This window comes from Hemiscyllium ocellatum, chromosome 2, assembly GCF_020745735.1.
Source record: "Hemiscyllium ocellatum isolate sHemOce1 chromosome 2, sHemOce1.pat.X.cur, whole genome shotgun sequence".
Taxonomy (NCBI): Eukaryota; Metazoa; Chordata; class Chondrichthyes; order Orectolobiformes; family Hemiscylliidae; genus Hemiscyllium; species Hemiscyllium ocellatum.
In genome coordinates, this window is record NC_083402.1 from 81,132,874 (window position 1) to 81,421,231 (window position 288,358).

The 288,358-nt window shown below is 39.4% G+C and overlaps 1 protein-coding gene across 2 annotated transcripts; it reads left to right on the forward strand.

Annotated features, from left to right (window-relative positions):
* Nucleotides 1–3,499: 3,499 nt before the first annotated feature.
* On the forward strand, nt 3,500–231,312 carry pcsk5b (proprotein convertase subtilisin/kexin type 5b). 2 transcript variants are annotated; one of them, XM_060837841.1, is made up of 21 exons: nt 3,500–4,124; nt 15,884–15,988; nt 69,993–70,106; nt 71,961–72,104; nt 79,316–79,392; nt 108,987–109,075; nt 128,245–128,417; nt 147,816–148,028; nt 154,734–154,834; nt 168,317–168,420; nt 173,645–173,762; nt 185,505–185,693; nt 200,729–200,865; nt 207,075–207,215; nt 211,203–211,302; nt 213,874–214,067; nt 216,564–216,648; nt 218,085–218,188; nt 226,887–227,016; nt 229,191–229,306; nt 230,821–231,312. In XM_060837841.1, the coding sequence occupies exons 1-21, from the start codon at nt 3,945–3,947 to the stop codon at nt 230,934–230,936; spliced, it is 2,730 nt and encodes a 909-aa protein (XP_060693824.1). In that variant the 5' UTR covers nt 3,500–3,944; the 3' UTR covers nt 230,937–231,312. The 2 variants fall into 2 exon arrangements, with proteins under 2 accessions (XP_060693824.1, XP_060693834.1); XM_060837851.1 differs by having other exon boundaries at nt 230,830–231,312.
* Nucleotides 231,313–288,358: the final 57,046 nt, after the last annotated feature.

The window sequence follows — 288,358 nt, forward strand, 5'->3', positions numbered from 1 at the left end:
ATGTCCTGTCTCCACAGTGTAGAGAAGACAACATTAGTTGCGACCGACACAGTGGATGATGTGTTTGGATGTGCAGGCAAATCTCTGCTGGATGTGGAATGATACTTTAGGGCCTTGGATGGAGGTGAGGGGAGAGGTGTGGGTGTAGGTTTTATACTTCTTGTGGCAGCAAAGGAAGATGCCGTGAATGGAAAGTGGGTTAGTGGGGGGCATGGACGTAACAAGGGAGTCACAGAGTGAATGGTCTTTGTGGACCATAGATAGGGGTGGGGAGAGAAATATATATCTGGTGGTAGGGTCTGTTTGTGGGTGGCAGAAATGGCGGAGGATGATGTGTTGTATCTGGAGATTGGTGGGGTGGAAGGTGAAGACCGGAAGATTCTGTCCTTGTTGCGATTGGAGGGGTGGGGTACAAGAGTGGAGGTGAGGGAAGTGGAAGACAGGGTCCTCCTGGGAGTAGATGCAGCGAAGGCAGAAGGGTTGGGAGCAAGAGATAACATTTTTACAGGTGGTAGGCTGGGAGGAGATGTAAAAAATGAGGTCTGCAGATGCTGGAGATCACAGCTGAAAATGTGTTGCTGGTCAAAGCACAGCAGGCCAGGCAGCATCTCAGGAATAGGGAATTCGACGTTTCGAGCATAAGCCCTTCATCAGGAAAGGAGGAGATGTAGTCCAGGTAACTGTGGGAGTCGGTTGGTTTGAAGTAGATGTCCATGTTGGGTTGACCGCCGGAAATGGAGATGGAAAGGTCCAGGAAGGGGACCTCTTGAACTGTCCTACAATCCATCTTCTTCCCCACTTATCCGCTCCACCCTCCACTCCGACCTATCACCATCATCTCCCCAACTTCATCTACCCATTGCAATCCCAGCTACCTTTACCCCCAGCCAAACCCCCCTCCCCTTTATCTCTCAGGCCCCTTGGGCCAACCCCACATTCCTAATGAAGAGCTTATGTTTGTAACATCAACTCTCCTGCTCCTCGGATGCTGTCTGACTGGCTGTGCTTTTCCAGCACCACACTTTTTGAATCTGTGCATAACTTGATGTCTGTCTCCCTTGAAGTTCTTACTTATTCATAAATAAAAATTAAATAATAAAATACATTCTGATTCCTCTTGCACTACTTTTGAGGGTTGATAGGAAAAGTTTCCAAACTGACAGCTCTGCATATCAAAATGATGGGACAGGGTGAGTTTCAACTCCTTGAAAATATTACTTGTGTAAACATATGCCAGACAGATGTTGATCTGGGACAGAGTATTAATTACTGCCTAGATTAAAAAAAAAGTTTGACCTAATTATTTAACCACTTGCCTCTGTGCGAAAACTAAACTGACCACCATAGACATACGTGATTTGTTGTATGTGGATACATACTGCAGCAGAATGGCAAGCCACTCTCAATTTCTTCAATTCTGCATACAAGAGATTTGGCATGCAAATCCTTGATTGTTACCAAAACAAAATTCATATATTAACTAAGCCTTATTTAATCAAATATTCCATCTCCATTGTATGTTGAAGGTCAAACCCTGGAAAATGCTGAGCATTTCCCTGTTTTGAAGACTATCTCTTTCAAAAGGCTACCATTGAACCAAGAAATCTAACACTGAATCAGCTGAACAAGCTTTATCTTCTACAACATGTTTGACAACAATGACTTCTGAAAGTCAACAAAGTGTATAAAATAGTTGTTGTCACTACACTCCTATTCAACAATGACACCTTGACCATACATCAGCAATACACAAGAGCACTGGAGAAAACCCAGCTGTGATGCTTCTGCTACATTCTCTAGATTAAATGGCAGGATCATTTGCTAGTATCCTTCATGAAGTGAACTCTACAAGAAAACTCCTGCAAAACCAACTCCAATGGATTGGCTGGCTAAACATGCCACTATTGGCTAGTCCTGTTTCTCAACTTTCAAATAGCGAATGTTCTGGGAGAGGGAAAAGGAACTACTACAAAGACACTCTTAAGCTTGACAATAATAAATGGGAGGAGCTTGCTACTAATTGTTTAAAATGAAAACAAGTTGTCCATAAGGCTGCATTACACTTTGAGTCTAAATACCAGTAATTAGCCAAAATGATGCGAGAGAAGGAGAAAAAGAAAGCAAATCCTGCAGACTAGATCACATCACCTCATGGACTGTCCTGCTAATTCACATGAAGTCCCACAGAAGAAACCTGCAAATCCGAATAGACTTCAGCCTTGAATCAATATGGTACTTAACTCTCATGAATCAATCAATCTTTTAAGGAAGAGTAGATTCACTTTCCAATTTGATCGAGAAGGCAAAGTACTACAAAGAAGGGCAATGAGTGGCAGATGTGGATATTGGGGTGAGGAGGTTGAAGACAGGTTCAGATGATGACACCTTGAGGAACATGTTCAATCAGTAAGTTGGCCACCTTAAATTGGGCACAAGATCCCAGGATAAGAATGAACAATAGTCAATGAGAATTTTACTGAGGTGTGAAACCTGCTTATATTGTCACAAGATAGAAAAGACCTGAAGTACAACTCCTGACAGTTCAATAATGGTCAATGCTATTGGCTCTGAATCTCTTGGGGCTGTCCTCATCATCTGATCATCTAACTTAGGTTGGGTGGGAGGGGGAATAGCTGGAGAAAGGGCAAAAAAATTTTGGATGTCAGCAACTCATCTTAATTTTCGTTGTTTCGAATTTAAGATCCGACAAATAATTAAATCTTGCCTCCCTTTGTGATGTGACATTTTAGTTATTGGTTGCAACAATGGCATTTTAAAACGGGTTGGAAGGTCAGTGGAGACCACCAATTTTCAGAGGTCAGAATTCTGTGATTTTCTTCAGCCTTGGTTTGCACACTTTGACGTTGGTCTGCAACGTTGCAAAGCAATTATCCTCTGGAAACTGGGATCCTACCAATAGGGAAACCCACTTCAGCCGCCCGCCCCTCAATTGCAACATTTCGATATAATTTTGCTGACATCTGTTTTCCTGAAGTCAAAGAATTGTAACGCGAATGACTAATGCAACACATCTCATATTACATTATTACATTTTTTGGCTCATGGTTTCACTTAACCTACCATTTCTTGAGAGATCACAAATTGCTTTTTTTGACATTTTAAGTACAACCGGTGAGAGTATTGCTTCTCCCCATCTGTACACATAAAATTAAATTGTATTAAAATGTATAATATGAATCTATTATGGTTGTGTGTAGATAGGTCAGTATGACAGACCGTGTCTCACCCCCCTAAGTAAGAAAGTGTGCAGTTCTTTTAGAGGAACATGTCTCTCAAAATAAGGAACGAGAAATTTCAATGTGCTTGGTTCGGTCGAATTGAATATGTGTAAAACAAAATCCATTGAAAAGCTGTGTGCACTAGGACCGGGGGAAGTTCTTTTTGGTGGAAGAGGAGGGGGCTGTTAATTGAGTTACCGGTGGAGTTGGAGGAGGCGCTGTGGCCATCTTAAGGCAGAGCTTATCTGAGTGAGGAACAGAAGAGCCAGCGAGTTGCGAGCAGTACGTTTACACACACACACACACACACATAGACACGCAGCTCTATGTGTTTAACACAGGCGCGCACAGAGGTAGAGCTACACAGACACAATAGCTGCAGCAGCGGGAAGCACAGCAGCTCATAAATCTGCTCAGGTCTGCGGAGTACATCCAAATCTCAGGCGCTCACTGACTGACTGGTGCTCCAGCCTCGCTGTCTTTCTTTCCACCTGGTTTATCATCAAAAGCCCGACGAAACGTGAAAAAAAGATTCATGAAGAGCGGACGATCGTGCTTTTGGTGGAGTGGGCGAGTTTGTTTAAACAGGATAGACTTGAGAAGACACACGCTTTATCTGCCCGGCTTTGCAATTTAGTACGGAAATTGAGTACAAGGGTCTGAATTTAAGGTGTTTTGTAAAAACAAAAAAAAATCCCCCAAAAGATGGGTCGAGCGCCGAAGTGGTGCAGGGATCTTGTCTTTTCGCTGGTGTTATTTTTAGGGGTTTTACTGCCCTTTTCAAGAACTCTGATGTACACCAACCACTGGGCTGTGAGAATAACCGGAGGCAATGAAGAGGCCAATGCAATAGCAAGCAAATACGGATACAGAAACTTGGGACAGGTAAGGTGCTTTTTGCGGCATATGTATTTTCAACGGACCTTCCGAATTCTTGTACCTCCCATGTGGCTAATCATAGGTTGAAGTTTGGATGTCCTCAACAGCACTGACATAGCAGACACTTTAACTTGTGACTCTCTGGGCGGAATCAATTGGATTCTAATTCAGGACAAACGATTAACTTAGTTGCAATGGTTTGGTTTTGTGGGCGACATGATTTTAATTGAGCTACATTTCACATACACCCTCTTAAAACTCCCCTTTATTTTTTAAAAAGTGAAACTTTTCACTGAAGAATGTGAGATTGGGACTTTCCTCCTTTTTAAATGTATTCTATTGCATTTGGAAGAAACTAAGATTTCCAGATGATTTGCCCCTCCCCAAGGGAAGAGATTTGAACTACCACCGCTCAGGTGGACGAGTACAGGTGTGGGATCCGGACAGGGAGAGCCGGCCTGGGCCTGGACTGGTCTGAGCGAACACACAGAACCCCCATTCCCCCCTCCCCACTTTCTGAAATGATGTGTTGGAGTCGCTGGCGGTGTCTGTGTCTAATGTTTACTTGAAAGGAGGCTGTGAGGAGAAGTGTAGCTCTGGAAGGCTGGGGCGGGATAAAGCAGACACAAACAGCCAGCCGGATGAGGAACTGGAGGTCTAACTGACCAGGTAGGAGTGTGCGAGGGGCCGGGGCAGCTCCCCGTTGTTTCGCAACCAACGAGCGGACTTTGAGATGGTCTCGGTCCGGGCCTGGAGGCAGACAGCACTCCATCAGCGTCCCGCTCCAGCGGGGCTCACTTTTTTTCCCCCTCACCTTCCTTTTTTGCATTTAAAAAGGACAACCCGTCGGATTTTCCACAAACGCTCAAAGTTTAAACATTCCAAAACCCTCACTGGCTACTTTCACGAAAGTACAATCTGCATATCAACTGGTTAACCTTGTACCATCGAGCGTCTCGTTGGACTGTTTCCCTTTTTATCTGGCAACACTTTGCCCTTTCATACCTGCCTTGTGGAAAAACTGCAATATTTCCACCGTCACCTTGTTTCTAAAAAAAACGTGCCCTGCACACAGGTGCCGTTTTAATATCGGAGCAGGATGCATTTCGTTTGCTTAATTAATGTAGAAAATTTTAACACGGCGTGAAGTTCTCAAAATGGTTGAGGTTAAAACAGCTGTCACGTTAGAGTTGCATGATAACTCCATGCATGCCTCGAGTTAAGTTTTGACTCGCGCTCCCGCACACTCTTTTTCACTCTCTCCTTCCACCTTCAAAAATTATGTAGGTGAAGTACTTAGATTCGTAAGCCATCCACAATATCATTGGATATCAGCTGGCGGGCGTGGAGCCTAATTCAGGAGTGCGGAGGGGCTGTACTCGAGAGATTTGAGACTAAGCAGGCCAGAGGTCACGAATGGTTTTATGGATAATTGTTTTGTATTTGAACGAGTATAGGGATCCAGTGCTGGTTGGTCAAGACCTGCTTGGGTAACTATGTAACAAGTGTGAATTTCTGAGAGATGAAATTACTGAATGACTGTTTCATTAGAATCATTTTTAAATAGGTGCTGCAGTCACATAGTAGAACTACCTTCTATATTTCATTTAAAGTCTCTCCGCAGCAGAATTGAAGAATTCATCGATACCCTCAAAATTAGCATCACCACACCAATTCCTAGGACACTTCAGTACAGCACTCAAAATATATGTGCAGTGGGCAAATCCGTCCATGAAAACATTGCCTAAGTTTGCTTCAAGGGTGACCAAATTGGCAAGATGTTGCCCCTGTTGATAGGATAGAAAGAAATGGTGAGGAGTTACTTCCCCAAACATAGATTGCTTCTCCCTGCCTTTGGTTGCTTGATAGGCTCATAGTAAAGCAAGTGGTTGGGGATATGGGAGAGCAGGAGTGGGATGGGTGAGAGGGGATGGGACGGGGTGGGGGGGGGTTGTGCTGTGGGGTTGGAGGATAGGGGTGAAGGGTCGACAGTAAGGGAGGGAGACCAGCATTTTGGGCACTTAATTATTGAAGGTATTGATTTGAATTCTTCCAATTCTGCTACTGTAAGTGCAAATCGGTCAAATCAAATCTAGAAAGTAGTGTTACTATGTGACTGCAGCATTTTTTTTAAAGAAATGAATGAAAATGATAAGTCATTCTTAAGAAATTACTATTTGAAAGGAGCTCTTGAGGGCATGTGTTGGTATGTTAGGAGGGGTTTGAGAACAGTGAGGAATTTTTAAGCCTTACATTGGTGGGATGTCGACTGTTCTTGTCCATTTTCCAAATGATGGGAGAAGATACTGGTAGCTCAGCTCTTGCTTTTCAACATAACTAATATTAATGCTGCAGCTTTTAAAATATTAAAATGTCTCAAGATGTTTCACAGCAGCATAAAACAAAGTGAAATAAAACATTAGGTGCTATTGGGTCAAATATTCAAAAGCTTGGTCAAAATAGTGGTAGGTTTTAAGGAGACAAATGACCCCAATGGAGGATATTCCAGATTTTATGGCCTAATCGATTTGAGGCCAATGATAGTGATTTAAAATTGGAAATGCCAAGGAGGCCAGAATTAGAAGCGCACAGCTCAGGTTTGTGAAATCTTGCATATATAGCACCTTTCACAACCAAAAACAGTTTTTACAGCCTTTCAGTGTATTTGAAGTATAATCACTGTTGTAACATAGAAAACACAGAAGAAAAGTCGCATGCAACAAATTCCCTCAAAGAGCAACAAAAGCAGAAATGGCTAAAAACGTTCAACCGGTCTGATGGCACCTGTGGAGAGAAATCAGAATTAACACTTTGGGTCCTGTGACCCTTCCTCAAACAGCAATGTGGTAAAGACCAAGTAACATTTATGTTGATTAAGGGATGCATTTTGGCGAGATCATTGGGTTGACCTCCCTACTCTTAATAGTGTCATTATACCTGCCAAATTGAACTAACAGTGCCTCTGTTTAAAGTTTCACCTGAAAGATAACTTTTCTTACAATCTGGCACTGTTTTAATGCTGTATTAGAATGTCTGCCTAGCTAGATTGTTGCACTCAAATCTTTGGAGCAGGACTTGAACACTCAACCTTTTGATATGGAGAGTGCTGACGTCTTTTAAGATTTCTTTCCCCTTTCATGTTTCTCTTTTATGAAGAAAGCAGTGTTTCAAAGAGTCATTTGATAGATAATGGCAAATACTTGGGTATTGGCCAAGAAACCAATGAATATTAGTTAGCTGTTCAAATTTGGTGTCTTCAGATGCCTCTTTGATTATTTACATATCATACCTAGATCAGAGACACCCATAGCCTATTAAAAGATAACTTCTGTCAATTCTGTTTGAAACTCACTAAATTAGTTTAAACAGTAATTTGAAGTGAGGAACTTACCTTCTCTGAATTAACTGGGAAATTCACTACGTAGTTGGACACTGAGCCAAATGAATCAGAAATGTTGAGATTTTTTTGTTGAATTGAGTACCTAAACTGCAGTTTTATGAGCATTGCAATTGTCTTTAATGACCCTGACCTTGTTGGTGTGGCAAAGTAATATTCAATTGTGGGATCTATGGCCATCCACTAAATAAAGAAAAGTGGGCATCTGGTGGGGGATAGGATCTGTTTTGCAAAAATTTTATGCTAACACTTACTGTCTTGGCTCATGTGACTGTGAGAGGCACTCAAGGGTTGTTGTCAACTGTTGTACTGTGCACAGGATGAGTCATCCATATAATTTCCTTAGACAAGGAGATGAGATGGCATGAAATAAAGCCTAAACATCTGTGATAGTCAAACACAATGCTATACCGTAAGATGTGCATATTTGTTGATGGATACTCTGGATTATTTTTATCAACAAAATATACCACAAGAACATGTCTTGAGTCATCTCTAGCAGTCCAGTAAAAGCTTTTCTTAAAAGTCTTGTTTGCCTTTCTTTGGAAACTGGAAGTTCTATGAAATGCAATCTTGCTATTTTTTTTAAATCTTATCATCTAAGCTCTCAATGAACTATAGTTCCACAGGTAGCAATCATTCAGTTCCTCAATGGAGTATTCATTTTTTCATGTGAGTTTGAGGGTATCCAAGCTGAGTCTGATTCTGCTCATATTCTATTTCCACAAGTGCATTTGCAGCAGGGGAGTAATGCAACAGTTAGTGTTTTTTTTAAACCTGTAAATATTACTTAGTTATAAATGAAGTAAACCAGCATGAGTGGATCATAGTTGTATTCATTCATATCATTTTGCAGAAATGTTTTGGTTACAGTGTAGTTGTAAACTGGATGTGATACAAGAATATCCAAAATATTTGCATAATACCATCATCTCTTCTGACTGAAGAGATTTACCATTAAATCTGCTGTTTCAGATTCTGGTTCTATAGAACCAATTTAGGTGAAATGTCTGCAGTTTCTTTAGTGAAAGACAAAAATAAACTAATCTCTTGATGGCTGTATTTTATAATCCTACCTTTTATGATTACTGTACACAAGAATTTTAATACACTTCCTGCAGAGTATTTGATATTTTCTGAGATGTCCTTTTTCTTATATTATAAAGCTTATTCATCTTCTGTGATACCGATTTTATTAAAGTTTTGTATTAGACAGTTGAAATAATGGAGTGAGTTATCTTAATCTTTGGTAGCATTATTTTTAATTAGCTGCAAACTTTGTCCAATGACAGACATTCATAAAGTTATACCTTTATCTGGCGTTTTGATTTAACCCTTTTTTTTAAAATTGTGATTGTTCAATAGGCCCAGTCATGTTGGAGAAACTCTTGATTATCCTCATTCTTTTAATGATGGACTTCCCGCCATGCTCTGATCCCAAGGCTACTGCATTAATGAAATCTATATTTTAATCATAAACTGTAAGCTGCTGTTACTTTTATCCAGCCCTGCCAGGAGATCTATGATATGTCACACTTCCCTAATTTACACCATTCTTGCACATTCACGGCACCTTATCTGTAGCTAGTTAGTGACATCTGTCATCTCACTACACCCAGGATAACTCATCTTGTTGCAATCCTGCACTTTGCTTTCTGGAAGAGCTTTTTGTGGTTTTTCAGCTTTGATCAAATGGCTGAAACACTGAGATTTTTCTGAATGTCAATTTGTAGATTCTTTTTCTCTTGCTATTTCAATTATCTTTTCGTTGGTTTGTCTTATGGAATTTAGCCTGGGTCTTTGTAGTCTCATTTCAAAGGTGTCAATTTTCTTCTACAAATCTTTAGGATAAGTCCCACCCTGATTATGCTCTCTTCCACCCTTTTCTGTCAGGCAGAAGATAGAAAAGTTTGAATATATTGTGAATAGATTCAAGAACAGCTTCATCTTCTTCCTCTCTGTTATAATACTTGTAAACAGATCTCTCAAATGTTAATTCTGATTGCTCTCTCACTCTTCTCTCCCCACCCACCCACAGTTCTGCTACCCTGATACACTTTGTTTGGTTCAGTCGGCCTGTATAGCAACAAAAGAACACTTTTTTTTACTCTGTCCTGGTACATGTGACAACAATGAATTCATCTGCTTTGATGCTTCCAGGAAAGTGGATAGAATGGAACATCTTGGTGTTTTATTTCCCTTCTTTTACAAGCTTGTTTTTTTTTTCCTTGTTAACACCTTCATCTTCTTGTTCTTCTCCTCAATTATTTCTTCAATATGGCTATCTTTTTAACTTTCTTGGAATCCCTAAAGTGTGGAAACTGGCCATTAGGCCCAACAAGTCCACACTGACCCTCCAAAGAGTAACACACCCAGACCTGTTCCTCTACTCTACATACACCTAACCTACACATCCCTGAAAGACTATTGACTATTTACCATGGTCAGTTCACCTAACCTGCATATCTTTGGATTATGCAAGTAAACCAGAACATCCAGAGGAAACCCATGCAGGCACAGGGAGAACATGCAAACTCCACATAGTCATCAGAGGCTGGAATTAAACCCAGATCCCTGGTGCTGTGATGCAGTAGTGCTAACTAATGAACAACCGTGCCACCATAGCAACTTCTACTTCACATTTTGTGTTCCAGTATAACACCATCCTCTTCAGTTTTTACTCTTTATTTTAATATATTCCCGCTAACTGTCAGTGCTTTTGTCATCTTGCAGTTCATACACTGTCCATATTCTAAATTTTTAAATTTTACTTGAGCTGCAGCATCTTGTAGGGCCACCTCTGATTCTGCAAGTTATGCTGTGTCGTCTGTTTACTGCACGCTTCTGTTCTTGCCTCCGATTATCATCCCTAAGAGTACATCAAATTCTCTGAAGATTGATTGATTAATTTTAGAGGCAGTACAAAACCTTGTCATGCTAGTGTCTTCACTTGAACCATACTTGATTGTTCCTGATACATACTGTTTGGACCCAGTATATGGTCTCCCGTTTCACTGTAAATTTCAAATTTCAGCAACATACCTGTTAATGTTTAGTGAAAAACCTGATTGAATTTTTTTGTATAATTTACGAAACACAACTTTTCTAGTGTTTTTTAAAAAAATTGTGAAATTGTTCTTGGGTGAAATATTCCTACTCTTGATCTTACTCTAGATCTCAATTCAGATTTTCATCAGTTTTTGCTTCAAGTATGGTACTTATTTCTGTAATTTAGGCACAATTCAAACATCACAGAAGTAGGCCATGTTTTTGTTGAAGTGTGATTGTGGTGACAATCAGTACATTATTACAACAAAAGCTATTTTAGCACTGCAGTTTCTTCTGATTTTTGTTTGCGTCATGTGTCATTCTTAGGTTTGTTATCTTCTTAGCTGGAGACGTTGGGCTTAATTGTAGTGTCACTGCTGTTTTCTGGCCTCTCTGCTGCATCTTTAATGTGAACTGTTGAATTGAATTTATTGTCATGTGTACCGATGCACAGTGAAAAGCTTTGACTTGTGACCAATACAGGCAGATCACATAGTTAACTAGCATAGATAAGTAAATAATAGTTTAAACAGTGGCAAAAACCAAAACATAAATGCTAAGAGTTTGAACCCATTCAGTATTCTAACAACAGTAGTGGTGGGGTGGGGGGGGGAGGAGGCGTGATGTGAGTAACATCCTCCTGAAAGTCAATAATGAGTTCCTTGGTTTTGCCAGCATTGAGAGCTAGGTTGTTCTCAGTGCATTTTCTTTCCAGGTCTTCCACCTCCTGTGGGTACTTTTGTCGCCATCTGAGATTCAACCAACTATAGTGGTGTCATCAGCTTATAAATGGCACTTAGTCTGGTACTTGGTGATGCAGTCATGGGTATACAGTGAGTACAGTAGGGTGCTGAGTACACACCCCTAGGGGGCTCCAGTGCTGAGTGTTAGTGAAGATGAAATATTGTTCCCACTCTTCATTGATTGTGGCCTGTGGGTCAGGAAACTGAGGATCTAATTTCAGAGAGTGGGGCTTAGCCAGAGATCACTAAGTTTTAGTAATCAGTCTCAAAAACATAATAGTGTTGACACTTCAGTCTTCAATGAGTAGGACTCTTACATAGCTGTGTCAAGATGTTCGAGGGAGAAGTGAAGGGCAAGTGATACAGCATCTGACGTGGATCTGTTGGTCTATAGACAAATTGGAATGGTCAAGAGTAATGGGGAGGCTGGAGTTGATTAATGCCATGACCAACCTTGTATACACAAGCCAGCTTTGCATCAAACCTGGTAATCACTTAAATTCACCATATGTTGTAATATTTCAACTAATGCAAAAGATGGTTGGGAGAGAGGAGAAGTTAAGGCTTGACTAGTTGGTACCTAGATAATATCTAAATATTTTAGAGCAAGGTACAGAATATGTGCTTTCACCTGTTACACTAGTAACCTGGCATCAGATTCTACCCCACAGTAAATTTACTGGGTGGAATGCAATAAGTGTGTACTGTATACTGATCACTGCATGTTAAAGTAGGGACAGACATTTCAGGTATCAAATGTCACCCTTTATTGGCAGAAAATACATTATATTTGGCGAAAGCATATCAAAAGATATTAACAGTTGTGAAGGAAAAAAACTCAAATTGGATAATTTTAGTTTCATCTATTAGATGTTCATCCAAAATGTAGAAATTCTTTACGCTTGCCTGTTAAATACTGTCAAACTCAAAATGTGACTTGACTTACCTACATCATGGGACTGAACGTTAAATGTAATTCATGATGGATATGAAACCTACTAGCCTGCTCCCTTTTTTTTTTGTTTCACTTTTGTATATGTTCTCTTTTAGACTATTAAGCTTTTATTTTAAAAAAGGCTTTTGACAAGATAGTGAAGGTGCTTTAAGAAACCGTGCAGACTGTAGGCCACAATTTCATTGCAATCTGTGGAGGTGAATGAAGATATTTTAATGTCATACTTTTGCACAAACGTCCAACTGCCATTTATTTCACCAATATGATGTTGATCAATGGATTCCTAGAGAGAAAAACTATTACAAAAAGAAAGTAATACTCTGGTAAACATGTTGAGAAAAGATGTTCTCAATGCCCAGAATCCAGGGATCACAAGTTAAGGATATGGGTTAGACTATTTAGAATTGTGTTGAGGAAAGATTTGAGATTGTGGGTTGAATATATTAATTGTGATGGACCTTCATTTTGTTGAATTTTACAAGATATGTCATTTACCTGTTCTGCTGTTTTTCTTTCCTCCTTAATCTAGAATTGTAGTTTAACCTGTAATCAAGACAGGTCAGATAACATTGTGATTTGCTGCATAAAAGTACTTTGATCTTAATTAATATGGAACACACTTTACCATTGGATTATTCCTTTCAGTATTACAATATTAAAAGCAAGTCCAAAAGTATTATCTTGTCATTATCAAAACAACCTACATTATGAGTGTGAAACTTGTTCAAATTTGCAGTTGAGGTTCTGTTTACACAAGTCTGTTCACGTAAGTTGACTTTGTTTTGCTGTTGGTTGCTAATGTACTTGAAAATAATTTCTTAATAAAGAAACTCAAGGATAAAAGGCATAATGTACTCTGGTTCCATATCGACACCTTCAATAAGTGATTGGATTCAGGAAGCTGAGTGGATTCTTTTTTTTAATATGGAATACTCGTGACTCAGTAAACAGCAGAGTCACTTCTTTTAAAACCACAAATACTTAGCTTTGTATGACAAGCTTATTGATATTTTGACTTTGAGTCATAGAGATATACAGCACGGAAACAGACCTTTTGGTACAACCTGTCCATGCCTGCCAGATCTCCTAATCTAATCAAGTCCCATTTGCAAGCACTTGGCCCATGTCCCTCTGAACCCTTCCTATATTTGTTGCATCATCTTCACCATAATTTATTTGGAAGAAGAATGAGGAAGTTTAAACTTTTTTTTTGTGGCTACTGGGACCAATCAACAAGCAGATTAACTGATGATGAGAGGTTTGATTCTTTCCTTATTTGACCCTCATTTGTTTGACGATGCTTGTGATGGAGGTGATGCCAACAAGCTTGTTTTTATTGCTCATCTCTAGTGGCCCTGAAGCACCGGAAGTAAGACCTATATCTGGAGAAGTAAATCCCTCAATGACTGAGGTGATAATAAATTTTAATAAATTGACTGTTCTTTTATTTTCTATGATTCACCTAAATCTCAATAAAATTGCGATAAACATTGTTTGTCTATTTTCTTTAGTTAAGAAATTGGATTTGATCATCATCATCCTTTTGTGAATAGTTTCTCTCTATTTGTGCTCTAGTAATCCTTTTGTTATGGACCAGACCAAACTCCCTCCAAATATGTTAGGAAGTAGCCTAGACCCTCTCTTTTTTTGATTTTAAAGGCAAATGTTTGGCATTGTTTTCCAGATGCAATTCGTTTGGTCAAATACTGGGTTTAATCAAAATTCAATTTATTCATACACTTAAATTTAAGAGGAGAATTGGCTTAACTGTAACTATTGCAATGCTTAACAAAATAATTAACAATCACTAACTGTTCCAGTATAGTAACACCCTATAAACACCCTTGGCAAAGGCAATTTCAGTAATATAGATTGACCCCACCTATTTGGGTTGCTTCTATTGTTCCAACTCCTCACAGGCTGTTTGCTTTATAGGCTTTGAACAGACTGCTCATCGTCTCATCTCAACCTTTCTTTTAAACAACAGATTCTGGACAAAATGCACCTCTTAAAGCCAAAGTGTCGCCACGCCTTTGTGAAATGGACTATGTTTCAGCAGTAAATATATAATCAACAGGAGTTTTTGTTTGTCCTTCCCAGAAGTCAAATGTTTTTGTAATAGTTAAACTACAGGCTCTGTTTATTCTTGTTGTTATCTTTATTATGAGGCCTCTATGTAAACTAGACCTTGTGACGTAACGGGACCCGCAGTACTTGCTGTTTTTGTTCAATAGTTCAATCTCTGAAATAATTTTGAAGCAGTTCTCTTCAAATATGAAGAGAAATCATAGTCCAGACCAGGACCCTAAAATTATATGTTCGGATGACTAGCTGTGTTGTGATCGAGAACCCAAATTGTTGATTCTTTTCTAGACAGGGAAATGTTGGCTGAGGTTGCTGGTGGCACCCAGCAACTCCAGGTTGTGTGAACATTGAGAACTGATTACACCCAACTATCAATGTGTTGGAATCATTGATGAGAGTTCACATCTAGGAATTTGGCAGTGTTTCAATTGGTAATTTGACTTGGATAATATCAAGGTATGCAGATTCGGAGCATTTGGCCTCCTGCTTAACATGCTTACATTAAGAAAATGCTTACAGCAATTCAGAATAGAAGTAAAATACATTTGAAATGGAGCTCCTTATGTTGGTTTGATGAAACTCATTTCAGGCAGTTGATTCAGAAAAGTGTATTTAACAGATTATGTAGCCTGCTTTATTTTTTACATTACAAGACACATTGCAAAATAGATTCAGATTCACTGTCAATACTGATCTGCTATCATGTATCAAATACATTACATCAGTCTCACTTAGTGAGACATCAGTGCACTTTCTGGAATGGAGAAGTACTGTTTGAGAATGCTGTATTGCATTTGAGTCATGTTATTACTCTTTTATGACTAGTTATTGATCTGTAAGAGTGACCTTTGATCATGGGACTTAGGCCCAGCACCATAGAGATCAGTCATTCCAAAGAATATGTAGTGCAGAACTGAAATTTGTACATACTTTGTGCATCATCTATAAGATTAAAATCCCTAAAGGTGACCAGTCTACGAGCTGAAGCATGTACGTGTTTGTAGCTGAGTAATTTGCTGTCTATAAAAGGCTTTTAAAGCATAAAATGACCTCCAGACCTTATGGCCTGTGGAATATGTCAGCATGAACAAATAGTTCTTGTTGAACAACCTGACATGAGATCTTCTCACCAGTTATTAGTTTGACTCATAGTAATTGTAAGTCACTTTATAAAATGAATATGGTGCACTATTTTTGTTCTTCTCTTGTAATTATTTTAAATTTACCTTGTATGGAGACAGCAAGGAGTTCCTGTTGCAAAGATTTCTTGTCAATGGTGCTGTAATGTGTGCAAATAACTTCAGTCTACAGCCGGGCTTGAAAATTGCCTAGTCTCCAGAATGAAATGAGTCTATGAAAAAATAATGGCATGTTTTGTATCATGTAGCATTTATCTGTGAAAGATGATCTTGAGGGTCAGAGTAACACTTGAGATCATCCAGATTAAATTAAACTGAATAATTTATTGAAGGTAGGCAAAAGATAGAAGGTTGAAAATTTCAATGAAAACAATAGCTTTTCTTTCTTTCCTTTCTAGATTGGGTCCTTGAAAGACTACTACCACTTTTACCACAGTAGGACAATGAAACGATCAACAATTTCTATTCGAGGAACTCATAGCTTCATCTCAATGGAACCAAAGGTGTGTAAATTCTGGTAAATTTTTTCACTTCTAACAGAGTAGCAGAGATGGGTTGTTTTATTATTAATTAGTAATGTCACATGAGGAAATGTTCTGTGATTAAGTGCTGAATTAGGAAGAATTGACGCATGCTACACAGTAACCATGAAAAGAACAATAGAGATGAGTGAGTTAGACTTGGAGCACATACAGTAGATAATATGGAATAGTGAGATCACTGAAGGGGGTGACACATTTCTTGGCTATTATTAAACAATGTGACATTTGAATGTTGCAATAATGACTCTTAGACCTGTTAAGGATTTTATTGTTGTAATATTTATAAGCAGTGTGTTTGGGGGGGCAGAATTTAAGAGCAGATGGTATTCTATCTAATTAAACTTAAAATACATACACTGCTAATCTTGAAGTGAACATTGGAAAATTTACCTAAAACAGTGATGTTTATTGTAGTAGTTATACAACATCACAGTGGAATTTACAATCGGTGAACTACTATATGGAAGGCATCTTTCATATTGATGCTGATCTGATTTCTATCATGTACAATCATAGAAATTTGTATCTACAGACACAAGGAAATTTGGTTTCAGTGAAAAACAACATGGCATTGAAGAAATTTAATAGGGAGACTGATTCTTGAAATCTGGGCCAATTATAAGGATTTGCATGTTTGTGTGACTTTCTCTCATAAATTAGTGCTGCATTGGGCAGTGAAATTAGCATTTAATGTCACAAAGTAACTACAATATAGTTGATGGTTTGGATGTTTAAATAAGACTTCAAATTAGAATTAATGTCTTTCAATAGGTCGAGAACCAGTTGAAATAAAATTGAAATATCAAATTAATTTCCACTGTAATTTAACTGAGCTACAAAAGTTGAATTTGAGCCACATGTTTGTGTTGTTGCTGTAGGATCTCACTGTGTTTCAGTTCTCTGGAACCATAATAGGACCTTGACTTTTGCTAATCAGTAAACTATTTGTACAGTTCATAAGGTTGAGGTGTACGACATTTCATATTCACTATAGATAAGAGAGTTTAGCTAAAATTGATGTTGAAAATAACTTAAGGTATATTTTAAGTTGTAATTCTGCAAAATTGTTGCCATTTTATAGCATGTAAAAATGATTTGATTTGAATGAAGATACAGAATAACCTAAAATAAAGGTGACCTTGGCCAATTTTCTGCACATACAATCAAAAGACTGTAATGCTGTGGTGCTCGTTAACTTCCTCCAGTTTTCCTTCCACTTGCCAAGTTTGGGTGTCTCAAACCAAGATTTGGTATTACTAATTGTTTTGCCACTTTAAAAATTATTTTTAACTTTGCCCTCCCATTATGCATTTGTCACCTAGCTTCTTTTAATATTAAATGTATACTTCCCATATGTGACCTTAGTCCATTTTGCAATCTGGTTCCAGTTGGAATTTTGTAACTTTTCACTTTCTGCATTTGAGTGGACTTCAGCTAAGGCACTTTGGGAATTCTGATAGTTACAACTAAAGTATAATTTAAAAATTAATTTAAATACAAGCTGATTTCATAAAGATCATTTGAGTTGCACAGAAGTGGACAGTGACCACCATCATCGTCTGTTTTCCTTTTTTTTGTTAATCCTTTCTCTGGAAGGTTCCAGTTCATTAACTTTTTTATGTATCCATATGCTAAGCAGTACTGTCATCTGAAATGTTCTTTTATTCTGCATTGAGAAAAGGCCATTTCAGAATTTTCTTCTTGGTCTGAGTTGCATGTCAGACCTCGCTTAAAAAGGAGAAAGTGAGGACTGCAGATGCTGGCGATCAGGTGAAAACGTGTTGCTGGAAAAGCGCAGCAGGTCAGGCAGCATCCAAGGAGCAGGAGAATCAACGTTTCGGGCATGAGCCCTTCTTCACTTTACAAAGCACAAACTCATGAGCAAAACCAGCAACATTTCTTATCAGTAGAGGTGTCATCTCAAATTACTACTTTTGGCTCATGACGTCTCAATTACATTGTCACATTTGTATATTGTTTCTAATTCCCTCTTGGAGGCTCCTCAGTCCTTGCATGTTTATTTTCTCTCAGCATTAAATGTCCTTGCCTGAGGTGTGACAAATATTACCTGTTACTAAATTTCCCCCTCAATCTTACTGTAATGTTTGATTAAAACTAACTACACCGTGCTCTTTTAATATCTCAATAAAATCACATTTCTATGACATGCCTTGCACTATTCTGTTTGCATCCACTTGTTATCTTTTATTCACACTGTTCACTCAACATCATCTTCAGCTGTTTTGCCTATAGAAGCAGAACCCAGACTGCTTTTCCTACATGAGATATTAAATGGGTCTGGACTTCCTCCCGATCAACAGTGAGAAGACAAAATCATTGTGTTCACCACCTAATTTTAGCTACTTTAATTTCATCTTTCCTTCCTGACTGTTTTGTTGGCTTCACTGAATTCTGTTTGTACCTAAGCTCAGTTTCTGATTTAATTTCTTTTGTGCTATAAAGATGACACCTTTCCCCACTTTTGGTATTGTCTTTCACTTCCCATATCCATCCATTGCTAAAACATTAGTGTGTTCCTGTTTGTTGCTCCAGAACTGATTTGCTGCAATACTTGCCTTTCTTAATCATCTATTAAAGTAAAAAATTTCAGCAGGTTGCTTTCCACACATGGCAAGTGAAAATTTTGTTACTCCAATGACCATCTTAATATCCAAATCCGATCTTTAAATCCCTCTACACCCTAATCCTACCCTACCTCTGCAACCTAGTTCCATTTTGAATTCTTGCTCTCTAATGAATAATGTTTTCTTGTTTCTTAATTTTGTTCTCTATTTCCTTCCCCTTCACTGCATCATTGGTGGTGGTTCCTTTAGAAGTGTGAAGTTTTCAATCACTTTCTCTGTATCCCTTCTTAAAAAAAACAGCTAAAAATAATCTCTTACGGTTTACTTCCTAATCTCCCCTTTCCAGGCCTCTACTAATGAGTTCAAATCACAATGTTGATAACTTTATTTCAAATTCTGCAGCTAATTAGAACTAAAAATCTAGTATCTGTAATGGTGATCATTAAACAACTGGATTATCCTAAAATGACAGTTGATTCACCAATGTGCTTTAGGGAAGGATATCTGTCAGTATTCAATCCGGCTAATTAGCCAATCTGATTCAGACACTGAGCAAAGTGGGTCATTCTTAACTGTCCTCCTGAAACGGGTACTAAGTTACTTTTTTTTAACAAATTATTATTATTATGGCAAAATGATAAAACCATTCAAATTAAAGATTGTGTCAAATAAAGTTCACCTGTTCAGTGAACTGCAAATTTCTTCCAAACATCTGGAGACTTGAGAAATTTGGAACAACTAAGTCTATAGATTAATTGTTCAATGTCATATAGTCATTCTCATAGAACCATACATTACAATTAATGTTTTTGACTTCTCCATCACCATCCCTGGGTATGTCATGTCCCACTGACATGATAGGGCCACTAAAGATGGCCATATGTGGTATAGAGTCAGCAGTGAGAGATGCAGCTGCAAATGTGTTGCTGGTCAAAGCACAGCAGGCCAGGCAGCATCTCAGGAATAGAGAATTTGACGTTTCGAGCATAAGCCCTTGCTCGAAACGTCGAACTCTCTATTCCTGAGATGCTGCCTGGCCGGCTGTGCTTTGACCAGCAACACATTTGCAACTGTGATCTCCAGCATCTGCAGACCTCATTTTTTACTCAGCAGTGAGAGAGCCTGGTATTTGAAATTTCACGGCACCTATCAGTCATGGGCAAAAAAAAAACCCTCTGCAGATAACCATCTAACAGTTTCTTTCAACTAACAAATTTGGTATTCCTCCATGTTGAACACCACTTGGAAGAAGAGTGGAGGTTAGTGACAGTACAGAGTGTATTCCGGCTGCAGGGTTTCAATAGCTATTGCTACAAGTGGTTCCGTAATGCTGGGTGAGCCCTGATGGGTAAAGCTGCTGGACTGTATGTAGGTGATGAGAACATCAACCAGAAGGAAGAACCTATGACCTCATTCTTGCCAATCCATTTGTCCCAGATACATATGTCCACGCAGTAATGGTTAAAATCCATGTGGAGATGACGATCCTTTCTTTTGTACTAAATTGTACTATGTTGTACATGATTTTGAAAGACTAGTAGATTCAGTGGCCAAAACTAGGCATCCCAAGAGGCACTGTGGACAGTTAGCAGCGGAATTGTATTCTAGCACAGACTGTAACCTCATTCCAGACTAGCCCTCACCCTCTTATTATCAGCAAAAGAATAAATTAATCCTAGTTCAATAGAATTGGAACAGAACACTATGGGATCTGTAGTAGGCCTACCTAAATGTGGTGAAATTGCAATTCAAGAATGAATATGGAAGATAGAACAATATAGCACAGAGCAGCCTATTGGCCTACCATGTTTGCAACTAACGTGATGCTATTCCAAACTAACCCCAATTCCCACCACATGGTTTGTATCCTTCTACTCCCTGCCTGTTCATGTGTCCATCTAAATATCTGTTAAACATTGTTATTGTATCCGTGTGTGCATTCCAAGTACCCACGACCCTCTGTGGTTGCCTTTCCACTTCAACACTTTTTTTGGGGGATAAAAAAACCAAGTTTGTCTAACCTCTCCTTGTAGCTAATAAAGTCCAATCCAGGCAAAATCCTGGCTAAGCATTTTTGCTCCTACTCTAAAGCTTCCATATCCTTCCCATTGTGTAGGGATGTGAACTGCACACAACATTCCAAATGTGGCCTAACTAACGTTTTACACAGCTGCAGCATGACTTGCCAACTTAGTGCTGCAAATGATGAAGGCAATTATGCGTATACCTCCTTTACCACTTTAATCCCTTTAAGTTGCCACTTTCATGGAGCTATGGACTTACACCCCAAAATCCCTCTATATATCAATGCTTTTACATCCTATCATTTATTACATGCCTTCTTCTTGCATTTGACTTCCTAAAATATTTCACTTTACACTTGGCTGGATTAAACTCCATCTACCATTTCTCTGGCCAACTTTCCAACTGATCTATATCCTGCTGTATCCTTTGACTGCCTTGCACACGGTTAGCACTGCTGCCTCGCAGCACCTGAGACCCGGGTTCAATTCCCGACTCAGGCGACTGACTGTGTGGAGTTTGCACGTTCACCCCGTGTCTGCGTGGGTTTCCTCCGGGTGCTCCGGTTTCCTCCCACAGTCCAAAGATGTGCGGGTCAGGTGAATTGGCCATGCTAAGTTGCCCGTAGTGTTAGGTAATGTGTAAATGTAGGGGTATGGGTGGGTTGCGCTTCGGCAGGTCGTTGTGGACTTGTTGGGCTGAAGGGCCTGTTTCCACACTGTAAGTAATCTAATCTTACTCCACCGATTTTCATAATTTGTAAATAGACCATATACATACATGATTTGAATGAAAACATATATCACAAACAACAGAAGTCCTAGCATTGATCCTTGTAGAGCACCACTGGTCACAGACCTACAGTCAGAAAAACACCCCTGCATAACTACCTTTTATCTTCTGTGGCTAACAGTTTTGTATCCAAGTTAACAACTCCCCAACGATTCAATGTAAATTTTAATCTTCTGACCCACCCATGTCACATGCTTTAGTAAATTTCATGTAGACCTTATCCACTACCCTGTCCTCCTCAATTATCTTCATCTCTTCCTCAAAAAGCTGAATCAGATTTGAGAAGTGATCTCCTCCAAACAAAGCCATGCTGCCTCTCCTGAATAAGTCCATTCCTTTTTAAATGTGAGTAAATCCTGTACCTAAGAATCTTCTCCAATAATTTCCCACCACTGACCTAAGGCTCTCTGGCCTATATTTTCCTGGATTATCCCTGTTGCCCTCCTTTTTTATTAAGAAACAAGATTGGCTATTCTTTAGTCTTCTAGGACCTCGCCTTTGGTAAAGAGGATACAAGATCTTGCCAAGGTCTCAGCAATCTCCTGTCTTGCCTCCCTCCATATCCTGTGATAGATCCCATCAGGCCATGGGGACTTGTCTACCTTAATCTTTTTGAAGACACCAACACCGCATCCTTCTAAATATTGTGATGCTCTCGAATATCAACATTCCCCTCCCTAATCTTACCATTATCCATTCTTTTCCTTGGTCAATACCAGTGTAAAGTACTTAAGGGTCCCCCCTTTGTCCTTGAGTAGACCTACCCTTTCTGTAGATACCCCCTTGCTCTTAACATTTGTATGAAATGTCTTTGGATTCTTTTTAACCCAAACTGCCAAGGTCATTTCAGCCTCCTCAGTGAAGCTCCGTGCTCCCTTCCAAGGTCTGCTGTTTGACCTCAGCAGCATTTTGACCTCACACCATCCTCTACCATGGTGGCTCCCAAAATGGCCAATAACTCCCAGAATACTCCTCAGCACTACTGTCTAGATGGTCTTCCTCCTATTGAGCACTGGGTCCTTTGTGTTCCTCTTCTCGATTTTTGGTGATTGAACTGACTGCTCCCAGATCCTCCTTAGTCACTTCTCACTACTGCCCTCTGTCAAATGCTTGCATCCCAACCATGGAGAAGCTTAAATAATAAGGAATAATTACTCCACAAATAAATAAATTTCAATAAATACCACATTAAAATATTATTGAGAAGAAAAGCAGTATAAAGTGAGTGTACCAAGAGTGTGATTAGTGACTGTTACATTTATTTTGTTTTTCCTTTTGTCCATTCCTGGTGGCATTGAGCGGTTTTTTACACACCAGAACTCTGGGGCATTTCTTTTTGTTTCTTCTGAAAAATTGATGTCACTCTGGAGCTCTGTTTTCACACAAATCACTTTCAAGTCTACTCTTGTTTGTGCAAGCGGTGATTATAAAGAAGAAAACACACTTTGAGCATTGCCGGACGGTGCGGAGAATATCTAGGCGTGGATTCTTTTCTTCACAAATATTTTTCCTTGGCTTTACCAAGAAGTTTCATGAACCCTTTTTTTTACTGGTCTCCATAATGCTTCATCTCCCTGGAGGATATAGTTCTTTTAACAGTGTCAAATGCCTCATGCAGCATATCTGTGCAAATCTCTTTAAGATCTTGTTAGGGCAATCTCAACATTCTTCAAAGGAAGCACAATTTGGAGAGTTGTTTTGGACATTGATTTGTCTGAAAGATTTCACAACACAAACAAGTTGCTCAAGTACTACTTGACTTTTTTTTCTTTCTTTTCAAAATTAAAAGTCCTTCCTATTTTGCTTCAGTTTCCTATTCACTATAAATTCAAATATCTCATCCCAAATCCCACTTTCCTTTTCCTACTCATCAGCTCATACACCAAAAAGACAATGAACATTGCTTTAAAACATCAATACAATCTGTGAATAGTTTGAGTATTGCTGATAAAGAAATAAACTTCAGACACTTTGGTGACCTTGTCCCCAAAGCAGTTTTGTGGCTTTTTGAATCACTGTTCCTCACCGAAACTCTTTAAAAATTGCCGGCTCCAGGTTTCCAGCATTTCAGTAATCTGCCACTTGTGGAGAAAGCATAGAATTCCTTCAATTGCTGTGTTCTGCTCACTTATGCAAATATGAGTCCCTACCTTGAATTATGGGTCCAACATCAAAATAATTGTTTCTGACAATATACATCATTGCATTTCGGGGGAAAAATGAACCCAAGGGTTAGTTGCTTTGAGAATGCCCCTTTTGAGCAAGTTTCAGTTTTTGGTAAACGCTGTTGTGCTTTCTGTAATTAACATCTGTTCTCAGCTGAAAAATTGGGAAGTCCAGGCTGATACTGAAGGCCCTGAATTTGGAAAATATTTTCATTTGTAATTGTCCACGGTTTTTTAGCTATCACTTTTGAATTCCTACAAAAAAAACCCCTTCTGAAATTGAAATATATCTTTTGAAAATATTTCTTTCCAATCCTGTTTGAAGCAACAGTTGTCAAAGGAGAATCACTGGCTTTAATCAAATCCACGTGTTTCTATACAGAATGCAGTGCTGAAATATTCTCTGTCCACGTTTCTGTTCAAGAGTTCCAACATTGGATCTCTCTCCTAGGCATAGTTATTGCAAGTTTCTTTATCTATATTTATGCTACAGTCGATATGCCTGTGAGATGCATGTGCCTAGCACTTTTTTTTAAAACAAAATAACTCAGTGATACATGTGAATGAATGTTGTGCTTTTCATACAAATGTGCTGATTTCCATTTTTCTGCTGTCGGGGGCTGACATTGTGCCAATATGTTGTTGAAGTATTTGTTCCCTTTTTGAAATGTTGGATGGTCATGTGGGTGTGGTGATGAGGATAATACTAGATTTTCTTTTTTGGATTTGTTGACTAGAAATTAATCTAAAATGTCTTGTACTGTTAGTCACCAATTAAGTTGGTAGGGCAAGTCATGTGTTGAATGGTTTCAGAAAAGATACAAGGTAGATCTAACATGACCTCTTGTCATTAGTACTCTTCGACCTTCAAATCCCATGATTTGACATTTAACCAATGAGGCTTGTAGAGTGATCACTGGAAAATACACATTGCTCCAACAATCTGCAATCATTGGTTGACTTAATCAAACATTTTGAATCCTTTTCACATTAGTGATTGAATATACCTAAGTGAGCAGACCTTCCCCTTGGATTGAGCCACAAGGTTCCAAACGGTACAGACTTCAAAATGCTGGAACGGATCAGAGGGGTTTCAATTCTTTGAAATCTGACTGTCTGATCCAATACTGAATGAACAGCTTTCTGGCTTGCAATATTCTCTCCAAATTGTAGATCTTCCTGACTTGGAAATATCTCATTGCCAGCAATGTGGAACTCTACTTAACAAGTTAATCAGATGTCCTGGTGTTTCCAGAATAAGCCTAGTTTTCACTAAGTGTGCAGGTGGCCTGACAGTTTCTAAATATAGTTCAAATGTCCCGCTTTCAACTTTTTGCTTTTGTGGATCTGAGTCTGGGGGAAGAAATCTGTGAAGAAATTGCATCTTCCTACTTGTAAACTCCCATCACATTGCACGCAGTAGACCGGAATTTCTTGCTCCTCCTCCAATATTTTGGTATTGCTGATGACACCCTATTTTAAGCTATCTCTGGAGTAGGGTTGCCTCATATCATGAAAGACATCAAGTGATCTCTGCAATCAACTCCCCTCAAGACTCTCCCAACATCTTAGACCATAAGATGAAGGAGCAGAAATTAAGTCATTCAGCCCATTGAGTCTCCTCCACCATTCAATCATGGCTGATAAGTTTCTCAAGTCCAAACTCTGGCTTTCTCCCTGTAACCCTTGATCCCTTTGACAATCAAGAACCTATCTATCACCGTCTTTATATATAATCATATTAATTCTCACCTTTCCGTGGCTTTTCAGTTTGTCCTGGTTTTGATTTGAAAACATGATTCCCCTACAGTACCATCAGAAATACCTTCACCATACAGACTGTGGAGATTTAAGAAGATGGTTCATCAACATCTTCTCAAAGGTGATTAGGGATGGGCGGTTCATGCTGGTAATGCTGATGATGACTGCATCTAATTGAAAACAACTTTCACAAAAATTTGCAGATTTTTGATGTGCTTTAACTTTTTTTTAAGTACAGTTAGTATGTAAATGTGAACTGCTTTTAGAGCAAACACAATATCAGGCAAGTAGTTGGATGAGGTGATTTAAGAGAGTGAATATGTGAACATGTCTAAAAGACTAGATGGTAATAATCTGGGCCAAAACAATTGGAATAAATCTTATGGTAAACTGCTCTGCGAAGTACTCAGGTGATTAAAACTAGGTCATGATATCACAAGGACCACTGTTGCCTATAAATGTAATTAGTTTCTACGCTCATTTAATCAGGATTTGAGAGCAATTAATGTATAGGTGGAAGTTGGTTTCTTGGCTTTACATAATGTTACCGAAAGGCAGTATTTAAATGAATGTTGGAAAGGAGCAGTGATAGACCTTCAGATGTTGGAGGAAGAGATATTACTAGAAATGTTGTTACTGTGGTTTTGGAAAAGCATGAATGAAAGCCAGCAATGGCTGTACCAAACACTGTGCAACAGAAGGGGAGCATTATGAATGATGATGCACAGAGACCAACACAGGAGCTAGAGTTTAAACCAATTGGTGATTTTGATCCTTTTCTGCTATTGGAGATGTGCTTACATTTTAATTTTCGAGGAGAAAGTGAGGTCTGCAGATGCTGGAGATCAGAGCTGAAAATGTGTTGCTGGAAAAGCGCAGCAGGTCAGGCAGTATCTAAGGAACAGGAAATTCGATGTTTCGGGCATAAGCCCTTCATCAGGAATGAGGAAAGTGTGTCCAGCAGGCTAAGATAAAAGGTAGGGAGGAGGGACTTGGGGGAGGGGCGATGGAGATGTGATAGGTGGAAGGAGGTCAAGGTGAGGGTGATAGGCCGGAGTGGGGTGGGAGCGGAGAGGTCAGGAAGAAGATTATAGGTTAGGAAGGCAGTGCTGAGTTTGAGGGATTCGACTGAGACAAGGTGGGGGGAGGGGAAATGAGGAAACTGGAGAAATCGGAGTTGATCCCTTGTGGTTGGAGGGTTCCCAGGCGGAAGATGAGGCGCTCTTCCTCCAACCGTCGTGTTGTTATGGTCTGGTGATGGAGGAGTCCAAGGACCTGCATGTCCTTGGTGGAGTGGGAGGGGGAGTCTTCTTCCTGACCTCTCTGCCCCCACCCCACTCCGGCCTATCACCCTCACCTTGACCTCCTTCCACCTATCACATCTCCATCGCCCCTCCCCCCTACCTTTTATCTTAGCCTGCTAGACACACTTTCCTCATTCCTGATGAAGGGCTTATGCCCGAAATGTCGAATTTCCTGTTCCTTGGATGCTGCCTGACCTGCTGCGCTTCTCCAGCAACACATTTATCAGCTTACATTTTAATTTGTCCAGCACATACAGGCTTCTGGAGATTAAAATTTTATAATACAGTTTTACCTTGGGTAAAAAAATCTTTGCTAATAATTTTAAGATTCTGTCCTTTTGTTCTGGCTGCATTTCCCACCAGAGGAAACGATTCCTCCCTAGTTGTCTGATCTTCCTCTTTTTTTCAGTTCAAGGTCACCACACCTGGGTATTTTAGTGCATGAGTTGCAGAAGGTTAGTTTGCAGATACAGCTAATAATCAGGAAATCTAATAAAATGTTATGGTTTGTTGTGAAGAGATTTAAAGGCAAGAATAAGGTCATTATGCTTCAGTTATATGGAGCTTTGATGGGACTGCATCCAGAGGTCTCTGTATTGTACTGGTCACTACTTATGGAAAGGTATTAAGGCATTGAGAGCGGTTCAGAGTAGGTTTACCAGACCAATATCTGGAATGAACGTATTGCCTTATGTGAAAAAGCTGGACAGGACTGTATACTATGGAGTTTAGAAAAATCAGAGGAGAGCTGAAAATGTGTTGCTGGAAAAACGCAGCAGGTCAGGCAGCATCCAAGGAGCAGGAGAATTGACGTTTCGGGCATGAGGCCTTCTTCAGGAAGAGCTCATGCCCGAAACACCGATTCTCCTTTTTGGATGCTGCCTGACCTGCTGCGCTTTTCCAGCAACACACTTTCAGCTCTGATCTCCAGCATCTGCAGTCCTCACTTTCTCTTAAAAAATCAGAGGAGACTCAATTGAAATATGAAATCCTGAGGGTTCTTGACTGGGTAAATGTTGAAAGGATGTTTTCTGTTGTGGGAGAAAATCGAATGAAGGATGATAGTTTAAAAATAAGGGAGCACCTATTTAAAACCGATGGAGAAACGTTTTTTATGTGAGGGTTGAGAATCTTTGAAATGCCCTTTTACAAAAAGGCAGTGTTTGCAGAATATTTAAAAGTTTTAAAAGCATGTAGTTAGATATTGCTCACCAAGGGCATAAAAGATTATCAAGGATCTGCAGGAATGTAGAGTTAAGGTTAGAATCAGCCATGTTCTCATTGAATGGCAGTGTAGGCTCGAAGGTTGGAATGGCCTATTGTTCCTTATTTGTATAGTCATACATTCGTACATGGATGGTTTTTTTTCTCTCAAGTTGTTTCCCACAGTATGCAGAGATAGCAATTACTGCTATTGGTCAGGAGTGAGATTTGACTGGAGATGAGCCATTCTCCATTGACTAGTAACTACGATGCTCTGGGGTCTTGGGTTCATAGCATCCCAGAGCACTGGGCAAATTTAAATTTGGTTATTAAATCTGGAATATAAAACTAATCTCAGAAATGGGGACTGTGAATCTGCTGCTGACTGATTGGTCAACCAGATGGGTTTTTTTCAACAATATCATTTCAAGATATGTTAGCCTTACTTGGTCTGGTCTCGAGTAACAGCAATATGTTTGTCACTTTACTGTCCCCTGACATGACCTAGCAACCCACACCATTAGAGGGCGATTAGATTAGATTACTTACAGTGTGGAAACAGGCCCTTCGGCCCAACAAGTCCACACTGACCTGCCTAAGCGCAACCCACCCATGGGGATGGGTATCAAATTGCTGATATTGCCATCAAAGCCCACATCCTATTGGGGAAAAAAAAAGAAAAATACATTATTGAAAAAACAGAAGCCTTGTCTGATTTTGTGGTTTTAGGGATCTGGCTTCTGCCTAGTGTTAATACCAGGAAACTAAGAGCAGATTATTGCCATCCCTTAATGAATATGTATTCAGCTCAAAGGAATGTACTTCTCCCTCCAGTCTGTAGAAACTGTTTCAGAGATTGTAGAAGTTAGGATGTAGTGACCACTGCAGTGAATATTTCCAAGGCCAACTCTCTCTTCGTACTCTGGGATGCAAGTTATCAGGTTCTGTGAATTTGTCAGCTTTTAGTAGGTTTTTGAGCTAATGGGGTTATCTACAATACCTTCCTTTCTTCAAACACTGAGAATCTGTTGATCAATTCTCTTGATTTGTTTTGAATCTGTTGATTAAAGATTATAAAGGGCCCTTTTGCACTTCTGGGTGTATGTTGTTCTTATCTCTTGAATAATCACTTATTGTTTGTTCATAAGTGCTCAAACAAACCAGCAACTGAATTACTTATTAAGACCAAAAGATAAATAACAAAATAGGAATGTTTGACCCAATGGATATGTACTGACATTCAATCATGGCTGATGTATTTCTCAACCCACCTTTTTTTTTCTCTCTCCCTCTTTCTCTCTCTCTCTCCCTCTTTCTCTCTCTCTCTCCCTCTTTCTCTCTCTCTCTCCCTCTTTCTCTCTCTCTCTCTCCCTCTTTTTCTCTCTCTCTCTCCCTCTTTTTCTCTCTCTCTCCCTCTTTCTCTCTCTCTCCCTCTTTCCTTCCTTCCTTCCTTCCCTCCCTCCCTCCCTCCCTCCCTCAACTTCTCATCGCTGTTATCAAGAACCTATCTACCCCTGTCTTAAATACAGTCAATGACTCGACCTCCATAGCCTTCTGCCGTACTCTGAGGCTGTTTCCTGGGGTCCTAGACACTCCTGTTAGTGGAAGCATCTTCTCCATGTTCCATCTATCCACACCTCTCCATATTCTTCTGAAAGTTTCAATTAGACCCTCCCTGCCCCTCCTCAATTTTTCTAAACTCCAGTGAGTACTGATAAGTCTTCAACCACTCATGTGACCAGCCCTTCATTCCTGTGATAATTCTTGTGAACCTCTTCTGGACTCCCTCCAGAGCTTCATTACCTGGAGCAAACATTTCTTCATCAATTTTGTTTTTATAAAATAATGTGTGTTTTATGACCACAGATTCCTCAAAGCACTTCACAATTAAGGAAGGACTTCTTCGGTGTAGTCACTTATGACTTAGGAAACATGAAACCAATTTATATAGAACACATCTCAAAGGTGGTAATGTAATTAATATAATTTTGGGCATGAATCTTGCTCAGGATACTGGGGACATTTCTCCTTTGTTTCCTTAGAACAGTGCCATGAGATCTTTTCTTATCCACCTGAGCAGGCAGTGTGAACCTCCTGTACAAATCTCATGTGAAAGAATACCCTTTTGACAGTGTTAGCATCTCCTCAGTACCGTACAGAATTGTCATTTAAATGATAATTCAGCATTGGTTGACTTGTTTTAAATTAAATTATGTGGGTGCTGAAATCCAGCTGAACGTAGTCAAAAAATATAGTTGAAGAGGAGTTTGGATGTGGTAATTAAATAAAATCATGGGGTGTGAAATGTTTACTGCTAGAACTGGGCTGTTGGCTCTTGTTATAGTATAACATGTATATTAACTGCAAAATATCTGGCTGCAGATCTACTGACTGTCTTTAAAACAGCTCAAGCCAGAAAATTCATTAATCAGTACTTTCTGCTGCTTTTATGTGGTTGAGGATATAGTGGTTGCTGTGGACGTCGTTTCTCTGGAATTGAACACATTTTCTTCAGTTAGTGAATTGAACCTGGGCAAATATTTGAAAGGCTTTCAGTATTCTAAGGAGTACTTGTTTAGATATACTGGCTACTTTGTTCATGAAAAAAAAGCTGTTTTGTAACAGAAGCTTATTGCCTCTGTAAGAAGTGGATTTTCTCTCTTTGCACATGTTCTCTTGTTTGCTTACTCTTCTTCCCACCTCCCACCCTGAACGTTTTAAGATTGAGGTTTTGCTGTTTTATAAAATAATGTTTCTATTGTTTTGAAATATTTCAGGCTTCATTCTTAATGCAGACATACTTCCATACAACCATCGTTTTTTAAAAAAAAAACTTCAGTCATTAAACACATGATCAATGTTTCTGGTTGAACTTTGGAAGAAGTAGTGGTGTGATGGTATAGTCACTTGACTACGGACACCGAATTCCTAGCTGATGTGTTTTTTTTTTAACTGATGGCTGTGCCAGCATTTATTGTTTGTCCCTAGTTGCCCTTGAGTCGGTTACGGTGAGCTGGAGTTAGTGCTACAGGTTAAGCAGTGCCAGAAGTGCAGGAGAGTTGACATTTTGGGCAGGGCTCTTCATATGGTGAGCTGCCTTCTTGAAGTATGGCAGTCCATTTGTGTAGGTAGACCCAGGATGCCATTAGGATGGCACAGGGGTTTGAATTTCACAGCTGGTGAAATTTAAATGCAACTAATATATCTGGAGTAAAACATCGTCTAATGGTGACCAGGAAATCATTCTGTTGTCATTACAAAAAAACCACCTAATACGCTACTCCATGCAGGAAAGGAAATCTGCCATTCGTACTCAACCTAACGTAGGTGTGACAACAATGTGGTTGACACTTAACTGTTTTTGACAATGCCAAGAAAGGTGCTCCATTCACAGGTAATGTGATGGGCAATAATTGCTGGCATCATTATCATCATCATTATGATCATAATCAGAAAAGATTTTTAAAATATCAGTTTTCCAAGTTGTCTGATCACAATGCCGACTCAGGCGACTGACTGTGTGGAGTTTGCACATTCTCCCCGTGTCTGCGTGGGTTTCCTCCAGGTGCTCCGGTTTCCTCCCACAGTCACAAAGATGTGCAGGTTAGGTGAATTGGCCATGCTAAATTGCCCGTAGTGTTAGGTAAAGGGGTTAATGTAGGGGAATGGGTGGGTTGCGCTTCGGCGGGTCGGTGTGGACTTGTTGGGCCGAAGGGCCTGTTTCCACACTGTAAGTAATCTAATGGAAGATAAATTGTACCACAGCTAGCTAAATTGGCATCTTATTGGATAAGGGACAGAATGACTAAAAGTACAGAGAGCAAATTGGAATTTTGGACTGCTATAGGGATATCTGTCTATGTTCTGTCATTCATTTGGTTGACTGATGTCGACTCCAACCCTTACAAAATATTTCTGGATGTTGAACAAAAGTGAAAATATTCATTGATCTGTCATCCACAATTGTTTCTGAGAAGGCTCCAGGTTTCTGCTCCCCTGTGTGAGGTGAGGAGCAGGGAGGCTGTTCCTCTGTTTATCCCTCTGTCTCACCTGTATTGGGCTGTAGTTTACAATTTCATGCTGGGAGGTTTGATGCCAAGTGGTAATGTAAAATTCAGTGGGAAGCTTCTAAAATGCAACCTTTTGAATATCATTATCATTTTAAGCAACTTGGATTATTTACCTTTCATGGCTGAAAACAGCTACGTCTATTCAACCAGTTCTCACACTACAAACATTTTTGAGTTCCGGTTTCATTCTAGCGAATGTATTTCTGAGCACCATATTCTAGATGGAACTGACTAAAACTCTCCATGCGATTTGAAGCTTAACATCCCTATTTGTGTATTTAGGACTCCTGAATGTAAAACTGATATTTTATTTACCATCTTGATTAGTTTTGCAGTAGCTTTCAATTATCCGCTGAGATATTCTAGGCTCATTTTGCCTTCAAATTTTCTGGTCTTTCGCTGTTGAGGAAAATGTTCTGACTTGTTTACCTCAAATCTGGAAGTGGATGGTAATCACACTTGCCAACATTGAATGCTACTTGCTGAATTTGTCTGCTTTGCACACCTTTAGATTTCTGCTTCTGTCTGCTAGCGTACAGCTTTGAAGCGCCTTTTGCCACATTCTGTCAATTAAAGCATGTTTGCTTCATCCTAGCCACCAATTTGTATCAATTTTTCCTCTAATTCAACTGTATCCATTTCAGAATCTCAAATTCTGAATCTAGAAAGTCTGTGTCACGGAAAATTATAACTTCTTGTAATTTCCTTAGTACTTCTAATTCTCTGGGTTGGAAACAATTCAGTTCTGAAGCCACATCTGTCAAGTCCTGTTAGTTTCTTAATGACCACTTCACTCCAGTAAATGACATGAAATTCACTTGAGTTTTTCCATTTGACTTATTTTTGGGTTCCCCATACTACTGGTCCTCTCCCTCTACTGTGAAAATGGGTGCATTTTATCTGTTTAACAAGTCTGCCTATTCTGAACAACTTTTCAGCACTGCTCCCATCCAAGCTGAATGTCCTATAGATGCTCATTGTTTAAATTCACATAATTTGAATGACATTTCAGGGAGCTGTAGGAGAATGTGCGATGATGAGGACAATTGAGGCATTTCTTGTCTAAGCAAGGAAAATTTAAATGTTTTATGGACTTGCACTAAATTCCAAATTGTGTAATAGTCTTATTGAAAGATGAATAAAAATGCTTTATTTATAAACTGAACAAGTGTTGAATTAGGCAGCTAAAATAAAGTGCGATCTATTTGCTGACACCATATATTTATATAGCATCTATCATGTTGAGTAATCATCCCAAGTGGTTTCTTCAAAGTGTGACGAGCCTGCTGAAGATTTAATAATTGCAAAATAAAATTTTAAATTATGCATAAACTTGAAGCAAAGAGCTGATTAAATATATCAGATTCTCCAGATTATAGCCTTGATCTAAATCCTTAGTGATTGTGTTCTTAGTTTTAACATTTGAAGAATGATATACCTGCGTGCTGTTGTATATCTAAGGGAAATCTTTTGGAATTGAATACATACAATTATTGATTATAATAAATTCTCTGTTTGCATATTGCACATGTCTATAGCCATGAATGCTTAGTATTGCCAAAACATTTGGAGTCAAATTCAGGCTATCAGCTATTTAGTTCTGCTATTTTAATAGAAATTCAAATCTTATGACCAGTTCTTTTTTTAAAAAAAAATGTTTTTGTCCTGTAGGAATGACACATTAGTGTAAACTTCCTTTTAATGTGCTTTGTTAAATTAATTTTACACATGTATTTGGATAATGAATACCATATAGCGCTATTGACACTGGAACAGAACGCTACCTGATCCTAGTTCTGTTCTCCTGACACCAGCACAAAGTGTTAAAGTTTAAGAACCATTCCTGGATTTTTTTTTCTCCTTCTCCAGGTGGGACCTATTGAGTCCAACTCTTACAACCTCTCCTCATCCCTCTGCTCAACACCACCCAATTAATAATTGGTTAGTTTATGCCATAGAGCCATATAGCCCAGAGACAGACCATTCAGTCCTACTCATCCATGCTGACCAAGTTTACCAAACTAAACCAGTCCCATTTGTCTGCGTTTGGCCCATATCCCTATCGAGTGTCTTTTTTTAAATGATGTAACTTTACCTGCATCTACCACTTCTGGCAGTTCATTCCACATACAAATCTCCCTTTGTGTGAAAATGTTGCCCATCAGATTTCTTCTAAATCTTTCTCCTCTCACCTTAAAGATATGTTCCCTAGTTTTGAACTCCCCTACCCTAGAAAGAAGACCTTTAACTGTGCCTCTCTGATTTTTTTATAAACCTCTTTGAGATCATCCCATGTCCTCCTAAGCTCCAGTGGAAAAAAAAACGTGCCTGCCTAAACAGCCTCTCCTTATAACTCAAACCCTCAGTCCTAGTAACATCCTGGTAAATCATATCTGAACATTTTAATAATAATGTTCCTATAGCAGGGTAACCAAAACTGTACACTGTGCTCTGCTCAAAAAGTGATCTTGCCAATGTCCTGTACAACCTCAACATGACACCCCACCTCCTATATTCAGTGGTCTGAGCAATGAAGACAAGTGTGCTAAATGCCTTTTAACCACCTTGCCTACCTGTGGTATAATTTTCAAGGAACTATTAACCTGAGCCCCTAGGTCTCTCTGTTCAACAATACTCTCCAGGGCCCTACTATTAACATTGTGTAAGTCCTGCTTGGTTTGTCTTGCCAAATTGATCCAAATTAAACTCCATCTGCCAGTCTTCACCCCATTTGGCTCAATTGATCAAGACCTCTTTTTGTAATCTTAGATGTCATGAGTCTTTCTAGCACAAGTCATGATTCCTCTGACTCTTGAATGCTGGAGAAGCTCAGCAGGTCTGGCAGCATCTGTGCAGAGAGGAAATAGAGTTAACGTTTTGAGTCCTTTATGACTCTTGTTCAGAACTGAGAACATGTCTCCATTTAGGATGCCAGAACTGCTGAGTTTCTCCAGCATTGTTTGTTTCAGGTGTCCAGTATCTGCAGTATTTTGTCTTAATTCTACAATTTACTATCATTCTTAACAGAATGTGCCACCTGGCTGACTAAATAGAACTCAATGAGCCATTGGCTTAAAGTGTGTACACAATTTGTAATAAACTAAAATTTTGATTATACGTATTTACTCCTTTATTATTTAAAATTATTGTGAAAGAAATAAGTCAAAAGCTCCTGTTCACCAATTTAGTTCATATGGTGCAATTCCTTGACTTCCATCCAACATTTGGATCTTGCTGTTTGTGAAGTGTCTGGAGGTATTTGATATTTCTGTGACCCTAGCTTGTGCCACTTGGTCCCTGTCTCCTCTGTCCATGTAGGTAATTTGGCAGCCAAAGTGCCAGGGATTTCCTTAGTGTTTCTTTTCTCCAGAGCAGACTACCAGCCAATGAATAAACAAATGCCTGGCAAGTAGCATGCCCATTTTGCTGTTGAGAATTTATGTATGTAGTTTTTTTTCACCAGTTGTATGTCTGTCTTCAAAATGTTCAAACCACAGTAAACCCTTATATACATGAACAGTGGACAAGGTTAATCACTGTTAGTGAATATGTAACTCAAATTGAAAAATACTGCAGTTGCATGAGAGTTAAGTTTTTTTTACTATGGAAAATTTAGGACACAGGATTACATTCTACGATTTGCTCTCAACATGCAAATTTTACCTCTCCGGCACCACCCTCGGTCCCTCACTGCTCTGTGTTGCTAGACAGATTTTCAGACATCCAGGCTGAATTAACTAAAGTTCTTTAAGCATTGAGAATCTAAATACGTTTTCATTGGCCACTGCAAATTCTGTTCTATTGGCATTGGTTCCATTCTCCTTCTCATTTGCTCACAGCTTGATTTGAACCAAGTTATTTACAACTTGAGTTCTAATGGGCAGCATGGTGGGCTCAGTGATTAGTACTGTTGCCTCTCAGTGCCAGGAACCCAAGCAACTGTCTGTGTAGAGTTTGCACATTCTCCTGTGTCTGCATGGGTTTCCTCTCAGTTCAAAGATATGCAGATTAGGTGAATTGGCCATGCTGTAATTGTCCATGGAGTCCAAGGATATGTAGGTTAGGTGGATTAGCTGTAGGAAATACAGGGTTACAGGGGAAGGGTGAGGAGGGTGCTCTTTGGAGGGATGATGTGGACTTGATGGGCTGAATGGCCAGCTTCAACACTAGGGATTCTATGATTTGATCTCTGGTCGGAATTCCTCAGTTTTTCTGAGGCTGTGATTTTAATGAAAACTTGCGTTTTCCTGACAATTTTTTTTTAATCCCATGAAGGTCCATACATGAGAATTAATTTGTGCCATATGACTTCCCAATCAATGCAGCAGTTTCTTTTGTGTACGTATGTCTTACTCACACCTCTTCTCATACAAGTTGGTCACAAAATGCTTTCTGTTAGTGCTCCTCTAAGGTCATTCTTCATAGATCCATCCATTTGGGATCTGTACAGTGAAGGAAATAAAAATTTAGGGTGAAAACTAGAGGCAGATGAGAACGGGAAGGGTAATAAAACAAAAATCGTTGATCCCATTGAGTCAAAAATAAGATTCAATCTGCTCTAGATGCTTTTGTGTAAAAGAAGCAGTTGGATCCTGTTTGTAATGAATCTGACATCATTTGTTTTATAAAAATAAAAAACTTTTTTAGCATTAAATGTTCAAGTCTTTTAAAGGGTCATTATAAAGAAAACTGTCACTCTGCAAAGTTTAAATGCAAATGACGAAGCAATTTAGCAAAGAAGCTTTAGAAACCACTTTAGTGAGGGAAAACTTAAGAAGGAAATAACATTGTGAGGGGGATCAACATCTAAAGGTATAGCCATCAATGATAGAGCAATTAATATTGGGCATGCTCAAGAGGCCAGACTGGAGTGTAGATTGTGTGGCTGGAAGAGTGAGGCAACAAGGTTGAAAATCTTAAAATCGAGGCCTTGCTTGACTGAGAGTTGTTTATAGACCAGCTAACATGAGGGTGAAAGTCAGAATAGGCTTGGTTTGAGTAAGGACTCTGGCAATAGAGATTTAGATGACTTGAAACTTACAGACATTGGGATTGCATTTGAATGATAAAATACAAAAGTGGGTACTGCAGATGCTGGAGATTAGAGTAGTGCTGGAAAAGCACAGCAGGCCAGGCAGCATCTGAGGAGCAGGAGAATCGAAGTTTCAGGCATAAGCCCTTTTTCAGGAATCATTCTGACTGACCTGCTGTGCTTTTCCAGCACTACTGTAATCTTGACTTTGAATGATAAAGCCACAGTTGAGAGTTTCAACAGCAGATGAGTTGAGTTGATTCAGAGTCAAAGTTGGATAATTTTGTGGATGTTAAAATGGTCTTGTTTAGATATGAGACCTGATGCTCATCTTGTAGTCAAAATATGACACCATGATTACAGTCTGTTTCAGCCCTGAGACAGTTGAGAGGGACAAAGTTGATGGCTAATGAATGGAATTTGTAGAAGGTACTTGAAAGAATGTATTCTGTCTTCACGTACTTGGAGTCAATTTATGTTCATTCAGTGACAGCAGACAAAAGCATGACAGGCAGTTTTTACAACATTTGAGATTGAGAGGGGCTGGTTAGGAAGAGCTGGAGGTCATCAGCACGAGTGAAAATTGCTGGGCTTCTGGATCGTGTTGCCAAGGGGTAGTACACAGATGAGAATCGGGGGTGGGGGGTGTGCACAGGAGGACTAGGTTGGATCCGGAGGTGGAAACCTGAGGTAATAGAGCAGGAGGATGAGAATAGAATGAGGCAAGACCAGTCCTAGCCAACAGTAGAGAGCATGGGAGATTATTTTAAGTGCTGAAAATGGGATGAACGGGGTTGGCTTACCTTTGTTGCAGTCACATAAGATGTCATTAGACTTTGATAAGAGCCACTTGGTACTGTGGCAGTATGGAAACCTGATCAAACACATTCAAACATGGAGATCCAAGAAAGATGGATATAAATTTGAGGCAAGAACTTTGTTCAGGCAAGCTGGGAGGTGTGGGTGTTTGGTGAAAGAGTAATAGTGGGAAAGATAATTGCAGCATTGAAGGTACAAGGTAGGAGAGAGAGGGGGAACTAGCTGAGGTGACTGGGAATGGAGAGAGGTAGACAGCAATTGAGTGGGAATAAGATTCATTGAGCAGTGGACAAGATGAGATTAGAGAGCAAGTAAAGAATGAGAAGTGGGAACTTTAGCTTAACAGGCTCAGTGGAGGGCAAGAAGTGGCATAACAAGTTGTTTGGATAATCTCCCTTCTGATAATAAGAAATTCCAGGAGTTTCATGTGCTTATTTTTGAAGTATGTGTGGAGGAAAGGGGGAGAATGGTTTGGGAAGACCATTTATTTCCACATAGTAGAAGCTGGAGGTTATGTTTGCTTTCTAGGGTAATTCTGAAAAAGTGAGCAGTGTTAGAGATTGGACTCTGTATTCACTGGTAGTAATCTACCAAGAATCCTTGGGTGTGGAATAAGTCCCAGAAAATTGGAAAACTGCCAGTGTAACACCTTTATTTAGAAAGTGGAGATTTAAAACCAGGTAACAACAGGCCAGTTAGCTTAAAATCTGTTATTGGGAAAATGTTAAGAGTATATAATAACATGGTCGAGCAATTACATTTTTTATGTGTTTCTGATTGCTCTGCTGAGTCAGCATAGCTTCATGAAGGTTAAATCATGCCTAACAAATTTACTAAAATTCTCAGAAGGTAACCATTGGCTAGATAATGGGGAAGCAATGGATGTAATATAGTTGGATTTTCAAACCTTTCATAAGGAAACTTAATAGAGAGTTAGCATGAAGGGGACATTTTCAGGATGGCAGCCATTAACTGGTGGAATGCGACAGGAATCGGTGCTTAGATGAGGAAAGTGCCAAGTTTGCGGATGAGACAAAAGATAGGTGGGAAAGCAAGTGGTGAGGATGATGCTCTGTAGAGGGAAAGTAAGTGGGTAAAAACAAATGGGATTTAATGTAGGAAAATTAGGTTCTGCACTTTGTCAGGAAGAAAAAAGGAGCTGAACATGATTTAAAAATAGGGCGGCACAGTGGCTCAGTGGTTAGCACTGTAGCCTCCCAGCACTAGGGTCCCAGGTTCGATTCCAGCCTCGGGTGACTATCTGTGTAGAGTTTGCACATTTTCCCCATGTCTGTGTGGGTTTCCTCCCACAGTCCAAAGATGTGCAGGTCAGGTGAGTTGGTTATGCTAAATTGCCCATTGTGTTAGTTGCATTATTCAGAATTAAATGGGTCTGGATGGGTTACTCGGAGGATCGGTGTGGACTGGTTGGGCCAAAGGGCCTGTTTCCACACTAGGGAATCTAATCTAATCTAATCTAAAAATGAAAACTGCAGACTGTTATAGAGCAGTGGAATTTGGAAGTCCTTCTGCATAAATCACAAGCGAGCAAAACCTCTGGGTAATAAGGAAGGCAAATAGGATATTGGCTTTTATTTCGAAGGGAATGGATTATAAAAGTAGTGAACTTTTGCAAAAACTGTACATGACACTAGTCTAACCATAATCTGGAATACTGTGAATAGTTTTAGGCCACTACTTTAGGAATAAAATACTGTCATTGGAGGCAGTTCAGAGAAGATTCATGAAACTGATACCAGGACGGCAGGGACAGTCTTATGGAGATATGTCATTTGGGTCTCTGGTAATTCATCCCTACAGGTTATGGTAAAGATCCATTGGCGCTAATATATAATATTGAACAGGAGGAGTTGAAATTTTGAAAGTGTCTGAATATGGAATAATTTTCCAATTTCACATACCCAACAGGGAGACTTGGCCTTTCAGAATGTTCATTGAAAATTTGGGCATGAGTTGTCTGAGAGGTTCAAGCCATTAATTTTATAGGTCACAAAATGATGTTTGAGGTATGCCTGAGGTATGGATTCATGTTATTAAGGCTTAATTTCAGCAGTGTCAGTAAGTTGTGACACTATTTTATGATTAGAAGTAGAACAGTTGACCCCTTAAGTCTGTGCTGGCTCTTTCAAAGAGCAATCCAGTTAGTCCCAATCCATGCTTTTTTCCCATACCCTACATTTTATTTTTCTTCAGGTTAGTTTTTCAAATCCTTTTGAAGTCTACTATTGAATTTGTATTTACTAGCATTAAACATATCAAGCAACACAACGTATATCCAAACCCCTTGTTACTTTGATTTTTATGAAAACAATTTTCCTCATGTAATTTCTGCATCTTTGATTATCTTTTTTTTGCCTCATTTTGATCCATTACTCATTGGAAATACTCTTGCTTTATTTATTCCAATTAATTTGTTGAGGATGTTAAATATTTCCATTAGGTCTCCTCCTCTAATCTTCTCTGCTGTAAAGAGAGCAGTTTGTTCAGTTGATTCACGTACCTGTAATTTCTCATCCCCTATTTCAGTAAATGTCACTTGTACCTTTTCCAGATTCTTTATGGCTTTAATGAAGTCAAGTGCTCAGAACTGAACGTAATACTCCGGGGGATCAAACTAATGATTGTATAGATTTAGCAAACATCCTGACATTTATACTGTCTCCATTTATAACATTTAGGATACTAGCTGTTTTATCCACCTGTCCTGCTGCCTCGAAAGGTTTGTGCTGAAAATCCTCAGATCATTGTTTATATACTCTCTCTCAAATTATTATTCAGCATAAACTGTACCAACCCTCCTCTTCCCTTTTCAGCACTAAATTTAATTTGCCATGTTTCACCAGCTGGTCCATGTCCTCTTGAAGTCTATTATGGATCTTCAGGATCCAAGTTTCATGTAATACTGTACTGTGTCCCCACTTAAATGTAAATCAAGATCAGAAATGGTCCTCTTACTGAATTTTGGATTGCAAATGTGCACTACTTGGTTTGAAACAGCTGTTGAGCATAATTCTAATACAATTCTGGGCGTTAAAATTTTAATTTTGAGGAATGCCATGCACAGTATTCACTGTGAAGGTATCATATGGACTGAACAAAAGCACTTTAGCGTCTTGAAGAAGTGAGACCCAACATATGGTCCTCCTTGAAGTTTCTTTAACAATGCCTGTCATATCAATATAACTTGTAACTAGTTACTGGCATGCATTAAACAGTTAATTAATTGCAAGAGACTCTCCAAGTTAGACTAGGAAGTGGTTTTCCTCTGAAACTAAATGAAGCAGACTCTGTAATTTCCTGCATGTGAGGAGGATGGTGGCAGCAACAGCTCATCTATCTACAAATTAACAATTCGATGCAACTTTCTCTGTTTCTATCCATGGGCATTTTTTTAAAAAAATGTGGAATGTGGGCATTGTTGGACAGGTCAGCATTTATTACCTTCTCTAATTACTCTTGAACGTGGCAGTGAAGTGGCTACTTGAACTGTGCAGATGGAAAAGACTTTGTCTATTTATCCTATCCATGCCCCTCATAATTTTGTAAACCTCTATAAGGTCACCCCTCAGCTTCTGACGCTCCAGGGAAGACAGCCCCAGCCTGTTCAGCCTCTCCCTGTAGCTCAGATCCTCCAACCCTGACAACATCCTTGTAAATCTTTTCTGAACCCTTTCAAGTTTCACAACATCTTTCCAATAGGAAGGAGACCAGAATTGCACGCAATATTCCAACAGTGGCCTAACCAATGTCCTGTACAGCTGCAACATGACCTCCCAACTCCTACACTCAATACTCTGACCAATAAAGGAAAGCATACCAAACGCCGCCTTCGCTATCCTATCTACCTGAGATTCTACTTTCAAGGAGCTGTGAACCTGCACTCTGAGGACTCTTTTGTTCAAGAGCAATCCTTAGAACCTTACCATTAAATGTATAAGTCCTGCTAAGATTTGCTTTCCTAAAATGCAGCACCTCGCATTTATCTGAATTAAACTCCATCTGCCACTTCTCAGCCCATTGGCCCATCTGGTCCAGATCCTGTTTAATCTGAGGTAACCCTCTTCGCTGTCCACTACACCTCCAATTTTGGTGTCATCTGCAAACTTACTGTACCTCTTATGCTCACATCCAAATCATTTATGTAAATGACAAAAGGTAGCGGGCCCAGCACCGATCCTCATGGCACTCCACTGGTCACAGGCCTCCATTCTGAAAAACAACCCTCCTCCACCACCCTCTGTCTTCAACCTTTGAGCCAGTTCTATATCCAAATGGCTAGTTCTCCCTGTATTCCGTGAGATCTAACCTTGCTAATCGGCCTCCCATGGGGAGCCTTGTCGAAGGCCTTACTGAAGTCCATATATATCACACCTACCACTCTGCCCTCATCAATCTTCTTTGTTGCTTCTTCAAAAACTCAATCAAGTTTGTGAGACATGATTTCCCACGCACAAAGCCATGTTGACTCTCCATAATCAATCCTTGCCTTTCCAAATACATGTACATCCTGTCCCTCAGGATTCCCTCCAACAACTTGCCCGCCACCGAGGTCAGGCTCACCGGTCTATAGTTCCCTGGCTTGTCTTTACCGCCCTTCTTAAACAGTGGCACCACGTTTGCCAACCTCCAGTCTTCCGGTACCTCATCTGTGACTATTGATGATACAAATATCTCAGCAAGAGGCTCAGCAATCACTTCTCTAGCTTCCCACAGAGTTCTCGGGTACACCTGATCAGGTCCTAGGGATTTATCCACCTTCATGCATTTCAAGACATCCAGCACTTCCTCCTCTGTAATATGGACATTTTGCAAGATGTCACCATCTATTTCCCTACAGTCTGTATCTTCCATCTCCTTTTCCATAGTAAATACTGCTGCAAAATATTCATTTAGTATCTCCCCCATTTTCTGTGGCTCCACACAAAGGCTGCCTTGCTGATCTTTGAGGGGCCCTATTCTCTCCCTAGTTACCGTTTTGTCCTTAATATATTTGTAAAAACCCTTTGAATTCTCCTGAATTCTATTTGCCAAAGCTATCTCATGTCCCCTTTTTGCCCTCCTGATTTCCCTCTTAAGTATACTCCTACTTTCTTTATACTCTTCTAAGGATTCACTCGATCTATCCTGTCTATACCTGACATATGCTTCCTTCTTTTTCTCAACCAAACCCTCAATTTCTTTAGTCACCCAGCATTCCTTATACCTACCAGCCTTCCCTTTCACCCTAACAGGAATATACTTTCTCTGGATTCTTGTTATCTCATTTCTGAAGGCTTCCCATTTTCCAGCTGTCCCTTTACCTGAGAACATCTGCCTCCAATCAGCTTTTGAAAGTTCTTGCCTAATACCGTCAACATTAGCCTTTCTTTTAGATCTGGTCTATCCTTTTCCATCACTATTTTAAAACTAATAGAATTATGGTCTCTGGCCCCAAAGTGCTCCCCCACTGACAGCTCAGTCACCTGCCCTGCCTTATTTCCCAAGAGTAGGTCAAGTTTTGCACCTTCTCTAGTAGGTACATCCACATACTGAATCAGAAAATTGTCTTGTACACACTAATGAAATTCCTCTCCATCTAAACCTTTAACACAATGGCAGTCCCAGTCTATGTTTGGAAAGTTGAAATCCCCGACCATAACTACCCCATTATTCTTACAGATAGCTGAGATCACCTTACAAGTTTGTTTCTCAATTTCCCTCTGACTATTGGGGGTCTATAATACAATACCAATAAGGTGATCATCCCTTTCTTATTTCTCAATTCCACCCAAATAACTTCTCTGAATGCACTTCTGGGAATATCCTCCCTCAGTACAGCTGTAATACTATCCCTTATCAAAAATGCCACTTCCCCCTCCTCTCTTGCCTCCCTTTCTATCCTTCCTGTAGCATTTGTATCCTGGAACAATAAGTTGCCAGTCCTGCCCATCCCTGAGCCATGTTTCTGTAATTGCTATGATATCCCAGTCCCATGTTCCTAACCATGCCCTGAGTTCACCTCCCTTCCCTGTTAGGGCCCTTGCATTGAAATAAATGCAGTTTTAATTTATTAGTCCTGCCTTCCCTGACAGTTTGACTCACTTCTCTTCTCAATTGTACCCGTCTCAGATCGATCTCTTTCCTCACTATCTCACTGGATCCCACCCCCCCCTCACCTTACTAGTTTAAATCCTCCCAAGCAGTTGTAGAAAATTTCCCTGCCAGTATATTAGTCCCCTTCCAGTAGAGATTCCAATGATCCAAAAATGTGAACCCTTCTCCCATACACCAGCTCCTCAGGCATGCATTCATCTGCTCTATCCTCCTATTCCTGTCCTCACTAGCTCGTAGCACTGGGAGTAATCCAGATATTACCCTTGAGGACCTCCTTTTTAAATTTCTGCCTAACTCTCTGTAATCTCCCTTCAGAATCTCAACTTTTTCCCTTCCAATGTCATTGGTTCCAATGTGGACAATGACCTCCTGCTGGCCCCTCTCCCCCGTGAGAACATTCTGCACCCTCTCTGAGACATCCTTGATCCTGGCGAAACAACACCCCCCCCCCCCCACCCCCCCCCCCCATTCTGCTTTTTCTCTGCTTGGCACAGAAACGTCTGTCTGTACCTCTGACTACAGAATCCCCTAACACAATTGATCTCTTGGGAGCAGAGATATCCCTCGTTGCTTTAGAGCCAGTCTCAATACCAAAAACTTGGTTGTTTGTGTTATGTTCCCCTGAGAATCCATCACCCCCTACATCTTCCAAAACAGCATACCTGTTTGAAATGGGCATATCCATAAAACACTCCTGCTCTAGCTGCCTACTTCTTTTACCTTTCCTGGCGTTAACCCATCTGTTTGACTATATCTGAGACCCCCCTTCCCCGCCAATGCTCAACGAACATCCCTACTTCTGACTTTTGGAAAGGCTGTTCGTGAAGCAGCTGAAGATATTTGAGTCTCAAACACCTGCAGAGATAGTTCTGGGGTCGGGGAGTCCAGAACTAGAGAGCGTAGGTTTAGGGTGAGAAGGGAAAGATATAAAAGAGACCGAAGGGGCAACGTTTTCACGCAGAGGGTAGTACATGTATGGAATGAGCTGCCAGAGGATGTGGTGGAGGCTGGTACAATTCCAACATTTAAGAGGCATTTGGATAGGTATGTGAATAGGAAGGGTTTGAGGGATGTGGGCCGAGTGCTGGCAGTTGTGATTAGTTTGGGTTGGGATAGCTGGTCGGCATGGACGGGTTGGACCGAAGGGTCTGTTTCCATGCTGTACATCTCTATGACTCTATGTTTGGATACAGGTAATTGTGCAGTGCTCTTAGGCAGGGAGTGGGATTTTGATCCAGCAATCATTCCAGGATAGGATGGTGTATAGCTTGAAGGCAAACTTGCAGGGGTTAGGGCTCCTATGCATTTTCTGTCCTTGTCCTTCAAGATGGAAGTGATGGAGGTTTGGCAGGTTCTTTTTAAGACACTTTGTATTTCTGCAATGCAGTTTTTAGATGGAACAGACTGCTGCCACTGAGTATCAATGACAGAGAAAATGGATGTTTGTAAAGTGGTGCCAATCAAGTGGGCTGCTTTGCCCTGTGGTGTCCTACTACTTCAGTGTGGTTGGAGCTGTACTCATCCAGGAAGGTAGGGAGCATTCCATACACTCCTGACACGGGCCTTATAGATTGGTGAATGGACATTGGGGAGACTGGAGGTGAGTTATTGCTGAAAGATTCCCTGGCCTCTGATCAGCTCATAATTGCTGTATTTTGACACCGAGTCCAATTCAGTTCCGAGTCAGTTGTAACTTCCAGAATATTGATGATGGGAAATTCAGTATTAAATATCAAGGAGTGGTGGTTTAATGGTCATTATTTGGCATTTTTATGGACATGGACTACTCCAGTATCTGAGGAATCTTCAATAGTGCTGGATATTGTACAATGCTCAATTAACATCTCTACTTCTGACTTTTGGAAAGGCTGTTTGTGAAGCAGCTGAAGATGTTTGAGTCTCAAATATCTGCAGAGATGTCCTGGAACAGAGATGACTGACCTTCAAAAATCACCATCCTTTTTTGTGCCAGGTATGATTCCAACCAGCAGAGAAATTTCCCCTGGATCCCATTGACTCTGGTTTTTCTTGGGCTCCTTGATGCCACACTTGGTCAAATGTGGCCTTGATGTCAAGAGCAGCCACTCTCTCATCTCACCCCTGGAATTTAACTTTTCTGTCCACGTTTGAACCAAGATTGTAATGAGGTCAGAGGTTGTGTCGTCCTGGCAGATCCAAACTGGGTATCAGTGATGAGCAGGTTATTGCTGAGGAAGTGCTGTTTGATGGCATTATGGATGACCCTTTCCATCACTTACCACTTATTGACCTCTGACTGGATGGTGTCACAGTTGTTACGTTGGTTAAGTTGAGCACCAAGTTCTGAGGAAATCCTTGTGATGTGCTGAGACTGCATATTCTTGCTGCTTCTTCCCGTTTTATCCAATGGATTTAACTTTGTTTGCTAATGTAATACATACCATTTTATTAAACACCGTTTAAACTCCACATGCAAAATGTTAACTGTATTGCACTCTTTGTAGCTTTCTACCTTTTTAAATATCTCGCTAAATATTTATGCTGTTTCTTTATAGAAGGGCTTATGCCCGAAACGTCGAATCTCCTGTTCCTTGGATGCTGCCTGACCTGCTGCACTTTTCCAGCAACACGTTTTCAGCTCTGATCTCCAGCATCTGCAGACCTCACTTTCTCCTCTTTATTAATGGTGCAAACATGACTAAACAAATATAAATTTTCACATGGATTATTGCTTTCCAAGCTACCCATCAGCTGGCTTCTTATTTATCTACCTTCCCTTTTTTGAACAAGGGTGTAACATTTGCAATCCAGCAGACCTTTTGGAACCACTGTGCATTCAATTCATATAAGATTGTGATTAACATTAGCAGTCTTGACCTTTTGTTTTCTCTTAGCAATTTCAGATATGTTCCATCCAGATCTTGTGATTTATTAACTTCAAAATATTGCCAACTTTTGTCTGTCTTCCTGTTGTGAATATTTGATTTCATAATCCATATGGATTACCCAAATAATCTTTTAGTTTGGAAATTTAATTTTAAATATAGATAAATGGAAAGATTTGGTTGAGAAACTAGTAAACAGACCTGAAGTCAATATAGTTCAGAGTGGATATTTTTAATCAACTGTTATAACGCTCCACTGCATTTGAACACAGGCCTCTTTGAACATTAGGATCTCTACAATGTGGAAACAGGCCCTTCAGCCCAACAACTTCACACCAACCCTCTAAAGAGCAACCCACCCATTCCTGTACATTTACCCCTGACTAATGTACCTAAATTACACATCACTGAACACTATGGGCAATTTAGCATGGCCAATTCCCTGGTCTACATATCTTTGGATTGTGGGAGGAAACCGGAGCACCCAGAGGAAACCCACACAGACACAGGGAGAATGTTTGAGGGGTATAAGCGTTACCACAATCATGGCCACACAACCCTCCGTTTAAAGGGTAATATGAGTTTGATTAACAAGGGGAAGAGTTGAATGGCTGATATCTTGATTAGGTAAGGGGCAAGCTGGTTACAATAATTTTAGGAGTAACTTATTCATACAGTTTACAAGTCCAAAAAAGTTGAATGCCTATTTGTTAACAAAGGGGTTTAATTAGGAGAACTAGCAACTCTGGAAATAGAGCCATTAATACCATTGGAAATATACTTTATTCACTTAAGTTCCAAAGTCCCAGCATTTCTTTTTATAGTGCAAGATATTTAGGTTAAATTTTTGTTTGGTAATGTGACATTACCAAAAAGTTAAGTTATAGCGTATTGACCATTTTTTGCTTTTTTTGGGGGGGGGGTGTAATTTTTGTGTTTTTGTTGAAGTAAACACCTAGTTAGCTTTCAAAAGCATCAAGAGCTGGGGAGAAAGGGGAATGTTAGCCAGGCCTGCATCTTAAGAGTAACTTAACCTTTACTGCTCTGCAAGCAAAATGAAGGTGAGTGATTGTGTTCAATTTGCAGACCTTTTTCATAAGGAAGAAAGAAGGAGAAAGGCTTGCCTGGTTTGAAACTAAAGAAATAAACCCCTAGTAAACCAATGTGAACAGCAAGGCAAAAGTGAAGACTGCAGATGCTGGAAATCAGAGTGGTGCTGGAAAAGCACAGCAGGTCAGGCAGCATCCAAGGAGCATTCCTGCTCCTTGGATGGTGCCTGACCTGCTGTGCTTTTCCAGCACCACTCTGATCTAAACCCTTACAGTGAACAGTAGGCAACAGTGGCAAACTGGAAGAAAGCAGATGATGTCAATCCAAACTGGCATGAGCTATGTGCAGGCTTTTAGGAACTAAGGGTTTTCCTAACTTGTTAATCATTGCATGAATGCAACGAGACCCAAGCTTCAGCTGAGAAGTTATCAAACTTTTGACGGAAATTTGCAGCAGCACTTAGACAAAAGCTAGTGGAAGGATTTCCATAAATTTTGATCCTGAAAAATAGCAGGAACATTGAGGAATAATTGATGTGAATTCTGGAGAGCTCTGCCGTACTTTGATTCCAAATGGCAATTACAATACCTAACAGTTTAAGATGCAGAAGTACAAAGAGCAATTGATTGTAAAAATGCTTAACTGGAGAAAGTCTAATTTCAGTAAATTGGAAAAGGAGTTGGACATGGGTAAATTGGAACTAAAGATTGGCATGCAGCAATATGCAGAACAATGATATGGAGCCTTTTAAAGAAGACAGCGCTTCTGAGTGCAGCCTGGGTATGTGTTGCTAAGAGGCTACTGGGTTGGAAGTAGGACCATGAATCATGTTTGCTTAATTATGGATCATTGAGAGGCCAATCTGTGCTCTATTTTTATCTAGCTAATATCTTTTTGGTCAGTGGTTCACCTAGTCTTTTAAGACTAAGCTAATTAATTGAAAGTTGGTAAAGGAAATAAAAGTGACATATATTGATCCCAAGCAATGGTCACTTGTGGTTGGGCAGGAGTGCTGTCACCAGTCTTCCATTGCATGCTGAGTTGAAGGACCTATCTAATCAGCAGTTGTAGAAGTCAGGCCATTATTAAATCTCCAATGAGAAGAGATCCATTCCCCCTCATTTTTCCTGTCCCTGCAAGGTTAGTGTACAGCAGCAGTGTCTGGAAATGGGAGTCAACTAGGCCAAACACCGATTCTGTCGCAGCCAAGCAGCTTAGAGGGAACATTGGAGAAAAGGCTCTTTGTCTTGCACAAGGTTTGGCTTGTCATAATAACAATAGATAAAAGTTACATTGTCCAGTGTAATTACAAAAACTATTAAATCACAGCCAGATGTGACACACCTGACCCCATTTGGATGATGTGCTAGATTACTAGTTCTCCACCCAAAGACTGTGGCATCATCCGATTGGATGGAGCTTACTGTAGCTTTAACATTTTACTCTTTCAAAGCCATTACCTTGAACAACAAATGTTTATTGACAAAATGTGATTAAGTAAATTCAGAGGAGGCTTGAGTGAAGCCAACACACAGCTGTTGAATCACATGATTTCCAGTGAGTCATTGTGAAGCCCTTCACTGTGAACTCTGATCTTGCATTACCTATTGCAATGATCAATTTTTAAAGTTTCAAAGTGCAAACATAATTGCTTCTGTAGTGTGAAATCGTTGTTGCTGTTAAGACAAGTGAGATAACCAGAGGTAAAAGTCCAAAAGAGCATGCGTGATCTTGGACAGTTGGAGGTAAATCTACATCAAAACTAACTTGCATTGAAATCTGGTTCAATCACATGGCTTACACAAATTTTCTGCCAAACTAAATGTAGCTTATTTTCTGTTTTGTATTTTTCTTCTAATAAGTAACACTTTATTACTATTACCAGACTTTGCAATCTGATTTGTTTTGATTCATTCTATCTTCTCAATCACCAATTAATCCAAACATGTGGATAACTGAATACTAAGCTAAGTCATTATGGTTAATTGACTTTTTAATAATTGGTGGTAGGAAAAACTTATATATTTGCGAATGTTTGGGTCCTATTCACTTGTACTTATCTGCTTTTAAGGCCTTTGGGCACATGATGTTCCTGGAAACTCTTTGTACAGGTGGTCACTGATTTTTAATGTCTGACTTATGAATGCTGATACTTATAAATGAGATCCCAGACAGGAGATCCATCATGCAAATGTTTGCCCATTCTTGCGAACAGCTATTTTATATTGGACTGCATTTTGCTTCAACTTGTGTACAAATCAACTTCCAAATCTGCTCAAATGGAACTTATTTCTAACTTGGGGACTGCCTGTCTTAACACTTAGTTGCAAAAATGTTAACTGAGTAGTGGCATAATATATTATCCTACACTTTGACCCCCATCTTCTACACCCCTCCACAGATGCTCTATACTTTGTCATGCAAGACTTCTGCAAATGTGCTACACTGGACACTACTAACAATATTTAGTGTTGAAATTGTTCTTTTGTTGTGTTTCTTGTGTAGTTGTTATTAGCTGAGATGACGTACTACAGGATTACAGTACACTATATTACAGCTGACATTGGTGCTTGGCGTTTGCTCTATTCCTGAGAACTTTCTATGGCAGTAAAAAGTGAGGTCTGCAGATGCTGGAGATCAGAGCTGAAAATGTGTTGCTGGTTAAAGCACAGCAGGTTAGGCAGCATCCAAGGAACAGGAAACTCGACGTTTCGGGCCAGAGCCCTTCATCAGGAGGGCTCTGATGAAGGGCTGTGGCCCGAAACGTCGAATTTCCTGTTTCTTGGATGCTGCCTAACCTGTGCTTTAACCAGCAACATATTTTCAACTTTCTATGGCAGTGAAGTAATTTGTTTTGAGGGGGATGGGCATTAATTATGTCAAATAAATTTTATAGTAGTAGAAGTGTTAGGTCATTGGTTAACATTGGTTAGGCCACTGTTGGAATATTGCGTGCAGTTCTGGTCTCCTTCCTATTGGAAAGATGTTGTGAAACTTGAAAGCATTCAGAAAAAATTTCCAAGGATGTTGCCAGTGCTGGAGGATCTGAGCTACATGGAGAGGCTGGAGCTGTTTTCCCTGGAGCGTCAGAGGCTGAGGGGTAACCTTATAGAGGTTTACAAAATTGGGGGGCATGGATAGGATAAATAGGCAAAGTCTTTTCCCTGGGGTCAGGGAGTCCAGAACTAGAGGGCGTAGGTTTAGGGTGAGAGGGGAAAGATATAAAAGAGACCTAAGGGGCAACGTTTTCACGCAGAGGGTGGTACGAGTATGGAATGAGCTGCCAGAGGAAGTGGTGGAGGCTGGTACAATTGCAACATTTAAAAGGCATTTGGATGGGTATATGAATAGGAAGGGTTTGGAGGGATATGGGCTGGGTGCTGGCAGGTTGGGATTAGATTGGGTTGGGATATCTGGCCAGTATGGATGGGTTGGACCGAAGGGTCTGTTTCCACGCTGTACATCTCTATGACTCTAAGTGTCCGCAGGTGGGGATGTGTATCTAGTTGACATCACCCACAGATTATACGTTTAAATGACTGTGATCCTTACTTCTGGTACCAATCTCACTCTACCAATTCTAAAGCTTTTCTGTCAATCAGAATGACCATAAATAGGACTTGGATGGGGAAGCAGCTCTCATTGTTTCAGAAATCATTTCAGTCAATGGAATACTTCTCCAGTGCAAACTCTGTTGTGATATAATATGGTCAATATATTGTAGTGAGTAGGAAGGTGTAAGTTTGGTCTGCAATTCTCCGTAATCATTTCCTGATCAGAAGGTGCTGTACACTTCGAATCTGGAGAGAGGGAAATGAATTAAGAAGCTTAGACTGATGTCGTATTCGTGAGGACTAGGCAAAGGAGTAGACAACGTTTTTTTAAAAAAGCTAAACTCAAAATTTCCAGGCAAGTGCAAAACAGAAATAGGCATACATTGAATGTTGATTAACTAAAATGTGAAACTGGGCTCTATGGACAGCTGAAGGAAATGGAAACTTTAAAATCCTCAAAAAAAAAATCAGTTTCTGTAGACAGAAATGCATGTTTACTTGATAAACTGGTTCTTGTCAAGTACACTTGCATGGTCCAAAATGAAAGTCCAACATAAACTAAAGAGCTCCTGCTCCAGATCCAGCATGTGGTAAGCAGTCGCTTTTTAAATATAATCAAATTAATACATGATGTCTTCACCTCAAAGTCAAAATTTAGAACACAAAAAAAAACAGTTTCATGAAAGAAAAAATTAAGTATATTAAAGCAGCATTTCTTTTTAGAAATATTGACAGTTTAGACAGGACATGCCTATTGAACAGTATGAGAAGGAAGTTCCAAGTATATTGTGCTTGTTTACATGTGTAATTTTAGTCATAGCTCCATCTAATTCCAAGAGCTGAGCTCAGGTTTCAGTCTCTGGTTGGGGAAATGAGAGTTGAGCCCATCTCTGAAATAAGATGTTGTCGACACATCCCATATTTTGGGGCAATGTTTTATGACCCTTCCCCCTTTGATTAGAGAGTGAGATTCAGTGCCCCATTACCAGTCTCCTGGTTGAGACTCTGGCCTCATCCTGCCAAAGTCTGGTGCTATTTCTGCATGTCAGCCCCCTGCCTAGCTTGCCATCATTACTCCCATCAACCATTGAAACATGAATGTCTATCCTCTGTCCTGACATGGGATCTCTCTGCACTTTGAGTCCCAGAGCCAGGAATGGAAATGTGCAGAAGTGCTTGTAGCTCCAGCAGTGCCTACCTCTCCCAGTGACCCCTGCAGTGCAGGTATTCTGGCCATTAGGATTGGTTGGCAAGTAGGAGTTACTCCTGCAAGATATGGATCATAATCATTCCTCCAGCTAATTAATGCTCCATGGAGCAGCCGGTATTCTACCCATATTTTGGATGGTAAAGTGGGAAAATCATTGTAAAGAATGTTATCTTTTTTGTCTCTGAGAGATGTGGGTGGACTTGTGTCAATTTTTGTGAGCCATGATTTAATTTGATTTGATTGTCACATGTACTGAGATAGTGAAAAGTATTGTTTTGCATGCTATCCAGACAAATTATACCTTGCATTAGTACAGAATGCAGAATATCAATAGACAATAGGTGCAGGAATTGGTCATTCTGCCCTTCGAGCCAGCACCACCATTCATTATGATCATGGCTGATCATCCTCAATCAGTATCCTGTTCCTGCCTTATCCCCATAACCCTTGATTCCACTATCCTTCAGAGCTCTATCCAACTCTTTCTTGAAAGTACCCAGAGACTTGGCCTCCACAGCCTTCTGGGGCAGTGTGTTCCATACACCCACCACTCTCTGGGTGAAGAAGTTTCTCCTCAACTCTGTTCTAAGTGGCCTACCCCTTATTTTTAAACTGTCCTCTGGTTCGGGATTCACCCATCAGGAAACATGCTTCCTGCCTCCAGAGTGTCCAATTCTTTAATAATCTTATACGTCTCGATCAGATCCCCTCTCAGCCTTCTATATCATTAATGTACATTGTATAAAGCTGCGGTCCCAGCACCGATCCCTGTGGCACACCACTGGTCACCACCTGCCATTCCGAAAGGGAGCCGTTTATCACTACTCTTTGGCTGACAGGAAACAATTTTCAATCCATATCAGTATTTTGCCCCTAATAAACCCTATCCAATTGAATGCCTCTGTCTCTCCAACCAATCCAATGAGGAATCTACAAGAGCAAGGTGATATGATGGATGGCAGTTATAAGAAGGGAGTAAAGTTGCAGATACAGTCACATAGATGAGCTAACTCGAGAAAAGGTAAAAGAGGTAGTCAGGTGAGGCAGGAGCCTTCTGTAGCTATCCCTATTTCAAGCAAATATGCTGTTTTGGAAAATGTAGGGGGTGATGGATTCTCGGGGGAATGTAGCATGAGCAGCCAAGTTTCTGGTATCAAGACTGGCTCTAATGCAATAAGGGGCACGTCAAGTTTGAAGAGATTAATTGTCTCTTCTGCACTACAGGGAACTCTCTGTAGCCTGAGGCACAAACAGACATTTCTGTATCCAGCAGGGACAAGCAGGAGGTCATTGTACACCAATGATGTAGGAAGGGAAAAGGTTGAGCTTCTGAAGAGAGAATATAAAGAGTTAGACAGGAATTTTAAAAGGCAATCCTTGAGAGTAGTAATATCTGGATTACTCATGGTGCTGCAAACTAGTAAGGGTAGGAATAGGCAAATAGGGCAGATGAATGTGTGGCTGAGGAGCTGGTGTATGGGAGAAAGATTCACATTTTTAGATCGTTGGAATCTCTTCTGGGCTAGAAGTGACCTGTACAAGGACAGATTGAATTGGAAGGGGACTAATATACTGGGAGGGAGATTTGCTCGAGCTGCTCAGAAAGATTTAAACTTGTAAGGTGGGGGAGGGGATGGCACCCAAAGAGATAGTGAGAAAAGAGATCAATCTGAGTCTGATACAGTTGAGCAAAGAAGCGAGTCAAACAGTCAGGGCAGGCAGGGACACAGCAGAGAACAAGGTAGGACTGATAAATTTACCTGCATTTATTTCAATGCAAGAGGCCTAACAGGGAAGGCAAATGAACTCAGGGCATGCTTGGGAAAATGAGACTGGGATATCATAGCAATTTACAGAAACGTGGCTCAGGGATGGATAGGAGAAGGTGCAAAGCTTGATCTACTCTTTGGAAATAAGGCAGGGCAGGTGACTGAGGTGTCAGTGGGGCCATCAACCAATATTATATTGGATTTAAAATAGTGATGGAAAAGTACGGACCAGATCTAAAAGTTGATGCTCTAAATTGGAGGAAGACTAATTTTGACGGTGTTAGGCAAAAATTTTCAAAAGCTGATTGGGTGTTGATGTTCCCATGTAAAGGCACGGCTGGAAAATGGGAAGCCTTCAGAAATGAGATAACGAGAGTCCAGAGACAGTATATTGCTGGTAGGTGTAGAGAATGCTGGATGACTAAAGAGGATGATGCGTGTATGGAATGAACTGGTGGAGGAAGTTACGGAGGCTAGTAAGATTGCCATATTTAAAAGGCATTTGGGTGGGTATATGAATAGGAAGGGTTTGGAGGGATATGGGCCGGGTGGGACTAGATTGGATGGAATATCTGGTCAGCATGGATGAGTTGGACCGAAGGGTCTGTTTCTGTGCTATACATCTCTATGACTCTAAGTTGGCTTCTGGGGATAGCAGCCCGCCTCCCAACATGGTTCTTCTGTCCATGAACTTCAGCCTTGTGCTCTGTGCCCCCTGGAGCCCTTGTATTACTGTTTATCTCCCCGTATACCCCATGTACTGTCCGTTGCCACTTGCCCAGTATCGACTATGGCATATCTTGAAAAATCTAATATTTCATTCAAGCATGTGGTTATTCAAAAAATGATTTCTCCTCATGATCAAGTTAGTGTTTTTTTTTCCAAACTTATTCACTACTTACATTAAAAACAGAATCTTTTGTTAAAATTTCTTAAAACTATCAAACAAAATAGCCCCTACTGCTAAATGCTTCATAAGCCTTTGAATCTCAGCCCAGCATTTGTGGTATCCACAGTTGTCAAAACTAATTGCAAGCCCCAGGCAATGACGCTAAATGCAATGTTTCACTTGCATTTCAGAGCAGAATGCCTATTGATCAAGTGCACTAAGTGATCAGACTTTTTAAACATTTCCAACAGTAGGTCATTTTTCTTCAAAATTTTAAATCTTCTGGCGTTAAACTAAATTATGCACAAAACATGTAAGGCATTTTACAAACAGGTTTTGTTTCATAGCTCTGAATGCATAAAGCACTTCTTCCAATGTGAAAAGTACTCCAATTTATCATACTTTTTAAAAAAAAAAATCCATGTGAATGTAACAGGAAACTCATTTTCTGGATGGAGCCCCATCCTGTGATGAATTGCTGCAGTTAAATTACATCTTATCATCCCCCGTCCATTAGTGACATTTAGTTGTCAAAACATTTTTGTAACCTGTCAGCATGTTCCTGACCTAAGGAAAAGTATTGAAAGCTTGTCAAAAGACAGAGATAATTATGAGAGATTTTAATCTATATATTGACTCGAAACTTTAGTTGGACAAAAATTGCCAAGATGAGCCTATAGAAAGAATGTTTTTAGGATAGTTTTAGTCTAGTACATACTGGAGCTGACCAGAGAGCAAGCCACACCAAACCAGGTATTGGGCAATGAGATGGTATTAGTTAAGGATCCCAAGGTAGCAATGATCATAATATGATTGAATTTTAGATTCTATTGGAGTGACAGAGGAGTGGATCTGAGATCATATTTTTATGATTTTAATAAGGGTAATTCTGTGGGCATTGAACGCAGAGTTGGCTCATGTGAATTAGTAAACTGAGCTAAAGAATGGATCACTAGTGATTCAGCAGCAGACATCTAAAAGGGATCTTTCAGAATATACATTGTAGATCCCAACAAATCAAACATTCCAAGGGACATCACCACCATGTGTGGTTTACTAGAAATATTACCATAGTATCAAACATAAAGACAAAGTATATAGTCAAATGGCAGGTCAGAAGATTGGATAGCATATAAAAACAACAGAGTGATCAAAAAATTAAGAGGGAAAAACTTTAGAGTAGAAGAAAAAAACTAGCCAGAAATATTAAGCAGAACAGTAAGAGCTTCTGTTTAAATATTTACAGAAGAGTAAAGAAAGTGAGCATTAGTTCTACAGAGTCAGATTGGAGAATTGATGAGGAAATGGCAGATGAACTCAACAGGTATTTTGCAACAAATTCACTATAGAGGATGCAAGAAAAATGCCTGAAGTAGTGAGAAATCAGGAAATGGAAAGGAAGGAGGAACTTGGGGCAAACCACAGAGTCCAGAGACGTGACGCTGAGGAAATTGTGCCAAGTGCTTGGGTCTTGATGGACTTCATCCTAGGATCTTTTAAAAAAAAAAGTGACTATTGAGAGGTCATTCGTTTCTATTTTCTGAAACTCCCTTGATTTGTAAATGGATCTGTTAGACTGGAAAATCGCAAATTTAGTGCCATTATTTTCAGAGTGACAAAGCAGTAAAGTTCTGATCAATTAGGTTATCCCTGTTATTGGGAAAATGTTAGAAGCTGTTATTAAAAATGTTATAACAGGGCACTTCGATACATTTAAGGTATTCATGCAGAGCCAGCATGATTTTGTTTTTGGTCAAATAGGGTCCCCCTATTTAATCATTTGGAGTTCTTTGAGGAGGTAATTGGAGAGACAGAAGCGATGAGGAAATTGCAATAGCAACAGTATGTGATGGATGGCAGTTATAGGAAGGGGGAAATGTCTCAGATACAGTCACAACAATGGGTTAAGTCCAGGAAGGGTAAGAGAGGTAGGCAGCTAGAGCAGGAGTCTTTTGTGGATATACCCATTTCAAACAGGTATACTGTTTTGGAAAATGTAGGAGGTGATGGATTCTCAGGGGAACATAACACGGACAGCCAAGTTTCTGGTGTTGAGACTGGCTCTAATGCAACGAGGGGTATGTCAGCTTCCAAGAGATCAATTGTGTTAAGGAATTCTGTAGTCAGAGGTACAGACAGATGTTTCTGTGGCCAGCAGAGAAAAAGCAGAATGGTGTGTTGTTTCCCTGATGCCAGGAACAAGGATGTCTCGGAAGGTGCAGAATGTTCTGACGGGGGAGAGGGGCCAGATGGAACAAACGACATTGGAAGGGAAAAGGTTGAGACTCTGAAGGGAGATTAGAGGGTTAGGTAGAAATTTAAAAAGGAGGTCCTTAAGGGTAATAATATCCGGATTACTCTCAGTACTACAAGCTAGTGAGGGCATGAATAGGACGATAGAGCAGATGAATGCATGGTTGAGGAGCTAGTGTATGGGAGAAGGATTCACATTTTTGGATCATTGGAATCTCTACTGGGGTAGAAGTGACCTGTACAAGAAGGACGGATTGCATCTAAATTGGAAGGGGACTAATATACTAGTAGGGAAATTTGCTAGAACTGCTTGGGAGGATTTAAATTAGTAAGGGGGGGGGGGGGGGGGGGGGGAGAGACCGAGGGAGATAGTGAGGAAAGAGATTGATGTGGGATGGGTACAGTTGAGAAGAGAAGTGAGTCAAACAGTCAGGGCAGGCAGGGACAAGGTAGGACTAATAAATTAAACTGCATTTATTTCAATGCAAGGGGCCTAACAGGGAAGACAGATGAACTCAGGACATGGTTAGGAACATGGGACTGGGATATCCTAGCAATTATGGAAACATGGCTCAGGGATGGGCAGGACTGACAGCTTAATGTTCCAGGATACAAATGCTACAGGAAGGATAGAAAGGGAGGCAAGAGAGGAGGGAGAGTGACATTTTTGATAAGGGATAGCATTACAGCTGTGCTGAGGGAGGATAAACATCCAGGGAAGTTGTTTGGGTGGAACTGAGAAATAAGAAAGGGGTGATCACCTTTTTGGGATTGTATTATAGAGGGAAATAGTCAGAGGGAAATTGAGAAACAAACTTGTAAGGAGATCTCCGCTATCTGTAAGACTAATAGGGTAGTTATGGTAGGGGATTTTAACTTTCCAAACATCGACTGGGATTGCCATAGTGTTAAAGGTTTAGATGGAGAGGAAATGTGTACAAGACAATTTTCTGATTCAGTATATGGATGTACCTACTAGAGAAGGTGCAAAACTTGACCTACTCTTGGGAAATAAGGCAGGGCAGGTGACTGAGCTGTCAGTGGGGGAGCACTTTGGGGCCAGTGACCATAATTCTATTCATTTTAAAATAGTGATGGAAAAGGATAGACCAGATCTAAAAGTTGAAGTTTTAAATTGGAGAAAGGCCAATTTTGATGGTATTAGGCAAGAATCTGCGAAGGCAGATGTTCTCGGGTAAAGAGACAGTTGGAAAATGGGAAGCCTTCAGAAACGAGAGAACTAGAATCCAGAGAAAGTATATTCTTGTTAGGGTGAAAGGGGAGGCTGGTAAGTGTAGGGAATGCTGGATGACTAAAGAAATTGAGGGTTTGGTTAAGAAAAAGGAAGCATGTCAGGTACAGACAGGATAGATTGAATGAATCCTTAGGGTATAAAGAAAGTAGGAGTATACTTAAGAGGGAAACCGGGGGCAAAAAGGGGACATGAGATAGCTTTGGCAAATAGAATTAAGGAGAATCCAAAGGGTTTTTACAGATATATTAAAGACAAAAGGGTAACTAGGGAGAGAATAGGGCCCCTCAAAGATCAGCAAGGCAGCCTTTGTGTGGAGCCACAGAAAATGGGGGAGATACTAAATGAATATTTTGCATCAGTATTTACTGTGGAAAAGGATATGGAAGATATAGACTGTAGGGAAATAGATGGTGACATCTTGCAAAATGTCCAGATTACAGAGGAGGAAGTGCTGGATGTCTTGAAATGGTTAAAGGTAGATAAATCCCCAGGACCTGATCAGGTGTACCCGAGAACTCTGTGGGAAGTTAGAGAAGTGATTGCTGGGCCTCTTGCTGAGATTTGTATCATCGATAGTCACAGGTGAGGAGCCGGAAGACTGGAGGTTGGCAAATGTGGTGCTACTGTTTAAGAAGGATGGTAAAGACAAGTCAGGGAACTATCGACCAGTGAGCCTGATGTCGGTGGTGGGCAAGTTGTTGGAGGGAATCCTGAGGGACAGGATGTATGTGTATTTGGAAAGGCAAGGACTGATTCGGGAGAAGTCAACATGGCTTTGTGCATGGGAAATAATGTCTCACAAACTTGATTGAGTTTTTTGAAGAAGTAACAAAGAAGATTGAGGGCAGAGTGGTAGATGTGATCTATATGGACTTCAGTAAGGCATTCTAGAAGGATCCCCCATGCGAGACTGATTAGCAAGGTTAGATCTCCTGGAATAAAGGGAGAACTAGCCATTTGGATACAGTACTGGCTCAAAGGTAAAAGACAGAGGGTGGTGGTGGAAGGTTGTTTTTCAGAATGGAGGCCTGTGACCAGTGGAGTGCCACAAGAATTGGTGCTGGGCCCTCTACCTTTTGTCGTTTACATAAATGATTTAGATGCGAGCGCAAGAGGTCCGGTTAGCAAGTTTGCAGATGACACCAAAATTGAAGGTGTAGTGGACAGCGAAGAGGGTTACTTCAGATTACAACAGGATCTGGACCAGATGGGCCAATGGGGCTGAGAAGTGGCAGATGGAGTTTAATTCAGATAAATGTGAGGTGCTGCATTTTGGGAAAGCAAATCTTAGCAGGATGTCTACACTTAATGGTAAGGTCCTACGGAGTGATGCTGAACAAAGAGACCTTGGAGTGCAGGTTCATAGCTCCTTGAAATTAGAGTCGCAGGTAGATAGGATAGTGAAGAAGGCGTTTGGTATGCTTTCCTTTATTGGTCAGAGTATTGAGTACAAGGGTTGGGAGGTCATGTTGTGGCTGTACAGGACATCGATTAGACCACTGTTGGAATATTGCATGCAATTCTGGTCTCCTTCCTATTGGAAAGATATTGTGAAACTTGAAATGGTTCAGTAAAGATTTACAAGGATGTTGCCAGGGTTGGAGGATTTGAGTTGTAGGGAGAGGCTGAACAGGCTGGAGTTGATTTCCCTGGAGCTTCAGAGTCTGAGGGGTGATCTTCTAGAGGTTTACAAAATTGAGGGACATGGATAGGATAAATAGACAGGGTCTTTTCCCTGGGGGTGGGGGAGTCCAGAACTAGAGGGCATAGGTTTAGGGTAAGAGGGGAAAGATATAAAAGAGACCTAAGGGGCAAACTTTTCACACAGACAGTAGTACGTGTATGGAATGAGCTGCCAGAGGAAGTGGTGGAGGTTGGTACAATTGCAACATTAAAGAGTCATTTGGATGAGTATATGAATAGGAAGGGTTTGGAGGGATATGAGCCGGGCGCTTGCAAGTGGGACTAGATTGGGTTGGGATATCTGGTCGACATGGACGGGTTGGACCGAAGGGTCTGTTTCCATGCTGTACATCTCTATGACTCTATGGTGGATATACTGCATTTTGCTTTCCAGAGAACATTCTGTAAGGTGCTGTATGAAGGTTATGCAGAAAATAAAAGCTTATAGTGTAGGAGATAGCATATTGGCATTGGATTGAAGGGTGCAAAGAGTAGTTATGAATGGGTCTTTGGTGAACCTGAAAAAATGTACTGAGTGGTGTGCCATAGGCATTAATGCTGGGACCTCCACTGTTGACACCTTATATAAATGACTTGGATGAAGGAATGAAAGGTAGGGTTGCCAAATTTGCTGACTATGAAAGGATAGGTAGCAAAGTAATTTATGCAGTGGATGCAAGGAGGGTACCAAAATATATTAATAGGTTACGCAACTGGGTAAAAATTTGTATAGTTGAGTATTTCCGAGGAAAATATGAAGTTTTAAAATTCTTAACAAAATAGACCTACAGCTCTGCAATCTTTCATTTAGACTGTAAGATGCAGAAGGACCTGGATATCCTTGTCCTTGTCCATGAATCACAAGAGGTCAGTGTGCAGATGCAGCAAGTACAACTTTCCTTTATTGGTCAGAGTATTGAGTACATGGGTTGGGAGGTCATGTTGCAGCTGGACAGGATATTGGTTTGGCCACTTTTGGAATATTGCGTGCAATTCTGGTCTCCTTCCTTTTGGAAGAATGTTGTGAAACTTGAAGGGGTTCAGAAAAGATTTACAAGGATGTTGCCAGGATTGGAGGATTTGAGCTATAGGGAGAGGCTGAATAGGCTGGGGCAGTTTTACCTCAGAGGGGTGACTGCAGAAGGTTTATATCATCATGAGGGGCATGGATAAGATAAATAGATAAAGTCTTTTCCCTGGGGTGGGGGAGTCCAGAACTAAGGGGCATAAGTTTAGGGTGAGATGGGAAAGATTTAAAAGGGACCTAAGGAGCAACTTCTTCATATCGAGGGTGGTGCATGTATGGATTGAGCTGCCAGAGGAAATGGTTGAGGCCAGTACAATGCCAGTATTTAAAAGGTATCTGGATGGGTATATGAATAGGAAGGGTTTCAAGGGATATAGGACTAGATTAGGTTAAGTTGTCTAGTTGGCATGGACAAGTTGAACCGAAGGGTGTGTTTCCGTGCTGTGCATCTTTTTAACTCTAATTAGGAAAGCTAATTGAATGTTCTGACTTTATAGTGAGGAGAATTGAATACAAAAATAGGGATGTAATGCTTCAGTTACATATGAGACCATATCTGGAGCACAGTATCTGTCACCTTATTTATGGAAAGATCTGAATATGTTGGAGGTAGTTCAGAGAAAGGTGTCTGGACCAAAACGTGAAATGGGTAGTTTGTCCTGTGAGGAAAAATTGATGAGCTAGGCTTGTATCTGCTGGAGTTTCAAAATGAAATGGGCAACTTGATTTAAACATAAAATCCTCAGGAGCCTTATTAGGGTAAATGGGGAGATAAATTTTTCCTGTTATGTGAGAATCTAAAATAAGGGGGAGATCACTACTTAAAAATCAGAAGTCCTCAGTTTAAAAGAGAAATTGTTGCTTTTTGTGTCAAGTCTTTGGAATGTTCCTCTAGTAAAGGTGGTGCAAGTAGAATTGTTTGAATGTTTGTTTTTAAAGCAGAGGTAGATATAGACTCTTGTGAAGCAAGGAGTTGAAAGATTTTTAAATTGGACTGTGTATTTGAGCTACAGTCTGATGAGCTCTGATCTCATTGGATGGCGGAACAGTCTCCGGGGCCTGAATGGCTTATTCCTGCCCCTGTTTAAAGTATTCATTTTTTCACTTCCATCATCAGATGACCCAGTTCTTGGTCTATAGTGCATTTATCATTTTTGTTGGTAAACTACATTCAGCTACGTTGACTTTCAGATGATTGCTTAGGAATGCCCGTCATGATCTCCCATTGCAGGTAAGCTAGTAATCTGGAATAATAGCCCACAAGATGGAGTGGTTTGATGTGGCCCATCCTGTTATTTTCCCCTTTTCAACCTAAGCTGCCCGTTCCCTGTGACCTCTGCTTATTTGTGGTAAACAACTGACTAGAAACCAAGCATCAGCCATAAGGTGAAATTGCCAAGAGTTCTCTCTGGTCCCTAGCATGCACTCATTGACAGTGCTGCTCCAAAATGAACCAAAGATGTTGGGCATAGATTTGTTTGAGAGAGAAAAAGGTGATCTCTGCCTGAAATACACGTTATCTTTGCAGGGAAAGGGGTTGGGAAAATGTCCGTGGACACTGTTCTTTGGCTATGATCCTCTGTCCTTTCTCAATGATTGGCACTCAGCGTTGCCAGATTATTCAATGTTCATGTGTGAATAATAGCCACTTGGGTGAAGTGCTGAAAGGCACAGAACTTGAATTCTCATTTTGGATTAATTCCATTTAAGAGCAGATTTTTTTATGATCGTTGATTTTGGAAAATCCCACCTGCTTAAAAGAGGAAATGTTCAGATTAGGTTTGCTGCCAAAGTCTCAAACAGTTGCACACTGGTCTGTTTTGTAACTTGAAACGATAGCAAATATTTAGAGTGGATGTTGCAGCAGTTCTATTTGCTTGATTCCACAGTAACATGTCTGTACACAAACAAAAGCAGCAGTGTCCAGCCTCACTACTATCCTGTTTTTAGTTGGTATCTATAGCTAATCTTGTTCCATTTTCTTCCAAAGTGAGCTTAGAGGTGCCCTGCTGATACAGTTCTCAACTGGTTCTAACAAGAACAGCTTACATTTATATAGTGCCTTGTACTATTGGAAAATGCCCAAGATGCTCCAAAAGTATAACGGGTAAAAATGGATTACAAACCAGGGATGAGATCGTGGGCTTATCTTGCATTTATTATTGATGTGCAAATTGAACAGCAATATTCAGCACCCAATTAAACACACTTCCAGCAGCTGCTATCTGGGTTTCCCTGCCTTTTCCAAATGCTTCCTAAAAATTGCATCTTGTTATCTGTCTCTCAATTCAAATACATTGAAAGTTTGATATACCTCAAAGGCGAGACCTAAACTTGCTGAAAAAATTCAGCTTGTCCATTCCAGTGTGGGAATACTAAACAAGTATTCTGACACTACAATTTAACTTTAACTGGAGCAGTTAGGGATTTTTAAAATAAGTGTTTCTTTTTTTTTCCTCAATCTCATCTTCAGTATTTTCATTTTGTGTCTGTTTGATATCAAATTCAAAATTGCAGCTTACACTTCCAGGCTGAAACACAGCTGTTCAGCCATTTAATTAATTGAAGAGATACTATGCTTGCCTGTTCATATATGCCTCTGATGTTTTGTAAAAACTGTTTCAAAGGTTAACTGAAAGGAAATCGCTGTGGAGTTCCCATGGCCAATTGGATATTTATTTCATATTTGGAGCATTTGGCCCATTAGCAACATAGAATAAAGACAGGGGAATTTAGCGGTGAGCTCTCAACATTGTGCCACACAACCAAAGACATTTGTCAGCGTTGAAGAAACCATCTGCAATTGACTGGTGTAGATAGAGCGATGATGGAGGCTGTGCTGGATAGCATTAGAATGGTCAATAGGAAACGCTAAAAATGTTCATGTCAAGCCTTAAGTAAATACTGAGGTACAGATGAAAGGGAATGGTAATAAGACAAGTGAAGAAACGATGGATAGCTACAAAATCTTATACGCAAACAGCAGAAACCTGTCAAGTGCCTGATTGGATGATGAGGTTCTGTTCTTTTAAGGCTGTGTTAAGCTTTGAGAACAGAGGAGAAAGCCAATATCAGTGGAAGTGGGGCAGAGAACCAAAATAATAGGCAACCAGAAGATTGAGGTGAAACAACCATCCAATTTGCTTTCCCATCCCCAATATAGAGACAGTTGCGAGTAATAAACAATTGAATGCTAAATCGAAGCGGGTACAGGTAAAATAAGTTCAGATTAATCTCCTTTTTTATTATTTGTTCATGATGTTTGTGTTGTTGGCAACATTTATTTCCCATCTCTAATTGCTGTTATGAAGGTCATGGTGAACCTCTAGTCATGTGGTGAAGATTACTTCCACAGTACTGGTGGTAGGAAGTTCCAGAATTTTGACCCATTAATGAAGGAACAGTGGTATGTTTCCTAATGGTGATGGTCTCTGGCATGGAGGTGAACCTGCTTTTCCTAGTTTGCATTTGCTGATTTCCTGTCATTCTAGGTAATAGAGATTACAAAAGCATCTTCAAGATCTGAAAATACCTTGGCCAATTGCTTCTGTTCACCTTTCAGATGGGCATAACTGCTGTAGTGCACCAGTAGTGGAGAGAATGAATTTTGAAGGCGATAGATAATGTAGATGGGAATGAATAATGGTGAGGGTGCCAAATATTTTAAGAGCTATCTTTAGATAAGTGAATTAGAGAGACAGAGCTTAACCCGAGGCAATTGAAGGCGTTGCTACAAATGATAGAGCAATGAAAATCAAGTTTGTTAAAATGCATCTCTGGGGTTTTTGGGGGACAAGGGCAAGCAAGGTCACGAAGGAATTGGAAAATGAAAATGAGCATTTTAAAATTAAAAGCGTATGCTAACTGGAAGCCAGCTAGGGTATTATTTGAAGAAAAATAAACTTTTAGTAATCGTAGTACCAACAGCATTTTTAGAGCAATAACATTTAGCAAAATGCATTCAGATTTACAAATTTTGTAATTTTTTTCCCCCCCTTTCACTTCTTGACCCATAGCTGTTGCAGTAAGTGGCATTCATGCTTCCCAGTCAAAAAATCATGGACACAAATATTGGTGCACTACTGGAGAAGTACAGTGTTACCAGAGATGAAAACTTGATGATCATGACCAAATCATAAAGCTAAACCAGTTGCCTTCATCATCTTAATATGTTTGATTTCAGGCTTCTAATCCACCTGCTTGCTTGATTTCCTGCAAGATCAAAAATCAGTCCATCTTGGCCTTAAATGGATTCAACAATGGTACATGCACAGCCCTCTGGGAAGGACTATTCCAAAGATACACAGCCCCCATTTAAGTGAAAAAGCTTTGTTGTCATCTCAGTACTGAATGGTTGACCCCTTGTCCTGAGACTCTGCCTGTGTTCCAGGTTCCCTAACAGGTGGAGCTAACATTATCAAGCTGTTTCATAATCTTGTGCATATCAATATGATCACTGCATTCATCTGAATTTCTGAAAATATTGGTCTAATTTACCCTTGCCTCATTATAGGACACTTGCATCTCCAGGAACCAATGTAGTGAAACATTACTTGACTGCCTGTAGTGCAAGTATATTATGCTAAAGATATGAAAATCTAAATTGGCCAATGAGTGGTCTCACTAGAGCTCTGTACTATCAATTATTCTTGCACTCCAGTCCCCTTGCAATAACTTGCAATGTGCTTCCTAAATGCTTGACATGCCTGAATGCTAATGTCCCGTTCCTTGTAAGAGTGTACTCCAGTCTTGCTAAACATCACCATTTAAGAGTTTTACATTTTTAAAAAAATCACTCTGCTTTCATCCTAAGAACAGAAAACCAAAGCAATACCCCACACTTCCCTATGTTATACTCTATCTGCCACCTCAGTACACACCCATTTAACCTGCCTATATCTATTTGCAGGTTCTTTATACCCTTCATATGAATTATCTTCCAACTTGATTTTGAATTGTAAAAAAAACATAGATGTTAGTCTTGGGTGTCTTTGCCTACATTATTAATGCAGATTGTAAATAGATGATACTATATCACCAATCATTGTGGCAGGTCACTAATTACAGCTCGCCAATTTAAAAGAAATACCCTAATCATTCCTACTTTTTGCTGCTTGTCCATTGGCCAGTCTAAATGCTTTGTGGAAATGTATGATTTTTGAAAATCTGTTGCTTCCCCATTATCTGGCCTGCTAGCTAATTCCTCCTCAATCTCTTAATAATTTGTCTCTCACTATTTCCCTTTCATAAAATGATGTTGGCACCTTCTGCTCATACCATGATTTTGTTAATGCCAACATTTTGCTGGCAACTGATGTCACATTAACTAATCTTCATATCCTCATTTTTCTTCCTCCCTCCTTTCTTTTAATAATGTTCTTTGGAATGAGATGGTAAATTAGGGCCCTGTCTGTCCTCTTGAGTTGACGTAAAAGATTCCGTGGCTTTTTTTTCCCCCAAAGAGTAGGGAAGTTCTCCCTGGTTTCCTGATCAGTGTTAATCTCTCAAACCGGTAACACTAGAACTGATAGTTCCCATTGCTGTTGGTAGCATCTCATTGCATGCTGTTGAACGAAGAAGATTAAGGAGTGATTGAATGGAAATGCTTAAGTTGATTAACAAAACAATAAGTCAAACAGTTTGTCCATTTCTCCTGATGTGGAATTCCAGGGGAACCAGATAACCCATCAAATTTGGTTCTAGGATGCTCTTGAGTAATGCCAGTGTCAGTTCTTCATACAGAACAGGATAATGAAACTTGTAATACTCTTCCTGTCTTCCCCCATATTTGCACCTACCCCTCCAAGGTGCAGGGGTAGGTATCTTTTGTAATTGAGATTTATAGAATTTCCTAAGGCAAAGATATTAATAATTGAATAATGATCTAATTGAATTGTGGAACAGGCTTAAAGGGTTGAATGGCCTATTCCTGTTACAATAGCAACTACGATTCTCGAAGTTATTGACTGTGAAGTGCTTCAGGATGCACTCACCTTTGAGTAACTGAATATCCGGTTGCTAAATTCCCTTATCCCCAGCTATTCCCAAACCAAGGTAGGTAATCTATTGTAAGTGAACATTGCTATGCTACTAATAATTTTTGAATTAAAATTCTTTTCACCCGAAGGACAGAAAAATAATGAATTCATTACACTCTCTTGGTTAGCATCCTGGCTGTTTCAATTCAGTTCTAAAGTTTGTTTGACTGCATCAGAATCGGAGGAGTGTGAAAAGCAGGAATTGTTGTTAGAGCTGTACAGGGTATGGGTGAGGTTTTTTTTGTATTTAAGGAATGGTATGATTGCATTGGTGGCAGAACAACAAATGTTCACTACATTGGTTTCTGAGATGGCAGATGTCCCATGAGGCTAAGAAAATTAAACTTTGGAGTCTAAATGAAGATGATGATCTTACTGAAGATGCTGTATAAGGAACATGGAAAGGTTGTTTCTTCTGATTGGAATGTGAATCTGGAATGGATGGACTCGATCTTTATTTTCAAATATGTTTTTTTGGGGATCTTCTGACAGGAGACCAAGTGGTGGTAAATTGTTAAGTTCATACTGTGGTCCATTGGCTTACTGTTGGCGAGACTGAGGTTAAAACTTGTTATTGAGTTGAGGTTAACATCTACCTAAGAAAAATATTTTAACAAGTTTGTAAAGAGCCTTGTTTAATGAAGTTGCCTTCTTTTAAAGAAAATGCAATTTTAACTTGAAAATAGTGCACATTTGAGAATATGGTTATCTGTTTACAAAATCTATTCCATAGTAACTTACTTATATCAATAATTTCTCCTCAATTCACCTCTTATCCCAAAAAAGATGGACCTTGTTGTTTGTTTGCCTCTTTATTTTGAGGTAAAGTAGAAAATTGGGATTGAATTTTCTTGATGCTTCAGTTTATTTATCAAACAAAGTGCTTTTATTTTATTAATGTGGAAACTGGATGTTATCCCATTATTACACACGCATCATGAAACTGCGGTTTGTGGCTTCCCTAGTATAAACTAGAATTGAGCTTCCACAATTATAGCTTATTAAAGATAAGCTTTCTCTTACTAAAAGATGTAAGTATCTAGATGTTAATAGATTTAAATTGCAAGTTACCAAGCAAATCCGGTGTAAACATTGAATTGGTATAAATGTAATGAGGTGAAATGGGTTTCATTTAAAGCCTAGAAGGAATGTAATGGACCAAGTTGTTGCAGATTTTAAAAACTACAGATGTAGCAAATTGATAGATTTCCTCGACTTGGACCATAAGATAAAGGAGCAGGAGTCATCCCTTCAGTTCAACGCATCTGCATACCATTCGTTGAGATTACTGTTGATCTGAACCTCAACTCCACTTTCCTATATTTTCCCCAAAACCCTTGGTTACTTTGCTAATTTAAAAATTGCCTTATCTTAACCTTGAATATATGTAATTATCTGGCCTTAATAGCACTCGAAGGTAGCAATTTCCATACATTCACATCCTCAGAGAAGGAATTCCTCCTCATGTCTGTTGCAAATGGGAAACCCACAACTCAGATTATTCCTTCTGGCCCTATATTCTCCCACAAGGGGAAGCAACTTTTCCACAACTATCCTGTCAAGTTCTCTATTTTTTTAATATTTCAATAACATTGGAATTTAGAAGAATAAGAAGCAATGAGTACCAGCTTAACCTCTCCTTTATAAAGCATTCCTTCCATACCTGGTACCAGCTGAGTGATCTTTCTCTGGACTACCTCCAATGCCAGTTTCTTTCCTTTAGATAAGGAACCCACTGTTTACAATATTCCAGCTATTGTTTGACTGGTGCCTTGTTACGCACCTTGCCCTTTGAAATAAAGCCCAACATTCCATTTGCCTTCCTTTATTATACACTAAACTTGCATGTAAGCATTTTGCAATTCATGCACAAGGGTTCCCAAATCTGTCTGTCCTATAGATTCCTGCCCTCTTTCACCATTTAAATCCTGTTCAGCAGCTCTTTCTGCCAAAATGCATGTCCTCACATTTTCTCTCATCATATTCCATTTGTCAAGTTTATTCCCAGTTAGTAAACCGGTCAGTATCCCTCTGCAGCATCAATGCCATCCTCACCGCTTGGTTTCTCATGTATATTTTTATCTGCAAACTTGCCTTTGGTACATTCATTTTTTTTTCTTTATCCAAGTCCTCAATGTACAGTATAAGGACAGTGATTGTAGTGCAGGATGATTCCTGTGACAGGTTGCCATCCTAGAACAGTACTACCACCCAACTATCTCTTCTATCAGTTAGGCAATCTTCTGTTCGTGCTAATATACAACTTCCAACACCATAGGTACTTATCTAATTAAGTAATATAATATATAGTATCTTATGAAACACCTTCTGAAAATCCAAATCTATTACATTGAAAACACAATCTTGAAACAATGAACTTCTGATATAAAGCAAAACTACTTGCATTCACTGAAACTGATAGACCTTGTACTTTGTACAAATTAATGTACATTTTGGCCTCGACAGTTGTTTATTTCTGGTTTGTCTTAACTTGTTTTCACGGCAGGTGGAATGGATACAGCAGCAGGTGGTAAAACGACGGATAAAGAGAGATTTTAAAGCTGGAGCTCCTCAGTATCCTTACTTCAATGATCCTAAATGGTCAAGCATGTGGTACATAGTAAGTGGTATTTGATTTTTGTGTAATTCTCCACACCCATTTCCTTCCTCCACAATACTTTTCTCTTTACGTCAACTTTGCATACGGAAATGTTTGCAGTTTTTGTTTTGGAGCTCAAATTGTATACCATACTCCAATTTTGGTCAATATTGCATCTCAATTTGTTTGTTCTAATGCGTCATCATAAAAAAAATCATTATTCCATTAGTTTGTTTCTCACCTGTATCCTAAGATATTGTTTTTAATCCTTTGTGAATTTTAATCACCTGTCTTCCTAAATTATCCAAGTGTACTTATTCTGTTTCTATCAGAATGTATTGTCTCAAATTACAGACACATTTCCATCTCATATATTCATTTATTTGTGGGATGTGGGCACCACTGACTGAGCTGGTATTTATTGCCATTGCTGTTGCTGCTTGAACTGAAGGCAGTTAAGAGTTAACTACATTGTTATGGGTTAGGAATCACGTGGGCCAGACCAGGTCAGGATAGCAGATTTGCTTCCTTAAATGTCAATTATGCAATGGTTATATTGTTTCCATTCAACCAGCCTTTTTTAATTTTAAATTCCAGGGTTTTTTATTGAAATCAAAGAACACCACTTGTAATAATAGGATTCTAACTCATGTTGCCAGAACATTGACCTAGCACTTTGGATTACGAGTCTATTCATATTAGCACTATCCTGCTATCTCCTCAGCTTTTGTCTTTTAGATTATTTTAATATTCTTCCAATTGGGGATTTTGATTAATCCAGTTAATGGGCAAAACTTTGGCAGAGGGTTTAATTGTAAGCAAACATTTTAGACCGTACTGTTTTGAAAGGTGATAACCAAAATAGTAGGGGTTCCAAAGCACTAAGTGCACCCAAGCGCATGCATTAAAATGTTGTGAACAGATACAGGAAAAAAAATCAAAAAGACCAGTGGGATGTTGGCTTTTATGGAGAGGGAACTTGATTACAAAATGGTAAAAGCTATACAAAGTTCAAACCACACCTAGAGTACTGAAGTTCTGAACACCACATTATACAAAGGATATATTAGCTTAGGTGTGTACATTTAACTAGAATGGTACGTGAACTTCAATGGTTAAATTACAGGGAAAGATTAAACAAAGTATGGATATATTTTGTTAAACTTAGAAGCCTGATGTAATTTATTTGAAGTTCACAAGATATTAAGAGAAACAGATAAAGATAAACTTTTTCCACTCAAAGTGGAATCTAGGAATAACATCTGTCGTTTTAAATATTAGAGATAAGCCTTTTAGAAATTAGAAACTAATTTTTCAAATAAACAATGGTGATGTTTGGAACTCTATTCTGCAAATTGCAGTTAATTGGATATTAAATCTATCAATCTTTTCAAAAATTGCAGATATTGAAATAGAAGGCATATTATGGGTGCATAAAATTAGATCATTGATGTCCCATGACTCCCATTGAATGGCAGAACAGGGTCATAAGTCCACATGGCCTACTTCTTTTCTTGTTCTTATTTTGGGATTGACTTTGTTCTGGCATCAACATGTGACTTCTTATAATGTAAAAAGACTGCAGAATAAAACAATGTCCTTGTTGAAGGGAAAAGGGCAAGTTGGCATATAAAAAGGACAGTTGTACATAGGCAGGGAGGCTTCAGTTAAATTCAAGGCTGAACTGACTTAATGGAATAAATATCAAACAAAAGTGATATCTTTATTTCCTATTTTTTGCAAACAGTTTTTGTCACTATCTTGTTGAGAATATTTCATTCTTCTCAATGAAAATGTTACTTTCTTGAATGCAAAAGTTTGTTATTGTATTTGATAGTAATGTTTAAACCTTTTTTGTTTCTGTCCACCCATTAGCACTGCAACGATGACACTCATCACTGCCAATCAGATATGAACATTGTGGGTGCTTGGCGGAGAGGCTATACAGGTCGAAATGTAGTGGTAACAATTCTGGATGATGGCATTGAGAGGAACCACCCTGACTTGCAGCAGAATTATGTATGTTTTGTTTTCAATTTTCTTTCAAGCAAATGCCTTTCAAAAATTTGCAAAGACTTATTTGGGTCCTGCTGTAAGTGAGTTATAACACGAAGGGAAACTAATAACTCAAATTGAGTGTTTTAGAAATTGTCACTGCTTCCTTTTGGCGTTTACACCCATAACCATTTGTATAAGTGGAATTTGGGCACTCCCCCATTATATTTGATTGCAAACTTCTGTTTGTGAAACCAGATTCTACTGTAGTTGGGCAATAAGGGATAATTATGGTGACTGATTATTGCTTCTCCTTATCCCAAGAATCCATTTGCAAGTTAGAACAGTTAATTTCATTAGATTTGTAACGTTTTTTGGTGTCTTAGAATATATTTACTGATTGATCTAGAATTAGTACAATACAAATGCTACTGGTGTAATATGACAAGTACAAATTATGAGTTGGATGCACTATATTTACTTTCCAGTCTCTCATTTTTTTGTCAGCAAGAATGTTTTGAGCCTCAAATGTAGAATCTCTCCCTAAAATTGGAACAGGTTTGCTCATTATATTCTCTGTTAGGAAAATGCATTTATTATTTCAAGCCCCCATGTATATCCAGTAATGACAGTATTAACTACAAATTAAAATGGGAAGTTATAAGTTTTTAAAATTTATATAGGTGACCCTATTGGATTTATGTCATCACCCTAAGTACTATACTTAACAGATTGATTTTGAAATATAGTGAATGTGGTTTAAGTAAACCTTGAAGCCAGATTGCACACAGCAATGCTCCACAAAGAGCAAATGAGACAAATAATCAGACAATCTGTTTTTAGTTAGGATGTAGGGAACACTCCGCAGAGAGTGTGGGATTTTTCACATCTGCCTGAACAAGTAGGGATGTGTTCTTGGTTTAATGTCTCGTCAGACAATGCCGTTCTCCTTTGATATTTAACTAAAATGTGAATTTAACTAGAACCAATTAAGAAAAGCAGCTGAAATTTCTCTTTGAATTAGATATCCAGTCTTACTAGTAGAACTACGAAATTGTACAGATGGGAATGGAGTTTGTCATCTTTATGGCAGAACCTGGACAATTTGGAGCGAGGGGAGCTTTGCAATTTTTTTTAACCATATTCTGTGGTTTCCCATTCAATCTTGTTCCCCCTTTGTCTTTGTGCCAGTTTCCAAGGCAACATTAAATGGAATTCAAACATGGTTAATTAAAGAATTGTATCTCTCTTGGATCAAGTTTGAGATTCCTTCAAATTGCTTGAACATTTGGTTTCTTCAGAAGCAAGTTGTTTAAGATTCCAAAATGCACTTTTTAAACAAAACATTTCCAAAAACTCATGGCACTTGTTCCAATTATTGTTTGTATTTTAGAAATACATAAACATTAATAAGCATATAAAGACATTTAAATCTAATCACTTCAAGTCAACACATACCATCCACCTAGACTAATAATTCAATTACATTATCACCCTTTATCCATATCACTTCCTTCATTACCTCTTCCTCAACTGCTAACTCAATGTTAACTCAAATTCCTCAACACACTGCATGTCGTTTCTACCATCACTTAGACATTTAAGTTAGCTGTGATTCATTCTTGAACCTTTTATATTTGTTTTTATGTACATTCCATTCTTTATTATGCTTCTATTTTGTTGTTGAATTATCATTTCTATACTATTATTATTATTATTATTATTATTTTTTTCTATGGGGTGGCATCAGTGGTTAGCATGGATGCCTCTCAGTGCCAGGGACTCAGGTTTGATTGCATCCTTGGGTGGCTGTGCAAACTCCACATAGACATTCGCTCTGTGTATTTGCTTGGCTTTCTGCCAGGTGCTCCATCTTCCTCCTGCAGTCAAAAGGTATGCAGATTAGCCATGCTAAATTCTGTAGTGTCCAGTGAAGAATGGGCTAGGTGGATTAGCGATGGGGTAAGGGCCTGGGTCTGGGTGGAATGCTCTTTGGAGAGTCAATGCAGACTAGATGGGCCGAATAACCTCTTTCTGCATTGTATAAAACCTCTACATAGCCCCACAATCTGCACTGTTATTGTTGGGGGAGAAAGGTAGGTTATTTTTTGAAAGACTGACTTGATTCCGATTACTGTCTCTTACCAGGTGGCATTTTAGTGAAACAATGTTGTATTCCCTTAAAAACCTCAACATGCTGCCAATATTGCAGATATGGACATAGTGGTTTAACTTCAATTTAATGTTTTACATAGACTAATTGTTATACATTGGTTATTTAGACTGTTTATTTAAAATAACATCTAAAATTCATTAGTCAACGAGCAAGGAAACATCCCTTTGGTCCAACTCATCCACACCAACTGGAAATCCCAATCTGACCTAGTACCATTTGCCAGCCTTTGGCCCATATCCCTGTAAACCTTCGTATTCATATACCCATTTTCATACCTTTTGAATTGTTAAAATTGTACCAGCCTCCTCCACTTCCTCTGGCAGTTCATTCCGTACATGCACTGCCTTCTACGTGAAAAAGTTATCCCACAGGTCCTTTTTAAAATCTTTCCCCTCCCCTTTAAACCTGTGCTATCTAGTTTTGGACTCCCTAGAAGAACGATTTTGACTACTCACCCAGTACAAGTTGAGGTTAGGGAAAGGTGTGTGAATACTCTCGAGCAGGTCAACATAATGAAGAAGGAAGTGTTGGGTGTCTTGAAATACATTAAAGTAGATATGTCCCCAGGGCCAGGACACTGTGGGAGGGAATAGAGGAAATACAGAAGAACCCAGATTATCTGAATGAGATGGGCAGGCACTGTTTTGTTTGGATAATTGATTATTCAGTTAATTGATTTCCTCTGGGGCTCGAAGTTGTTTTGTTTTTAAGTCTGCTCCCCGTTCAGGAGACTAGGCAGCAACACACGTTGCGCGAGCCCCACCTGACCCCAACCCCATCTGCCCCACACCCACTCCGTCCAACCCCACCCTGCCCCCTTCTGCTCCTACTCCACCCCCCAAATCCTGTTCAACCCCCCTTCCCCCAATCCTGAACCCATCCAACCCTGTCTGCGCCCCCGCCCCAGAGCTGACCCGCCCCGTGACTGGGGTGTTCTGCAGGGATCTGGAACCTTTTGTAATATATGTATATAAATGATCTGGAGAAAATTGTCCCCTTTGGATAATTGATATTCAGATAATTTGAGATTCCTCTGTAGTTGGACCCTGAACAAATATCTTTGCAACCTTTTTGGCCTCTGGAGAATGGTAAATTTTTCTAAATTTTGTTTGAGAAAGGAAACCGAGATCATCCAGGTAATTACAGGCCGGTGAGCCTGACGTTAATGGTGGGAAGCTTTTGGAGAAGATACTAAGAGACAGGATTTATTCACATTTGGAAGTGAATGGACTTGTTAGTGATGGGGGACAGCATGGATTTGTGCAGGGCAGATCGTGTCTCATCAACTTGATAGTTTTTTTTTAGGAGGTTACAAGAATGATTGAGAGAAGGGCACTAGATGTTGTCTATATGGACTTTAGTAAGACATTCGGTAAGGTACTTCGTGACAGGCTGGTCCAGGATTAGCTGTTTAGATGGATACAATGCTGGCGTGGTCATAGAAAACACACAGTAGTAGTGGAAGGGTGCTTTTCTGAATAGAGATCAGTAACTGGTGGTGGTCTGCAGGGATCAGTACTGGACCTTCATAATATATGTATATAAATGATCTGGAGAAAAGTTATTGGTGGTCTGATTTAGTAAGTTGGTGGAGTTGCAGATAGTGAGAAAAATTGTCCAAGGATACAGAGAAATATAGATTGCAGAATTGGCAGAGAAATAGCAGATGGAGTTTAATCTGGACTAATGGCAGATGGTCATTTTGGAAGCTGAAACTCAGATATGAATTATACTGTAAATGGCTGAACCCTTAGGATCATTGATATACAGGGAGATCTGGGCCTATAGATCCACAGATCGCTATAAGTGGTAACAGAGGTGGACAAGATGGTCAAAGAAGGCTTACAGCACGCTTGACTTCATTGGTCAGGACAATGAATATAAAAGTTGACAAACTGTGCAAAGCTTTAGTTAGACCACCTTAGGAATATTCCATTTCTGGGCACCATAATACAGAAAGACATGGATACTTTGGAAAGGGTGCAGAGAAGATTTACCAGGATGTTACCTGGTCTGGAGGTTTTAGTTATGAGGAGAGGTTAGATAAACTCGGATTATTTTCACTGAGGGGTGACCCGACACAGGTTTACGAAATTGAGAAGCATAGATAGGGTGGATGGTCAGAAGCTTTTTCCCAGGGTAAGAAGGTCAATTACAAGAGAGCACTCATTCAAGGTGAGGGGGTTGAAATTTAGGAGAGATGTGTGTGAAAGATTTTCCCCACAAGGGTGCCTGGAATGCACTTCGAGTGGAGATGGTGGAAGCAGGAACATTAGCAAATAGAAGACATATCTCGATAGACACACAATCATGTGCTGAACAGAGAGATAGAAAATGCAATAGTGTAATAAGTAAATAGGAATTAGGAAGCAGTGCAGACTTGCTGTATTATTGTGTTGAATTAATCACCGTCGTGATTTTATACACCTCTATAAAATAACTCCATCTGCAATGCTCAGAGGAAAAATAAAGCCCCAGAGTATTCAACCTCTCCCTTTTAACTCCAATCCTCCAGTTCTGGCAACATCCTTATAAATATTTTCTGTGCCCTCTCCAGTTTAACAACATCCTCCTTATAGACGGGCGATGAGAATTGTTAGCAGTATTCTAAACGTGGCCTCACCAATGTTCTATTCAGCCGAAACATGACATCCCAATTCCTATACTCCGTGTTCTGACCAATGAAGACAAGCGCATAAACACCACCTTCACCGCCCTGACCACCTGCAATTCCATTTTCGAGGAGCTATGCACCTGTACCCCTTGGTCACTTTGTTTGGCAACACTCTCCGTAGACCTACCATTAACTGTCTCAGTCCTGACTGGTTTGCCTCACCAAGATACAGCACCTCACATATATCTCAATTAAACTGTATCTGCCACAACTTGACCCATTGTCCAATTTGATCAAAGTCCCATTATATTTATGGGCAGCACAGTGGTTAGCACTGCTGCCTCATAGCGCCAGAGACCCGGGTTCAATTCCTGCCTCAGGCGACTCTGTGTGGAGTTTGCACATTCTCCCCGTGTCTGTGTGGGTTTCCTCCGGGTGCTCTGGTTTCCTCCCACAATACAAAAATGTGCAGGTTAGGTGAATTGGCCATGCTAAATTGCCCGTTGTGTTAGGTGAAGGGATAAATGTAGGAGTATGGGTCTGGGTGGTATACGCTTCGGCGGGTCGGTGTGGACTTGTTGGGCCGAAGGGCCTGTCTCCACACTGTAAATAATCTACTCTGAGGTAATCTTGTTCACTGTTCACTACACCATCTCTTCTGGTGTCATCTGCAAAGTTACTAACCATGCTACCTGTATACACATTTTAAATTTATATAAATGATTTGGAAAGCAGTGGACCCAGCGCTGGTCCTCATGGTGCATTGCTGGTTACAGGCCACCAGTCCGACTCTCTACCACCACCCTCTGTCTCCTACCTTAAAGCCAATTTTGTACCAAATTGACTAGCACCTCCTGGATCTCATGTAGTCTAATCTTACTAACGAGTCTACAGAAACTTATCAAACACTTTGCTGAAGTACATATCGATAATGTCTACCACTCTTCCTTCATCAATCTTCTTTGTCACCTCTTAAAAAAATCTCAAACTCAAACCCAATTTCCCATGCACAAAGCTCTTTGACTATCCCAAGTCAGCCATTTTTTTTCCAAATGAATGTAAATCCTGTCCCTTAGAATTCCCTGCGACGACCTACTGACCACTAAAGTAAGGCTTTTGCTCACATGTTGGCTAACCTCCAGACATCTGGCACCTCACCTAAGGATGTCAATGAAACAAGCATCATCGCAAGGGGCCTAGCAAACACTTCTCTAGCTTCTCAAAGTTCTTCATTTAATGTTCTGTGAAACTGTTTTCCAAAATTCACCCCCTCTTCTGCAACACCAAGCTTACTTTCATTGAGTATAATTATAGCTATTATTTCTTTTACCAAAATTCATCGTCTTTCTTACTGACACTAAATTGATGTGTCACTTTTTAGCCCAAACCCCATTTAATCAATATCCTTTTGTAGTCTCCTTCTTTCTATGACAGAACTGCATCTCCTATTTTCTCACTTGAGCCAGCATGCTGTCATATCCCTAATTTCATGCACCTTTTATCCTTCTCTTGTGATCTCACATTATTACTCTTTTGTATACTCCACATAATGTACACAAACTACATTTTCTCTCATCTACTGTATCTGCTCCCTTTTTCAAAACATTTCCTAAGCTTTGTTGAAATTGATTATATTGGTTGTAAATTTGCAGCCTATAACTAAAGTTGTTCATCTTGATGCATGTTAGTTTTATTCTTAATTAATGACTTCTGCTCTTCTCCTATACCAGATTGAACTAGCTGGCTCACAATTAAACTCATTTAGCTTTGTTTCCTTTTTAAAAACTTGATACTGTATTGGCCAACTCTAATGGTCTGCAACCATACTTGGAGTCCTGAAATATTTCCAAGGCCTCTTGGGTTTGATCTCAATAACTTAAAGATCCTACTGTGTATCCCACCACAGTCATTGTAGCAGATGCAAGTTTCCAATGAATTAAACAGGAGAATGCTGGAAATAAGCAGCAGATCAGTCAGTAGCTATAATAGAAGACCAGTTTAATAGGTTTTGGGAATAAAACCTTAATCAAGACTGCCCTGTCCTTCCCCCCCCCCCCTCCCCTTTCTGTATACCTGGTGATTAATAAACAACAGAAAATGTTGGCAATATTTCCAAACTTGCTAGTTTTCGTTCTTCTCCTCCATCCATACAATGGTTCTGATTGCCAAGAAATGTTGGCTGAAACTATTGGAACGACTTTAACAACATTTTCAATAATCTTGGAATAATTCTGTCTGAGGAATGATGTACGTCATCCAAAACCTAGTTTGTTTGTTATTCTCATGAGGCCAGGGGATGATATTAACACACATTTCCCAACAACTCTTGTGTAGCTAAGTTGAATCATTTATGCATGGAAAACCTTTTAAGAATGCATGAATTTTACAGTGACTTTATTTATTAATGTAGTTGTGTGATTTTCTTTTCTTCCCTTCTTGCTGTAGGATCAAATGGCTAGCTTTGATGTCAATGGAAATGACTGGGATCCCATGCCTCGTTATGATGCCAGCAATGAGAACAAGTAAGGGAAATATCTATTTCTGTTTCAGCACCTGTCTTCCATACACGGTTTCAGTTGAACTTGGCTTATGAACTTTCTCAATTTAATTTTGCTTTCCTTTCTTAATGTTGGAAGAAAATTACGCATTTGAAGCTCGAATTTTTAATGTCCCATAAGCTACATGAGTTGCATTTTCAATAAGAGTCTCTCAATAACTACATTTATAAAATATTCCAAAGTGCTCATTGGGTTACACAAATAAATATAGATAAATATAATATTCCACTTTCATATCCCATGTTAATTTTTTATATGTTAGAGACTCTGAACTAATTTATTTAGATGGAAAAGTTTATGAAGTATATGCCTAAATTTTCAACTTTCAGTTTTGGCCACTAAGGCTTCCTACTGTGACAACCTCTACACTTAACTGGTCCTGGATTCTGGAATCAGAAATGGGAGACTGTTCATCTCCCAGAAGATGTTTATTGCAGTTAAATTACTCAACACGAAGTTACAACAGAGTAGCAAGTTCTGATTCAAGTGATCCCAGAGTAAATCTTTTAAAGGTGTGTAGATATAGTGATCTTGAGACATTCTTGGCCATTGCTGGTGCTGGCACTAGTGGGACTAAAGAGCTGGTGATTTGCTGTCGGCTGCTTTAGTTGGTACGTATGCCTTCTCTGTTGACTGAGAAATTCTGTCATGTGAATAATCCTGTTTGTGGACGACGACTTTACACTCGCCATGTTTCACTTTTTGAGGGATTGCACTTGACATTTGTTTCACTTTAACAGATTAAACTTTTCAAAACGTTTCAAATGTTTTAATAAAAAAAAATTTAACTTTTTAAAATTGTGGAAAGATGTCAGTGATTTTCCATTCATATTACAATGTCATTGTTATCCAAGTAAATTTGCACACAATTACTTCACTGAGCAGGTAAAAGTGGCATATCACAGTAATTACTTTATTTCGTACTGCTTGTTCATTAAACATTTTTTTTAAAGAACTCCACTGCTAAAAATTAGATTTCTTTAAATGGTTCATTGCAAAACAATTCCACATCCTCAACAGCTTCACTTAAGAGACTTTTGTTTTACTGTTTGGAATTCGGAGAAGGCAACATTTAGAAAAATAGCTTCTGGCATTTATGCAGCTAAATCTTGACTTGCAGCAGTTGTATATCCAGGTAAAATGGGGCTTAGAGATCCATTACCAGCCTGCAGAAACTAGATCAAACAACAAACGTCAGAAGCCAACAAACTAATTCAGAGCTCCTGAAATCTGACTTCATGGAAGGTAGATGAGAAAAGAAGTTTGGGTACCCAGAGTGCTAGTCATCTTTTAAGACATTTAAGACATCTCCAGAAGAATGAGTGTAGCATTTGATAGTTGGAGGTATGGAAAATGATTTTCATATCTTTATGTGGTAGCTATTGGAAAGTTGAATCTTTTGCATTTTGAAACACATGGCAACCTGGAATACTTCAAAAGCCTAACGTAGCCAATGTAAGAATTCTTGAGCAGGATTATTTGGGTTGAGTCAGTGATGCATGCATCCATGCAATCGCAACAACTCCTCAGCTATTGGCCAGGATTTCTGTAATGCCAGCAGTAGTGGTGGCTGGGACTAAAAGTAGTTCTCAGATTCTTAAATCCAGGAGTACAGAGGCAGCTAAGTAGGGGTTTCCTGTTTGTGTATTCCCTATGGTTAGTGGAAGAGGTAGTGTTGGTGATGATGATGGACCCAGGTGTCTTTGTGGAGAGACCAGAGAATGAGGCAGCATTTGCAGGGGAGCAGGCCTTGGGTAGCAGGGGCGAGTGTCTGATGTGGAAAGGGAGCCCTTGAGATGGTGAACCTCCCCTCCTAACCCTCCGCTTGCCAACCTGCTGATAGGAAAACATAACATCCTGTACCATTTTATGTTATGTGAATGAATGCAGAGGAATCTGCAATTTGATAATTTGTTTTGTTTTTATGTCCTTGTTATTTTGTTTGCATTTATTTATTTTGGACAAGGGCCAGTAATTGGATAGTGTACTGTTACAAACTACTACATACATTTGTGGAAAAAGGAAAAATTACTGGTGGTGACCTCAGTGCTGATGTGAAAAGTTCCTGCTTTCATCTTGCACAAAGCTCAGTGTGTACTACAGGATCAGAGTTATTGGGTATTTTAGCAACTGTATAGCTATTGAGGCTGGTAAATTTTGTATTGGATCTTCTGTAAATCCTCCATTGGTGGTCTGGTTCTTCACTTAAGGATATTTCAATTTAAAGCTATTTACAGAATTGTACTCAATTGGACAGTGTGTTATAGCCAGGAAATGAGAAGCCAGCACAATTTACTTGAATTGAACTCTAGAAATCTCGTTAAGAAGTATTTAACGTAAAAAGGTTTTGGTGTTTTGACCACCCAAGATAGTTAACATCCGTGTCCCCGTAAATCTTCCTCTGTAAGGGGAGGATGCATTAGAGTTTAATAGTACAGTACTTTATTGTAAATTGAGTATTTAACCACTATCAACAGATCAGTACAAATCTGGAATTTTGTCATATACTGTTATAGTTTTAGATGCAGAAAGTCCTCTCCCAATTAGATTCTATCTTTATAGACCATCCAATTCTTCTGTCTTCCCATTGCAACATTATTGAAAATGTTTAAGCTCTAATATTGAGCACATTGTTTACTGTGCTCACCAAGCCATTTTCTCCTTACACCCGCTCAGTTTTGGGAGGTGCAAATTGTGGAGGAAGAAAAAACAACTGCATGAAATGGAAAATCCTAATGTGTAAAAATACAGTCTGATTTAAACAGATGAAAAAAATTCCAGAAAGATACTCATCACAGATCCGTGTTTTGGAAAGGTAAAAGACTAAAACCACCAGTTAAACTCTCCAATTGGATTCTGTTTAGAATAACATCCAGATGAGATTGCTGCAACTGAAGTCTTAAAATTTGTAGCAGAATGTTGTTTGTTTAGTCATACTAAACTCCACTCCGACCAGTGGAGCTTGTAACAAGAATGTGCATGACCTCCACAGGTAATGACTTTTAAAGTCATGAAATGTTAGTCTATCATCTTGGTGTAATCTGTTATTGGTTGTTATGATAAGGAGTGGCTTTGTGACACTGTCAAAAATGATCATATTTGCTACATCCTTGTCTCATGTCCAGACTAGTATGAAAGTCCAAATATCAGCTTGACTTGAGGCTTTAATAAGTCATAGGAAAATAAACGTGCAAGTGTGAATGTGACGGGCTTTGTGAAAGGAAACCTGTTGCATTTGAACACACTGCCATATAGTCAGTGCTGACCAAGTTGGCTAAGCTGTTAATGGCCTTATGGTGACTGCACAATGGCTTCTTTCGTCACCATACTAATTCTGTGATTAGTAAATTATTGGGCTTTTAAGCAGAGCTAGATTGGATTTTGTTCGCTTTGCTTTTAAAAAGGTTTGGAGCTCATTTTGAACTAAAGGCTGATTAGATTAGATTCCCTACAATGTGGAAACAGGCCCTTCAGCCCAATAAGTCCACACCGAACCTCCAAAGTGTATCCCACCCAGACCCATTTGCCTCCGACTAATGCACCTAACACTATCGGCAATTTAGCATGGCCAATTCACTTGACTTGCACATCTTTGGACTGTGGGAGGAAAGCGGAGCACCTGGAGGGAACCCACGCAGACACGAGGAGAATGTGCAAACTCCACACAGATAGTTACCCGAGGCTGGAATCGAACCTGGGACCCTGGTGCTGTGAGGCAGCAGTGCTAACCACTGAGCCACTGTGCCACCCTTGAGCCACTCTGCTACCCTTCAAAAAAGCTAACTCCAACATTGTCCCAAACTACACGTCCTTCAATACAAAACAGTAGGCTCAAATTAATTATATATTTCGTGTTGGTATTGGCTTACAAATTACATGGGAAGTAAAGGCAGCTTTCATGGGTGTTTTGGAGGTGGATAGTGTTCTATTATTCTTTTTCTGGGTTTTCTTCTCTTCACTCTGTATCAATGACTTGCATGTTGCTGGCACTTTCAGATATTGGGAAGTGTAGTAAATAATTCTAATTAATAAGATGGTAGAATTAGTAAACAATTAACAGATGGATTTTTCATGTCAATTAATATAAAGAAATTTAAAATGCTTTGTTAGGTTGGATGATCCTGTGAAGCAGAGAGTATTAGGATAGAGTTTTACAAGAAGTTGCTGTTAATGTCTTCAGAGAACTAATTTTTAATGGAATTTGTTTTCCTTATATAAGGTTGAATGTAAAGTCAATGAAATGGTAAATCTGTCTAAAATCTTACACCATTTTAGTATGGTGTGCTGTTGTCTAAGTCAGTCAATATCTGAAAGGGTCACCTGACATCAGGATAAGCTTTGCCCATTAATATATAAAGTACTTTTTCAGGAAGGAGCTGTGTGTTTGTTTTAACCAGTTCTGGTGCTTTGTTACGAAAACTGAGAATATTTTAGTAACTGCAATGTGAATTAACTTTAAAAGTTAAGCCTGATATCTCTCAAGAGACAATCATGTATCATTTGTATTTTAACTAGCAACTAATTGATATGTAATAAATTTACTTTTTAATCAAAAGTGAATCTGTCCTCTGCTGAAGGAGAGGTCCCTGCTTTATCAATGTCCAACTTGCAAATGCTCATGCTTACAAAGGTGATCCCATACGTGGTTCTAATTTTAAAGATCTGACGTGAACATTTCTTTTACTTACGAACATTTGCTTTCCAGTATCCTGCATTATATTCTGACTTGCAAACGGATTCCAAAACCCAGCCCATTTGCAAGCTGGGGGCTACCTGTATGTCACGTGGGTATCCTTCCCCACATTGCAAGAGGAGCATTACCAATATCGATCGGAAGGGTTGATGGCAGTGAACATATCAAAGATCATATCTGACTTTGAGATGGTGATATCAGTGAGCACTTTGATAATCATAAAATGTACAGTTGGCCTTGTACTATAGGAAGGAACTTGTGAGAACAGAGGATGTGTAGCCCATCTTGGGCAGAACATTGCCTTGTTTAAGGAAATAAAATAGAGTCTTTAAAAATTGGGGATGTAAAACTCTTGTCCAGGAGTTTTGGGACAATTTTGGTGGAGGTGTTTAAAATTGCAGCAGTGCAACTGAAACCTATTTTCTAGTGAACAAGGTGTCGTAACTGCAAATTACATCAGAAATTCAGAATGGAGAGCAGGAGAGGCGTGAATTAAATCGGGCCATCTTAAATTTTAAGAATAGGTTAGACTGCTAGCAACAGTTATTGAGTGATGTGATCAGAAGAGCAGAAAAATATTGGGCTTTCACTATTCAGTGAAATATTTGATTGATTGGGCTGGGTAGTTATTATCCATGGTGTAATTTTATGGAATTCAGTGGCATACAGACGAAGAGCACCCTATGTCTTATTGCTTACATGGTAATGGAAGACTGCTGGACTCATTAACCATTGTCTTGCACTATAGATCGGAGGTTAAGTTTGCTTGGTTCTATGGAACCTAGCAATGTGCTCATGTTAGATGCCAACATGACTTGGTGTTGCAATTGGGACTTGTAATATACTCCTCAAAATCAGCCTCAACCTGCATTATAATGTCAGTTTATTTTGATCGAACTATACAGTTTGGTTTGGCATTAATTGTTGATGCTCTTTAGGAAATTTCATAGTGGTGCAAATCTCTCTCTTTGCTGCTGCCAATAACCTCAGTCACACGTGAAAACCTGTTCAGACTAACAAACACATTCTCAAGTGTAATTTTTTTTCTGTTTTTGTTTTTTAATGGTTATCAGTCACAAGATAATCCAAATCCTCCTCCTTCAACTAAATCAATTTTATTAATAGCAACAACTTGGGTTATTTGTTCTTACTATATGAATGTTGTTTGCAAGACAGACATGTATTTCCCATCTCTAAATAGCCTTGAAATAAGAAGCTTGTTAGGTTTTATTTTAATCCCCAGTAGCAGCAGCAGTCGAAGGAGGGACAGCTGCCAGGAAGTCTCTATAGGAATTTAGGACAGTGGAGATGGCAGTTAGGGCAGTTCAATGTTCCTCCTGCAGAATTTGGGAGGTAAGGGTCACCACTAATGTCCCTGCTGACCTCGTCTGCAGGAAGTGCACCCAACTGCAGCCCCTCAAACCAAGTTAGGGACCTGGAGCTGGATGAACTTCAGATCATTTGGGAAGCAGAGAGGTTTATTGAGAGGAATGGAAAGAGAACCAGCAGTCAGTGTAGTGATCCCCTGTGGCTGTTCCCCTCAATAACAACAAGTATACCATTTTGGATACTATTGGGTGAGACAACTTAGCAGGGGTAAGCCCTGGGGTCCAGGTCTCTGGCACAGAATCTGTCCCTGTTGCTCAGAAGGGAAGGGAAGAGAAACAGAGCATTAGTCATTGGGGACTCCATAGTTAGGGGGACAGATAGGTTCTGTAGGAATGAGAGAGATTCATAGTTGGTGTTGCCTCCCTGGTGCCAGGGTTCATGATGTCTCTGATAGTGTTTTTCGGGATCTTTGGTGGGGAGGGGGAGCAGCCCCAAGACATGGTCCACATTGGTACTAACGACATAGGTAGGAAAAGTGATTGGGATTTAAAGCAGAAATTCAGAGATCTAGGGTGGAAGCTTAGTGCTAGAGGAAAGAGTTCTTTTCTCTGGTTTGTTGCCCAGGTCATGTGCTAGTGAGGTGAGGAATAGGGAGAGAGAGAGGAGTTGAACACTTGGCTACAAGGTTGGTGCAGGAAGGAGGGTTTCGGAAACCTGGATAATTGGGACTCATTCTGGGGTAGGTGGGATCTCTACAAACCGGATGGGCTACACCTGAACCAGAGGGGTACCGATATGCTGGGTGGGGGATGTTTCCTAGTGCTATTTGAGAGGGTTTAAAGTAATTCAGCAGCAAGATGGGAACCAAAATTGTAGTTCCAGGGTCGAGGAGGTTGAAAGTAGTGAGGTCAGAAATGAAGTTTCAAGGTTGCAAGTGTACCAGCAAGCAGGAAGGTGATTTGAAGCCTGTCTAATTCAACATCAGGAGCATACAGAATAAGGTGGGTGAACTTATAGCGTGGGTTGGTACCTGACTTTGCTGTTGTGACCATTTCAGAGACATGGATAGAGCAGAGACAGGAATGGTTGTTGCAGGTTCTGAGATTTAGATGTTTTGGGAAGAACAGAGAAGATGGTAAAAGAGGGGGAGGAGTGGCATTGTTAGTCAAGGACAGCATTTCGATGGCAGAAAGGATGTTTGAGGACTCGTCTACTGAGGTAGTATGGGTTGAGGTCACCCTTTTAGGAGTTTTCTGTAGATCTCTGAATTGTTCCAGAGATATGGAAGATAGGATAGCAAAGATAAATCTGGATAAGAGCAAGTGTAACAGGATAGTTGTTATGGGGGCCTTTTAACTTTCCAAATATTGACTGGCAATACTATAGTTTGAGTACTTTAGATGAGACAGTTTTTGTCCAAAGTGTACAGGATGGTTTCCTGACATGGTATGTAGACAAGCCAACAAGGGTCGAGGCCACATTGGATTTGGTACTGGGTAATGAACCTGGCCTGGTGTTAGATTTGGAGGTAGGTAAGTACTTTGGTGACAGTGGACATAATTCGGTTATGTTTATTTTAGCAGTGGAAAGGGATAGGTATGGAATTCAGGGCAAGAGTTATTGCTGGGGGAAAGGTAATTATGATGTGATTAGGCAAGATTTAGGATGCATAGAATGGGGAAGGCAACTGCAGGGGATGGGCACGATTTGAAATGTGGAGCTTGAAGGAACAGCTATTGTGTGTCCTTGATAAGTATGTGTCTGTCAGGCAGGGAGGAAGTGGACGAGCGAAGGAGCTTTGGTTTACTAAAGAAGCTGACACTCTTGTCAAGATGAAGATCGCGACTTATATTAGAATGATTTGGAGATGCTGGTGTTGGACTGGGGTGTACAAAGTTTAAAAATCACACAACACCAGGTTATAGTCCAACAGTTTTAATTGGAAGCACATTAGCTTTCGGAGCAACGCTCCTTCATCAGGTGGTACCACCTTATGAAGGAGCATCGCTCCGAAAGCTAGTGTGCTTCCAATTAAACCTGTTGGACTATAACCTGGCGTTGTGATTTTTAACTATATTAGGATGGGATGTGAAGGCTCAGTTATGGCGCTTAAGAGTTACAAGTTAGTCAGGAAAGACCTAAAGAGAGATCTAAGAAGAGCCAGGAGGGGGCATGAGAAGTCATTGGCTGGTTGGATTGAGGAAAACCCTAAAGCTTTCTCCATCCATTCATAAAGATGTGAAATTTGAAAGGGTTCAGAAAAGATTTAAAAGGATGTGTCAGGATTGAAGGATTTGAGCTATAGGGAGAGGTTGAATAGGCTGAGGCTGTTTTCCCTGGAGCGTCGGAGGCTGAGGGATGACCTTAGAGGTTTATAAAATAATGAGGAGCATGGATAGGATAAATAGACAAGGTCTTTTCCCTAGAGTGGAGGAGTCCAGAACTAGATGGCGTAGGTTAGCGGATGATGGTTAGCACGAGGGACATAGCTTTAAATTGACGGGTGATAGATATAGGACAGATGTCCGAGGTAGTTTCTTTACTCAGGGTAGTAGGGTTGTGGAATGCACTGCCTGCAACAATAGTAGACTCACTAACTTTAAAGGCATTTAAATGGTCATTGAATAAACACATGGATGAAAATGGAATATTGCAGGATAGATGGGCTTCAGATTAGTTCCACAGGTCACTGCAACATCAGGGGCTGAAAGTTTGTACTGCGCTGTTATGTTCTATGTTATCACTAGGGCACTCAAATCAGTGATTTTGCTGTTGTAATCGCAGGTCATATTACTGCCAGTAAAAATGGAAATTATCTTTCCCTGTTGGTCATGTGTATCACATGGTTACATTGTCAATCAATAATTTCATGATTATGAATAAGACTTGTATTTTAATTATAAATTAATTAATAGGTTTAATTTAATGTAGTTTTTGTGCTCACTTGTGGGATGTGAGTGGCACTTATTGGCCATTTATACTTGACCTTGAGAAAATGATTGAGGAGAAAGTGAGGTCTGCAGATGCTGGAGTATCAGAGCTGAAAATGTGTTGCTGGAAAAGCGCAGCAGGTCAGGCAGCATCCAAGGAACAGGAAATTCGACGTTTTGGGCATAAGCCCTTCATCAGGAAATGAGAAAATGATGGTGAGCTGCCTTTATGAATTGCTGCAGTCCGTTTGCTTTTGCTAGACCCACAATCCTATCATGGAGAGAATTCTAGAATTTTGCAGAAATGGTAATACATTTCCAAGTCGAGTAGCTTGGAAGAGAACTTGTGGGTGACAGTGTATACATGTATCTGCTGCCCCTTCCTTCTGGTTGGTAGTGGTCATGGGTTCAGAAGGTGTTGTCTAAGGACCTTTTAGTGAATTTTTGCAGTGCATCTTTTTTTCTTCATTTGTGGGAAATGGATGTCGCTGGTTGACCAGGCAACCCTAGTTGCCTTGAGAAAATGAGTTGCCGCCTTGCAGTAAATAGATTGGTAGTGGGTTGAATGGATGCTTGTGAATGTGATGCCAGTCAAATGGGCTGTTTTGTCCTGGTTGATATTGATATTGATGTCAAATTTCCTGAGTGTACTCATCCAGGCAAGTGGGAAGTACTTCCTCACACTCCTGATTTGTTTCTTGTAAATGATGGTGGAAAAGATTTGGGCTGTGGTTAAATTGTCTCCTATTAGAGATGGTCATTGCATGGCATCTGTCTGGCCTAAATGTTGTTTGCCACTTGTCAGCTCAAGCCTGGATATTGTGCAGATCTTGTTGCATTTGAACATCATTTGGGTTCAGTATCTAAAGAATTGCAAATGGTACTGAACATTATACAGTCATACATGATCATCCCTATTTTTGACTTTCTAATGGAGGGAAGGTTATTGATGAAACAGGTGAAGATGATTGGGCCTAAGACACTATCCTGAAGAGGTCTTGCAGAGATGTCCTGAAGCTGATATGATTGACGTCCAATAACCACAACCATCTTCCTATGTGCCAGGTATGACTCTTAACCAGTGGAGCGCTTGCCTCCTGATTCCCATTGATTCTAGTCTTTTTGGGGTCTCCTTGATGCCACACTTGGTTGATTTGCGGCCTTGATGTCGGGGCTGTTACTCTTACCTTACCTGTAGTATCCAGCCCTTCTCTCCGTGCTTGAACCAAGACTATAAGAAAGTCAGGAGTGAAGTGATCTTGGAGGAACTCAAACTAGATGTCATTGAGCATGTTATTGCTGAGCACCTGCTGTTCGACACTCCTGTTGATGACACCTTCCATCACTTTATTGATTGTGAATAGACCGATGGGGCGATATTTAGCAGGGATACAATATGATTTCAATCAATGTCTCTCAGTTACTTTTCTGGCAAAGTGACTACAGTTATTGCCCTTATAAATAAAGTATCTCTAGCATAAAGCACCCCAAGAAGGTTTGCAGCTTTGGAAAAACATTACTACTGAGTCAAAAAGGGTACGATGAGGATGGAATTGAAAGTTTGATTGTCAGAGTCTTCTGTGCATGGTTTTCTTTTCCTCATTTTAATTGCATGTCATAGTTACCTTGCAGTCAGACACGTCTGGTATTCTGTCCTGGGCTGAACCACCATTACCTCAACTAAGAAAATCATAACTATCATCTTTTGGCTCCCACAACAAATTTTATACTTTGCCATGTAGTTACTTCTCCTCTGCAGTCACTATGATTCAATGACTCAAACAGACTATTTGTAACCTTAATTCCATTTAGCACTGTGCAGAACTGTCAGTCACAAAGTTTGCCTCATTACATCTACAGCTGTCTCCATTTTTGCTTTAACTCATCTGCAGTCAAATCTCTTTATGGTTTTATTTTTCCAGCTTCTTCTGTTCAATATCCCTCTGCATCCACCATAAAATGAAATTCATCCAAAACTCTCCCAATGTCCAACCGTGCTCTCATGCCAGTGCTTGTTAAGTCCTTGTCCAGTGTCACAAATGAAAAATTTTCACCATATTGCCATCCTTCATGATCTTGTCATCCCCTGCCCCACCTCCACCCATCCAATTTACCCCACCATTGCTGGATATGATTGTAACCATCCAGGTATTGAACCTCATTCTGCCATGTTCTGTCATTCTGCTTTTTCTTTAAGATCGTCTGTAAAGCCTACTAGTTGTTCACTTTTATCCAGTCCTCCTGGCATTTACTACATTGACGCAATGTTGAATTTGTGGCGTATTTTTATAAAGTCATTCAGCACAGAGGCTTGCCTATGCCTGATGGCTACCTCAAAATTCAATCAGATTTGTTGTGCGTGATCTCAGTCAAAACAGTGTTGACTACCCATGGGCAAAGTTTGCCTTTCGAAGGGGAGATTAATTCTCCCCAGTAGTTTCATCTCGTTGATGTGAGAATCAATGATCTCCAATTCCCTGGTTTATTCATACCCCTCCTTGTAAAGTGGAACCATACTAGCTGTCCTGCTGTCCTCCAGTCCTCTGGCACCTCCCCTATGGCCAGAGGACACTTTAGAAATTGAGTTGGAGCCCCTGTAATTTCTTGACTCATTTCCCAGACCAAACCTGGATACAATTCATCTGGACCAAGGGGTTTGTCCACTTTTAAGCTTGCCTGAACCTCTAACACCACCTCACTCTGAGATTGTATGACATATTCTATCCTTGATTCTGCTACTCTTTTAGTCAGCAAAATTGTTTTGAAATTAATATTAAATCAGAATATCAAATATCCTTTATTCAATTTACAGCAAAGTGATGATTTGTAAAAATTTCGATTGCTGCTTTTCATACTGTTGATGGTTGGCCCTACTCATTAAATAACACACAGCTTACAGGAAAAATGGCTTTTGAAGGAATGTGTGGTGCGTTTTAAATGCTAAAAAGCAGTTTAACATTGTTGGTATATTTATATGTATGTAACTTGAGCATAGCCTGCTTGTTGCTGTAGCGATACTTCAAATTTTGGTGGCACTTGCTTGATCATAAATGATAAAATCCTAAACACAAGCAAAAAGGAAAGGTATGGTAAAATATTCTGCAGTGGTTTCAAAGCAATTATAGCTCGGAGCTGAAGATATTCTCACATCCGTGCCACACACCATCAAATAGTTGAGGAGGCTGACAACGTCACATTTTACTTGGAGTTCTTTTGTATATTAAGATCACAGAGTAGCCATGAATCTACAGGAATGAAAACTTGCTCTGGTAATGAGAGAGGCCCAAGAATTCTTGTCAGACCCATTGCAGTGTGGTATTCGCATAATTGTTCGTGGAACTGTAAACATTAATTATCTAAGATTATAGTGTTTAAATTTAGTTTTTGTATTCAATTTAATCAACTATAAAACATTGCAGTGTATACTTTTTTTGGCAGTGTGTGGGTACAGAATACATTTTCAGGATTAACAGGGATAATATAGAAAAAGGAAAACGCTTTATTTTGAAAGCAACCTGAATTCATTGGTGCTGGGTACTGTGACCAGAATTTCCTACATCCATTTGATGAAATCACTGCTTATAACCCCATGAGAGCCTTGTGCACAGGAAGGAAAATGAGGCCTCTGCCCATCAACTTATTTCAAGTATCATAAATTTCCATGGAACATTTTAAAAACATTTTTTTGAGACCAGTCCAATGCAAATGATTTAAAGGGCACAAGTAACTCAAGAAGCTAGCATGACTATGATTGTATTAATCTGCAGCTGCAAATTCTCCTGTTAAGACATCCACTTGCATGAGTATTTACAAATGCTTCATATTGCAAGTCAGCATGCTGGTGGTGACGCTGTCACGGAATCATTGCAAGTAACCCGTAGGAGTTATGACAAATGTAACATCTAAAACACTACAGCACTCATGTATGCAGTCGATTATGGAAAAGATGAAGAAATTTTGTTTCCAAAGGCTTCTGATATTTGGGTAATAGATGGGGTGAGCCAGCAAGTGATGCTTTTCTGCCTTTTTGAGCCATTCTCTGCCTAGGACTTTTCTCGCAAAAGGAAATTCTACTGATGGAATTTCTTCTTGGGTTGCTGCTAGCATCACATTTTAAAACTTGCTTTTTTTTTTCAGATCAGATTGCTGGCAGGGTGGATCTGTTTCAGGCCAAGACATGATTGTGAGTTTAATAATCCACCATTAGAGAATTTTCAAAATGCTAGCTGGCCACATCTGGTGAGGCGTGAAGGTTGGCTCACTTGGCACAGTACGCTATGTACTTATAATTATTCTCCAAGAAAGTGTATTCAAACTTGATTAATTATATGGGCACATGGGTTTTGTGTAGCAGTGAAATGAATCTGCCCCTTGTGAGCTCTACAGTCTACCCCTCTCATGGCAGTGTCTTATTTCATTGCCTCCATCACCCTCCCAAACAAACTAGAGAAAAGAGGATTTCCTTGAGAAAATACTCACAGTTCTACATTTTGGGCTAAATTTAAAAGCTGTTCTGTGTTCCTCGTACAAACTGCTGAAACCTCTTAAAGTGAATGTAGAATCTTTAGTGATTTGAATCACTAACCCTTCTCTCATCTCCGAGAACTTGAAGAGCAAAGTTATTCCAGAGGCAGAATTGCATTCAACAAGTGAATGGTTTTTGTTCTATTCAACTCTTTTATTTTTGTTTGGTAGTGGATGGGGAAGATGAAGTTTTGATTTTGTGCACTACACACTATGTACACTTGTTGATTGTAGGTTTTTGCAACTAGGTCAGAAGTAAATGAACAACTTTTACATATGCATGTTTTTTGTTTAGTGCTGTTCATTCTATCTTTCTGAAGTCCAGAGTGGAGATATTTGGTCTGATAGTGGCTTCTGAACTGTTTTCTTTTCAGTATAATTTCCCCTGCCATTAGCATAATTGATGGAAAAAAATCACATGCTTAGTGCAATTTAAATTTTAAAACCTCCTTATTGTATTGGTTCACTGTGGGTTTTGCATCTAGTGATAAGCAATTGAGTTTAGAGAGGAAAATGAAACATTTTGTAAAACAGATGCAATTTGTGCTGGAATGACCGATTATAACCACAGTGAAGAGTACCCAGTGGAGTGTCAGTCAGATCCCAATGTACAGTTGTTTGATGTGTTAACTGAACATCAAACCAGAGCAAGTTGTGTCATTGAAATTGTGGCAGCATCAAATCGCCACATTGTAACTAATGAACACAAATTTTCAGAATCTGAAAGTGGAGACCCTTAGTCTGGTAACTAGTTGTTGGATCCAGAGAAATCATGAATGAAAGCAAAATACTGTGGATGCTGAAAATAAGTTTGGAGTCCAGTATCATTCTCTTCATAAACCTTGGGTTGGTGACCTCATTTGAAACAACAAAGGCCATGTTACTTAAATTGAGTGAGAACAGTGCCAAGGATGCTCCACTAATTAGTGGTGTTCGAGGAGATTGTGGTATTTAAATTAGTAGTACTTCTAATCAACAACAGAGATTGCCTATAATTCCGGTACCATCGTTTTCTTCCCTTGACTAGTATTCAAGGTGGCTACTAAAAAAATAAAACTGAACAATTCCTGGATGAAGCAACCTAATGACTTCAAAATAATTTATGGTTTGGATGGCCATGGTGCAATATCATGATTGGTACAGTATTCAGAACCAGAGGTCTGGACTAATGATTGAGCAATGTGTGCCCAAATCTTCAATTGTTGAGGAATTTATATGCAATTAATTACATATTTCTGAAATGAAAAGTGAATACCTGATAACTCCAGAACTATTGGATTGCTACAGGTGCAGCTCTTTAGAAGGATGCCATTAACATTGTCCACTACACAATTCTTGTAGAGATAGTGTCTCCATTTCACCCTGAGGAGACTCTGCATTGGATTCTATGGCACTGTTACTGTGCTAAATGAAGCGAAATCTGAACAAATCTAATATCTTAGCATATTATCCATAAAATCATTAGCTTCAGCAATATCATGTTCTCTCAAAGCCTATAACTTTTTGTTGTTATGTGCCCTTGCTCTATGATTGACATCAAACTGTCATATAAAAAGGACTAAGTGCACTTATAAATGAATTGCCAATCTGGTGAAGTTAGAACACCAGAGCCACATGCATAACAAATAAGGGAATCAGCATGCTATAGGCAAAGTGTGAACATGAGAATTAGGAGCAGAAGTGGGCAATTCAGCCTTTTGAATCTGCTGTGCCTTTAATAAAATCGTAGCTGATCTGATTGTGGCTTCAACTTCAAATAATCTTTGCCTTGTTAGTAAAGTATCTTTCTACTCCTATATTTTAAAAATATTTGAATAGCTCAGTGTTCAGTGCTTTTCAGGGCAGAGAACCGAAGGACTGTCAAACCTCTAAGACAGCAAATAACAATGAGCAACCCCTTATTTTTTTCATTATTCATTCTTGGAATGTGGAGTTCTCTGGCTGGGCAGTAGTTATTGACCATCTTTAATTGATGATGAGAAGGTGGCAATGAACCACTGTGGTCCATGTGCTGTAAATACACTCTCAATGTTTTTCAGGAGGGATATTGGAATTTTGATCCAATAACCATGAAGAAATAGCAATATATTTTCCAAGTCTCACTTATATAAATAATTTGGATGTGAGCATAATAGTTAGTAAGTTTGCAAATGACACCAAAACTGGAGGTGTAGTGGACAGCAAAGAAGGTTACCTCAGATTACAACAGGATCTTGACCAGATGGGCCAATGGGCTGAGGAGTGGCAGATGGAGTTTAATACAGATAAATGTGTGGTGCTGCATTTTGGGAAAGCAAATCTTAGCAGGACGGAAACACTTAATGGTAAGGTCCTAGGGACTGTTGCTGAGCAAAGAGACCTTGGAGTGCAGGTTCATAGCTCCTTGAAAGTAGAGTCGCAGGTAGATAGGATAGTGAAGAAGGCGTTTGGTATGCTTTCCTTTATTGGTCAGAATATTGAGTACAGGAGTTGGGAGGTCATGTTGTGGCTGAATAGGACATTGGTTAGGCCATTGTTGGAATATTCTGGATCAGTGTTGCTGGATGAGCACAGCAGTTCAGGCAGCATCCAACGAGCAGCGAAATTGACGTTTCAGGCAAAAGCCCTTCAAGGGCTTTTGCCTGAAATGTCGATTTCGCTGCTCGTTGGATGCTGCCTGAACTGCTGTGCTCATCCAGCACCACTGATCCAGAATCTGGTTTCCAGCATCTGCAGTCATTGTTTTTACCATTGTTGGAATATTGCTTGCAATTCTGGTCTCCTTCCTTTCGGAAAGATGTTGTGAAACTTGAAAAGGTTCAGAAAAGATTTCTAAGGATGTGAGCTATAGGGAGAGGTTGAATAGGCTAGGGCTGTTTTCCCTGGAGCATCGGAAGCTGAGGGGTGACCTTATAGAGGTTTATAAAATCATGAGGGGCATGGATAGGGTAAATAGACAAGCGCTTTTCCCTTGGGTGGGGGAGGGCATAAGTTTAGGGTGAGAGGGGAAAGATATAAAAGAGACCTAAGGGGCAACATTTTCACAGAGGTTGGTGTGTGTATGAAATGGGCCTGTAGTAGTGCGGGCTGGTACAATTGCAACATTTAAAAAGCTGCTTGATGGGTATGTGAATACAAAGGATTTGGAGGGATATGGGCTGGGTGCTGGCAGTTGGGACTAGATTGGGTTGGGATATCTGGTCGGCATGAACGAGTTGGACCGAAGGGTCTGTTTCCATGCTGTACATCTCTAAGATTCTAAGTCAGATGGTGTGTGTGGCTTGGAGAGAAACTTGCAGGTGGTAGTGTTCCCATATATCTGTTGTCCTTGTTCTTCTAGACTGTAATGCTGTGGGTTTGGATGGTGCTGTATGAGGAGTCTTGATGAATCTCTGTAAGGTGCCTTGTAGATGGTGTATTGTCCCGCCACTGTGTGTCAGTGATGAAGTGAATGAATGTTTATGGATTTGATACCAGTCAAGGAGCTTGGATGGTGTCAAGCTGCTTCAGTGTTGTTGGAGCTGCATGCATCCTGTCAAGCCCATATTCCTGGCTTGACTTGTTGTGTATAGAGTTGAGATACCTGCTGCAGGATTCCAAATCTCTGATAAACATAGTATTTATATGGCTAGTCCATTTAAGTTTCTGCTCATTGGTAATGCCCAGGAACATTTGCCTTGTTGGATAAGTTTAACTCCAGAAACATTGAAGAAACAGCCTACATGATTGGCACTTCACTCATTACCTGCAATCCTTTTGTCTGTTGCACACAGTGGTAACAGTGAAGATGCATTGTAGCAACTCAACTTGACTTTTTCAACATTGTCTTCTAAACTGTAGCTAGCAGCATTGAGTGTTACATGTGTATTGGAACAGTATTACCTACAAGTTCCCTTCAAATCATATCGGTCCAACTTAGACAATATATTTCCATCTCTTAATTGTCACTGGTCCAAAAACCTTCACCCTTTTTAATAACATTATGGATAGGCAATTGTCACAGATGGCTAACTGGCACTTTCTTGAGAGCATTTTGGGATAGGCAATGAGCACATTTAATAAACAAATATTACCTCAAATAGGAGTCTTCAGTCCTTTTCTTTGGTCTCCTGGTATGGGTATGGGATGACTTTTCACCCAGTTTCTCTTTTTATTAGGAGTTGGAAATGACCACTCTTATTGTGAAGTAGGAGATTTCTTGAAAAACAATGGAAAAGCTGGCGTTTGAGCCATTCCATATTATGTTAGCAGAGATGGTAAAATCTGAAAGATATGGTATTTTTGCTAAAAAGTGAAAGCACTTTTACTTTGCTGTGATATTAATATAATTTATATTTATCAAGCACATTTTATCATGATAAAACATCCCAAGGCACTTTATAGTATTATATAATGAAATTTGATAGTTACTCATGTAAAGATATACAAGGAAAAATTGGGCTTCTGAGGAGTGTCTTATCTCATGGGCTACCTAAAGGGTAATTCAAGTCTGGGATGCTTAGGAGGGGAAAACTGGATGAGAGCATAAAACCTGGAGGATTATGGGGATGGAAAAGTTGTAGAGATTAAAAAATGGGCCAGACCACACACAACTAAAAGTAAGAATGGCAGCATGGTGGCTCAGTAGTTAGCACTGCTGCCTCACGGGGATCTGGGTTTGATTCCAGCCTCTGTCAACTGTCTGTGTGCAGTTTGCACATTCTCCGTGTCTGTGTTGATTTTCTCCAATTTCCTCCCACAATCCAAAAATGTACAGGTTAGTTGAATTGGCCATGCTAAATTGCCCATAGTGTTCAGGGATGTATAGATTAGATGCATTAGTCAGGGGTAGGGGGATGGGTGTGGTTGGGTTACTTTTCAGAGGGTCGATGTGGACTTATTGAGCTGAAGGGCCTGTTTCCACACCACAGGGATTCTATGAATGAAGACTTTAAGGTAAAGATGTTACTTAATCAGGGTCATTGTAGCTTAATGAGTACAAGGGCAAGTGGCCCTTGATGCAACTTCCAGCATAAGCTGCAAAGCTTCAAGTTTAAGGAGGGTAGAATTTGAAAGGCTTTGGCGGGTTTGGATTAGGATTAGTCAAGTCGAGAGGAAATAAAAGCATGGGTATGATTTCTGAAGCTCTGAAATGTTTTAGCATTCTGAAGAAGAGTCATAACGGACTCTCAACATTAACACTGCTGCTTGATGTGCTTAGTTTCTCCAGTGTTCTCTGTTTGTTATGGGTGGGGTTTCATTAACAGACGAGCTGATGTAGGGTGGAGTCAGATGGTTGGAATTGACACCAAAGTTAGGTGAGAGTGATGTAGTTTAGCTTCTCCTTGTCAACGGGGGGGGGGGGGGGGGGGGGGGGGAAATGATGGTTAATACAGTTGATGGCTTGGGATCAGCACTTGTGGCATAGACCAAATATGGTGATTGTGGCTTGCTGCTGCTTATAGCTTACCCTGTCCATCGATCTGTTGTGTGGTACTCCCCACTCTATCACGCCTCATCCTTACACATCCACTCTGGATTGTCTGGTATCCACCATCCCACTATAACTAGGTCAACCCCTCACTCTACAACACTCCACTTTGCCTTCTTGCAGAAATCTCTGTAGCTTTTCAGTGACCAAAATACTGACGTTGCCTTTTTGGATGTCACTTCTTTAGCAAGTTGAAGTACCACTCGTTTGTTTTACTGTCAGTGTATGGAATTTCTAGCATACAACGTAGCCTCCACATTTATTTCCATAAATCTTTCCTTATTTTCCTACCAGTATTTAATTTCTGTTTATTGTTTCCTGCATGTCAAGCTGATAATGGAAAAACAATGGAGGAATTGTTTAAAGGTGGTGGAGAGGGAGCGAAGGTCTCATCGACTTAAATGAGAATATGACACTCATTCTGAATGATGATCCAATGAGCATCATATGGCTAAGTAGCTGGAGAAAACCAACAATAAATCCAAGTTTTTAAAAAAATCTTAAGGAATTGGTATTGTAAATATTATAAAATGAAGGAAAAGTGCACACTTATAATCTAAACCCTTTGTTCCCATGAATATCATGCATTAGCTAAATTATTTATTGAATTAGTTGATTTGGTAATAACTTGGATATAGGCAACATTAAGTTATTTACCTGAACAGAGGAAAGATTCAGACCTTTGGTATAAATTTGTCAACCTCATCTGCCATTTTAATGGAATTACTTAATTTAAGTTGCTAGGTACATTTTGGTATTGAGGTATTTACGATAATTTAGAGGTAAATTTTCTTTCTTCACACTTGGGCATTTTCTCCTGGGACTAATAATGACTTTATTCCACTTTGGTTAAGTGTGTCCTGAGATGATAACATAATCCAATAGTGGGTTCTCAAACCGTGCCAAAGGTGGGGCACATGGTGTTTGCTGAAGTAGGATGCACACTCTTCCACCGTTTTGTGCTGGACTTTAGTCTGGGCCTGAGAGAGATGTTCAGATTGTTTGTCACTTTCATGATGATGCATTTCCAGTTTGGATGGTCTTAGTCTTTGATTCCCATGAGTTACTGTGGTATTGCTTTTTTTTTTCAGCACGGGCTTGAGGATATTCTTGAAGTGTTTTCTGTTCTCCTGCTAGCCAGGAGAAGAGTTGTGCAGTGGATACAATCTGGAAGATCTTTGTCTCCCACATGCTTAGGCTAAAGCCCAGTCTCACTCATGCCTCTGTAGCTACAGTTTGGAGCTCCTCTTTAAGTATGTGCTTGTTGATGGAGGTTCGGTGGTCATAGTTCTGGACTGAGGGCGACACGGGTTGAATGGTTTCTCACTCATCCTGAGGATAACACCATATTAATAGGACTTTTCATGGATATTGAATTGTGTTGTGGCAAGAAATATGGAGAAGAGTAGTGGTTCACTGACACTGACACTGCATTATGTGACCCCAGTTTGCAGATGTGTGGGTCCATCTTGGACACATTGGTAAGCGTTATGGCTTGTATAGCATCACTCCATGTGAAGGATGGTGATGAGTTGTTACTAGCAACCAATTTGTGGAAGGTATTCCATAGTTCTTCCCAATGGAGGACTATGTTCATGCTATAAAGTTGTTGAATTCTATGTTGAGTCTGAAAGCTGTAAATAGCCTGAACTAAAATTGAGGTATTGAGCACAAGTACTGATTTTGCATTTCTGTTACCGCCCCACCACCTCATGTCTTGCTTTGTTGCCTTTATTCTCAGCAGAGCTGGCCTGTTTTCTCTTACTCAAACCTATCGTTAACACTTACTTTACATCTCAATTGTGTAACCACCATTAGCACTCCTTTTTGTATTTTACTCTGGGCATCTATTCCACTTGGTTTTCCCCCACCCCCATCAAACCCCACTAACAGCATAAAAAATATTATCTTCCAGGTCCCTACAGAAGAGTTATTGGAATTAAAACGCTAACTGTGTTTCTTTCTCCACAGATGCTGCCAGACCAGCATTTTCTGTTTTTAATACCAGAGTTACCTCTGATACTGCCATCTAGTGTTAACATATTATGCAGAATTTGCAACACAGAACTGAGCCCTACAGTCAACTGGTTTATGCTGGTGTGTATATATATATATATATATATATATATACACCATATCAGCCTTCTCTTGCTTTAATTATCTCTTATCACCACCTAATTTCTATGCTTCTCTAATCCTAATTTCTATATTTCTCTAATCCTTTATTGTATGGTTTAAGCCTTTCTTGATTGCAGACTAAAGAACAGTTATGTTAGCTAGCTCTGTTTCAAACTGTTTTTTGATATTTGGCAATGACATGAGTTTAAAATATGTTTTCAATCATGATTGGATATGTAATGTTCAGAAAGTGAACACATTTGTTTTTAAACAGGCAAATAAATAAAGACATCTTGGTTTTGTCAGCGATCGGTTGGACCTATACATATTGGAGTTTAAAAGAACTAGAGACAACCATATGAATCTTGGGGAGCTTAACAAGGTAGATGTGGAGAGGTTTTTTCCCTTGTTGGGGAGTCTCGGACCAGAGGACTATAATCTTATTAAGGGGTTGCCCCTTTGTGACGAAGATAAGGAGGAATTTCTTCCGGGAGTGCTGAAACTGTTGAGTTCTTCACCATACTGAGCAGTAAATGCTGGGTCATTTAAGTACATTCGAGGCTGAGAGTGACATTTTTAGTCAGTGAAGAAAATGGCTAGTAGGCATAGCCTTGAAAACTTACAGCCAGACCTTTTTTTCAGGGACTGACATTATAAAGTGATTCTAAACAACAATGTGGAGAAGTTTGGAACTTAGTTTTGTAAAGGAAATTAATGCAAGATCAATTTTAAAGTTTATCCTTGATCTGTATACTTCTATTGCTCCCCAAAGGCATACAGAAGAGCAGCGCATTGGAGTTAACGTGGATAATCTTGAACAAGCAAACTTAAAGGAATAAGTAGCCTGAACTTATTCCTATGTGTGTCTGAGAATTTTAAACAATGTAAAAAGTTTTCCTGAATGAATAGAATTGGCAGAAACTGATCTCTCTGACCTGAAGGCATGGGTTACTTATGTGGGTGGAGGACAAATTTGGGTGAGCTTTTTGTTGGATAAGCCTTAAAGGTTACAAATACTTGGGTTGAATATAGTTATGGCACACCTTGGATGTGAATTTCTTTTTAATTCTACTCAGATTAAGGGGTTGTCTGTCAATTTTGGGGATACGCTCAGACATTGTTTCACGGACTGTCCTGGGCACATCTGGTAATGCCAAAACAATGGTTAAAAAGTTCTTAGAATGATAGCATTCAGTTGTATTTACATTTTAGCAATGACACTCTGAAGTGGTTTGTTTTAGTTGCAACAGGGCCTTAAGCAGTTTCCAGGAATTGTATTTTGTTCTGATTATTACTTTATTAAATAAAACTTTCATCAATCCTTTGAGTAAAGATTAGAAAGGTGTGCAGAACAATTTTAGTTTCTGACATTGCTCAATGAAGATTCCAGACATCTCAGTTGGCAAAGCTAAGAATTTATTTTGTGTTTTGTGTGCACTAAATTAACGTAACACATCCCAAGTGATATTACTCATTGGATGTTGGATGCTGTGCTGTGTTTTCTCTTTAAAAAGAGAAACATTACACCACACAGGGTAACATCTATTCAACTGCGAAGATGCAGCTGTTTCTAATCCGATCACTCTCTTGACGTCATGAAGTCTAATTGCTGTCAATCGGTACAAACAGATTTTCTTTAAAATTTTGCAACTGCTTTTTCTTTAAGTTTCCTATCTGTTCGGGTGCAATGTGGTGTTGCATGAATATGGAAGTAAATCTGTCCGATTCAAGTGCAATGTGCACAACAAATGTAATTGAGTTGAGAAACTGAAAGCATGTCAAAGGCCTCAGATGTTTTATAAGGTATTTTGTGCTGCTGCGGTTTTAAATTGTACCTGGTAAATGGAGAAAACATCAATGTTTTTGCATCACACTTGAGAAAGTTTGACACGCTATAAATATGTGGAAAGAGAATTATATTAACATGTATGATTAGAGTGAAAAAAATCATTTTGAGATGAGCATTCATACAGTGGATACAGTATGCTAAATATTTATATGGCCAAATACCAGTAATATATAACAAAATTTGAAATTGGGAACAAGGTATAGATTCATGCCAGTTATTCCTTTATAATCTGCAATAAGACCAGATGGTAGTTTTAAATGATCGTATGCAGATTTTGTTCTTCAAAGCCTACAATTACTGATGCACCATACCAAACCATCACTGTGTCCAAATCATCTATACCAGCAGTGCCTAATGTCCTAAGCATTACATTTTTGATGATTGGAGTTAAAATTATGCTTGACAGAAAGCAGGAATAAAAGTTGGCATGTCCCCCTTGGATTTGGCATGCATATTTTTATTGGTTCTAATGTAAATTTCAACTGAAACGAATCATGAACCTTTCAGGGTGGGAGGGTCAATGGTGGGGTGTCATGGCAGTAGAGGGAATCGAACAAAAGCTGGGGAAATTGCAAACTAGACAACTGCAAAAACCTCAACATTACTAATACCAACTAGGCTGTAAATACAGCCTACATCCTTAAAGGAATTTTTTAACAAAAGACTCTTCTATCAGGCTATGTGTGGTTGAATGACCTTCATACATGAACAATAAAGTGCCGAAGTGTCTAATTTCTTAAGTTACTGGTTCAGAACCGAAATGCTTTGACGATAAGGAATGACTGTTAATTTACTTAATATGCGAGTGTGCTCCAGTGCCACACTAATGATTTTATTTAAAATATTACAGATGACAACATTCCTTTTATAGCCGAGGTAATTGCATTTAACTACAATGGTTGTCCACTGGAGTATATTTCCAGAAGTATACTTTTAAATGACAGTATTTTTCTCCCAAAAAAATACAGCTTGCCAGGCTGAACTCTTAATCCTGGGATTAGTAGTAGACTGACATTCTGCAAGGATATGGTCTGATCCTTGTTTGTTCTGATTTACTTGTTTATGTATTTGTGCTTATAATTTTATTCCAGAACATCACCAACTTAAACTCGTATAGTATCCTTTAAAACAAAAGAATGTCTTGAGGCTCTTCACAGGAGCATTAGCAACAACATTTGCCATGTGTCACACAAGGAGCTATTAAGGCAGATGACCAATTTTTTTTTAAGAGGGAGTTTTAAGGAACATACTGAAGGTTGAATGAGAGGCATAAATGTTCAGTAGAGAATTCCTGTGCTCAGGACTTTGGTGGCCATATCATTAGTTACCAATGATGAAATGGGTAAAATTGACTATGCTTAAAAGTGTAGAATTGGAGGGGAGCAACATCTTGGAGGGTTAAAAGGCTGCAGTATATTAAAGTGATAGCATGAGCAAAGCAATGGACAGATTTGATATTCGAATTAAATTTGAAAAAATTGAGGCATTGCAATGTAGGCCAGTAGGTGTAAGGAATGGGATTTTATGCAAAAGTTGGAGGCAATATTTTGGATGATCTTGGTACAATGTGAGTGTTAAAGTAGGATGCATTAGTGTTGTTGACTCCAAAGGTAACAAGTGCAACAAATGAAACAAATCAGTAAATGAACTGCGTCGTGTGTTGATTTGCACAATGTTAGAGGTGGAAATAGGCATTTGTAACAATTGTCTGATACATGCTCCGAAACTAACTTCCCAGTTTAAATATGTTAACAACGAAGTTGCTTAGTTTAACCTCAGTTGCCAGGAAGGGAGATCCGGTTGATGGAAAGGAACTAAATTTTAGTCATGGGGAGGAAGACTGTGGATTTGGTCATCTGAAAACTTTGTTAGGAGAAATTACTATTTTGCTTATCCAACATTCAGTTTTAGAAATCTGGCAGTTTGGAAGTAGTGGATGGATTGAGAGAAAACAACTGTTTTAAGATGTTTCTAGAAACTTTTTTTCTTTCTCTGCATTCTTCAAATGAGGAGCTTCTGAAAAATGTTTGAATCTACATTTTTAAACCGAAGCTATCAAAATATGGGATGTAGAATAACAACATGATATTCTACTCGAGTTTACCAGGATAAGCAATGTCAGCATTAATGCAGATCAGATGCTTTAGATTCACGAATCCACACTGCTGATGTCTTTCACTTATTTTTCGCAAACACTGATGCTAATTCCAAATATAGTTTGGTGAAGTTCTTTTTTTATTTAAGAGTTCACATAATTGAAAGATTTCAGGAAACTTTTTTTTTCATTAGAATCATTTGAATCTCTAAAGCATAGAAGCAGGCCATTTGGCCCATTGAGTGCATACTGACCCTCTGAAGAACATTCCCCCACCCTATCCCTGTAACCCTGCATTTTCCCAAGGCTAATCCACCTAGCCTGCTGGTCTTTGGACTGTAGGGGGAAAACCGAAACACCTGGAAGAAACCCACGCAGACATGGGGAGAATATGCAGACTCCCCACAAACAGTGGCCTGAGGGTGGAATCAAATGAGGACCATGGTGTTGTGAGGCAGCGGTGATGACCACTGAACCACCATGCTGCCCCTTGACTCTTGATGGTTTGTGGTTGTTGTAAGTTTCTGGTGGTTGAGTTTTTTTTTAAAACCTTTTCTGGAGTATACTTTAAGAAGACAATTTAAAAAAAAACTCCACATGTGTGTCAGGTTGGAAATCTATGGAATGTATTAAGTATCTGAGGTTCACAAGCTTATTTTCATTATCGTTAGTGTTAAAGAAAAATGAGTATCAATGGAATATCAATGAGTAAGGACTATTTTCATTGTGAAAAGTTAAAAATCTCACACCACCAGCTTATTGTCCAATAGGTTTATTTGGAAACATAGCTTTCGGAGTGCTGCTCCTTCATCAGTTGGCTGTTTAGTATAAGCTTGTAAGACGCAGAATTTATAGCAAAAGTTTACAGTGTGATGTAACTGAAATTATATATTTAAAAAGACCTAGATTATTTGTTAAGTCTCTCTCATCTTTTAGAATGACCATGCTGGTTTCAGTTCTTGCATATGTAAATCACAGATCATTTACAAGTTACATTCTCAAGTGAACTTTAACGATTGGTGCCATGTCAGCCCAGATAATGTATCGAAGGTGTGAGCTGCCCTGTGTGCGACTGTCTGTACCACGATGGTCAGACTGATTCTAATTGGAAAAAAAACAGATTGCAGAATCTTACATGGATTAATGCAGTTTCTGAGCAAAATAAAATGTAATTCTGCAAGTACAATTTCACCCCACATGTATATGTGGGTGGTGCGGGGGAGGGGTCTGAGTGTCTATGAGACTGTTTGTATGTATGTGAGAGTGTAAAGGGGTCGAAGTCTGAGAGGGTGCATACATAAGTGTGGGAGTGTATGAGACAGGGTCTGAGAGTGTATGCGTCTGTAAGAGTGCGCGTGCACCTGCTTGTGTATATTGTGCAATGGCGCACCTGTAGCGTGACTAGAGCCCAAGGTCCTGGTTGAGGCCATCCCCAAACCTGGCTATCAGCTTCTGCTCGGCCATTTTCATTGTTCCTGTCCTGAAGTCTGCCTGGGAGGACAAGTCACCCAAAAGTCCAAGGTCGAATGTCCTGGACCACTGAAGTGTTCTCTGACTGGGAGGGAACACTCCTGTCTGTTGATTTTGCAGCGTCCATTCATCCGTTTCCGTAGCCTCTCCTTGGTCTTGCTAATGTATCATGCCTTGGGCCATCCTTGCCTGCAGTGTATGAGATAGACAATGTTGTCTGAGTCGCATGAATAACTACTACGTACAGGGTGGAAGGAACCCATGGGGATGGTCTCAACCAGGACTTGGGTTCATGTCACACTGCAGGTGACCCCATTGTACTATACGTCGTGCACCAGATGCAGACACACACGTGCTCTCCTACATATACATGCATTCAGACCCTCTCTCACATGCTCACATATACACTCCCACATGCACCCTCTCACAGGCGTATATACCCCTTTACACTCTCACATACATACAAACACACTCTTTCACAGACACTCCTAACCACTGCCACCTCTGCACGCACACAAATGCCTTTCCCCTCCCCCAACACGCGCACGTGCGCACACCTATGCATGCATACACTTACCAGTTCGTGGGGTGAATTTGTACTTGCAGCATTACATTTTACTTCATTGTAAAAGATGAGAGACTTTACAAACAATCCAGGTCTTTTTAAATTTAATGTATTTTTTTTTTAGATTAGATTCCCTACAGTGTGGAAACAGGCCCTTCAGCCCAACCAGTCCACACTGACCCTCCGAAGAGTAACCCACCCAGACACATTTCCCTCTGAATGATGCAGCTAACACTATGGCAATTTAGCTTGGGCAATTCGCCTAATGAAATAATGTAAACCTTTGCTCTAAATTCTGTGTCTTGCAATCTTATTTTGCACAACTACCTGATGAAGAAGCAGCGTTCCGAAAGCGACTGTTTCCAAATAAACCTGTTGGACTATAACCTGGTGCTGTGTGATTTTTAACTTTGTACATGCCAGTCCAACACCAGCATCTCCAATTCATTGTGAAACATTGTATGAGCATTTACTTTTGACAAATCCATGTTTTGAAAATTCTCTCGACAATTATGGCTATTTTATCATGTTCCGTTGCTGCAAATTGCTTTGTCTTATGTATAGAATTTTGTAGTTTTCAAGTCATATCTTCAGAAGGAGCTTTATAGTTGGAAATGAATTCTAAAGGTTTTCATGAAACAAAACAATTAAGATTAGGGTGCTAATTAAATGCCAGTTAATTTTTATTAGTTTTGTTTGTTGGGCTGTATAGAAAATATCCATGCTATTAATAATTTAGTCAAAAATTGTGAGGTTACTACTTCAATTTTCAGCTTGCTTCAGTTAGATTAATCCTATATTTTTATTTCAAAAGCCATGACATGATTCACCTGGTCAGACCAGTAGAATCGTAACCGAATAAATTGTGGGCTAAGTTTACTTAATGAATGCAGGTAATATTTGGCCATTGTATGTGTAATATGACTAACATATCACCTCTCCATATCGTGCTGAAACAGGAAATACTTGACAGATAAACCAATAAATGGCACATCTAGTATCATTCTACTTTTCAGACAATTTCAGGGAATTGCACCAAATTTATTTCTGCTGAAATATTTACTGCAATTTGCTAACCCTTTGAGTGAGGTCAGAATTGTGGGTTTATTGAAAGAGCACATACGAAAATAATGTTCTTTTATTATGTAGAAAGGAGAATGAGAAGATTTGTTGTTTTTGTCAGCATTATATAGACCGTATATATGGACCTTTATCAAATACTGTAAATAAGTTTGCCAAGTTTCAAAACATGTCCCATGCTAAAGTATCTTATTTCATTTCTGTTAAGAAATGTCAATATTATCGATTTAGTGTCATCAGAATGTTACGTAAAGAATGCATTCAAGATACTGAAAATGTAGCTGAAAAAGTGGCTACTTGTTGAAAGTTGAGTTTGTGTTTGATCCTACTGCACCCATTTGTTAATGCTCTGTAAAAGCAGCAATTCTACCATCCAGAAGTAAGGAATATAACTTAAGACAACACCCCTTCCAAGAGATTTTAGGTTCTGGAGTCAAATATTCTTCCTCCTCCACACAGTTTTTGCCTAAATATCTTTTTTCTGATTAGATCCTGTTTCACCAGATTTTCAACTCCAGCCCTCCAAACAGGATAAGTTGTAGTGACTCATCTCTCAAGTTGAAATATTCCAATTTATTTATTTTGGCTTTTGGCGTTTAGCACTATTGTGATGTTTAGTTTGGAACTTGGAATTGAAATATCCTTGAACCTTGCTGTAAAAACAATAGTTTACACAGTTATGTCAATTTTACCTTAACTGAGTTAATAATGTTGAAATTCTCACTACTAAAATTGCAGTTGGAGTAGTTCTTTCATTTGTATTCATCCATAAGCAACTGAATTGTAGTCACCTTGGATTTAAGCTTTTTTTTGAGAATTGGTGAGTGAACAGCCACACTAAACTGAAATGACCTTCCATGATAAACTTTAAATTGTAGAAATTGTGAAACTCCAATGAAATTATCATATCAAAAATTATCATACCAAAACCAGTCATTTGTAAAGGTTCATCATATACATGTCTTAGATCCTGTAACAATTTTAGAACTGTACTGTTTGTAATTTATATTGATTTTGGAGAGAAGAATGAAGCAAGACATTCTACTGCACTTCTGAATTCAGGCATATCTGCCATAAGACCAGAAGATGCAGGAGCATAATTAGGTTATTAAACCCATCTGGTCTGCTCCACCATTCTCCACTCCATTCCCTCGCCTTTTCATGTCACCCTTAAATCTCTTGTATCTGTTCATTACACTAGTGTGTTTATGTTTTGAAGTATAATACTGTCCTCCTCCCAATTCATAATACACTGATTTTTTTTTGTCATTTGCAGTTTTTAAAATTGTGATTGTATACCCAAGTCAAAGTCGCTAACGTACATCAACAATAGCGGCAGTTCTAGCATCAACTCCTGGGGAACCCCATTACTTATCTTCCAGAATGGTCTGTACATTTGAAATTTCACTGTTTGGTGCCAGTGTCTAATGCATTTTTTTTCCATGTTCTACTGCAGGCATGGGACTCGATGTGCAGGAGAAGTAGCTGCTGTTGCAAACAATTCACATTGCACAATAGGAGTTGCTTACAATGCCAAGATTGGAGGTTTGTGAAATCTTTCCATTCTAAAATGAAAGCAATGATGTGCAAAGGCCTGCACTGTGTGGCTACCTTTTTCTAACTTCACTTTTTTAGTACATTGTTTACTTTAATGGAGTTTTCTGGGCATTATGGAATGCAAATATTTGATGGACACAAGGGAAAGAAAGAAAGTGATATTTGGTCTGGAACACATATATTCACCTTAGTCCAGGATCAAATGTTCATACTGGTGGAATGAATGTCATTTTTCCCTGCAAGTGATCAGGGTATAGTGTTCAAATGGATTTGAAAATCTCCAATTTCTGTCAGTGGATTTGAATTCACAGTTATTTCCTTGAATGTGCCTGGATAGATTTCTGCAGCAAGTTCTATTAGATCAAGTAATAAATGAAGTTTAGTTAGCCTAATAATGCATGAACATTTATTTAATATTAATCGTGATACAGTAAAGTACCTGTCATGCAAACACCCTTGCTGAAACTGTAGACTTTAGCAAAGTTGCCATCAATGGGATTAAATAATCTGTCAACAATAAACTGGTCAAATCTGTGAATGGAGAAAATGCAAAGGAAATTGTTCAATAAAGAATTCAATGTAAAAGAAGAACCAGTTGGAACTCATAAAGGGCAAGGATTCTACTTGCTGAAGTGGCAACTATGGCCAACTGAAGGAGAAAGAGAGCACAAGGAAAAAACATACGAGATTTTTAAAGAGAAAACTCTTGTAAGTGGGAGAGATACAATGAGTAACAAATGGTTAGAAAGCAGACAAGAATGGAATATGGAAAGAAACATATGAGACCTCCAATAATCACAACCTTTTATAAATATATTAAGATAAAGAAGATAAGTAGAATCACTGTGGCCACTTGAACACCAATTGTCATGAGATTATCAATGAAAATCAGAAAATGGCAGATGAAGTAAATTAATTAGTGCATTGTTTTAGTAGGGAAGAGATTACAACACCAGATATCACTCAAATTATTATTGAATTGGAAAATTATGAGCATTGATATTTAAGAATACAATGACTGAACACTTGTTAAAAATGTCCAGCTGATCTGAGTGGTGGCATGGATTTGTAAAGGATAGCTCATGCCCAACAAATCTGAATTTTTAAAAGAAATGACGCAAGTAGTGACTATGAAGAAGGCATTTGTGAAAAGTTTCACCTCCAATTGACTCTATGCAACTAAATTCAAATTATTAATACAGCCAGAAAATTGATTGAGATATAGGTGATAGATCCTAATTTCAATTCCTGGGTCAGGAAAAGAGTTTGGAAAAATTCCTGGCTTTGCGAACCCAGGTATTAAAAATAGCTGTCCACAGTTCACATGATTGGTCTAGGTGTGGTTGGACTGGAAGGTTAATTGGGCTAGGTGACCCAGGAAGAATCTTTGAAAATTCCTCAGGACCTGTGCTGGTTGGAAAGCCTCCTTAGGGACCCTGGCTCTGTAAACAAACTTTAAAAATAAAGATTAACAGAGAAAACATCCCTCCAGCTCTCACCTCCCTATCTCCTCTGCCAGACTATAACCCTACAGTTACCCCAATGGTCCTTAATGACCTGTGTCACTCTTTACCCATATACTCATCCGACCTGGCCCCTCCTATATTAAAGCTTCCTATTTTCTGCTTGATTCTTAATAGCCCCTACACTAACTCAATGCCAACTCAGCCCTAATCACATCTTTGACTTTGCTTCTTGCCAATTCATCTGTTATGTGGCATATAAATGATTAGATTAGATTCCCTACAGTGTGGAAACAGGTTCTTCGGTCCAACCAGTCCACACCGACCCTCTGAAGAGTAAACCATGCAGACCCATTTCACTCTGACTAATGCACTGATCATTACGGGCAATTAAGCATGGCCAATTCACCTGACCTGCCCATCTTTGGACTGTGGGAGGAAACCGGAGTACCCGGAGGAAACCCATGCAGACACAGGGAGAATGTGCAAACTCCACATATATGGTCCCACCTGAATCTGGGACCCTGGTGCACTGAGCCACCATGCCACCATCACATGAAACAGCTACTAGTCTATTGGTTTTGTGACTACTAAAGGAGGGTGGGGGGGGGGGGGGGGGGGGGGGGGAGGGTTGGTGGTGGAGAGGATTTAAAAAAAACTTTCATTGATTTTAAAAAAATCAGCATTCAATACAATGAAATGGCAAAAATTCCTCAATCAAATTTGTGTTCAGTTACTTATATAAACAAATATTTCATTTATTGTTAATATTTCAGTCAAACATTTCCCTCTAGTAATTAAAAATCTTGTGAATAAACACTTACATTCAATAAGCAAATGGAATTATTGATCAGTGGCATCCTGTTGTGAAAATGGTAGTTTGAATGATCGGTCATGTAGCACAAAACTTAGATTGGTTCAGTGTAGGCAACCACCGGCAAATACCTGAGCAATGCTTTAAACATTTTTTTTTGGCAACTTTGCAAATCCCAATGAATTTATGCAAGTAGAGGCGCAATCAAACCTTTTCACAATGAAGAAAGGTACCTTGCCTATCTCACACGGTCCCTCACCTCCATGAAAAGTCTTCCGGGAAGAGATCAAGGGGGCTACCTTATCAACGCGAAAAGTGAGAAGGTTGCACTGTGCCCATCCTACAAGCCTCCTGTGCCAACTTAATATCTGCTTCCAGGCATCATCATTTTCCTGATAACTGATCATGCTAATACATTGAGTACCCTGGAAAGTAGAGTTTCAATAATATTCTGAGCTGAAAATGTGTTGCTGGAAAAGCGCAGCAGGTCCGGCAAGGAACAGGAGATTCAATGTTTCGGGCATAAGCCCTTCTTCAGGAATTCTCCTTTCAATAATATTCACCAAGTTCAACACTATCCTGGATAATACAGCCTGCTTGATTGTTATCCCATTTAGTGCCTTCAACATTTACTGCTTCTGTCACCAACACATAGCAGTATGTAAGATGTCCAAAGAAAGAATTTAAATAAAAGCCCATAAGTACGCATGTATACCGAAGAAATGATATAGGTTTGTTGTTTAAATTTCAATATTTTAGATTTCACGGTTTTGAGAAAAATGTTGTTGTCCTTAATCATTTCTTCAAGGGATGTGCGTGTTGCTGCCAAGACTAACATTTATTGCCCATCCCTACTTGATCCTTGAGAATATGGTGGTTATGAGTTGCATTTTGAATGGTAATATATTCCCAAGTTGAGATGTGTTGTGGCTTGGAAGAGATCTTGCAGGTGGTAGTGGTGCTCTATTATATCTGCTCCTGTTGTCTTTTTTAGGTGGATGCGGTTGCAAGTTTGGAAGATGTTGTCCAAAGATTCTCAGTATTTATATGTCTGGTCAAGTTCAGTTTGTGTTCAATGATATTGGGGCCAACTGTGAGGGTGAGAAGACCATAAGAAATAGGAATATGATAGGCTGTTCTGCGCCTTGAGCATGCTCTAGCATTCAGTAGACTCATGGGTGATCTGGCACTCTTCACATTCACTCTTCCAGCAGCGTAATGGCACAGTGGTTACCACTGCTGCCTTACAGCAGCAAGGACCTGGGTTTGCTCCCAGCCTTGGGTGACTGTTTGTTTGTGTAGCATTTGCACATTCTGCTTGTGCCTACACAGGTTTCTCATGAAAAGATTTACCCCAATTGCCATGCACTCCAGCTTTGCTAGGGCTCTTGATTCCACCCTCTGTTAAATACCGCTTTAATATCAGGACTTGTTTTTTCCTCACCTGGAGTTGCGCTGCTTTTTTCCATGTTTGGACCAGGGCTATTCATATTGTCAGGAGCTGAGTGGTCCTGATAGAACCCAAACTGAGTGTCAATGGATAGGTTATGCCTTTGAAAGTGCTCTTTCCATCACTAGTGGGGGAGTCCAGAACTAGAGGGCATAGATTTAGGGTCAGAGGGGAAAGATATAAAAGAGATCTAAGGATCTGTGCATGGAATGAGCTGCCAGAGGAAATGGTGGAGGCTGGTACAATTATATTTTAAAGGCATGTGGATGAGTATATGAATAGGAAGGGTTTAGAGGAATATGGGCAAGTGCTGGCAAATAACTCTAGATTAGGTTGTGATATCTAGTCAGCATGGATCAGTTGGACCAAAGAGTTTTGAGAAGATTTATATCTCTGGTTGTGGTTCAGGTTGTAAGTTTGGTGGTAAACTGGAAAGTTTGTTTTCAGAAGTTTTGTAACATCAGTGGGCCACCAGCAAAGCACTGGTGTTATGTCCCACTTTCTGTTTGTGGCTTGGTTTCCTAAGGTGGGTGATATCAATTCCAGCTCTTTACTCCAAGGGTGTTGATGAGGTCCAAAGTGATGTGTTTATTGATGGCTATCCAGTTAGAATGCCAAGCCTCTAGGAACTCACTGTGTGTGTCTCTGTTTAGCTTGTCCTATGGTGGATGTGCTGTCCCAGTCCAAGTTGTTTCCTTCCTAGTCTGTATGTAAGGATACTAGTGATAAGTGGGTCATATCTTTTGGTGGATAGTTGGCGTTCATGTATCCTGGTGGCTAGGTTTTTGCCTGTTTGTCCGATGTACAGGTTTGTTACAGACCTTGCATGGTATTTTGTAAATAACATTTGTTTTGCTAGTTGTTTGTATAGTTATTTTAGGTTCAGTACCCGCTGTTTACCTGTTTGGTAGGTTTGGGGGTTACCATGATGCCAAGGGGTCGGAGTAGTCTGAAAGTCATTTCAGAGATGACTTTGATGTAAGGTAATGTGGCTAGAGTTTCTGGGTGTGTTGTGTCTGCTTGTTTGGGTTTGTTGTTGAGAAGTTGACAGACGGTGTTTTCTTCCTAAATATGCTGTACAGGTATTTTTCTTCAGCTGCTCGTAGTTCCCAGGTGCTGCAGTGTGTTGTGGCTTGTTGAAATAATGTCCTGATGCAGCTCTGTTTTGTGGGTGTTGGATTGATTGCTTCTGTAGTTAGGTATTTTGGGGGGGAATGTTTTTTCTGTAGACACTGGTTTGAAGTTCTCCATTAACTGTTTGTTCTACTTTGACATCTCAGAATGGGAGTTTGTTGTCATTCTTCTCTTTTGTGAATTTTATGCCAGTAAGGCTATTGTAGATGGTGTTGTAGGTTTCCTCTAATTTTGTACGGTTTGTAATCATGAAGGTGTCATCCATGTCACATACCCAAAGTTTGGGTTGGATAGTTGGAAGGGCTGTTTTTTATAGTCTCTGCATTACTGTCTCTGTAGGAACCCTGGTATTGGTGATCCCATGGGTGTTCTGTTGATTTGTTTGTAGGTCTTGTTATTGAATGTGAAATGGGTGGTGAGGCACAGGTCTACTTGCTTGAGGACGCTGTCTTTGCTGAAGAATGCTGCTGTCTAGTGTGTATCCCCTTGGTTCCTCTAGTAGTGCAGTCAGTGTTTCTTTGGCCCATTTACTGTTAATTGATGTGAACAGGGCTGTTGTGTCAAAGGAGAACATTTATTTCATCCTCCCCTATCTTGGTGTCTTTGGTGTTCAGGAATTCTTGGATGTAGTGAATGGAGTGGCATGAGTTTTCCATTTGGTATTTCCGTTTCTGGTGGAGTTCCTTGGCTAGTCTGTATGTCTGTATTCCAGGTAGAGACTAGTCTGTGTATTTTAGGTAGTTCATAGAAGCGGTGTGCGTTGGATCCATCCTGTTTCATTTTCTTGAAGTCTGTCTTCTAGTCTTGGACTCCCCTCAACCCAGGGAACTCACTCCTGGCAGAAACTGACACTTACCTACAGCTGACCCCATAACTAGAAATTCATCCATATTGAAAAGGTTTCAGAAATCGGGGCAATTAATCAAGACAGACTTCCCAAAAATGAAACTGGATGGATTCAACACACCCAGCTTCTACAAACTACCTAAAGTACACAAACCAGAGGCCTCCCTCAGACCCATAGTCTCACTACCTGGAACACCGACATACAGACTAGCCAAAGAACTCCACTGAAGTACCGAGTGGAAGACTCATGCCACTCCATTCACTCCATCCAAGAATTCTTGGATGCCATCAAAGACACCAAGATAGGCGAGGACAAAATAATGTTACAAAGGAGAACAGCCCTGTTCACATCAATTAACATTAAACTGGCCAAAGAAACACTGACTTCACCACTAGAGGAACCAAGGGGATACACAACAGACAGCACCAATGTCTTCAGCAAAGACAACGTCCTCAAGCAAGGTAGACCTGTGCCTCACCACCCATTTCACATTCAATAACAAGACCTACAAACAAATCAACAGAACACCCATGGGATCACCAATACCAGGGTTCCTAGCAGAGGCAGTAATGCAGAGACTCTTTTAAAAAAAAAAACAGCCCTTCCAACTATCCAACCCAAACTTTGGGTATACGGCATGGATGACACCTTCGTGATTACAAAACAGAACAAAATTAGAGGAAACCTACAACACCGTCTACAATAGCCTTACTGGCATAAAATTCACAAAAGAGAAGAATGACAACAGACTCCCATTCTGAGATGTCAAAGTAGAACAAACAGTTAATGGAGAACTTTCAAACCAGCATCTACAGAAAATCAACATGCACACATCAAGTACTTAACTACAGAAGCAATTAATCCAACACCCACAAAACAGAGCTGCATCAGGGCATTATTTCAACAAGCCACAACACACTGCAGCACCTGGGAACTACGAGCAGCTGAAGAAAAATACCTGTACAGCATATTTAGGAAGAAAACAGTCTGTCAATTTCTCAACAACAAACCCAAACAAGCAGACACAACACACCCAGAAACTCTAGCCACATTACCTTATATCAAAGACATCTTTGAAATGACTTTCGGACTACTCCTACCCCTTGGCATCATGGTAACCCCCAAACCTACCAAACAGGTAAACAGTGGCTACTGAACCTAAAAGAACCCTATACAAACAACCAGCAAAACAAACGTCATTTACAAAATGCCATGTAGGGTCTGTGACAAACAGGCAAAAGCCTAGCCACCAGGATACATGAATGCCAACTATCCACCAAAAGGCATGTCACGCCACCACTAGTATCCTTACGTACAGACTAGGAAGGACCTAACTTTGACTGGGACAGCATGTCCATCATAGGACACGCCGCACGCACACACACACACGCATCAATTTAGACCCCATCTGCCACCGTCTGAGAGAAAAGAACCGGGAATGATATTGCCCACCTTAAGAAACCAAGACACACAAACAAAGTGGGACATAACATCAGTGAGCCTCCAACGAAGCACTGGTGTTATCTAGTATGGTGACGAAACGTCTGAAAACAAACTTGCCAGCTCTGCGAGCAAACGTACAACCCAAAGGGTCTGTTTCTGTGCTGCACATCTCTGTGACTGGCATCTCTGATGCTGGCAACTTCAGGAGGACGCAAGGATGAATCATCCACTCACTCTTTGGCATAAGATGGAGGCTTCAGCCCTGCCTTTTGTCCTGAGGCTCCCCTGTCATTGAAGATTAGGATATCTATGGAACCATCTCCTTCTGTGAGTTGTTTTAATTGTCTACCACCATTCACGACCATGGCAAGATTGGATAACTTAGTCTAGTCTGTTGATTACTTCAACTATTTGAGAGTTTAAATGATAAGTGAAGGTTATTAAGTGTTTTAAATTTCTTGGTTTGCTTTGTGAATGTCTTTTATCGCATGACATAATGTGAAACCTACCAGAGAACAGATTATTTCAGATCTGGTAACATTGTATGAGATAGAAATGATTAATTATATCATAAGGGATCATCACGTGCCAAGTAATCATGAACATTCGAGAATTTCTCATTCCGTTACAGGTTGATAAACTTGGATGGGAAATCAGTGTCTTAACCATCAATTGAAACCATGACAAAGGGGTGAAGACAGAGTTAGCAAAAGTGAACTGGAAAAGTAAATTTAAACAAAGACATTAAATGAGCAATGGCTGACATAAGGGAATATTTCTTAACTTCCAACAAAGGTATATTAAAATTGAGGAAGTAACACTGTACAAGAAGGTTGAATGATTTATGAATAGCTGAGGAAGTTAACTGTGCCATTCAAATCAAAAGAAAAAGTGTCCAATGCTATGAAGATTAGTGGTGGGTCAAAGGATTAGAACAATATTATAAAATAACAAAAGATATTTAGAGAGAAATTAGATTTAATAAATAAGCAAGAAATAGGAAAACTGGGTGAGACCTTCAAATATATAATAAGGAAGAGAGTAGCTAAGGTGGATGTTTGTTCTGTAAAGGATTTGCCTTGGTTCCAAATCAATCTCCAAAATATCAAACAGATTTTTGGAGCCTTTCTTTGTGTTAGACATCAAAATCTCAATAATTGTATACAATTGGGGGAGAGGAAGTTGAAACAATAATTATCACTAGAGGGGAAAAAGATTCAGGCAAACTAATGGGATTGCACGTTAAATCAGACCCTAATCATAATAGCCTGCATTGTAAGGTCTTAATGGAAGTCAAAACATTCGTTGTAATCTTCCAAAATTCCCTAAATTATGGGAAGGTCCGAACAGATTGGAACACCACAAATTTAACTTTCTGCACAAAAAAGGAGGGAAATGGAAAGCAGGAAAGATTTGGCCAGTTAACCCAATATCAGTCATTGAAGAAAATGTTGCAATTTGTTGTTAAGGAAGTAGCAGCAGGACATTTAGAAGTCACTGTACAACCAAGCTTGGTTTTATGAAAGTAAAATTGAAATGAGAAAATTGGTAGAAATGTGGATGAAGGCAAGCTCAGGCATGGTGTATTTGGATTTCTAAAAGTATTCTGTAATGTGCTCTATAAATGTTTACTGCACAAGATCAGGGCCAGCATGTTTATCAAGATGGAGTTTTCCTTTCCTCCACCAGCAGTGTCAGTAGCTAATGTTATCCAAGGAGTGTTTATTATAGAGATGGGTCTCCTTAACTTGAATGAAGAGGAAGTCCCAGCCCAGTAAGCACATAGCCAATTTGAACAGCCAACAGCTGTCTGGTCCCAGTGTAGTTAAAAACTGCAGTGGACAGAACTGGGACTGCAATCCATGAAAACAGTCTCTCGAGTCTGCACCCAGGAGTCCAGGGCCAGGTACCTGTGGGAATGTGCCCACATGTACGCTTGTACAGAAATGGTGGTGAAAGGTGTGTAGGGAGCATCCATTGGAGTCGGATGGAGTGAATTTGCTTGAGGGTGCCACCAGGTCTTGCAGCTTTCAAATCATAAGTGACCTTGCTAGCCTTCCTTCCAAAGGCAGTACTACACATTTTTCTGTGCTGAATTTCAGGTGCCATTTACTTGTTATTTCACAAGTCTATTAATGAGCTTTCTAACTTGTTGCAGTCATCCCAAAATCTGGTTCAAATCTCTATACATTGGGAATTTGTTTTGACTCCAAAGTCACGTGGTGAACTACAGTGGTCCTTGTGCTGATCCTTGCAAAATATCACATCTACCTTCTGCAAATCTGAATAACTACCTCTCTGTTTTATTTGCTTTGAAGTTAATGAGCAATCTATTCTGATGCTAGTGCCTTGAGTATCAGTCTCTAATCTGATTCATTCGACCATTGTGGGGTGACTAAACAAAAGCCTTTTGAAAATTCAGAAAATTGCACATGCTGCAATAACATTTTTTTTCTCCTGGTATCTTCTCAAAAACTTCAGTACGATTGGTCAAGCAGAATGTTTTTAAAAAAATGTTTTAAAATCATTTTTTAAAAATGATTCTTCTGTGCTATTTTGTATCTTCTTGCATGTCACCTTTTATTTTAAACAAATTATTAAATATATACCTCTGCTGATTCTCTTCCCTTGAGGCATTTAAAATACGTAAATGCAGTCCAGCATATCAGCTTTTTATCCCTTTTTAAGTTTGTTTATTCAATATACCTCCTCATTTTCTGGAAACACTTATCTCCTCATTCAGTGTCATGTTGACCTGCTCTCTATCCCTGGTAAATAATCGAAGCACGGTAATAATCTAATATTTCTACTACCACCTCACTTTTGTGGTATTCCCATGATATTTTCTCTTATCTGTTGCTTAATGGTTCTATTCCCATCCCAGCCCTTCCTTCTGTTATTCGTGCATTCTTACTTCATTCTATGTTTTCTAACAAGTTAATTTCATAGATTGTCTTTGTTTCCAATTGCTTTGATCACTTTCTTAATCTGTTTTTGTCATGTGCTCTTCTGTATCCTTCTTTCTGAAACTCAATTTATTTCATTGTGTCCTTATTTGTCCATAGAATCTCAATTAGTATTTATTTCTTTCTGTTTTACAGAATATATTTTTCCTGCACTCAGTTAACGCCATATTAAATGTTTTCCATTATAGTTCCACATCATTTGTTAGTATAGTCCCAAGTTCTATTTGCACCCATTCACAAATCAGCTTTTCCTCCCATCTGTTAAAATGTTTTGACCACACTTATTCACTATTACAGTCTTAAAGGGCATCATTTTAGGCTCTCTATTGATTGCCTATATGTTCTCCAATCTTTATTTCTCTTACATGGTCTGGCTCATTTCCCATAACTGTGTCTAATAATATTGTTATCCTCTCACTTATGCTTCTAAGCATAGTTTAGCCACGAACTATGGAGTATGCCAAGGATCAGTGCTGGGGCTTCAGCTATGTACAATCCAAAGAGAAAGTACTATTGCTAAGTTTGCTGATAATGCAAAACGGAGTGGAAATACAAACTGTAAGGAGGACACAAAAGCTGCAAAGAGACACAGACAAGTTTAAGTCAGTGGGGAACAGCATAGCATTGTCAATGACACCATCACTTTGGAGAGTAGCCTAAAAAGGCAGTAACTGACTGGGTTGGGATTTGTCCTGTATTTTGTGGGCAGGACATCTGGGCAAGTTTCCACATTTGTCAGGTAGATGTCAGTGTTGTAACTGTAGTAGAAACGCTAGGCTCTTGGCGTAGTTAGAGTATAACTCTTCAGTATTGTTGTCAGACTGTCAGGGCTCATAGACTTTGCAGTATCCAATACTTGCAGCCATTTCTTCATATAATATGGGGTGAATTGAATTGGTTGAAGACTGGCATTTATAATTCTGGGGACCTCTGGTGGAGGGAGAGATTGGGCTGATCTGAGTAAAGATGGATACAAATACTTCAAATTTGACTTTTACATGTACTGGGCTCCCCTATCATTAAGTTATGGATATTGTGAAGCCGTCTTCTCCTGTTAGTTGCTTAATTGTCTACCATCATTTATACTAGGGTATGGTAGGAATGTCGAGCTTCTATCTGATCTGTATGTTGTGAGATCATTTAGCCATGACTATTGTATGCATCTGCTATTTGGCATTCTATGTTGTAGTTAAGCCAAGTTGACAGCTCACGTTTAGGTATAACCAGTAGTGTCCCTGATATGCTTTTAGTCGTCTTTGTTTGAACCAGAATTGAACTCTTGGTTTGAAAGTAATTGTAGAATGGTGATTGCACTTGGCAATGATATTACAAATTGTAGTTTAATGCAATTGTGCAGCTATGGATGGCCCATAGCATCTGTTGCTATGTTTTAAGTTGCTAGATCTGCTCATAATCTGACACATTTAGCACAGTGGGAGTGCCAACAAGATGGATGATGTGCTCAGCGTGAAGATGGGACTTCATCTCCACAGTGGCTTACTGAGCAGTGTTGACTGCCATGGACAGACATCTCTGTGACAGGTACATTGATGAAGACCAGCTCAGTAACGCTTTTTTTCTTGGTGTTTTCGCCACTTGCTAGAGGCCTGATCTAATAGCGGTGTCCTTTTTAAGGCAATCTTGATCAGTAATCGTGCACCTGACATTTGGAGTGTCCTATCCAGAGTGCACCCTGTGCTTTTGCTAACCCAATGTTGCTTCCAATTGATGCGCAACATTGAGGACTACTGACTTGTTAACTGAAGGAGGGGGGTAGATGTTAATCTTCAGGTGATTTCCTTGCCTATGAGACTTAATAGGGTATAAATTTATTATGAACTATCCCAAACTAGCTCCCTTCTGACTCTACAATTGTGTTACCACCTCTTGTGAATCTGATCAGTTGGTGAGACATGACAACCTCTGGGATATTGGTGATGTTGCCTGAAATGCATGATTCTACTTGTATGACTGTCTGTCTCAAACTGTTGTTTGCCCGTTGTATGCAAGCTCTCCCAATTCTGGCAGAAGCCCTTGGATACTAATAAGAACTGTGTGCATCGTCATTTCAGGTGCATAGCTCAGGTCAGAGTTCATTTGTTTCTTCAGCTCTTGTAGCAGTTTGATACAATGCTGCATTTGTTGCTGTGTGCCATTTTGGCTCACAAGGAAGGGTTGCATTCCTTCTCTCCCGCCCCCCCCCCCCCACCCCCACTGAACTGTGCTCCCCCACCAACTCTCTGATTCTGGTTTCAATATTATGCATATGCACATTTTACTCATGATGCAATGATGTAGTGTCTGGAACCATGCGCATACGTGTTTCCGAGTAAGATTCACACAAAGTTGCCTGAGAGTTGTGTTAGCAGATACTGTTTTCATATGGGGGGAGTCAGTTGCTAGACCATTTGTGGGTTGTTAAAAGTTGTCACATTCCTGTCAATTTGGTATCGCATTTAGGCCTGGTCAGGCAAAAAATGCCACATTTCTTTCCCTAAAGAGCATTAATAAACCAGATGGGTTTTTAGGGATTAATGCTAGATGTTACCGCGCTCAGATTGCATCATCTCCATGATATGATTCAAACCAGTGTCCCTCGAAGATTACCCAGGATGTTTCATTGTTTGCTATGCTGCTGTTTGCCTTCTCATCTACAGGAAATGAGGTTTTGCACACTAAAGTACTTTATGACCTTTATCACTTCAATTAGTTCACCAATCAACTTTCTAATTTTGATGGAGCAAAAATTTAAATGATCCAGTGGATCAGTAGCACGATGGATAACACATCTGACTACATATCAGAAGACTGTAGGTTTGAATTTCTTTTAGGTCCTCTTGTGGCACAGTGGTAGTTTCTTACCTCTGGGCTGAGGGGTCCAGGTTCAAGTCCCACCTGCTCCAGAGGTGTGTGATAACCTCTATGAACAGGTTGATTAGAAAAATAGGTATATCCTTCTTGGTAATCTCATGTCCAAACTGAACCTAAAATTTAGATTGGGTCAGTGTCACTTTGTCCCATTTACGTAAAGCTCACCGTTTCAGGGCAGCTGGTTACCTGGAATTCAACTTGCAACTCAATGTTTGTGTTCTTTCAGCCTGAGTGCTATCTGTTATGGAGAAACACTATGATGTAGGCCATCTGCCTAATTACTAGGATGTGAAAGTTGTAATAGCTCAGACTTTGCTGTCTCAGCAGCTGAATTCTATTTCAAAATTGTGGCCTGGAATTTTTTTGTTTTAAACTAAAAGGCCCCTGATACATTCTGCATCTTGCATGCCAGGTTGACAGGATTAGAAACAGTATCCACAGATGTCAAGTGTACTGCCATTGCCAATACTCTCTCTTTGTGCTTTGTTATTAAACAAATCTTCAGTGTTACTCAACTACAGGTGCATAGTCCATTCCAGCTTCGAACATGCCGTAAATACAACAAACTTGTTTTGGAAGCCTCAGGGAATTTGCTTTCTGAATTCTATGCCAGTGCACTCTTTATTTACAGCTGATTTCAAATAACTGTAGTTTATATTAGTAACCAAGTGCTATGTAGTTGTAGTTCAAGGTTAACAGCTAGGCCCATTGTTTCTCTGTTTTCTTAAAGCCAAGCTTAACAATGGAATTTGTGGAACGGCCTGAATATAAACTATCTAGTAGTATAGCTATCGTAACTGTTATGAGACCCACAAAGTGGAATCTGACATAGCTTGTAAAGTAGCTGCATTGCAGGTAGATGGAACAAATTCCAGTCTAATTTTGTATCTATTTTTAGTTTGTAATTGTTACTTTGCACTTAAGACATGGAAGTTTCAATTCAATTCAAAATTTTATTGACTTTAAATGACTTAACATCATTAACATGGAAGCAGCAGCAATTTTATCTTGGTGTAGGTTTGCTCGCTGAGCTGTAGGTTTGATATCCAGACATTTCATTACCTGGCTAGGTAACATCATCAGTGGCAACCTCCAAGTGAAGCGAAGCTGTTGTCTCCTGCTTTCTATTTATATCTTTCTCCTGGATGGGATTCCTGGGGTTTGTGGTGATGTCATTTCCTGTTTGTTTTCTGAGGGGTTGACCGTACCAATGTCCTGTACAACCACAACATGACCTCCCAACTCCTGTGTTCAATACTGTGACCAATAAAAGAAAGCATACTAAGCACCACCTTCACTATCCTATCTACCTGCGACTCCACTTTCAAGGAGCTGTGAATCTGCACTCTGAGGTCTCTTTGTTCAGCAACAGTCCCTAGGACCTTACCATTAAGTGTAGACATCCTGCTAAGATTTATTTTCCCAAAATGCAGCACCACGCATTTATCTGAATTAAACTCCATTTGCCACTTCTCGCCCCATTGGCCCATCTGGTCCAGATCCTGTTGTAATCTGAGGTAACCTCCTTTGCTGTCCACTACACCTCCAATTTTGGTGTCATCTGCAAACTTACTAACTGTACCTCTTATGTTCGCATCTAAATTATTTATGTAAATGACAAAAAGTAGAGGACCCAGCACCGATCCTTGTGGCACTGCACTGGTCACAGGCTTCCAGTCTGAAAAACAACCCTCCACAACCACCTTCCGTCTTCAACTTTTGAGCCAGTCCTGTATCCAAATGGCTAGTTCTCTCTGTATTCAGTGAGATCTAGCCTTGCTAACCAGTGTCTCATGGGGAACCTTGTTGAATGCCTTAGTGAAGTCCACATAGATCACAGCTACCACTCTGCCCTCATCAATCCTCTTTGTTACTTCTTGAAAAAACTCAATCAAGTTTGTGAGACATGATTTCCCCCACACAAAGCCATGTTGACTATCCCTAATCAGTCCTTGCCTTTCCAAATACATGTACATCCTGTCCCTCAGGATTCTCTCCAACAACTTGCCCACCACTGACATCAGACTCACTGGTCTATAGTTCCCTGGCTTGTCTTTACCGCCCTTCTTAAACAGTGGCGCCACGTTAGACAACCTCCAGTCTTCCGGCACCTCACCTGTGACTATTGATGATAAAAATATCTCAGCAAGTGCCCAGCAATCACTTCTCTAGCTTCCCACAGAGTTCTAGGGTACACCTGATCAGGTCCTGGGGGTTTATCCACCTTTATGCATTTCAAGACATCCAGCACTTCCTCTAATATGGGCATTTTGCAAGGTGTCAACCATCTATTTCCCTACAGTCTATATCTTCCATATCCTTTTGCACAGTAAATACTGATACAAAATACTCATTTAGTATCTTCCCCCATTTTCTGCGGCTCCACACAAAGGCTGCCTTGCTGATCTTTGAGGGGCCCTATTCTCTCCCTAGTTACCTTTTTGTCCTTTAATGTAGTTGTAAAAACCCTTTGGATTCTCCTTAATTCTATTTGCCAAAGCTATTTCATGTCCCCTTTTTGCCCTCCTGATTTCTCTCTCTAAGTATTCTCCTACTGTCTTTATACTCTTCTAAGGATTCACTCGATCTATCCTGTCTGTACCTCAAATATGCTTCCTTCTTTTCCTTAACCAAACCCTCAATTTCTTTAGTCATCCAGCGTTCCCTATACCTACCAGCCTTTCCTTTCACCCTGACAGGAATATACTTTCTCTGGATTCTCATTAGCTCAATTCTGAAGGCTTCTCATTTTCCAGCCATCCGTTTACCTGCGAACATCTGCCTCCAATCAGCTTTTGAAAGTTCTTTACTAATACTATCAAAATTGGCCTTTCTCCAATTTAGAACTTCAACATTTAGATCTGGTCTATTCTTTCCCATCATTATTTTAAATCTAATAGAATTATGGTCACTGGCCCCAAAGTGCTCCCCCACTGACACCTCAGTCACATGCCCTGCCTTATTTCCCAAGAGTAAGTCAAGTTTTGCACCTTCTCTAGTAGGTACATCCACATACTGAATCAGAACATTTTCTTGTACGTACGTAAATTTCTCTCCATCTAAACCCTTAACACTATGGCACTTCCAGTCTATGTTTAGAAAGTTAAAATCCCCCACCATAACCACCCTATTATTCTTGTAGATGGCTGAGATCTCCTTACAAGATTTGTTTCTCAATTTCCTTTCTGACAATTAGGGGGTCTATAATACAATCCCAGTAAGATTATCATCCCTTTCTTATTTCTCAGTTCCACCCAAATAACTTCCCTGGATGTATTTCTGGGAATATCCTCCCTTAGCACAGCTGTAATGCTATCCCTTATCAAAAATGTCTTCCCCCCCCCCCCCCCCACTCCATCTTGTAGCATTTGTATCCTGGAACGTTAAGCTGCTCATCCCTGAGCTATGTTTCTGTAATTGCTATGATATCCCAGTCCCATGTTCCTAACCATGCCCTGAATTCATCTGCAGTCCTACCTTGTCCCTGAATGTTTGACTTGCTTCTGTTCTCAACTGTACCAGTCTCAGATTGATCTTGCTTCCTCACTATCTCCCTGGGTCCCATCCCACACCTTATTCGTTTAAATCCTCCTGATCAGCACTAGCAAATCTCCCTGCCAGTATATTAGTCCTCTTCCAATTCGTCCTTCTTGTACAGGTCACTTCTATCCCAAAAGAGATTCCAATGATCCAAAAATGTGAATCCTTCTCCCATACACCAGCTCCTCAGCCATGCATTCATCTGCTCTATCCTCCAATTCCTGCCCTCACTAGCTTGTAGCACTGGGAGTAATCCAGATATTACTACCCTTAAGGACCTCCTTTTTAAATTTTTGGCTAACTCTCTGTAATCTCCTTTCAGAGTCTCAACCTTTTCCCTTTCCTCCCCTCATTGAAAATCCTTGCACCCATATTTGAATGCTATGGCCATTCGATTCAACCAAGTGATGTTTAGTTCTGAACATTGCTGCTCATATAGCTAAGATGGTAATGCATTGTTACTTCCTTCCCCAGACTGAACCTGGTGCTCATCACCAGTAACAAGTTCCCCATTCAGAAAACTAAAAATAGAGATTTTTCATTGTAAAGCTATTGTTTACACAGATGTCATATGCAAAATGCATACATCCTCAACTGCCTGTGGACAATGTGTTTTATATGGAAGAGGTACTTATTTTCTCTTAGGATACAGATCCAATTAAATAATTTGGCCACATCCTTTCATAAGGTAAAAATAAAGGTCATTTATTCTCCCTGACATGCGTAAATTAAGTGTGATATTTCACACTTGATCTCTTGCATGTTTTGACAAACAGATTATAATGTACAATCTGTAAATGCACATAAGTGAAGATAATTTTCTCAATCTGATTTATGTATGTCCCATGTGGTTGGCCTGAAGTTGTTTTGAAATAGTTTTGATGTATGAAAGTTGAAATCAGTGCCTATAAAGCAAAGGATTGTCAATAACCTGATATTTCCTGTCGTTGAATTTCTAGGAAGATGATTTTCACATGACTTTCAATTCCAGCAGTTGCTTGCTGTGGCTGCTGTTCTGAGTCAAGGTCATAGATGGCTGTGTTGGGCTGGGGTGTACAAACGTAATCTGACAATACCAGGATATAGTCCAATTGGTTTATTTGGAAGCACTAGTTTTTGGAGCTTTGCTCCTTCAGGTGGTTATGGAGTATAACATTGGCTGAACAGTTGCTTCTGCTTTGGGTGGAACTGTTGAAAAGACGGCTTCTACCTGATTATTAATGGCAGAAAACATGACTGTCTCACCAAGTGATTTTTCATATATTCAGATCCTTTCCAAATGAAGGGTGGTGTTAATGTTGATTCCTGTAGCCTGTTGAGATTTAACATCTTTGCAATTCACCCAGTTTGGTTTGGAAGTGGTGACCATAACACAGTTGAGGGTCTGTGGCATCCTGAATCAATGGGCATTGTGATTCAATCTCTCCTGTTTTGTCACGTGAAACCCAGGGACAATTGGCCTAGGGATTCCATAGCCCTTTTGTTCGTCAATCCTTTTAAAAAGGGATGTGTGAATTCCCGGCATGGTTGTATATGCCCATGTTTAATTGGATATTCACCATCTCTTACGCAAGGGACAAAGTCAGAAAGTAGTACCTTAATGGTGAACTCAAGCAGTATGGGAATAGAATCTGCACAGTTGGAATCATTCTGCATTGTAAGTCCCATTGTTAGTGCTAACCCTAACCCAAATCCATCCGGCCAAATTCCTTAATTGATCCCCATAGTAGGTCAGTGAAGTGCACTCTCTAATTTTATTCTGTTGACAAACTGACTTAACATCCTCCGTATAGCAATATTTAGTAACTCAATTGATACCCTGCCATAAAACTTTAGGCTGTGTCTTATTGAGAAGGCAAAGAAGTGCAGTGCAGAATGTTGCTTCCATTTTTGAGCATGGCTTCATTCATGTCAACATTTTAGTTTCATCTGTGATAGAATCGGTTTCACTTAATATGTTTGTACACGCCCATCCTTGAATACCTGTAGTTTCAGGACCATCATTTCTGGGTAGAGTTTAAATTCACTTTTCCAACCTGTCATGAGTGCTTTGGAAAGAGTTTTGTATTTCAGATCACTATCTTTAACTGAAGGATCATAATTTAAATTTTCCTTAATTCAGTTGAAATTCTTATTTTGTTTGCCTTTTTCCCTTATACTTTCTTTAATTCCTCAGCCAACAAAAACAAGCATTGCAAAATTCTTGGCCAGTAGTGAGTTCATTTGGGTTAAGGTCTCTTTGGATTTGCATTTGAAATATTAAATCTTCCATACCCTATATTCATCCCCAGAGGAAGTATTGAACTCCATTCATGCTTCATAGAATGGTTTGGGGTGCAGTTTTGAACTAACGGTGAGAAAATACAGAATAGTTTAAAAGAAAGCAAGAGGTAACCTTCTTTGGCAAGTATTTGAGGCAAGGAAAACAATTTTTTTCTCTATGAATAAAATTTTTTATATGGTCACAGTTTTTTGCATTATTTAAAATACAGAATAATTTGAATAGCAGTACTCCTATCAGATTTTTCTTCCTTTGAAAGCTTTTCCTTTACTTGCTATCACTTGTTGAGGTACTGCAGGTGCATATGATTATGCTAAGGCCATCTTTAATTTGTTGAAATTCCATTAGGTGTTCGCATGCTGGATGGTGATGTGACCGATATGGTGGAAGCAAAGTCTCTCAGTTTGAGCCCTCAGCACATTGACATCTATAGTGCCAGCTGGGGACCAGATGATGATGGAAAAACTGTGGATGGCCCAGCATCCCTTGCGATACGGGCCTTTGAGAATGGCATCAGACAAGTAAGGCTGCAGAACTTTTATGTGGAATTATTTGGCTGCTTTTCTGGCTTGCAACATCACTTTTTAAAAGCAAAATCTACTCTCCTTCTCCCCACTTCTTGGAGCTGTGTGGCTATGTGGTAAAGCCTGGTGTTAGGCCAGTGCTTTGGAGATTAATGATCAGATATTGTATGATTGAGCTGCTGGGATGTGCTCAGCATCATGTCCCTTATGTTTTATTACCCAGTTTCATCATTTTTGCTTTTTTAAACTGGCTTTTAAGCTAGAGGTACAGACTTGTTCTCACAGCTGGGAGACTGGACAGCTCTGGAACATTCCCTTTTTTTTTAAAATTCAGGTTTGCTTGTCTTGTCACTTTTTTTAAAACAAAACTGTGAGGTGTGTGATTGGTCCATAAAGCCTTGAAAACTGTTCAAATACAGCTGACAATTTAATCCTTTTACAAGAGCACTTCATAGTGCACTAACACAATGAACAGTGGGAGTTTTGAATGAATTGAAGCTTAGCGATGTGGGTTCACACCCAAGATTTCTCGACACAGTGAATATCCATTCTTAGCTGGATATGTGAGATTGGGGGAGTACAGTGGAGGTGGTGGTGCAAAACAAGACTTCCAGCAAACTTTCCCATGGGAATGGTGAGCCATTGTTCAATCCAAACTTGCTTTTCTAAAGCTCCTGAAGTTGAATATAGAATCAGACAGTAATTGTAAAAAATATTTTAGTGTATCATCAATTGGGCACTCTGAGTTTACTTAAATTTAATCATCGACAAATTGTTTTGTATAGTCAGGGAGAGTAGCATAGTGGTAATGTTGTCGGGCTAGTAATCCAGATACCTGAATTAATATTTCAAAAATAATGTGAGATCCACCATAGCAGCTGATGAAATGTAAATGTAACTAATGAATATAAAGCCCACTGTCAGGTTCTGGTGATCATGAGGAGAAAGTGAGGTCTGCAGATGCTGGAGATCAGAGCTGAAAATGTGTTGCTGGAAAAGCGCAGCATGTCAGGCAGCATCCAAGGAACAGGAGATTCGACGTTTCGGGCATAAGCCCTTCTTCAGGAAGGGCTCCTGAAGGAGGGCTTATGTCCGAAACGTCGAATCTCCTGTTCCTTGGATGCTGCCTGACCTGCTGCGCTTTTCCAGCAACACATTTTCAGCTCTGGTGATCATGAAACAAGATATCCCATTTACAAAGCAATGCTGACTATCAGTTCTTGCCACTCAGAATACATGTAAATCTGTCCCTTCAAGTCTCCTGTAACAACTTACCAACCACTGACACAAGGCTTTCCACTCTATAGTTCCTGGTTTTTCCTTCGAGTTGCTTTTAAATAATGCCTCCCCCGCCCAATGCCCATTATCTACGTTCCAGTCTTCCGGCACCTCGCCCAAGGCTGCCGATAACACACACACCTCAGCAAGGGGCCTAGCAATCTTTTCTCTACCTTCCCACAAAGTTCTTGGAAACATCTGATCAAATCCTGGGGATTTATCTACCTTTGTGACTTCCAGCACTTCCTGTTCTGTGATATGAACTTTTTTTATTTAAAGATATCATTTCTTTTCAACAAGTTCCCTTGCTTCCACGTTCTTCTCTACAGAAAATACTGACACAAACTGTTTGTTTTAATATTGCACCCAGTGTGTCTGAAGCTGGGGGGTGGGGGGGAGGTGACCATAGAGCTTTATAAAATCATGAGAGCCATGGTAGGGTGAATAGCCAAGGTAATTTTCCTCCGGGTGAGGCCAATCCAAACCTACAGAAGATGAGAAGGAACAGATTTCGAAAAGACCTGAGGGGCAACTTTTTCATGCAGACTGTGGTCCACGTGTGGAATGAGCTGCCAGGCAAAGTGGTGGAGGTGTATAAAATTTCAAAAGCATCTGAATGGGCATATGAAGAGGGACATGGCAAAATGCTGGCAAATCTGGTGGGTACAGACGGATTGGACCAAAGGGTCTATTTCCTTACTGTATGATTCTGACCTCAATTAGAAATCAAGGTTGCTTTAAGTTAGTTCTGAATTTTATTCAAGACATGTCAATGTGAGTGTTTAAAGATGTGTTAATGATGTGAGTCTTTGCATAAACAGAGTGTTCAAATGCTCACTCAGGTAGATGCAAATATGTAACAATATTAATTTGAAGAATAAGGGAGTTCTCCTTGTTGTACTTGCTAATATGTATCCTTTTAATGACTTGGTCATTAGTATGTGACAATTTGTATTGATCTTGTTCTTGTCACCCTGTACAGATTGCCTGTTCTTTTTTCCTGTATTACAATGATTATTACACTCTCTGAAAAAGCATTTCATCACCTGTGAAGTGCTTTGAGACATCTTGAGGTTGTGAAAAGTACTAAGTGGATGCAAGTTTTGTTAATGAAGAAATTTCAAGATTTTGTATTAAAAAAACTCTCATTCTTCCATTGTTTCTTTATATTGAGCCACCTTATTTCCTTATTTTAATTTTTAAGATATGAATTAAACATATTTTGAAATTCTCAAGAGGCAAATTAACCTGTGACTAATGACAGACTTCCAGTTGCTAATCTAATGGAGTTCCTGTACAGCTGGCTAAAAGGTCTGCTGTATTTAAAACCAAATCTCAACTTTGAAAACAAGGTAAATGGAAGCATGTGTGAGATACCTGCAGTTGTGCAGCTGTGTATGAATGTTGCCTTCTGTCAGTCCTTCATGTTATACGTAGACTTGATATGGAGTGGATCATAGTCCCAATCAAAACATGACATTTAAACTGGCTTGACTGTTCTTTTGTTGGGTGATATTTAGCAGATGCAACTATTCTGCAATGTGGATTTCTTTTGTTCTAGAAAAACCAAAAGCAAATTAATCTGCAATTGTTTGTTTATAGGCGGAGTTGAAAGTTGAAGAGAAAATTAAATTGATGATCAGGGCTTATGGAATGACATTACTTATTGGTTGCTTTTGATAAGATATTAGAAAAGAGGCCAATAGAACCTCTATTGGTGGGTGGTTTATTTGTTCTTGCAAATAGGTTTGTTAAATAAATACTAAAAGTTAATCTTCAATTAGGAAAAATGATACCTGACGTTGAAGCTAATAATACCTCAGACAGGAGCTGTCTAAACAAAATGGAAGACTCTAGAAGAAAAAAAATTTGAAGACTCTGATCCTCAGGACATGATGGTTTCCACCTCAGGATTTTATAGGAAGCAGATGAGGAAAATGCAGATATAATGGTCACAATCTCCCAAAATAGTCTTGTCAGGAATTATCTCTGTATTTAAAAATCTGCAACTATTACTTTATTCTTAAGAATGTTGGGATTGTCGATCAAAGAAATTATGGATTGCTGACCCAGCATACTTTAGGAAATTATTGAATCTATAAGCATAATGCCAGGGCATTTACAGAAGTTTCATCTGACTGGAGAGAGCCACAAGGATTTGTAAAGTGCAAGTCTTGTCAAATGAAGCTAATTGAATATATTGAGGAAGTAAGAGTGTAGTAGATTGGAATGTCTACAAGTGTAGTTTTGTTTAGATTTCCAGAAAATCATGAATCTGATTCTACATGAAACTATTAGCTAAGATGGTATTCAAGACAAAACACTGACCTCATTGGACATTAAAAGACAGAAGGAATAATGGATATATCTTGATAGGAAGTAATGAATAGTATCATTGTGGGTGGCACAGTGGTTAGCACTGCTGCCTCACAGTGCCAGAGACCCGGGTTCAATTCCCGCTCTCAGGAGACTGACTGACTGTGTGGAGTTTGCACTTTCTCCCCATGTCTGCGTGGGTTTCCTCCGGGTTCTCCGCAGTCCAAAGATGTGCAGGTCAGGTGAATTGGCCATGCTAAATTGCCCGTAGTGTTAGGTAAGTGGTAAATATAGGGGCATGGGTGGGTTGTGCTTCGGCGGGCCGGTGTTGACTTGTTTGGCCGAAGGACCTGTTTCCACACTAAGTAATCTAATCTAATCTAATCTAATCTAATCCCATCCCGTTTGGATCTCTGCTGGGGCCTCCACTAATTATTATTACTAATGTCTTGGGCAACAAAGGAGAGAATCATGCATACATGTTTACTAAAAACAAAAAAAAAGGCATTGTAAGAAGTGTAACTGCAAGCATAGAATTGCCAAGATAAATTGATACATATCAACATAAGTGGGCAATTCAGTCTGTCGAGCCTGTTCCACCATTTAATTTGGTTAATCATGACTGATCTCATTTCTGCCTCACCCCCACTTTACTGCCTGCTCTGCGTAACCCTTCAACCCATTGCTAATAAAATTGGTCTATCTGCTCTTTTAAATTTACTCAATGTCCCAGCATCCATCACACTGTGAAGTGATGACTATCACAGATTCATGACCATTTGAGGGAAGTAAATTTCTTCTCATTCTCCATTATAAATCTGCTATCCCTTATCCTAAAACTATGATCTCTCCTTCTAGGTTGCCCCGTGTGAGGAAACATCCTTTCAATGTCTACTTTGGCAGTACCCTTTTAGCATCTGTATCTTCTGTCATTCTTCCAAGTTCCAGAGAGTATGGATCTAAACTGTTTAATCTCTCTTCATAAAACAGACTCCCCTCTGGAATCAAATTAGTGAACCTCTTCTGAATTGCCTCCAATACAACCACATCCTCCCAAAAGGGGACCACAACGATACTCAGCGTTTCAGCTGCGGTCCATGTACAAAGGTCAGCACAATGTAGTGGATACAAAGTTAAGTAAAAGGCTAGAGCATTATTAACCTTTTGTAACTAGATGGCTACAATGTGAGGCAGGTGGTAGATGCTTTGCTACTGCTATACCAAGGCATAATTAGATCTCATCTGGAGAGAAGAGTGTACAGTTCTTGACAATGCACCTCAGAGAGGATATACTGGCATTTTAAGTGTAGTCAGGGTTATAAATTGTAAAGTGTGCAGCCAATTTGTGCATCGCAAGCTCCCACAAATAGTGAAGAATAACGAATGAGGCAATCTATTTTTCAGTGTTGCTTGAGGGATAAGTCTTTTCAAGACATACTTGCTGCTGAACTGGCTTCTAGCACCTTGCACCTGAATGGAATAGAAGATGATAATATGTTCATTCTTTCACTTCCAACTATCTAGCTCTCTCAAAGCACATTTTTGTCCTTTCCTCACTAGATATTGTGATCTCACTTTTTAAAAATTCATTCAGAGGGGAAAAAAATGTTTGCAATAATCAACAGCTGAAAATGTGTTGCTGGTTAAAGCACAGCAGGTCAGGCAGCATCCAAGGAACAGGAAATTCGACGTTTCGGGCCGGAGCCCTTCATCAGGAATCAACAGCCCAGTTGAATGAAATAATGCTCATACTGAGACCTCCTATTCCAACCCATTGTTTCTAAGGATGTAGTGTTAGCCGTGGCTCCCTGTTAGGGTCTCATTAGCATCAGTCAGCTGGCTGAACCCTTGAGGAATACTCAAGCAATATATTGCAGGTGCTGGAAATCTAAAATAAACACTAAAAAATGATGGAGAAACTCAACAGGTCTAGCAGCATCTGAAGATAGAGAAACTGATTGTTTTGATTCCAAAAACTTCTTTTAGAACTGGAAATTTGTTTGCTCGAGTAGTTCTGTCACCTGTAGCAAGGGAGTAGATCAGAGGGAAACCTCTGCTTGACCTCATCCTCGCCAATCTGCCTGTAACACCTGCATTTTTTTTCATGGTATTTTTAGGTGTGATCGCTGCACAGTCCTTGTGGTAACAGTCCTGTCTTCACATCAAGGATATTTTCTTTTGTGTTGGGTGGCATTCCAAAGTGCTAAACGTGATAATTTTGAACAAATGTAGCGATTCAAACCTGGGCATCCCTGAGGCAGTGTGGGCTATCAGCAGCAGAATTGTGCTCTACCTCTAACCTCTGGCTGGCATACCTTCCACACTAGCATACTTCAAACTTTGAATTAACCCTGGTGATTTTATTTATTGTCACATGTACTGAAGTTTACTTTATTTACAAGGAGTACAGGCAGATCACAGTAAGCAAGTATGTGTAGATCGAAAAGACTTATTCACAGGTATACCAGTTACATTGCACAGGGCAAGCACTACGCACGATCAGCATTATTTGAGGCTAGAGAGTCCATTCATCTGTCTGATAATGGAAGAAGCTGCTCCTGTACCTGCTGGTGCGTGCGTTTGGGCTCCTGTATCTTCTGCCTAATGAAAGAGGTTGTAGTAAATCATTACTGGGGTAGGATGGGTCTTTGATTGATGTTGGCAGCCTTTCTGTGGCACCAAGTCATGTAAATGAAGTCAGTGGATGGAAGGCTGTCTTTCATAGTCTATGCACATCACCTGTAGTTTCTTAGTCCTGTGCAAAACAGCTGCCATACCAGGCTGTTCTGAACCTGGACAGTATGCTTGCAATGTTGGGTCTGTAGAAGTCGATGAGGGTCCTTATGGACAGGCCAAATTTCCTGAGTCACCTGAGGAAGAAGAGATGTTGACATGCCGCCTTGACTGTCACACAAGGGAAATTCAAGATAAATTGTCGGTTATCTTCACTCCAAAGAATTTGATGCTGTCCACCCTCTCAACCTCTGTTCTGTTGAGGTAGATGAGGGCATGTTCTCTTTTCTTTCTGAAGCCAATGATCAGTTCTTTAGTTTTGTCAACATTAAGAAAGAGGTTGTTCTCATTGCACCATGTCACCAAGCCTTCAATCTCCCTTCTGTATTTTGACTCATTGTTAGATATTCATCCTACTACAGTGGTGTTGTCAGCGAACCTGTAGATGGAGTTCATTTGGAATTTGGCAACATTGTCATGGATGTATAGGGAATAGAGTAAGGGGCTGAGAACACATTCTTTGGAGGACTTGAGTGTTATTGTGGAGGAAGTGCAGTTACCTACCTTCACTGATTGTGGCCTGGTTGCGATTTGAAAAAAATGCAAGAGGGCATGTAGGAGCAACAGCAGACCTACTAAAACACGAGATGGTAATCTGGTGAAGCTGGAATGCCGGAATTATTTGTGTGTCGAACATGAAAAGCTGTATATGATAAATAGAGCTAAGCAATCCCACAGCAAGTCGATGAGATGAAGGTCTGCAGTTTTGCTAGGTTCAGCTAGGAATGGAGGTGGACATTTAAATCACTAACTTGGAGGAGGAGGTGGTCCTGCTAATATTGGTTATCCTCAAATGATGGGGTAGCCCTGTACTTCAGTGCAAAAGGTAAGGCAAAAGCATTTACAACAATCTTCAGCAAGAGTTACTGAATAATTGAGCCATCTTGGTCTCTTGCTTGAGGTCCACAGCATTTGACATGGATGTTTCAGTCAATTTGATTCGCTCCACATTTCATCAAGAAAATGTTCTTCATGGTAGTGACATAGGTTCAACCTCCTTCAGCTGCTTCATCAATAACCTTGCCTCCTTCATAAGGTCAGAAGTGGGGATGTTCACTAATGATTACATAGTGTTCGATATCATTCACAATGCCTCAAACACTGAAGCAGTTTGTGTTACAAAGCAGCAAGAGCTGGTTGACATCCAGATTTGAGCCAATAAGTGACTAATAATACCTGTGTCAGGCAATGACCATTTCTAATGGCAGAACATCTGGTCCTCTCTCCTTAGCTTTTAATGGCAGTACAATCGCTGAACCTCCCCACTACCAACATCCTGGTGATTACCATTGACCAGAAAAGGAATGTGACCAATTGTGTAAATATTGTGGCAGCAAGGGCACGTCAAAGGCTAGGAATTCTTCAGTGAGTAACTCACCACCTGACTCCTAAAACCCTGTCCACCATTTAAGGCATTTGTCAGGGGTCAAATAATCATTGAATCCCTACAGTGTGAAAGCAGGCCATGTGGCCCGTTGATTTCACACCGACACTCCAAAGAGCATCCCACCCAGGCCCACCCTCATACCCTATCCCTGTAAACCTCCATTTCCCATGGCTAATCCACTGAGTCTGCACATCTTTGGATTGTGGGAGGAAACTGGAGCACCCAAAGAAAATCCACACAGACACTGGGAGAACATGCAAACTCTGCACAGATAGTTGCATGGGGCTGGAATCAAACCTGGGTCTCTGGTGCTGTGAGGCAGCTGTGCGAACCACTAAGCCACCATACCCCCTGATATAATCTATGATAAAAGCAGCCTGCTTGATTGGTAGACCATCCACCATCTTAACCATCTCTATGCTACTGATACACAGTGGCAGGAGTATGTATGACTTATAGGATGCACTACAGCAATTCACCATGGCCTCTGTGATTGCACCTTCCATACTAGCAAATTCTGCTGGTCAAGAGCAGCCAATGCATGGGAGAACTTACAAATTCAACACGTACCATACTAACACGGAGATATGTTCCTTCATTTTTCACTAGTTCAAAATCTTTGAACTGCCTTCTTGACAGCAATGTGGGTGAACTGCAGCTGTCGTGAAGGTATCTCACCACCAACCTCTCAAGGGAATGAGAGATGGTTCATAAAAACTGGTCCAGCAGCAATGCCCACATTTCACGAAATAATACATTTTTTAAAATACATCTCATATTATTACTTACCAAGAGGGAAACTTTTAGTTCATGCTTTGTTGTCAGAAATAGCTCAATGACACTTAATTGGATAATCATCTTCTCCTTTCTGTTGACAACGTTTACTAAAACTGTCACTTGTGTTACCATTTATAAGATACGACGAGGAATAGCTGAGTTGTTTTCACTGTGTCCAGTTTTTAAAAAGCTGTTCCTCTTGTCTTTGCTCAGTTCTCCTGCAATAAAACTTTATTGTTGTTTCTATCAAGCTGATATGCAAAGGGAGCATCAACTGAAATAACCTATCACCATAGCAATTAATTGTCCTTTGCACCTTTGCAGAAACCATTTTCTGGTGCATGAAACTGGCAAGGTAGATCTGTCACTGGACATTGTCAGACCATAAGGGCTATGTATACTATCACGGAACAATATCTTAATGTTGACTCCTGAGATTAGGCATGTTAAATGTTCAATGTAGAGTTAACCAAAAATGTAGAAATGCTTTTAAACTATTACAACTCTTATAGTGACTCCTTCTAAAACTGCAGCTTGCTATCTGATGAATTATTGCAAATGATTTGTTGATACAGAACTACACTTAGAAAATCGTATCATTATTATTATGTCTCTTTGCCACTCCACTACTTCAGTATCCCCACTGCATCTGCAAACTAATGCTTGTTTTGTAACAGATGTTATGTTCTCCCTTGCAGAAGCTCATTGACTAGGGGCATAAAATGAAGACTTTTGGCCTTCTACCCAAATTAAATGCCTTGCAATGTTGTTGCTTTCAATTCTTTTGCATACGTAGGTGGGAAATCTTAAAAGAAGTAGTTAACAGGCATTATTTCCCAAATTTTTGAATCAATATTTTTGAAGATGTTTTGGATATGAGTGAGTGATGGCTTCTAACATGTGATGTTGCTCTCTGCTGAGAGGAATTTCATTTCCCTGACGGTTTTTAAGCTCTTGACAGAAGCTTTTAAAAGTCTTTCAGTGAAGGACTTAACATGTGCTGCAAAGAAGCTTGTGATTCTCAAAATCATCTCATCCATTTATTGGTTCTATTGTTCTTCTGGCTAACTAACATTGCCACTTGTCACAAGATTATGTGTGCAAAGAATCACAAAATGATTAGAGCATATAAGGAGATGATTCAGCCTGTTGAGTCAGTCCTAGCTCTCTGCAAGAGTAGTTCCTAGTAACTACTGCCACTCCTCCATCCTTTCCCTGTAGATATCAAGATTTCTTATGTTCATTGATAATCAATTTTACTGTTGAAAACCACCATGTTGAAAAGCCAACAGCAAAAATATGTGAGCTGGAAAATGTGCAGATATTCTTTACTCGACCTGTGACGACCCAGCCTTGGAGCAGATGGGACTTGAATCTGGGTTTTCTGACCCAGAGCTAAAGTCACTACCATTGTGTCACAAGAGCACAATGAGCTGGTGGTAGTATCCCTGCCTGGGGCTTTATTGAGTTTAGTTGGCTGTCTGCATCATTGGCAAGGACCAACAGGTGGATCAGCTAATCATCCTTCTAAAGGGAATCTTCTGTTATTTTTCTGAAACCCCAGCCTCTGTAGTCAATCCAGCATTTGGGCTAGCATGTTGGTTAATGCTAAGACCAAGACATTGATCACTGCCACCAGTTTGAAGGTCTGCTGCCATCATTCTCTTTTATTATTTATTTTTGAAAATTCAAAACTATGAATGGTTGAAGTTGAAAAAACACAATTCCTGTCACCACATGCAAATTGCTACATACAATCATGCTCTTATTGGCAAGGTTTTATTCTACCCCCTCACTCTGTCTCACCTGACATAATGCACTGCCAAATGTTTTCTCTCTGACAGTCAAACATCAGTTACACAACAAAATCATGCAATTAGATGCATAACCAATCAACAAGACATTGAGCTCGGTATTTCAAAGTGACAGGTCTCCAATTCTGTCATTTCTGATGACTTTGGATTGCTGATATCATCATGCAATATTTTATATATGTATGAAGAGTTCAGCCTCCAGATTAGAGACCATAAAATCCAGCATTGTATACTTTATTGTTATTTACTGACAGGATATGGGTATCATTGACTGGGCCAACATTTAGTACGCATTCCTAGTTGATCTTGACGATGGTGATGAGTGGCCTGCTTGAACTGCTGCAGTCCATGTGGTATGCATATACTCTCAATGCCCTAAGGGTGGTGATTTTAGGATTTTGACCCCTTGACAGTGAAGAAATGGCAATATGTTTCCAAGTCAGGATGTTGAGTAGCTTGGAAGGGAACTTGCCAATGGCAGTATTCCTGTGTATCTGCTGACCTTGTCCTTCAGGATAGTAATGGTTGTGGGTTTGGAAGGTGCTATCTATATTTTGTATACAATGAGCGTTTATCGGCACATGTCTTGATCTCCTTATGTGTGTGTTTATGGCTGTGTGGCACTTCGAGTACAAATATTTCTGTTCAAATGCTATTTTGATGACTACTGTCACCATGCATTAAAAATATTTCTCAATGTACTTAAAGGGTAACCTGGGCAGTTCTACTAATACTGCTGAACATGGGTTTAGCACTTATGCATTTTTTTTTATTGCATACCTAGTCTATAACCTAAAGCAATCTGATTTTGAATAACTGAGAAAGAACTTTTACAAATACACTGAAGCATTTGCTAATATTATTAGGGTGCTTCAGTCAGTTTCTTAGGAAGTTCAATAACTAGTGTCATTTGCATAAAAAAAACAGAATTTGAAAATCATCCTTGAAAGGAACAACTGGTAATTGTTCTCATTAATTTGATCTGGCAATGTGACCACTTTTGTGGATCAGACTGACTTTTGTAACTTTTAACTTGCATAGAAGATTGTGGAAATAATTTGTTCTGGATGTAATTTGCGCTTGTTGGTTTATTCTATGCTGGTTTGATCAATTTATGCTGGTAGCAACTCTAGTCCAGAATAGCAATAATTCACTATCTATTACATTTGCTCGTGAGCAGGACAGCTCTGTAGGCATGGTCACGAGGCAAACTCTCTTGCAGCTACAATTCAAATATTTGGAAAGATTGTGTTGCAGGTTTGATCTCAAAGCGTTTATATTAGCTTAAGGTAGGTCAAAAGAATATGTGGAAGTCCAAGGAACCACTTGCTGGCATAAAAATGAGTGCATTGGTGTTTCCACTTGTAGGTAAGATTGTGCAAGTTAGGAGAAGATTTGTAACTCGGGTTGAGGTTCTGGATGTAAGTTTGCTCACTGAACTGGAAGGTTCGTTTTCAGACTATTTGTCACCAAACTAGTAATATCATCAGTGACCCTCCAGTGAAGCACCGGTGTTATGACCCGCATTCTATTTGTGTTCAGGTTTCCTTGGGTTGGTGATGTCATTTCCTGTGGTGATGTCTTTTTCTATTCTTTTTCTCAGAGCGTGGTAAACGGGATCCAAATGGATGAATGTGTTGGAATTTCTGGTTGGAATGCCATGCTTCTAGGAATTAGATTAGATTAGATTACTTACATTGTGGAAACAGGCCCTTCGGCCCAACAAGTCCACACTGACCCGCCGAAGCGCAACCCACCCATACCCTACATTTGCCCCTTACCTATCACTACGGGCAATTTAGCATGGCCAATTCACCTGACCCGCACATCTTTGGACTGTGGGAGGAAACCGGAGCACCCGGAGGAAACCCACGCAGACACTGGGAGAACGTGCAAACTCCGGAATTGAATCCGGGTCTCAGGCGCTGAGAGACAGCAGTGCTAACCACTGTGCCACCGTGCCGCCCACGAATTCTCGTTCATGTCTGTGTTTGGCTAGTCAGAGGATGGATGTATTGTCTCGGTTGAAGTGGTATCCTTTCTCATCTGTATGTATCAACAAGCATGTCCATTTGGACCCCTGCTACCACCCTCTGAGGAGAAGAATAGGAAAAGACATCACAAAACCTTCCAGGTTAGCGAGGAAAAAGTTCAGGAATGCTAATGAGGCAAGTGCCAATCTCTGACTGCTGCTGAAGTAAGCACAAGCATGGATGTCAGTCTTCAGTGAATTCTGCATAAAATGGCTGCACACTCTTGATACAGTTAAGACTCTGCAGTAGCATGTTGTTATTGAAGCTTAAGAGTTTGAAGACTTGCAGCAGAGCCAGCTGTATGCCTAGCCAAATTGTTCCAGAGCTGGAACACTGGCAGTAGCTGCAAAGTGGAAAATTACCTCCACATATCCTGCCCACAAAAAAATGGGACAAATTTAATCTGTTTAATTAATGCTGTATTAGTCTCCTCAGTGATAAACAAAGTGATGGAAAATGTTGCTGACAGTACTGTCAAGTAGCATTTACACAGCAATAACTAGCTTACTGAAGCTCTATTTGGTTTCTGCTGGGCACTTAACTTCTGATCTCATTTAAAGCCTTGGTCAAAATGTGGACAAAACAGTTGAATACAGAGAGGAGGAGCATGTGGCTCCCAAAGTATTTGAGATAATATGGTATCAAGAAGCCCTTGTGAATTTACTATGAATCAAGGGGAAAAAATTTACACTGGCTGGAGCCATAACTTGCACAAAGGAAAATGTTGTGGATGTTCTAGACGGTTCATCTCAGTCCCTCCTTGTGGATGCAGGAGTTCATCCAGATAGTCTCCAGGCTGAAGTCATGTTGGCTTGCTTCATTGAATAGAAGGAAACCCTCCTTCTATCATTGAAGTCAGAAGCAGGATGTTTGCAATTGACTGCAATGTTCAATTTCATTTGAAATTCCCCAGATAAGATGATAATGCAGTCCATACCTGCATTCACCATATTCAGGGCAACATTCAGGTTTGAGATGATAACATTTCCACCTCAAAAGTGCAGATCAAGGACCATTTCCAACAAGAGATAAACTAATTATTACCCCATAACATTTTTATTACTGAATTCCCCAGCAATCAACATCTAGGGTGAATTAAAGAGCAGCTCATTAAGCTGAGAATTCCATGGCAAGTCATTCACCTAGTGATTCTCCAAATCCATCTTCTGTGTTTAATGCTCAAGTAAGGAATGCAAAAGAATACCCTCCACATGCCTAGATGCATGTAACTCCATCAATACTCCAGACACTTGATATCATCCAGGATAAAACAACTCACTTGATTGGATGGAAACGACCTAACTTCAACATTCACTTTCTCCCAACACTAGCATGCCATGGCTATGATGTCTACCATCATGCACTGCAGCAACTCAACAAGATTTCAATGACAGCACATTCCAAACCTGTGTCCTATACCATCTAGAAAACAAGGACAACGTGTGGAAATGCCACTGCCTACAAATCACATCACTCTGACCTGGAAATATTTTGCTGTTTCTTTACTTTTCCTAGGTCATAATCCTGAACTTCCTTGAATGTGATTGACGTGCCAACACCATATAGACTGCAGTGATTCAAGAAGATGCCACCTTCTCAAAGGCAATTAGAGATTGGCTATAAATGCTGATCTTAACAATGACATCCATGTCTTATCTCCTGAGCAAAACAATGCTAAATCTGAATTGAAATTTGACTAGATCACACATGGGCTACTGTATTCAATTCAGATCACCATATTATTAAAAATGAATATAGAGGCAGTGGAGATGACAGAAAATGATTACAAGGTTATGTCTATGAGAGAAACATGATTACTCTTGAATCTACAGAATTGTAGAATAGTTTGTAGAACACGTTGGATCTCTGTGCCAACTCTCTGCAACAGCAATTTGGCGGCTTCGTTTCCTCTTCTGTTTGCCCATTAACCTTGCACTTTTTTTCTCCTCAGGCAATGATCCAGTTCTATTTTGGAAATTAGAATTGAATTTGCACCCTTCTCACTTTGGCTAATCCTAATCACTGCCCACGTTAAATTTTTTCCTGTTGCTATTGCTTGTTTTGTTGGTCATTTTAAATTGATATCCTCTGCTTCTCGGCCCTTCAGCTAATAGAGCCAATTTCTCCTTAACGACGCTATCCAAAGCCCTCGTAATTTTAAATACTTGTGACAAATCTCATCGCAGCATTCTCCTCTTCGTGGTCAACAGCTCCAGTTTCTCCAATATATCCACATCACTTAAGTTCCTCTTTGCTGGAACAATTCTTGTGAATCTCTTGTGGAGTCTGTAATATCCACACATTGTAAAGTTTGGTGCCCAATTGGGCACAATACTCCAGGTAAGGCTGAACGAGTGTTTTATGTTTGAAATAAGTACCTCACTTTTGTATTCCATATACCTGTTTTTAAACCTCAGGATTGGGAATGCTTGATTAACCACATGAATAGAAATTCTCTTCTTTTGAAACAAAAGGTAGCCTAATAAACACCTCGAAAAAGATCGTGATCAAGTAGATACAGAGAATGTTTTCACTTGTGGTGTCGATCACAGTAGGGGCCATCAATTATAGGATAGGCACCAGGGAATCAAATGGCAAATTCAGAAACATATTCTTTACCCTGAAAATTGAGAATGGGGAGCTTGCTACAAAAGTGCATTAAAGACGTAATCGCTATTGTACATCAAACATTTGGTGTTGTGTAACAAGTGTTCTTGATCGCCAATAACTTAGAAACAAAAGGGATTATAATAACATAAATAATGAGCATCAAATATGATAATGACTGTGGCTGCAGTCAACTGTTTTAACATTTTCTGCTGCTTGTAGCAGGAGATGACCTTTGGATTTTTGTCTTTTAAATCTCTACCAAATGCTGTATGGGTTCTGAAGGATGTCTTTTATTAATCTTTAATCTCTTTTCATGTCTGAAATTTTCTATTCCATGCTATGTAAAATTGTTATATCTGACCAACATTTGATCCTTACAATCTCTTTATTTTTTACATTTCTTAATGATAACCCCAACAGGTAGTTTTACACCATAAAGCAGCATAATTTGATCAACACAGATTTACGAAGAGAGAATTCGTAGAGATCAATTATGGAAGACCATTTGTTCAGTTTGAAATTGTGGATTCAAGATAATTCTTGAATTGCATGAGAAAGGTATTTGCACCATGGCTGATCCTTGTACTGAAAAACTAAGACGTAAGGAGAAATTGGAGAAACTTAACTTGAAACATTGAAAGATTATGATCTTTCAGTGTAATCTTGTACCATGATGAAACAGTGCAGAAAACAAAACAAAATGAGTGTTGGACATGGGGACTCTTATTTAAACAAACTAAAGGTTTAGGACTGATATCAGGAAATGCTTCACACACGTCACATGAAGTGGTTTTCTACATTGGGCAGTGAAGTGAAAAACCTTGAAATTATTTTTAAAAAGTAGATGCCTGATTTTTGAGCAAGGAACTCTCTCATTACTGTAAGACTGGGTCGCGTGAGCAGCCTCCCTCCATTGTATAGTTCTATGTGAGTGGAAGGAGATTTATTTATTAAAGTGCATAAGCATCATCAATTTCAAATATATTTTTGATACATTGAATAAATAAATTTTGCATAAATAAACTGATTCTATTTTAAAGGATTATAAAGGTTTTTAAATCATTGGATTATGTATATTTGACCAATTGCCAGACCTCATTGTGTTTCTTTTGTACCGATAACCTCCAAGCCATCACAGAAGTAAAGCAAGTCTTGTTTTGATGCTGTCTGTTTCACTAAAGGATACGTGGACACAAGCTGTAGTTCAGAGAACTGTGTAATAATAAGCAACAACTTATAATTAGATTTAATCAGAGATATAAAGCACAGAAACAGACCCTTTGGTTGGCATGGACGAGTTGGACCAGATATCCTAAATAAATAGACCCATTTGCCAGCATTTTAGCCCATATTGCTCTAAACCCTTCCTATTTGTGTACGCATCCAGATGCCTTTTAAGTATAGTAGCAACCTCCACCACTTCCTCTGGCAATTCATTCCATACACTTACCACCCTCTACTGTCACCTTAAACCTATGCCCTCTAGTTTTGGACTTTCCACCCAGGGGAAAAGATCTTGTCTATTTATCCTATCCAGGCCTATCATGATTTTATAAACATCTATAAGTTCACCACTCAACCGTCAACATTCCAGGGAAAATAACCCTCATATATTCAGCTATAGCTCAAACTTTCCAATCCTGGCAATATTCTTGCAAATCGTTTTTAAACTCTTTCAAGTTTCACAACATCCTTCCGAAAGCAGGGAGACCAAAATTGCATGCAGTATTTCAATAATAGCCTAGCAGCTGTAGAGGACATTGGCAACATGACTTCTCAACTCTTATACGCAATGCACTGACCAATAATGGCAAGCGTACCAGGCGCCGCCTATTCTATCCTATTTACCTGTGACTCCACTTTCAAGGAGCTATGAACCTGTATTCTAAGATCTTTGTTCAGCAACACTCCCTAGCACTTTACCAGTAAGTGTATAAGTCCTGCCCTGATTTGCCTTTCCAAAATGCCACACCTCTCGTTTGTCAAACTTAAACTCTGCCTGTTACCCCTCGGCTCATTGGCCAATTGGGTCAAGATCCAGTTGTACTCTGAGGTAACTTTCTTTGCTGTCTCTTAATTTTAATTTGTTTATTTAATTTTAAAATTTGTTTTCAAAAATGTATTACTTCTATTCCTAGCAATGCCACAGAATAGAAATATTTCAGTGGCACTAGTTAGCCATATGAGGCAAGGTGGCTGACGTGGGAATAGGCTGGAAGCAATGTCTCTATTAACTTGGCGTGAAAGGGCCTGTCAGTGTGCCTGCTCTGCTGAAGGTATGGATTGCTATTTTGTTACAAGCTTCACTGATGTACAAAAATTGTATTTCATAGGATGACAGCTGGCAGTGCCAGGGCAAAATAAAGCATTTCAACAGTGTGACAGGCGTAAACACTCTGCTGTCAGAAATAATAACAGACATGGAAATACTTGCACTCCTCTGGCATCACCAAGTCAGTATACCTTAAATTAGAGCCAATATTTCAACCACCTACTGCACTGGGTGTCACTTCCATTATTCACAAATCATTCCAATTGATTCAGTTGCCAAAGCGAACAGTTTCAGCATCATTGGATTAGGTATATTTGACCAAAGGCCAGACCTCATTTTTGTTTGGTTTTTTTTTAATGCCTACAACCTCCAAACCTTATTTACTATAAGAGTGATGGTAGACAAAAAGACTTCTAGGAATGGGAAAATCCTGCCAAGCTCCATCTACAAAGTGTTCATTCAGAAAGCTCAGTTTTCATCTGTCTGTCTTGTGTGTATACTTGTCTTTCAATGAACTTGTGACATTGATTTTTCTTTAAAGTTCTTGTTTATAAATAATTTCACTGTTAAAATGAAAAATAATTATTGCAATTATGAATCATTTATAAATCCAAAAATCTACTTTGAACAGTGACAATTAATTTTATAAATTTGCCTTATGACTCAAAACACAGTCTGCTGCAGATGCAGTGCCAGGATGAATATGACAGTAGATGATATCAATACATTTGCCATATGGATATGAAATGTTCATATATAATACTTTGCTGGTCTTTTGCAATGATTTCTTTGTATCAGTTGGTTATGGTCTTTTATAAGCCTATCATAAAAGCTGGTATTTAATTCTCATGGGATTCATATTTCTCCTTTCCAATATGATGCACCGTCTTCTGTAAAATCAATCATTGTGGTTGTTGTTAAATTTTGGATTGTCACTGACAACGTGTTACTCCCCTGCTGCAAGATAAACCCTCTGCATAGCTCATTGTGGTATGAGACCCATCTAATACAGTTGCTGCTAAATTGTATTTCTAGTGTGGGTTTGAAGGGTTGCTTGCTCTGTGGTGTAAAGGAAAACCACTTTATGGTCGAAAGGGAAGCAGCTCTTGCCTTAAACAAGATGTAGTTTGATGTAGATGTTGGCAACTTGGTGTTGTTTATATTGGTATGTGAGACATTGTTGTTGAGACTGGAGGAGGTTTCAGTTAGGTCCTATTCCTTTTGAAATCCAAAGTTGTTGTTCTGCTGGAATCTATATTTAATGCATTCCACAGCACTAACCCTTTCAAACAATTGCATCCTTTAAGTTGATATTTTAAGTGATCTAAAATCTGAAAATCCTGCAAACCTCATTAGATCAGGCAGCATTGTCACAGTCATATTGGACTAAAACTTTAATTCTTTCTCTCAACAGATGCTGCCAGACCTGTTGAGTTTCTACAGCACTTTGTTGACTTCATGAAATAAAAATACAATTTTTTTCACAAGTCTACAGGATTGGAATATTCCTAGCACTTGGTCATATTGGCAGGGTGGGCATATGGCCTGCCGAGTGTACACCAAATCTCTAGAGAGTAATCCTATAGAGTGAATAATTTCCACTCCTATTCAAGGCTGTGGAATAATGTATTCCCTCAGTACTTAACTAGTTTTGTTCTGACATCAATCATAGTCTGTTCTTCCACTACCCTCCAAGGTAGTGACTTCCAGGTAATTATCAGGTGTGACTTTTTTTTAAAACAAGTTCTTCCATACTATCCACACTGCAATCTTTTGCCATAACCTTATCTGTGAGCTGCAGTTCTTGTATCATCAGCTAATGGAAACAGCTTTTCTATGTCTAACTGATTCAATCCTAATCCTGTACACTTCTCACCAAGGTTCTTTTATTATTGAAGTTAAAATCAAATTAATTTTACATTGATGTTTGCTCTATTATTTTAAATGAGAAACGTGAAAAACCAAGAATTTTTTGCAAAGGTAATTTTCATCTTAAACGCATGAACAGAAATGTAAGGTTGCCATAAGAAGAATGTAGTCCTCTTTGTTCCACCATTGATTTCTTGATAACTTGGTCTAAAAAAGTAATTTGTGACAATGTTCTTATCTTGACAGGGCCGTGGAGGTCTGGGCTCCATCTACGTGTGGGCATCTGGTAATGGTGGCCGTAGCCGAGATCACTGTTCCTGCGATGGTTATACCAATAGCATCTATACAATCTCTATTAGTAGTACAGCTGAGAGTGGGAAGAAGCCTTGGTACTTGGAGGAATGCTCATCAACCCTTGCTACTACTTATAGCAGTGGAGAGTCTTATGATCGAAAAATAGTAAGTTTCTTTCTCTCCAACTCTTCCCTGAGCCCATCCTATGTCCATTTTCCAAATCTGTTCATTTGAAAGTTTAGGTGTAGATTTGAAGATTGACCCACACTGTCGTAAGTAGTCTTGCGTTAGTTGTAATTTCAGCAGAATAAGATGCACCCAAGATTAGATTAGATTACTTAGTGTGGAAACAGGCCCTTCTGCCCAACAAGTCCACACCGACCTGCTGAAGCGCACCCACCCAGACCCCTGCACCTAATACCATAGGCAATTTAACAGGGCCAATTCACCTAACCTGCACATCTTTGGACTGTGGGAGGAAACCGGAGCACCCGGAGGAAACCCACGCAGACACTGGGAGAATGTGCAAACTCCACACAGTCAGTCGCTTGATGCGGGAATTGAACCCAGGTCTCTGGCGCTGAGGCAGCAGTGCTAACGACTGCCACCGTGCCACTCACATGTGGGGTATATTTTAGCTATAAAACAATTGACTAAGTATATTGGCTGGCCACCTGATATTATCAGAAGGAAGCACAATCTATTTTGAGGATTGGCCTTCATTATTAATCTGACAACAGGCAATAGGCACAAAGAATGGTGTCCCAGTGCAGTTAAGTGCATGATCCTGCGTAGCAATTGAAAGATCAGAGGTGAACTTAGCGAACAGTGCTTCTCTAATTGTGAACAAAGTTTGAAAAAACACACGACACGAGGTTACGGCCCAACAGGTTAATTTGGAAGTCCAAGCTTTTGGAGCACTGCTCCTTCGTCAGGTAACTCGGGCAGAAAGCTTGTACTTCCAATTAAACCTGTTGGACTGTAACCTGGTGTGGTGTGATTTTTAACTTTTGTCCACCCCAATCTAAGACAGACACCACCTCATCATATCTAAATGTGGCTCTTGAATATCCCTGATGTTCATCACCCTATCATTGTTCACTGTGTTTTCAGCTGCCTTCAGGCCCCAAGGTCTGGTATTTACTTCCTAATCCTCTTTTTGCTTCTTTACCATTATTTTTCCCCTTTAAGGCATTTCTTAAATCTTGCCTCTTTGAGGTTTTTGATCACCTCCCTAATTGTATGATGCAGTATCAAACCTTTGCTTTGCGTTGCCTCTGTCAAGTGCACTTGGACAGATGCCTTATCATATAAAAGGCAATATAGTTATAGAGTCATAGAATCATACAGCAAGGAAACAGGTCCTTCAGTCCAACTTATCCAATGCAGCAATGTTTCGCAAACCAAACTAGTCCCATTTGCTTCTGTTTGGCCCATATCCCTATAAACCTGTCCTATTCACGTACCTGCCCAAATGTTTTTTAAATGTGGTCGATGCAGGTTCAGTTACAATTTCCTCTGACAGTTCATTCCACATATGCACCATCTGCTGTGTGAAAAAGTTACTCTTCAGGTTCCCTTTAAATCTTTCTGTCCTCCATGTTAAAAATATACCATGTGGTTTTGAACTCTCTTATCCTAGGGAAAAGCCCTTGGCTATTCACCTTTATCTATGCCCCTCCTGGTTTTGTAAACTTCTACAAATTCGTCCCCTGAACCTCCTATGCTTCAGTGAGAGAGACTCCCAACCTATTCAGCCTCTCCTTTATAACTCAACCTCTCCAGTTTGAGCAACGTCCTGCTCAATCTTTTGTGAACCCTCTCCAATTTAATAATGTCCTTTCTGTAGCAGACTTCTTTTGAAGTCTGATGAAACTATATCATGTGAAAAGAATTATTTCAATATTTCTTTATGCCCCATCTGTGTCTCAAAAGTGTTCTGTGCAATAAATTAATTTAAAGGAGATGAATGATGTAGGTGATTGCGATGGTACTGTGAGGCCTTTCAGCCCTTTGGAATGGTGTTGGCTTTTTGCAAGGTAAACTCAACTAGTTTACTGCTCCTCTCTTTTCTTGGAGCACTGCAAATTTTACTACTTCAGGTGCTTAACCAATTCCCTTTTGAAAGCAGTAACAATTTCCTAACAATGATGCAAGAGCAAAGCATTCAGTATTGGCAGTAACAATATGGGATATGAAATCTGATATTTACCAAGGTTCAAAATCATTCCAAAATGACAGAGATTTATAGATTCCTTTGTGCAAGGATACATGAGAAGAATTCCTAATTAAGTTGAAAAAGTTGCATCTTTGTATCAGGACAAAACTACGCAGCTTAATAGTTGAGCCCAGAACCACCCCTCAAGTGTGTTTGCTAAGTTGTTTCGAATTGTTTCTGTGAAATAATTTTTCTTTTTCCTTTTAGTCAGTTATCTCAAAATGACCTTAATTTCTTACTTGTATACAGTCCTGATATCCGATATTGCCCTTCAGTATCTCATTCGACTGAGATAATGTTGATGTGTGAGGCTTGCACAGAATGTCCGGCTTCTAACCCCATACCACTATCCTGAAGTCTCCATAAATTGGAGAGTAATCTCTTAGACTTCCTCGGGATAGAAATCAGAGTATTTTTAAAAAAAAGTTATTTTTGTTTTCTTTGAACACTTGTGCTTCAATGATAATAATGATCACAATGAGGGGAAAATGGCTATTTTATGGGACAACATTCAAAATTAGCCCGGCCAACTTTCAACCCCTGACTCGAATGAAGAAGCTAACCATACGGCCTTTACCTCATACCTTGGCAGGAATAGACTAACCCAGCATGACTGGAAAATCAAAATTGTGTTCTTCGTCTCAGGGCTTGGTTATTTGATGCTTTTACTCATTGAGCTACCAGGCGGCCTTCAATGGGGACCATTTTAAAGTTGTTATAACTACTCCATGTGTTTATTTTAACCTTTCTCCAAGTGTACACAATTGTACCTATTTTGGACTCTTACTACCCTAGCAGATTACTTGGCAGGTCTGAATAGGGACTATTTTGAAGAATCCCAGACTAATGATCTTGGTCTGCATATGCTGGCTGTATCGGAACATTTCTGTTGTGGTTATTAGAGCTGATCTCAGTAGGAACAAGGCTTGGGCCTTGAGTTGATGATTCAGTAACAGCTCCTTTGGAGCAATGAAGCCCAATAGTGCACACATGCTGTGAGATTTTCCTTTAGAAATTTAGTCTGTGGAACATACGTTAAATTGTGCTTGCTCCTCTTGTCAGACAGATTTACAAACATTTGTGCAAAAAAGCAGTGACCATAATCATTTGAATAACTTCTATTCAAGTGTTTGCACTATTCAAGGCCCTTTGTGCGAGCTTTGATATGTAATTCAAACTACTTATAATTGACTGATCATGCAACTTAAATTCTTCCATAAATCTTGCGTTCTGCAAGTTCTGCCTTCATGAAAATGCTTAGCTATTATTACCCCTCTTACTTTCCTCCTCCTCCACTTTCTTGTTATCTTATCTCTTCTAAATGTATTGATACCATACTGGATATACTTCTAGTACCTCATCAGAAGGCCATTACTATTGTTTGAAATGTTTATACTATTAGGAACTAATGCTTTGACTAATGATTTTCTTACTTGATCCAGGAGTGCTGGAGTCAATTAAAGTATCAATGCTGCTGCTCCAGGTGAGGTAACTAGCTCAGCGAAGGGTTAGCGATTGAATGGGCCATCTTGTAGCACAGAGGTAGAGTCCCTATTCCTGAACCAAGAGATCCGGGTTCAAGTCCAACTACTCCAGAGGTCTAATAACATCTCTGAACAGTATGATTAGGAAAATAGGTTAGAGATTGGATGGGGAATCTTGCAATATAATGGTAGTGGCCACACCTCTGAGCCAGAAATGTTTGGGTTCAAGTCCCATCTGCTCCAGAGGTGTGTCATAACATGTCTGACAGGTTGACTTAAATGATCTAAAACTAGAAATGGGGCTAGAGTTTGAGACGGTCATTTAACTGTTTAAAAAAAATAGAGATTGGATATAGCATTTCCCGAGTGTAATTACTTTATATCTAGGACATGAGAAACAGTCAGCAACAAACGTTTGACATGGTACTACTCTGTGCAGCTAGGATTGTAATGTGAACAAGTAATACTAATACAAAAGGTTGGGTTAGGGTTGGCACTTGGAGGGAATGATGTTCTCTTTTTTTTCTCAAAAATATCGTGCTGACTTTGTCACTTGTAGAAATCAAAATTGCACCTTTTGATGACAGTTACACAGGGCAGTTAAGACCTGTAAAGAAAAAACATGCTAACTGTTCTGGTCAGGTGTACAGCAGCATCAGACACTAACAAATGTCCTATTTACCAGCAGAGTAACAAGGGGCTATGAACTTTTTATGATTCTATCTTCTGTTTTTATTTTTATCACCTTTTTAAATAACTGCTCTTCCTGAATTATTGCTTTGCGATTGATATATTAAATTCAGAGATTGAATGCTATTCACCTCATGAACTTGAACCCCTTTTTTTAAAAAAAGAGATGCAAAGTTGAGGTGCCAGTCTTCCATTGTATTAAGTTATGTTAATTCAGTAGGTTGTGTAGAACGGAAGGAAACTATTTGTTTCTCGACGTCTGTACCTGACTTTTGAAAGAGCTGTGCAATTAATTTAACACACCTTCTCTTCCCTATCGTTAAATCTGAAATCTGTTCTGTGGTTACCAAACCTGCTTACCAATGGAAATTGTCACCAACCACATCCCACACACCTTGCTCACCCCTCCCCTCAATCCCACCACTCCTCCCCCATCACCATCTATGTAATCAAGATTTTTCAATATTTTGAAATATCTCTACTAAATCTCCTCAAAACCTGGTTTGCTACAAAGAGAATAATTCATGTTTTTCCACATATCAGAAATGTGGGATTTATGTTGCCATTCCAGTTAATCTCCTGCGCACCCTTTTTTAAATGTTGAGATGCTGATTCATCCAGTTTTCTAGATTTTTTTTCAACTGAAGAGGGAATTCACCACTTGACTTCAACTTGAATAATACCTCTATCAGAAGTTTTGTTTCCTGCAGCATTCCCTGTAAAGTTAAGATTTTGTCATGTTAAAGCCTTTTTCAGTTTTGTCATACAATATCTGCCTTCCAAGCCATGTGAGGAAAAACTAAAAACAAAATTTAGCATTCCAAAACTGGCTATCTGTAAACCTATTAGCAGAACAATTAGGTGTCAACATAATCTGTAACTGCCTAATCCCACAATCATTCATTGCTAGGAAACCAATACTGATTCAATGGAGAGTATTGTCTTAAGAGGCAGTACTGCTAAGTGACACTAGTTGACGGAGCAGCTTTTGTCTTAAATACCAAATTCAGCAGGCTATAGACAGAGCTAAGCAATTTGGTTCATTAAACTCTCCTAGTGGAGTCCATATCCATCAATCCTCCTTTGTACATAGTGCATCAAAGTTTACCGTCAACAGATGGCAAATCATCAAAGCTTAATTATTAAGGACAAGTGTCGCAGAATCATAGGAAGAATATTAAACGTAATGGGGTTGCTAAGTTACACATCTTTGTAACTTGGCCATTTATTACCGTTACACACACATCCTGAATTCCTTAGCGAGCTCCAATAGAGAAGCACCATTGTCATAAGAAATCTCACTGAACAAGGAAAAGAGCCACCAATGCCACCTCAACAAATTTGCATAACTTTTTGATGCGGTTTTAATAGCGTCAAAATAAAATCTGTTATAAAAGCTGTATGATGTTTAATCAGTCTTGGTGCTTTATATTTTAATTTTCAGATTAACTATTCAATCAGTTTGTTATTGTTCATGTCAGCCTAAAATGCAGAGTCCGCAATTAATCTAGTTAGAACACAACTGTATTTGTAGAGAGGGAATTGGTTTAGCTCAGTTGACTTGATTGTCAGTTTGCAGAGCAGTGTGATACCAACAGCATGGATTCACTTCCCATCACCAGCTTGTGGTTATCATGAAGGACTCCTTCTCAGCCTCTTCCCTCGTCTGAGGTCTGGTGATCCTCAGGTTAAATCACCACCGGTTGCTTCTCATTCTAATGAGACTGCAGTCCCTAAGGTCTGGTAAAACTATGGTACCACACGTTTGCAGGGAAATATATCCTTTTAAAAACCCAGCTTGTGGAAATGAAAAAATGAAACACTGGCTCATATTTGAGAAATGTTCAATTCTTAAAATTTGTAATCCTATTTCGCAAGGATATGCCATAATTTCTATTATTTTGAACTTTTTTTTCATAGATTTATACAGAACTAGTACCTGTAGGCTTGGATCAAGCTGACCGGGCAAATCAAACCGTTAATAATGATGTTAACAATCCCCCATTAAGTTTTGTACAGTTGACATTTGTGGTTACTGTAATGTTTAAATTATATATTTGTTTTATTTCTTCATTTTGCACTCCTTTGAGCACAAGCATGTTGTTAATACTAATAGAAACTTTTTATGCTTCCATCAATTTCCCCCTTAGTGGTTTAAATAAAAATTCCATAACTATGCTTTTTTTTCCAATATTCCTTCCTGCAGGAGCCATGTTACAACCAGTGAAATTAGGAAGAGGGCAGTGTATGGAACTCCATACCCTACCTCTTTTTTGCGCTGTGTTGTTTGGTTACCTGAAATTGTGTATAGTTTTCAAATTGATAGTTTACTTTAGGCTATGTCAAAAATACCAAATTTGTTTACACCCTACTGGATGAGAATTATCATTTAACTTACTGCAGCTATAGATTTATTTGGCTTAGAAAATGTAACAGGGAATTGTTTCATTAAATTATTTTGGACAATTTTTTTTTCAGATCACAACTGACCTCAGGCAGCGATGTACAGATAGTCACACTGGAACATCTGCTTCGGCACCAATGGCTGCTGGGATTATTGCACTCGCACTGGAAGCAAAGTAAGCTCCAGTTCATTTCGAGACCACTTCTGTTAAATGGTTCCTCTGTGAATTTAATGAAAGCTGACAAGCTCAACTGAATTAACTTAATTAGATAAATTTTAAACACCTTCACCTTAATCATTTTCGCAAGAACTTTTTTGGCATGCCTAAAATATTTTCAAGCTACTATATTTATGCTGTGAGCTGTGATGAGTGGAATTGGCTGAGTACATGGATATATTTGATTTAATTGAGAGGCTACTCCACCCAAGAAAATTAGACCACTGCTGAAGATCAACGCCAAAAGAGAGACAGGGTTTCACAATTATTTTAGGTTTTGCTGTTGAAGAACGCTACAAGGAACCTGATGTATGTACTAATGATTATTTTTGCTTTTGTGCATTTACCAAGCAAGACCTGTGTAGTTATTTGTTCAACTGGGCGTCTAGCCAAACCAACAGGTAAATCGAGCCAAATTTCTCAAATAGACTCATACAGTTAGTTAATTCTCTCTTCACTAAAAGCTGCTGTATTAAAAAAGCATTGGATTTATCAAGTTTACTTCAGACTGTTTTTAAAAAAAATGTTTTAATCTTATTTAAAGTGTCTTTATGAAAGATTTTCCACATGAAGTACTGGAGTCATGGAAGAATTTGGCAGTGTGGGGCTATCTGCTGAATTGTTTAAAGCCTTTCTTTGACCTGGGTTGTCATGCACTTTGAATTGGGGAAAAAATGCTGATTTAATCACTGCTTGAACTCTAGCTGGCACATGAGAAAAGCAAATGCGTTCTGAGATGGACTATTGGCAGGTGAATTGTTTGTGCATGAATCCAGTACAGATTATGTAACGGTTGTAATAGCACTGTAATTTATGCAGGCATGCTTTTCAGAATCCAAAAGATCATAGTGGTGACATCACCTTTCCTAGCTGAAATATGATGTTAATTTTCTCTTGTGTTTCTTGGCTAGACTTTTTTTTTAAAGCTCCACTCTCTTCCCACCCTACCATTTTGTTTTAAAGTTTATTTCTGAAGTTGCTTGATGAAGGGTTTATTATCCTCTGCATGCCCAATTAACCATTGCCATGCAATCTACTTCTACTGATTTGTATTGAAAAAGTGCTTTTTCTCCTGTTTGATTTGCTCTAATAAATGCAGCAATTATCCTTCCCATTTCCAGAGGACTCTGCTATAAAGACTTTTGTTTGGAAGATCAGTTTTTCTGTTTATAATCACAGAATGATTAAAAAAAAGATGCAGCATTAAGAGGCCCCTCTATGCTGGCTGATGAATAGCCATGCAATCTAATTCTACTTACTAGCTCTGTAGCCTTGAAGGTTACAGCACATGAAGTGTATGCTCAAATATTTGTTTAAGATTTCCAATAGTCTTTCACGCAGTGAGTTCTGGTTTGCCACCGTCCTCTGGATGAAGAAATTTCTCCTCCAGTCATCTCTGAACTTAATGACTCTTCCGTTAAATCTATGCCTCATGGTGATCGATTCCCAAAGCATGGGGATTAGGGCCTTCCTTGCCATTCTGTCTAGACTGTTCATAATTTTACGCACTTTAGTTAGCTCTTCTTTTGTCCTCCTCTATTCTAATGAAGAAAACATGACCCTATAAATAATCTTTCCATGTTAACTAAAATTCTCCAGTTCAGTTAAGTTTTGTAAATTTTTTTATGCCTTCAATGTAATCGTGAATTTCCTGTTGTGCATTTACAAGAATTGAATGCAGTACTCCAGCTGTAGCCTGACCACTGTTTCATACAATTCCAAAATAACCTCCCAGCTGTCATATTCCGTGCCTCAATTAATAAAATCAAATATCCTGTGTATCTTTTTGACCACTTTACGTTCCTGTCCAGCACATTTTCAGGAATGTGTGGACATGTGCCCTGAAGTTCCTCTATATTTTTCATGATCCAACCTGCCTTGTTAACTTCCCTTCATTATGTTACCCCTCACCTTTTTTTTACATGCAATTGCAAGCACTTATTTGTAATGCCACATGTTTGTTCAGCATGATTGCTTGATAGTCATTTTTAAACATATTTTCATATAAAGAAATGATTTCAAACCAAACTTATGGACTCAACAACAGTCTAATTGTATTACTGAAGACTTTTGTGCTTGGCCCACTATTGTTTGTCATTTGAATAAACGATTTGGATAAGAATATAGGAGGCATGGTTTGTCAGTTTGTGATGCCACCAAAATTGTTGGTGTAGTGGACATTGTATGAGATCACTTTCTTCAATGAGATTTTGATAGGCTGGATCAGTGGGCCGAAGAGTGACAGGCAGTGTTTAATTTAGATAAGTGAGCGGTGTTGCATTTTGGTAAGACAAATCAGGGCAGGACTTACACAGTTAAAGATAGAGCCCTGGGAGTGTTGTCAAACAGAGACCTAGCGGTACAGGTACATAGTTTGTTGAAAGTGGCATCACGGGTGGACAAGGTGGTGAAGGAAGCATTCTGCACACTTGCCTTCATCAGTAGAACATTGAGTGTAGGAGTTGGAACATTACATTACAGCTGTACAAGACATTGGTGAGACCACACTTAGAATACAGCATACAATTCTGATTGGCTTGCTATGGGAAGAATGTTATTAAACTGGAAAGGGTACAGATGATATACAGGGATGTTACGGAGACTGGGTGGTTTGTGTTAGAGAGGCTGGGACTTTTTTCCTGAGTTGTAGGATGCTGAGTGGTTTATAAAATCAAAAGGGACATAACAAGGTGAAGAGCCAAGGTCTCTTGCCTAGTGTAGGGGAGTCCAAAACTAGAGGGCTTACATTTAAGGTGTGAGGGGAAAGATTTAAAAGGGACCTGGGGGCAACTTGTTCACACAGAAGGTGATACATATATTGTATGAACAGCCAGTAGAAGGGGTAGAGGTGGGTACAATTACAACATTTAAAAAGATATTGGACAAGTACAAGAATAAGGAATATTTAAAGAGATATAAGGCAAACACAGGCAAATAGGAATAGTTCAGTTTAGGAAACCTGGTCAATGTGGGCGAGTTGGACTGAAGGGTCTGTTTCTGTGTTGAGACAGTCTCTAAGTAGCTGCAGCACGAAACAAGATAATCCAATCCAGCTACAATGCACTCAGCAATTTTGAAAATTGCTCAGGTATATCCTGTCCACAAAAAAGGCAGAATAAATTTAACTTGACCTATTGCTTTCCCATCAGTCTGTCCTCAATCATCAAAGTGCTGGAAGGTGCTATCAACAGTGGCATCAAATGGGCCCTGCTCACCAGTAATTTGTTCATTGATGTTTAGATTGGGCTCCAGCAGGACCACTCAGTTGGACACTTCATTACAGTCTTGGTCCAAATGTGGAAGGAGGCGAAGGACGGATGCAGCAGTGGGACCAGGAGGTGCAGTGTCTGTGGCACTAAGCACTTAGTTGCGGCAGTGACATAATTACTGTGGCTACCAGGGTAGGGTCGAGGCTGGAAAGTCTTATGACAAATAACTGTAAAATTGGGAGTGTGATGGAGTACTTCATAGATATCTGGATGTGTGCAGCTCCACCAAGCCTTGAGGCTTAACGCCACCCAGGACAAAAGAAGGCACTTAATATCTTAGAAATTCACTCTTTCCACCCTGGTCCACCTGAGCGGCATTGTGTTCCAACCATAAGGTGCACTGTTGCAGCTTGTTCATGTTTATTTTTGACAAAGCTATACTTCTGAACTGAACAAGCTAATAGTTTCATCAATACGCCTTCACCTCCAATTTTCCCTATAGGTCATGGACCATCTTGACAATGGAATATAATGGTGTTTCTTCTCTGTCACTGGATCACAATCCTGGAACAGATCTCAGAACAGTGTGGGTCAATCCTACATCACCCAACCTGCAGCAATTCCAAATGATAGCTCATCAGCATCTCTCTGTGCCCCTAAGATGAATATTTAAAACCTAAATACCATTCACCTTTCAATTCTACATTATCTCCCAAATGATCAATGCTTTTTTGAAACCAAAATGAATTAGGTTGCTTTCTGCTTCCCATCTTTGTAACCTCCTCAAGCACATTCACCCTCCAAGATGTGTAATCTCCAATTGTAGCTCCTTGGACTTCCAGGTTTTTATAACTTTTCACTGGTAGCTGTGATTTCAATTACTTGCAGCGTAAACTATGGAATTCCCTTTCTAAACCTCTCCAATGTTCTACCTCTCCTCATTTGGTCTGTTTGACCAAACCTTTGATCATTTGTATAATGCATCCTTCTGTGTCTCGGTATCAAATTCTGTTTAATAATGTCTGCATAAAATGCTATGCAACAGTTTGTGCACCTAAAAATTGATGTTTGCAGCTTTGTTATTGTAGTAAAAATGTCCTTTTCATCAGTACTAAATATTTTTCCTTTCAATTATATTGCTAGAATCAAATGTGAGGCAGTGAAAAGGATTGCAAAGCATATGATTCAGATTATTTTACTTTTGTCCAGCTCAAAGTTTGCTTCTTTGTTTAATATTGATGGCTAACTATTTGTTATTGGGCATGTCTTAAATATGTTCTGTTCGTGGGAATGTAAACAATATATGTAGTCATAAATTAGATAGGCTGCAACATTTTACAATGACCTTTGACATTTCTTAGACTGAGGCAAGGGCAGAGTAAATCGAACTTTTCCTTTTGAAAATATATTCCTTGTCATCTTGCTTCAACTTTACTTTATGGTGCTTCTTAGAGGACTTCTAATCCACCATCAGCTTTTAGTCAGCAAAATACCCCTCAGACAAGAGATTTAGCCTATTTTTTCCTTAAAATCATTGGTTGTCCAGCCAAAGAAATAGATTATTTTGAGTTAACAGAATTCTATTTGGAATCTAATTAGTGAAAATAAATCTATCTTATACATACTCGTGATATATTTTTTTTTTTAAAAAATTACATTATAATGGTATTTTACTGTTTTGCTGTCTGTCTTGTGCAAGTGAAGTTGCTTGGTTCAAAGCCAATATCTCAATTTTGGCAAGAGCACCCGGTTCACCATTCAAGAAAGGAATAGAATTTGTCGGCATATGACGCATTATAGTAGCAGTATAGAAAGGAAAGATTCTTTATTGCAAACCCTGGATCTCTACAGTAATCAAAAATTTTGCAGTTTAGTAAGGTTACATTCCCCCACTCATTAAACCTTAGAATCAAATCATATAAGCTACTTTGACCTCATAAGGTTCACACCAGGGCATGTATTGACATCATACAATACATTGGCATTTATATAATATCTGCTTTTACCACCTGCCCTAGCAGCGTGTTCCAAGCACTTACCACACTCTGGTGGGAGGAGGGAACTTGCCCCTCGCATTTCTTTTTAAACTTTCCCCCATTCCTTAAATCTGTCCTGTAATACTTGCATTTCTACCATGGGAAAAATATTCTGACTATCCATGCATCAACTTCCATAATTCAGGTGAAAGCAAACCAAGTTTGTTCGATCTCTGCTCACAGCTAATACCCTCCAAATGAGGCAACATCCTGGTAAACCTTTTCTGTACCCACTCCAAAGCCTCCACATTCGTTTGGTAGTGTAGCAACCGAAACTGTACCCAATATTCCAAATATAGCCAAATTAAAGTTCTATACAGCTAAATATGACTTGACAATTTTTATGCTCTGTTCCCTGACCAATGAAGGCAAGCATGCCATAGGCGATCTAGACCACCTTACCCGCTTGGGTTGCTACTTTCAGGGAACTGTTTATCTGTACATCTAGATCTCTCTATATGTTAATGCTTCTAAGGGCTCCGCCATTTACTACATACTTCCCTCCTGCAATAGACCTTCCAAAATCCACCATCTCATGTTTTTCTGGATTAAGTTCCATCTGCCATTTCTCAAACCAATTCCCCAATCTATCTATATCCTGCTGTATCCATTGGCAATCCTCCCCTCTACCAGTAACTCCCCCAGTCTTTGTGCCAACTTACTAATCAGACCACCTCCATTCTCCTCTAAATCATTTGTATTATCTTACAGACAGCAGGGATCCTAGCATTGATCCCAGTGGAACACCACTAGTCACAAATCTTCAGTGAGCAAAACAGCCTTCCATGCTACTGTTTCCTATGACCAAACCATTTTTTTTCCATCTTACCACATCACTCTGGATGCCATATGGGACCTTCATCTTCTGTATCAGCCTGCCGTGAAGAACCTTCACAAAGATCTTGCTTAAGTTGATGTAGTGAAGATCCACCACTCTGCCCTCATCAATCATCTTTGTCATTACCTTACAAAACTCTATCAAGTTTGAGACATCATTTCCTTCTCATAAAACCAGGCTGTCTGTTGCTAATACATACATATTTTTCCAAATGTGAGTAAACCCTGTCTATAAAAATCTTCTCCAGTAATTTCCCTACCACTGATGAAAGGCTCACTGGCCTATAATTTCCAGATTATCCCTATTGCCCTTCTTGAACATTGCCTGTTCTCCACCCCTCTGGGACCTCTCCTTGACTAAAGAGGATACAAAGATTTCATAGAATGCCCAAGCATTTTTCTCTCTCGCCTTCCTCAGTATCTATGCTCTTGTCCTTCTAGACAAAAGTCATCATGGTTTTAGAGGGTGCTATCTAAGGAGCATTGAATTTTTGCAGTGTTTTTTATAAGTAATATATGTTGCTCCTACTGAACATCAATGTTGAAAGGAATGAATGTTTTTGGAAGTGGTGCCAACCAAGCCTAGATGGCCAAATGTAGAAACATGGAAAATAGGAGCAGACCATGCAAGTCAATTGCCTCTTGAGCTTGCTGTGCCATTCAATATGATAATGGCTAATCATAGTTGGAATAACATTTGTGAAGATATGAAACAAAAATTATAGTGCAAGGACTAGGGGACTTGCTTGATTTATTTTGTGTGATGCACTTGCATGTTATACAGTGTAAGATAAAGACCAGATGTCAGTGCTTTGCACTTGCAATTCATTTGTATACTTGCACTCATCTACATAGTTTTGCATTTGTACTCTCTCTAGCTCAGTTTTCAATGTGATGGGTCTTATTTGCCTTTTTAAACAGGCTCATTTTTTTTTCCCTGACATCAAAAATTTGTGTGTGAATAACAGTGTAATCTCTTGCTTCATTTTTTATATGTTAGGTTGTTGTGGACTGTCCATTATCAATTATTAGGTAGCTTTAGAATAATAATTAGATGATTAAACATGGATACTCTGCCAATTTTAAACTTGGTATTTATTCCAAGTTTAGTGCCCTCCCATGTTAATTATTGTACTTTGGGGCACAATCAAAAGGATAAGAGTATGCCTTTCCAGTTTCTTGAGCCTATTGGTGTAATCAACAGTTAGAGGTCTTACAAAAGAATTTAATGGTGTGCAATAGTGGAGGCCAGTGACGACTCCATAATTATTTTTGTATTTGGCCTTTCTAGTGTTTTGTTCTTAGGCAAATTGTTGACTTAGCTCATGTGCACATTATTTTGTGAAAATTGCTGTCCTCATCCAGATGGTAAAATTGTGAACTCATTTCAGTTATCTAAAATTTAGCTAATAGGATGAGATTAGTCATGTACAGTTTCCCTAATACATGATTCTGCTCAGAGGGCAGCATTTACAGAATCAACAGATGTATAAATGCATTGTGAGGAGCTAGTGCCTTTTTATATAAGACTCGAGCAATGACAAGATTGGTGAAGAGCTTGATGCTGTGACATTTTCACAGGATGCGCTCATGCAGAACATGGCCTTTTTTTTATTCTGACTGTGTCCTAGGAAACGGTTTTCCTCCTAGGGGCTGGATTTGACCATTCAGTGCTAACTCTTGGTGTTGTAAACTGTTTCAATGCAGCTGTTCACATCTAAATACAGCTGGAAACACAAAAGACCCCTATCTAACATGATTTTGTTTATAAAGGACTTGTTTGTTTACATGAATTCAGCATGTCCACTGGTGTTTCTTAGCAACCAGAACTGCAACTTCCTATTACAGCCACTAGGAAGAATAACAAAGATAGAGAGCAGCGAGTGAAAGTGAATTAATGATTTGAAAGATTTTAAACCAATGTGTTTCAACTAGTAGTGGTAGTATGATCCAGTTAAATGTTTAATAATTGTAATTCACTTTTTATACAGCCTGTGAAAAACTTGCATTCCAACAATTTCATTCCCACTATTGTACTTTGAAATGCATTCCTTGTGCATTTCAAATCCATTGTTTTCCCCTTTATATGTGCAGATCATCAAATAATAATAGGAAATGAGCCCCAGTCCAGTCTATTCCAGCAGTTTGCTTTACACCCACTCATTTTCTTTAAGAAAGAAAAGTATATGCATGTACATTCTTAAATGAAAAATATTGGGAGAACTTATTGATGTATGGATTTCTATTACTAGTATGAAACACTGAATCAAATCAACTTGAGACTGTGGTTGTCTGACTCACTTGATTATCCAATACTAAACATAACAAGGTTCCTTCTAGACTTACGTATTTCATTTAAAAATAAATATTTGTCCTCTTTGACTTCTACTTTATTTAAAATACATGTTATAATATGTGTTTTAGTAATCTGAATTGGAAAATAAAACATGGATTAGTTTAGATTAAATTAGATTCCCTACAGTGCGGAAACAGGCCCTTTGGCCCAACCAGTCCACAATGACCCTCCAAAGATTAATCCACCCAGACCCATTTCCCTCAGTCTAATGCACTGAGCACTATGGGCAATTTAGCATGGCCAATTCACCTAACCTGCACATCTTAGGACTGTGGGAGGAAACCGGAGCACCGGGAGGAAACCCACACAGAGAGTCGCCTGAGGCTGGAACCAAACCTGGGACCCGGCTACTGTGAGGCAGCAGTGCTAACCATTGAGCCACAATGTCGGCCCTTTTTAAGGGAATCCCTACAGTGTGGAAAGAGGCCCTTCAGCCCAACAAGACCACACTGACCCTCGGAAGAGTAACCCACCCAGACCCATTCCCCTAGATTTACCACTGACTAATGCACCTGACCTACATATTCCTGAACACTGGGCAATTTAGCATGGCCAATTCACCTAACCTGCCCATCTTTGGATTGTCAGAGGAAACCCACGCAGACACGGGAGAATGTGCAAACTCCACACGGACAGTTGCCTGAGGATGGAATCAAACCCAGGTGCCTGGCATTGAGGCAGCAGTGCTAACCACTGAGTCACTCTGCCACCCCCTTCTGCCAATTCTGAGGAGAGAATGGTATTTATTCCTAGTTTAGTGCCCTTAAGTTAATTATTGGCATTTAACTCTTATTCAGAAATAACTTGGATTATGAGTATTTCAACGATGAGTTCTGTCCGCTGAATTCAAGTTGGCTAATTCGACAAATGCTTAACTTTATAGAATTTAGACTTAAATAACGCATCCCATAGAAGTTTCCTGGAAACATTATCGTTGCAATAGAAAAACTTAAATGGGACGATTTACTAATTTTATAATTTAATCAACAAATTAATGAGCAATATGCTATATGTGGATAAATATATAGCTTAAAAGCTATCAAAAGATGTACTATCAAATCTAATAATTCATGAAAAATATCCAGGAACATCTAGGAATATCTTTAGAACAAGTAAGCATAAAATATCTAACAGCATCATAAGGATAGAAGATCCAGCAACATTTGCCCAGCCTAGTAAGCTGTTTTCTGGTGGGAGAGAATGACCTTTGAAAAGTATTTTGAGAGTTCCTAATATTTCTGAGATCTTAGTGAAAGGAGTTTTTAAAAATTATTATTTTGACTCTTGCTTTGTAAATAGGGAAGTCAACCCACCATAGAGCTTCCCCTCACTTGCATGTGATTCTGTATCATTTAACATTATTCCTTAACTTTTACTTAAAGATTCATTTGAATTTGAGCTTTCATCTAGTCCATTTGTTTATGTTTCATACTCCTTTCATTTCTCCTTTATTCTTTCAATCCTAAAGCTTTGAAGGAGTCTTTTATCAGTTAAGACGTTTCTTTTTTGTATCTCGATATTCCTTTCATCTCTCCCTTATTCTTTCATTCATAAAAGAATTATTTGCTAAAGATTTATCAGTAAAGATGTTTCACTTCTCTGTATTTAAGTGTGATCTTATCCTGATTTCTAATAGTATTCATGTGATAAGACTCTTGCCATCCTTATCCGGTATCTTTCCGACAATTAAGTAGGTGCCCACCTTCAGGCGGTTCACGAAGGGGATGCCGACAGGACTTGTTATTTTGTAAGTAAACTTAGCAAAGTTTCTAATAAGCCAAACTGTCTACCTGCCTCACTGAATTGGGTGACCCTGCTGGGCCTGGTCACATTTCACCAAAATATTCTACGTCAGAAAGCCAGCATAGTGTGCTGTTATGTAAAAATATAAGCGATAGGAGCATGAATTTGCTACAGTCTGTGTTGGGATAAATATGCACACTATGCTCATAGGAAGGCATTTCTTGCATTTTAACCCAGTGACAGTGAAAGAATATAGAAACATAGAAAATAGGAATAAGACATTGGGCCCTTTTGAGCCAGTTCTGCCAATATGATCATTGCTCATCATCCAACTCAGTACCTCACTTCTGCTTGCTCCCCATATCCTTATGAGTTATGTTTACCTCCTTTTTTAAAAACATTCATATTTTGGCTTTAACTGATTTCTGTTCTAGAGAATTTCACAGGCTCACTGGGTAAAGAAATTTATCCTCCGCTCTATCCTAAATGGCGTACCCATGTCATAGAACATTGTAGCACAGTACAGGCCCTTCTGCCCTCGATGGTTTCACAGGGTGATGCAACAATCTGAAGCCCATCTAACTTATAGTATTCCATTCTCATTCTTTTGCCTATCCAATACCGTTTAAATGCCCTTAAAGTTGGTGAGTCTCCAACTGCTGCAGGCAGTGTGTTCCATGCCCTTACTACTCCCTGACTAAAGAAACTACCTCTGACATCTGTCTTATATCTATCACCCTTCAATTTAAAGCTATGTTCCCTTATGTTAGCCATCACCATCCTCTGGAAAAAGGCTCTCAATGTCCACCTGATCTAACCCTCCGATTATCTTAAGTCTTAATTAAATCACCTGTCAACCTTATTCTCTCTAATGAAAACAGCCTCGAGTCCCTCAACCTTTCCTCATAAGACCTTCCCTCCATACCAGGCAACATCCTAGTAAATGTCCTCTGAACCCTTTCCAAAGCTTCCACATCCTTCTAATAATGTGGTGATAGAACTGCACGCAATATTCTTAAGTGCAATGAAACCAGAGGTTTGACAAGTTGCAGCATGATCTCATGTTTCCAAAACTCAATCCCTCTACTAATAAAAGCCAACACACCGTATGCCTTCTTAACAACCCTATCAACCTGGATGGCAACTTTGAGGGATTTATGTCAATGGACACACAGATCTCACTGCTCATCTATACTACCAAGAATCTTACCATTTGTCCAATACTCTGCATTCCTGTTACTCATTCTAAGGTGAATCACTTCATACCTTTCTGCATTAAACTTTATTTGCCACCTCTCCACCCGACTCTGCAGCTTATCTATGTCTCTCTGTAATCTACAACATCCTTCGGTGCTATCCACAACTGTACCGACCTTAGTGTCATCCACAAATTTACTAACCCATCCTTCTATGCCCTCATCCAGGTTGTTTATTAAATGACAAACAGCAGTGCACCCAAAGTAGATCCTTCTGGTACCCCACTAGTAACTGAACTCCAGGATCACCATTTCCTATCAACCACCCTTCTCTGACTTCTTTCAGCTAGCCAATATCTGATCCAAACTGTTAAATCACCCTCAGTCCCATGCCTCCGTATTTTGTGCAGTAGCCTATCACGGGGAACATTATCAAATGCCTTGCTGAAATCCATATACACCACATCAACCGCTTTACCCTCATCCACCTGTTTGGTCACCATCTCAGCTCAATGAGGTTTGTGAGGCACAACCTACCTTTCACGAAACCATGTTGACTGTCCCTAGTCAATGTACTCCCATTGAGATGATTTTAAATCATATTGGTTATAAGCTTCTCCAACACTTTACCCACAACTGAAGTAAGGCTGACTGGTCTATAATTACCAGGGCTGTCTCTACCCTTCATGAATAAGGGGATATCATTTGCTATCCTTCAGTCTTCTGGCACTATTCCTGTAGACAATGACAACAAAAAAGGTTAAAGTCAAAGGTTCTGCAATCTCCTCCCTAGCTTCCCAGAGAATCCTGGGATAAATCCCATCCGACCCAAGCGATTTATCTATTTTTACACTTTTAACACCACCTTGACACCTTTTAACACCAGCTAGACTAAACAGCCTCAATCCTGTTTAGTCTAGTAGCCTGTGTCTCCATATTCTCAACAACATTGTCTTTTTCCAGTGTGAATGCTGGACTCAAAACATCAACTCTGCTTTCTCTCCACATGTGCTGTTAGACCTGATGAAATTCTGCAGCAATTTTTGTTTTTGTTTTTGATTTCTTGCAGTTTTAAATCCAGTGTGCGGTGGTAAGAAGGTGGAAATATCCATCAGACTAATGATGTCATGACTCTGTGCCAAAGTCTAAATGTGCAGTTGGGTGTTAAGAATAAGGTTCCTCTACTTCCTACATTGTTGTTATTTGCTGTCCAGCTTTATTCCCCTAGTGTGGTTAATTGAGTAAAACGTCATCTGTGAACCCCTGCCCACATTGATGGAAGGTATTTGGGATCAGGAGTGATGCACTAAAAATGTATCCTGTTCAAGTCAGCAAGTGGGACAACCTAAAAATACAAATCAAGCCATGTTGGTCATCAAATGTGTTTATTATTGTACATGCAAAATTAGATGCACTGTGGAACGTATTTCAATACTGAATATGCAAAAGAAAATGCCATTCAGAAACTTTCCCTGATTAATCAGCAGCCTAGCTCTTTTTTATTCTTTTTTATAAGAATTTAATTTGGCAAAGACTAATTGCTAATGGCCAGCAATGCAACCTTTGAGACTCGTTGAGGGTTATTTCCTTCTCAATTAACCTTTAAAGCAAACAATGCAGTCGATTAGTTATAAGATTGGATCAGAGCCAGAGAGTCTAGGTTCAAGCCCAACCTGCCCTGGAGGTGTGTTAGAACATGTTTGAAAAAGTTGATTTGAATATATCTGAAATGTTTCTGGGATAACGTCCTGGGGCTCTTGTAGTTTAGTGGTAGTGTCCCTACTTCTGGATCAGAAGTTCTGGGTTCAAGTCCCACCTGCCCAGAGGTGAGTTTGAACAGGATGATTAAAATGTTGAAAAGGTTGTAATTGCAGCATTAGGAGGACATTAATTTTCCTATAACTGTTTTGTGAATGTTAACCCTATAAAGTCTGTTCATATGTGATTTGAAATTGCAGGAAATTCAAAGCTGATTTCATATTTTATTTGAAATGGGTTTGATTTTAAAAGCTGGACGAAAGGTTGAAAAGCTTATTTAAAACTTAGTTGTCTCTTTCCTTCAGCCCTTACCTGAATTGGAGGGATGTGCAGCATATTATTGTGAGAACGTCACGCTCTGGCCATTTGAATGCTCCAGACTGGAAGAGCAATGCTGCTGGATACAGAGGTAAAATCAAATTGTTAGAAAATTGCAAATTTTAGCTATTTGGAAACTAATTTTAAACTAAAATAAATTTGTGCTTTTTATGTAAATGCTGTTTCATTACCCTAGCAAATCTTTAAGGATTTTAATCTGTTAATCTTAAAACACCACCTTGGGAATCTCTGATGGCTGGTAGCTGAGCAGATTTACACTCTTGCCAAATTATGAAAATTTATAATAGTGTAACTGCTGTCGCTTAACTAAATTATAACTTTCAAACTATTTTAAAATCTACATTTATTTAGTTGCTATTTCTCAAATGATATGTCATATTACTTCAACCTACTGAATTACGTAAACCATAAGCAGAGTACTTGAGTGGCAGCCACAATGCACTCAGTCTGCCTAGATGGAACTGCACTGCACCCAAGGTAAAGGTTACTACAAGAAATAGGCACAGGAGTAGGCCTTTCAGCCCTTTGAACCTGCTCCATTATTCAGTAGGATCCTAGCTGATCTTACATTCCTCACATCCAATTTCCTGCCTTTTCCCCCATCACCCTTGATTTTCCCTACTAATCAAGAATTTATCCATCTCAACCTTAGAAACCCACAATAATGCTGCCCTTGCAGCTCCCTGTGGCAAGACGTTCCAGTAACACTCAACCCTCTGAAACAAAAAAAACCTCCTTATCTCAGTTTTAAATTGTTGGGTCTTTATTCTGAGACTCTGTCCTCTTGCCCTAGAATCTCCCATGAGCGTATTTTATGTTTACCCCATTAAGCCCCTTAATTTCAAGAAGTTAAAACGATACTGAATTCTTTATTTGAAATGCTTTTTTGTGTCATTACTTCTAATCAACAGTTATTGCATTTTATTTTACACTGGATAGTTACAATACAACTCGAACAGTTACTTATGAACCAAACATTTCATGGTCTATGTTCCTGTCAATCAGGTTTGTGTTATTTAAAGAAATGGTTTTCTGGATTTTGTATCTATTGCTGTCCAGCATTCCCAAGTGTTGTTCAAGGCACAGTACACCAATTGAGGCTGATCCCTCCTCATTTCTGACATCCTTGAGGTCTTTCGAGGATTTTCTAATCCACCTGTCCAGAATTGTTGTTATGTACCTCTGAAACAAGTAAGACTTGACCCCAGGCCTCTTGGCTCACGGGTAGGGACACTACTACTGCTGCTTTGCAAATGCACAGGTTCACTTTTGGCACCAGGATTAAATGCCATAGTTGGCTCCATACTTCTGGTTTACAAGCTATTGTCATATTGTTTTGATCTGTGAGGCAAATGGTGTTATAACTGGCCTATCCTTAAATTAGGGGAATGATGTCAGACTCAAACTATATAGTTTTACAGAATGGCCTTCATCTCCTGATAGCTTTTGAAACTTTCTAAGTAGTAATTTTCTTTTCTAAAATGAAGGGCTGTTTGAGCGTATCTCCAGCTGGAAGCCAACACTTGCATGTGGGACCTTTTGAAGTTTATTTCTTTCAGGCAGCCAAACATCAGCTGTCTGGGAAGTCTTCTCCATGGCAACCATAGCTCCTGACATGATATGTTTTGTCTCGACCGATGGTGTTCCATATGAGCAAAACACTTCAGGCGTGCCATGTATGATTTGTAATAAATGTTGCTGGCATATTACTACTCTTTACCTTTGCATTTTAATTACTAATTTGTTGAAGTTTTCAATTAACTTCGCTAAGCTTTTTAAACTGTAAACAGAATGCTTTTGTTAACTCTTTAAACACCGAACTTCCTTTTTCCTGCACCCAAATGAATGTACTCAGTGCACTGCTGAAGTAAATAGCAACAATTACATTTAAATGTATCATATTGGGAGCCCTTTGCCATCCTTAATGTACGTTAAACTCAAAGCAGTACACATGTCAATTGTATTTATTACATTTGAGCTATTGAACTTTTAGCTGCAAAGTGTTTTGTTTTTATTTACATCCCCTTGAAGGTGTTGAATGGTTTCAAAATTATTTGCAAAGCCCTCATCTTGTGTATTCTATCACCCATTAAAAAGAATACCATGCCAATTTGCTTACCGAGATATCTACATTGCTTTTGTCACAATAGTTGTTACACCTCACCCAAATGGCAATTCTTCATGCTTTTGGTGAGAATTTTCATGTTAGTTGTTTATTGAAATTGAGATGGAGAAGGAGAAAGTGAGGACTGCAGATGCCTCTTTTTTTTTCCCTCCTCCACCTCCCCACCTGAGCCTCAAACTCTGCACCGTTGTCTTGACCTGTCCAACATCTTCTCCCATCTATCTGCTCCACCCTCCCCTCTGACCTAATCACCTTCTTCCCCCTCCTTCATCTACCTATTGCACTCTGTTATCTTACCCCAAGCCCCACACCCCTCCCATTTATCTCTCAGCTCCTGGCCCACAAGCCGCCCTCTTGATGAAGGGCTTATGCACGATACGTCGATTCTTCTCCTCCTCGGTTGCTGCCTGACCTGCTGTGCTTTTCAGGCATCACACTCCCAAATTGCAATGAAGCTTATTTTATTCCATTTAAGTATTTTGTGCTGGCAGACACCTTCCACAATGAACCTAAGAAGTCATTTGTCAGTTTTGGTTCTCTTATTACAACTGTGAATATTCCTCAAACTAAACCAGACCCAGTCTCATCTTTATTCCATTAAGGTGTCTGTCTGTCATTTTTCTGCATGGATTGTTGAATATCAATTAGGTGTGGAATATTTGGATCTTGTTTTCTTAATCCAGGAGTACTAAGGATAATTGTACTGCAACTTTTAACCAAAGTGGAAATAATAAACTTTTCTCAGTCATTTTGTATTCTGTATTATGATCAGACTTTACTAACATGAAAAGTGTTAATTTTTCTAAAATTTAATTTATATTTGAAATTTGTTTCCATAATGGCACATCATTTAAAAGTATTAGTTGAAAGCCTGATTGTTTAACATCACTTCTGGAATGTTCACTTACTTTTGATAACTCTCAATAATCTTTATCAACATTCTAATGGAACATAACTCTAATTCCAATAGGAATTTTTTAAAATGTTATTTTTGGCAGGAATGGGAAGCAAGCATGGTTATAAATGAATCAAGAGAGTTAAAGAACTGAGTTTTCCAGCAGACACTGGGTTTGTATGCAGATCTAGGTCTCTGACTGAGGCTTCACACCTGCGTGTTCTTCTGGAGCCTTGTAGGTCCCCTATCCAATTGCAGATGGTGGGTGCGTTCCTGGCTCCTAAATGGTATGATTGGCGAGTGCTCTTCTCATTGGAGTTTGTAGGTGATTTTTCTTTCATGTCTTTCCAGGTGGTGGGAATGATTTGGAGTGTTGCCCCAGCACAGTGTGCCCCAACCTTGTCTCCCATATCCAGCTCACCACAGGCTTGGAAAATCTACCCCAAAGTGCTTAGAGAAGAATCAGTGAAATTACCCACAAAGTGAAACTAAGGGGAATCCGGAAATAAATATTTAAATTCAGTAGATTTTTTAAAAAAGTCCAACACCATTGGTCTTAGAATATTCCTTATTCAAAGTGCTGTCTCTTTTTTAATTGAAGGACTAATAAATCTGTTCTCCTAACCATTCCTGTATCTGAGAAGCCAAGCTCCTTTTAAGAATGAAGTGTACTAATTTTCTCCAAGAAAAATGAGGCTTTGCCTAAAAACTGTCCATCATAGTTAATGAAGTATCAATGCTGTATCAAATAATTATAACTGCAATCAATTAGAATGGAGCTGCATGGTTGTCCAGAGTGCATAATCTTTCAGTAAACTCCAGCCTAAACTTGAACACTTTTTAATGAAACCAAGTGTATGAGCCACATGGTAAGGGATGGGACTGGGTCTGATTTAGTTTGAGAAATATAGCAGTTACAATAAGAGAACCAAGACTGAGGAATAATTTCTGATATTCATTGTGGAAGGTGTAGATTTGACAGCTGGAAACAGAAACATTAACTCTACTCTAAGGTGGGAAACAGATGCTTGCTACATGCGCAGTGTGGGTAAGTCATTTGAATGTTAAGTAGTGACACTGCTGATCATGTTCAAGACTTTTAGCTGATAACGTACAATTTTGAATAGTCAAAATCAACTAGTGTCTCTAATTTTTCATGGTTTTCATTTCCATTAGTTATATTGGAACACTCTGTGCTGCTTAAATTAATGAAATCTGTTTGTTGATTGGAATGGAGGAATAAGAGAACGATCTTGTGTAACTTTTTTAGTGCATTATTGCCAGCAATTCCTCACATGCAAGGAATAGACTAAGGCAGCATCCAATTACTGTCTTTGATTTAAAAAAAAATTATTCATGGGATGCAGCTGTTAATGGCATTCCTAATCCCAGAGAAGTGAGCAGTTAAGAATCAAGTCACATTTCTGTGAGGCTGATGTCACACATTTGAGGTCACATGACCAGGTAAGGACAGCAGAGTTTTATCCCTCTAGGACATGAGTGAACCAGGTGGGGTTTTAGACAATTTACAATGATCATGTGGTCACCATGAGACGAGCATTTTTCAGGTTTATTTAATAAATTCAGAAGTCTTCTATCTGTTTTAAAGGGATGTCCCAAAAATGCTAACCAAAATATTATCCTTCTGCCATTGTCGCCACCTCCCAACAAACATGCTGATACGTGAATTCCACTTTGCCCATGGCTACAAGTTATTGATTTTGCATGTGTGCTGTTCAGAATTTACTGGGATGAGCAGATGAAGAATGTCTTTTCCTCGGACTCACTGGAATGATTGGTTTCTGATTTACATTGAGTTTATTTTAAAAAGGCAGTATAAATTAATAATGGAATTAAGAGGTATTCGAGTGATGAAACAATCTTGAAAGAGAGGTTACTCAAAAACCAAAATAACTGCAAATGCTGTAATATACGAACAAAAATAGAAATTGCAGGAATTCCTCAGAACTGAGGTTGGGTCACTCGACCCGCAGCGTTACCTCTGGATTTCTCTTCACAGATGCGGTGTATTACTACAGTTAAACAAAGTGATTTATTTGCAACTACTTAAAGGGGATAATCCTAATGATTATGCATTTTAGTCTTAAAAATACTACCAAGAAGAGGAAAATCTAGACTAAGTCATAGTTGTATGTTGTATCTGTGCTATGCAATTGATAATGATCAATGAAGAGGTAAGGAGAGCTACTTTTTTCTCTAGTTCAGAAGGGGTTTGATTTTATGTATTTATTGACTGAAATTCCATGTTAACAGTGAGCCACTTATATGGATTTGGATTAATGGATGCAGAAGCTATGGTGAAAGAAGCAGAGCGTTGGAAATCAGTCCCACCCCAACATAGCTGCGTAGAGAACCCAGACAAACAAAGCAGGTACCAAATATGTGCAAACAAAGATATGGTCATCTTGGTTGGCCAATGATTTCAGAGCTCTATTTTTCCACAATAATCTAATTTTAGTAACTTTTTATCCTTTTTGTTAACCTTCATTGAATGCTTTTAACTTGAGTTTCATTTTGTTATAAAATATTCTGTGTAATTTTAGAAGAATATTATTAACATTAAAGAGAGAAAACCATGGCTATTTAAATAAATTTATTTTGGATCTGCTGGCTTATTTTCTTTTCCTGTTCTGAGAGAATTATCTGAATTAACCAGTCACACTTTAACTCAGTTGAATGCTGGATAATATACATTCTTTTGTATTCTAGAGAAGATACAAATCAAATACAGTAGTCACCCCCTTACTATGGGAGATACATTCCCAAGACCTACAACGGAAGCCCAAAACTGCAAATACGAGTGAATCCATTAATTTAAATGGGAAATTTACCTTCCTAGCAGCGCCCTGGTCCCTGATTCCGGGAGGTTCCCTATATTATGTTCACGGGCCACGGTAAACCGCAGGTAACTGAAACCGTGGAAAATAATTCTGTGGATATGGGATTCTCCCTATAGCAGAATTGGTCAGAATATTAAAAAAGCAGGGAATTACTGACGAAAAGATGCATCAGACGGAAAATGTATTAGAGTGTAAGAGCAAGTCACCAAGGAATGTCAAAATACACAGCCCGGGTTTCTACAGGTATTTAAGAGAAAGGAATAGGTAAGATTTGATCCTCTGGAAAATGGTCTTAAAGTACTTAATTTCATCTCTAATTTCCATATTAATAAATATTTTGCTTCCCTCTTCACAATAGAGGAGAAAAATATTCCAGTCAGAGCTATAAATCCAGAAGGAAAAGAGGAAGTAAGAAAATTTCAATCAAGACGGAAATATTACGAAGCAAACAGTTGGAATGTCAGTTGGTCAGGCTCCAGATCCAAATGAACTTCACCCTCAGCTCTTAACAGAAGTTGCTAATGAGGCAGTAGATGTGCTGGTTTTAATTTTTGAAAAATCCCTAGGCTTTGGAAAGATTTCATTGGACTGGAAAACAGTTACTATAGACTATTTTTGAGAAGGTTGGGGAGGTGGAAAGGTTACATAGGCCAATTAGCTTGATGCATGTTATGGGGAAGGTGTTTGAATTGGTCATTAAGATGATTAAAGTTGTTCACTTCTTAAAATTCAAAGTGATTGAGAAGTTTGAGTTCATGGAAAAAAATAGAAGTCCTGCTGAGGAGTTGGCCGCATCCTGAATGGTTGTATAAAATGTTTTGATGTCTTTGACACAATTAGGCAATGTAATAGAGATGAGATTTTAATTTGGTGATTTATCATGGGGGTTTATTCTGCAAAGTTAAATTGACCCAACTCATAACCTGCACTCTGTAATTTTATGCCTCCATCACAGTATATTTAATGGAGAGAGTAGCATTGTGTTATACTTTTGTGCTCTGATTTAATTGGACTTGCAATTCTCAATATGTTTGTTTAAGAAAACAAACCCTGCTTCTGAAGATCCTAAAAAGGATCTTCATCTGCATTTCTCCATTAATTGACATTCTACTTTGAAATGGGAATGGATATCTGTTCTGTCAGTGGATTTGGAAGCTTTTATTATATCAAGTGTTTCATTAGCAATGCTCGGCTGAGTTCCAAAAGCTTCAGCTCAATGGGTAGTATTGATCTGAAAATCTTTGGAACTTTTACAAATGTATAAAAACAGACTGTCTGTCTGTGATGTAGCATATTGTTTCTTTACAAAGGTACTGAAAATATTATATTCATCCCAGGTTTTTTGGTCCAGCCCCAACAACAGCATGTTTGAAGTCTACTTTTGTAGATTGTTGGAGGTTTCATAGTTTTCTGATTATTTCAAAATAATTCCCTCTGGTATTACATGTGCACTGAGAATTTTGTATTGTGTGCGCTTCGGTGACTATTGGGGCAAAAACATGGCACTGGAGATGAGGTATCGCATGAGGAAATGAGTGGCTGTTGCTTTAGAACACCTTTCAATATCATTGAGCTGAGTTACTCTTTTATAACCAGTCAGCCTCCACATCCATTCTGTTCTCGCATTCCATTGCAGCTCTCAAACGGTATTGCAAATCAGAGATATGAATGAAAAGACAAGAACTCCTTAATGTTTCACATGGGTCAGGTGTGTATGACCCATGCCCATATGAAATTTTGGCTGTATGTAACTATAATTAAGTTGATACAATGAATAGAAATTGTTTACTCTTGGAACCTTTTTATGGTGTAGATAAAATTCCAGCAATGAATATATGTTCACCAACTGGATATGGGAATCAGTGTATTAATTAAATGTATTGGAATTTAGTGACATTTGCTTTTGTTGGAACTTCACAGAATCACAATTATGATGATGCAGAAGAAGGTCATTTAGCCCATTGTATCTGCACTACCTTTCACCGTTTAAATGAGTACCAATCTCCAGCCTTTTCTCTCTCTCACCCTGAATGACTATTTAAATAGAAACAATGCCCTCTTTAAATATCTCTGTTAAACCTGCCTTCTCACCACAGTTCCAGGTTGTGCATTCTAGGCAGAAGTTACTTAGTGCAAAATGTCTTTTTATCCCTTCGCTTTTTCTTCCTTTACAAAATTCCAAAAAATTGTGCCCTTTGCTTCTCAACCTTTTTATAAGAGGGTACTGTTTTTCCTATCTCCTGAATCCAGATCCCTTATGGTTTTGTTTACTTTTTATCAAATATCCTCTTAACCCAATCCTCTCCAAGGTTAATGGTCTCAATTCATAGTCATAGAGTCATGCAGCATAGAAACAGATACTTCACCCCATGTCCATGCCAACTTAAAAATATCGAATGCTATACAAATTCTATTTACCTGCAGTTTGTCCATAGACTACTGAGTCCATGCATTTTAAGTACTCATCCAGATGCTGCTTAAATGTCGCGAGAGTACCTGCCTCTGTCACTCTCTTAGGCAGCATGTTCCATATTTCAACCACCCTCTAAATAGAAAAAATGTTTCTCCTATCTCGTCTAGACCACTTGCTCATCATAAATTTATGCCCTCTAGGCTTAGATAAATCTGCTTTGGGGAAGAGATTCTCGCAATCCACTGTGTCTATGGCTCTCATAATTTTATATATCTCAGTCAGATCCCCCCCTCAGCCTTGTCTGGTCCAAGGCCTGGTCAATTTCCTCTGCATCCTCTCCAGTGCAGTTGCATCATTCTGACAGTATGGTAACCAGACTGCACAAGTACTCCATGTGTGGCTTGTCCAATGTTTTACAAAGTTGCAATAAAATTTCTTTGCTTCTACAGTCTCCACCCTGGCTAAAGAATACAAGCATCCCATCTGCTGCCTTCATCACCTTGTCTACCTGGGCTGACACTTAGAGATCTGTGGTCCTGTATACCAAAATCCCTTTGTTCCTTCCTACTCTCTCTCTTCATTATGTATATCCTTCCTTTATTGGGCCTCCCAAAATTCTTCACTTCTCATTATCAAATTCCATCTCCTATCGCTCTGCCGATTTACTAAATGATCAGTATCGTACTGTAGCCTGAGATCATTCTCTTCACTATCAATAGTAATGTTATTTTTTGTCATCTGCAAACTTACTAATTATACATGCTACATTAACATCTAAATCTTTAAAGTACATAACAAACAGTCAGGGTGCCAACACCTATCCCTAAGGTACCACTGGTCACAGGCTTCAATTACAAAAACAACCCTCTACTATTAATCTTTACCTCTTATTTGTAATCCAGTTTTGGATCTGGTTTGCGAACTTGCATTGGATCTTGTGTTTTGGACCAGCCTACTATGTGAGACTTTGTAACTGAAGTTCATTTAAATCCTGTCAACTGTACCCTCATCAGTATATTTAGTTACTTTTCAAAAATCTCAATTAAATTTGTCAGACAGCATCCCTCTTTAACAAATCCATGCTGACTATCCTTGATCAATTCCTGTCTTTCCAAGTATTGATTGATCCTGTTCCTCAGAATTTTTTTCCAGTAATTTCCCTACCACATGGTGTCAGGCTAGGGGCTCATAATTACCTGGCCCTGCTGTTCTCTTGAACAAAAGAACCTCATTAGCTATCCTCCGGTCATCCTGTCCCAGTGAAGTATTAACTGTATTTGCCAGGGCCTTAGCAATCACCTCCCTTGCATCCCATAGCAGCCTGGGATTAATTTCATCAGGTCCTGGGGATTTAGGCACAGTTATGCCCACTAAAATATCTAATATCTCCTCCCTATTAATTTTTAATGTTCTAGAGCTTCGCCACCCCAACTGAAATCCCTAGCTACAATGTCTTTTTCTGTGAATATAAAAGAGAAGTTTTAATTTTGAGACATTACCCATGGCACTACATTCAGGTTGCCCCTCTGGTCTCTAAGAGATCCCACTCTTGCCCTGGTAATCCTTTTACTCTAATATATTAATAAATAGCCTTGGGGTTTTCCTTGATCCTATCTGCCAAAGATATTTCATGGCCTAGCTTTACCCTCTGAATTTATTAAGCATTCTATTTTTGTAGCATTCCCCTGTTTTAATGTGCTGTACCTGGCGCATGCCTCTCTTTTTCTTTATCAAACTCATGATATTGATGTCCAGACTTCCCTGGACTCACTGCACTTGTTCTTCACTCTTAACGAACACAGTGGCCACTACTTTTAGAAGATTCTGAATTTCCAAATGTAGATTTACCTGCAGTTAGCTGTGCCCAGTCTGTTTGCCAGATCCTGTCTAATGACCTTGAAAAGTGTAGATATTTAGCGCAGAAATGATCTTTATTTCTTTCCCTAATGACTGAAACTTTGTTATGATGACTGTCCTCAAAATATTCACCCACTGAAACTTCAACCACTTGATCGACTTCATTCCCTAAGATTAGGTATGGCACTGCTCCATCTCTAGTTGGGATATCTACATACTTGTACAAAAAGCTCTCCTGGATGCCCTTTAAAAATTTCCACCATATCTAATCATTTCACACTAAGGCAGTTTCTCCAATCTGAACACATAAGTGTATCATCCCTGAAGCTATCTCATCCTTCCCGTAGTGTAGTGATCAGAACTGTACACAATACTCCAGCACACTCTAACCAATATAAAAGTTCTTCGTGACTCCCCTGCTGTTTGTACATATGCCCCTATTAGTGCAGTCTAAAATACTGAATGGTTTATTAACAGGTCTGTCAACCTATCCTACTCGTAATAATGTATGTACTTGTATGCTTGGTGTCTCTGCTCTCAAGCACATTTTAAAATTGCATCTTTTTAAAAAATATAATCCTTCCATGTCCTTTGTACTCAGGTGCATGAGCTTACATTTCTATACATATGATTATACATCAAGCTTGTACATTGAGTCCACGTTGATCCTCTGAAGAGCACCCCACCCAGACCTACCCTCTACCCTATAACCTCATATTTCCCCTGGCCAATCCACCTAGCCTGCTCAGTTAAGAGTGTTTAAAGGAAACTGGAGCATAGATACTGAGAGAATGTGCAAAATCCACACAGATAGTCGGCTGAGTGTGGAATTGAACCTGGGTCCCTGGCACTGAGGGAGCAGTGCTAACCGCTGAGCCACTGTGTCTTTCACTTATCTGTCTATTGCACCAACTTGTCAGTGTTCTTTTTGAAGTTCTACACAGTCGCCCTCACAGTTTAAAATTCTGCCAAGTTTTCTGTCATCCTTTAACTTTGAAATTGCCCCAGGACCACTCTGCTCCATACCAATCTTAGCGATATCCACTACAAAGTTGCTTCCAGCTTGAAAAATACCCATTAACCTTTAATCTTAGTGTCCTATCCCTCAGCCAATCTTGTATCCATGTTGATACTCTTTTTGGTTTATTCCATGACCTATACCTTTCCTCTCATCGCTGATATTTGACACAGTCTATAATATCTTTTGGAAATCCATGTACACTACCTCAACACCTTTGCTGTTATCAATCCCCTCCTTTTACTCTTTTTTTTAAAAAGTCCTCCAAGTTAGTTAGACGTGATTTTCCCTTTACATATCCATGCTGATTCTTTATCAAACAACTCAAAACTTTCCATGTGACTATCAGTTCCATCCTAAATAAATGTTTCTAAAGGTTTCCCCTCTACCAAAGTTAAAAATCACTGGTCTGTAATTGCTGAATCATCTTCATAAATCTTTATCTAAGAAAGCTGTATTGGTTGAAGTTCTCCAATTTCTGGTGCCAACCGCAAATCTAGGAGAGCTTGAAAAGTTATTACCGGTGACTGTCTGTCTAATTTTTAGTCACTACCTTTTAATATCATTTCATGCAACTCATCCAGCTCTAGTTGTTATCAACATTCCTGATGAAGGGCTTTTGCCCGAAATGTCGATTTTACTGCTCCTTGGATGCTGCCTGAACTGCTGTGTTCTTCCAGCACCACTAATTCAGAATCTGGTTTCCAGCATCTGCCGATATTGTTTTTACCTTTCAACTTGGTACTGACAATTTATCCAATACCACCACCTAGTCAAATTTAATCCCTTCTCATGGCCAGGTTAACACCTTTAGGCAGCATTTGTCTGGCAGGTTAAGATGGATGCAAAGTATTGTTTTAAGACTCAGCCTCTTGTCGTCTTATAAATATCTTTCTTAATCTCAATTGACATTATTTAATCTATTCGGAACTTTTTTTCTACTGATGTACTTGAGGTTAGTCCCAAAGTCATTTGTTAGGTGCCAATTTTTACTGATCATCCTGTGTACTGCTCATATTTAAGTTTGCTATTCAACTTGGTTTTCAATTGAATTTATTACACAGCACTTGTCATAGGCACATTGTTTCTTCTTAATGTTGATGTCTTCCATCATCCAGGGAGCTCTGAATTTGTTGCCCTGCGTTTTCCTTTTGAGGGAATACATCTTGACTGTGCCTGAATTGTCCCTAAGCCATTTGGATGAGGAGCTGTTTCTTCCACTACTTTTGGCTCCAGTCTATTTGGCCTGTCTTGTTCTTGCCAATGTAGCCTGTTGTTTGCCACAGTAACTTCCCACTGTCACATGATCTACTTGGCCCACCTAGTTTCTATTTCTTGTTGAATTGGGTACAAACCACTCTAGGAAATTCTTATAAATACAATCTAGGAATGCTTATCCCTTGCTGCCCCATATACTAATAGGTTGTTTGAGTCCTCCCTTATAACTAATACATGCAGGTAAGACCTCTGTAACTTCCTTAGCATTTAGTGATGGAGTGACTGGATGGCACTATATCCACAAACAATCAAACAAACAGGCTCCTCGGGCCTGGAATGTGTCAAGCTTCTTGAGTGGTGTTGTAGCTGCGTGTGGGGAGTATTCCATTGTACTCTTGACTTGTGATTTAAAGATGCCAGACGGGCTTGGGAAGAGTGATGATGCTGCTCCTTTAACAAGATTATTCTGTCTTTGTTTTTTTTTCTCTTGGAAGGGTCGTAAAGGCAGAGGTTCTGATGTGTCTGGAAATATCTACTTGAAAAAGCTTTTAAGTGGTTTTTAAAAACATTTGTACAATGAAAGGGGAGCGGCAAGTTCTCCCAGTTCAGGGTTTAGTTTCGTTTGGTTTTCGCAAGCTGGTTTTTTTTTTAAAGCTGCTGATCCTCTCTCCTGTAAGAACCTGTGTTTTAATTTTACCTTTTTTGCTGAGGGGGTGTTTATGGGAATGTTGCAAGTATTTGGAACAGCAGCATTAAGTTGCAAAAGAGTCGATTGGGTTTTTCAGATAGGTTAAGTTATTTTAAATTCGGTTCTCTTTGAGTCATAGAGATAAATAGCACGGAAACTGACCTTTTGGTCCAACCTGTCCATGCCGATCAGATATCCCAACTCAATCTAGTCCCACCTGCCAGCACCCGGCCATATCTCTCCAAACCTTTCCTATTCATATATACATCCAGATGCCTTTTAAATGTTGTAATTGTACCAGCCTCCACCACTTCCTCTGTCAGCTCATTTCATACAGGTACCTCCCTCTCCATGAAAACATTGCCCAGTCAGTCTCTTTTATATCTTTCCCCTCTCACCCTAAACTTATGCCCTCTAGTTCTGGTCTCCCCCATCCCAGGGAAAAGACTTGTCTATTTATCCTATCTATGCCTCTCATGATTTTGAATAAATCTAAGGTCACCCCTCAGCCTCCAACCTCCAGGGAAAACAGCTCCAGCCTATTCAGCCTCTCCCTATAGCTCAAACCCTCCAACCCTGGCAACATCCTTGAAAATCTTTTCTGAATCCTTCGAAGTTTCACAATGTTGTCCTGATTGGAAGGATACCAGAATTGCACACAATATTCCAACAGTGGCCTAAACAATATCCTGGGCAGTTACAACATGACCTCCCAATGCCTATACTTTTGTTCATGTTTCATTTAATACTCTGTAAATAAATTCTGCTTTATTTAAAACTGAGTGGTTGGGCCAGCTGCATCACTCCTGGAATATTCACTTTACACCTGCATAAAACAACAAGCAAAGTCAGGGTCTGGGCTACCTTCATGAAATATTTTGAGGGGGTCTGGCCTGGTCCATAACAGAAGTCAGATGGTGCGTTACGCATTGTAGTATTCTCGGTCTTTCACCTGCCTCTAACCACTGTAGTTATATGACTAATACAGTTCAGTTTCTATTCCATTATAAACCTCAGGTTGGTGCTAGTGAAGGAATTCAGTAATAATGCTATTGAATGTCACAGGGTGATGAATTGACTCCTCCTTGGTGGTGTGAATGTTACTTGCCACTTGTCTACCCAAGCCTGGATATTGTCGAGGTCTTGTTGCATTTGTACATGGACTGCTTCAATATGTGAGGAGTGCAACCATCAACAAACATCCCCACTTCTAACATTTATAATGGAGGGAAGATCATTATGAAGCTGCGGCAGATGGTTGGGCCAAGGGCACTACCCTGAGGATATTCTGGAGCTCAATTAGCTTACAACAACCGTGACTATGTTTTTTCTCTACCAGTTACTACTCCAATCTTTTCCCATTGATTCAGTCTCCTTGCACATTCTCCCCATGTCTGCGTGGGTTTCCTCTGGGTGCTCCGGTTTCCTTCCACAGTCAAAAGATGTGCAGGTTAGGTGAATTGGCTGTGCTAAATTGCCTGTAGTGTTAGGTGCATTAGTCAGGAGTGAATGTAGGGCAATGGGTCTGGGTAGGTTGCTCTTTGAAGGGTCAGTATGGACTTGTTGGGCCGAAGGACCTTTTCCACACTTTATGGAATCTAATCTAAATCCTTGATGCCACATTTTGTAAAATGCAGTCTCACCTCAACTCTGGAACACAGTTCTTTTGTCCTTGTTTGAGCCCAAGCCGTATTGAGGTTAGGAGCTGACTGCCCTGAAGGACTTCAAACTGGGCATCACTGAGGTGTTATTGTGACAAAGGTGCTGCTTGATAGCACTATAGATGATACCTTTCATCACTTTACTGATGATCAAGAGTAAACTGATGGGCCAGGAATTGGCCAGGTTCAATTTAACCCATTTTTGTGTAATTTTCCACATTGTCAGGTAGATGCCAGTGTCACAGCTATACTGGAATGGCTTGACTAGCGCTGCAACAAATTCTGGATTACTATTACCAGTGTGTTATCTGGGTCCATAGTCTTTGCAGAATCCACTGCCAAGATGGATCATTCACCTAGCACTTCTGTGAAGATTGTTGTCAATGTCTTTGCATTATTGATGTATTGAGCTCTCCTATTATCGATGATGGGAACATTTGTTGAGTCATTTCCAAGTTTTTAAATGTCCACCACAATTCACAACTGGTGTGCCAGGACTGCAGACCTTAGATCTGATCCGGTGGTTGTGGAAACCATTAATTCTGTCTATCATTTGCTGTTTATACCATTTGGCGCACAAGTCATCTTATTTTGTAGCTTCACCAAGTTGAAATCTTGTTTTAGGTTAGCCTGGTGCTGTTCTTGGTATGCCCTCTAGCACCCACCATTCAAATTGGGTTGATCCTTGGCTTAATCCTTCCATAATCCAAAAATGTCCAGGTCAGGTGAATTGACTAAAGTTAAATTGCCCGTAGTGTTAGGTGCATTAGTCAGAGGAAAATGGGTCTGGGTGGGTTGCTCTTCGGAGGGTCGGTGTGGACTTAATTGGGCCGAAGGGCCTGTTTCCATTCTATAAGGAATCTGTAAGGAAGTTTAGTGGCTGTTGATGGTCCACATTGCCTCATGGATTCTCAGTCGTGTGTTGTTAGATTAACTTAACAGACAACATGATATTATTCATGTGAAGGTGTGACTTTGTCTTCACAAGGACCTTACTGATATGGTCATGGACATCAGTGGCAGGCACTTTGGTAAGGATGAGGTCAAGTGGGGTTTTTCCCCTTTTTTTTAAATTGATTCCCTCACCACCTGCACAGCCAGTACTACCAGCTCTAACCTTTAGGTCTCAACTAGATGGGTCAGGTAGTGTGACTGTCAAGCTACTCTTGATAGTCATTTGAAGTTTTCTCTAAACCTTAATAATACATACTGTGCCCTTGACAACCTGTGTACTTCTTCCAAGAGCTCTTCAACATAGAGTGCTAATTCTTCTCTGAAGTGGGGGAGGAGGGTTGCGTAGTAAGCAGCAGGAGATTTCATGCCCAAAGTTGACCTAATAGTATGCAATTTCATTGCGTCTGGAGTCCATTTTGAAGACTCTTGGGGCTGACCCCTCCTGACTGTATACCACTTTGCTGCTATCTCTGTTGAATCTGCCCTGTTGTTGCGACAAAAAATACCTAATGATGATTTTGGGACATTCATTGCAAAGAATGTTTCCGTGAATAATCGGCCTAATTCAGGCTTTTGCTTGACTAGCCTGTGAGATAGCACTCCCAATTTTGGCTCTAGCCCCCTGACATTAGAGGACATTGCAGGGTCAATGGGACTGTTTATGCAGTTGGTATTTCTGGGTCCTTCATTTATGCCAGGTGCTCTATCCAGTTTCATTCCTTTCTTCCTTTCTAGTGGTTGATACGACTGAATGGTTTGTTAAGACAATTGTTTCATGGTCATCAGTAGACATTTAATTACAATTCAGATTCCACTGTTTGCCTTGGTTAAAACCCAGTCCCCAGACCATTACCTGGGTCTCTGGATTAATAGTTTAACAATAATACACAATAATCATCGCCACTACATGCCATCTCCATTGCTGTTGTCCACTGGGTGTAGGTATATCCACAATGCTGGTGGGGAGCAAGTTCGAAGATTTTGACCCTGCAACATTGACATCGCTTAAGTCAGATTCCACATTTTGTCTGAGTCTAAACCAAAAAGCTTTAGTAACATCTCTCTCTTTTTATCAATATTTTCTGGTAGTTCAATTGCTTTTAAGCACTTTGCAATTGAGTGGAATGCAAAACTATTTGGGGAAGTTGATAGAAAATCAGTAAATAGTTCTAAGTCTAAAATTTTATTGCAGAAATGTATGTGTTTATGTGATTTATTTAAAAATTGAACTGAAATCCTGTAGACATTTCCTAAAGGGAATGGCATAATTAGGATACCATGTAACAAAATGTTTCTGTGAACAGTCTTTGCAAATAACAATTGCTTTTTTTTTTGTCTTGCTACTGAGGCAGTCATGGTAGCAATAATTTGTAACTGGCCTCATCTTCAAAAGGACATTGGCCCATGATGAAACATTTAACTTATGTAGCTTACCTTGAATCACATTGACTATTTTTGTTGCAGAACTATCCGTCCTGAACATCACGTGAGAGCAGTCTACAAAGCCACTGGTTGTTTAGACAACGCAAACCACCGCGTGATTTATTTGGAACATGTTGTTGTCCGAGTCACCATTTCCCACCCTCGACGAGGTGACCTGGCAATATACTTGACCTCTCCATCTGGAACAAAGTCTCAGCTCTTGTCTAACAGGTATTTGCATTTCACTATCAGCCAGATTTAATTCCTTGATTCATTGCCATTACCATGCCCTGATTAGTGATTGCTGTGAATGAAATTATTTCATTTACTTGTTTTAAACCTTTGCAATTCTGTATTCAGACTTTTTTGATTACAATTCAGATTCCACTATTTGTTTTAGTGGGATTGAAACCCGGTCCCTAGAACATTACTTGGGTCTTTGGATCACTAGTTCAGCAATAATTTCACAAGAAATGAGGAATATTTCAGAAGAGCATAATAGTTATTGATCATTCAAAATGATTCACATTATTTTATCTCCTATGTTAGCTTGTAAGGGAGCAAATTCTGTCTCTCCAGGTAGAAAATTTCACTGTACACATCCATGGTCATGGAAGGAAGATGCAGTGCACAAGATAACATGAGAGATGAAGGATTGTGAGAAAATGAGGACTGCAGATGCTAGAGATCAGAGTCAAGAGTGTGGTGCTAGAAAAGCATAGCACGTCAGATAGCATCCAAAGAGCAGGAGAATCAGGCATCAGCCCTTCACTGCGTATTTCTGATTCCTTTGAATATGCCAGATGCTCCAACCAGTTTCATTCCTTCCTTTCTTTTTAGTGGTTGATACAACTGACTAGCTTAAGCCAATTCATCAGGACTTAGGCCTGAAATGTCAATTCTCCTGCTTCTTGGATGTTGCCTGACCTGCTGTGCTTTTCTAGCCCCACACTCTGAACAAATGAAGGATTGCGCAGGTTTGGACACAGTAGGGTGGGTGGGGCATTCTTGGTTGGTAGAGGGGGTTTACAGTTGGAGGAGATTAGAGTTGGGAACAGTGAGGCCACAGAGGTTTGAATTTTAATTAGTCATAGTGGATAATCGGGAGCTGTTGTAGGCAGCATACATCAGGATTTGAGGTGAGCTAATCTTCTGAGGATGGAAGCATGGCCAGTTGAACATTGGAAAAGCTGAGTTTGGAGGTACAGGTAATTCTGAGACCATGCACATTTCGACAGTGCAATTGAGGCATAACTTTGCTGAAGAATTAGGGAACGATATTTTGGAGAATGCGTACCTCCGTTGGCAAAAGCGTGATTCCATCGGCGATTGGTTCATGTGTTTCGTTCTACGCATGCACCAATGTCTGTGCTGAAGATTCTACACGTGCGCCAATGTCAGTTGCTGACAAAGTAGCTTTCTGTGAGAGATACTGTACAGAGAGCAGCTTTCTTACATTTTTTTAAATGTACTGACTTAAATTTACTTTTATTAATAATTACAATTTCAAGCTTCATTTAGGTTATGCTGTACTTTGTGTTAGACTTTTAGGTGATTTTTGAGCAATTGAGTGATGTTTTTGCTGGTCTGTCCCAATCCCACTTTTCCCACAGGCCCCATTATTCCTCTTAAGCAATTTTCTATTATAACATAGAGCATTACAATGCAGGAGTGGCCCCTCTTGCCCTTGATGTTGCACTAACCTGTGGAACCAATCTGAAGCCTATCTATCCTACACTATTCCATTTTCATGCATATATTTATCCAATGACCATTTAAATGCCCTTAAAATTGGTGAGTCTGCTACTATCGCAGACAGTGTGTTCCACGCCCCTACTACTCTAGGTAAAGAAACCATCTCTGCCACCTGTCCTATATCTACCACCCCTCGTGCTAGCCATCACCATCCAAGGAAAAAGGCTCTCACTGACTACCCTATTTGACCCTCTGCTTATCTTGTATGTCTCAATTAAGCCACCTCTCAACCTTCTTCTCTCAAACGAAAACAGCCTTAAGTCCCTCAGCCTTTCCTAATAAGACCTTCCCTCCATACTAGGCAACATCCTCGTAAATCTCCTCTGAACCTTTTCCAAAGCTTCTACATCCTTCCTATATTACAGTGACCAGGACTGTACACAACAATTCAAGATCAGTCGCACCAGAGTTTTGTACAGCTGCAGCATGACCTCGTGGCTCCAAAACTCAATCCCTCAACCGATTAAAAACTTCTACACCAGGTGTCGTCTTAATAACGCTATCAACCTGGGTAGCAAATTTCAGGGATCTGTGTTCATAGACACCGAGACCCCTCTGCTCGTCTACACTACCAAGAATCTTACCATTCATCCGGTATTCTGCATTCCTGTTGTTCCTTCCAAAGTGAATCACCGCACACTTTTCCACATTTAAACTCCATTTGCCACCTCTCAACCCAGCTCTGCAGCTGATCTATGTCTCTCTGTAACTTACAACATCCTTCGTTACTATCCACAATTCCACTGACCTTAGTGTCATCTGCAAATTTACTAGCCTAATGTTCTAAGCCCTCATCTAGGTCTTTATAAAAATAACAAACAGCAATGGACCCAAAACAGAACTTTGCAGTACACCACGTGTAACTGAACTCCAGGATCAACATTTCCCATCAACCATCACCCTCTGTCGTCTTACAGCTAGCCAGTTTCTGATCCAACTGCTAAATCACCCTCAATCCCATGCCTCCGTAATTTGTGCAATAGCTTACCGTGGAACACCTTATCGAAAGCTCTTACTGAAATCCATCTACACCACATCAACAGCTTTATCCTTATCCACCTGTTTGGTCATCATTTCAATGATCTCAATAAGGTCTCTGAGGCACGACCTACCTATTACATAACTGTGTTGACTATCCCTAATCAACTTCTTCCTCTCGATTATAAATCCTATCTGTTATAAACTTTTCCAACACTTTTCCCACAACCAAAGTAAGGCTGACTGGTCTATAATTTCCAGGGTTGTCTCTACTCCTTGAACAAGAGAACAATATTTACTGTCCTCCAGTCTTCTGGCACTATTCCTGGAGACAATGATGGCATAAAGATCAAAGTCAAAGTCTTTGCAATCTCCTCCCTAGCTTCCCAGAGAATCCTAGGATGTATCCCAACCAGCACAGGGACTTAGCAATTTTGGAAAGTGTGAAAATAGTTAACACTTCCTCCTTATGATACTCAATCCCAACTATTCTAATAGCCTGTAATCTTCTTGACAACATTGTCTTTTATCAGTGTGAATACTGACTATAAATATTCACTTCGCATTTCCCACAACTTCCCACTACTATCCATGATTGGTCCTAATCTTTCTCTAGACATTTTTATATTCCTGATATATTTATAGAAAGCTTTAGGGTTTTCCTTCACCCTACCTGCCAATGACTTCTCATGTCCCCTCCTGGCTCCCCTTGGCTCTCTCTTCAGGTCTTTCCTGGCTAACTTGTAACTCTCAACTTTCATGTGACTTTCACATCTTATAAGCCACCATTTTTGTCTTGACAGGAGATCCAACTTCTTTAGTAAATCACGGCTCCCGCACGAAACAACTCCCTCCCTGTCTGACAGGTACATACTTATCAAGGACACGCAGTAGCTGTTCCTTGAAAAAAACTCCACATTTCAATTGTGCCCATCCCCTGCAGTTTCCTTCCACATCCTATGCACCCTAAGTCTTGCCTAATCGCATCATCATTGCCTTTCCTCCAGCAAAAGCTCTTGCCCTGCATTATATACCTATCCCATTCCATCACTAAAGTGAAATAACTGAATTGTGGTCTCTATCACCAAAGTACTCACCTACCTCCAAATCTAACACCTGACCAGGTTCGTTACCCAGTACAAAATCCAATGTGGCCTCGCCCCCTTGTTGGATTTTCCACATATTGTATCACTAAAGAAACTCGACATGTATAAGCATCAGCTCTTATTTTGGAAGGAAAGACCAAGGTTAAGATGGTCACTTTCACACTGCCCTGAGAAACCCTGCTGCAATATCCTGGATGTTGGCTTCCATCCACAATTATCTTCCACTGCATCAGACATGACTCCAGCCAGGATAGATTTTCTTCCTGATGCATACTGACTGCAATGTTATGAAGGCCATGTTTTACCAAGTGTTGCATTGATGACAAGATCTTTGCTCCCATTCGCCTCTGGAATTAAATGTTGGATCGAGGCTGTGGAATGAGATCTAGGGCCAAGTGATTCTGCTAAAACCCAACTGAGCATCAGTGAGCTGATGATTTGAGAGTAAATGCTGTTTGCAATGGTAATTACTTTTTTTTATTCTATCTTTTTGCTGATATTTGAGATATTTTGCTGATAGCTCTCAAAGGGGTAGAAGACTTTCTGGCTGCTTAACAGCATCTCTATATCATTAAAAAAGAACAAGAGCAGTAGGCAGAGGAAAGCACCACCTTCTGCAAGTGATATACCATCCTGACGAGGAACTACATCACTGTCTTGTCATCACTGAGGAAGCCTCAGACTCCCTAACAGCACTGTGGACGTACTTACTCCACACGTTGCAGCAATTCAGCGAGACAACTGATCATTTTCTGAGATGAACAATAACAATCCTGACTTATTCACTTCACATTTAAAAACGCTGATTGGACAGTAATTGTCTGGATTGGATTCATCATGGTGTTTGTGAACAAGAATGATTGGGAAACTTTCACTTTTGAGCAGATGTTACAGCTACACTAGACTGAAACAGGTTAGTCTGAGACTAGGTTTAAAGCAAAAGTCTTTGTAATACTGACAGGATGTTGTCAGGTATAGAGCTTTGATATGTAAAGTGCTTAGCCATTGCTTGGTACAGCAAATTTTTTATCACCTGGTACCTGTGGAGCCAGGAGAGTGCTGGTTGATCAAATGCTCTGGGTAATCAACAGATTATAACCACAGTAAACCCTGACCAACCGAAGCTTCTAGACATCAACATCTCTCAAACACTCCAGGTAAAAACATCAACACACTTGCTAAATCAAAGTAAAAACACCCAGTAAGGAGTAGAAACGTAATGCAGGGGGTATACACCTCACTGCTATTCCTTATTTACAGCCTAAATATTCAGACATTGGTAGATCGTGATATTTGAGGTGTGTAATTTTTTGCCAGTTCATAGAGGTCTGGTTGATGTGCTGGTTAAAATAACGTTTGCAGTATTACGTACAGTGAGTTAAACTGGCTGGAGATGAGCTTCTGTAATCATGCAGATCTCAGGAGGCAGCCCAGATCAATCATCCATTAAGCAATATTGTCACTAGATGGTTGCAAAGGACAAGGCTGAAACATGTACACTGACATTTTGGACTCTATCAGCATTGAGAATGTTCAGAGACTCCTTTTAATTGTCTATTATCACTTATATTACAGACATCACACAAACCAGCCTTCCATTCATTGACTCCATCTACATTTCCCACAGCCTCAGGAAAGCAACTGACATAATCAAAGACATCTCCCATCCTGGTTATACTCTCTCTCTTCCTATCTCACCAGACAAAATATCAGAAGTTTGAATGTATGTATGAACGAATTCAAGAACTGCCTCTTCTCTGCTGTAATCAGACTTCGTGAATGGACCTCTTGAAAGTTAATTCTGACCCCTCTCGTTCTGCCCCTCTCCACGTTCTCTGTGGCATAAGTGTGTTCTGCACTCTGCTACCATGATGCACTTTGTATGGTACAACTTGCCTGGTTAGCACACTCAACAATATGTTTCACTCTATCTCGGTGAATGTGACAACAATAAATCAAATTCAAAATAAATGTGACAGGACTATGGTGCTCTTATCTGATCTGTTGATTCTGAAATCACTTAGGACAGTACAAGATTGACAGACTTATGTCGTAACTTCATCAGCTTGGTATCTCATTGTCAGGTGTGAATGATACTGCTTCTAGTATCTCTTCTGCACACATCAAACCATGGCTGGTCTCCAGGATAGAGAGGGGACATGCTGGGTCTTGAGATTACAGGTTGTGGATGAATGCCATTCCATTGCTAATGGCCCACAATGCCTCCTAGATAACCAGTTTTTAAGTTACTGGATCTGTTCTGCATCAGCACAATTTGGTATTGTTATAGCGCAGCTTATTTTTAAATTTCTTAAGATAATGAAGCAGTCTATGCATAATATTGCAATGTGAAGGTAGAACTTTGCATCCACAGGGTGGTCATTGTTACTAATACTGCCATTAACAAATGCAACTGTGACAGGTAGATCGGTGACAGCAATGTTAGATAGTATTCTACCTTGTATTGGTTTCTCACTACCTGCTCCTGGTGCAGTCTGGCAGCTATGTCCTACAGGACTAGGTCACTGGTGGTACTGAGCCCCTTTTGGTAAGAAACATTGAACTAATCAGTTCAGTCAATTCTGTGTCCTCTCCCTTGTCCTTGGAATGTCTTCAAAGTGGTGTTGAATGCAAAATATTTGTCAGCTGAGGGAAGACAGTTGATGATCAACAGAAGTTTCATTTACTCTTTTTGACTTGATTCCATGAGGTAGTGGGTCTGGTGCACTTAGCTCCTCCACGAAATTGGTCCCCACATTTCTGAGCAGAACAATTTTCTTTATTTTATCAGGTGGAATATCTATAACTCAAATAATGTAAATACCTGTTATTAATAGTTGACAGGACTGCAGGGAAAGTTGCATTATGACTTGCATTTACTGAGTACAGTGTGTCGCTCAGGTGACTGAAAAATTAGAGAGCAAAGTAAACAAGGCAAGTATTTGTGTGCGTGTCTGTCTCTGTCTGTCTGGAGGGTGGGGATGGGAGAAGTTGAGTTTAGAAGAATGGAGAAAAAAAAAATCATGAAGTCAGGCTCTAAAAGTATGGAATTTAAAGTTGTATCCTAGAATCTGTAGAGTGCCAGTGCAGAAAATGAGGTGATGTTCCTTGAGCTTGTGTTGTGCTTCTTTGGAACATTTGCAGCAGCCCAAGATACAAATTTTACCATGAGAGCAAGATGGCAACATGAAGATTGGGATCATTTCTATGGACAGAGCAAAATTCCTCTGCAAAGTGGTCACCCAATCTGCATTTGATCTCTCCAATGTAAAGGATACCGCATTGTGAGCAGCCAATTGTGAGTAGTCGAGATTGAAAGAAGTGCAAGTAAAATACTGCTTCACCTGGAAGGTGTCTGTCTTGGACAGTAAGGAGGAAGGAGGTGAATGGTCAAATGCTGCATCTGCTAAGATTTGCATGGGAAGTTACCATGGTTGTGAGGAATTGTCAAGAGTGATGGAGCAGTCAAACAGTGTATTGCAGTGGGAAAAGTGCCTGGGAAATGCTGATTTGTGGAGTGGAGGGGAAGATGCATTTGGAGGTGGCAGAGAATGATATTGGAATCCTGAAAATAGTGGGGTGGAAAGTGAAGGAGAACACTATATTGTTATGGAAAAGAAAGGAAGGGGTGAGGGCAAAAGTGCAGGAAATGGGTTGGACACAGCTGAGGGCCCTGTGAATCATCATAGTAGGGAATCCCTGGTAGGGGGCAAAGGTCGTTGGTGGACGAAGGAATACTGCACTGATCCAATGAGGTGCAAAGCAAGCTTAAGAGCCATCCGGCTTGCTTTGCAACCTCTACAGTTAATAATGAATTCCACAACTTCAGATCCTAGCCTTCTGATTTTCTCGTCTTTTACACATGCTCAGATGTTCAGCATCTGCAGTGCAGAGGAACCTCAATTATCTGAAGCACATGGGTGGGGAGCATTTCGTGTGGTTAATTGAATGCTGGATAACATAGTTTAGTCTGCATCGGGACCTTGCGATCTTGCCAGATAATCCAATATTTGGATAGTCGAATGCTGGATAATCGAGGCTCCTCTGTATTTGCTTTTATTCTATGGCAAAACTAGCAGTTATTAGATTTCTGAGAAGTCTGTTTCAATTTTAAACAAATCTCCATTGTCTACAGCGAACTTCCAATGACCCTTTTTTCAATAAACCACTATACATATATATATCTCCCCAAAACTTTAAATTTCATTTTCCACAATCTTTCAAAATGCAAGTCTTTGAAGCAGTCTTTGGTATAAAGCATCTTTAGAACACAGCCTCTGGATTACTAGTCATAATATCAGAAGCGCAATGGCTTTTAACCTCTTCACAAGATAACCTCTGTATTTAAAAATACAAAAGCCAGTTTAACTCCTTGGAGAATGCACATTGAGAAGAATAGCCATCATTTTTCATTGAGAGCCCACATAAGAGGTAAAATGATATGTTCCTAGCCCTGCCTTTTATCTCTCTATCATTTATTATTGCCCTGTCTTTCTATTGTCTGTATTATTTGCATGGAGGTAAAAACAATGACTGCAGATGCAGGAAACCAGATTCTGGATGCTCTACATACAAGGGATACTCCTTTCAGACCATATTTTAAGGATTGCTAGTCATTCACTGATTTGCATTTTTTTCTAGCTTTGATTATCAACTACCTCTTTGGTTTGCAAAGAGGGATCATATCATTCAAGAAATGTGATTGCAGTTCTTGCTATTTTGAGTACATAATTCACAAAATCATACCTAGCTCTTTAATTTGTAGCAGCAATCGAAATTATATAACAAAATTGAATTTCCTTCCCTATAAATGTGAGAAAACCAGTGACCAGTGGTTGAAATGGTTCCACCATCTGTGGAAGATGAAAATATAGTTTAATGAAACTTCAAGTTAGCACCAGAAATATGAGTTGCCTCTGCCATCCAATACAGAGAAAGATGACTACAATTCAACTTGGCTCTTTGCTCTGGTATTTTCCAACCACGTGTGCGTGGGTGAACAAGGGTTGGGTGTGGATCTTGAAGAATGCTTCTGGAAAGTTATACATCAATTAATAATCTATTGCTTTTGACGCACCCCAAGTCGGGCTTCACATTCTTGTGAAATAATGTACTTTTTTTTTATTCACAAGTAATAAGCACATAGAAAACTATACTTATAGTGAGCTAAACTGATCCTTTGCAGTTGAACACATATTTAGAATAGTGTTCTAAAATGTCTGAAACAGACTTGTTTGAAAGGAAAATGTTTTCATGGTAATCAGTCTCTAGGAACTGAACAGCAAGTTTTGATTAGACTGTTTAGTGTGTCTGGATTTCCTCTCAAGTTCACTTTGCCAGCTGATGAGTGGCTGGAGCTATTCCTGAGGGAAAACAGCTGCTCAATGGATAGTTTATCTAATATCTGCAGGTGCAGAACAGGCAAAGGCCCACTACTGTATTGAAACTGGCCTTGTTTAAAGTATTCCACTCCATTAACACACCATACATAGATTGCTTGCGTGTCAAGTACTAATTCACTGGGTCGGAAGCTTTTAACATGCCCGGCAAAGTTCAGTTTATTGTGCAACTGTTAGCTTGCAGTTGCACAATCTGTGTGTGTGTAATCAGTTTGACCCCTGCAAACGGCCACGTTGCTTCTGAGCTATGGTGAATTTTAAGTTTTCTTCTGAAGTGCACAAAACCTATTATGGCTGTTGAAGATGGCTGCTAGAGGGAATTGTTCCCAAATCTATCACTACTTCCCTAAGGGGAAACACCAGCTCCTGCATTTATAAAGTGCTGGTAATTTTTTAAAATTTCATATACTCAAGTTGTGCAGTATTTGCATAATGCCTAGCTGAATTTTAAAACTGCTGCAAGAAATGAAATACTTTTGTTTTATTGTCCATTTTATTTTCTACATTCCACTTATTGCCTGCTTATTTTGCCTTTCTTTCCAATTCTTCCTTTGACTTTGTTCATGTCAAGTTGCATAGTGCTTCTTGAGTCTAAAGTGCCTGCTTTTCTACATTGGCTTTCTATTTTGAAATGAAAGCAGAGGAAGCTTGATTGTCTGATTGACATGAGAGCGGGGAGTATTTTGATCGGATAATCAAATGTTCGGATAACACAGTTTAGCCAAGGATCGGGACCTTGTGATCTTATTCGGATAATCCGAATTTTGGATCATCGTTCCTCTGTATGTCAATAACTCCAAGATTTCAGTTCTTTGTTTATATGGGGACATACATGTGTTACTGGGATTTTTAGTTTGAAAGAAAGGAACCAAAATTCTGAACTTATAAAAGTGCTCATGTGGCTATCAGATTGTCTCTATAAAATCCAGTGTCTCACTCACATCTTTTAAGGAAATCCATCCGCCATCCTTACCAGAGCAGGTCTAAATGTGATTTTAGCCCTATACAAACATAGTTGATTCTAACTGCTGGTTAATTGCATCAACCACTACAGTTTATGAAGGTCCACCATCATTTCTTAAGGTTGTTTTAAAAAAAGTAATAAAATGACACTCCAAGAATGATACCGGATCTCTAGGCTCATCCTTTTCAAATGCTGAAGGATAGTCTTGTGTGTTGATTTAATAATATTACCAAATAACTAATTGTATAAATCTGATTTATTATTGGAGTCCAATGGTTAATGCAGACTACGTATAGTTTATTCAAAATGATTAAATGCTTGTGTTTATTGTTGTGCTGTTTGACACATTCTTTACAATATTCATCAACTATTTGAATATCTCTGAAATTAGCACAAATGTAGTAACATAGGAGAAGTAGGAAAGTATTAATGTTTTTCTGAATCCTGGTAGTCTAAACCTGTGTTTCTTATATCTCCAATTTGCAGCAGATAATTTTGAAATTATGCCCTTAAACTGTGCATCTAGCAATTGAAATGATTGTAATAAAACTTGCTTCTAATCTTGTACTTCTAAACAAAGTGATTTTTTAAAAATTTCTGGCTGCTTGCTTTTTAAACTGTAAAGTTAAGCAAGATATTGCAATTTTTTTAAACAGCATTATCTCTGTGTTTTGATAAACGTTTCATAAGTATAGGGGAAAACATTAAACCAGATATTTCAGTGTGCATTTATTAATCACTTTCATTAGCTATTGGGCCTGTGGTAAATTTAAACTGCTGCTTTGTGTTTTTTTGAAATTGGAATTGAATGCTTTGTTTGCTCCTGCACCATAGAGTCACCTCTATGTAAATTATTTTGCAATGTTTGTATGCTCTAGTATGTTTATTGCTGCTTGTTTTCTCTGTGGGCCTCATTATATGACAGGGTGCAATTAATAGCAACATTGAACCAACTGTACTGCATTAAAATTAAAATTTGTTTTGTTGCATGTAAATGTTATCACTAGCAGCATGAGTAAAAACCATCCTTGATGAGTTCTTATGCTTCTGTAGAAAAGCAATGCATCAACAAGTTGTAGTGCTGAAGCCTCCAAGGAGCCCTTCAATCATCATTTTAGATATATTTTAGTTTATGATTGCATCTCTGAAAGGAATGTGGAAACAATTCTAATTGATTTGTGCAATATTAAAATTTGATTTTGCTTTTAAGAAAATACACATTTCGCTAAACATATTAAGGGGCAGTTCAGTATGTTTTGAAAGATGTTTCGAGACATAGCATAAATAGTTGAAAACTGATTCTGAACTGTGTCTAGCATTATTTTTTTTAAAAGAAGGTGGCCAGACAATGATAAGTCCTACAGATCAGAGCCAATCATTAGGAATGACAGCTAGAAGACTATTTCTGGTAATGCTTAGCCTGAGAATTATCAAAGGTCAAATCTGACTTTGTTCACTTTTATTAAAGCTCCTCCATTAATCTATTGGCCATTTTTAAAACTGTGGGGTTTGCAGGCTAAGCCAACATTTATTGCCCATTTGTAACACCTTTTAGAAGTTGGTGGTGGTGAATTTCTGCAGTCTGTGTGGTGTGTGTACACCCACTGTGTTCCCTGCACTACATGTTAGGGAATGCTGTTAAGGAATAAGTTGCAAGATTTTGATCCAGTGACTGTGAAGGAATTGTGATATTATTCCAAGACAGGATGGTAAGTGCTTCGGTGGTGAGCTTGCAAGTGGTGCTATTCCCATGTGTCTCCTGGCCTTGTCCTTCTAAGTGTCTGAGGTTTTGGGTTTAGAAGGTGCTGTATCATGAGCATTTGTAAGTTGTTGCAGTACATTTTATTGTTAGTGTACAGTGCTATGCAGTATATTGTTGATGGAGGGAGTGAATGTTGAAGTAGGTGAATGGGGTACCAGTGAAGGGGATTTGCCTTGGATGGGTGGAGCTGCTTGAATGTCGTTGGAGCTGCACTAATCCAGATATGGAGAGCATATTCCATCATATGTCTGACTCGTGCCTTGCAGGTGGTGGGCAGGCTATGTGACATTGGGAGATGGTCAGTGGCAACTGTTTCCTCCTTTTCCCCCCCCCCCCCCCCCCCCCACTACCTTCCACCCACCACCACCTCCACAGGATGTTAGTAGTGGAATATTTTAGCAATGATAATTTCATGGAATGGCAAGGGGAGATGGATCAATTCTCATTGGAGATGGTCATTGTCTGTTATTTGTGTGGTGTGAATGTTACATAGTTATTAGCCCAAGCCTGAATGTTGTCCAGGTCTTGCTGCATTTGGACACAGACTGCTTCAGTATCTGAGGAATCATGATGGTGCTGAATATTGTGCAATCATTAGTAAACTTCCCCACTTCTGACTTTCTGGAGGGAAGGTGGTTGATGACAAAGGTGAAGATGGTTGAACCAGTGACATTCCTCTGAGGAACTCCTGCAGAGGTGTCTTTGGACTGAGATGATTCCATCAGTCACAACCATCTTCCTTTTGTGCTAAATGTAGTTGCAACCAGCGATCACAGAAAAATGTTCTCTTTCCATTTGGAATATATTATCTTTATGAACCTTGAAAGCTGAAGTATTCGTATAAATACAAAGTAAATCTTTTTGAATGAAATGTTTATTTTATTTTAATGTCAGATTGTTGCAAGGAAGTTTTTCCCCAACCCCAAGTCTCCTCCTATTGGTCAATCTGGTGAGGATATAATTGTTAAGAATGATGGCTGAACCCTTTGGCCTGGATCGTAGGCTTCCCCACAGATTTGACTTGAATACAAGGGGGAAGTATAATCCAACAGATGGCCTTCCACCCCAAACCCTTAAATTATTTTGCACATTTTGAGACACATGACGGAGGCATCAAGTGCCTCATAAAATCCAGCTGTTTATCTTTTCACAAGTTGCTCATCTTATCTTTAAACCTGGGAATCAGTAGGGTATTCACAGTTAGATTATATCACTGTCATACCTAAAATTGTATTTGTCAAATGTCCACCTATTCACTTTCCTGTGGGAATCACCAATCAGAAACTTTCTGATTTTCTATCTAACTGCAGCAGCGTTGGTTAACTCCTTGACATAAAAAGTATGAATTGGTGCTGTAACAGTGTGGTCTCTCTGGCTGCTGTTATACCAATCAGTGCCTTCAATCAACAAGACCATTTTGAGAGCCAGTGATGACTTTCAAATGCCATGTTTTGTTGAAGTCAAAGATTGCCTTTTCCTAACAATTTGTTTATTCGTTTGCTTTGGCTATTTCCCACTGAATTCTGTAGATGGTGATATTCCACTCCCTCTTCTCTCTTCCCCTCCCCCCCCCCCCCCCCCCCCGCCCCCAATGTACCAGCTGTTTACAGTATTTCACGATCGATGTTAGGCCCATGAATTCATGTGTAGTAATAAACCCTCATTTCAAGCTTCAAATTACTAGATAAATTTGTCTTGTGCTTTGGATAGCACTGTTGTACCATACTGCCACGTGTTTGGAATAGTGTAGCTTGGGTTGAATTATGCTCATATATCCAGGAGTCAGAATTCGCGCATACATTTTGAGAATTTGAGTCACGGCAGTTTTCCTCCTGCTAAAACAACTACTCATGTTTATAGAACATTTCTTCATGGCTTTATAATTAAAAAAAAACACCACAGACCTTCAAGGGAATATTGTTAAGCAACATTATGATCCAAGTAAAAGAATAGATCAGGTGGTCAAAAGTTTGGTCAAGGAGGTCATGTCCGCAGTGCCAGAAACCATTTGCTTTACTCATGTCAGTGTAATGGGAAGTTAGTGTTTTTTGAGTCTAAAGGAAATAAATGTTCAAGGAATGAAAAATTGGCTGGCATCTGCCCCTCACCATAACATTTCTATTTAAATGTTTTTGCTGTCAGTCACTGTGACATTTTGTCATGAAAACTGACTTTTTAAAACTGCTGTATAAATAATAACAATTCAGAAAATATTACTCATCAATTGCAGAGAAAATTAGCTGTCTCTTTCAATAGCTCATGTCCAGTAAGAAACGTTGTTGAGACTGCATTGCCCTTTCTCTATTCCAACTAATACTGTTCGATGCTGAAATGCCTCCTGTGTGCAACTAGTCCAGAAATCTAAGCACAAAAACAGAAACTGCTTGATAGGCTCGGGCATGGCAGCATCTGTGGAGAGAAATCAGAGTTAAAGTTTTGCATCAAGTGACGGTTCCTCAAAGGATCCAAAACATTAACTCTGATTTCTCTCCAAAGATGCTGTCAGACCTGATGAGCTTTTCCAGCAATTTTTTTTTGTGATTTACAGCATCTGCAGTTCTTTAAATCTTTGTTCATAAATCCAAACCAATGTAGTTGACATTATACTTTTCAGTTGCCTCCAGTGGCTTCTAGGTGGAACACCACACAGTAGTTAATTGCATGGGTGGAAAGAGAAACGGGAGACATTAATTCTAAAGTACAAAATATAGCCTGTTGGCTATTCTAGAATGCTTGAAAATTGCATCCAAGAGTATCTGCTGTCCTGAGTTATGACTCAAGCTTGGTATGACTTGAAATATACCTTATTCCCTTTCCCAGATGGTTTAGCTTTGCTGTCAGAGACTGAAATCAAATATTTATTTGTACTACAATCACATTGCTTTGTTCTGGATCTAATTTATTGAAGAACTGAGACTTTCACTGTGATCCCACTACTAAAAGCCAAACTCATAAGAAATTAGGTAGCATGCTATTTATTCACTATCCTCTTTAAACAAGTTAGCTTCCATCATAATTGAAGTATCTTCCAATATTCTATGTTACAACTTGAAATGAACAATTGTGAAATATCTGTTTTGTGTCTGCTGTAGACTTGAACTCTAGTTCTTAAATTATGAGGGGAAGTGTTTGAAGCCACTTTGCATTCTCTTCGAGCTTCTAGTACAGAAGGGAGTCATTTTTGAAAGACTTGCCAAAAGATGAGAATACTGCAGCTGTTGGCCCACATGTCTTTTTGTTGGGAAATAAGAGTACCCCTTTGTAAATTAGGTCTGATTTTCTTATCCCTGTTTCTATTCTAGGTTGTTTGATCATTCCATGGAAGGGTTTAAAAGTTGGGAATTCATGACCACACATTGCTGGGGTGAAAAGGCAGCAGGTGACTGGATCCTTGAAATTCATGACAGTCCTTCACAACTCCGCAACTTCAAAACACCAGGTACTTGCAGAAATCAATTAGAATTCAAAATTTTAAATGCTAGCATTTCTTCAGTGGAACAATACTGTTAGAATATAGATTCCTAAAATAGTTTACGGTTGAATTATATTTAACCATTTACAAATATTTTAATTAAAAATCAGATGAACAAATTCAGTTGACAAGTTTCAAAGAGCAATTGAAACATTGTTGAAACTGTAAAACATTTGTTCATGAGCAAGATTGTCAAACATCCAAAACTCATGACTGTATGGCTCTGTCCCCTAAACCTTGCCTGCAGGTAGGTTAAAACTCACGGTTTATAACAGGTTAAAATGAAATCGTAGCATTTTGCAATAAGGCCTCTGCCATTCCTCCTTCTGCATAGCTGCTATCGATGTGACATTTGTGTGTTACAACTGTGGCAAAACAAGTTTCAGCAGTAACACAGTGTGTTACAGTAGTTCTGCCATAAAGTGCTCCATTTTAGAAAGAAGGTCTGTGTGTCTGTATGCTTTTCCATTATTTAGCTTGAACATTTACAAGTGGGTGGGCGGAACAGCACACACCATAAGGGGAGGCAAACCTGATTATAATTTATTTCTGAAATGTGACACTACCATTGCTAAGAAACCGAGGGAGGTTGAAAGACTTGCTGGCAATAATACAACATGCCTAATAGCATCACTAATAATATTTTCCATTTGTCAAAGGAGTGTGTAGGGAGTTGCTCTGTCTAAGCCACAGAATGCCTGACCAGATGGTAAAGAATTGGTAGCCACAACATCCTTTGTGGCACAAAGCTTTGCCCACAATAAAAAATCTGTTAGTGCAAGTTACTCAGCAGGAGTACATGAGTCAGAGGGAATTGGGAAACAAATCAGGTCATTTTCCCTGGCGACTGGGTTCCATCCCAAATGTTTAATTAGTTCTGGTCCCACCTGTTCATGAACTGTTATTACATCGTGTTACGGTCAGGTCTAATTCTGTTCCCTCGGGCAGAGTTTCCTCGGTAATTTCTTCCAGAATGTGTTCTTAATCACTTAAGATCTGTTTATTTTCAGCCAATACATTGAGCAATAGCCTTTGATCAAATAATTTAATTTGCAAGTGGTTATGTGTTGAGCCAGGTTTTGATTTTTTTTTGCTGTATTGTATTCCAAACCATATGCTAAATGCTTTTGACTCCATGAAAGGGTATTCAGTTGGAGTTTAGAAGTGGTTGTGAAAAAATACAAGCTTTTGTTTTCCTGTAGACGCGGGGGCCAGAGTGAAATTCATGTACAAAAGGCACAGCCGTCATGTTAGCCAGTGATGGCTGTAATTAACATGATGGAAAAATTCTGTTCTTGATTTGACATTGTTAACATTTGCATTCAATTCATAAAATCTGTGGTATGGCACAGCTGCTTCATGTGGCAATTCTTTGCTGAAACAAAAATGCAAAATTGACCTTCCTGGCTGCCATTTTGAATTTCTATTGATACCTCTGCCACTGGGGGGGTGGGGGGCGAGGAATATTCCTGATCATATGGAAGAGGTTTACAATGCTCACACAAACCTGGGAATGTATTACATGTTACTCCAAGAACAAAAGCTGAATTTCTGGTAAGTGTTTGCTGGAAATCCAAGCAATTTCTCTTTCAGAAATTGGATTGCACGATTGTGGTTTGGCTGGCATCCAGCATGCGGCAAATCAACCATACAGCTCAGGGATTTGAGAGCCAAAAACCACACAAGCCTCAATACCCTATGATTGTTCTGGAAGTGCCAACTCCTGGTCCTTTCCAAAACTCTTGCAGAAAAGTCAAATGGTCTTGAACCTTAAAGGCGTGACTTGAAGACATTTGCAACATGTGATGTTGTGAGACTACTTATTTTGCTGCATGGTGTTGGAGAAAATGTCACTGGGAAGAACAATCTCTTTCAATTCACTACGATTTTTAATTTCTCTAGCAACTAATCTCTTCTCCAATCCTGAGGGGTCAAGAAGATCACCTACAGGCATTGGGAGGATTATAACACTTGTAAAATCTAGTTTTGATTTGTTCTTGGAATGTTGTGACCAAACGGTATTAAGTACCCATCCTATTTTCCTAAGGCCTTTTAAGAACTATCCATTCTGTTCTAGAGTCATGTGTAAGCCAGAGCAGGTGGGTGAAGGTGAAGTAAGATTCCTCAAAAGAAACCAGCATGCATGATGATGAACCTAATAGAATTTCTTAAAACAAAACAACATACTGGATTGCGGGAAATGACTGAATACACTGAATACAGGGGATTTAGGAAAGCCCCTGACTAAATGTGCAGAGGAGAATTCAAGAGAAGGTTATACGCGGACTTGTAAGGCTGTAACATTCTTTCACTGTTTGTACTTGATCCAGAAATTGTCAGCAGTCACGATTCAAATGGATAGGCGAGTGAAGGAAAAAAATTAAAGATGTGATTGGACTGTACGGTCTGTTTTCCCGTGCTGGATGACTCTGTTTAAGAATAGGATAGAATGTGATGAGAATAATTTGCTCTCATGGCAGGTAAATGCTGACCTAGACAGTTTGAATCAAATGGCCTGTTTCAGTGTTGTACCTTAACTGATCACTTCTCTGAAGGACACGAGTGAACTATTTGAGTAAACAATCTTTTTAAGAGGTAGATTTTCCTGCATGTTGGGGAAGTAATGAGAAGGATGTGCTGTAAAATTACTGAGGTCTCTGTCCAATCCCTAGGTGACTACCAATTGAAACATAGTTAAAACTGTAAAACATTTGTTCATGAGCAAGGTTGTCAAACATCCAAAACTCACGACTAGCCTCTATCCCCTAAGCCTTGCCTGCAATGCAGTCTGCAGGTAGGTTAAAACTCACGGTTTATAACAGGATAAAATGAAATCATAGCACTTTGCAATAATGTCTCTGCCATTCCTCCTTCTGCATAGTTGCTATCGATGTGACATTTGTGTGTGTTACAACTGTGGCAAAACAAGTTTCAGCAGTAACACAATGTGTTACAATAGTTCTACCATAAAATGCTCCATCTTAGAAAGAAGGTCTATGCGTCTGTATGTTTTTCCGTTACTTAACTTGAACATTTACAGAGTGGGTTGGAGACAGGCAAACTTGAAAGTGATCTGAATGTCATGGCCCCAGATTTTAAGCGGCTTATAACACCAATCATTGGCCAATTGGAAGCCAATTCTCATTCCCACCCTCCTTGTTCCATGGTTAATATTTTAGGACTTATAGGAAAGGTTCAGGGTTGTTGTGGAGGCTGACATGTAACCCTACCCAAACCTGAAAACTGAATGGATAGAAATTCCTCTCACTCCAGGTCCTCCCCTCCAGGGCGTTGCTATCTTATCCTCAGGCCTCCTCCACAAGGTGCTCCCTCCCCTCCTAACGTGTCTCTGCCAAGACCTCCACACCCACTGTGGCCTCATCTTTCCTCTCCACTGCGAATTTCCTGTCCATGCTTGTTTTGTCCTGAATTCAAGGACAATCTGCTGACAACTACTGTTTGCTAAACTACTGTCTATTGAAATTGTCCAAAGGATTTGTGAGGCAGGGGTCCATTCCCAGCCAATTAATGCTGCACACCTCATTAAGGAGCTGTGGAGCTGCATTGATCAGTGGAGACACATGCTCATTGACTCTTCACATAGTGGGCATGAAGAAAACTCATCCATTTGAAAATCCAACTTCACATTTTTCTGTAAATTTCATTATCACAAAGTTACCGGATCAAGGTACATACACAATGTCATTGAGAAGTGACTTCCAGGGTTTTGATGCAGTTATGCTGAAAGAACGGTGATTTATCTTGAAGTCTGGATGCTGTGCCATTGGGGGAGGGGGGGTGTATTGCAGATGCTGATGTTGCTGAATATCTGCTGTCTTTGATCTTCTAGAAGGTAGTGGTAAAGGGTTTGGAAGTCCCAAACGGGCTCTGGGTCATACACACAGTAGACCAAGTGGTTACTGTACAGTTTGTGTGTGTAGTCTGCATCACATCATATAGTTAGTGTATCTTTCTGTAAGATAAAACTATATTGAGTAATGTACTCCATCTCTTCTAGTAAACCATGATGTTTACGCATTTGAACATGAATTTCATGTTGCACAAAAGACCTCAATTGGAAAATAAGTTGTGTTTATGACTAGTAATCACAAGGAAACTGACAAGCTGCAATGTCTCTTGTTGATCTTTCATGTCTGAACAAAATGTTTCAAGTCACAGGATAATTTGACTGAATTCTTAAATTTCAGATTTGTTTTTTCATGCTCTAATTGTTTTGACACTTTTTTTTGTCATCGACTTTCTGGAGATGGAACACAAAGTTCCATTGCATAGAAATTAGAAGAATATTTATTAAGGTGATTGCATAAGATAACATCAGCTTATGTTATGATCCCTGCAGAGACCAACAAAACAATTGACCAAAAGCCCCTATGTGAAAACCAATAGATAAGTTTTCACTCCTTTAATTTTTACTCTGACAATCAAACAAAAATTTAAAATTGAATATGAATTAATAGTAAAGAATGGTCAATATAAACTCAAAATCAGAATTATCTAATTTGTCATTTAGCGTGTATTGTACAATGCAAGTTATATATGTTACCAAAATTCAGCCAAAAAAATCCTTCAAAGTTCTGAACCACCTCACACCAAATTCAAGTGATTTAGCTTCAGGGCTTTAGCCAGAAATTATTTTTGAACATCAACTTTATTTTGCCCAGTTCTTCAAGTACAGTTTTCATCAAAAGGCACACTTTTTCTTTCAAGATGTCCTCACCCGTACTCCCATATCCAGCCTACTTAGCTTTTCAGCTGTGCCCCAGCCTCCACCTTCTGACCAAAGCTGGTCACCTGAGCCTTGTTTTCAGACCAGGTTGGGGATCTGGACCCATTTTGCATCCCTTTTTTCTTTGCAAAATCCAATTTCATAATACTTTGCATTTGATGGCATAACCAGCTCATTCCTAATCAAGCAGGCTACAAATCCGAGAATACATTAGACAAAGTATAGCTACACAGTGGAGATAGTCGGTAGGCCCTCTACATGATTTAATAGAAACCACAGCAAAAGGATGATTCCTGGTGTTGTACAAAGTTAACTATCACACAAGACCAGGTTATAGTCCAACAGGTTTATTTGGAAGCATCACTAAGCAGAAATCCCATCCTGGTGTGTAAATATCTGCTTTAGGGTATCTAACTTAGCAGAATGTCACTGTTTGTAGTATGAGTTATCAGACCAACATTAAAAAAAGCACCAAATGACATCAAGTATTTTGCCAAGAATAAGACTCCAGTTAAGTTTCTAAAAACGACTGAAAGCTGGTTTGAAAAGAATTTTTTAAAAAAAAAATTAGCCTGAAGAGTTACAAGAGCATAAAAAGGGTATTTTACTTTAAGGCTGAAGTGACTAAAAGTTCTACAGTCAGTTGTTAAGCCAAAGGGGGGAGAGTTGAGGACTATGCAGCAAACTGAAGTCAGAACTAAAGGTTGAAGGAGCAAATAAATGACTGGGCAAGTTGTATGCTTCAGACGTGGAAAGTACAAAGCAACGAAGAGATTTGAAGATAATGCTGGTTTTAAATTAGTGTTGGGAGTGGGGAATTTGTGGAACTCTGGGAATGAAGTGAAAGAATAAATGAGAAAAGTGGACAGCTGCATTTGGATAAGTTGAAATTTATAGATGTTTAGAAAGATAGCAAGGGTCACATTGGAATAATTAAATCTGGAGGTAACAAAAGGATGAAACCTATTCAGCCCTGCAGTGGGAGCAGCTGACTTCGTTCAGGGATGGATGTGAGAAGTAGTCAAGTGGATTCAGTGCTGTAGAGGATATGAAGTGTGAAGCCTCACCCAGCATCAAACCAGAATTACTATTCCGACCTGTAAGTGGATGGGAAAGGGTATAGTATCAGTGGCAGGGGAGAGGAGTTCACACAATATTGAAATGACAGCTCTCAACTCTAATATTCAAGAAATGAAGTTGCAATACATCCAACATACCAAAACTTTGGTTGTTCACATTTTTTTAGATCCCTAACCTATTTCTGATAAAATTGCTACAGTCCAGCTGGAAAATGCTGGGGATTGTTTTGTTTAGATTTCAGATGTTGTTGCATATGTGACTGGTTTGATAGATGTCCGTTATCTACAGCTCTGCTAATGAGTCCATTGTACTTTTTATAGCTTGTTACAACTCTGCCCCCCTTTCTTAGGTAAACTGAAGGAGTGGTCTCTTGTACTTCATGGCACATCCATCCATCCGTACACTTCTTTATATACAAGGTTAGATCAACTAAAGGTGCGATCAAGTCCAAGGGAAGATGTCTCTGATGACTATGCAGATGAGTACACTGGTAAGTTGGAATCTTTATATGAAACAGTGATATGGCTCTGCATTAATGTACATCTGTTTTCCTTTTTCTCTTCACCTCCTTTTACAAAGGAATAAGCATGCAGCAATTTGATAGTATGATTAGATTCCCTACAGTGTGGAAACAGGTCCTTCAACCCAACAAGTCCACACCAACCCTCCGACCCACCCCCTCTGACTAATCCACCTAACACTGTGGACAATTTAGCATAGCCAATTCACCTAATCTGCACATCTTTGGAATGTGGAAGGAAACTGGAGCACCCACAGATATGGGTAAAATGTGCAAACTCCACACAGTCAGTCACCCAAGGCTTGAATTGAACCTGAGACCTTGACACTGTGAGGCAGCAGTGCTAACCACTGAGCTACCGTGCCACCCATATGCAATTGTGTTCTATCCCAATCATAACTGATTGATAGTGTGTAATGACTCCAAATCTTATAGAAATTTCAGTTTTAGAACTGGGAAATTGGTTGATCTATTACACATTATTTCATGGTCCCCTTTTGATCAGGGCACCCTTCAAACTGTCAAATTCAAATTTTATTTTAGAAGAATGTCAATGTTCCAGATTACATGTTTCTAAATGTAATAAAAAGTCAATTTCAATGAAGCAAAGGACTTTTTTTTTAATGCAAGAAACTTATAGAATTTGTAATAAAACAAAGAACTGCAGATGCTGAAGATCTGAAACCAGATCAGAAATTGCTGGCAAAGCTCTGCAGGTTTGACAGCATCTGTGGGGAGAAAACAGAGTGGATGTTTTGAGTCTGCTGACTCTTCATCAGACTCAAAATGTTGACTCTGCTTTCTCCCCACAGATGCTGGTAGACCTGTTGAGTTTTGCCAGCTTTTGCTATAGAATTTATACTTGGATTTTGCCTTTTGAACTGTGCAGTAAAATCCTTTCCAAATGACTAGGATGAAAGCAGTACACTATTGGAGGCCAGTAAATAATGATTTTGAGTTCGCTAAACTCCTTAATCCCATTATATTAGTATGTTGTGCAATGTTTTTGTTAGGTTTCACTGCACTGTTGAAGGATTATTTATATGTAGCCAGACTTTATCATTTAGAGTATAGTTATCTCTTCTCCAGTGCATGTTAAAACTGTAATTTTGTAGTCTTTGGCCATTTGATGAATCATATTTTCTCCATACTCCTTGGATATGGGTGTGGTGCGATATGTGTGTTCTCAAGAGGACTGGAAAATTGCAAATGTCAAATCCTTTTATAAGGATAAATGCAGCACTACAAACTAGTCAATTCAACCTTAATGGCAAGAGACATTTTAGAAGTGAAAATATAAGCCAAAATCAAGTCACTTGGATTAGTGTAGATTAATTAAAGAATGCCAGTGTGGAGGTCTCAAAAGGCAAATTGTCTTGAATCAACTTGTTTTCTCATGCAGTAACTGAGAGGGTTGATGTGGATATTGCAGTTGATGTGGTTCACATGGACTTTCAGAAGCATTTGACATAGGACAAATAAATGGGCTTGCAAGCAAAGGCCACAAAAGAGAATGGATTATGGCAGTATGTGTATTGTGTGATTGGAGGTAAAGGGGATTTGTTAATGGTTGTTTTAATTTTAACATGGTAGTAGGTAACATAAGGGGGTGGGGTGGGGACTAGGATCACTCTCTCATTGATATAGTAATAATTTAGACTTGGGTAAGCAGATTTCAGTTTCAGAATTTGGAGATGACACAAAACTTGGAACTATTATAAGGAACTTAGCAAAGACCTCACAAAATTTAGCATTATGAGTGCACACGTGGCAAGTTTAATTTAATGTGGTCAAGTATGACATGTTTAGTCCTCAACTAGAATGGTGTGTGCAATCCTGGGTACCATATTACTATGAATGAGAGGTTTAAAGAGGGTGTAGAAAAGATTTTGACCAAGGGATAAAAGACTTCAGTTTAGTGGGTGAATCGGAGAAACTGGAATTAATCACCTTAGGCATTTATGACAAGATTTAGTAGGTGTTCAAAGCTATAATTGGTGTAGACAGTGATGAGAAAAAAAATTGAATTGGCAGTAGGATTAAGAGCTAAAGACCATCAGATTAAAATACTGAGCAATTATGGGGAAAAATATTTTCTGTAGTGAATTTGGAATGCATTGCCCAAGAGTGTGGTAGAGACAGTTTAGATGTAGCTTTCAAGAGGGAATTGAATAACCAACTAAATGGAATAAAATTTCAGGGTAATGAGAAAAAGTTGGGGAGTGACCAGAGTTGAATAACTCTTTCTTTCATTTGGACTCAACAGATCATATATTCACTTTGTGTTCTGTAACTCTGTGGTTCTGTAATTGATTGATATTGGCAATTCTTGCTATCTGTCCAGATCTGACTTGACTTTGGAGTGTAAGGAGTTGAGACATGGCACAACTATTTAGTATCATGAATGCACTTCCCATGCTACATGGGAACATCAGGATATGTTATATCTTGGGCAGCCACATGTGCAACGATTACCAGCTGAAGAAGCTCAAGCTTCAGAGTTCCAGAAAATCCCTGGACAACATTTAAGTGGGGAAGGTAAACAGCCAGAGATGATGGTTTATCCCTGTACCAATTACACAGAAGGAGACTGAGGCTTTATTGACAGATTTTTAAGAGGTTAACAAAGAAATTGATAATGAAGATCTCAAAGATCGTAATCTCCAGATCTCCCTTAAATACAGGAGTTACATTGGCTACCCTCCAATCTTCAGGAATAGTTCCAGACTCTTTAGAATCCTGAAAAATGACAGCCAAAGTATCCACTATTTCTAGGCCCACTTTCTTTAGTACTCTGGGTTAACCGATTAACATCCTGAAGTTTTACCTGCCTTCAATTCCATCAATTTCCCTAATACCATTTCCCACAGAAGAAATAGTTGTGAAGAGGGATTACATGCTAGAAAGATTGTGAAATGGCTCCATGCTGGTTTAACTGAAGGTCAGGGAAAAGCGCACTAACTCTGAGGAGTAATATTAACTTCAAACAAGCCAGAGGGTGATACAAGAGCAAGTATGTGGGCAAATTTATGAATTACAAAAACAATAGGACACTGATAATGAAGACTTATCATTTGCAAAATGAAAAACACCGCAGACATGATCTTTGAAAAAAAGAGTGCAAAATATTTAGTGAGATCAATTTGAGAGGAAATATTAGAGTCTATCTAATGTTAAATCACCAGATGTGGATGAAGTGTATCTGTTCTAAACAAAAAAAAATGTGCAGGGGAGAAAATAGCTGACTTTTACAATTGCTTCTAATTATAGGTGTGACATAAGGTGTGATGGAACCTCTCATTTCACCACATTATATTCCACCTGCCAAACTCCCCTTTTGGTTGGCACAGACATGGCAGGTTGAATATCCCCCTTTTACCATGGGCTTCAATGATTTTATAATTCTAGGTCTTGCATATTTTACAAGAATCTGTCAAAGAAAACATCTTGATGCCATCATATGATGGGCATTTTAATGGTGACGTATCATGGTAATTAAAATCAGAAGTTGTTCAATAAACAAGGATTAAAATCCTATTTCACCAAGTAGTTCTCACCGGAGATTTCTGTTCTGTAACGATAACTTTCTTTGCTATGGATATGGCTGTCAGATGGTTACTGGATTACATTGTTTATCTAAGTTATTACTGTACGCAAAAAGTGCAGACTGTTTTAAGTGAATTTCAGTTCCTGTTTCTGTGGGTTTGTGAAGAGGGTGCAATCCCTATACACTTTATATCAAAAGGCATCGTAGAGACTTCATATAGTGAAAGAAATTTAAACTTTATTTTTATCATCAGTATTTTCCATTCTGAGTAGCAAAATTGAATTGTTCAAAACATATTTTTCAGCAATATTCATTCAGAATTTTACAGATACATTTTTCTATATAAAATGTTTCTCTTGATTTTGAAAAATGAGAAATGAATTAAATTGCATTAAAATTCTTTTGTTTAGGACCTTGTCATACTGAATGTAATAATGGTTGTGATGGACCTGGGCCCCAACAATGCATTGATTGTTTGCATTACTTCCTCAAGTTTAAAAACAATACAAGGTAGGTCAACTCAGTACAAACCAGGGAGAGAATTTTCTTATCCAAATGGAAAAGAAGTGTGGATGTATGAGAGGAAATTAATCGCTAAAAGTGTCAACTTAGGAAAATAACTTTATCCCAATATATTCTCGCTTTCACCTGGATGGTTGGAAATTGAGAAGAGAAATCTCATGCAGCTGTTTAGTAAGACATTCAATAGCGTATGGTAGCACTGGGAGTTTAGGTGTGCATGCACAATCTGACAGGAGAGGCCTTCTCCCCACCAACAGAGCTACATCTTGGTGCTTGATTGTTCAAGTTATTTGGCAGACTACTTCATTGCCAGAAATTTCAATGTGCTCAGAGAACAATCTGACAGTATCAACTAGGTAAAATGAAGGGCTTTTGCCCGAAACGTCGATTTCGCTGCTCGTTGGATGCTGCCTGAATTGCTGTGCTCTTCCAGCACCACTGATCCAGAATGACAGTATCAACTGTCTCCTTTTCCTGCAAGGTATCAAAGATGTTATGTGCTGACCAATGCCTGATGGATATGGTCAAAGATAATTTCCACTTGAAACCTTTCCCTGAAAGATGGGTGACTTGTTACAGTCTTAATTCTTTGAAGCAATGAGGCCAGATCCATCCTCCACAAAACAGAGGACAGGTAGAACCTCAGTACATAGTGACACTGAGGGCACACTCCCAAGTATGAGGCAGCCCCACACAGAGGTGGCCATGAGAATGAGGTTTGGGACAATTATCACTCCTCTAACCAGGGTTTTCCACATAGTATCCCTCAGATAAAGTAGAAGGTGACTGCTGTGACATAGGCTTGGGGAATAAGCTAGATCTGCCTGATGACCAGGGTAATCGAGAAGGAATATTGTTGCCGCACACTTGGTCTCTGTGTCCGTGTGGTGAAGCACTTCCCAGATTTTAGTGCATGCTCTGGCCCCCTCAAAACCGTAGTACCAGCATCTTCAGATAATCTGATCTGATTCTGGAGGACTTGAAGGATTGGTCAACCTCATTTTCAAAGAACACTGTCTCACTCTTGACCCTGTTTACCTTGACTCCCAAGGCCAGTTTGAACAAATCATAGATGCTCACAGGCCTGTACATTGATGGGAGTTGGACAGCAGCTCCTCCGATCCCACAGTATCCCAGGTAAGAATGAAAGGCTGAGTGAGCAGATCAACTTTTCTATTGCTATAGTTGCTGCTGTCTCAAAATCCCATTATCCGAAACCCTCCCCTTGACAGTATTGCTGCATCATCATTCCCCCTTTCCTGAATTTACAGGGAAACTCAAAAGTTTATGCTGAGGCTCAGTTAAAGAGCATCAGCAAAGCATTTAATTGTGTTCTCAACCTGCTAATGGTCTGGTTATTTTGGCAAGGAAGTGAGAAAACTGCCCTCAGTAATCAAGATGTGCTCTCAACAGTGCCCTGTATAATTGAATCATTATTTTTACAATTCCTCTCACAATAAAAGACAGCATTTCCATTAACTATCTTGATGACATTTTATACCTGCATATTGTGACTCCTGCATCAGAATACCGAGATCTCTCTGTGCCTCAGAATTCTGCAATTCTCAATGTAAATAATATTTTTTTCTGCCAAAGGAAACAACATCACTTTTTCTCACATTATACTCCATCTTCCAACTTTTGCACACTTACAACCTTTTTAAAATCTGTCTGCATCTTCCTTATGTCACCTTCACAACGTACATTCCTACTCAACCTGAAGATGACAAAGATTACCTCCCATACCTTAACTGTCATCATTTGAAGTTGTTGATGTAAATTGTAAAAAGTCATCACATTCTGCCAATCAAAGACCCATTTAAGCAGATCAGCCAGCCAATTGTCTATCTATGCTGATATATAATCCCTTACACTAAGCTTTTAGTTCCACAATAATCTTTGATTTAGCACTTTATCAAATGGCTAATGGAAGTTCAAAAAGAGAATGTCAACAGACTCCACTTTATCCACACTGCGTGTTACTCCTTCAATTTTTAAAAACTTAAATTATTTTTTAATCAATCTATTCAGAGATGTTATCGCACACCTCTGGAGCAAATGAGATTTTAATCCCAGCCTCCCAGTCTAGCATAATACCACTACCACTGTGCGACAAGTCAGCTCCCCGTTACTCCTTCAAAGTACTACAATACATTGGTTAAACATGATTGTCCTTTGCTCTTTGTAATTGAAATCTTCTCAATTACCTTGAGTTTTTCCAAGTGTGTGCAGCAATGATTTTTTTTCAATTAATTTTAACACCTTTTCCATGACAGAAATCAAGCTAACTTGCCAGTAGTTACTTGGTTTCTGCCCCCTTCTGTCTTGAATACCAAGAGTTTGTTATATTACAGTCTGTTTGAACTTCTGAATCCAGGGTCTTTGGACAACTAACACTGCTAATGAAGTAGCAAATGCATTAGTGATTGGTCTGGGATAAGTCATTTTTTTTAGGTTTGAATACTAAGTAACATTTTTAAGAAATTTGTGTGATATGCCTCTCTTGAGGAAAGGGTGAAGAATTCCAAGTCTAACATTGGTCATTTGCCATGAATGCAGAACCTGTGTTCCTGAATGCCCAAGCGGATTCTTTGGTGATGAGAAGAAACGTTGTAAAAAATGCTGGTCAGTTTGTGATGTATGTGTAGGAAGCCGGAGTGACCAATGCACATCCTGTAAAAGTGGCTACCACTTGAATGAAGAGACTAATGTCTGTATACCTAATTGCTCAGATAGTTTCTACCTCGATAAAGGTATGTTTTTTAAATATACAATTATTGCTTTAATCTAATTTGTAAGACGATTGAATGGTGATTTCTACAGATTGTTGGAATTGATCAATACCTCTACGTTGGTTCCAACTATGACTGCTTGAACAAACTGATATTGCTTCTTTTGTTGTTTCAGTGTAGAATCTCGAGTCTTGAACTGTCGATGCTGTCTCCTTTTGAGCTATTAAGTCTCATGTTGAATTGCCTAACAATACATCTACTTCTAGACTCTTCTGTGGCTTTTTGATTCTCTATCTTTTTATTGTTAATGGAAATATTTTTGGTGAGAGTTCTTCATTGGCTTCCCTGACTGCTGTTATGAATATCTGATTTCATAAGTGATACATTTTAGGAAATAGCTTTTAATTTAGAAATGTAATTTTAAATGGGAACACCTTGATTGAGAAACTGGTAAACAAAACTCGTAACTAAAATTCAAATGATTACTCTTATTAATTTTAAGGTAATTGCTTTAAAAAAAAAGCTGATCTATCTCTCAGCTCTTTTGGAGAGAGGATGTGTGTAATTAGTTCAATAAGGAATTTAAAGTATTAATATAGTAACCAGATCAAATAAGCAAATAATCAATTTGTAAACAAAGTTTCTGGGCAGAACTATTAGGTCTAGTGAGAGGGCTTGAATTTCCATTAGAAATATAAATCTTTCATGTGAGTCTCAAAATCAAATTGTTTTGAAGATGGTGCATAATTAGTTGATTTTGTGTTTGGAACATCCCTGGTAAGCTACATTGATATGGAGATAGGTTGCAGGGAACTACCATTTTGTGTGGTCTCTGTTGTATGTTTTTCCCACTGAAATAAATGGTGTGCTAACTTTGAAGATTGAGAGAAAGCTCACAGCGTTAATTTTTAAAGGCCAAGAGAATACAGTTGTGTATCCACCATCATCCAGAGCAAGGAGCATAAACACCATGAGGGATGATTGGTGTTGCTGTACTGAGGTCACTAAACAGGAATAGCAAGTCAGCCAAAGTTTGGAATAAAAAGTCCAAGTGCATGACAAATTACATTTACTAAATTTACATTGCAATATTAGAAGAGATCAGCAAAAGAATCCAAGGACTTTGGTGCCCTTGTTAAGGCACTGAAGGTTAATGTGGAGGTGCAGCAAACTGTTAGGAAGACTGATGGAATATAAGCCCGTAATTGAAGAGGATTTACGAACAGGAGAAATGAAGTCTTGCTTCACCTATATTGGAGTTTGGTTAGACCACAACTGGAATGCTGTGTGCAGTCTCCTTCTCTCCGAAAAGATATTATGGAATGCAGTGAAGGCTCACCAAGCTTGTTCAGTGGAAAGCAAGATTGCCCATTGAAGAGAGACTGACCAAATTGGGCCTGCATTCTTCAGAGTTTCAAAGAGTGAGAGGTGGTCTCATTGAAACTTACAAAACAGGGTTAATGTAGGTAAGATGTTTTCCTCGATTGGGAAGTCCAGCACCAGGGGCACAGTTTAAAAGTAAGGGGATGCCACTTAGGCTTGCAATGAGGAAACTTAGGGTTTTACCACTGAGGACTGTGGAAGCTCTGTCTTTGCGTATGTTTAAAGTCAAGATTGACTGACTGTTTACTGATAACTAGTGGTCTTACAGGGTCATGGCAATTAGAGTGGGGGCAGAAAATGGAAAAGGTGTTCCATCAATCATGTTGTATTGAATAGCAGAGTAGAGTTGACAGACTGAATGGTCTGGTCCTGTTCCTAAGGTCTGAGAAAATTAACTTTGGAAATCTAAGGAAGATACTGGGACACTAAGGAGAATTAAAGCGAATCCTTAAGGGCTCTCCCATGCACCTTGGCTGGTCACAGGAAAAAAATGAAAGAACCTTCAAGATTCTGGAAGGTATAAAAGAACTCTTGGGGACAATCAAATTTTTACTGGATAATACTCTGAACTAAAGTGCAAATAGAATTAGAAGCATTGTGGTCTTCCACCTTCCTTGTCAGTGTGTTTTCTGAGTTTCCCAAGTGTGCAGGCAGAAAGCTAATATTTGAATTAAAATGTTCCAACATGAAGGTAAAAGAAGTGATCCAAACACACAAGCCAATTCACTTTTCCTATGCTTAGAAGTGTGTTCCCACAAATCTTAGGGCTTATGCTGAAATGGTCTGGATCATTCTTGCCGTGTATCCGATAAGAAAGTAAAATCCCTTCTGTGAATTGTTAGTGCAATGAAGTTTCTGAAACACTTTGCCAACCATTGCTTCTCTATATTACAAGACAGGAAACCTATTGGTTTAGGGAAAGATATTTATTTACCTTGCAAAATTTTGCAAGAGATTTAATGTGCACGTGTGGTTAACAGTTTTCTTGGAAGACTATTCAACAAGTGGTGGTATGTTTTCAGGTGCATCAGGCAGTAAGTAGCTTTTGCACCAATGTCTTATAAATTTTTCTTCCCATTCCCCTACTGCAGATCAGCCTTCTGTCTTACCTTGTGCATTTCTGTTTCCTTCCAGGTGATAATATGTGTAAAAGATGTAGTGAGAACTGCAGGAAATGTAGTGCATTCCACCATTGTACAGATTGTAGACCAGGCTGGAGGTAAGAATATTGTTTGGCTCCTTCCTGTCACAAAAGAAAACAATAAGTTTATGTATTAAAAAAAAATTGGAGACTCCCTGTTCTTGTATAAAGTTCCAAAGTATTGTCTAGTCCTGTTTTCAGAATTTGACTGTGAAATGTAATTTTTGCTGGTATTAAGCAAATCTTTAAATTTCTAAACTTTTTTTAATATTTAATCATTTAAAATCAGATTTGTCATACTTGCCCCAAGTATAGTTTATTCAGAGGCTCAGTTGAAGTTCTAAAATTGATTCTCCAATATCCTTCTATTGATTGCTTACGTTGTCAATGGCTTACTTGGTAAATTGCAGTGTTATTTGCCCAGGATAATCTTAAGACTTTCACTAAGGTGATCTACCCTGGATGATGGTAAAGATAGTACATTTGACCTCAGCACCTTGAATAATCTGCAAGCCATCCACTTGTAACCATGTGTATAAAATATATTAGCACAGCTGTAAATAGGCCACTCTGTTTCACTTTCTTTAATTTGATTGCCTGTTCCTTACATAGTCAGATAAGTTGTTATGTTCCGAATTGAATATAGCTAAGATAGTCAAGTTGCTAACACGTCAAATTTAGCTCTTTAACGTCCAAAGACAAACATTCCACTGCATTGTTTTGGGTTAAACAATCACTTTTTAAAAAACTTCAGAAATTTACGGTACAGATACATTTAGCACATGATGTTTGTATGAATTTTTCTAATGGAAACACAACCATTAATGGCATTATCTTTCTTTCTCTCTCTCTCTCTCTCTCTCTCTCTCTCTCTCTCTCTCTCTCTCTCTCTCTCTCTCTCTCTCTCTCTCTCTCTCTCTCTCTCTCTCTCTCTCTCTCCAGAGCACTGTAATTTTCTCCACTTCAAATGTTGGCTCAGTGGTTAGCACTACCTCTTGGCAGGGCCAGGTATTCAAGTTCAATCCCAACTTAGGGGGACTGTCTGTGAAGTTTGCACATTCATCCTGCATCTCCGTGGGTTTCCTCTGAGTGCTCCAGTTTCTTCCCCCAGTTCAAAAAGTGCAAGTTAGGTGGATTAGTCATGGCAAGTGCAGGGTTACAGGGTTAGGGTTGGAGGGATGTCAGCCTGCATGGCATGCTCTTCAGAAGTCAGTGTGGACTTGATGGGCTGAATGGCCTGCTCCCACACTGTAGGGATTCTATGATTCTGAATCTCCAATTCAGTTATTGCCTATGGCACAGATCTCCATCTAATGGTTGATTCTGACTAAGATAACAACAAGTCTCTTCTTTCTCTCTTTTTTTTCCTGTTTTAACTTTATTGCTCTAGAAAGAGTTGGTGATTTCTAATAATGTCATTTAACTTTTATAGGAAATCATCTTCCAGATCTCAGATGTTATATATGTTATCAGACCATTGTTTTTCAGTGATGTATTTTTCCTTTTCCTTACAGATTGCAAGGTCAAAAGTGTGTTTTCAGTTGTGAACCTGGAACTTACTTTAATTCACTGAGCAGGGAGTGTGAAAAATGTCATTTGTCCTGTGCAACATGTGCAGGTAACTTTGCTATTTAAGCCATCTTTTTTGTTGTGAAACATAGAACATGAGAGCTGGAGCCAGTCATTTTACTGAGTCTGATCCGCCATTCAATATAAGCATGATCCCGTTAGCCCTAAAAACTACATCTAATTTGCCTTGACCACATTCAATGGTTGACCTGAACCCATTCCTACAGCAGAGCATTCCACAGACCCATATTTTTCCTGTGCTCCACTGTTCTGGACTCCTAATTATCAACGGACATGTTTCTTGCATTTACCCTGCCTAGTCCTGTTGGAAGTTTCTATGAAAGCCCTCATTCTTCTATACCCCAGTGAATATAGATCTTAGTGATCCAGTCTCTCTTCATACTTCAGTCTTACTAATCCAGGAATCAGTCTGATAAACCTTAGCTGCACTCTCTCCATAGCCAGAACATCCTTCCTCAGATACGGAGACAAAAACTGCACACACTACTCCAGGTATGGTCTCACCAAGGCACTGTATGATTGCAGCAAGACATATCTAGTCCTGTAGGAGAAAGTGAGGACTGCAAATGCTGGAGATTAGAGTCGAGTGTGTGGTGCTGGAACATGGACATGAAACAGGTGGTGAAGAAGTCAAATGGTATATTGGTCTTTATAGTGAGATTGGAGCACAGGACTAGGTATGAGTGTGGTGCTCCAAAAGCACAACAGGTCAGGAAGCATCGGAGGAGCAGGAGAGTTGACGTTTCCTGATTTTTCTTCAGAAAAAGCCCTTCCTGATGAAGGGTTATTGCCCAAAACATCGACCCCCCTGCTCCTCAGTTGCTGCCTGACCTGCTGTGATTTCGAGCACCACACTCTCATACCTAGTCCTGTGCTCCAGTCTCACCATAAAGACCAATATACCATTTGACTTCTTTGCCACCTGTTTCATGTCCATGAGATTAGCTTGTAGGGTGAACATGGCAGGCTGGAGAAAAATGTTTCTTTTGACTAACTAATTGCCAAAGACTCTCTGTCATTTTTGGGGATCTAAATTGGACCATTTACTTAGTGTAGGTATGCAAGTACGGTATTTTTCTGTCAAATGAATACATTTTAAATTTAGCAAAAAGATGTATATGTGTGATATTATATTATATTATGTTCCAAGCCTGAGATGTTTAATTTGTTACAACAGAAGGAGTTAGAAAGGGGTGGGAATGAAACAGCAAAATGGAACTATTCATGGGAGCATTTGGTCAATCTTCCCAATTTCTCTTTTAGTCATTCTACTGCAATTTAGGATGGATTCTATATATGTAAATATGTATCATTTATTTTAGAATTTGGGTTTGACTTAATGGCATGTGGGCTTTGGTCTGTATATGAAGGTTTTTAATCAACTTTGAAGCATTTCTGTAACCATGGTGACTTATTTGTTAAATGCGGATTATATTTGGACAGAATTCCAAGTGTAATTTTTTTTAAGATGTTATAGGCATCAAGGGGTATGGGGATAAGTGGAAATATGGCATTGAGATAGGAGATCAGCAATTATATTAGTGAGTGAAGCAGGTTCCAAGGGGCGAATAAGCTGCTACTCTGATTTTCTATTGTTGTAATGGGGTTTTCTTTTCTCTGGGTTTTTCTGAGTGAAGGAAGTATACAGTTGTGTGTTTGGCCTTTCGTTTAGAAGGTAAAGGATTTTTTTTTCCCTTTTGACTGGGGGAAATACCAATATCTGAGAGAAAAGCTTTTAGATTTCAGTTGTTGGTTGGTTCACAGAGCCAGGTGATTCTTTTTGTAAATGTTTTGTCCCCCTACTGGGTAACACCTTCAGTGCTGTGGAGCCTCCGGATGAAGCGCTGTTGTTGTGATTTGACCAGAATTTATACAGTTCTGTCTGTCACAGTGGGTGGTTCTATTTCTGGATTTGTACTGTAGTGGTTAGTAGATAGGGTCAATTTCAACATCTTTGTTTATGGAATCAGTAGATGAATACCAGGCCTCCAGGAATTCCTGAGCTTGTCTTTGTTTTACATGTCCCCGAATGCAGTGCCATGAGAGAAAGCTGGTCATGTCACCTTATTGCAAGCTGATGCCCATGTATTCTTGTGGTGGGTTTCCTGCCTGTTTATCCTATATAATGTTTCTCAGTTGCTGCATGGTATTTTGTATGTCACATTCATTCTGAATGTTGTGTGAATAGGATCTTTTGTCTTGGATAGTAGCTGGTGAAGTGTGGCTGTTCGTTTGCGTGCTGTCATTATTCCCAGAGTGCGTGAAGAGTCTAGTAGTCAGTTCTGAGAAGTTTCTAATATAGGGTAGGGTGGTTAGAGTTTTGGGGAGCACAGTGTCTGTTGTTTGTGTGCTAGGCATCAGTGGATGAAGCTGTTAGGGTACCTGTTAGTGGAAGGACTTTGTATAAATGTTCTTTTTTGCAGAGCTCTGGGGTGTTGGAGTTTGTTATAGCTCATTTAAACAGAGTCTTGACATACCTCTGCTTATGGACTTTGGGATGGTTACTGTTATAATTAAGAATCTGGTCTGTATGTGTAGCCTTTTGTGCAGACTCTGATAAGGAATTCACCGTTGTTTCTTCATTGGGTTTCAAGAATGGGAGTTAGTTGTCTTTCTCATGTTCTCTGGTGAACTTGATCCTGGAGAATATGCTATTAATAAGGTGGTGTGTGCTTGCTAGCCAAGACAAACTCAGGAATTCCTAGAAACCTGGTATTCATCCACTGGTGCCATAAACAAACATGCTGAAATAGACCCCATTTGCCCACTACAGTACAAAGCCAGAAATAGAACCACCCACCATGACTGACAGAACTGTATAAACTCTGGGCAGATCAAAGCAACAACGCTTCATCTGGAGGCTCCACAGCACTGAAGATATCACCGAAGAATGGGATGAAACATTTGCAAAACAAAACAACCAGCTCGGCGAACTGACCAACAACCCATCACACAGATTTTCACAAAACTTTTTTAGGATTCAATTTGGCAGTTTTGCAGAAGACGTGGCTGAAGCTGGATGTGTAAAACTGTTGCTCCTGATGAGAGGATATGGTCTTGAATTGTGAAGAAATATGTTGCCTCAGTTTAAGCCATTTAAGTTTGAATTTTCCAGACCAGAGTGTTTGGTTATGACCCTGAAGGCATTATTTGAAGCTAAGAAAGTTTAAACTCCCGTAGTATGACGGCACCAGAAAGAGGCCACCTGATTCTTAAGAAGTTAAGGTAAATTAAGGCTGTTAGAGGTGAAAGAAAAGGGAATTCTCTTTGGTGTCAGTACTAGAAAGGAATGCTTATGGAATTAAAGGCATGTATTTTACCAGGTAATCCTAAATCTTTGAAATTGTTTTTGGGTAAATAATTTACTTCACTCTGTTCTTTCTTAATTTGCAAGGTTTGTGAAGGTTTGTAGCTCAGGTTGAGGTTTAGGGTGTCGGTTTGCTCGCTGAACTGTAGGTTTGATATCCAGACGTTTCATTACCTGGCTAGGTAACATCATCAGTGGTGGCATCCAAGTAAAGTGAAGCTGTTGTCTCCTGCTTTCTATTTATACCTTTCTGCTGGATGGGGTTCATGGGGTTTGTGGTAATGTTGTTTCCTGTTCGTTTTCTGAGGGATTGATAGATGGCATCTAGATCTGTGTGTTTGTTTATGGCGTAGTGGTTAGAGTGCCAGGCCTCTAGGAATTCTCTGGCATGTCTTTGCTTAGCCTGTCCCAGGATAGATTTGTTGTCCCTGTAGAAATGGTGGTTTGTTTTCATCCATGTGTAGGGCTACGAGGGAGAGAGGGTCGTGTCTTTTTGTGGCTAGCTTAATTTCTTTTGCATAATGAATTTCTGATTTGGTACTGAAATTGACCCTTCAGCATTGCATGTTTGCTTCAGTGAAAGACCACCTCATTAAAACAAAAGAACAATACAACACAGGAACAGGCCCTTCAGCCTTCCAAGCCCTGTACCACAACATTTTGCCCTTCTCTACTAAAACTGTCTTCACTTACAGGATCCATATCCTTCTATTCTCTTCTCATTTACGTATTTGTCCAGGTGCATCTCGAATGCTGCTATTGTGTCTGCTTCGACCACCATCTCTGCAACACGTTACAGGCACTCACCACCCTTTGTGTGAAAAACCTGCCTTTCATATTTCCTTTAAACTCCACTCCCCCACCTCTCTCTCTTTTTGAACCTGTGTTCCCTAGTAAGCAATTCCCTCCACCCTGGGAGAAAGACTCATATATTTTCCACTCTATCCTTGCCATTCACAATCTTTTTTAACTTTTATCAGCTTGCCCCTCATTCAACCTCCTGCATTCCAGTGAAAACAAATCCAGGTGTATTCAAATTTTCTTCATAACTAAAATCCCCCCCCCAATACCAGACGACAACATCCAGGTAAACATTTTCTGTACCCTCTCCAAAGCGCCACATCTTTTTGGCAATGTAGTGACCAGAACTGTGTGCAATACCGTGGCCTCACTAAAGTTCCATAAAACTGCAGCATATCTTTTCTATCCTTATACTTAATTCCCCTACCAATGAAGACAAGCATTCTATAGGTCATTTTTACTACCTTACCTACTTGTGCTGCTGCCTTGAGTGATCTATGGACCTGCACACCCACATCCCTCTATAGATCAATACTGCTAACGGTTTTGCCATTCACTATATAATTTTTCACCTGTACTTGACCTTCCAAATTACATCACATCACATTTGTCAGCATTAAAATCCATCTGCTGTCTTTTTTTTGCCTATGCCTCCAACTGATCTATATCCTGCTGTATCCTCTGATAATCCTCCTCACTATCCATAGCTCCACCAATCTTTGTATCATTCACAAACTTACTAAGTAGAACAACTATGTTTTCTTCCAAATCATTTATGTGGATCATGAATTTGGGAGGTCCCAGCACTGATCCCTGTGGAATATCACCAGTCATCGCCCTCCATTCCGAAAAGCATTCTTCCAACCCTACTCTCTGTCTCCTATGACTAAGCCAGTTCTATATCCATGTTGCCTGCTCATCCTTGATACCATGTGACTTCACCTTTTGTACCAGTCCGTCACGAGGAACCTTGTCCAAGGCTTTACTGAAGTTCTTATAGACAACAACTGCTTTTCCCTCCATCATCATCATCACCACCTCAGAAAACTCGATCAAGTTAGTGGGGCACAAACTCCCCCCTTATAAAACCATGCTGTCTATCTTTAATGAGTCCATTTGCTTAGAAATCCGTATAGGTCTTGTCCCTGAGAATCTTTTCTGATAATTTCCCTATCGCTGACGTGATACTCACAGGTTTGTAATTCCCAGGATTATCCCTGCTAACCTCCTTCTTAAACAGTGGGACAGCATTGACTATTCTTCAGTCCTCTGGGACCTCACCTGTGGCCAGAGAGGAGACACAGATGTCTCAGTGCTCCAGCAATTTGTTCTCTAGCATCCCTCAATATTCTGGGATAGATCCCATCAGGACCCTGGACGAATCTGCCTTAATGCTTTTTAAAACGCACAACACCTTACTTTTTAGTAGTGAATTGGCTTAGAAACTCAACATTTCCTTCCCTGAGATCATCCTCCATCAGTTTCTTCTCTTTGGCGCTTAATATTCTTTTCTACTTTTCTTTTATACTTCAAAGGCTTCGGCAGTTCCCATCCTCCGAGATGTTATGTATGCTTCCTTTTTCTTTCTGATCAAGGTTGTAACATCTCCACTCATCCAATGTTCATGAAACTTGTCATACATATCCTTCATTCTCACAGGAACGTGCCACTCCTGAACTCATCATATGCTGTTTGAAATATTCCCACATGTTCAATATAGATTTACCCTCAAACAGCTGTCTGCAATCAAAATTCTCCAGTTCCTGCCAAATATCGTTGTAGCTCACCTTCCCCCAATTTAAGACCTTCACCCAGGGACTGCTGTTATCCCTGTCCATGAGTATCTTTAAACTCGTGGTATTATGGTCACTACTCCTGAAATGCTCCCCCACAAAAATTTTCACTCATCTAGTAGGGCTCATTTCCCAAAACTAGATCCAGTGTAACCCCTTTCCTGGTTAGATTGTTTTCCTATTGTGTCTAGAATTCCTCCCAAATGGTCCTTACAAATTCTGCCCCATCCAAGCCCCTAGCATGTTCTGAATCCCAGTCAAAAGAGGGGAAGTTAAAATCACTTATCACAAAAGCCCTGCTGTTTTTGCATCTTTCCAAAATCTGTGTATCTATTCTCTCCTCTATCTCCTGGCTGTTGGGAGGTCTGTAGTATACCCCCAGCATTATAATTTCATCTTTCCTACTTCTGAGTTCTACCCATATTATCTCGCTGTACGTGTCCTCTGTCCTCCCTCAATACAGTTTGGATATTCCTTTTACCGGTAGTGCAACTTCCCCAACCCCTTTTGCCTCCCTTTTTATCACACCTGAAACACCTAAAACCTGGAACATTCAGCTGCCAGTCCTATCCCTCTTCCATCCATCGCAATGTCATACTTCCAAGTACTAACCAAAGCTCTAAGTTCATCTACTTTGCCTATTATACCTCTTGCATTGAAACACATGCATTTCAAACCACCTCCCCTGCTGTCTTCAGCAGTGTTTCCCTGCCTGTTCTCGTTCTTCTTGCCTTGGTTTCCAACTCTCCCTCAATTTCTGCATCTACCGTCCTTCTTGGTTCCCATCCCCCTGCCACACTAATTTAAACTCTCCCCAACCACTCTATCAAGTATCCCCCACCAAGGACATCAGTCGTGGTCCTGTCCAAATGTATCTAGTCCAGTTTGTATAGATCCCACGTCCCCCAGAACTGATCCCAATGTCGCACAAATCTGAAACCCTCCCCCCACTGCACCATATTTTCAGCCATATATTCATCATGTAAATCCTGCTGTTTCTACTCTGACTAGCTCGTGGCACTGATAGTAATCCTAAGATAACCTTTTTGAGGTTCTACATTTCAATTTTCTTCCAAGATCTTTATATCCTGCTTTTAGGAATTACTCTTTTTTTTAAACATGTACTACAACCACTGGCTGTTCACCCTCCCCCCTCCAGAATATCCTGCAGCTACTCCAAGACATCTAGGATCCTACCACCAGGGAGGAAACACACCATTCTGCACTCTTGTTTACGGCCACAGAAACATCCAGCTATTCCCCGTGCGATTTAATCCCCTATAACCAGAGCATTTCTATGCCTTCTCTCTCCTTCCCTCTGCAGGAGAGCTAACCATGTGCCATGAATTTCACTGGAGTATTGGAGGCTGAGGGGTGACCTTTTAGAAGTTTATGAAATCTTGAGCGGCTTGGATAGGGTGAATATCCAAGGATTTTTCCCTTGTGTAGGAGGGTCCAAAACTAGAGGGCATAGGTTTAAGGTGAGACAGGCAAGATTTGAAAGGTACTTGAGAGGGGGCAACTTTTTCAGTCTAAGGGTGGTGCGTGTATGGGATGAACTGCCAGAGGAAATGGTGGAGGCTGGTATAATTACAACATTTAAAAGGCATCTGGATGGGCATATGAACAGGAAGGGTTTAGAGGGATATGAGCCAAATGCTGGCAAATTTAGGATATCTGGTCAGCATGGACGAGTTGAACCGTAGAGTCTGTTTCCATGCTGTACATTTCTATGACTCTGAATACTTTATTAAAGTTGAGTTATTTCAGATATTATCTTTGCCTCAGCATTGATTCCTGTGTGACATGTGGATGAATCCCAGGTTCCAAATAAATGTGCTTTGTTCAATCTTTTCTGTTCAGTTACACCAGACTGCAGTGTGAAGATAACTACAGCATTTCATGAATGCAATATCAGAATAGATGTTAGTAAACCTGATAAAGTGAATAAATAAATTTCCAAAACATTTTAAACTTGGACCCTATTTTCATTTCTCTTCAAAGAACCTGTGCTAAATTCACATTAGTGAACTGTGGTTAGAGCGCTGAGCAAAACGGTTTCCTGTTTGCAGGAGAAACCCTTGTTCCTCTCGTGGTGATGGCTATTGTCTGTTTTCTTAAAATACTTTTTCTTCTCCCTTTGCTTGCTATAGTGCTGAAGTATTTGTTCCATATTGACCATTTAGAAATGTTCCTTTTCCTCTGAACTACATCTTTGTAAAGTAAATACTTTTATCACACTTTGAAATGCACAAATTTGAAAATCCCCTGACTGGGATTGTGGAGTGAAAATTGTTTGAAAATTAGCATGTAACATTTAATATGTGCTCATTTTGTGGAAAATGTCCGATAAACAATCCATCAAATGTGCAGATATAAATAGACAAAGGTGGACTGAAATTGCAGTCAAATCCTCATCTACCAAATCTGATTAAATAGTATGTCCAAAATTGACAAAGCACCATTATATTTCAAACCTTGATTCAAATCTCTGAACAAGAGGATTAGACATATGTTTTCTGTTTTCAAGTTGTCACTAAGCGAATGTCTTTTTTAGTAAAGATAGGATTACTCAATTTGAGTCTGAGGGTCTACTTCCCAAACCATTTTCTACAGTGATACCATTTTGAGGCTCGACGATTATGACGACTCTTGATGAGTGGGAGGGAAGACGAAAAAGTCTTTGCTGCAAGGTGAAATTGTATGTGGGGAAGAGGGGCATGATGGTGATCAGTCTATGATGCGACCCCAGTCAGGGTCCTTTCCCCACTTTGGGAAGCCCTGATCTACTGCAAAAGTAATTGTTTTTCTTTTCTGTGTTGCAGGTCCAGGCCAAGAGTCCTGTACACAATGTGCTACAGATTACTACCTGGAGGAGTGGAGATGTGTGTTGAGTTGTAGTCTTGGCTACTATATAGATCAGGCATCTGAACGTGGTGAAAAAATATGCAGGAGGCAAGTTGTGATTTTAGAAAATGAAATTAAGAATGACAATGTATTTTGCAATTTCATTCATGTTGCCAAGCATTATTAAACCATGCCAATCTGACAATCCAAAGCTTATTCACCACCTGTCCATTGTTGAGGGGACATGTTGAATTATTACCAAAATATGTGGTGGTATTTTTCAAATTTATTTTTGATGATGGCTAATTTTTTTTTTTGTTTGCTGCACTTTTTGAAGGCCAGCATTGTTAAACCTCTGAGGATTTAGCAGTGAGCTAATTTCTCTATTTTATTCTAAAGTATACCCTTTTGCTCAAAAGCAGTAACTGGTTTTGCTGAAAAATCCAAGTTAATTGTTCCACCGTTAATATATTCCTTCTCTTTACTTAAACAATTTTCTTTAAATTTGCAATTATGTAAAACCTTTCTCCCAAAACATTTTGTCTAGAAGTATTTCTGAAATATAGGCATTGTTGCAATGCAGGGAAAACATTTAATCGAATGAAGGAAAATGTGAGGTACTTGCTGATTTTTTTTTTAAACTTTCTAGTTCTAATATGGATTTTACTGTGATCCACTTTTCTATTTTCTCATATTTAAACTATTCAAACAAAATCAGAGTTTATACAGCACAAAAGGAAACCATTCAGCCTGTTATGTCTCTGGCTGTCGACAAGAACAATTTAGGTAATGCCACTTTCCTACCTTCAACTGTAGCCCTGCAATTGTTTGGTCTCCAGGAAATATTCCAAGTCTCTTTTGGAAGCCACAATTTGAATGTGCCTCCGCCAAACTCTTGGGTGGTGCTTTGTAAATCCTAATTAGTCAGTACTTAAAAAAACACAGCTTTTTTTCCAGACATTGGTCCTTGTTCTACCAATCACCACAAAGCTTCTCAATTGCTCTATCCATAGGAATAGGTTCTTTCCATTGCACTGTCCAGACCCCTTATGATTTAGAATGTCTGTCTCACATCTCCTTTCAATTTAGCCTTCTGCAAAGAATATGGCTGCGATTTCTTTAACCTAACTATCTGTTGAACTGAAGTTCCTCATTAATGGAGCCATGTCTCTGAATCTTACCTTATCCTTTCTAATATCATACATCCTTCATAAAGTGCTTTTTCCAGAAATGAACTCAATATTCCATTTGGGACCAAACCAGCATTTTAAACAGTTTTATTATAATTTCCTTGAATGCATATTCCATGCTTGTATTTATGAAACACAGAATCAACCTGCCCTGGCACCTTCAATGATTTGTGTACACAAGTTCCTCTCGCACGCAAGTTCCCCTCTAAGCCACGCAATGTCCTGACTTGGAACTGTATTGCCGTTCCTTCACTACTGCCGGTTCAAAGGTCTGGAACTCCTTTTACTAACAGCACTGAGAACACACTCTCCAAAGGAGTCAGTTTACTGCCGCCTTCTCCAAAGATAGTCACAGATGGGCAATAAATGCTGTTCTAGCTAGCAGTGCCCCACCTTATTAATTAATTATGCATAATTAAATTTAATCTGCCACTTGTCCGACGTTCCAGCCCTGGTGGTTGGATGTCCTTTTCAAGTTTTAACCTTTATCCTTCTCATAGTTTGCAATATTAGCACATTTTGTCAGCTGCAGATTTTGGTAAACAGCCATATACTGGCAATAATTTGGAATGACCTCACCAAAGAGCTAACACAGATAATGGGCCAAGTGCCCTAATTTTTCTGTAACCATCCATCATCCCTTTTGTACAACCCAAAGTGTTAATGGAGTAAAACATAGGAAACATGAGAGGGAAATCTTTCTGTTACTCAGGAAGGGATGTACAACCCAGTTAGATATCTGATGCCACTGTTCCTTGTTCATTCAGAAAGGTCCTACAGCACCAAGAGCTGGCTCCTGTAGACTACTCAGTTAACATTATGAATGTCAGTGGGTTCAACAGATGTAATCATAACATAAACACTAGAACTGCAACCTTGTAGATTTTGGGAGCCTGTTGGTTCAGACGCTAAATACTTTGTAATCTGCCCTCCCAAAATATGATGATGCAGAAATAGGTTTTCATTTCAGATTTTGGATTAGCAATTACCTTCCATTGGAAAGTCACTTTCTATCTCCCTGTATGTATTTTGTTTGTATTTACGAAGATATTTATGGGACTTTGGAACAAAATGTATTTTTTTTTCCCCAAGGTGTGATGCAAGCTGTTTAACTTGTGCTGGCCAGGGAGAAAGAAACTGTAGTACCTGCCCAAGTGGGTATAACCTCGAGGGGGGAGTCTGTGTGGTCGGTACTGTTTGCAAAGATGGTGAGTACTGTTGTTTTTGCTTGTGGCTTAAACTCTGCTCATGAGAGGAAGAGAAAATCAGTTCATTTGGCAGCATGAATGTTATTCAGCTTCTATTTTATTTGTCAGTAAAAGTTCTACTAAGTTTTGTTTTTTTAGCTGACACTGCAAAGCATAAGGTACTGTTCAATCACCTGTCAAGAAATGGTTTTGGTATTTGAAAATGGCATGTGGTTTTGATTTGTACTACTTGACTGCAAATTACTACTCCCACTAATTTCCTTCTATCCATTAATGATGTGCTGTTTTGATACAGACTGGTAGTTGTCCAGTCACTTGCCCAAAGGCCAGTCTTTCTGCGTGTGCCCACAGAATGAGCCATAACAGAAGCCCATCCATTTTCATTCAGATTACCATGCTGATTTGTAAGGCATGCATGAAATGTCGGAGAAAAACAAATTAATGATTCAGTGAATAAGTGCTTAATTAGCAAGGCATATAGGCATAGCATACTTGAACAGGTTGATTCAAAATATGTAGGCTCAGTTCAGAGTATATTTTTTAATTAACTGATTACAGCAGAGGTGCTGATAGGTGAACTGCACTTTGCTTCAGACTCCAGGGTGCAAACATAGTTAGGGATATTGCTGTCCGATTATCCTTATTGCAGAAAGTGTGAATGTGAGGTGAGGATAGTAATTTTCAATTATTAACAGGGTGTAGTCAACTGCCAGAATCTCATGGGTTGCCTGAATATTGTGTTTTAGATGGGAATATTTGAGTTCTACTAAATGGTGAATGATTGAATGTGCATCTTCTTTCTGCATGCTTTGTATTCTGAAATGGTATTATTAAAAGACAATATTTTTGGAAAATTTTATCGTGAAAAATTACGTGCTGGAGAAGCAATCATTTCTACTGGTTTGGGAAGGTCTTGGATTTCTGTCAGTTTACAATCCAAAAACAAATCAGCAAAATAATTTCCTTGATAGAATTAAGCTGCCTGCAGGTGAAATATTCAAAGGTCTTTCAAATGAATGTCAGAATACATTTTTATGATGAATATAGAAGACATTTGCATCTCCATCAGTAGTTATTTTTTATTTTAAATGGTCACTCATGTATCACTTATAGTGTATACTATGGAGGATTTGATCTATTGCAATTGCAAACATAGATTTTGTTATTTTATGCCTTTTTTTCTAGATTCCTATTTTGCTTTCTTTAATATGATTAAACAGTTCTTTTGTCTGTGGTTTTAATTCACTTTCATGTTTTAAACAACTGTTTTCTAATGTCTTCCTGTTTGATCTTTTTTCCTCTTCAAAATGGAATAAAATCAATTCCTGTTTGAAAAAAAATGACGACTTACTTCCTGTCGGACGCAATTGCTTCTGATGAACAAAAAAAAATTGTTCTGTCAACCTCTTGACTGATTTCTTCTGCCCTGTCTGAAAATCACCTACTTCGTTCCTCTGCTTCCAACTCCCCTCCACCTTCAAACTTCTGTCTCTGTGATCCCGATCTCTGGAAAGCAACGGAAGAATCGTGGGCCGAGGGAAGTTTCTGCGTCCTCGTGAAAAAGAACAGTCTTTGCCAACGAAAAGTGCTTCAACAACTGTGTTGCAGAACATGTTCACTTAAGGGTTGAACAGATGACCACAGGGTTCCCCCTCCTTCGCTCCTGTATGCACACATGTAAATTCTTTTAATATTAAAAAAAATAGAAAGCCACCCTTTCTCCTCCTCCAAGCAGGTGGTGAACTGTGTGACAGAACTTTTATTGGTGAAGCAATTACAACAGACCTACCTTTCACTTCAGGTGTTTACTGTCTGACATCTGGAATAACTAACTTGTCAGTATTTTACTTTTATGACCAAAGTGTGTAATGCCAAACTTTCTATTTGAAAATGAGATATGATTTTCTCTCCATCTCCCACTATCAGACCACCCCACCCCCCCTGACACACACACACACACACACACACACACACACACACACACACACACACACACACACACACCCCTCCATCCCGATAGCCCCAAGTTGAGGATTTGCGTTTCGGAAAGATTTTCTTTCCTGGTTATTTTTGTATAATATTGAAAAGTTTACATGATTCCAACATTGGAAGGTTAATAAATTAATTGGTGTTTACATTTAAAAATGAATACTTGGAGAAATTCAAACCCTGACAAATACCAATATTGGGTGATTCCAGTTTAGTATGGACAGGTATGTAGGCGAGAAATTATATGCATCTTTCTAGCTGGGAAAAAGCAAACTGCTAATCTGCATGTTCATATTAAACCTCTTCTGCAATTGTAACTTACAAAGTTCAGTCTATTTAAACTTTTAATCAATATTAACTAACCACCTGAAGCTTTCAATATATTGGTCTTGGCTTGTATGATGCTGATGATCGCACTGTTGTCAGTGATGGAAAATGCTGAGATTCATATCCAAGTTCATGGTAATGATTGTTGCAGAATGTTTTCAAAAGCAGAACAGACAGCAGTTCATGAAACAACCTCCCCTTTTGCTCTGCAAATGAGTTGTTGGCACTCAATAATCATGTCATTAAAGCAAAACCTTGTAATGTCTTTCTGGCTTGCAAGTACTTACAAATTAATCTGCATTCCACTAATATTCTTTGTTCCTTTAAAGCTTGGTTTACTTCTCTCTTCTCTAAACATATTTATATGTGCTCTGCTCTGGTGTGTTCAGCATTTTAAGTACTGGAAGTTTCTACTTTTCTGGAATTTTAGATCTTAACCATTTCAATAATTTTAGGATTACTCCCATTTTTGATTACCAAAGTCAGCAGTAACATTCATGAAAGTACATGCTCAAAATGTGATTTGAGCACAGATTTGGGTGAAAAGAAATTCTGACTAGTTTTATATAAACCAAAATATGTTCAAATTGAACTGCGATAAGCTGATTCAGGTAATCTTAAGTCTAACCCTATCTTTCTGTGCAGTTAAACACCTGCACAGATTGGTATTTTACTGCCAGAAAGATTGCACATTTCAAATTCTCTATGATCTTCAGTTGTCATGCCACTCACACCTATCTAGATCTCTGGGCTTTAGACTCTGTTAACATGGTCAGTAAAGTGGACTGATGAGCATGGTGAACAGGTTGTCAGACATGTCGGCTAAGATGGAAAAAAAATTCAAGTTCTCAGGTGCATTACGCATATGGCGTGGCTCGTTAGCTTTGGGCTGAAATAAATTAAATAGCATGTTTGTGTGCATTTACAAGAAAACGTTTCACTTCAGATTTAGACTGTAGAAATAGGCCAGCTAAATTTAATGTGCAACACAGTATGTTGCACTAATGGTGCTTGGAACATATGGTGACCTGTGTAAGTGTGACTGCAGCTCATCTTCAGGGGAATTTGCTCCCTTTTTAAGGTACAGGGAAAGAAAGCCCAGTAATGAGAGCTTGGGCTTCTAAACAAATAAGATCTCATTGGCTGGTGAAGCATAAGGTTCTACCTCGCAGCGCACTCTCTTCTACCATATTCAAATTCAACTTAAATCTTTGAATGACAGCATCATAGGTGTTGGAAACTCCCATTATAGGTGGGAGTTGTTATCAGAAATTTGTGGTGAACAGGACAAACTCTAGCTAAGACAATGGAACAAATTGCCGTTTTGTATGCTGTGGGCATGGAGACCTCTTTGTTCAAGGGCAGTGAGTGCTTGCCTTTATTGATATTTGCTGTTTTTGTTGATTTTCAAATGTTTTTGAAAGGATTGGTTTATGGCAAGACTAGAAGAGGAAATTCACAATGAATTCGGAAAGCAACCCCACTTTTTTTTTCTTTTCCTTGTTCTCCCTACTGCAGCCCCCCCATAATGGTGCTGATTTTTAATTTGACTAATGATGGTGTAGTTTTCCTAATTCATTGCACTAAATGTTTTCTCATTTCTTACACTTATGTCTGCAGTGATTTTGAAATTGTGTTTGCCCTAATCCAGTTTATTATTACACACTCATCACATGTACCGTACCCAACAAAAATCTGAGCTCTCAAGATCCTTTTTTTAACCACCTTGCCACTTCCAGTGTGCGGATTGTATGATGAAACCCATTTAATTGGACCAAGGCTTTGACAGTGCATGATAGAATGCTGCTTCCCCTGATCCTTCACAACAAATCTGGAGCAAGCATATTCCCACATTGCACTGAGCTATTGGTTATCATTGTTGGATTAAAGGGACCCTCCCTTTTTGCTTATCATTCTTCGAAGTTGATATTTAATGAGAAAGAAATGGAAATTTCCTCCAATTGATCCTTTTATTATATGTGCATTAGCTCCACTATTTAAATACCGCCTTGGTCTCATGGTTTTTAATTAAATTTTAACTTGGTCTGATTTGTTTAAACTTAAGTAAAATATGTATTCACTATAATGGAAATGGATTGTAAAGATTTTGTCAAATGCTAGCAAAAACAAAACACTATTATGATAAAACAGGCTATAATCTAGTTTACATTTAGCATAGTGTCATTGAATTCAAGATCACGTTTACTGATGGTTACTGTACATGTGTAAAATGCTCAGTCATTATGTGTAAAATATTGTAGTCCTGTTGTATTGGATAATGCCAAAATCAGTAATTCCATATTTTATTTTTGCTATTAAATTAACCTTAATTTCATATTTCAGTCTTGGATAAATCTTGTTAAAAGTCTTGTTTAGGATATCACTGTGTGCAAAAGAGCTTTCTATGTTTTAAAAATATGTAGTTTGATAGTTTTAACTGTAAAATTAAAGCGGCATTAAAATCAGTTCAATAAAGTTTAAAAAGTGTTTTATATACAAATATTGTATTTGTGCTATTATTTGGTGAGGAAGCAAAATTATATGGAATCTTTATTATTAGACAGTAGACAATAATTTCCCTACATTTAAGTGGTTTCTCAGAAGCTACTGGAGAAATGTAATTCAGAAACTGACTGTGTGCACCAGTTAGGAATATCAATCAACAGATAGGAAAGCTGAGTGAACAGACAAATAAAACTGAAAGAGAAGTAAAAAATGCAGAGCGATCTCAATGGGTCTGGCATCATTGTGCAGAGAAAGCAGAGTTAATTCCTTCAGAAGGACCACCGGAGTTGGAATGTCAGTTGTGCTTTCTCTTCACACATCCTGCTAAATCTATTGAGTTCCTTCAATAATCAGTCTTGGTTTCACATTACCAACATCTGCAATTCTTTGTTCTGTTTTATGTGAATAATACTCACCAGTTTGCTATTCCAATAAATGTCCCACTATGTCTTACAGAAAGAGTCAGTGAAATCAAAATACATGGCACAACTTGATGTCTGTAACTGTGCCCTGTTATAGAACAGAAACCTCATCATCTCAAGAGCATTCATTAATTAAGCAAAAGCTGTTCATAGCCTGATATACTGCTTGCCATTAGATATAAGCTTGCATTAATGACTGTTTTCTATTTGTGCTTGAATTTTGTTTTTGAGTTTGTGTTAAAATATAAAAATTTAACACTGTTTGTGGTGGTAAGGTTTGGATAGTGCTGGCTGGAGGTAAGGTTGGAATACACGAAAGCTTGATGATCGACCATTTCCTTTCCATGGACACCAAGTCCAGTTGTGCCACTACATTGATGCCCAACAATTCAGCACAGGTACGGGGCGGCACGGTGGCACAGTGGTTAGCACTGCTGCCTCACAGCGCCAGGGACCTGGGTTCGATTCCCGCCTCAGGCGACTGACTGTGTGGAGTTTGCACGTTCTCCCCGTGTCTGCGTGGGTTTCCTCCGGGTGCTCCGGTTTCCTCCCACAGTCCAAAAGATGTGCGGGTCAGGTGAATTGGCCATGCTGGATTGCCCGTGGTGTTGGGTGGGGGGTGTATGTGGGGGTGTGGATGGGTTGCGCTTCGGCGGGTCGGTGTGGACTTGTTGGGCCGAATGGCCTGTTTCCACACTGTAAGTAATCTAATCTAAGGTGCAGTGTGGAGCTTGGGACTACTGTAACAGGACTAGGTTCCACATCTCTCAGTACAGGTTGTCAGCTCACCTAACTTAGAGTAAAAATATCATGTTGAAATTGTTAAAATTTTCAGTAACACTTCAGAACAGTTTTTTTTTAACAAACTTCAATGTGGCATTGCTGCTTCACAGCACCAGGAGCCTGGGTTCGATTCCAGCCTCTGGCAAATGTGCAAGCTCTACACAGACGCTGTCCGAGTGTGTGCATGGGTTTCCTTCGGGTACTCCGGTTTCCTCCCACAGTCCAAAGATGTGCAGGTTAGGTGAATTGGCTGTAGATTAGGTGCATTCATCTGAGGTAAATATAACGTATGGGGAATTGGTCTGGGTGGGTTACTCTTCAAGGGGGTTGGTGTGGACTTGATGAGCCAAGGGGCCTGTTTCCACACTGTATCGAATCTATTTTAAAAAAACTGAGCTGAAATAACACTGAACTAGTACAATACAGTTGACCTGTTGGAAATTTGTATCTCAAAACTTAATCAACAAATGAAACATCAGTACCTGTTCAATATCTGTGATGCACAAAATAATTTCAAAGTATTTGAAATGTTAGTGATGTGTTGAAGTCGACTTCAAAAATGCAATATGTGCAGCAGGGACTGGAGGAAGAATTTAAAGTTACTAATAGATTTCCTGTGGTGCTAGTAGCTGATTTGAATAGAATACTGTCATTATAGGACTGACCTAATATAATTTCCAACCTTGTTTTGCTATTGTGGAGTTATAATTTAAGATCACACAGTGCAATTATTAAAAAAATTTAGTAAATGAATTTACTTGTTGAGACAGTGGTGCAAGTGGTAAAATATTTGTATTCTGACCTGACATGTGAAATTTAAAACATATTATCGCCCCCTGTAAAGCTGTGTGTGTTACTTCTGCCCCAGTCCTCCTCCACCCTGCCAATCTCTTCCTGCTTTTTACCAAGAAACTGGAATCTTTCTCAGTCCAGAATCTGCTGACTCTTTCCTCACAAATGTTCTGTTAAATCCCAGGCCAGATTTATAGCGAACTAATGAACACAGTGGCTGAGGGGATGGAAGAGTAGTCTCAGTGCTGTTCAACTGTGGGTCTGATTTAAACAGACCACAACAGCCAATACCGTGGCTGTCTTGAAATCACTTTCAATTTGGATGATCAAAGAATTCAAAACAAATTTGAGTGTCAGAGGCCTAGTCTACTAGACTGCCACTTGCAGAACTGGAAATCCTCAGTGCACAAAGGAGAGAAGGGATCTCCTCTCTCTAGAGAGCGGTAGGAACAGGTCACATACGCAGACTAACCGGGCATGTGTGGAAATAGCTGACATAATCAGCAAAAGCAGTGTAGGGCACTCAGTTTGGATCCAGTGCAGAAGGATTTTCTGACCTGACCAGCTCTGACAAGTTGAGTGCAATCTCCAGTACAATGGACATGACTCTGGTTCCTGCTGTTCCTGAATGTGTACTCATGGCATTTATGAACTCCTCTGGTTCAGAACTATCTATGTGCCTACACTGGAACATACAACTTCTGGGCACAGACATCTGGAAAAGTTTCCTAATATGTTATCACTAATATTGAGGGAACTGTGAATATCACCTGAACTATAGACCATATGGAAGTCAGATAGAGTGGCTACAGTGATCACAGTTTATTGTGATCATTAAGGGGATTTGTTGCATTGTACACTGTCCAATAGCATACTGCAAAGTAATTTGTATTGGGAAGTCTGACCACTGCAGTGGCTTGTGCTCTCTGATGTTTGTTCACATGATCTGGTGCCTCTTTGATAATGAAGAAATCGATAGTGAGATCATCTCCCTCCCCATCACCAGGTCCTAACAGCAACAACAGTGCTCTGAAAAGCTATAGCTGCATGTTGCAAGCTCATTCTCTGCCAGTACAGATTCAGCCATCAGTGACCATTGTATGTAATAGTTCAGTGTGAAGGGCAAGGCTGGTAGGAATAGAGTACACTCCTTTGACATTGTGGGAAGCCAGAGAAGTGATTGCTGGGCCCCGAGCAGAAATATTCTATCCAATTCTTGTAATGAAGATACATCCTGTTGACCTTGGCATCTCCATTGGCCAGATAATTGCAGACCGTAAAATGGGTATTCAATTATAAGTAACTCCTCTCCTGTTCTCCCACAGTTTTCCTCCTTCAAGGCTGAAGCTAGAAGTATGGAGGAGTTCTTTTGGAATTAGTGCAGTTGGATTAACATTAGAGAGGATCGACACTATCCAGGATAACGCAACCCATTTGTCTGGCAATTATTCACTGCTTTCACCACTGGCACACTGTGTGCCTGTGATATATATAACCCGCAGTATGACTGTAGCATCCCACCAAAGCCTGTTCAATGCTTCTACAATCTAGGATAATAAGTACAACAAAAATGCAGCCCTTCCAAGTTCCTATCCAAATTATGCACGATCCTGACTTGGAAATATATCATTGCCTTATTGCTGCTCAAAATTCTCCAGTAACTTAACAATACTGTTGACATATCTTCATCATGTGGACTGCAGCAGTTCAAATATTTTCAACATTAAATGACAAGAAAAAGACAAACAGTAGGCACTGTTCACCTACTTGCCCAACGGTTTGTCTGTATTTTCTCACTACACGCTGTCACATTTGTCATATTCAATTTGTCCTTCGCAAGTTATTGACAACTGTCCTGAGTGAACCGAGACACATTCATAATGAATATTGTGCTGCCTAGAAGTTTATCCAATACTGACATTGAACCCACTGGTCTGCAATTGCCTGGGTATCTGTTTTACTTTTTGGAACAGACATGTTTTACTGACAGTTCTCATCCTTTGTGGTCAGGTCCTTTTATTTCCTTTCTGATTTGTGTCAATATTTTAGGATGCATGTCATTTTTAGAGTTCCAATGATTATTCAGTCCTTTAACTATTGGATTGCTCTGATGCATTCTGGTGCCCTCCTTTTCCCACTTGTGGCACATTTATGATATGATGTAATCATTTTGTATTTCCATAATTCTTTAATTCATTAGTTTGCTTTTTCACTTTGAGTTAGTCCTATCTTTCTGTAACAATATTTACCTAATATGTATATGCAAACTCCTTTATAACGTCCTTATTTATTTGCCAGTTCTTTTTTTCCATATCCTGTTGTATTTTACCAATAAGAAATTTGAGTTCATTGAAGGACAGTATGATACTGAAATTTGCATGACTTATAGCATGGTAAATTACATCAGTTGATTCACCAAAGAAAGGTCATACCATTCTGACAATGATTTTGTCATAAATAAATCTTACTACTTCCCCAGGATTATCTTGGAACTCAAGTACAACTCTCTGCTCTTACTAACTATCTCCTTCAATCACTTTTCTCCTTTGCCACTTCCTCAGGAACTGGACATATTTTGTTTTTCCTTCTGTCACTCTTCGGCTAGAAACCAAATTTTAGCCCAATTTCTTTTAGCCATTCTTTTTACTTTGGAAAATAAATTTATGATTTCAGATACAAAGCTGTAAGCTTCTAACTTGCATTTATAAACAAATCTCCAGAATATACATTATTATAGAAAGCATATTGTAAGCAGTACACAGTCTGCACAAGGACATAAATATGTCATTGAGTGGCAGATGGAGTATTATATGGGAAACTGAGGTTATCCCACTTGGCAGGAAGAGTAGAAAAACTATTATTTAAATGAAAAGAGACCATAGACTATCACTGTATAGAGCGACCTGGGTGTCCATGCACATTACAACAAAAAAGGCAGCAAGTAATTGAGAGTATATATAAAAGTAGGGAGGCCTTTCTGAATATTTTGGTCTCTTTAACAGATAAACTTGCACTGAAGTTCAAAGAAGGTTCACTAGTTGATTCCTGGAATGAAGGAGTTATCTTCAGAGAAAAGCATGAACAGGCTGAGCCTTTAACAGAAGGAATTTAGAAAGACTGAGATATGATTTTATTGAAAGATAGAATTTCCAGGGAGTTTGGCAGATCAGGTACTGAGAGGATTTCATTTTGTGGGAGAATCTAAGAAAAATGAGACAAAGATGAAGAGCTTTCCTATTTTAAAGGAGATAATTTGAACTGTCCTATTTGACAGTCTTTATCTAAAAGAGTCATTAATCTTTAGATTGCTGTACCCCATAGAGCAGTGGAAGTTGGGTAATGAATATTTTCATAGCTGGGTTAGATTTTTGATCCACAAGGATTTAAGGGTTATAGACCTGAGCTTTTCCAACAACCTCTGCTTTGTTTCTGGTTTACAGCATCTGCAGTTTTTTTCAGTTTTTATTAAGGGTTATAGAAGACGGGCAGAAACTAGACTTCAGGCCACGTTCAGATCAAGCATGATTGAATTGTGCAGGTCTGAGGGCCAAACAGCTTTCTTTTTCTTCTAATTATTTTGCTTATACAGTCTTGCTATATGTATCAAAGCTGATCTCAAGATATTCAGATGTTTCAGGTTTTACTGTTTCTAAATGGAGTTCAGGTTGCACAATTCCAATTAAGTATGTTTTTGGAAATCTGGGTTTCTGAAAGTTGAGTCATTAGTGCTTTCAGTAAATGTTTCTGTTATCACAGCTGTTTAAACAAATCCTGTCTAAATAATTGTTTTGAAATTCTAAAAATAAATCAAATAAATCAGACATTTATCTATCTTAAGTCCTGTCTCTCAGCCTATCTTTCTGAACTGAGAATTAATATCTTTAGCTGACTTTTACTTAAACAAGATAACTTTGTAAAGCTTTTTGTCTTTTGATCAGAGAAGAGAGAGAAACAAAGTAAAATAGTTATACTCCAGACACCGATTGACATTACACCTAAGAAAATATATTTCCTATTAAAAATGACAGTTATGATTGTTTCACAGTTTTAAAATTGAACAAAAGGGTTTCCAATATTCAAAATATCTGACCACTTCTCTTTGCATCTATTTCTTGGCTAAGTACACGAGAAGGTTGTACACTGAATGTTAAAAGTCTCACATGAAGTTGGTTTTTAAGATGTGTGGTCAATCAAATCAATCCAAATTGTATCTAGAACGTGAGATTACATCTTACCCCTCTCATCCAATATGAATGAATGAGTGATGTTTCAACTTGATCGTCCAAGAAATTGTGTTTACATATTGTGGGCTACATAGACAAGTAAAAGAATAAAAAATCTCTGAAGCATGGTAATGTCTGCTTTTGATCTAATTTTGTTTGTTGACATAAAAATGGACAGGATCAGCACCAGCAAAACGAATGGGAATGCCATCAAATCTTGGTCTATCAGGTACTTCAGAGGTCACGAGCTGGGCTTTCCACCAGGAATTGTGTGCCAACCTGCCTGAGGGTACAGTATCTGTGAACTGCAGCACCACTGTAGAGGCTATAGCAGCTGGCTTCATGGCAACGCAGAAGGCCAGCATTAGGCATGGATGTTACCTTTTTGTGGGGTGAGCTGGGGGAGGGACGCTCAGATATGGCAGGGGCATGCCATCAGCAACCAAACTCCCACTGCACCATCTGTGCCCACATTCACCCTCAGGTTGTCTTTTTTTGAGAGTTGCAGATTTTCATGTAATGTGTTTGTGTATTCAGTGCTTTACTTGGATAACAACCTTTTATATACCAATGGCACAATAATTGATTTCTTCAAAAGTTTTGATAAATGTGATTGCTTTTTCACTATTTTGTTCTTTGGGGTGATGATTAATCCCCAATTGCCAGTTATTTATGGGGCACAGTAGGGTTGTGGTGAATAGTATTAATTCAGAATAGGACTTAAAATTTAACAATGGCAGTTTGAGAATTTGGTTTTTTATTCAGTCATGAGGTGTGGACCTCCGGGCTGAACCAGCGTTTCTGTTCTCTACTTGCTCAGAGGATAGATAAAAGTCCACCACTGTGCTGGACATCTGTAAGCCAGACCAGGCAATTGTTACAACAACAGGTTGGAACCCCAAAATGCTAAGGGTGCTTTTAGCCTTTCATTCCAAAATCTCTTTTTTTTAAAAGAAGCCTGCTACAATTATAAAACAAAACTGCTATTTTACAAATTCTATGTTAACATATAACATCTAAAAGTGTGAAAGAAACATCAAGCAGACTGGACTGTAATCTCTTGAAACTACCAAGGTAACGAGATGAACACAACATTTATGTGAACAAAGGTATGTTTAGTAGCTTGCAGATGATAACAAAATTGGAGGTGTAGTGGACAGTGAAGAAGATTACCTTTGGGTACAATGGGATCTTGAGCAGATGGGCCAATAGGCTGAGGAGTAGCAGATAGAGTTTAATTTAGATCAATGTGAGGTGCTGTGTTTTGGAAAAGCAAATCTTAGCAGGACTTATACACTTAATGGTAAGGTCCTGTGGAGTGTAACAGAACAAAGAGACCTTAGAATGCAGGCTCATAGTTCCTTGAAAGTACAGTCGCAGGTAGATAGGATAGTGAACGTGATTTTTGGTATGCTTGCCTTTATTGTTCAGTGCATTGAGTGTAAGTGTTAGGACATCATGTTGCGGCTGTACAGAACATTGGTTAGGCCACTTTTGGAATATTGCATACAATTCTGGTCTCCTTGCTATAAAAATGATGTTGTGAAACTTGAAAGGGTTCAGAAAAGATTTCCAAGGATGTTGCCAGGGATGGAAGGTTTGAACTGTAGGGAGAGGCTGAATAGGCTGGGGCTATTTTCCTTCTAGCGTCAGAGGCTGAGGGGTGACCTTTATAGAGGTTTATAAAGTCACAAGGGGCATGGATAGGATAAATGGGTCTTTTTCCCCAGAGTAGGGGAGTCCAAAACTAGAAGGCATTGGGTGAGAACGGAAAGATATTAAAAGGGACCTAAGAGGCATTTTCATGCAGAGGATTTATGGAATGAGTTGCTAGAGGAAGTGGTGAAAGCTGATACAATTGCAGCAGTTAAAAGGCAGCTGGATGGGGAATGAATAAGAAGGGTTGAGAGGGATCTGGGCCAAATGCTAGTAAATGGGACTAGATTAATTTAGGATATCTGATTTGCATGGACGATTTGGACTAAAGGGTCTGGTCTCCATGCTGCACAGCTCTATGATTCTATGACACCAGACTCAACAGCAAGCCACCAACCATGGAGTTTGTACCAAACTGCAGGAGCATTTTGTGTTTCCCTTTGAAGAATGCACAAGGAGTTTAAAAAGTCTATTGCAACTCTACTGCAGTGTACTAATGGAATTAAATGCTCTTGTGAGCCAGCTTGGGTTTGAACATTAGCTTACTGTGAAGGTCACATTTGGATAATTATTCCCTAGTAATCCCTGTGTTCCAGGAAATAATTTTTTGCTGAGTGCAATTAAAAATGAAACAGGATGACAGCAGGACTCCCACTCAGCCGGAATACTCTGATTCAATGATGGGCGAAAAACATTAGACAACAGAATCTGAGACTAAAGTTTATGAAACTGACTGTTCATCAATGAATGTCAATGCTAATGGTAACCTCCACAGTAATGTTCAGCTATCTGGTTCCTTGCAAACCATTCTGAGGCTGCTTTTTACCTTTTCGGACTCCCCATTTATTTCTAATCTGTGTGTTTGTGTATTGTGTTACTAATTCTTCTTGTGCAGTTAATTCAAGAAAGCCTAACTTGAATTGGCCCCTTTGAAAACAGAATGGGTCTGGGAGATGAGAATCCACCAGGGAATGGATTTTTATTTAAATTAACCTTGTTTAATCAAATTGCCTCATCCAGCCAAGGAGATGGGTGAATAAGGAAGTGTTCTTTCCTCCTCACCCAAGAATTTAAGAGTTTGGGGTATTCTTTCTGGAACTGGAACTGGAACCTCACCTGGGGTCTGGTTATACATACGATTTCCTTCCCTAAAGCACATTAGTAAACTGAGTTCTAATGACAATCAACGATGGTTATGTTAGACTAGTTTTAAGTCCAGATTTTCATTGAATACAGTTTTGATTACAGTGTGGAAACAGGCCCTTCAACCCAACAAGTCCACACTGACCGACCGAAGCAAACCCACCCATACCCCTACATTTACCCCTAACCTAACACTACGGGCAATTTAGCATGGCCAATTCGCCTGACCCGCACATCTTTGGACTGTGGGAGGAAACCGGAGCACCCGGAGGAAACCCACGCAGACACAGGGAGAATGTGCAAACTCCACACAGTCAGTCGCCTGAGTCGGGAATTGAACCCAGGTCTCAGGCGCTGTGAGACAGTAGTGCTAACCACTGTGCCACCGTCACCACCTTCAAACCCATGTTCCCAGAACATTAGTCTGGGATCCTGGATTACTAATCCAGTGACATTACCATGATGGCACTGCCACCATTTCCATTTTAAAACTAAATATGGAAAGACAAGTCTCTGAAAGTGAATACCATAGAAATCCAGCTGGTTCATTAACGTCATTTGGTGAAGGAAACTGATGAGGCTCATCAGCTCAGTCTTATAATTGACTGCAGTTCCACACCAACATTTAACTGTCCTTTGAAATTGCAGAGCCGGGCATTATATTTCACCAAATTGTTTTACTTCGGGGTCCACTACCTTTGAGATGGACAATAAATGTTGGCTTTTCCATATCAAGAAAGTCCATTATAAATATCAAATGAGTCTAGAGTAGTTTCTTATTGACTTTTTAATCAAATTGCCTCCTGATCATGACTCATTATCACATTGATAAAAGGTATTGAAATGCCTTCTGAATTATAAATGTAAAATGTTAATTTGAGACATGTTAGCAGGAGAGGATTTCAATTGGTTTCCTTGATTTAAAAAAACTGACAGACTCCCAATTTCCGATTGCTTTTACAAGGGTCCCGCAGAAAGTCTATGGGTGCAGACGATAGTGTAAAATATACCAACTTGATACATCTTCTATTAGCCTTTATTATTTTTGTTTCTCTTGGAATGAATGAAGTTTGCAGAAGCTGTTTAATTGGCACCGGAGAGACTATTACAGTCATTCATTTTGCACTGCCATCTGAAATCAAATTCATCTTAAATTTGTGCACATCAGGTGAAGATAAGATTGGGATTGAGTTTGGTTGTTACTTTTCTGAACTGGTGACAACCAGCTTACTTTATGTGGAATGACAGTCCCCTGGATAAGATTTCGATGAACTTATGAAATCTTAACACTGAACAAAGCTCTCCAGGAGGTAGAACTATGAAGTCTATGTGCTTTTCATGTGACAAGCAGGATGTGCAAGTTTAAGACAATTGGAATAGTTGCATTATAAGTTTCAAAAATCTAAGTATTCAGATAACTCTGAAAATTGGCAATGAAATACATCACTCAAAATTACTATCTTGGTTGAACTTTCTTACTGCGGTCACACATTTCGAAGGGTTTGACTTATTTGTAGAGCAATGCTTGCTCGCTAAATTTTAAAATGTGGTTCTTTTGCAAGAACATGTATTGGAGCTGTGTGCTGCAAATCAAGGCTGACTTGTAGATACCTGCAGTCCATCTGATGAAAGGAACCTGTTTACACAATTTATCAGTGGAACGTTTAATTCCCAACGGTGGGCTCCATGCTAGGCAGCTGACAGCAGCAGATTATCCATAGAGAGAGTTTCTAAGGAACCATTTTTAAAGGAGGACAGGAAGTCAAAGGGATTCAGGTAAAAAAATCCAGGAGCAGAGGACCCTGGCATCTGAAAGCACAGTGGTAGTGCAGTTAAAATTGGAGATGCACAATAGACCAAAAATAGGAAAGCGAAGACTTTTAAAATTGCAGGGGTAGAGGAGATAACAGAGATAGGAAGGGGTTGGCCCACATGAGTTTTAGAAATCAGGATAAGAACATTGAGGCATTTTTTTTCCCACTCATCAAAGAGAGGGATGAAAAGTAAATGGGACTTGTTATGACACGGTAAAGGTAGTAGATATTTGAATAACTGCCAGAATACTGAGGGTAAAACCCCAGAGGCTGGTCAGGACAGCATTGGAATAGACAAGTCAACAGGTGGCAAAAGGCATGGATGAGGTTTTCAGCAGCAGATCAGGTGATGTTCCTCAGTTGGAAATGAACGATGTTAATGATGTGTGATTGGAAGATCCTTTCAGAATTAAATACAACACCATGATTTGTGAATGGTTTGGTTCAGCCTCGGGCAATTGTTGAAGAAAGGGATGAAGTTTGTGGTCATACCAAAGACAGTAGCTTCAGTTTTCTCAATGTTTAATAATTTTTGCTATTACCAGATATTGAATGAAGCCGTCTGGCAAGTTAGAATTCACCAAAAGGGTTGAAAGAGGTGGTGATGAGGTGGAATTGGATGGATATGGTATACACATAAAAACTGATTCCAGTGATGTTGTCATGGGGCAGTGTGTAAGTGACACTGAGAGGGGATAAAGCATAGATCCTTGCGCGCCACCATAGTTCATTACTCAGAGGTGAGAAGAGAAGCATTGGCAGGTCTAGCTATGATTACAATGGATTCAGATGAGTGATGCTCAGGGGTCTTGTGGAACTGTTGTAGTATCAACCTCTGGGCCAGGAGGTCTAGATACAAATCCCATCTCTTTCCAACGTGCATAATGATATCTCTGAAGAGGTTGATTTAAAAATATCTGCTGGGGAAAAACTTTGGATGAGGATGATGGAGTGGTCAACTATATCAAAGTTCACAGACAGGTCACAAAGCACATCATTCAGTTAAGAATGGATCGTTGGCATTTGCCACACTTATTCATACAGTATCAGCTAAATCTCTCTTCATACAGCAAATCTTTCAGTGCAATTATCAGTACAGGGAATCTTTGTTTCACCCTCTCTAGGTCAACCTATGATCTTCTCTAGATAAAGAGTGAAAAAATACTTTTCAGGTAATCTGATAAATGCTTGGTTTTACTTCTGGTTTTAATAGTAGTCATAGTATTTGGGCTTTGCAATCAATCAAGAATGATCCCTGTTTTGTGAAGCATATGACCAATCCTCTAGAAGAAGAAACTACTACACCAAGAACTCCTAAAGCTCATTGCACCCATTCTGTTTTCTCTCATCAAAGTAAATGAGCCTGCGTTTAAATGGGAATCACATTATCTGTGCCTTTTGGCTAAATACTTCAGTGGACAGCTATCATCATAAGACAATGCCTTATAACCTAATTTATACCTTTGCTACATATTCTATATATTTCTACCATTGTTGATAAATCAACATTAAAAAAAACACCTTAAAGCTCTTCAGTGGTTCTGCACAGCTTTGGAGATCTTGTCCTTTGTACCAATTGGTGCATTAAGATGAACAAGGACCTAGTCAAATGAACTGATCCAGTCCCAACCACAGAGTTTTGGGGAGCCCAAGCAGAGGCTCACAAATACAGAACAGAATAGAACCCGATTTAAAATGATTGGCAAAAGAACCGATGGTGACATGAGGAATTCTTTGACTATGATCTGGAATGCCTGAGAATGTGATGGAGGCTTGTGGCTTTCAAAAGGGAATCAGAAAAACACCTGAAAGAGAAATATAGCCAATCCACGATGGGGAAAAAAATCTGCACAATGAGACCAAATCAGTTCCACTTACAGACCGCTGGCACAGACACCAGGGACTGAAAGGCCTAATTCTATGATCGTCCTCAGAGAGTGAGGGAGCATGTATAGAGAAAGAAACCACATTCACATTTCAGATCAATGCCACAGTTCTGATGAAACTATTGACCAGAAACATCAATTCTCTTTTCCTTCTCTACAAATGCTGCAAAACCTGCCAAGTCATTCCATTCCCATTGCTTTCTGTTTATATTTAGGAAAGCAACTATAGATATACCAACAAGGAAACTCACTTCGTCAAATTGCATTGTAAAAGATGTTAATTGTTTTCACATATTAATTGTAAGGAGGCTGTAATATTTTCAGAACCAAGGAGGTTAGGGTCATAACAACAGGAATTTTTAAAATTATGAGGTGTTTGATGTAAGGAGAAATGTTTAACTAAGGACTCAGTTCTGAGAATTGACAAAAGAACCAAAGCAAAGATGAAGAAAATTAATTGGAGAATTACACAGAGCATTATGATAAATTGGAATGCATTGCTTTGAAAGGGCAGTTTAATAGTAACTTTGAATAAGAATTGGATAATATCAAAAGGGAAATGTTTGTAGGGCAATGGGGAATATACAGCACAGTGAGACAAGAAGACTATATCAGCAAGGCGGATGGAGTGGGCAATGATTCCACAAAGGATTAAATTGTTTACTACTTGGAGTTACTTGGAACTTGTGGAAGTTCATTCACACTATTGCAGCAGAACTATTTGAATTGCAACAAGATCAAAAAGACTGTGTCAAGCTCAGAAGCTCTGTGAGCAAGTTATACATTTTTTTAAAATTACTATCTTTACTATCTGTGAGAACCAGCCACAATTTGCAGTCCCTTACAGACCTTCAAAAGAGGCGGGCATTTCTCAGTACTATTTTTCAAACATGCTTGGCATTACTTTGAGAGAATTATCTTCAGACTAATTAGGTCCCATTTTCAGCTCCACTGGGTTATGACTTTTCACAATGATGAGGGAAGCTCTCCAGTTAGTGCTGAAGTGAGAAGCAAAAAACTCAATTTTTCCTTTTTAAAAGTCATTTTAACATTTAAGGTTTTATGACATTATACATTGCAATGACCACAGGCAAATGTCAGTATTGTTCAACCATGTTAGATCGTACTTAAATCAAGGAAAACTTTATAGGCTGATTAGGTACTAAATTGAAAAATGTTTAATTTAATTCAAAGGGCTTCTGTCAATGTGAATACATATAATTAGTCTGTGGAATGTCCAGAATGAAATAGATTAACTGAAAAAAAGCAAAATTGCAGTACAATTGGACATGCAATTCAACTTCACAGGATAGCAGGATGATCAGGACATCGATCTGTGCCTGTTTAAGGTGATAACAGCACTTCAAATTCCAAATGCATTGCAGTTTGTAATTCAAGATAATGTATGATATCTATTTTATAGATATTAATATGAAAGTAGCTATTTTAGTAAGGTGTTCACTAAAATGCATACCTTACAATATTTGGTCTTGTGTAAGTTCTATGGAATTATACATGTGCCAGATTGTTTGCTGTATCTGTAATTAGCCAATAATTAGTTTGACTCCTTTCTGTGGGTATTGACAAGGCTGTCCTAATTTTGTGACTTTCCTCAGGGTGAATAACTGAGCCTCACAGACATAGTGGTTAGCATGGCTGCCTCATGGAACCAGGTTCAATTCCAGCCTTAGACAAATGTCTGTGTAGAGTTTGTACTTTCTCCTTGTGTCTGCATGGGTTTGCTCCATGTGCTCTGTTTCCTCCCACAGTCCAAAGATGTGCAGGTTAGGTGGATTGGCCATGCTAAATTGTCTGTAATGTCCAGGCTATGGGGATTAGCCATGCCAAAAGTGGGGCTATAGGACGGAGAATTGAGTCTGGGTGGGACGCTGGTCAGAGAGTTGGTATGGACACTTTGGGCCAAATGGCCTGTATCCACACTGTAGGGATTCTATGAAAGTACAATCTCCAATAGATGCTGAATTAACTAGGGTGGCAACAAAGTGATATGAATAACTTCAGTGCCCTTGATTGGAAAGGGGACTGGTACTCCTGCTCGTTACCCAACAGTTGTAAGCCATTTCTTCGGTAATGATAAATTGGGTTCCGGTGTAATACCAGCTGTGACTGCTGATTTTCACGTCAAGGTTCTCATTTGGTACAATTAAAGTTTTCCTGAGAGTGGGCATTTCAAGACTGGGGGGGTATTTTTAAGATGAGAGGAGACAGATTTGAAAAAGAATTGAAGAGCAATTTATTCAAACAGCACGTGGATCATGTGTGGAATGAACTTCCAGAGGAAATGGTGGATGCGGGTACAGTTACGATATTTAAAAGACATTTATATATATATATACATGAACAAGAAATGTTTGGAGGGATATGGGCTAAGCACAAGCAGATGGGACTAGTTCAGTTTGGGATTATGGATGGTATGAACTGATTGGACCAAATGGTCGATTTCCATGCTTTATAACTCTATGCAATTGTACCTACCATACTGTATTCCAGACAGAAGTCCATACTTTCAAGGATGGGCAATGGTAAATACAGAGAAAAATGTAGTTGTCTGCTTATCTAAAGTTTAGTTTTAAAATTAGTTGGTGTTTTATGACTTCACAAATATAGCTATGGAGTCCAAGAGCAGGAATGTCTGTCTGCAACTATACTAGGTGCTGGTGAGACCACATTTGGAGTACTGAGGGCAGTTTTTGTCCCCTTATTTATGAAAAGATATAATTTCATTGATGGCAATACAGATAAGGTTCAGTAGGATGATCCTTGATATGGAAGGATTGTCTTATGAGCAATGGCTAAACCGGTTGGGAATCTAGTCACTAGTGTTTAGAAGAAAGAGAGAAGATCTCATTGAAATATTTAGGATTCTTAACAAGCTTGATAGGGTAAATGCTGAGAGGATGTTTCCTCTCATCGGAGAGTCTAGGGCATAGTCTCAGAATAAAGGATGCAAATTTTAGACTGGGATGAGGAGGAATTTCTTCTTCTCCTTCCAACAGAGAGCTATGGTGACAGAGTTCATGTGTATATTGAAGGCTGAGATAGATTCTTGATCAATAATGGAATCAAAGGTTTCAGGAAAAAGGGCAGGAAAGTGGACATGAGGAAATTTTTGCAGGATGGAACAGGCTTGAAAGGCCAAATGGCCTACTCCCTATTTCTTATGGTCTTTAAGATCTTAAGTATTTTTAAGATTTTCTAAAAACAGTTGGAGGCCCTAACCATTTCTTCTAAATTCTTCACAGGCTTATATTTGGTTTGTATTTTCCAAGTTACTGTGCCTTTAAGAGAACTCCACTGTATACATGACAAAGCTCCACTGAATACATGAAGCATGTTAGTAGAGACTGCTTACTTTTGATGTAAAGCAGTGGAAATGTCTACAGTACTCGGCATTCTCTGCAAAACAGTGCAGTATAACTGGCATAAGCAGTGGAGTAGATTGACTTTATTCAGCTGCTAACTGTTCCACTATAAGACCAGACTTTCCCTTCACAGTACAAATAAGTTATTTTATAACTAGTATGGCACCTAGTCTAGAATCTGACACAATGAAAGACTGATTTGAGTGATGGACCTTTTCAAACCCTGCTAGTAATTTTCAGCAACTCTAAAGCAAAATATACATGTTCTTCATCTATATTGTCTCTTTTTCAAGAGACGCCATTTGTATAGGATGTCCAGATTTAGAATGTCAGAAAACAAGGAAGGTAGAGCAAATAAAAGTAGTTAGGTGACTCCAAGCGTGTTTGATAGGTTACATATGGCCAGAATCTCAAAATATTTATGGACGCTTTTAGCCTTTGATAAAAACACATTTTGAAATTAAAGAGAACAGCTACAAAGACAAAAAAGAAACTACATGTCTAAATTCAATGGGATATGTGGGATCAATAGGATGCAACACCAAAAGATATCAAAGAAACTTCAACCAGAGTGAGAGAATAACTTGAGAGAATAAGTGGTGCCTGACTAACCAGCCCACCACCACATCCCTCACAGCAGAGAGCTATGTCTCCCTACATTTTTTGTGATTTCCTTTTCCAAGAATATAAAAAAAGGGGTTAAATGAGAGCTTCAATTTAGCGGGAGGCAATGACCTAGTGGTATTATCACTAGACTATTAATCCAGAGACCGGATAATGTGCTTAGGGGGCCTAGGTTCAAATCCTGCTCTGGTGGAATTTGCATGCAATTAAACTCTGGAATTCAGAGTCTAGTGACCATAAAATTATTGCCATTGTCAGGAAAAGGAAATCTGCTGTCCATATCTGGTCTGGCCTCCATATGACTCCAACGTGGTTGACTCCTAACTGCCATCTGCTTAATTAGGGATGGGCTTTTAATATTGGCTAAACCAGCTCACATTCCATGAATTATAAAAAAAATTATTAGGCTGCTGCGGACTTGATTGTGTTTAGTATGCAGAGGAGATCACAACTTGATAACAGCCAATGGACACCCTTACACTACAGGTAAAGAAAAATGGTAAGATTACTCAGTGCTACAAACTATTAAAAATATTGAAATAAGACAAAGGACCTTTACTTAATCTACACAACCAAGAAGCTTGAAAATTAACTGTTCAACTATCAGCACTAACCCTACCAATGCAACCCAATAACAACTGCACTGTCATCTTATTTTTTTAAAAAAAAAAACACACAACAGTAGGTTATAGTTCAACAGGTTTATTTGGAAGCATCAGCTATCAGAGCCCTGCTCCTTCGGCAGGTGATTATCCACATGATGAAGGAATGGCGCTCCGAAAGCTTGCACTTCCAAATAAATCTGTTGGACTATAACCTGGTGTTGTGTGATTTTTAACTTTGTCCACCAGTCCAACACCAGCATCTCCAGACCTTCTCTTTTGTTCATGAACAATTCAAAGATATTGTTTTTACTTTTAGCTTTTTGGTTTTATTTTCTGATTCTAATCTGTGTGTATGTGTGTTGCATTTGTAACTAATAATATCTCCCTTTTTGTTCATTCAAGAAAGCCTGGCTAAATTGGCTCCTTGTTAAAGCATGAATTAATTTAGAATGGGAGAAAGGTACATACAATAGAAGGGGGAATTCCTTTTAAATTAACCTTGCTGCAGCCAACTAAGAGGAGGAGGATTTCAGTTCATCCCTCCTCACCTGGGATCTTAACAATTTGCTGTATCTTATCTGAAACCATACCAAACTAGGGAACTGCGCCAGAGGTATTAAGAATGGGGGCAAAGACTATGACAGAAATGGAATATTGTTTGTGTCACTGGTATTGATAGTTTAACCATGGTCAATCTGCAATTGAATAAGTGCTTGACTTTTCATAAGGTAAGGAGAAGACTAATTCTGAATTCAGGCCTGAGGCAGCAATAGAGGCTTTTCTTCTGACTCTGAAATTACTTTATTGATTAAATAAATTAGTGCAATTCATGTCCCCTTTGCAAAAAGGATAAGTTGCCCTAAGCTTTCCAGACTGTAGGGTTGCTGACTCATTATTGTGAGAGAGAGAGAGATGGACGATTAGTAGTGGTTTCACCTGAGGGGAGAGGTTGAGAAGGATAGTCCTTCTGGTAACCTCAGCAGGTGCAGAAATTCAACCCATCTTGTTGGCATCATTCATCTTTGCAAACCAGCCGTTCAGCCAATTAAGCCAACAGACTCATTCCTTTCGAAACATTAGCCTTGAATTAAGTGTTTTCTCCCCCAAAAAATCTCCATTTTACGATCACTTTTAATTGTTAATGGAATCTATCTTTTGCCAATACTCATACTTATGATACATTGAGCAGATCTCTGTTGTTCAAGAAAATACTTCAGTTTTGTGAAACAAAGTGCAAATTATTCAACTGCAACATATCCTTTATCTGGTTTGGCTCAAGTCAGGCAAAATCTGGCCCTTCCTCCTGAAATATACTGTTCACATTAAGACATTTATCTCATCTACTTTGGACATAATCTGATCCTCTGGCATTAGAAAAGTGAACCAGATGTATTTAATTTTGTGCAAATTAGGTTATTTACTTTAAGGAAATGTCTACTGATTTACATACAGATGCTTATAATCACATCTGCCTGCGTTGTACTCTTTCTGACCCAGTGGAGAAAAATTATTTGCAGTGTTACAATAAGATATCAGCTGCCTCAAATGCAAATAAAGATCTGAAAAAAACCCACAAATTTCTGGAAATACAACACGGTGGCACAGTGGTTAGCACTGCTGCCTCACAGTGGCAGAGACCTGGGTTCAATTTCCATCTCAGGCGACTGTGTGGAGTTTGCACATTCTCCCCGTGTCTGTGTGGGTTTCCTCCGGGTGCTCCGGTTTCCCCTCTTAGTCCAAAGATGTGCAGGTCAGGTGAATTGGCCAAGCTAAATTGCCCACAGTGTTAGGTGAAGGGGTAAATGTAGGGGTATGGGTTGGTTGCGCTTTGGCGGGTCAGTGTGGACTTGTTGGGCTGAAGGGCCTGTTTCCATAGTGTAAGTAATTAACAGGCAGAAAACTTGATTTGCAAAAAGTAGATAGGATACACGGCCAAATGCCAGAATGTGCACTTGCTCTTTACAGATGCTTATCAATCTGCTGTAGAGTTCCTATTTTAGATTGTGACATTTTTATTGAAACATCCGCAGTTTCTATCTATATTCTGTTGCTTTTCTTTTCTGATGGATATCTTGGTTGGTCCTGTCACTTCACCAAATGCCAAACTAAGAACATCTTTTGTACAGTAAACAACATAATAGCTTTGCTCAGACTGAAATGTTAATTCTTTTCATTGATGTTGCCTGATCTGAGTATTTCCAGTATTTTCTGTTTTTGCTTCAGATTTACAGCATCTTTCCAATATTTCAAACAGTTCATAAACTCATAAAATAATACAACACAAAAAGGCCACTCAGTGTCATTCTGGCTTTCTGGAAGAACTATAAATTAGAGTTACTCACCTGCTTTTACACTTTTTCCTTCAACCCTTGTTGGGTTCCATTTTGAAAATTACCACTGAATTCCAGCTGTTTCAGGCAGTCCATTCCAGATCATGACAATTTGATGAAAATAAAGCATGTTACACATTTGTGAAAGGTGCTTGCATAATAAAGCCTCTATCTCCAATAGTTCTTTCATTCTTTGCTTGGAAGAGTTCTATTATAAAAGGTGTTTCTGAATCCTGAGGTGCCCCTTCCAGCAATGTTAGTCTGCTGATCAGTTTGTCATTCTTGTACGCTTTTCAGATTTCTAGCACATGCAACATTTCTTTATTTTTATACCTCTACAAAGGGCCTTAGTGTTTGGTACTCAGATTGACTATTGCTATAAGTTTTAAATTTTCTCCATTAAGAATGGCATTTTCTCCATTAAGATAAAAGAAAGGCATCATAGAGAAAAAAAACTGAAAACACATAAGCAGCAACTGTCTTTTGGCAATGTCAATTTAAGTTGTTGCAAATCTATGTGTAATAAAAAGATAGGAAGTTGCTGCCCTGGTACTGGGATCATGCACTTAATCTGAGGGAATACAAAGGCTGTGGAGGGCTTGTAAGGATATTTGTGTAATACTATCATTAATAAACATGATGGATATAGTTCTCCTCCTAAAAGAGGATCAATTGTCATATTCATAATCACATTGCACCTACCAGCAAATTGCACAGAGACAATCGTGTGCAGGCATCAAAGAGCAGTAAATGTTATGCTGATATACACACACACACACACACACACACACACACACCTACAATCAAACAGCACTGGAGGCTTTTTACAAAGGACTAACAATTCGGATACTCTGTTCCAAATAAGTTATTTGTGTCTTGAAATGCAAAAAATTGTCACACAAAAAAAACAGCCAGTGGTATTTCTTACCATTATCCTTTATACATCAGTTCAAGAGACTCTTTACAGCTCAATGTGTGGAGTCATTTAGAAGAAGTAAGAACCCAGAATAAAATCAAAGAATAATCATGTAAATAGATCTGGAGAATTGTTTTCCACTCCCCTTAGATGACTGGAAGTAGTCCAGGAGATAACAGAGGAGTGACTTAAATTAATTGGTTCATACCTCTTATCTGACAGAATCATTGCCCCATGGCCACAGGTCACTGTTTCCTGAAGGTGCACAGCGTATCATCCTGTGGACACAATTGCTTTTCCACATTTTCTTTCCCCAAACACTTATTGAATTCAATTTTGCAAGTTACTACTGAATTCCAGCCAGCTCAGGCAATGCATTCCAGATCATGACAATTTGATAAGACTCCTCCAAGTCCAAAATGGTCCTCTATTTCTGGTCTCTTGTGCAATAGCAATTATGATTGCTCTACTGTTGGTAACTGTCCCTTCATTCACCTGGCTCCAAGCTTCAGAAGTGCCCCTCTGCACCTCTCTGATTCTCTGCCTTATTCTCCTCCTTTGAGACACTTTCTAAACCAAAGCTCTTTGAGCAAGCTCGAGCTACGTGACCAGTGTCATATTTTGTTTTATAATGTTCTTTGTAATAATGCATTGGGATATTTCATTACATTAAAGATGTAATATAGATATAAAGTGTTGTGGAACAATTTAGCCTTCACAATTATTTAATGCTAAACTTTACTAAATTATAAAAATTATAATTGGCAAAATAGCACACATTGTTCAATTTGCAAAAGAAGTGGTAACCCCTTTTCGTGTGGTTAATTAGCTAATCATTACAGTTTCAATTATTGTTTTAATCTATAAAAGGAGAAAACATAGGAGCAGGAGTTGGCGATTCAGCCCATGAAGTATGCTCCACCATTTAATGAGATCATGGTTGATCTGATAACCCTCAACACCACTTTCCTTCCTTTTCCCAAAACTCTTAATTCCCTTGATTGAAAATTTTCTCAACCTTGAATATATTTAATGACCTTGTCTGCCCTCTGCAGTAAATGTTGCAAATTTACATAAACCCTCGGTGGGGGAAAATCCTCCTCTTCTGTTTCTTAAATGTGTGACCCTCTAGTCCTAGATTATACCACAAACGGAAAACAACCTTTCTGCAACCACCCTGTCAAGTCCTCTCAGAATCTTATGTGTTTTAATTAGGTCACCTGCTCAATCTTCTATATTCCAACAAGTAACAGGCCCAATTTACTCAACCTCAGTGGCTCAGTGGTTAGTGGAGATCTTGGTTCAATTCTACTCTCGGTGACCATCTGGAGTGTGCACGCTCTCCCCATGCCTGTGTAGGTTTACTCCAGGTGGTCTGGTTTCCTCCCACAGTCCAAAGATATGCAAATTAGGTGGATTGGCCATGGAAAATGTAGGGTTACGGGAATGGGGTGAGTCTGGGTGGGATGCTGTTCGGAGGGTCAGTGGAGACTCAATGAGCCAAATGGATTACTCCCACACTATAGCGGTTCTATGATAGTCCCTCCATACCTAGTAACAGTGGAGCAAACCTTATCTGGATTGCCTCCAATGCTATATCTTTGCCCAGATAAGGGGGCCAAAGCTATTTACAGTAGTTTAGCTATGATTTGACTAGTGATTAGTGTAGTTTTAATTTTTTAAATAAGTGCACCACATAAACATTTTCATCAGCTAAATCATGCTTGAAGTTAATCGTCTGGTTTGAGAAACAGGTTTTATTATTGTCTATTAATCCTTCTAACATAGTCATGATGATGAATTATTCTAATGTACTACTGAAAGCTTTTTCTCAATCACAAGAATCAAGAGTCAAAATAAGGTCTTAATTCTATGTGGAAAAGAATGTGTCATTATGGTTCTCCCAAAAAACGTGTAAATTGTAGGGAACAACAATCTCAGGAAATGATGTAGAAAACACCAGTCCCTGACTATGTAAGAGATCAGCAGTTCCAGTCTATATTACAGAGAACTGCAGTCACTATCTATATTATTAAACCAAAGGTATAATTGAGACTTGTATAACATCAAATTAATTTTGAAATGAAAATTAATAATTTTACTTATTCTTCATGTGTAGAGACCAGATTTTGCTTGACAAGTATACAAAATTGAAATCATGTGAAATTCAGTAGTTGCTGTGGTCATCCCTATAGTGTTGGAGACAAGTGAAAGCAAATGCATTTTATGCTGCATCTTCTAAGTCAGATTCTTACTAACTAGCTTTACTCTATTATTTGACATTTTTATCGGGATTCCCAAATGTTTCTTCCAGAATTTTTTGTTTGTTTGAACAGTTTATCAGGTAAAAGTATTTAATGACTGAGATAGGGATTAATTTTAAAAGCAGAACCACAAATCTAAATCACAAGCAAAATGGCATACAATAAATAAGGAGACAGAGGTGAAGGCATGCCTCAGGAGACTTGTGAAGAGAATTTCAATTTTTGGGTCTCTTGCAGCACCACTGAGGATAGAGGGAGTTGGATGTCAGGAAAGTTACATTCAGCTTTTTCTGTTCTTATTTTATAAAATAAATAAATGGGCATATCTAATGGTCATTATAAAGCCATGGTTGCAAAGAAACCAAGGCTCAGAACTGAATATTTCCCGTGATTTGATATTATCAAGCATAGTCAGAACAGAAAAAGTGGTGAGGCAACTGTTTACCAATAAGGAGATCAGGACAGTGCTGATAGATGATCTTAGCTCTGAAGATTAAGATGGAGAATTGGTCTGAGAGGAGATTAAAAATAGCAAACAAAAGGTCACTATTGGGAATGGGTTTCAGCACCCCCCCCCCACCCCCATAGCAATTACACTGCAGAACAGAGTACAGTATGCATGAAAAAATAATTGGAGCTTATAAGAAAGGCACTGCATTAATCATGTGCAAATTTATTCTTTCAATACTCCGCCAAATCAAGTTTGCAAATTTAACATTGGGGACAAGTTCATTGAGTTAATTTGGGCTTTATTTAAATAATGCATTGTGGACCCAACCAGGTGACAGACTATCTTGGATGTCGTAATGTGTCATGCGATAGTTTTAATTAATGATTTCGTAGTAAAGGATGTCAATGGAAGAGTGACTATAACACAATGGGCTTTCAAGTTTAGTTTGAAGGCAAGAAACCTGGGTTTGAAATTAAAGTCATAAACTGAGGAAAAGTAGCTACAAAGGTCTGAAGGCAGAGTTAACTAATGTGTTGAGAAAAATAGATTAAAAGGTAAACAATGGCAGACATCTATAGAGCTATTGTGTAATTCTCAGTAAAGATATATTTTATTAAGAAGGAAAGACTCTACAAAACATTGCCACTGACTAAGGAAGTTAAGGATGGTGGCAAATTGAAATAAAATACATACAACATTGCAAGTACCCAAGCCACTATAGGTAAGCTTAGTGTTCTGTAGGTACAGATGAGAGTCTAAGTACAACATTGCAAGTTGAACAGTTTGAAGGGTTGGATAGGTCAGAAAGTCTAATTCCTCAACAGTTGCATTTTTGTATGACACCACTGCTTGGTGAAGCAATGAGCATACATGCATGAAAACACCATGTGCAATGTACAAGAATTATTTTAAAACTTCACAAGCAAGAAGAATAAAGAAATAATTTCCCTCTTGATTGTGTGATTGGTCATTTTGCCAGTGAAGTAACCTGCAAGAATTTTCCTTAAGATTGCAAACATATTGTAACTGTATCCATGCATGTGCAGGTGGATCATAGCAGCCTTTTTTAATGTTTGCACCCTATGTCCTGCATTGGGAACATACACTATGTTCCTGAACACACTGGACTATGTCTTGCTAAATCTGTTATTCTGTAGAAAATTTAAGACATTTAATTGACAGCTTCTGAGTCAATGATGCTGATACAGACCAGGACCAACACCCATGTGACCAGTGTCACTATTCACACGAGCCAATGATTCATGAAACCAGGAACTGAGGAAATTTCTGTTCTGGACTTTGCTACCTTTGGGCACCTCCCGTCAATATTCTTATAAAAAGGAAGTACCCTGTAAAACCTCATTGAAACCTATGCTTAGAGTTCACAGCCATTTCAGAGGACAGCATCAGAGCCTGTACATCTTAAGTAGACTGCTAAGAGATAGAAAATTATTAGAATAAGTCTTAAGAATTGCTATTATTTTGGCTCCATTTGCAAGATGCTCTAAAAGGTAGAGCTCGGAGAGTAACTCGGATGGCCCAATGGAAGTGTGCCTTAGTATGGTAACACTGGAGCACAAAAATGATGCACATGGTGATATTTTGACATCAGTCAACAAACATACCCACTTATTTCAAATAATGATGCATTTAAATATTGAGTAGTTCAAAATGATATGTTAACAAACAAAGTTAATGAGTAAATGGAATATACTTATGGCTAGCTCATTGGGTCAGTATTAACCCACAATGACTGCATCCTTTCATATGAATATATTGACTGATTTCTGCAGAAAATAAAGTAATTCCATGACCATATTTTTTAATGATCAGAGATAATTTTGCCTCTGACAATTTTTACAAATAAGCTAATGAGAACCTAACAGAGTCAGAGAGGGGGGGTGGGGGGGGGGGGGGGGGGGGGGACAAGAGCAAATACAAAAAACCGAAAGGGAAATAAGAAGGTGTTACAATGCAAACTAATACAACCAGGATGAAGGATGTTAAAAAGACTAGCCTTAAGACCTTATGTCTTACCATGTAGAGCATTTGCAATAATATGGATTAATTAGTTATGTAAAAAGATATGAATATGTATGATATAGTTGGGATTATGGAGGCATTGTTGCAGGATGTTGATGGGTATTCAGTTTCAGGAAGGACTACCAAAAAAGGTAATGAGTTGGGGTTATATTACTCAATGAAGAGGAAATAAATGAAAGGACAGGGATAAATTGAAGGAAATCTGCATTAATAGGGAAATTGTGTTAGAGAAATTAATGGTATTAAAGGTCAATAAATCCCAAATGTCTGATCATCTGCATCTCACAGTGTTTAAGGAAGTGACCTTAATAATAATGGATGCATTAGTGATCATCTTTCAAGATTCTGTAGACTTTGGAACAGTTCCTACAGATTGGAGGGAAGCTAATGCAACTCCACTACTTAACAAGGAGGCAGTGAAAAGAACAAGGAATTAGAGACTGGTTAGCCTGATATTGGTAGGGGAAAATGCTAGAATTCATTATAAAAAAAGATTCAAAAGCAGAACACTCAGAAAACAGTGATATTATCTGATAGAGTCAGTGTGGATTTACAAAAGTAATACACGCTTTACAAATCTACAGGAACCTTTTGAGTGTATACTTAGCAGAATGGATACAGTGGAGCCAGATAGGTGGTTTAGTAGAACTTTAGGAAGGCTTTGATATAGGTCCCACATAAAAGATTACCATGTAAAGAGAAAGCACGTGGACTGGGGGTAGTGAACTGACATGGATAGAGAATGGCTGGCAGACAGGAAACAACGAGTAAGAATACAAAGATCTTTTCCTGACTAATGGGGTACCACAGGAATCAGTGCTGGAAGTCCAGCTATTCACAATATATGTTATTTATTTAGATTAGGAAAAGAAAACATAATGTCTCCAAGTTTGAGTAAGACATAGATCTACATGGGAGGGTGAACTCTGAGGAGGATGCAGTGATGCGTTAGTGTGATTTGGACAGATGAGTGAGTGGATAAAAGCATTACAGATAAAGTATAATGTGGATAAATGTGAAGTTATCCACTTTGGTGGCAAAAACAGGAAGGTGGATTATTAACTGAATGGTAATAGATTAGGAAAGGGAAAGTATAATGAGACTTAGGTGTCCTTGTCCACCAGTCGTAAGCATGCAGCTGCAGCAGGTGGTGAAGGCAGCAAATGGGATTTTGATCTTCATTTGAATGCAGAAGCAGAGATTTCTTGCTACAGTTATACAGGGCCTTGGTGAGACTATAACTGGAGCATTATGAGAGCTTTGGTCTCCTTATCTGAGGAAGGATGTTCTGGTTATGGAGGGAGTGCAATGAAGGTTTGCTAGATTGATTCCTGGGATGACAGGATTGATGGAGGAAGAGAGAATGGATCGGTTCGAACTACATCCACTGGAGCATATAAGAATAAGGGGTGACCCCATAGAAACCTAAGGGATTAGACCAGATAAATGGAGGAAGGATGTTCCCAATGACTGGGGAGTCCAGAAAAAGGAATCACAGTTTATAGCTATGGGATAGGCCATTTAGGACTGAGAGGAGAAGAAATTTCTTCACCCAGAGAGTCCTTGGAATTCTGTGGCACAGAAAGCAATTGAAGCCAAAACATTGAATGTTTTCAAGGTGTAGTCATAAGTAGTACGGATCAAAGGGTATGGAGATAAAGTTGAAACAGGGGAGTTGGATGACCAGCTGTGATCACATTGACTGGTAGAGCAGGCTTGAAGGGCCTACTCCTACTTCTATTTTCTATATTTCTATGTTTTTATGTTAAAATATAAGGGGATGTAGAAGATTCACAATCCTATGTTTTAGTCTTTCCTGGTACCAAGAATTTCTTTCAGTGTGAGAGGAATCAGCCAATTAACTCAGGGTCTATTGAAACCTTCAAAAGAATATTGACAGATTTGTTGCAATTTTGGCCTATTGTAGACACTTTTCAGTTCAGTGACATCAATCACTTTGTTAAGTTTCTACTCAAAGGCAACGAGGGACAATAAAGGGTAAAGGGCAATAACTGCTGTCCAGCCAGTGACATCCACACCCCACAAATGAATTTTTTAAAAAAATCTTTGATGTTTGCTCTTCCAGAAGTTGACTCAGGCTGCCTTATATCTACTAACCTGGTAGTGCAGCCTATGCTGACAGAATGTAACTTTTTTCTGGATCAGATATTTGTGCCTTTTGCAGGCATATTTTTTTCAATCTATCCCGAGACGGGAGATTAGTTTTGCCTAAAGTTTTTTATTATTGCATCGTGAGGCGTACCACACAGTAGTAGCTATGATCAGACTTATTAGTTCAATCATTAAAACTTATCTACACCTAATAATAGAAAAAAAAATGAACAAGTCATACTCTCCCATTCAGAAAGGTGGTTCACTCAGTTTAAACAGAGTAATCTCAGACCAAGTGTTAATTTCATGAAGGACTATACATTTTTAAAAGGCTTTTGCAGCGGTTTGAACAATCACTATTATTTTCAAAGTCAGAAAATCGTTTTCAATGTTCAGGCTTCTGAGATCAAATTCATCTCATCACATGGAAGCAAGATGTTAAAGAGACAAAGCACTGAATTACCAACTGTTTAGCCTGCAGAAAAACAAACAGCTTTAGCAAATTAACCAATTTCCATTTGATTTTGCAATTAAAAACCAGCATTTTTTTTTCAAAATTGGCTTGTCCTCAGATTCTTCCTGCGGAAAAACTGCCAATAGATGTTGAAATTTGAAATCAAACATAAAGGCAGTGTAGGCAGCCAAGTTGTTACCAACAAACTTCAACAAGTGGGAACCGAAATTATTATATATTGATGTGAAGTGATGCATTTTGACAGAAAGTGAGAGGTAATATCGACTTAATGGCACAGTTCTAAAGAGTTTAATGGAGCAGAGGAACTTTGATGTTTGGATGTTGACCCCATTAAAGGTAGTAAGAGGTGAGAGTATGGTTAACAAAGTATACAACACTGAGCTTCATAAGTACAGGTACCAAGTGTTCAGCACGGTGGCTCAGTGGTTAGCACTGCTACCTCACAGTATTAGGGACCCGGGTTCGATTCCAGCCTTGGGTGACTGTGCAGAGTTTGCATGTTCTCCCTGTGTTTGCGTGTGTTTCCTCCGGTTTCCTCTCACTCTCTCCAAAGATGTGCAGGTTAGGTGAATTGGCTGTGCTAAATTGCCCTTAGTGTTTAGGGATATTTAGGTTAGGTGCATTAGTCAGAGGTAAATACAAGGCAGGGAGAATGGGTCTGGGTGGGTTACTCTTCGGAGCGTCTGTGTGGACTTATCGGGCTATGGGGTCTGTTTCCACACTGAAGGGATTTTATAAAAAAACTAGGAATGTTACACTGAACTTTTATAGCATTGTGGTTAGGTCATAACTAGAATGTCGCATCCAGTTCTACTTAATACATTTTAGTGGGAATTAAGAGTCCTTGACAGGGTGTAGAGGGAATTTACCAGAAAGGTTACAGGCGTGATAAATGTATATAAGGTACATACTATCAATTTGGACTTTTTAACTAAAGGCAGATGGACTTTGGTGTCAGTTCTGCGTAACTAACAGTATTTTTTAAGAGGTCAGAAAATAATTTGATACAGTGACCTAAATTCATAGTTTCCAGGAAAGCAGTTAACAGTTAAGTGCCTAACAAGATACATTTGTGGTTATTGGGCAACTGTCTGTGTGGAGTTTGCCCATTCTTCCCATGTCTGTGTGGGTTTCCTCCATGTGCTCCAGGGAAATGTGAAGTGGTAGGAGAATGGATATGGGTGGGATACTCTTCGGAGGGTCAGTATGGACTTGCGGGGCCAAATTGCCTGTTTCCATACTGTAGGGATTCGATAATTACATCTGCAATGAATCAAATTTTCAGCTCCTGGAAGCAGTTTTTACACTAATAGATGAATTTTAATATGTAAATTTTCTGAGCTGTTGTCAGAATGAAAAGAGGTTCACGCCATTAGAATTACAAGTGGTTGAGGCTAGGAGGACCCAGAAAGATATCATAAAACCATTTCAGCAGTTAGGAGAAGGACTGGAATGAGTTAGTTCAGTTAGAAATTAGTGAGTTGAAATGGGGATGACATTTCTCTGAGACGGATTTTTTTGCCAAAGATAATGCTGGGAAACAGGTTGAAATTGCTCTTTGTTGTTTTGGTTAAGGTATTTCTAGACCTAAATAGTTATTTTTATTTAATAAACTTGTGTTGAAGAAAACTGTGACTGTCTTCAGTGATGAACCACCATGGTAAGCAACTATTAAAAGCCGACTGTATATCAAACCAGGTTTTGCTCTGGAATCTGACTTTGCCAGTCTTTTCATCAGCTGATATCATAATACAGTGATAAGGGATTTCAGCTGCCAGCATTACTTTCAGAAGTAAGGATTCTTCTTGGAACAAAGAAGATTAAGGAAATATTTGATGGAGATATACAAGTTTAGGACTGGTTTAAATAAGCTAGACAAAACAAAACAGTACTATAAGTTAATTTTACAGGGTTCTGGATGTACAGGGACTACAGGACAAATATTAAATGTTTGGGTAAAGAGATTCAGAAGTGATGCACGTGATAATGATATCAAACTTGCTGCTTAGGTGAGTGATGGAAGCTGAGGTGATCAATGATTGAAAATGATTTCAGATGTGCACAGTTTCTGTGATGCCTTACATAAAATTACCAATCTCACATAAGGACTGGTAAACTAGGAATGGAATGTCTTTATTTGAAGATTTTGAAGATGACATAATTGTTCAGCAGGTAGATCTGTTAAGAGATGTTCAGCGACTATTGTTACACCTGCACTCCCTCACACTACATGCATGCGAGATTGTGCAATGGCTGTGGGTCATATGTTCTACATCTGGATTACTTGCTCATAAGGTCTATTCCCTCCTAAAATAATATCACCACAGGAACTTCAGGAAAATAAACCTGCAGGGTTATGGTGATAAAGCAGGGAAATGGAAGTGATTGAAAACCTCTATGGGAAGCAAGAATGGACATGATGGGCTAAACAATCTCCTTCCGTGTCAAAACTACTGTATAACATGAAGGATTGAAATAAAAGCAAAATATTGCAGATACTGGAAATTGAAAGCAAACACACAGGAAATGCCAGAGAAAGCTAGCAGGTCAGGCTTCATCTATGGAGAGAGAAACAGAGTCAGTGTCTTGGATCCAGTCTGACTCTTCTTCAGAAGTGAAGACAGATTACACTTGCAAATTTAAATGCAGGAATTGGGAATTGTTGTCGAGTTGACCTGTTCCTTGAACAGCTATATCATACCAGTGACTCATTGAGTTATTCATCATTGAAACTTATTGAATGTGAAGCAGCCGTGCTTACATGACAGATAATTATGTTATAACAAAGGAGGGTTGGTTCATTCCAGTTCTCATAGACTTTTAAAAATATAATAATAAATATTAATTACTGCTAAATAAACACTTTGGCACAGAAAATGACTTTTACATCTATGTTTTTTTTTTAAGATTTCAGATATTGGAGATATTAAATTTAAAAAATTGAAATGCATGTATTTAACTTTTCATTTTGTTTCATCTCTTTATTAATTCCATCTTTCTTTTCCTCCTTTTTGTTTTCTGTACAGAACTGGATATTTAATTAAATATTCAAATTTACTAACTCAAGCATGTTCTAATTCAGGTCCTAATCTACATATCAAGAATTCATTAACCTGATGTGTTAAGGAAAGCTGCAGTTGTCCCAGTGTAGTGGACACCATATTGCTGAAATAATACATAGACAGGGTAATCACTTTGCAGAGCACCTATGTTCTGTCAGCAAGAATGACCCTGAGCTTCCGGTTGCCTCTCACTTCAACCCACCATTGGGTTCTCTGGCCAGTTTCTCTGTCTCAGGCTTGCTGCGGTGGTCTAGCAAAGCTCAGTGCATGCTAGAAGAACAGCATTTCATCTTCTGCCTGGGAACTCTGCAGCATTCCAAACTCAATACTGAGTCCAACTATTTTAGAGCTGGAGAACCCTCTCCCATGAATTTCTCCCAACCTCTACATACCAAACCTTGTCAACACATGTGCTGCTACCACAAACAATCCATTGTCAGCTTTTATTAGCAATTCATTCTTCCTGAAGGACATTTATCTATTCCTCTGTCTGTCCAACAATCAATTACTCCTTGTCCCTCCCCCACCTCCTCTTTAGCATGTACAGAGGAGCCTCAATTATCCGAAGGACACAGGCAGGGAATATTTCATTCAGTTAATCAAATGCCAGATAACATAGTTAGCCAAGCATTGGGACTTTGAAATCTTGTTCAGATAATCCAACATTAAGTTAATCGAATGCTGAACAATCGAGGTTCCCCTGTATACCAACCTTTTCCCAGCTATGGTTAATTCTGAAGAAGGGTCACTGGACCCAAAATGTTAACTCTGCTTTCTGTCTGCTGATGCTGCCAGACCTGCTGAGTTTTTCCAGCAATTTTTGTTTTTGTTTCTAATTCTCCAGCATCCTCTGTTCTTTGAGTTTTTAAAAGAATACTGAGAGGCCTGGATAGAGTGGACGCAGAGAAGATGTTTCCACTAGAAAAGACTAGGACCTGAGGGCACTGCCTCAGAGTGAAGGGAAGACCTTTTGGACCCGAGATGAAGAGAAATTTTTCAGCTAGAAGGCATGAATCCATGGAACCCCTTGCCACAGAAGGCTGTGGAGTCCATGTCATTGATTGTATTTAAGACAGATAGGTTCTTGACTAGTAAGGGTATTGTGGCTTTAGAGGCAAAGACAGGAGAATACAGTTGAGAAACGTATCAGCCATGATTGAATGACAGAGCAGACTCAATGGATTTAATGGCCTAATTCTGATCCTGCATCTTGCGCCTTATGGCCTTATGGATGCTGGAAACCTGAAATTAAAACAGAGTGCTGGAGAAACACAGCAGTTCTGTTCTGACAAAGGATTACTGGACTCAAAACCTTAACCTGTTTTCTCTCTACAAATTAGATTACTTACAGTGTGGAAACAGGCCCTTCGGCCCAACAAGTCCACACCGACCCGCCGAAGCACAACCCACCCATACCTCTACATTTACCCCTTACCTAACACTACGGGCAATTTAGCATGGCCAATTCACCTGACCCGCACATCTTTGGACTGTGGGAGGAAACCGGAGCACCCGGAGGAAACCCACACAGACTCGGGGAGAACGTGCAAACTCCACACAGTCAGTCGCCTGAGTCGGGAAATGAACCCGGGTCTCAGGCGCTGTGAGGCAGCAGTGCTAACCACTGTGCCACCGTGCCGCCCACAAATGTTGCCAGATCTGCTGTGATTCTCTGTTCCTGTGTATAATGATTTCATTTTGAGACATAGACATAGAGACTTAGGTGTACAGCACGGAAACAGACCCTTCAGTCCAATTCATCCATGCCAACCTGATAACCCATCCTAACCTAGTCCCATCTGCCAATACTTGGCCCAGATCACTCTCAACTCTTCCTATTCATATACCCATCCAAATGCCTTTTTCATGTTGCAATTGTACCAACCTCCACCACTTCTTCTGGCAGCTCATTCCATACACGTTCCACCCTCTGCGTGAAAAAGTTGCCCCTTAGGTCTCTTTTATATCTTTCCCCTCTCACTTTGTCTGTTTATCCTATCCACGCCTTTCATAATTTTAGAAACTTCTATAATAGTCTTCGATGCTCCAAGGAAAACAGCCCCAGCCTATTCAACCTCTCTCCTGCTCAAATACTCCAACCCTGGCAACATTTTTGTAAATCTTTTCTGAACCCTTTCACAACATTTTTCCAATAGGAAGGAGACCAGAATTGCAAGCAATATTCCAAAAGTGGCCTAACCAACATCCTGTACAGCTGCAACATGACCTCCCAACGTCTGTACTCAATGCTCTGACCAATAAAGGAAAGCATACCAAGCACCTTCTTCAATATCCTATCTATCTGTGACTCTACTTTCAAGGAGCTATGAACCTGCACTCCAAGGTTTCTTTGTTCAGCAACACTCCCTAGGACCTTACCATTAAGTGGATAAGTCCCGCTAAGACTTGCTTTTCCAAAATGCAGCACCTCACATTTATCTAAATTAAACTCCATCTGCCACTCCTCAGCCCATTGGCCCATCTGATCAAGGACCCATTGTAATCTGAGGTAACCTTCTTCACTGTCCACTACACCTCCAATTTTGGTGTCATCTGCAAACTTACTAACTAAACTTCCTATGTTCATATCCAAATCATTTATATAAATGACGAAAAATAGTGGCCCCAGCACCGATCCTTATGGCACTCCACTGGTCACAGGCCTCCAGTCTGAAAAGCAACCGTCCACCACCACCCTCTGTCTTCTTTCTTTGAGCCAGTTCTGTATCTAGATGGCTAGTTCTCTGTGTATTGCATGAGATCAAACCTCGCTCACAATTCTCTCATGGGGAACCTTGTTGAACGCCTTACTGAAGTCTTTATAGATCACATCCACCACTCTGCCCTCATAAATCCTTTTTGTTACTTCTTCAAAAAACTCAATCAAGTTTGTGAGACATGATTTCCCACGCATAAAGCCATGTTTGTTGTGTCCTTCACAAATTACAGAGAATAGACATCACAAAATCTGGCCGCTGGATCCAGGCAGTCCATAGTGTAGTTTATATTTCACTCAAGCCTCATTCCATCATTCTGTACATAACTCTATCAGAATGGTCCTCTACTCCTTCAACTAATGTTGAAGTTCAAGGACATGAAGCCAAATTGTTAAACTGATTAGAAGTTAGTGAGCATAAGCACTGAGAAGTAAAAGCAAAAACAGACAATTTGGTGCCTCCTATCAGCCTACTCCATCATTGAGAGACAAAGGCCGCAAGTGTAATCAGTCAGAAGTTATCCATTCTTTCCCCAGGGTGTACATCTACCAACTTATTTAACAATGTGTTTTGTGATAGCTCATCAACTAATTTTTGGTAAACCTAAATAAATTATATACCTCATTCACTTCTCTATCCATTGAACCAGTGAACTAGAAATTAATTAAGAATTATTTTGAGCTACTACTATGTATGTAATATTCTATAAAATATGAATAACAGCACAAATTAGAATGTTCACTAAGAAAATAAAAACAGAAACTAGGTTTAGAAATTCAGAATTAGAAGTATCATCAAAAGGACAGAAACAGCTTTGCTAGGATCAAGACATTAACCACATTATAACACTAACAGCAGAACTGCTGGCCTTTCAATCTTCAAACTCAATTGATCTTATTTTCGAATGCTGCTTTAAAGAGAGAAAATCCCTTTGAGGTATTAATCATCAAAGCGAATTATTCCAGGGCTGTTTATCTATTAAAACCATGTCAATTATATTGGAATTTTTTTTAACTTTGCCAGAATATTAAGACTATCCAAATTAATGCCTTTATGTTTATATGTAAAACAACATTTTTCAACTGTGCAACAGAGATAAGAAAAAACGCCAAAAAAAATGTAGTTCCGTGAGGTATGGGCTACTGTAGAGGTGGGTCTTTGACAGTAGCCAGAGCTACAAGGGGTTTTCTCATGGTTTGATCTCAAAGCTGTACAGCACATTTTCATGGTCCTGTGATCCATACTCACTTGCTTTGAAATAAGGGCAGTTAGCTTTACACACCTGTTGTCTATTAGTCGACGCTCCAGATAAAACAATAAGCTTCTTTGTGTATTCAGCAGATCAGAATGTTCAGTTGTAAAACAAGAACTTATTAAAATGGTTCTGAAAGCTTTTGCCATCTTTATAAAATTAGAAACAATGATAAAAGTCGATACGTACAAGGTGAAACATTGTCTCTATTTTTTTACATAAAAGCTGCTTTCAATCTTGTTGAAATGTTACTTTTTCGTAAAGATTTTCAGATTTCGAGTAGAGTGCTGGGGATGACTTCTCTGATCATTTTCCAGAGGAATATTTCAGTTTGGACAATGCAGCTGGTATGGCACAGAGTCGGGAAGAGGCAGACTCCTTTCATTTGTGTCCAACATCTGTTTAAACTCAACTCAGTGCATGCACCACAAATGAAACCACAGCAGTAATTTTCTAGACTTTACAGCTCAGCACCATGGCTGGCACTATATAATACTGCCATATTACAGTTGACCACAAAGTTGCTATTTCGATCATGCAACAGTTTATATGGCAATGTGTAATTGATAAATCAATCCTCTGTACACCACGTTAACTTTAATTTTGGCCTTAGGGGGATTATTTCTTCATTGTAGTATTCACAAGGTCAGTGTTCACAATGACATTGTAAACGTGTTCTTTGTGAATTAATTTAGATTTCTGTTTCCCCATTGTGCGCAGAAGAAATTAATCTCTTATGTTGGTTCCAAAGAGGCTCAGTAAAAGTCAAAACCACAAGGCAAATGGTCATTTCAGTTAAGGGCTTTCAAAAAGTTCTGTTAAGAATATTGGACTGGTAACAGTCTCTCTTTGGTCCTATTGTGACAAATAATTTGTTACTGGAACAATTTTGTGTGCGCTCAAGAAGACAGATGTTACACTCTGAAGTTAAGAATAGAGATACGAACAAACGCTGCAGCTGTCATGTTACTTGAGATGCTATTGGTGCATCTATACCATCGCAAACAGAGTGGAGGAGGTTCTGCAGATGAATATCATTGTTGGTGAAGACTGAACCGTTGAAGTTGGGTTGGTTGTGTGCTGCTGCTAGATCGATATCAGTCTCAAGGTTGGGGTATCTGGTCGGCATGGACGAGTTGGACCAAAGACTCTGTTTCCGTGCTGTACATATCTATGACTCTAAGTGGAGGAGCTGAAATTCCTCTAGATTTTCTTTATAATAATTCTAGTAAATCCTTTTGTTACATGGAGTGCAGACTAGTACAATAGTACAACCGTGGCCTAATCAAGGATCTGTGCAAATTTAATTACATTCCATCCTAATAGGGAATCCTCAAATATAATGCACAGACTAGAAAAGATATATACACACACCTCATAAGCACTTGCAGGTATACTGGAAACATATTCTTAACATGTTCAAGTTCCTATTTTTAACTTTTTTTTAAAGGGGATATTCTTTTATTTGATGACACGAGTGTAAAACAGAAAACTAGTTCATTAGCCATGTCTGGTCAGATAGCTGATATAAGAAGCAATACACAATTATTTAATTACAGTCATTTATAATTTGAGTATTGCTGATAAAAGACACATTTAGTTGAAGTTTTTCATCTGCATGATCAGGATAATTCACAAGAAAACCAAAACAACAGGAAAATAACTATTTATACTATGTGAGGGAAAAGTCCTGAATTGTGGCAAATGAACAAAAGCATCAACAGTTTATTTAATATATGTAAATTAAAGTGAATAACTAGTATAATTGCTTCTTGACTGATGAATTAAGTTAGCTTTAAAGTGTTCATGTTTCAAGTCTTAATATGTTTGTTTATGATTAAAGATCTGGAGTGCAGTCTTCCAGGCCTAGGTGAAATGGGCCTGGAGATGGGAAGTGAAATAAATTAGTTGAGATGGGAGTGGGACAGCATCTTACTAACTCCCTGGCCTTGCCCTAATTAAAAGCTTAAATAAGATTTTCCACCTCGCTGCCAATTGAAGCCATTAAGTGTAATTACTTCAGCTCCAGGTGGGATGAGAAAAAGTCAGCCTGTCTGTTGGATTAGTTGTCAGCTTGGGGGAGTTTGTGCTAGCTGAAGTATTGAACACAGGATAGGTGGGTGACCAGATGGGTGGGACTTCCTGCTCTGAGGTCTTAATGTGCGTATAAGACCAACCATCACCCAATCAGCTGCCTCATGGCTGGAAGGTACAGCCATCTTTCTTATCTTAGTAGGCTGTGGATTTCCATCCTAGAAACCCACCTGCTTTTGAACTTAGTCTGAAAACAGGAAAATTGTGACCCTGGCTTCATATCGAAAGCTGAATCTATTCAATCAACTGCATCTGCCATCTTCCCTCTTCTGCTAAGACAGCAGGCTTAATTCTTTAATGTTTCTCCTTGCTCTAACCTGGAAACCATAGCTTTCTTGAACTTCTTTGCAATTGCTCCTCATATCTGCCTAACCTGCTGTGCTTTGACCAGCAACACATTTGCAGCTGTGATCTCCAGCATCTGCAGACCTCATTTTTTCCTCATACCTTCTCTCAGTTAATCTTGAGTATAAGACCCGGCCCTTGCTCGTTCAGTCTTTTTCTCAATAAAGACCTGACCTCACAACCTCCACTCCTGTTGTCTATGTTACCTGACACCATTAACTCTAACACCCTTACTCCCACTCTCCCTCCCTTGAATTTATCTTCATCACTCTCCTCCACAAAATATATAATGCTTGACCCTGCCATTCTGGCAAACTATTACTCCATAAGCAATCCCCCTTTCCCCTCCAAAATCTTTGAATGTGCTATGTCTCCCAAACCTGCCCATTGTTAAACCTCCCATACCCAATCCTCTCAAGGTCTTTAGATGTTACCAAACCTCTCCTACAAATTAATGTTTGAAATTCCGAACATTTGACTTTCACACTTTTCCAATACAGTCCGTAGTCACAAATGACATTCTCTGCAATAACAGTGTGTTGTGTTATTTTACTTTTCTCTCAAAAGTTTTCTGGAAAGGTGATGATGCTAGCCCCTCTTTGTTTACCTACGTATGGATACTGCCCTTGCTTTGTTACACAATTACCTGCATAATCATAGTTAGAATATCTGCAACAATAGCTTTTCTTTCACACCACCTCATCCAGGTTGGAACCCTCCAATGTTACTGTCATTGATATTTTCACATTCCTCATTTGATGATATCCAACTTATAGAGTCATGGAGCTGTGCAGCATGGAAACAGAGCCTTCAGTCCAACTTGTCCATGCCGACCAGACATCCTAAACTAATCTAGTCCCATTTGCCAGCAATGGGTCCATATCACTCCAAACTTTTCTTATTCATATACCCATCCAGCTGTCTTTTGAATATTGTAGTTGTACCAGCCTCCACCACTTTCTCTGGCAGCTCATTCCATACCCGCACCACCTTTTGTGTGAAAAAGTTGCTCTTTTGGTCCCTTTTAAATTTTTCCCTTCTCACCCTAAACCTATGCCCTCTAGGTTTGGACTCCCCAAACCTAGAAAAAATACCTTGTCTATTTACCCTCTCCATACTCTTCCTGATTTTATAAACCTCCATAAAGGTTACTCCTCAGCCTCTGACACTTGAGGAAAAACAGCCCCAGCTGCTCAGCTTCTCCCTATAGCTCAAACCTTCCAACCCTGACAACAAACTTCTAAATATTTTCTGAATCCTTTCAATTTTCACAACATTCTTCTGATAGGAGGGAGACCAGATTGCATACAATATTCCAAAAGTGGCCTAATCGATGTCCTATGCAGCTATAACATGAGCTCCCAACCCCTACACTCAATGTTCTGAACAATAAAGGAAAGCATACCAAATGCCTTCTTCATTACCCTACCTACCTGAGACTCCATTTTCAAGGAGCTATGAATCTATACTCCAAGGTTTCTTTGTGCAGCAACACTCCCCAGGACCTTACTATTAAGTGTATTAGTCCTGCCCTGATTTGCCTTTCCAAAATGCAGCACCTCACATTTATCTAAATTAAACTCCACCGGCTACTACTTTGTCCTTTGGCCCATCTGACTAAGATCCTGCTGAACTCTGAGGTAACATTCTTTGCTGTCCACTGCACCCCCAATTGTGGTGTCAAAGACAAACTTACTAACTCTGCCTCCTATGTTAATATCCAAATCATTTATATAAATAACAAAAAGCAGTAGACCTAGCACCGATCCTTGTGGCACACTACTGGTCACAGACCGTTATCTCCTGCTTTAACAATTTTATCGTGTTGTTGGCCTGTTGATCTAATATTGGATAAGGCAATATTTTTTCCAGCTAATCTTCAAGAATACCAAAATCATCACATTCAATAAATTGAAAGCAGTAGGTTCTGAACAATTATCTCAGATTAAACTCAACTGTTGCGCTCTTCATTTCTTTTTGAGCTTGAGCTGAACTTTAGATTCCTTAGCTGCTTCTTCATAAATAAACATCTTTTATAACCTATAGCCTTGCCAAGAAGATGCACACAAACATTTTATATTCATCATCTACCACTGAAATTCTTCACCATGTTTAACTCACTAAATAGAATGCATCTCTTACTCCACCATTTGTAAATATCAGCTCAACTTGCTTCCTGGTCCTACCCCATACCAGCTACGCTCACTTATATCCTCAAGCTTACAGATTTCCATTGATCATACAATATCTCAAATTTATAATTAACATCCTTGTTTCTCAATCACTTCATACCTTCTTCTTTTCCATGTCTGGTTCACTCATTTCCTTTAGGGAAGAAATCTGTCATATTTACCTGGTCTGGCTTACAATGTGACTCCAGACCCACAGCAATGTGGTTGGGTCTGAGCTTTCCTCTGAAATGGTCCAGTAAATCATTCAATTGAAGGACATTTAGGGATGGGCAATTAATGTGACAGTCAGCAACATCCCATATTCCATAGAGGATTACAAAAATTTGACTCCAAAAACTTTGACTCCACCCCTCCCTCCTGGCCTTTGCCTCAAGAGCCTGTCTGCAACTTTACCTCAAAATAAAACAAAGAGCTGTGCATGCTGAAAAAAAGACAGAAATTGCTGGAAAAAGATTCAGCAGGACTGTAGCATCTCAGACTCAAAATGTTAGCTTTGCTTTCTCTTCACAGTGCATCTTATCCTTCCTTTTGGCACCCAAGTCTTCAGTATCCTTAAGCTTCAAAATTCCTTACCCAAAGGCATCCACACCTCTACTTCATTCTCTCCCGAAAATGAACATAAGCCTTTGATTAGGTTCTGGCCATTCCTTCCGGGGTTTCCTCAAACATAACATTTGTCATTTTATTTTTCTTTAACTGCCTCTTCTGATCTGTTTCTGTCTTAAAAACACTATCCAAACATTTGGTATGGTTGACCTCAACATAATTTTTTTTCCCCAAGTGCATAATAATTCTGCTGATTTATAAGTATTTTGGTTTTCAATCTGTAATAATGAAAAAATACCCAATAGAGATGAATACAATTGGGAAAGTGAGAGTTTACAGAAGTTAATTTATATGTATCTATTCATTATTAGTTAATTGTTTACATGGTATCAGTCAGTCCTTTTTGTTGAGAGCGCCAACATTAATACATTTATGGAAGAGAAAGGTAAGGCATGGTAAAACAGGGCTGAGTCAGCATGACTTTTTCAAGTGAAGTTCATGCTTGACAAACTTGTTAGAATTTTTTGAGGAGATAATGAGCAATTAGACGAAGGAGAGAGCCAGTGAATGGTGACCTATTGGATTTCAAGAAAGCCTTTGACAAGGTGCCACACGGGAGGCTGCTAAATAAGTTCAGAGCCTGTGCTGTTAGGGGCATGGATAGAGGATTGGCCAACTTGCAGAAGGCAAAGAGTGGGGAGAAAGGGACCTTTCTCAGGATGGCAGCTGGTGACTACTGACGTTCTGCAGGGGTCACTGTTGGGACCACAACCAATCAGGTTATACATTGACAATCTGGATAAAGGAACGAAGGGCAATGTTGCTGATTTTGCAGATGTCACAAAGATAGAGTCATAGAATTGCAGAGATAGAAATGTATAGCATGGGAATATACCCTTTGGTTCAACTTGTCCATGCCAACCAGATATCTTAAATTAATCCAGTCCTATTTGCCAGCATTTAGCCCATTTCCTTTTCAACCTTTCCTATTTATATACCCATCCAGATGCCTTTTAAATGTTGTAATAATACCAGCCTCCACCACTTCCTCTGGCAGTTCATTCCATAAATACATGCATTGCCCTCTGTGTGAAAAAGTTGCCCCTTGGGTCCCTTTTACATCTTCCCCTCTCACATTAAAACTATGACTTATAGTTGTGGACCCCCCCGCCCCCTACTAGTGGGAGAGACTAGGACCCAAAGGCACTACTGCAAAGTGAAGGGACAACCCTTCAGAACTGAGGTGAGGAGGAATTTCTTCAGGGTGTGATGAATCTGTGGAATTCATTGGCATAGAAGGCTGTGGAGGCCAAGTCGTTGAGTATGCATAAGACAGAAATAGATAGGTTCTTGATTAGTAAAGGGTTTAAGGATTACAGAAACAAGGCAGGAGAATGGGGTCGAGAAATATATAGCCATGATCAAATGGTGGAGCAGACATAATGGACTGTATGGCCTAATTCTGCTCCTATATCGTATGGCCTAATGTTATAAATATCTAACAAGATGTAAATAATGTTATGGTTAAAGGAATTAATCTGAGCTTTTTTCTTAATTCTGCTGCTTTCAACTTTCGCTTTAGCAAAATTCTTCTCTTCCATGACTAACAGTGTAGGAAACAATCAATTCCTTGTACTGCTTTACTTTCAGAAGATCTTACTCTGGATGTTCTTCAATAACAAAGTCCCTGGCGATATGAGCAGATCCTTAGCTGGACTCAGAACTTATTACTACTTGAACTGCTAAATAAAGGAGTCTCTAATCCCTCAAGTAACCCACTGCTATCAATCCTTTATTCAGAGATCAAAATTGCTGTTTCATTGCAGAGGTGGCACTTTGGTGATGCCACATCTGGACTGCATTTTACGGGATGTTATGTTCCACAACTCCCCTGATGAAGACAGCGGTCAGAAGCCTGGACACACAAAAAAGCCAGTTACTCTACAGCCTTTTTGTACTTGACAGCATTTTCATTAGATTTAGGGCAAGAACACTGACACTACCTGGGGAGGAAATTCCAACTCAAAGAGCTGTTAGTTAATCTAAATGCATCCTAGCTGTACCAGATTTGAAGTGTGCTCACTGTTGGAACTATGTTCTGTCCCCAAATAAGAGGTTATAAAGACTGCACTAAAAACAAGATCAGCAGGGCCTCTTTGGCAGGTCTGGTGGGTGATGACTATTATTGAGTGATCTACGTGAAGGAGCTTTGAACAAGAGAGTTAAAGGAAGGGTATGATCATAAAGGGAACTTCTAATGTGCAAAGGGCACACCACAAAGGAGATTCCTACCACCTTTTCCAACAGCAAATCACCCAGCTAAAGCAATCTGCTTGGCATGGGCCTCTCACTGCTTTGGTAAAATAGCAAGAAGGGCAAGATGAGGCTCTCGTTGGTTATTTAAGAGACTCAATAGATCCGAGGGCAAATCTCCATCAACCTCGTACAATGAGAGACAGGTTGGATTTGGCCAGGAAGGTGACAGGTAGGCCATGCACTCTATTCCACCACCACCCCACCACCACCACCACCGCCCCCCGCCCGGCCACCCCACCTTTGAATGTGCCAACAGAGGAGCGTCATATCCAGTCTTTGTTTATTTTTGGAGGGAATCTCATTTTTCCTCTGCCTTCTAAATCCTGTGCCTTATTCCTCTGCCATTATTTTAATGGATATAGAATGGCTACTTTTCAACATTCACAATTGTCCTTGGTGCAGACGGTTCCCTACATTGAATGGGAGACAAAAGTCCGATTTCTGTCCATTTACCATTTTTATCAGGCAGTGCATGGTTTTGGAAGCCTATTTTAAAGCATGACATTTGAGAGTAGGGAAGAAATTGAAAAATATGCTGAGGAGTTGGCAACACGCTGAAAGGTAAGTGTAAAGTATGCCATATTTTCAAATGTCATTATCAGCTGCTATATTGTTATATAGATGTGCTTTAATTCAGTGATAAATTGAGAATCTGTCCTTTAATAGTAAATTAACTATTAAATTATCCAACATTGTGTGTTTGTTCACATGCATTATAATGGAGAACATACTATAAACAGTGAAAATTATTTCAAAATGTCCTGTCAATCTGTACTGTCATCTTCTCTACTGTCATTTAAATAGTGTTGCTGAATCAAAAAATTTTATTTTGACTGATACAAGAAAAATCTACATTTGGAAAATGGGTGCCTACATTTGATTGATTGAAGAAGACTGTACTTTGAAATTATAATGTAAATCTAGTGTTCTTTACTTCCCACTGAAAACTGTTGTTTAAACAACTGTGGACATTATTGATTCTTGTTTAAGTTTCATGTGTTAATGGACTTAGCCACACACACCCACAGCCGCAATTCTTGTGCACTTCAGTCCGGCTTGCAAATCATATTGTGAACGCAACCCTGCTGTGACAAGGCAAAATAGCATGAGTCACACGTGTGTTGGGTGTGAAGTTGACAAACCATAGAAGTGTGCTGATCAGATTTTCTCAGGCCCAGAGGAAGATTCAGCTCCTCAGAACAGGCACCCCAATAATTGTCTGGTGTGGGTTGTTCGTGGGTTTGGGAAGGGGTCAGTCATCAATGTACCCTTTGAAAACTCACTGGAACCATTCCTATCATTACTTTTTCACTCTGTCATCATCTCCAGACCTTGCTCTCATTTAGAGTCATGGAGTCATAGTGCCTCCACCCTCCACTATTGTTTAGAATTTGTTTTAAACTACAACCTTCTACCTCAGAGACAGAATGCGAGTACTGAACTAAGGTTTAGCAGGAGTATAGTCATGCAATTTTATTTCGCATAGTGTAAATATTGAAATTAATATCTTAACCCATCTTAAACATCAACAGTGCTCTTCTCTCTCTGTCTCTCACTTGTCACTCATTCATCTCTCTTTCTCTCTCTCTCTCTCTCTCTCCAAATATCCTTTCAGGTACAAATTTACATTGCTGTTTTTGGCACAACAGACACCATGGAATTAAATTTTATTTTCTTGGGCTTTCATTGAGGTTAATCTCACACAGTCACAGATTTTCTTAAAGTATTTGATGCTAGATCTAATTCAAGGGCTTTTTTATGACATTTAGAATACAGTTGCTATTTGCATTGTAATACTATCAAAATAGTAATTTATGTCAGATAACAGCTTAGATTCTGGATTTATACCGTACTAAAAGCATAAAAATCGGTAATGTCTTTAAAGTTAGAAATATAAAGAGACACACTTATAAATGGATAAAGATATGTTGGGTTTTGCATCATCTTCTTTTTTGTCTTAAACTTCAGCTAATTTTTATTGTCGTTGTAGGTGAATACATTGATGATGCAGACCAGTGCCATTCCTGTCATCCCTATTGTGACAAATGTTTTGGCCCAAGCAATGTTGAGTGCATCACCTGTGTTGTTCCAAGGTGGGTTATCTTGATCTTATTCCCAAGTTCCTACCTCTTTTATTCTGTAGTTGATAAACTATAGTTGTTCCAGTTTAAATGCAAAATATCACAAAGAGTAGTCATCTAAGACAAAGACAGAAATGCTGGAAACACTCAACAACTGTGACGAGAGAAGCAAAGTTAATGGGCTGGATTTAATGGTGCCCTGTCCATGAGTTTGAAAATAATGGAGGAATGTAATATTCAGCAGACAGCCTGCCTGATATCTGCCACTCCTGCCACCATTTCACTATTCTCAGTAGGAATGGTGTCAGTAGAAGCAATTGGTGCCCACTACTGGATCTCCAACTGACTACTGCTGAGACTGGGAGAAAGTGAGGACTGCAGATGCTGGAGAGTCAGAATCAAAAAATGTGGCATTGCATAAAAGCACAGCAGGTCATGCAGCATCCAAGGAGCAGGAGATTCAATGTTTCTGGTATAAGCCCTACTGCTGAGACTGGTCAGAGCAGGCATCCCAATGGATTATCTGATGTGGGTTGTTCATGGGTTTGGGGAGCAGTCAGTCGTTATTGGACACTTTGAGAACTCAATGGAATCATTCCTATCACTAAATCTTCATTCTCTCATCATCTCCAGACCCTGTTCTCACTTATAGACTCATGGAGTCATACAACATGGAAGCAGACACTTCAGTCCAACCAGTCCATGCTGACCATAATCTCAAACTAAACTAGTCCCACCTGCCTGCGCTTGGCCCATATATTTTTTATTCATGTAATAACTGTAAGAAATCTAGAAATAAATTAGAAACAAGCTTGTAATCTTAGGAGCAGCTGCAAAATCCACACTACTCTCAATCCAGCATTTCAGATTTCCATGATATCTTTCCTTACAAGCAGTATGAGATACATTTGCCCTTCCATAAGCTCCCTATCCATCATCTAAGACCCTATACTCTCCTTCCTTCTGAAAAGGCAATTTGTGTGTGTTTCTTTCAGGCCTGGCCTGCTCTACGTCAGGGAGACATTTTATCATTGGTGCCCTGGTCATTAATTACCCCTTCATATATTGTCTTTGCAATCACAATTCAGTCTCCCCTGCCATGGAGAGACTTGCAATTTGATCAGTTTCTAAGCATCACCCCAAGTTTTCACTTGCTTGTTGCTTTAATTCTCTATCTCACTTCAAGTCTGGCACTCAGTCTCCTACATTGTTCCAAAGAATCACAGAATTGTGGCATGGTGGCATCAAACTGGAGGTGGTGGAAATGCTGGAGATGATCTGTTGAGTACAGAGGTGAAAGTGTAAAGTGTTCAGAGAGGAGGGCCTATATCCCAATCTGTAAGGGACAGGAGAAAATGAGACTGAGCAGAAAATAGAACATTCATGTTCAAAGGCAACTTAACTAGGCCAGAACATTATCCTCAATGAGATAAAAGGTAAACAAGTTGGAAACATCATTATTGGATTTAGCATCATCAGAATAGTGTGACAAAAATGGGATTGAAATAAAGTCCTGACAGTAAGTGAGAAAGGAGTAAGTGTCTTCAAGATAGCTATGGGCGTCAACGGTTTATATTATACTGGTAGGCAACATTTCCCCAGAAATTGAGGAAGTCATGGGAAGGAAAACTTAAAATCAGAGCTGGATTATTTGAAGGTGAAGAAAGAGTGGATGCTGATGCCATGCTTCAGTATAAACATCAACACAAATGTTAACAAGATGTCAGGGAAAAGGGCTGAATAAGACAGGAACAATAATGTTTCCTCAAAAAGTATGTGTGGGGTGCATACACATTCCTATAGGAATGCCTTTTATTTGAAGGAAAGGAGAGGAATTAATGGAAAAGTTGATTATTATAAGGACAAGTTCAGCCAGGCAGTCGAGGATTGTGTTAAATGTGAATTCAATGGGCTTCCATTCAAGGAAGTTTACACAATGAATTGCTTCTAAACTACATCAGTATCAATGTTTACACAATTAATTAACGAAGCTATCAGGAACTCTTCCTCAAAAGGCAGTGGAAGCGGAACTTCTGAATATTTTTAAGGCACAGATAGATAGATTCAAAATAAACAGTTGGGTGAAAGGCTTTTGGAGTTGTCAGGAATCTGAATTTGAGGTTACAATCAGATCAGCCATGGGCTGTTGACTGAAAGAGCAGACTCAAGATGGCAATAGACCTATTCCTGCTTCTAATTTGTATGCTTGCATTTGTTAAGTGTTCTTTTCCTCCTCAGGTTCTTTGACAATGAACGCTGTGTCATGCACTGCCCCCCAGGTAAATTTGGCATTAATGGACAATGTTACCCATGTCATCACACTTGTAAGGAATGTACAGGAGGTGAACCTAATGACTGCACATCATGTGATAAAGGTAAGACCATAGAAAATGCAAAAATAACTCACTATTAGCCTTTCTTTCCTCACATATACCTATTGTTAACATCAACAGCAAAGATACAATGAACAAATAATTTATGGCAGATGCATTAGATCAAGAAATTAGTTGTACACACAACCAAAACTTGGTGGTAAACTATTACTGTATTTCAAATGATTGATTAAAACTATTAGTTTCTCCTTGGGACCAGGGAATCTTATTCTTGCATTTTACTGATTAATTTAGAATTTGGATGGTCCCTACAGGGTACCTCAGTGCTTACATGGACATGTACAATTACCTCCCATGCAATAATGTGATTATAGAAACATAAAGATGTACAGCACAGAAGCAGACCCTTTGGTCAAACACATTCACGCCGACTAAATATCCCAAATTAATCTAGTCTCTTTTGCCAGCATTTGGTCCATCTCCTTCTAAACCCTTCCCTTTCATATACTCATCCAGATGCCTTTTAAATTTTGTAGTTGTACCAGCCTCCACCACTTCCTCTAGCAGCTTATACCATACACGCACCACCCTCTCTTGAAAATGTTGTCCCTTAGATACCTCTTAAATCTTTCCCCTCTCACCCTAAACCTATGCGCTCTAGTTTTGGACTCCCTCAACCCTAGAGAAAAAAACCTTGACTATTCACCCTATCCATGCCCCTCATGAACCTCTATAAAGTCACCCCTCAGCCTTCAATGCTCCAGGGAAAATAGCCCCAGCCTATTCAGCCTCTCTCTATAGCTCAAACCCTCCAAACCTGGCAACATCCTTGTAAATCATTTCTGAACCCTTTCAAATTTCACAATGTCCTTCCTGTAGCAGGGAGCCCAGAATTGCATGCAGTATTCCAAGGTGATTGAACCAATGTCAGCCACAACATGACCTCCCAACTCCTATACACATTGCACTGACCAATAAAAGCAAGCAAACCAAATGTCTTCTTCACTGTCCCATCTACCTGCAACTTCACTTTATGGAATCATGAACCTGATTGATGACCTTTCCCAAATGTTGATTTATTTTACATGGCTTAAAGGAAAGAGTACAAACTTGGAGTGTAACCTATAACTGGTAGTACTCATCATATAAAAAAATTCAATGCATCTTTTAGTTGATTGCTTCATCCTAACTGTGAACATTCCATTGAAATCACAATTGTATGAACAAAAGTTTGTTTCTTTAAAGATTTGGACACATTTCTGTTCATAATATTAAACCATGGTATTTATTATCCTTTATAGTAAGAGGATTCTGGGTAAGGAAAGAGGATTCTGGTAATCCAAGATGGAGGATGGGTAAAATTGCATCTGTAAGAGCTGTTCTTTTTGAGGAATTTTCAGTGTCGGAGCTGATTTCCTTGAATTTTGAAGCAGTAATTACTGCTTTATAAGCTGTAGCATTCTTTTGGAACTTTAAAAAAAGGAGCAAGAGAAACAAAGCAGATATCATGTGGGAGGTGAAAAAACAGAGAAGTAAACCTGCACAGCTGTGTGACCCAGCAATGAACCTTCACTGCTGACTGCCTCAGCTGTTTAGTTTCAAATATCTTTGGACATTGGAATTTTTCTATGAAAAGTAAACAGACAGTGAAATTCACAGCTGACCTTGGAGAAACCTATGTGGGACGCTCATAGCAGGGGAGCAGCTAAGTGGTTTATTTTTAAAAGAGTAATGTTACTATGTTAGAGTCTGAGTCCTACAGCGTGGAGACAGACCCATTGGCCCAAACTGGTCCATGCTGACCAAAATGTCCATCCACGCTAACTCCAAGTCCCTGCATTTGGCCCATATTCTTCTAATTCTTTCCTATTCTTGTATTTGTCCAAATGCCTTTTAAATGGTGTTAATGTACCTGCCTCAACCACTTCCGCTGGCAGCTTATTCCATATGCATACCACCCTCTGTGCAAAAAAGTTGTCCCTCAGAGTTCCCTTTTAGTTTTTTCCCCTCTAACCTTAAATTGATGTCCTCTAGTCCTCGATTCTCCAACCCTGGGAAAAAGACTGGAACTAACTTTCCAGAGCAGCCTACCGTGTGGAACCTTACCAAAATCCTTACTGAAATCTATTTAGACTAGATCTACCACTCTGACCTTATCAACCTTCCTAGTCACGTCATCAAAGAACTCGAACAAGTTTGTGAGACATGGTCTCCCACTCACAAAGCCATGTAGACTGCTCCCAATGAAACCCTGTCTTTCCAAATGCATGTACATCTTCTCCATCAGAATTTTCTCAAGTAATTTACCCACCACAGATGTTAAGATTTTCTTTGCAGTCCTTCTTGAATAATGGCACAACATTTGCTACCATCCATTCTTCCAGGGCCTCACCCATGGCTAGTGATGATGCAAAAATATCAGCCAGGGCCCCCGCAATTTCTTCTCCAACCCTTGCAGTATTATTGGCTCTATCTGGTCAGGGCCAGGAGATTTATCCACCTTCATACATTCTAATACATCCAACATCTTCTCTACTGTGCAGTGGACTGTCCCCAAGGTATCACCACTAACTTCCCTAAGTTCCCAAGTCTTCATGTCTTTCTATTTGGCAAACACAGGGGAGAAATATTCATTGAAAACCTCGCCCATCTCCTGCGGTTCTACACATACATGTCCGCTTTGGTCCTTGTACGGCCTTATTCTCTCCCTAGTTATTATTTTTCCTTTAATATACTTAAAGTACCTCTTTGGATTCACCCTAATCTTCTCAACCAAGGCTATCTCAATCCCCCTATTTGCCTGCCTGATTTCTTTCTTCAGTAAATTCCTGGATTCCCTCTATACCTACAAGGATTCCCTTGATCCCAGCTGCCTGCACTGAGCCATCCCTACTTTTTTTTTTCTGGACAAAGCCTCAATATTCCTTGTCATCCAGGGTTCCCTATTCCTGCCAACTTTGCCCATCACTCTCATACAAACGTATAAACCTTGAAATCTAGCTATGTATTTTAAAGGCCTCCCACTTGCCAGAGGTCCCTTTGCCTGTAAACAAACTGCTCTAATCAACCCTTGCAAGCTTCTGTCTAATTCCATCAAAATTCACCTTGCCCCAGTTTAGAACTTGAACCTGTGGACCACTTTTGTCCCTCTCCATAATTATTTTAAAATTAATAGAACTATGGTCACTGGTCCCAAAGTGCTCCCCACTGTCACCTCCGTTATCTGTCCTTCTGTATTTCCCAAGAGCAGGTTGAGTTTTGCCCCTTCCCAAGTAGCAGCCTCTGTATACTGCTTCAGGAAACCTTCCCTAACACACTTAACAAATTCCACCCCACCTCAGCCCTTAATACTCTGGCAGTCCCAGTGTATGTTAGGAAAACGAAAATCCCCTACTGTGACAACTCTATTGTTCCTGCAAGTCTCTCCAATCTCTCTGCATATTTGTTCCTCCAATTCCCATTGACTATTTGAGGCCCTATAGTACAACCCCAATAACGTCACTATCCCCTTCTTATTTCTTAGCTCCACCCATAAAGCCTCACGGGACGATCCTTCAGTTATTTCACCTCTGATTACTGCTGTGATACTCACCTTAATTAAAAATGCACTCCCCTTCCCTCCTTCCATCCCCTCGGTCCTGCATGAAGCACCTGTACCCTGGCAAATTAAGCTGCCAGCCTTTTCCCTCCCTTAGCAATGTTTCTGTAATGGCTATAATATCCCAGTCCCACTTACCTATCTATGCCTTAAGTGTATTGGCCTTACTTGTTTGCCCTCTTGCATTGGAACAAATGCAATTTATTTCTTTTTTGGAAATCTACAATAGTGAGTAGAGTTGGGTTATTTTTTAGATTATATGTATTATTGAGATCTGTCTCTTGATTAGCCTTTAAAAATATAAAATATAGGTACTAAGTTAGCCTGGAGTAGTCTTTTTAGTGCAGTAAGACTGGGCTATTTTCTGGATCTGTAGATTGTTAAAGTGTAAAGATGGCATTTAGGAGAACAATATGCTCTTCCTGTCAGATGTGAGATGTTAGGGAGAACTTCAATGTTACTGATGATTAAGTCTGCAGGAAGTGTGTTTGGTTGTGAATCCTATCTGATTGCATGGATTGGTTATAACAGCAGTTGGAGGCAATGAGGAATTTATAGGAGGTGGTAGAGGGGATGCGCGTGATGGATGGTAGTTTCAGGAAGGGAGAAAAACCACAGATACAGTCAGGTAGATGGGTTACCTCCATGAAAGGTAAGAGGTAGGCAGGTAATGCAGGAGTCTCCTGTGGTCCATTCCCATCTCAAGTAAGTATGCTGTTATGAAAGTGTAGGGATTATGGAGTCTCAGGGGAATGTAACACTGACAACAAAGTTTCTGGTACTGAGACTGGCTTTAATGGAATGAAGGGTAAGTCGGGTTCCAAGTGATCAATTGTGATAGGGCACTCTCTAGTCAAAGACACAGATAGACATTTCTGTGGTCAACAACAAGACATCGGAATGGTGTGTTGCCTTCCTGGTGCCAGAATCAAAGACATATCAGAGAGAGTGTAGAAAATTCTTAAAGGGGAGAAGGAACAACAGGTGGTCAGTGTACATATTTGATCTAACAACATAGGATGACAAAAGAACAAGGTGCTGAAGAGAGAATACAGGAAATTGGGCAGGAAGCTAAAAGGTAAGTCCTTGAGGGGAGTAGTATCTGGATTAATCCCAGTGTCAAGAGCTAGTGAGGGTAGAAATAGGAGGATAGAGCAGCTGACTGTGTGCCTGAGGAGCTGATGTAGGGGAGAAGGGTTCACATTTTTGGATCATTGGAATCTCTTCTGGGGTAGAAGTGACCTGTATAAAAAAAGACTGATTGCACCTGAATTGGAAGGGGGCAAATATACTAGTGGAGAGATTTGCGAGAGCTGTTCATGAGGATTTAACCTATTAAGGTGGGACCCAGTGAGATAGTGAGGAAAAAGATCAGTCTGAGATTGATTCCATTGGGAAAAGGAATGTGTCAAACAGTCAGGGCAGACAGGAACAAAGCAGAGAATGAGGTGGGACTGATAAATTAAACTACATTTATTTCAATTCGAGAGTCCTAGCAGGTAAAGCAGATGAACTCAGAGCATAGTTGGGAGGATGAGACTGGGATATTGTAGCAATTACAGAAATGTGGCTCAGGGAGCCGCAGGGCTGGCAACTTAATCTTCCAGGGTATAGATGCTATAGATAGAAAGGGAGGCAAGAGAAGAGGAGGAGTGGTATTTTTGATTAGGGATAATATTATGGCTGTACTCAGGGAGTTAATTCCTGGGAATACATTCAGGGAAGTTATTTAGATGGAACTGAGAAATAAGAAAGGGATGATCAGCTTAATGGGCTTGTACTAAAGAACCCCCAATAGTCATAGGATCATAGAGCTGTATAGCTAGAAACAGGCCCTCCAGTCCAACCAAATATCCTAAATTAATCTAGCCCTATTTGCAAGCATTTGGAACATATCCCTTGAAAACCCTTCCAATTCTTTTACATGCCTTTGGAAAGACAAGAACTGATTAAGGATAGTCAATATGGCTTTGTGCACAGGAAATGCTTTTTTTGAAGCAGTAACAAAGAGGATTGATGAAGGCAGAGCTGCCAGAGGAAATGGTGGAGGCTGGAGCAATTACAATATTTAAAAGGCATCTGGATGGGTATGCGATTAGAAATAGTTTCGAGGTTTATGGGCCAAATGATGGCAAATGGGAATAGATTAATTTCAGATATCTGATGGACATAGATGAGTTAGACTGAAGGATCTGTTACCATGCTGTACAGCACTATGACTGCGTTTATCAAATGTGGGTGTCAATAGCTGGCCAGCGTTGATTATCCATCTCTAACTGTTCTGGAGAAGTTGGTGGTGAGTTGCCTTTTTGAACTGGTGCAGGATGTAGGGACAGCCACAGTGCAATTTTGAAGGGAATGCTAGGCTTTTAATCCAGTGACCATGAAGGACTGGTGATGTAATTCCAATGTAACTGGATGATGTGTGGCTTGGAGAGAAATCTCCGTGTTCCCATGTATGTGCGGTCTTTGTCCTTCAAAGTAATAGAGGTTGTGGCTTTGAATGGTGTTCAGAGAAACCTTGTAGTGCATATCTCTCGTACAGTTGAAATCAGCACATAATTAGTGACCAGATATAGCAATTACAAGAAAGGCAAAGGTAAAATATAGCTTGTGTGCAGTTCACCACAGGGTTTGATGTCAAACTGTACTGTTTAGCTCCAGGTGAGGACAGATAGATTGGCACACAAGAAAAAATTGCATGGGCTTGCTGAGTTCATTAACTGCCCTGTCAGAATGCTCCAGTCCCTTTGCCATCCTTACAAAGGTGTAGCAACACTCTCTGGCCAATGTACCAAAACATCTTCAAAAATGTTCCTGAAGACATTCAGTGATTTTCTAATAGAAAAATGTTCCAAACAATCTTAATTATTTGCTTATGTTATATACACTGATTTAACATGCTGACTATCAACCTGACTGCTTTTCCAACTAATTGGGCGGCACGGTGGCACAGTGGTTAGCACTGCTGCCTCACAGCGCCTGTAGACCCGGGTTCAATTCCCGACTCAGGTGACTGACTGTGTGGAGTTTGCACGTTCTCCCCGTGTCTGCGTGGGTTTCCTCCGGGTGCTCCGGTTTCCTCCCACAGTCACAAAGATGTGCGGGTCAGGTGAATTGGCCATGCTAAATTGCCCATAGTGTTAGGTAAGGGGTAAATGTAGGGGTATGGGTGGGTTGCGCTTCGGCGGGTCGGTGTGGACTTGTTGGGCCGAAGGGCCTGTTTCCACACTGTAAGTCTAATCTAATTGTTGACTGAATGGACAGAGGAGATGGAGACCTCTTATACTATAGCATCACATGTTCTTCTTGATCTAGTTGCATGAATAGTTATCTTTCTAAAGCTTGGAAAATTAGACAACAGCCGTGATTTGCATTGTCCAATTTTGCTATACTGGCTGGTGAGGCAAAGTAATGTCAGGGTAGTATGATTTCCACATGTTTGTGCACATGTAAGGGATGCAACAGCATACCCCTGGAAATTAACGGAAGCCTGTGCAGTTCTGTTAAAAGTTACACAAAATCATTTTGCACCCTGTGTGTGATTACTGATGAGTCATTTGAAAAGACTTGTTAGCAACATGGAGCTACCATCAAATTTTGGTTCATAACTTATGAATTATTAGCATAAATTATTATTCATGCTAATTCTGACTCAAGGATGTGCCTTTCACATTTTCTGTATCTTCACAGATAAATTTGGGAATAATCTGTACTTTTTCAAAGGTGAATGCAGAGAGGATTGTCCTGCATTTCACCACCCTGCTGCTGAT

Excerpts from the sequence above, each read along its gene's own strand:
- pcsk5b (XM_060837841.1), top strand. The coding sequence starts at position 3,945 with ATGGGTCGAGCGCCGAAGTGGTGCAGGGATCTTGTCTTTTCGCTGGTG. Across the intron at positions 173,763-185,504 it reads AACCCAGACAAACAAAGCAG|AACTATCCGTCCTGAACATC; the intron begins GTACCAAATATG and ends TTTTTGTTGCAG. Across the intron at positions 229,307-230,820 it reads CGGTACTGTTTGCAAAGATG|CAACGGAAGAATCGTGGGCC; the intron begins GTGAGTACTGTT and ends ATCTCTGGAAAG.